General features: G+C 41.5%; 2 protein-coding genes across 5 annotated transcripts; one reads left to right on the top strand and one right to left on the bottom strand.

The window, feature by feature from the left end:
* Nucleotides 1-319: 319 nt before the first annotated feature.
* Nucleotides 320-8,471, top strand: rnf152 (ring finger protein 152). 2 transcript variants are annotated; one of them, XM_073024282.1, is made up of 5 exons: nucleotides 320-1,006; nucleotides 1,196-1,733; nucleotides 4,465-4,634; nucleotides 4,729-4,781; nucleotides 6,168-8,471. In XM_073024282.1, the coding sequence occupies exon 5, from the start codon at nucleotides 6,360-6,362 to the stop codon at nucleotides 6,975-6,977; it is 618 nt and encodes a 205-aa protein (XP_072880383.1). In that variant the 5' UTR covers nucleotides 320-1,006; nucleotides 1,196-1,733; nucleotides 4,465-4,634; nucleotides 4,729-4,781; nucleotides 6,168-6,359; the 3' UTR covers nucleotides 6,978-8,471. The 2 variants fall into 2 exon arrangements, with proteins under 2 accessions (XP_072880383.1, XP_072880382.1); XM_073024281.1 differs by lacking the exon at nucleotides 4,465-4,634.
* A 63,994-nt stretch (nucleotides 8,472-72,465) lies between these two features.
* LOC140713771 (cadherin-20-like) lies at nucleotides 72,466-256,062 on the bottom strand. Of its 3 annotated transcripts, none has more exons than XM_073024277.1 (12): nucleotides 255,494-256,062; nucleotides 139,497-139,936; nucleotides 136,170-136,464; nucleotides 129,879-129,998; nucleotides 127,586-127,753; nucleotides 119,852-120,039; nucleotides 115,286-115,539; nucleotides 103,584-103,720; nucleotides 96,114-96,235; nucleotides 90,531-90,648; nucleotides 79,623-79,874; nucleotides 72,466-74,573 (listed from the first exon to the last, which is right to left on the bottom strand). In XM_073024277.1, exons 2-12 carry the CDS (start codon nucleotides 139,716-139,718, stop codon nucleotides 74,077-74,079), a joined length of 2,373 nt encoding a protein of 790 aa, XP_072880378.1. In that variant the 5' UTR covers nucleotides 139,719-139,936; nucleotides 255,494-256,062; the 3' UTR covers nucleotides 72,466-74,076. The 3 variants fall into 3 exon arrangements, with proteins under 3 accessions (XP_072880378.1, XP_072880379.1, XP_072880381.1); XM_073024278.1 differs by lacking the exon at nucleotides 255,494-256,062 and adding an exon at nucleotides 168,377-168,488; XM_073024280.1 differs by lacking the exons at nucleotides 72,466-74,573; nucleotides 79,623-79,874 and adding an exon at nucleotides 88,627-88,741.
* Nucleotides 256,063-288,358: the final 32,296 nt, after the last annotated feature.

Raw genomic sequence — 288,358 nt, 5'->3', positions numbered from 1 at the left:
CAAGCGATTTCAACATTACGGTGAACGGTTTTTGTTTGTGCTCAGAACAAAACCCCTCTGCAAACAGCAAAATGGACTGAAATTGTGTGTTTTTATTTATTTCCAGCATCTGCAGATGCACTCGTGTTGCCTTTGGAAACTCTCCTTCACTGCTGTAACACCCGGTCATTTGCAGCCCCCTTTCACACCACCAGTTGTGAAAGCTAACGTTGCTTAAATACTGATTGACGGCAGTTTTTAAAATGTGACCTTTGATGCGAACTGCTAACATTCAAGTTCCATTCAGATGTTGGGGGTTGTCCCCAAGACGCACACTGTCCCGGTGCGAGAGTGCAGGCGCCAAAAATCCTCCAACTCCTCGCCCAAAGGATCTGTGGAAGTGCCTTCTTCGCAAGGACTGCAAAGTTGAAGACGAGGGCGTTCAGGGATGGGCAACGAATGCTGGACGTGTGAGGCAAATCTACATCTCCGAACGAATGAAGACGTTTGACGAATGGGGAGGAGACCGAAAATGGGATGTAGCAGTATAGGCAGAGAGAGGACAACCACAGAAAGGGAAACAAAGAGTTGCTTGGTTAGATGCACCGCGTTACAAACATAGCTTATTTCCTCTCTGTATATACAACAACGAAAATGTTTGCAAATTTGCAAACATATTATGCCTTAGAACAAAGGATTGTTACAGAGTTTCAAATATTACATATGAAGGAAGAGCTTTCACTAACGCAATATTCTTGCTCGCCAAAAAATAGCGTCTTTATTTTTGCTGCAGCTTTTAAACAATTTTCACAATGCGTTTTTGTATATAACGTGATTCTGTGTTTTAAGAATGAAACCGCGCCGTTCAAAATGAACTGAACAATATAAATAGATGCCTCACTTTTGGCCAGACAGTGATCTTTATGTGAGGACTGCAGGCGAAGACAAGAATGGACGCTGCAGGCTTTGCAGTGCTGTGATTTTCTTTCCTTCTAGCGATTATTCCAGCGTTAACATTATTTTGTAGGTGAGATCTATACTATTTGCAAAATACGAGCACTGAACAGTGAGTCAGTGCTGTGGATATAATGTAAATCTGAAATTGCTTTTTTAGAATTATAGTAAAATGCTTGTTTGAATAAAATTCAATGATACATAATATATATTAATGAACGTATCTATTTTCTCATTCATTGTATCAATTGTCTCCTTCAAGGAAAAGCCTGCTACCTGACTGAGAGGGAGCTGTCAATCAAATTGAGCACCGCCTTGAAGGCGCTGACAATCAAAGGGAAACAATGACAGGCCTTCACCTGCGCGCGGGGCCAGCTGTCAAGTGGGAAGAGGCGGAGCCCATCGCTGGACGCTTTGTGTTCTGGGAGTCGTAGTCCTAGCGTCAGAACGTAGAGTAGAGGATCGCTCCCGAATGACTACAAGTCCCAGTACCAGCCTTTCTGCTCCCTCCCTGACTGGCTGCCAGTCCCACTTGCCTCATGTATTCAAGCGCAGGGCAGGAGGCAGTCAGTCAGAAATGATGAGTACAGGGTGGTGTCCGCGGTAGCAATAGACTTTTTTTTTCCCAGAGTGAAGGAGAAGCATCAGCTTTGCGCAAGAGAGTGCGAGAAAATAAGCAATAGAGAACGAGAGACTGCGGAAAGGGAGAGGCTGCAGCAGTGAAAAATATAGACTTTGTACCATTACCTTTTGCAACAAGCAAAAGCAGCTTGCAAGTGTAGTATCAGGGATTGTTGAAGGTATTTGTGTTTTTATGTCTTTTTTTTACGCGATTGCAGCTGAACAGGGACGAGCTGTCATTGATGCCGTGCTAATTCACTCTCTGAAAGCGAATGGTGTATGTTCGTGCCACATTAACTGACTGGTTTAAGGGTTCGTGTGGAAATTTTAACATTGCGTCCGTGCAAAGTGGACCTTAAGCATACATAGAAATGCCAACTTTCAATTATGAATGCAGGGTATCGTATGCGCTTCGCTGGAGTTGTATTCTGCTTGATGGCTGAACAGACAATGAAGGTGGTAGTAACGCCAAAATAATTGTTACGAGCTGGAAATTATAGTACGGACAGAATGGGCCGAAGGATCTCCAATCTTTATTAAGCTTGCTTGGGGAAAAATGCAGTTAAATGACAGATAACATTTGTGGTGGCAGTTTTTGGACCGCTGCGAGACTACATAATACACTTTATATCAGAGGACAGTGCAGTCAGTGCCAGTAAAGAATTCTTTATTTATTCCGTACAATAACATTCGGTGCAGACTGTGGAAGGTCATAGACTACTGAGAGAAATGTGAGGGTATCAGATGCTGCCGCCAGCGTTACAGTTTATCCGAATTATTTTTTTAAATATTGTCGTACTATCTTTGTTATTTTATATGCACAGTATTTAATTAAGTTTCCTCCCGGAGATCTGAGCAGCTGCAAAGGGCGACGAACATATTTTTCAGTCTGCATCAATGAAGGTGTATGGCTGTTGCCCCATTATCCACATTAATAGTTTCCTTTTTGTGTGTAATATTTTTTGTTGGTGCCTGGACTTTGCAATGTCTGGTCCATTATAATAATTAACACAGGTGATTCTGCAGATCTTGGAAATCCTGAGCAACCTGCTTGAGCAAATTGCTGAGTTCCTCCAGCATTGTGTGTGTGTGTTGCCTATTGTAATAGATTTTTTGAATGAGAATTGTGAGAGTGATGGAAATGTATATGTTCATGAATTAGATATATAAGTATTCTATTGTTTTGAAGGGAATTAATTATCTACTGCTTCCATGTTGGATCTAAAAGGTTCATACCGGTATAAATATATAGAAAGAGGTTGGGTTTCTCAATGGAGGTAGGAGGTGAATGTAGGTCTGTAACTGGCACTATATATTGAGGTCGTTTGTAACACAAATTGTACCATTGCTATGGTAATGAGGGTAGGAGGGATCTGTGCAATGAGATCAAACAGTTTATTTAAGATACACAGTTGTACTTTTTTTCTATCAATTCCTTATTTTGAGTAAGATAAATCATATTTGTGAACAAACTTTGTTTATGTAGTGCTTTTGAGGATGTTCCCAAACATCTTTATAGACAATGGAATATTTTCAGAATTTAGCCATGCTTATAGAAAACTTAACAAAACAATTTACTCATTGAAAGCTTCAACAAACTATAGTGAAATGATATCCATGTAGTCTATTTGTATGATGTTCAATGAGATAAGAATTCCCTGGACACCAAGGAGAACGTCCTCCTGCTTTCCTCCAAAATGAGATCTGCTTTTAATGTCTTCTTGGACAAGCAGACGAGGCCTTGATTTAAATGTCATCAGGAAGTCAGCCCTTCCCAGTACACCACTCATTTGTTAACTATTGTTTGACTGCTTGTTAAAAAAATCTGTAAAGAGAAAATGTGTGATTATATAATTGTTGTTTATCCTGCCTTGGGACATTTCATAATAAGAAGTGTAGCCTGACCTCCACTTCCTCACACACTGGCTATTATTCATCCAAAATAAATAACACAAAATACTTAAAGCTATCTCTTGCGTGACAGTTTTCTCATGATATTGACAGTTCAAACAGTTCATTCGCTGTGGGGAATCTGTTTAATTACCAAACCAAACTCACATGTGCTTCTTAACAAAATATCAACATAATGCTTAATAGGTCAAGTGCCTCAGCAATGAAAAAGGATTTTTTTCTGCATTTCTTAGAGCATCGTATGTGCTGGTTACATGAATCATGATGCATATTAATGGATTGTGTGAATTAATAGTAAGTAGGAAATCATTAGGACTGAATCTCGCCCAAATGATATGATCCCTATCGCTGAGTTAGACAGTCATGGGTTCAAGACCACTCCAGATCCTTAAACACTCTTTGAAGAGAATGCTGCTCCTTTAGAGGAGCTGTCATCAAATGAAATACTAAATTAAGCCTCTTCACTTTCACTATTTGAAGAGCATAGCTTTACTTTGATTGTCAATCATTTTGACAGACGGAAACAAAAGTTATTTATTTCATTGTCTTATGTGGGAAGTTGCTGGGTGTAAATTGACTGCTGTAATTACTTGGTTTAAAACGGTGACCAAGCATGATCAAAAGACCCTTTTATATTGGCCTCTTCAAAAAGAAGCAATATAAAAATAGTATTGTTTTCACTTCAACATTTGTTGATGTAATATCTGCTGTGAAAAGGCGAGTAAGCTACAGGTTGGAGGATCTGGAAATGTTTGGCCCTTAGTGGCTGGGAAATCATTTGGGAACAAATGGTTGGTGTGGGGGTGGGGGCTGCAAGTATGATTCTGTTTGTCTGCCACATCTGGCCAACCACCAACTCAGCATGCCCCTGCGTAATATTTTCAAAATCTTTTAGCTTTCCTTCAGAAAGAGGAAAGCAATTTGATAGAACATTCTGATTGTAAGGTAAATAATCTTCTTTGTTTGTGAAAGCATTTTGAATTATGTCTGCTTCAACAGAAAATGTGAAAATAAATCTGATCCGAAGAGTAATTCCTTCACTGACTCAAAGATGACGCAGATAACTTCCTGTGTGTCTGCAAGTATACACATTGATCTCTTTTGTTTGCTCTGGAACACCAATTTATTATCACACTGCCTAACTGTTCTGCAGGGCTTTGTATAACAAAGTGAGTAAGCTGTCTGTCTACAACCATCTGGGTTTAGGGTTTGTGGAAATATATGGGAGGAACCTGGCTGACCATCCATCAATTTCTGTTGCAGAGTTTTGCCAAATATGACTGATCTGTTTCCCCAATTCAGAACAACTATAAAAGGTAAGAAGGACTTTGGGTGCAAATTCACTTCCTACCTCTTTGAAATGCAGACAATACAGATGGCAACCTTTCTTTCTTGATTTTGCTAATTTATTCAGTGGTTTATATTCAAAGAAATGAATTTCCATTTCCATGTTTAATGAAGTAATTGCAAATGATCCATTTGTTTAAACTCACAGAAGCACATGGGTTGCTCTGCTGAAGGTACAAGTAATTTTCAGCAGTACATTTTAGTGCAAGTGATTAAGAATAAACATGAATATGTAACTGTTGGCATGGCTAGAACTGACTGCTTATCTGGGGGGAAAATAGTTGAAATTTTTGGGTTCAAGTCCCACTCCAAGGAGATACGCAAGAATCCAGGCTGACATTGTAGTTCAACACTGAGCGCTCCACTGTCAAAGGTGCTGCCTATTGGATAAGACCTCAAGACTTTGTCTTCCCTCCCGAGTAGACTTAAGAGATTGGGTAACATTATTTTGAAGGAGAGCCAAGGAATTAACCCAATATTTACCCCAATTAATATCTTTAAGAAACGTCACCAATGCTGCTCTTTGTGGCTGTTTTCTGTAATCGCATTATCTGCAGGCTTTGTGCACTTCACAGGATTTCAGATTTCAGGAGTACTTCATTGGCTATGCTTTTATCTTGGCATTTGTGAAAGGTGCTAGATGAATGCTTATCTTTATTCAAAAAATAAACTTGTTTCCTCATCAGTTTGAAGAAAGCAATTATAAAGATTTATATGGATCATCTCCTACCCTCAAACACTGGTAGTGTATAATCATTTTGTGAATAAAAATAAAACTTTTATTTATAAAACTTCCTTCAGTGTGCCCTAAAGGGAATTGCAATTTGAACTACTTTTCAAGTGTTGGAAAGTGCTTGTGATAAAGGGAATGCAGCAGACAATTTGTATTCAGCAAATTTTCATAAACAGAATGCTGAGAGCTGTTCAATGATAGATTTTAGTAATGCTGAGTAAAGATAACTAGAATTTTACGTATCTACAGTCCAGAAGGAGGCAATTTGATCTAAAAAAAAGAATGAGATAAATCTGGGTTTTCAGCTTTTGATCCATAGTCTTGCCGCCTTCAAAATAGCAGGAGCTTTTATTCCAAAAGAAAGAGCGTTTTTGACCTTTAAAATTTGATTTGAAAGGCAGCCCTTTGTTGGTGCAGCATCCTCTTGCAGCTACCCTAGAGCATAGAATGTTGTGTTCAGATCATGGAAATGGGACCCAAGACTGAAACCTTCTGTCCCAGCCATGACTGTAATACTAAGTTAGCTGGGGCCAACACCACAATTTATCACTTCAGTAAACTATCAAGTTCATGAGCATTGACTTTTTACATGTAGATTTACGAATTCACTTTTGTTTTGTAGGTAATGAAAGACTGCAGTTGGACATTTGCTGGAAGTGATAGCGTATTGCTAAACCTGTTACCCCCAGGAGGAGACCCTAACCACTGGAAGTCCGTGACTGAGGGTTTCTGAAGAGGGGTAGGGGAAAAGGCACAAGTGAGAGAAGGTTGCCGGAGAGCCAGGTTTCCGAAAAGGGCATTTGTCAGTGTAGAAATGGAGACCGTTTCCCAAGACTCCCAAATGGAATGCCAGATCTGCTTCAATTACTACAGTCCATGCCGTCGCCCCAAGTTACTCGACTGCAAGCACACGTGCTGCTCTGTCTGCCTCCAACAGATGAGAAGCAGTCAGAAAGAGCTGACGTGCCCCTGGTGTCGAAGTATCACCAAGCTCTCTCCCAGCCTGTCTGTGTCCCAGCTGCCCGACGACCCGGATGTAATTGCTGTGATCAGCATCCCCAATGCCTCAGACCGCACCCCAGTCTTCATCAAGCTCCCAAGCACCGGTTGCTACATGGTCCCCCTGACTGTTACCAAGGAGAGCGCTCTGTTGCCAGGAGAAGGGGGTTGTCGGCTGTTGCCGGGAAACCAGCGGAAGACTGTGACTGCTGTTTTGATCCCTGGTGAGCCGCAGCACCAGCAGCATCCGTTGCAAAGTGGACCAAGGGAAGATGAGGAAGAGGAGGAGAGCAGAGAAGTTGTGAAGACCTCCACTTGCTCAGGGGTTTGCACTGTACTTCTTGTGGCTTGTGTCCTCCTGTTTCTTCTCGGCATCGTGCTGCATAACATGTCTTGCATATCGAAGCGATTCACTGCCATCTCCTGTGGCTGAAGTAAAAGGTGCAAATCTACTATGGGCTTTCAGAATTTACTAGTTTGCAAGAAACCTGGACTATGGAATGAGGAATGCAGAGCATTTAGTCTCTTGTGGCCCAGGCTTCAGGGCCATGCCGGGTAGCTACGCAAATGCATAAAACTACACAAGGAATGATTCATTTCGGAAGTGATGAATACCTATGGTGTAATTTGGGAGATTAAATGAAAACTGTACTTCGGGTGAATTTTGAAGGGGGTTTGTATCTTAGTCCATACATGGAATTAATTTCCATTCATTCTCTTAATATCACATTGTCTTTCTATATTATTATTAACCATGATCTCCCTTTTAAAGGGTAGTGCAATAATACTATTCATGGTGTAACTTGAATCAGTTTCATTTAAGTATTGGTAGGCATAATTTTATACACTGTAAACTAGGCTGCTCTGTCAAAACCTGGGCTTTAAATGATGGTAGTTAATTGAGTTGCAACAGTCTTCTAAAAGAGTCATGTTTATATTTTTGCCACCATTTTGTGAGCAGTGAGGACAGATTTTAGACAAGTGTGCAACTGCTGTCATATAGAATTGTAATTATTTTATTGGGGCTAAATTGTATGGATTTAAAAAAAAAACTGTTTGGATTTTTGGCAAGTTGTGCAATGAAGTTTTTAATGTACTTAAAGAGGTTTTAAAATCCAGTACATGTACATCTACAGTGACAAAAGGATCAAAGAATTATCGAAGTCAGTCACCATTGGAGACTGTTTATCTTGCATGTGCACAGATGATTAGACTTCTACACTGTTAGCTGGAGCTGTACTGGTGGAGTACTTAAGTTTCCAGCTCATTATATGATAGTTCTGCTGTTTAGAAGGTGTTTTGATGTGCCCAGTAGGATATCAATTAAATAGAGACAGTTTTGAATAGTTAACTGTGTGGTGCATTGAATTTTCAGTTTAGTGTGTCATCTGCACCATGTGGCATAAGCTGATTTTACTGTTGGGCCTTTAAGGCCACCGTTTAGGGTTTTAAACCATTCAGCTAGATTTTATTAAAAGCACTTACCTATGAAATTGCAACACTTTAAATTAGGAGAAAATATAAGTTAATTCACAATTCCTGATGTGATGTGATGAGCTGCTGCATACTGTCTCATGGTGAGGAAGTACTGAACTTAATGAGAGTGTGAAATGCTGGCAGACATTGATAAGCAATATCATAATGACAGTGTCTGGTGATAGTTAATGTAGAGAAGGCAGAATAATCATTCATGGCTTACAAATACTTGTTTAAAAATAGTTATGAATGGAGCTTGGATAAGCCATGATGGCATAATTGTTAAAGTTGCTTCTGATTTATATGTGGAGTATAATTGCCTGTATTGTACATTTTTTCTTATTTTTAACTAGAGATTGAAATACTGTTGTCCAACATTTTACTTTGCTTCTCCTTCCAGTTTTGTAAATACTGAAAATGAAATGCTGAACTTAAAAGTATTTTAACCAAATATCAAGTGATTTCTGTACTTTATTTCTGTTTATTTTTGTGAATGTTTCAACATAATGCTTTAATCATGGACTCAAAAGGGAACAGGGCTTACGCCAGTTCAGCTGACAGAAGTGAGAACATCTCTTTTTCCCTTAGAAAGCAACACTGGTTAATTCTATGGCTATTGGGAAATCTGACATAATGTCATACTTTTCTGCTGGTCAGGCAGCGTCCATGAAGAGAGAAAGCGTTAACATTTCATGTCAATGTTCCTGTATCAGAACAAAAAAAAAAATGCTTCTCTTTTCACAGGTGTTAAGTGACCTGCTTTTTCCAATACTTAATAAACTGGTAACATGCCTCGACTAATATCCCATGATCACTGTTGCCTATACATGCTAATAAATGGTTTTGTCTTTTCATAGATTATTTAATTTACAGACCCATCTTTGTGCCTAAGTATATAGAGGTATTTGAACTGTCAGTGTGTGCACATACCTGTGATAATCTACAAAAGTAGAAGTTTGGAAGAGATGGTGAATCTGCTGTTTATAAGTTGCTGATCATTGTCTTTGTGCTTGTTCTTTTGTAGAATAAAATATTGCATGGTGCTGCAATAGAGTATTTTTTTCCTCACTGATATTTTTATGATAGTGTTCTAAACCCTGCCTGTTGTTTGTATAAGTGTTCATGTTAGTTTAATGATGATTGTAAGGAGTTCATTCTTATAATTTGAAATGGACCACTGTACTGTTACTCTGGTTGTATTGACAACATTATTCAACAGTTTATAATAAACTTCATAAATATTATCCAAGTCACTCATTTAAGAAACATACTCTTGAGGGGAAACTTTTTCACTCAGAGGCTCATGAGAGTGTGGAATGAGCTGCCAGCACAGTTGGTGCATGCGAGCTTGATTTCAACGTTTAAGAGAAGTTTGAATAGGTACAAGGATGGCAGGGGCATGGAGGGCTATGGTCCCAGTGCAGGTTGATGGGTGTAGGCAGTTTAAATGTTTCTGGCATGGACTAGATGGGCCAAAGGGCCTGTTCTCTATGACTCTTGAGGACCATTTCTGGGACAATAATAATTGCTCAATTGATTCTATTCTTCTGCAGCTATGCAAAAAATGTTGATTATTACTTAATCTTTCATTGTCCAAGATCTTGTGACCAGCAGCGAAGAGGTGGCACTTTCTGTTGACAGAGATGTGAGACTGCAGATGCTGGAATCTGGAGTAACAAGCAACCTGCTGATGGAATGCAACCAGTCGAGCAGCATGTTTCTGATTCAACGCTTCCATCCAAAATGTCAACAATTCCTTTCCTCTACCCTCCACCCCACAGATGCTGCTTGGTTGGCTGAATTTCTCCAGCAGATTGTTGGTTGCTCCCCGCCTGTCTGTCAGCCAGGCAGCTATTCAATAGGATCACTGGCATCTATTCCCTGAGCTGCCGATCACATTAAAGAATTCTAACAGGGACTAAGCCTTGAAAGATAAAGCTCAATTTGTCATAGTTTTTTGAATTTTTATAAGGTGTTGAATAAAAATTGAAACTTAGTCGGACATTCAGGTCGGCAAGCTGAAGTATCATAAATTAGCTTCTTTAAAGTTATTTTAAAGTCCAATATATTTCAAACTATTTATGAGGGAATTACATTGCACATATTAAATGTTTTTTTAAGGGCAAAAGAATGTACTAAGCAGTAATTATGATTAGGTTCTGTACTTGAATTACTCCTTATTCATCATGCTGAACATTCAGAATTAGGTTTATTATCACTGACAGGTTGCAAAATTTGTTGTTTTGTGGCAGCAGTACAGTGCAGTGGATAAAAATGTTGCACTAAGAATATATGCAAAATAAATATAGTGCAAATAGTTAGGTAGTGTTCATGGGTTAATGGATTGTTCAGAAATCTAATGACACAGTAGGAGAAGCTATTCCTAAAATGTTGAGAACATGTCTTCAGGTTCCTGTACCTCCTCCCTGCTGGTCATTATGAGAAAAAGAGCATGTCCTGGATGGTGAGGGTCCTTCATGATCGATGCCACCTTCTTGAGGCATCATCTTTTGAAGATATCCTTGATGTTGTGGAGGCTAGTGCCCAGAATGGAGTTGGCTAAGTCCCCTACCCTCTGCAGCTTTTTCCAGCCCTGTGCATTGGAGCTTCCATACCAGACGATGTAGAAATCTGCTGGAATCCTCGTTGACAGACCAAACATCTCAATCTCCTAATGAAATGTAACTGCTGGCATGCCTTCATCGTAATTGCTTCAATATATTGGACTCGGGATCGATCCTCTGGCATAATGATGCCCAGGAACTTGAAATTGCTCACCTTTTCCACAGCTGATACCTAGATGTGTGTGTTTTTAGACTTCCCCTTCCTGACGTCCACAATCAATTCCTTGGTCTTACTGACGTTGAATACCAGGTTCTTGTTGCAACACCACTCAACCAGCCTATCTACAGTACTGTGCAAAAATCTTATACAGTATATATGCGCCTATAGCCAGGATGCCTAAGACCTTTAGTACAGTACAGTAGTAATTTTATCTATTCACTGTACTGCTGCCACATTAAGAAAAAACAGATTTCATGACATGAGTGATGATAAACCTGATTCTGATATGTGCCGCTATTGTGGACTGACTGGGAAGGACGCAGGGAAAGGGAGGTATGGTTGGAGGAGAAAAGCAAGGGAGAGGGAAGGGAGCAGGAAGCACCAGAGAGATGTTCTGGAATGATCAGTAAACCAATTGTTTGGAATCAAATGGCATTCTCTGGTGTCTCAGGGCTGGGTGTATCTGCGCCCATGCCATCCCCTAACCCTGGCACTCCTCAGCCATGTGTTCCGCACCACTCCCATATTGCTCCACCCTTGCCATTCCCAACATCTTTTGCTCCCGCTGGATTTACAAACATGCTTTCTGCTCCACGTTGACAAATACGGTCCTGTGCAGGGTAGCTGCATATACATGGCTAAGACTTTTGCACAGTATTGTATCTTGCTTTTCACCAAAGGCATATCCTCAAGATGCATCTGGTTAGCTACCTATGTTGTTCTAACAGCACCTCACATACCTGTAACTTCCACTACTAAGAAGGACTACAGCCGAATCATGAAACACAGTAATGTGCAGATCCTTCTCCCAGTTGCACATCAACTTGATTGGGAAGAATATTGCTATCCATTTGTCACTGCTGAGTCTAAATGCTGAAACTACACCAAACGTCACTATGGTTGTACTTGCAATAGGAGGTTGAATGTGGTTGATCACTTCTGCTTTAAAGGCAATCATGGATAAGGTGTAAATACTGGCCTTGACAATGATACCAACATTTGGATTAAAAATTGTGCAATGAAGATGATATTTTCGGAGTAATTTACAGCTGTGCTTGAAACTGGAAAGTCGAGGAGTGCACAACTCACATCAAGTGGAAGAGGGCAAAAAAAGTATTGCATTTATTTAGTGACTTTCATGCATTTTATGACAATGCCCCAAAGAGAAAAAAAAGGCCAATGAAATACTTTTTCATAATGTGGTAATTTCTATTACATGGGTATCAGTGACAGCATTCAGGAATCATTTATATGGCATGAGGAAGACAGTAACTTCTCCATCATTATAACCACAAAATTCGGTTTCTAATATACTGCAATTCTGTGGAAGGAAGCTTTCATCAGGTGTTTGATGGAAGAAGATTTTTGAGGTACAAAATCCATAATAATTTTTTTGTTCCGAACACAAAATTATAATTATACATACAGTACAAAGTCACGCAGCCTATATTGAGAAGGAAATTATGTTTCTATTAACATGACTGGTCTTTACAATGAGGAATGCAAGCAAATTCAATTGAAACTGGGTTCTTTACCTACTTTTATGATTATGATTGTTATAGGAATCACGCTAAAATTTTTAACAAATTCGAGCACCTTTTCTTGTGGAGTTTGCAGTACTGTGCAAAGAGCTTAGGCTCATATATAGCTAAGGCACCTAAGACTTTTGCACAGTACTGTATTTGTCAACATGGAGTGGCAAGCAAGTTTATAAATCTGGTGGAGTAAAGGATGTTGGAATGGTGAGGGTAGAGCACTGCAGGAAGGGTGTCAGACTGGTGGCAGAGGAGTGCCAGGGGCAGGGGGTGGCACAGGTGCAAACACACCTAGCCCTGAGACACCAGGCAAGGTAATTTAATTCCAACAATTGGTTTATTAATCATTAAATAATGTCTTTCTGGTGCTTTCTTTTCCCTACCATTTCTTTTCCCCTTTTCCCCACCATGATTACCCTCTCCCTGTCCCTTTCCCACTCTCAGTCCATAATAGAATCAGAATTGGGTTTATTGTCACTCGCGTATGTCATGAAATTTGTTTTTTTGTTGTGGCAGCAGTACAATGCAATAGGTAAAATTACAACAGCACTGCGCAGAAGTCTTAGTCCCCCTAACTATATACAGTGGCGTGCAAAAATTTGGGCACCCCTGGTCAAAATTTCTGTTACTGTGAATAGTTAAGTGAGTAGAAGATGAACTGATCTCCAAAAGTCATAAAGTTAAAGATGAAACATTCTTTTCAACATTTTAAGCAAGATTAGCGTATCATTTTTGTTTTGTACAACTTTAGAGTGAAAAAAAAGAAAGGAGCACCATGCAAAAGTTTGGGCACCCCAAGCGATTTGAGCTCTCAGATAACTTTTACCAAGGTCTCAGACCTTAATTAGCTTGTTAGGGCTATGGCTTGTTCACAGTCATCGTTAGGAAAGGCCAGGTGAGGCAAATTTCAAAGCTTTATAAATATCCTGACTCCTCAAACCTTGTCTCAACAATCAGCAGCCAAGGGCTCTCCTAAGCGGCTGCCTAGCAGTCTGAAAATTAAAATAAATGATGCCCACAAAGCAGGAGAAGGCTATAAGAAGATAGCAAAGCATTTTCAGGCAGCCGTTTCCTCATTTCGTAATGTAATTAAGAAATGGCAGTTAACAGGAATGGTGGAAGTCAAGTTGAGGTAAGAAATCGTAGGATTGTAGAAAGGCAAATCAAAACCCCCGTTTGACTGCAAAAAAACCTTCAGGAAGATTTAGCAGACTCTGGAGTGGTCGTGCACTGATCTATTGTGCAGCAACACCTGCACAAATATGACTTTCATGGAAGAGTCATCAGAAGAAAACCTTTCTTGCATCCACACCACAAAATTCAGCATCTAAACAAGCCTGACGCATTTTGGAAACAAGTCCTGTGGACTGATGAAGTTAAAATAGAACTTTTTTGGCTGTAATGAGCAAAGATATGTCTGGAGAAAAAAAGATGCAGAATTTCATGAAAAGAACACCTCTCCAACTGATAAGCATAGGGGTGGATCGATCATGCTTTGGGCTTGTGTTGCAGCCAGTGGCACAGGGAACATTTCACTGGTAGGGGGAAGAATGAATTCAATTAAATACCAGCAAATTCTGGAAGCAAACATCATACCGTCTGTAAAAAAGCTGAAGATGAAAAGAGGATGGCTTCTACAACAGGATAATGATCCTAAACACACCTTAAAATCCACAATGGATTACTTCAAGAGGTGTGAGCTGAAGGTTTTGCCATGGCCCTCACAGTCCCCCGACCTAAACATCATCGAAGATCTGTGGATAGACCTCAAAAGAGCAGTGCATGCAAGATGGCCCAAGAATCTCACAGAACTAGATGCCTTTTGCGAGGAAGAATGGGGGAAACTCCCCCAAACAAGAACTGAAAGACTCTTAGCTGGCTACAGAAAGTGTTTACAAGCTGTGATACTTGCCAAAGGGGGTGTTACTAAGTACTGACCATGCAGGGTGCCCAAACTTTTGCTTTGGGCCCTTTTCCTTTTTTGTTATTTTGAAACTCTAAAAGATGAAAATAACGAAGTAATCTTGCTTAAAATATTAAAGAAATGTGTCATCTTTAACTTTGTGCCTTTTGGAAATCAGGTCATCTTTTACTCCCTTAGCTATTCACAGTAACAGAAATTTTAACCAGGGGTGCCCAAACTTTTGCATGCCACCTGTATGTGTGCTTAAGACTTTTGTGCACAGTACTGTATTTTAGTGGTGAAAGAAAATTTGAAAAGTGAGCCAGAATCTTTTCATATTTATTTGTGTGTGAAAAAGTATAATAGTTTTTACTAACTCTGATGATAGCTAGCTGCTGAATTAAAAATAGGAATGGGAAAATTCTAACAGTGTCAATAATATGCTTTGTGAATCAAGAGTGTGCTGTCTTATTTTGAAATACATCATTAACTTCTCCATCTTGGTGCACAAAGGGTTTGAATATACATCAAGTGACATAAACACAGTATGCAATATGTGCATTCTATTAAGAGTTATAAAATGAGGTAATACCCACCTTTGCTTTTTCATTAGCCATAGGTTTTCTCCACAATAGTTTAAGGATTTTGCTTGTATTCAGTCCATTGACTGCATTTCTGTTCTCATCCACTTTCTTCCCTTCCAGAGGAAGGACAGAATTCCTTTTTGTCATCACTTTCCACCCATCAAACTCAATTTTAAAGAATTATCCTCTATAATTTTCATCATCCTTAATGAGATGCTCTTTCCTTGCCTTTTCAGAAGTCCAAAGGGACTGTTCTCTGTAAAAGTCCCTGGTCAACTCTTCCATCTCCACCCATTCCTCCTCGTACAGTGAGGGCAGAAGATTAAACACCTTCTACCTCTTCTTCCAGCTCCACCATAAATCGCTTCCTCCTCCTTCAACCCCCCCCCCCACCCCCACCATTCAGGATTAGATGATTCCTAGTGATACTTTGATTTTACTTGTACATTTTTTGGCTTAATGTTGCGTTGAGCCGGAGAGTATCCAGTCAGTCTGTAAGGATGTACCTGAGCTTTCAGTTGCTTGTCACTTTAATTCTTCATTTCACTGTTTGTATTTGGTTTCTCAGCTTGTTCATTACAGTCCAAAATCATGCTGAGACATGGACTCTCCGCTTGGCATGCTATAGCACTCAGGATTTAAAGCTGAATTCAATAATAATTTAGATGTTCAGCCTTTCCAGTTTGTTCCAGATCTGGCTGTATGTTTTGTTCTGTATCTTATAATTCAATTATTTTGTTTTGTTTTTCTCCTCTCTTCTATTCTCATTCGTCTGTCTTCTTGCCTCCTCAGGGCAAATCAGCTATAATTAGAGTGTTTTCAACACCCTGTCTCATCAATATCACCTGTTCATCTAGTTTCTGTTTATCCCTGCCCCATGAGAAGCCACTCTCTTGTATTCTATTCCATTCCCTCTTCTCTGCAACTCAAAACATGTTTGTTGTTTTTTCCATTTTCTTGCTGTGAAGAGAGGCCATTAACGTTAGCATTTTTCACCCAGAGAGTGGTGGATATGTGGAATGCTCTGCCCCAGAAGGCAGTGGAGGCCAAGTCTCTGGATGCTTTCAAGAGAGAGTTGGATAGAGCTCTTATAGATAGCGGGGTCAAGGTATATGGGGAGAGGGCAGGAACTGGGTACTGATTGCGTATGATCAGCCATGATCACAGTGAATGGCAGTGCTGGCTAGAAGGGCCGAATGGCCTACTCCTGCACCTACTGTCTATTGTCTATTAACTATGTGATGCCTGTTTTGTTCAGAATTCCTCAGGTTATTTTTAACTCCTGTGAGGTGTGTGAGGATTTGCACACAGGTTCCAGCATTTCCACATTGAAATCTGCAGAAATCCTCATAAATTTCAGTAGTCTTTGATGAGCATTGATCCAAGTAATGACTTGATGGTTGCAGAACAAGATGTCATAGCAACAAGAAATTCGGTAGATTTCACCTGGGTACCCTCCAACCTGATGGCATGAATATTGATTTCTCTTTCTGATTAAGAAAAATTCCTTCCCCCTTCTCTCTGGCCTCTTATCTCTTCTCATCTGCCTATCACCTTCCCCTGGGTTCCCCACTTCCCTTTCTCCTATGGTTCACTCTCATCTCTTATCAGATTCCTTCCTCTCCAGTGCTTTACCTTTCAAACCCACCTGGCTTCACCTATCACCTTCTAGCCATCCTCCTTCGCCTCCCCCTCCCTCCCCCCACCTTTTTATTCTGGTGTCTTCCCCCTGCTGAGTTTCTCCAGCATGTTGTGTGTGTTGCTTAAGATGTCAGAGCTCCCAACTGAAAGTTAACCAGAATTGTTGGGCTCACTCACAGTTTGTTGCTTCTAATTAGCAAGTGGGAAATTGTCCGAAGATTTTGTTAGTTCTACAAAAATATGTTAACATTTCACTTGGTGTCTTGAGGCTGCATAGAAATAGTACTACATGTATTTGTAAAAAGGACCTAAAGTATGAGCCAACATCAAGTATTGGGGTGGTTCAATGATTATACTCTTTCAATCAGCATAATGTTTTTGCCCCACCCAGGCTTTAATGTAATATTGGAGAAGGGTATGACTTGGGAGCAAATATAAACTATGATCCTGTCTGCCTGTCAGAAAGTAAATTACCTCCAGGCGTCTTTTCAAAGGATAAGGAGAACTTTTGAGTGACATTCTTCTTTAAACACCTGAAATGTTATCACCATTGCACGCACATTTGCTACTGTATTTGTCTGTGAAAACTACCCAAAACATATTGCACTTTAAATTTGTTGTCTTTTGAGCACTTGGATATCCAGAGGCTCAGGAAGGTGCTATAATAATGAATACCTTTTCTTGCGCTCTGCTGGCTAAAGTCCAACCATTGTAATTTGAACAGCATTCTTTACAGCATTTTTAATATGAAGAACTATCCAAATCTTGTACAAGGCTTTAAGCTTAAGTTCTTCAGCATCACCTACAAGTCTCGACGGGACTTTGTTTTGCAAATCACCTGAGAACAAGCCGCACGAGTAGGTTTAGCTTCCTGAACGAAAACTTAATGGGACATTTGATAGATGACGCCATTGATAATGTAACACCCCCTTGCTTATTCCTGGAATGTCAAATTAGAACTTCTTGTGCTTGGTTGTGTATAATGAACCCACAATGTTTTGAATTGGAGGCAAGAAAGCTTCTATCTAAGCCATTGCTAACACTAAGCCTGCATTATTACTAGTTAGTTCACAAAGTGAAGTAACTGTAATAACATCTTCTAGTTCATGTGCTAAGCAAGACAAAAATGTTCTGTTCTTTCTATAGGGCACAAAAAGCATAAGTAAATGTCACATGCATCACAAATTCATTGTTTGGAATCGCTGCTTTGTAAAGGATTACTAAAGGATAGTGTCATACAAAGTATGACTGTAAAATCATGGGCAATATCAGATATATGCTTCCTGGTCTTTTGATCAGAGGAAAACAATGTTATGAGCTGCCTTGACTGTTTTTTAAATCCAGTGTGTCTGTGTGTGGAAAAAAGCTATTAACTTTATCGCTATGGCTGGGAGGCTTACTTGATTGCAGTTTACTCCATCAGAGATAGCAATCACTCATTGCCGAGTCACAAGGTTGTTGGTTTGGGTCATGCTCCAGAGGTTTAAATTCAAACACGTAGACTTGCGTTCACTGCTCCTTGCTCTCTGGCAGATTCCCGAGGTCAAGAGTAACAGCTTCCACCTGAGATCTGCTGGTCCTGGGATGGCAAATGAGCACCAGATGAAACTCACTGATCTGGCAAAAGTGATGATTGACAAGACAGTTGATTTGAGCTGTTGATTCCAGCATGACCTCTCATATTCTGTATGCTCCCATCAGACTAACTCAAAGAGTACACGTGACACCTTCCCCGCTTCTCATCTGCCTGATGGCCTTAAGAGCTGGACTTGTTGCATTTTTCAAGGGGGGTTTTGAGGACATCATTAAAGTGTTCCCTCTGCCCTTCGGTAGATTGTTTGCTGTGGTAGAGTTCTGAACTGAGGGAGACTGAGACAATTGTAACCAACCCTGTACAGCAGAATTCACTGCGAAGTGAGCCTCAATACTGAAGATTTTGATCTGAGGGGAATTAATATTAGGTCCGTCTCCTCTCGATGAATGTGGAGGTTTTTGGAAATAGCATCTGGACACAGGAACAGGCCTTTTCCTGATGCCAACTTAAACTGTGTGTCTATTTGCATGTGGCCTATATCAGTTTGCTTTCTAAGGGGAATGAATGAATACACAAAAGAACAGTGGAGTTATCCACAAAATCCTGGTCAATTTTTAAAGCCAGATCCAAATCACAGAAGCAAGTTATCTAGTCAATATCCCATTATGGGTGCTGTCAGAAACAAGCTGTTTTGCCACCATCTCAATGCCGACCCTCAAACCTACTTATACTAATACTACTTCTCTGCATTAATTCTATCTCTCTGTCCCCTGCTCATTCAGGTTCCTGTTCTGACACCTTCTAAATGTTGTTACCATTACTGCCTCTATCACCTCCTTTGGCAGCTCATTTCAGATGAATAAAAGTCGATGTTTAGGGCCAAGACCTTTCAACAGGACTGGAAAGGAAGTGGGTAAGATGCCTGAATAAGAATGTGGGGGGAGGGGAAGGAGTACAAGCTAGAAGGTACGTACACAACGCTGGGAGAACTCAGCAGGCCAGGCAGCATCCGTGAGAAAAGAGTAGCCAACGTTTCGGGCTGAGACCCTTCATCAGGAATGGGGGGAGAAGAGAGGGTCAAAGCCCAGTAATAGAGATAGGGGAGGGGGTAGGGCTAGAGGCGCCAGGTGGAGAACCAATCAGAGGAAAGATAAAGGGGGGAGGGGGAGGGGATAAGCATGAAAGAACTGTAGAGATAAAGAAGCAGAAAGTTGAAAGGAGAGAGAGGCAGAGAGGGACCTGGGGGAGGGGGAGGGAATTACCGGAAATTGGAGAATTCAATGTTCATACCACCAGGCTGGAGGCTACCCAGACTGTAGATGAGGTGTTGCTCCTCCAACCTGAGTTTGGCCTCATCATGGCAGTAAAGGAGGCCATGTATGGACATATCTAGATGGGAATGAGAGGCAGAGTTGAAGTGGGTGGCAACTGGGAGGTCCTGTCTATTGTGACGGATGGAGCATAGGTGCTCGACGAAGCGGTCCCCCAATCTGTGTCGGGTCTCGCCGATGTAGAGGAGGTGGCACCGGGAGCACAGGTTGCAATAGATGACTCCAGCAGACTCGCAGGTGAAGTGTTGCCTCACCTGGAAGGACTGTCTGGGGCCCGGAAGCTAGAAGGTGATAGGTGAAGCCAAGTGGGCTGGGAGGGGGGTGGGGGATGAAGTAAGAAGCTGGGAGGTGATAAGTGGAAAAGGCAAAGGGCTGGAGAACAAGGAACCTGAGAGGAGAGGAGAGTGGATCATGGGAGAAAAGGAATAAGGGGGGTCAGCAGGGGGAGGTGACAGGCAGATGAGGAGAAGAGGCAAGAGGCCAGAGTGTGGAAATGAAGAAGCGGGTAGGGGAGGAGGAAAAATTACTGTAATTTGGGAGAAATTGCTGTTCATGCCATCAGGTTGGAAGATGAGACGTTGCTCCTCCAACCTGAGATTGGCCTCATCGTGGCAGAAGAGGAGACAATGGACTGTCAAGTCGGAATGCGAATTGGGATAGGAATTGATGGAAATTCAGCTTTTTTGTGGATGGAGCTGAGGTGCTTGATAAAGCAGTCTAGGTAGCCTCCAACCTGATTGCATAAACATCAACTTGTCCAGCTCCCAGCAACCGTTTCAATTCCTATTCCACTTGTCGCCTCTCAGCTTTTTACTTCATGCCCCTCCCCCACCCACCTAGCTTCATCTATCACCATATAGATTGTCCTCCTTCCCCTCCCTCAACCTTATATTCTGGCATCATTCCCCTTCTTTTCCAGTCTTGATGAAGGGTCTTGGCCTGAAATGTTAACTGCTTATTCATTTCCATAGATGTTGCTTGACCTGCTAAGTTCCTCCAGCATTTTGTGTATGTTGCTCTGGATTTCCAGCATCTGCAGGATCTCTTGTGTTTATGAGCAGATTTCAGACACTAGCCATTCTATGCATGAAACATTTGCCTCTCAGATTCTCTTTATACCTTCTCACCTTACACCACTGCCTTCTATTTTTAGACACCTTTCAGAATCAGAATCAGGTTTAATATCACTGGCATATGTCACGATTATTTTGTTCTGGCGGTAATAGTACATTGCGATACACAGTAATAAATTACAATATGTATGCATAAAACTCAATTAAAGTATTGCAAAAAAGAGAGGGAAAAATACTGAGGAAACGTTCATGGGATCATTGTCCATTCAGAAATCTGATGGCGGTGAGGAAGAAGCTATTCCTGAAACATTGCATATGTGTCTTTATGCGCTTGTATCTCCTCCATGATGGTAGCAATGAGAAGATAGCATTTCCTGGGAGATGTGGGTCCTTGATGATGGATGCTGTCTTTTTGAGGTTTTGGCTTTTGCAGGTCTCCCGGATGCTGGAGAAGCTATTACCCATGATGGAGCTGGCTGGGTTTACAACTTTTTGCAGCTTTTTCTGATCCTTGTGCAGTGGTCCCTCTGTGCCAGATGGGGACGCAACAAGTTAGAATGCTCTCCATGGTACATCTGTAGAAATTTGCTCGAGTCTTTGGTGACATACCAATTCTCCTGACGGAATTGCAATCTTTGTAATTCAAGGTTTAAAGTTCAAAGTAAATTTATTATCAAAGTACATATATGTCGCCATATACAACCCTGCGATTCACTTTCTTGTGGGCATACTCAATGAATCGATAATGGAATAAATGCCATAATAGAATCAATGCAAGATCTCACCAACTTGGGCGCTCAACCAGTGTGCAAAACACAACAAACTGTGCAAATACAAAAAGGAATAAATAAGCAATAAATATTGAGAACATGAGATGAAGAGTCCTTGAAAGTAAGTCCACAGGTTGTGGGAACATTTCAATCATAGGGAAAATGACATGGAGTGAAGTTATCTCCTTTTATTCAAGAGTCTGATGGTTGAGGGGTAATAACTGTTCCTGAACCCAGTGGTGTGAGTTCTGAGGTCCCTGTACTCCCTTCCAGATGGCAGCAATGAGAAAAGAGCATGTCCTGGGTGATGGAGGTCCCAGATGATGGATGCTGCTTTCCTATGACAACAGTTTGTGTGGATGTGCACAATGGCGGGGAGGATTTTACCTGCGATGGACTGGGCCGTTCAAGGGCACTGGTGTTTACACACCAGGCTGTGATTCAGCCAGTCAATATACTCACCACTGCACATCTGCAGAAGTTTGTCCGTGTTTTAGATGTCATGCTGAATCTCTGCATACTCCTGAGGAAGTAGTGCACTGCCATGCTTTCTTTGCAATTGTACTTTGCTGCTGGCTCCAGGACAGGTCCTCTGAAAAGCAACACCCAGGAATCTAAAGTTGCTAACCCCTATCCACCTCTGATCCTCTACTGAGGACTAGTTAATGGATCTCTGGTTTCCTTCTCCTGAAGTCCATTATCAGTTCTTTGGTCTTGATTTTAACGTCTCTCCTAAATGCTGATTCGTCACCACCGTTGATTCGCCGAACCTACGTAAGCTCCTAAAGAAGTAAAGATGCTGCCATGCTTTCTTCATGATTGCACTTACATGCTGGGCCCAGGACAGGCCCTCCAAAATAATAACATTGAGGAATTATAGTTGCTGACCCTCTCCACCTCTGATCCCCTGATGAGGACTGGCTCATGGACCTCTGGTTTCCTCCTCCTGAAGTCAATAATCAGCTTCTTGATCTTTCTGACATCGAGTAAGAGTTGTTGCTACGGCACCACTCAGCCAGATTTCCAGTTTATCTTCTATACAGTGTTTTGTCACCACCTTTGGTTTAGCCTACAACAGTGGTGTTGTAATTGCATCAATATGTTGAACTAAGGTTAGATCTTCAGAGATGCTGACACCCAGGAACTTGAACTGGCTTACTCTTTCCACTGCTGATCCTTTGATGATGACTAGTGTGCATTCCCTCGGCTTCTACTGGAGTTCTTTGAGGATATAATGAGCGTAGTGAATAGAGGGGAACAGATGGACATCATCTACTTGGATTTCCAGAAGGCGTTCGATAATGTGTCACGTAAAACACATCCATAAGTTAAGATTGCATAGAGTTGAGGGTGATATATTAGCATGGATAGTGTATTAGTTAACTAATAGAAAGCAGAAAGCTAGGGATACCTGGGTGTTACTCTGGTTGGCAATCAATGATGAACAATGTACCGCAGGGTTCAGTTCTGGGCCCGCATCTGTTCATAACATAAATTAACGATCTGGAAGAGGGGACCTAGTGTAGTGTATCTAAGTTTGCTGATGATGCTAAATTGATTGGAAAAGCAAATTATGCAGAGAGTCTGCAGAGAGATGATATAGATAGGTTAAGAGAGTGGGCAAGGCTCTGGCAAATGGAGTAGAATGTTGGTAAATGCAAGGTCATCTACTTTGGAGGGAAAAATGAAAGAGCAGATTATTATTTAAATGGTAAAAACGTTGCAGCATGCTGCTGTGCAGAGGAATTTGGGAGTGCTTATGTGTGAATTGCAAAAGGTTGGTTTGCAGCTGCAGCAGACTATCAAGAAGGCAAATGGAATGTTGACCTTCATTGCTAGAAGGATTGAATTTAAGCGCAAGGAAGTTATACTGCAATTGTACAGGGTACTGGTGAGGCTGAACCTGAAGTACTGCGTGCAGTTCTGGTCTCCTTACTTGAGGAAGGATGTACTGGCTTTGGAGGCAGTACAGAGGAGATTCACCAGGTTGATTCCAGAGATGAGGGGGTTAGACTATGAGGAGAGATTGGGTCACCTGGGACTGAACTCACTGGAATTCAGAGGAATGAGAGGAGATCTTATAGAAACATATAAAGTTACAAAAGGGATAGATAAGGTAGAGGCAGGAATGTTGTATCTACTGGTAGTTGAGACTAGAACTAGGGGACATAGCCTCAAGATTTGGGGGAGTAGATTTAGGACGGAGATGAGGAGGATCTGCTTTTCCCAGAGTGTGGTGAATCTGTGGAATTCTCTGCCCAGTGTAGGCTACTTCAGTAAATATATTTAAGACCAGGTTGGATAGTTTTGCATAGTAGGGGAATTAAGAGTTATGGGGAAAAGGCAGTGAGGTGGAGATGAGTCCATGGCCAGAACAGCCATGATCTTATTGAATATTGGAACAGATTTGACAAGCCAGATGGCCTACTCCTGCTCCTATTTCTTATGTTCTCCTTCCTGAAGTCCACAGTAATTTCCTCAGTCTTATTGACGTTGAGTGCAAGGATGTTGTTGTGACACCACTCAACCAGTTGATCTGTCTCACTCCTGTATGCCTCCTTGCCACCATCTGAAATATGGTCAACGATAGTTGTGTCATTGGCAAATTTATGGATGGCATTTGAGCTGTGCCTGGCTGTACAGGTGTGGGGGTAGAGAGGGTAGAGCAGTGGGGTAAGCATGCATCCTTGAGGTGCACCAGCATTCATTGTCAGCGAGGAGGAGATGTTACTTCTGATCCACATTGATTGTGGTCTCTTGGTGAGGAAGTCAAGGATCCAGTTGCAGAGAGAGATACAGAAGGCCAGGTTTTGGAGTTGGTTGATTAGAACTGAGGGTATGACTGTGTTGAATGCTGGGTTGCAATCAATAAACAGCAGGCTGCTTTAGATATTGCTATTATCTGGATGAACTAAGGCCAAGTGGAGAGCCAGTGAGATTTCATCCTCTGTAGACCTATTGTGGCAATAGGCAAATTACAGCTTGCTTAGACAGGAGTTGATTCTAGCCATGACCAACCACTGAAAGCACTTCATCATAGTAGATGTGAGTGCAACTGGGTGATAGTCATTGAGGCAGCTCACCCTGCTCTTCTTTGGCACTGGTATGATTGTTACCCTTTTGAAGTGGGTGGGAACCTCCAACAGTGGGTGGCAATGAAAGATTGAAGATGTCCTTGACCACTCCTGCCAGTTGGTTGCCGCAGGTTTTCAATATCCTGTTGAAAGATGTTCTGACTTCAACCTCCGGGACAGAGATCACAGGATCAGCAGATGTTGCAAGGATTCTCACAGATGTAGTTTCATTCTTTCTTGACTCATCTGGGAGTGAAGCATCACAGGCATATTTGATGTTAGGTTTGGCCTCGTAGGAAGTACTGGCCTGCAAACCCTGCCAGAGCTTTTGTGCATCCAAGTCCATCTCTAACTTCAATCAGAATTGTTTTTCTCACTCTTAATATAGCCTTCCACAGGTCATACTTTGCAAGGTGCTGGATCACTAATCTTAAATGTCATCTAATGAAGTACAACACTCTGCTCTCTCCCCATTCCCCTTGATGCCATTTGTTCTGGGTTTATCTATCTGTTTAGCTAAAGAACTCCTTAAGTGTGTTCTGTAGTTTAGCCTTTATAGTTCAAATGTTCAAAGTAAATTAGCTATCAAAAATTATGTCACCATAAACAACCCTGTGATTTCTTGTGGGCATTCACAGTTAATATAAATGGAACACAATAGAATCAATGAAAGACTGCACACAACAAGACAGACAAACAACCAATGTGCGAAAGACAACAAACTGTGCAAATATAAGAAAAACAATAAAAATCACTAACATGAGATAAAGAGTCTTTGAAAGTGAGTGAGACCATAGACTGTGCTAACAGTTCAGTATTGGGGTAAGGGAAGTTGAGTGAAATTATCTCCTCTGTTCAAGAGTCTGATGATTGAGGGGTAATGTCAGTTTCTGAACCTGCTGGTGTGGGTCCTGAGGCTCCTGTGCCTTCTTGCTGATCGTAGCAGTGGGGAGAGAGCAGAATAGCCTGCTCCTTTCCACATCAACGCTTCTCAAGCTAGCACCATTTAAATAGTACACTACCTTTTTAAACTCTTCTCAGCCCTCCAGTAGGGTACAGGTTTCGATTATAACCCATGTTTCAGTGACAAACTCTGCCATCTTCATCAGGGATGATGCCTGGGCATGTTTAGTCCGGTGGAATTTATATCCCCGTTGTTCATTCCTCCTGATTGGTTAGTCCTCATCCAATCAGGTATTCGCTCTCCCACCTTGTTTACAATCAAATTCCAGTTGTTACTTAAAGTGAGACATTTGTCTGGATTTAAAACAAAAAAAATAGTTTTTCTAATGATGTTCTCAAGTCCAGCAGTGTGTCTTTAAAAAAATCTGATTCAGCAATCCCTCTTGCGAGAAAATCCTTACCTGTTTTTGCCTATACGTGACTCCAGAACCATATGACTCTTGAAGTAACTCTATCTGTTCAATACAATAACGGATGAGCAGTAAATGCTGACATTGCCAGTAGAGACCACATCCTGCAAGATAGATAAAGATGGTGGCATGTCCTGAGGCTGTGAAAGGTGTTGCAGTTAGTGGAAGGCAAGGCCTCCTTTCTCATCTGTATCATGAGAGAAGTGTGTAACAGCTTTTCTGATCATTTTGATAGAATTTCTAAAAACACCATTTAAATTTGTTAAAAATGTTATTGAGATATACTGAAGAACTGGCCCTTCAAGCCCAGCAAACCCTGACTTAACCCTAGTCTCATCACGGGACAGTTAACAATGACTAATTAACCTACAAACTGGTATACCTTTTGCACTGTGGGAGAAAATCCACACAGTCACAGGGAGAATGTACAAACTCCTTACAGAGAGTGGCAAGAATTGAACCTGGGTCGCCTGGACTGTAAAGCGTTGTGCTAACCACTACACTACAATACCACCTATTTTTGATTACACGTAAGTGAAAGAGAAAAATGTTATTAGAATGAGCAGTCGACATATTGGGACGAGGCCCTTCATCAGGACGAGGCATGAAAAGTCTTGGTTTCTGGGGCTCAGCCCTAAGCACCAGCAATGCTTATTCCAATCTTTAAATACAGCCTGATCTGCTGAGTTCCTCCAGCATTTTGTGTGTGTTGCTCTGGATTTCCGGCATCTGTAGAATATCTTATGTTTAAAGTTATTAAAATGTAGTTGCTGTTTTATAAAAACAAAATGTTTTGCACCATATGCAAATTGACTGGGAAGGAAGTATTAATTAGTGTGGGTGAATTATATGTCAAATCAGCCTCAGAATTTACCAAATTGCTAACTAAAAAGCGACAGCCACAATTTCCTGTCAAAATAATAGTGACCGCTGTTGTTTCTATGTAAGTGCTGCAGTGATGGGAGGTGAACAATTAAATACAGAGATCTAAAAGCTGCTGTTGAAGATGTGCTGGCATACTGTTGGCATTGTGAATATGTCATCTCAGTATTGTCTCCCTGGTGCTGTATCTGAACTATTTATGTCACAATCCCCTTACTGAACGTTTGAGATATTACAATGTTCTTTTCCTGCTCTCACAGATTCCAGATGTCCGACTTTTCTTTGCTCAGCTATTAACAGCAGCTTGCCAGCAAAAACATTGCTGCGATTAAACAAGACAAATTTAACTAATGGCTGATCTCATTAAATTCACTCCTGGAGCAAATTATGGGCTGATATATGGTAGGGAGAAAAATAATGTCAAAGCAATGTTGGGACAAAGTCACTATTTACATAAGATTTCATGTCCAATTTAGGAAGACATGAAGAAATAGCTTTTGTGAGTACAGTCATCACTGGGTTAAGAACACCTGATTTGTGGGCATTCCTACATACAACTGCGCTCTCATATTATTATAAATCCCAGTGTATGTATATTCATTCATTGGTATGAATGGCATAACTTATTTTCTCTCTCTCCATTGTTTGTAATTTTTCTTTGTTAACGGTCTTGTATGCTTTACATGCTATTCATTACAATAGCATGGAGGTACAGTTACCATATCGACTGATTTTTGTATATTCAAGAAGTGGATTAAGAATAATCCTGAAAATTTAGACCGATGATTCTCACATCAGTGATAGAGATATACTGGAGAGGATTCCTAGGGACAGGATTTATTAAAAATTGGAATACCATGGCCTAATTAGGGCAGTTAACATAGTTTTGTGTAGGGCAAGTCACATCTTACTAACTTGACTGAGTTATTCCAGGAGGTGACACTGCTGACTGATGAAGGTAGGGCTGCGGAGGTTGCCTACGGAGATTTTGGTAATGCATTTGACAAGGTCCCTCATGGGAGGCTCATCCAGAAGATTAAAATGCATGGGATGTGTGGTGAATTGGCTGTTTGGATTCAGAATTGACTTGGGACCTCTGCTGTTTGTGAGATATATAAATCGAGTGGATTGTGGTTAATTGGGACACATCAGGAGCAGTACATTTTGACCCAATTAAGCAGCTGCCTCAATTAGCTGAAGATTAATAGAAATAATTATAAAGGTATAAAAGACAAATGACCATTTAACTGAGTATCAAATTATGTATTTAAATGAAATACAGAACAAATTACAATACTACTACAGTACTATAAAATTGTGTATTTGTTTCTAATACCTAGCAATGGAGGAATTGATCCACTGTTCTTTGATTGACTGTAAATGAACAAAATCGGCACAGACCCCTAGTGCAGGTAATGGGCCATCTTCATGCAATGCTTTCGATGCTCGCATTCTCAAAATCTTCATTTTCATTGTAACCTTCATGATGATTGTCGATATGTTAGAAATGGTTCAGCAACAGTCTCCAGTCTCAAATAAGCGGCATAGTGTGCAAATAAACAAAGAGAATCCTGGGTATTTTCCCAATTAGTTTTTGTTTTTAAGCATTGTCCCAAATAAGCGGCTTCCCTAAATAACTGATGGCCCAGTTAAGTGGAATCCACTGGTTAGGCGACTTCTGCAGTACACATTCGGTTTTGGTCACCCCATTATGGGGAAGGTGTCAAGGCTTTGAAAAGGATGTAGAAGAGGTTTACCAGCATAGTGCATGGATTAGCAGGCATGGGCTATAAGGAGAAGTTGGGTTGCTTTCTCCGGAGTGGTGGAGGCTGAGGGGAGACTGATAGAGGTTATAAGATTATGAGCGGCATAGATGGACAGTCAGTATCTTTTGTCTAATATCAGAGGGCATGCAATTAATGTAAGAGGGGATAAGTTCACAGGAGGTGTGTGGGACAAGTTTTTGTTTACCCAGAGAGTGGTGAGTGCCTAGAATGCGCAGCCTGGGTTGATGGTGGAGGCAAATCCGACAGAACTGTTCAAGTGGCTCTTAGATAGGCAGATGAATGTGCAGAAAATGAAAGGATATGGACATCATGTAGGCAGAAGGGATTAGTTTAGTTGGATTGTTATTGATTACGCATTAAATTAGTTTGGCACAACATTGTGGGCTGGAAGTCTCCTTCCTGTGCTGTACTGATCTATGTTTATGTTCTGACCTACAGATAAATTTGGTTTAGGGCTGTCTGTAAAAATGGAATTGATTTGTTACCTGGAAATACCCGATATTCAATTAATGCAATGGAAAGGGCAAGCGTGATTTCATTGCCATGAATGAGATGACAGCACTGACGATCTGAGCATGGTAGGGAATGTGTCAAGAAAAGTAAGTCTGATCCTGGAGTCACAGGATAAACATTATTAAAACACTAAGCCCTGGGTGCTCGCAACAGGTTTAGTTGCTGAAATAGAGTGAGGTGCATCATCAGACATGAAGGATGGCAAGACATCAAGGCCCAACAAACTGACAGCAGATTTCATATAGAGCAACTACTGATGTTACACCATAAGCAGATGTTGTCACTGATGGAACAATGGATCAGGGACAAAGGCTGCTTAATGTGATATGTAACAGATTGTGTGTAAGGATGCAGAAGAGAGCTAAAGATCTACAATTAAAGGAGTCTTTTTAGAAGCAGGATGAGAATCCAAATACTTGAAATCAATTACTACAAGGAGTTTTGCTTCTTAATATGCTCAACAATTATCAATACGGTAAGTAGGTTGGTTTCACACCTTTACTATGGGCACTGTGTTTTTCTCTTAATTCATTTGCAGATTATGATCCAGTATGTATGGGGTGTCCAAGTCATGTAATGGTTAGCTCAACACTTAATGACACTGTCTGTAAGATCGGGGTTTGATTTCCCACCACAGTCTGTAGGAATTTGTATGTTATCCCTGTTTCTTCTAGGTTCTCCATATTCCTCCCAAATTCCAAAGGTGTACAGGTTAGGGTCAATGAGTTGTGTGCATGCTATGTTGGCACTGGTAGAGTGGGGGCAATCACGGGCTAATCTGATGTGAGGCAAACGATGCGATTTGCTCTTTGTCTTGATGACAAGTAAACCTAATTTTTATCTTTTATCTTTGCTAGAAAGATTTGGCATTCATTGTGTATCCTCAGCTGCCCTTGACCATGAGGTGGTGAGCCAGGCTTTTAACCTTGTGGTGAAGATACTCTCACAATGCTGTTGGGGAGAGAGAGAGTGGGAGTTCCCAGAATTTGACCCAGTGGCGATGAAGGAACATAGTATTATACTTCAAAACCAAAGACGAGTGAGAGCATTTTGCGGATGGTACACAGAGCAAATCAGAGCTACAGAAATGGAGGGAAGCTGAGAGCTGAGGACAAAAATGTTCCCGAAAAATTTAAGCAAGTGAAATCGTCAGTACTCCTTTACTTTCACTGAAATAAAATATATCTGTTTTTCAGATCTTATTAGGCTATAATAATGTAAAGAAATGTATTTAATCTTTCACAAATTTTTGATATGATAATTTGTTTCTTTTAAATATTTAAATAGGACATAGTGAAATACAACATAGAAACAGGCCCCTCGGCCCATCATCCACACTGATTATCGAGCACCTACAGTAATCCTACCCTGATCTATTTTTACTCTCCTCACATTCCCACCATTACTTCCCTCAAATTGCGTGAATTCTGGTTGCCCCATTACACGATGGATGTGGAGGGATTTGGGGAGGGTGCGGAAGGGGTTCACCAGGATGCTGCCCAGATCAAATGGTATTCCCAGTTCAAAGTTCAAGGTAAATTTATTATCAAAGCATGTTAATATCACTATATACTACTCTGAGATTCATTTTGTTGTGGGCATTCACAGTAGATACAAAGAAACATTATAGAATCAAGTAACCAGTGTGCAAGAGAAAACAATTTGTGCAAATACAAAATGAAAAACAAGATAATAAATAAATAAATAATATTGAAGACATGAGTTGTATAGTCCTTGAAAGTGAGTCCATAGGCTGTGGAATCAGTTCAGTGTTAGGGTGAGTGAGGTATCTGCTCTTGCTCAGGAGCCTGATGTTCCTGTAATCAGTAAGTTAAACCCAAGCTGGGTCCACAGAAAACAAGTCACCACAAAACTCAGTCACAGGGTGGAGTGATACTGAATCTCCAGTAAACACTGTCAGTTTAACCCATGCAATCCCTGGCATACAGATGCCAGGTAATGAGGTTTAAAAATGTTATTAGCCTAAGAATTACATGCCTCTCATTATCTTGGTCCATGGGATAAACACAAGCCGGGCCTGATCAACCCTGGCTGGATCACCTGGAAGAGAGTGCCTAGTGATTAAAGACCCGAAACATCCAATGACCCCGGGTTGCATTATTGATGATGTGTCCCAGTGCACACTTGGTTCATTAAGCCAGGTGGTGTAAGACCACGATAATGAAAGGCATGGGCCAGATTAAAGTGGCTCCACTACACTACCCTATCCATCATAACACCTCATACCTCACCACACAAAACTCCACAACCTTATCTCTCCCAGCCCCACATATACATCCTCCAGCCCTACCCTCAAACTTAATCCTGAAGTCCAAAGGGACATACCCCCCACTAACTCTAGACACACCCCGATTAACCCTGGCCACACCCCCACAAACCCGATGACTTGTGTAAGGAGGAGCAAGATCCAATAAAGGCAAGTGTTGGATCTGGTTAATGAAGGTGTGGGCTGGATCAAACTGGCAGGGTTGTGTGACGCTGAATCTCAAGTGACGAGATCAAGAGGCACAAGAGGGATGATTTGCCCACTGCCTGCATACTCTCAAACCCCCACCACCATACCAGACAGTGACGCAGCCAGTTAGATGTAGGGCTGGCATGCCCTTTCCTCACTATTACCATCAGGAGGTACAGAAGCCTGAAGGCACACACTCAGTGATTCAGGAACAGCTTCTTCCCCTCTGCCATCTGATTCCTAAATGGACATTGAATCTTTGGACACTACCTCACTTTTTATTAATATACAGTATTTCTGTTTCTGCACATTTTAAAAAATCTAATCAATATACGTATGCTGTAATTGATTTACTTATTTATTAATATTATTATTATTTATTTTATTTATTTATTTTTCTCTGCTAGATTGTGTATCGCATTGAACTGCTGTTGCTAAGTTAACAAATTTCACGTCACACGCGATAATAAACCTGATTCTGATTCTGATTCTGATTCTGGTGGCGTGGGATGTAAAATTCTTGTGCCTCCTTCCTGATGACAGCGTTGAGAAGAGAGCTTGGCCTAGAATGGCGGGGGTCCTCCATGATGGATGCTGCTTTCCTGTAACAGCGCGCTTTGTAAATATGCTCAATGGTAGGGAAGGCTTTACCTGTGATGGGTTGGTCTGTATCTACTGCCTTTTGTAGGCTGTGATGCAACCAGTCAGTATACTCTCCAATGTGCATCTAAATACATCTGTCAAGGTTTTAGATAAAAAGCTGAATATTCACAAATTTCTATGAAAGTAGAGGCACTGTCTTGCCTTCTTTGTATTGACACTTAATGTGCTGGATCCAGGACCAATCCTCTGAAATGACAACACCGAGAAATTTAAAGTTACAGACCCTCTCCATCTCGGTCCCCTGATGGACTTCCTAGCTCGTGGACTTCCAGTTTCCTCCTCTTGAAGTCAATAATCATCTCTTTGGTTTTGCTGATGTTGTGTGATTGGTTGTTGCTGTGGCACCACTCAGCCAGATTGTCAATCTCTCTCCTTTATGCTGATTCATCACCACCTTTGATTCGGCCAATAACCGTGATGCCATCAGCAAACTTAAATATGGCTTTAGAGCCATATCAGCTATAAGGAGAGGATGGTCAAACTTGAACTGTTTTCTCTGGAGAGTCAGAGGCTGAGGGGAGACCCAGTAGGGAAGATGGTCTGTCTTTTTTCCCAGGGTATAAATTGTAGTGCATTTAACATTTCAGTAATAGTTGAGTGATATTGTAAATATATTGTTTAATTAAGCATTCTTTGATTCTTTGACAATTCATTACAGGTCATATGTAATAAACACATGAATGTCATATGTGAGTGCCTCACTAGAGAAAAACTGAGTACACAAATATCCCGGCTCCTGTGCTTTTCTTTCAATTAGTTTTTGGAGTTACAAAAACACAACATAAATGTTAAATTCTAAAGGGCACAGCTCTAAGGTGGGAGGTGGAAATTTCTTTTTACACATGGCAGGTGTCTGGAACGTGTATCCAGGGTCAGAGGTTAAACAGATGCAATAGCGATGTTTAAGAGGCATTTAAACAAGCACCCAAATATGCAGAGAATGGAGGGATATCGATTATGTACAGCAGAGGTTCCCATCCTTTCTATAAGCCATGGACCAATGCCATTAAGCAAGGGGTCTGTGGACCACAGATTGGGAACCCTTAATGTACAGGAAAGTATGTTTAGTTTAGTTTGGCATCATGTTTGGCACAGACATTGTGGGCGAAAGGGCATGTCTCTGTTCTGTACTGTTCTATGTTCTACCACGCAGCTACACATTGGTGTGCACTTATAGGGGTGAGCTGATCTATCAACACACATGCTTTAGGTATTTAGGGGGAAACTGACACACTTGGAGGAAATTCACAAACATGCAACTTCACACAGATACCACTGGAGGTGAGGATCAAAAACAGGTTGCTGGAGTGTGGGGCAGCAGCTCTACCAGCTGGCCAACTATGCTGCCCTTAATTTGTATATTGGCACAATGCTGCAGAGTCTATCATACCAGTTGGGAGTTAGAATCTATAGACTATCCAAACAGCATTTTCATTAATTGCGCTCTGCTTCTGATGTAAAGTGGTTTCTAATATTTAGTTGTCCTTCTTTGTTAAAGTATTATCAACAATCTCATGTGCACCAAATGGTTGAAAGATCAAGTATCACACCAAAGCCCTGAAATCAAAACTTAAAGTTGATGCTCAACAGTCCTGAAAAAAAAATCTCCCGGTTTGTTTTTACAATGGTAGGTGCATTTCAAAATTACTTCATTAGCCGTAAAGCCTTTCGTGACATCCTGAAAGACATGTGCACACAAGCCTTCTTGGCTTCAGGACATCCTGACATGCTCTGGAGCATATGGAATATCAGATAACAATCAGTCTTGTAACATCAGCCAATCTGTGCTTGGGAATTTCCCTAAAACAGCAACTTGTATTTAGTGGTGTTGATTGATGGATAAACATTGCTATAGGGCTATGAGATCATGCTCATTCACTTAAAAACAGATTATTATCTGAACATAATAGCAAAATGCAGAAAAACAACTGAAATGCGAAGGAAAGTCTACCAATTATAGATTACAATGATTACAATTATAAAAAAGCTTTGAGTTTCTGTAGCTTCTTTCACATTCCTTATATGATGTTTAAACAAATTTTACAAATGACAAAGTGCTTTCAAAATGTAGGCATTATTATACAGGCAGTCCCCGAGTTATGAACGTTCGACTTACAGAAAACTTGTACTTACAAACCAAAGAAGGAGACCGCTATCCGCCATTTTAAGTTGGATCGCGACACCATCCGCCATTTTAAGTCGTTGCTGTTGACACTGTTGAGAGTTTAACTTTGTATTTGGCTTTAATTTTTCTTAGTGAGATTCACCCTGACACTGCGCCCCCACCCCGTTCCGGTCGGATAGTGGCACAGTGAGATCAGCGCTGGGCTCGAGAACGGAGGTTCGATCCAGTGACAGACCGCTCCCGCGCCGGGTTGATGTTGATCCAGTGACTCCCGTACCATCTGTGCCAGGTTGATGTCGAGCTCACAACTCGACCTCGTAAAAAAAAACACTGCCACCTCCAGTTTAAATACCCATGTGGAATATTGTGCAGGATCAAATACCCAAACTCAGCACAGCCCCACTTGTACCATTTAGCCTGCCTTAGTGAGGTGGTCTTTAGGACCTGGCGAACCCCGGGACCTGCCGCCCACAGTGTTTCTGTTCCATTGACGGGGTGCGGTGGTCCTTATGACCCAGCGGACCTCGGGAGCTGGTGCAGCTCAGGACCCGCCACCCGCAGTGTTTCTGTTCCATTGATGGGAAGCGATCGCAATTGAAAATAAAGTGGAAATAATAAAGCAACACACACAAAATGCTGGTGGAAAAAAGCAGGCCAGGCAGCATCTATAAGGAGAAGCACTGTTGACGTTTTGGGCTGAAACCCTTCATCAGGACTAACTGAAAGGAAAGATAGTGAGAGATTTGAAAGTAGCAGGGGGAGGGGAAAATGCAAAATGGTAGGAGAAGATCAGAGGGGGTGGGATGAAGCTGAGAGCCGGAAAGGTGATTGGCAAAAGGGATACAGAGCTGAAGAAGGGAAAGGATCATGGGATGGGAGAAAGAAAGGGGGAGGGGAGCACTAGAGGGAGATGGAGAACAGGCCGAGTGATGGGCAGAAAGAGTGAAAAAAAAGGAGGGGGGGAAAAAGCTAAATATATCAGGCAAACACGAGGAAATCTGCAGATGCTGGAAATTCAAACAACACACACAAAATGCTGGTGGAACACAACAGGCCAGGCAGTATCTATAAGGAGAAGCACTGTCGACATTTTGGGCCGAGACCCTTCGTCAGGACTAACTGAAAGGAAAGTAGTACTACTTTCAAATCTCTTACTATCTTTCCTTTCAGTTAGTCCTGACGAAGGGTCTCGGCCTGAAACGTTGACAGTGCTTCTCCTTATAGATGCTGCCTGGCCTGCTGTGTTCCACCAACATTTTGTGTAAATATATCAGGGATGGGGTAAGAAGGGGAGGAGGGGCATTAGTGGAAGTTAGAGAAGTCAATGTTCATGCCATCATGTTGGAGGCTAGCCAGCCGGTATATAAGGCGTTGTTCCTCCAACCTGAATGTGGCTTCATCTTGACAGTAGAGGAGGCCATGGATAGACATATCAGAATGGGAATGGGGCGTGGAATTGAAATGTGTGCCCACTGGGAGATCCTGCTTTCTCTGGCAGACAGAGCGTAGGTGTTCAGCGAAACGGTCTCCCAATCTGCGTCGGGTCTCACCAATATATAAAAGGCCACACCGGGAGCACCGGACGCAGTATACCACACCAGCCGACTCACAGGTGAAGTGTCGCCTCACCTGGAAGGACTGTCTGGGGCCCTGAATGGTGGTGAGGGAGGAAGTGTAAGGGCAGGTGTAGCACTTGTTCCGTTTACAAGGATAAGTGCCAGAAGGGAGATCGGTGGGAAGGGATGGGGGGGGGGTACGAATGGACAAGGGAGTCGCGTAGGGAGCGATCCCTGTGGAAAGCAGAAAGAGGGGGGGAAGGAAAGATGTGCTTGGTAGTGGGATCCTGTTGAAGGTGGCGGAAGTTACAGAGAATTATACTTTGGACCCTGAGTCTGGTGGGGTGGTAGGTGAGGACAAGGGGAACTCTATCCCAAGTGGGGTGGTGGGCAGATGGGGTGAGGGCAGATGTGCGGGAAATGGAAGAGATGTGTTTGAGAGCAGAGTTGATGGTGGAAGAAGGGAAGCCCCTTTGTTTAAAAAAGGAAGACATCTCCTTCGTCCTGGAAAGAAAAGCCTCATCCTGAGAGCAGATGCGGTGGAGACGGAGGAATTGTGAGAAAGGTGATAGCATTTTTTCAAGAGACAAGGTGGGAAGAGGAATAGTCCAGGTAGCTGTGAGAGTCTGTAGGCTTATAATAGATATCAGTAGATAGGCCGTCTCCAGAGATGGAGACAGAAAGATCAAGAAAGGGGAGGGAGGTGTCAGAAATGGACCAGGTAGATTCTGCCTGTTCTCCATCTCCCTCTGGTGCTCCCCCTCCTTTTCTTTCTCCCTAGGCCTCCATCCAATGATCCTTTCCCTTCTTCAGCTCTGTATCCCTTTTCCAATCACCTTTCCGGCTCTCAGCTTCACCCCACCCCCTCCGGTCTTCTCCTATCATTTTGCATTTTCCCCTCCCCCTGCTACTTTCAAATCTCTTACTATCTTTCCTTTCAGTTAGTCCTGACGAAGGGTCTCAGTCCGAAACGTCAACAGTGCTTCTCCCTATAGATGCTGCCTGGCCTGCTGTGTTCCACCAGCATTTTGTGTGTGTTGCTTGAATTTCCAGCAACTGCAGATTTCCTCGTGTTTGCTTTGGAAATAATAAAGCATTTGGAAAGAGGTGAAACGCCATTGGTTATTGGAAAAGCATTAGGCTACAGTCGGTCAACGATCGGAACAATTTTAAAGGATAACAGATAAAGTGAGAATAATGGAGCATGTGAAACGCCCTGCCCCGATGAAAGCTACAATTATTACTAAGCAACACAGTGGTTTAATTATTGGAATACATACGTTTCTTAAGTGTTTTATATGCATAGAAAGGTAAAATATATACTATATACTAAGACAAATGTTTGACGAACTGACGCTAAATAATACCGGATGTACTTGTTCCGACTTACGTACAAATCCAACTTAAAGATGGACTCAGGAACGGAACTCGTACCTAACCCGGGGACTGCCTGTAATGAGATGAACATAGCAGCCAAATTGTGCAAGCAAGCACATGATGAATGACCAAGCATCCTTTCTTGGCACCATTGCAGAATGAGAGTTAAATCCCTCGCTCCCATATGAATGGAACGTCCCTAAAGAGTACCTTTTACATTCATCAGACACTGCAGACAAGATCTTAATTCAATGTCTCTTCTGATAGATTGCATCACTGAGAATCCAAGACTTCCTTAATAATGTAAAGGACTAGATTTTTATGCTCAGATCTTCAAACTGAGACTGGAACCCACAGCCATTGAGGGTTCAAGTTTCATAACTGTTGTGAGAGAGTAAGTGGAGTTAAGAATTTCTCATTGTATCGATACTATGAAATAGATAAATCCATATCTTTGCTGTTGTTTTCAGTTGAGTAACACTATATAGATCCAGTTTATCATGCTTATATTTGAAACATATAGTGAGAAATTGGCAAAATGTGAGTATTCGTTAATATAAAATTGCGCTTCTCATGCACTGTACACAATACAGCAGGGGGACTAAATGATATAAGTTACAGCTGAGATGGAACTAGAAGAATATCTTTTATTCTTGCAAATAGATGTTCCCTGGAAATATAATTCCCTTGACACACCATCATGAAGAACATATTAATTGCCTCTGCTACTTCTGAGGATAACCTCTGGGAAACAACCTAATAATTTGCTATAAAGAAGAGCACTGGTGTGATGATGTGTTAACATTCCAGCTGATCATTCTAATACAACAGTGTTCTGCTTCCAATCAGAGGCCTAAATTTAGATCCCAGTTCTGATGAATATATATGCATGCCCATCTGTACGGAATGCACTTTAAACAAATTCCCATAAGTGATCTTCTTACCCAATGAGCTGGGGATGAATTGAAAGGGAAAAATAAAACATATCTATTTTAATTGGTTTGTGCCCAGACTTCAGATGTTAAGATATGTTGAAGAAGTAATTGCACCGGTGATTAGAAATCCTGGTTGATGATTCAGCTACATAAGTTCTATTCCCTTTGAGGTGCTGAACACAAAGCCTGCTTTATTTCTGGTAATCTTGAAAATATTGGGTTGATGTGCAAAATTTGATCTGTTTCATTAATTTTTCAGGAAGAAATGTTGCCATTCTCACTCAGTCTGGCCTACACATAAACGCAGACCCCCAGCAAGGAAGTTGATGCTTAACCGGTCACTGAAACTATGTCAAAAGTCACTCAGTTGTCAAGGAAGTTGCAGCTTCTCTGGGTTATGTAGGATTGGAAACAAATATTGTCTTTGTCCCTGGCAGAGAGAGTATTTTAAAAACAGCACCAATGTCTGGCCAAGTTTCATTAATCAAAAATAAATAAAACACAAATCTCAGTGTCTTCTCTGATTTTAACTGCATTTTCTAAGAGAAAAACAAATCATAGTCCTTTTAACAATAACAGTGAAAGCAACTCCACCAGTCATTACATTTCACTACAATTACATTCAAGAAAGATTTTCATTCTACTATTTCACTACCAGGTCAAGAAAAACACCAAAATTAGACTGCTAATTTGGTTAAGAACTCAAGAAAAGGATGAAGACTAGAATTCCTATAGCATTTTTCATGCTCAAATCATTTTGTAGAACATAAAGCATTTTTTGAGATGAGGCTATTCTTGTAACATGCAGTAGATCTGGGCGAAGCAGCTTTTCCCACCAACAGCAGTGAGGTAATGATAAAAAAAAAGAGAAGATCTGCAGATGCTGAAAATCCAAGCAACACACACAACATGCTAGAGGAACTCAGCAGGACTGGCTGCATCTATGGAAAAGAGTACAACTGACGTTTTGGGCCGAGACCCTTCAGCAGGTCCTCCAGCATTTTGTGTGTGCTGTGAGATAATGTAAGATATCAGACTGAACTGATAAAGAATGGGTTAACATTCCTCTGTTTTTCTTCGAGAGCATGCAGTTTATTTCCACTTGAAATGTAAGGTAGGTTCTCAATTTCTGTCTCATCTGAAAGATGGCATCTCTGAGAGTTCAGGGCTCCCTCAGTTCTCCACTCAGCTGTCAAATTAAGCTTTTTTTTAGTGTTTGATTTCTTGCATCAGAGGCTGTTTGACCCAATGCTGACTAGTGAAAATTGACGCATTTTGTATTATTTACCTTTTGCATCTTCGAGTGTCTTAGTTAGCAATTTTGTTCAGAGGCTTCTGACTTTCAGAAAAGAAATAGTTTTAACTAAGATTCCTCAGAGGGAATGACTCAGCAGTTGAATAAGGCTACATCTATATCTGTGCTTCAATCCCAAAATATCAATCGGCATTGCTGAGAATTTGTCAGCTTGCCTCACAGTGACTCTTTTGGTTAATTGATTCCACAACTCAAAGTGAATCAGTCCTAAAGCTAAAACAGCTTAATTTTCAAATGAGATTAAAGAAAACTGAACGTATTCTTCATAATCTTTGGTTGGAAGGTAACTCAGTTTTCCTTCTGTGAAACATCGAGAACCTGGCCAATCAATAGAATTGGAAATGAGTTTCTTTTCAAAATTTGTGATCTGTTGTTCTGTCTGGAGTGTCAGATGAAAAAGAGATGGCCAGCTGAAATGCTTCAATTTGAACTGAGGTCAAATTTGCTCCTATTATTGCAATTGTGCACTAAATAACCATGGAGCAGAATTTCCAATGGTTATAAAAACTGCCTGATTAACAATTGCTCATAGTCCTGGTTGTCCTACTATAGGAAGGATGTCGAAGGTTTGGAAAAGGTGCAGAACAGGTTTACCAGGATGCTGCCTGGTTTAGAGGGCTGGTGCTATCACGAGAGGCTGGATACACTTAGGTTGATCTCTCTGGAGCACAGGAGATCTGATAGAGGTTTACAAGATTATGAGAGGCATAGATAGAGTGGACAGACAGTGCTTGTTTCCAAGGGTTGAAATATCTAATATCAGAGGGAATGCACTGAAGGTGAGAGGAGGTATGTTCAAAGGGGATGTGAGGGGTAAGTTTTTTACTCAGAGAGTCATGGATGCCTGGAATGCGCTGCCTGGCACATTGCAGATTTTTAAGAGGTGTTTGGTTAGGCACATGGATGTAAGGAAGATGGAGGGCTATGGACGGTGTGGGTAGGAGGGACTAGTGTTTGGGTGTTTTTGAGTTGCTTTTTAGCTGTTTCTACACAGCATTGTGGACCAAATGGCCTGCTCCTGTATGGTTCTATGTTCCAACAAGTGCAACCTGGCCAACCATTGAAGCCAAAAAAGGTAATCTGGCCAGAAAGGTAAGGTATATGCATTGTTAAATATTCAATGATATTACTTTTACGCTGGGAGTCATGTATCGAGAGGGTTGAACAAACAAAATAAAACGAACATCGTGGAAGAGCAAAAGAAAGAGCCTACGCTTCTTAGCTTAATAGGTGCAAGAAAGTAGAATCCTACCTATGCAAATTAGTAAAACTTGCAAAGCCAGGAAGCAGAACGTTTGAAGAAATTGTTACAATTTTACAAAATCACTTGAGCCCTAAAAAACTGGTAGTAGCTGAGAGATTTAGATTTTACGAAAGGAACCAGTGAAAAGATGAAAGCCTTTCTGAATACATAACAGAACTGGCAAACTTTCCCAGTACTGTGACTGTAGCATGGACTTTCTGATGCATTAAGGGACAGGCTTGTATATAGCATACACAGGCAAAGCACTCAAGTGAGGCTAATGGCAGAAAGAGACCTTTTACCATTGCAATATCCTTAAAGACTGCAGCAAAGAATGCAGCAGAACTACAGAAAAGGAGGTTAGAATGTGAAATGCACAAAATGACCCTGAATGGTGCCATGAGCCACAGATGTTATTGATGTGGCAAATCCTCCCATGGTGCAAGCAACTGTCAGTTCAAAGAAAAGTCTGCAGAAAGTGTCACAGACAAGGTCACACAGAGAGAGTGTGCAAGGAAGTCAAAAAGCAGAACCGAGTGGAAAGTCCTAAACACAAAACTAAGCAAATGCATAAAGTTACCAAATGTAAAACAGAATCAGATAACATGGAGTCTGACAAAGGTGAACTGTCATGCCTAGAACTGCAGAGTATAACTGAAGCAGATCACAAAATCATCTGGGTCACAATAGATGTGTCCATATAAAACTGAAAATGGAGCTATATAGGGTCAGCTTTGTCCATAATTCCAGAGGCTGACTACAACAGACTGTTTTCTGAGATACCATTAGAGAAGACCTCAGTGATGGTAAAGACTTACACAGATGAAAAAGTGACTCCCAAAGGCAAACTGAAAGTAAATGTGATGTATGGAGGCCAAACACAACATTTAGAGCTTTATGTATTGAAAAGTGGTGGGCCAGCACTTTTCAGATGTGAATGGTTGAGAAAAATCCAACTAGACTGGCGCTCAATCAAAGCTCTCAATCTGGCATCAACAGGCAGCTGGAGCCCAATTGGTAGCACTAACCAGAGACTGGCACAGCTGCTTAATGCTAGTGAGAAGGTGTTTGAGAAGAGGATTGGTAAACTCAAAGGCATGAAGGTCAGGATTGAACTGGATGAAGCAGCAACATTAAGACTCCATAGTGCATATCCAGTGCCTTAAGCCCTACATCCTAAAATGGAAGCAGAACGTTAGAGCTTGTAGGCATTTGGAATTCTCGCCAAGATTGAATGGAGTGATTGGGCCATGCCCATAGTCTTGGTAATCAACAAAGGGAAGTCTGGAGCCATTCACAAATATGGGGATTTCAAGGTGAGCATCAACCTGGTGTTGCATCCTGTGCAGTATCCCCTGCCACGAATAGAAGACATTTTTGCATCTTTGGCAGGTGGAGAGAGGTTTTCAAAGGTTAGCTTGTCACAAGCCTATCTGCAAATGGAGATTGAGGAGTCAAGCAGGAAGCTCCTTACAATCAAAATTCCCAAGGGACTACCAGTATAATCATCTTGTCTTTGAAGTCGTATCAGCTCCAGCAATTTGGCAAAGAGCAATGGACCAGGTGCTCCAAGATATCCCAAGAACTCAATGTTACTTTGATGACATCATTGTGACTGGCAAAAATAATGAAGAGCACCTCCAGAACCTTGGTAAAGTACTTAACAGACTGAGTGAGTATGGTCTCCGCACAAAGGAATGTGAGTTTTTCCAAGAATGAAATCTCATATTGTGGACATGTCATTGACTAGCATGGCTTACATGAGTCACAAGAGGGCATTGAAGCAGTGCTACAGGCACCCAAACCAGAAAATGAGCCATAACTCAGGTTATACTTGGGTTTTGTAAACTGCTACCATTTTCTCGCAAACATTGCAATAGTGCTGCACCCATTAAATGCACTGTTACAGACAGGAGCAAAGAGGGAATGGTCAGAAAGATGTGAAAAAGCATTCAAGGAAACACAGACTAATAACACCCAATGAACTGCTCACCCATTATGACCCATCTGTGTCCATCAGACTGGCATGCGATACATCCCCTTATGGCAACGGGGCCATTTTGTCACACACTATGAAAGATGGATGTGCACGTCCGATTGCAATTGCTCCACGATCACTGGCGAGTGCAGAATGCAACTACACACAGATTGACTGATAGGCCCGTAGTCTATTATGGGAAATAAAACAGTTCCACCACTACATCTATGGACAAAAGATTACGCTAGTGACAGATCACCACCCCTTGTATCTATTTTCAATCCCAGGAAGGGAATTCCAGTGATAACTGCTACCCGGTTACAGTATTGGGCACTGTTCCTTGGAGTCCACTCTTATGACATAGAGTTCAAGGGTACCAAACAACATAGCAATGTTGATGGCATGTCAGGTCTTCCAGTATTGACAACTGAAGAAGAAAAGTCTTCTTACTGTGACCCTGCAGAAGTGTTTCATATTGCAATGGTGGATGAGTTGCTAGTAACAAATTCTGAAATACAAAGTGAAACAAGGAATGACCCAACATTGTCAAAAATTTATAAAATCATGATGCAAGGATGGTCAGCTCATGGTAATCCTATGTTTCTAGAGTTCTCAGCAAGAGGAGACCAACTGTCGGTACATCAAAAAAGACTGATGTGTGGATCTTGTATTGTGGTTCCCTCTAAGCTGTGCACCAGAGCATTACAGAACCTGCAAGAAGGACACCTGAGTGCAGTCAAAGTGAAGATTCTCAGCCAGAGCTCCATTTCGTGGTCAGGAATAGATAAATAGATTGAAGACTTGGCCAAAAGCTGTTCAGTATGCATAAAAGTTCAAATGCACCCCACAGGCACCGTTCGTTACACGCATGGGAGTGTCTGATGTCACCATGGCAAAGAGAACATATTGACTCTGTTGGTCCATTCATGGATTCCATGTTCCTGATTACTGTTGATGCTCATTGGAAGTGGCCAGAGGTTATACCAATGAAGTCAACCTTCTTGGAAAGACCGTCTCTGCTCTGAGGAATGTCTTCACCAGAAACAGCTACCCAGAACAAATTGTGAGTGACAACGGACAACAACACATGTCAAAAGAATTCTGACTGTTCATGAAGAAAAACCACATCAGACATTTCAAATCAGCCCTTCACCACCCAGCAACGAATGGATTAGCTGAAAGGTTTATCCAAACCTTCAAGAAGTCCATTAAAGTGATGGACGAGGAGGACATTCCTCTACAGCACAAGGTGGACAACTTCCTATTTGTGTATCGGAAATCTGTTCACGTGATGACAAATCAAACACCCGTAATGCTGTTCATGAACAGGAATCAGATCTCGCATAGACCTGAAACCAAATCTACGGAGGGAAGTGCAGAATGAACAATTCAGCCAGTTGCCAAGTGAAACAGCACAGAGCTTTGGGATTGGACAGGAAGTCCTAGTGCGTGATTACCAAGAAGATAAGTGGACACCCAATAGGATAGCTACAAGAACTGGACCACTGATCTACACAGTGGATGTTGGAGATCAGACATGGAGATGTTATGTGGACCAGAGACTGGATACTCAACCAAAGAACATATCTGAGCCAATTGCATCCAACAAGACGGACACATTACAGTCACCTGACTTACCTCTCAGTGATGATGTCACTAACAGCAACGTGACACCAGCAACCAAGAACGTTGTCTTAGACAAGACACCTACCAAACCTGATTCCACCCCACAGGCCCAGAGGCGCGATGAGAATGTTATTATTGACAAAGCACTTGCCAAACCGGATGCCTGTCCACAGGTCCAGAGGCACTATCCTGAAAGAAACGGAGCACCACCCAAAAAACTGAACTGTGAAGTTGTTAAGGATTGTTATTGTGAAAGCATGCTTATTTGGAATATGGGTTTATGAAAGGGAAATTGAATGTTTTGTTCACATACAATTTTATTTTAAAGGGGGAGGAATTGTAATGTAATGATCTATTTCTTTTAGAGTAATGACCCCACCCAGCACTATGTATTGATTTGTTCTCTGCGCATGTGCTGTTGTCAATGCATGCGCATTCTCTCTCTCTCATTGCAGTGTGAATACACTGATTAAGTCTATCTCTAATGTGTGTGCTTTTATTCAATTGATATGTAGTTGTGCACAGACACAACACTATCAACTTCTGCTTTTAAATGTACCCATTAACTTGGCCTTCACTGCTGTCTTTGGCAATGAATACCGCAGATTCTCTTCCCTCTTGCTAAATAAATTCCTCCTCATCCCTGTTCCAAAGAGGCATCATTCTATTCCAAGGTTGTGCCCTCTGGTCCTGGACTCCACCACTCTTGGAGACAACCTAGCAACACCCATAAAGTTCTGGAGGAACTCAGCATGCCAGGCAGCATCTATGGCAAGGACTACAGTCAATGTTTCGGGCTGAGACCCTTCAACAGGTCTGGAGAAATAAAGATGAGGAGAAAAGTTAAAAGGCGGGGGGGATGGGATGGAAAAACACAAGATGATAGATGGAACCAGGAGGGAGAGGGGTGAAGTGAAGAGCTAGGAAGTTGATTGGTGAAAGAAATACCGGGCTGGAGAAGAGGGAGTCCGATAGGAGAGAATAGAAGATCATGGAAGAAAGAAAAGGGGGGAGGAGCACCAGAAGGAGGCGATAGGCTGCAAGGAGATAAGGTGAGAGAGGGAAAAGGGGTTGGGGAATGGTGAATGAGGGAGGGCTATTACTGGAAATTTGAGAAACCCATGTTCATGCCATTAGGTTGGGGGCAATATATAAGGTATTGTTCCTGAGTGTGATAGTGGAAGTGGAATAGATGTATCGGAATGGGAATGGGAAGTGAAATTAAAACGGGTATCCACTGGGAGATCCTGCATTTTCTGGCAGATGGAGCAAAGGTGCTCGGCGAAGAGCTCTGCCAGTCTACATTGGGCCTCACTGAAGGCCCAGTCAGTGGTGGGAGCAGAGCACGGCAACGAGTTTTCTCGCCGGTTGGTGGTGCTTGGTTAAAAGGAGAGCTTTGCGGCATTCGGACATTCCGAAAGCCCTATCAGCAGTGGGAGCAGAGCACAATGTCGATGTTTCTCTCAGAGCACGACAAATTAAATAGAAGTGCAGAAAGGGCAAGCAGGGCGGACAGTGGTGAGAGTAGGAAAGTCAGGCTTTGGCTCTGGTTATGTTTCTGTTAAGCTTCCCTTTTTGTTTTCTCTCTTGCTGTGTTTAGTGTAGTAAATGGCCATTGTGTGTTCTTCATGCTGGTTGCTGGAGTCCTGGGATACCCAGAGTCTCCCAGGGAACTACATCTGTGTGATGTGCAACCAGCTGCAGCTCCTTCAGGACCATGTTAGGGATCTGGAGCAGCAGCTGGATGGCTATTCGGCTTGTACAGGAGAGTGAGGAGATATTCAATCAGAGTTATGGGGAAGTAGTCACCACAAAGCTGCAGGAGGTAGGTAGCTGGGTGACTGTCAGGAGAAATGGAAATGTAAATAGGCAGCACAGAGCTCCCCTGTGGCCATTCCCCTCAATAATAAGTATACAGATTTGGAGGCTGTTGTGGAGATGACCTCGCAGGAGAATGCCAAAGAGACCAGGTTTGTGGCCAAAGAGACCAGATGGGTCCGTGGTACAGAAGGGAAAGAGGGAGAAGAGGGGAGTGGTAGTGATAGGGGCCTCAGTAGTGAGGGGAACAAACAGGAGATTCAGTGGGTGTAAACGGGACACCCGGATGGTATGTTGCCTCCCAGGTGCCAGGGTCAGGGACATCTCGGATTGCGTCCACAGCATTTTGGAGAGGGGTGGAGAGCAGCTAGATGTCTTGGTATGTATTGGCACCAATGGCATGGGAAGAAAAAGCAAAGAGGTGCTGAAGAGAGAATTTAGAGCTAGGCACAAAGCTGATAAGCAGGGCCTCCAGGATAGTAATTTCTGGATTGCTACCTTTGCCATGTGCTAGTGAAGGTAGAAACAGAATGATTTGGTGGATAAATATGTGCCTGACAAGCTGGTGCAGGGGCAGAGCTTCAGGTTCGTGGATGATTGGGATCTCTTTGGGGGGGGGGGGGGCGGTATGACCTGTACAAAAGGGATGAGTTGCACCTGAATGTGGGGTGGGGGCAATATTCTCATGAGCAGGTTTGTTAGAGGAGGAGGGTTTAATCTAATTTGGCAGGGGGGTGGGAACCAAAATGAAATGACTCAGAATAAGATGAATGATAAAAAGCAAAGACAGCGTGCAGTCAGACTGTCAGGAAGGTCAGGCAGATGACAGGACAAAATTGCAGCCAGCAGGGTGAGTATCAGTGCATTAGGAATGCAAAATCAAAAAGGTAGCAAATACAGTACACAAAGTGTTACATCCCAATGCACAGAGTCTAAGAAATAAGGTGGATGATCTTGTTGCACTATTACAGATTGTTGGGTATGATGTTGTGGCCATCGCTGTATCCTGGCTGAAGGATGTTTGTAGTTGGGAACTGAATGTCCTAGGTTATATGTTGTATCGGAGGGATAGGAAGGTAGGCAGAAGGGGAGGTGTGGCTCTGCTGGTAAAGAATGGCATCAAATCGGTAGAAAGATGTGACATAGGATTGGAAGATGAATCCTTTTGGGTTGAGTTAAGAAACTGTAAGGGTAAAAGGTGATGGCAGTTATATACAGGCCTCCCAACAGTAGCTGGGAGGTGGACAACAGATTACAACAGGAAAGAGAAAAGGCATGTCAAAATGGAAATGTTATGATAGTCATGGGGAATTGTAACATGCAGTTTGATTGGGTAAATCAGGTTGGTAATGGATCACATGAGAGTGAGTTTGTTGAATGTCTATGAGTTGACTTTTTAGAGCAGTTTGCCAATGAGCCTACAAGGGGATCAACTAAATTGGATTGGGTGTTATCTAATGAACCGGAGGCATTCAGGGAGCTTAAGGTAAAAGAGCCCTTAGGAGCCAGTGATCACAATATGATTGAATTCAATTTGAAATTTGACAGGGATAAAGTAAAGTCTGATGTAGCAGGCTTTCAGTTGTGTAAAGGAAATTACTATGTTATGAGAGAAGGATTGGCTAAAGTAAATTGGAAAGAACTGCTAGCAGGCATGACAGGAGAGCAGCAATGGCATGAGTTTCTGTGAAAAATGAGATGTTGCGGGACAGATGTATTCCAAAAAGGAAGAAATACTCAAATGGCAAAATAGTACAACAGTGACTGACAAGGGAAGTCAAAACTAATGTAAAACCAAAAGAAAGGACATACAAAAAAAAGTAAAAATTAGTGGGAAGATAGAGGATTGGGAAGCTTTTAGAAACTTACTGAGAGCAACTAAAAAAAATCATTAGAATCATCAGCAACTAAAAGATGAAATATGAAAGCAAGCTAGCAAACAGTAAAAGCTTTTTTCAAGTATGTAAAAAAACAAACCGATGAGAGTGGATATATGACCACTAGAAAATGGGGCTGGAGAAATAATGGGGGGCAAGGAGATGGCAGATGAACTAACTGATTATTTTGCATCAGTCTTCACTGTGAAAGACTCTAGCAGTGCGCCAGATGCTGTAGTGTGTGAAGGAAGAGAAGTGGATACAGTTACTATTACAAGGGAGAAGGTGCTCGAAAAAGCTAGAAGACCTGAGAGTACATAAGTCACCAGACTGTATGAGCTGCACCCTAGGGTTCTGAAAGAGGTAGCGGCAGAGATTGTGGAGGCACTAGTATCTCTGTTTCTCCAGACCTGTTGAAGGGCATTCATTTAAAAAAGAGATGCAAAGAAATTTCTTTAGCCAGAGCATGGTGAATTTGTGGAATTTGTTACCTCAAGCAACTGTGGAGGCAAGGTTGTTGGGTATACTTAAGGCAGAGTTTGATAGGTTCTTGATTGGACATGACATCAAAGGTTACGGGGAAAAGGTTAGGGATTGGGGTTGAGGAATGCAAGAAAGGATCATGATTGAATGGCAGAGCAGACTTGATTGACCAGATGGCCTAATTCTGCTCCTATGTCTTATGGTCTTATGATCACTGGGAGCACCGGACAGAGTAGATGACTCCCAACATACTCATAGGTGAAGTGTTGCCTCACCTGGATGGACTGTTTGGGGCCCCGAATGGTAGTGATGGAGGAGATAAGCGGGGAGGGATGAATGGACAAGGGATCCAACTGGAGATGGCAGAAGTTGGGGAGAATTATGTGCGGGTCGCAGAGGCTAGTGGGGTGATAGGTGAGGACAAGACGAACCCTATCCCTGGTAGGGTGGCGAAAGGAGGGGGTGAGAGCAGATGTGCATGAAATCGAAGAGATATAGTTGAGGGCAGCATTAATGTGGAGGAAGGGAAGCACCTTCCTTTGAAGAAGGAGGACATCTCCTTCGTTCTGGAATGAAAAGCTTCATCCTGAGAGCAGTCGCAGTGGAGGTGGAGGAATTGAGAGAACGGGATGGCGTTTTTGCAAGTAACAGGGTGGGAGGAGGTATAGTCGAGGTAGCTGTGAGTTTATAATAAACTGTCTCCAGAGATAGGAACAGAGTGGTCGAGAAAGGGGAGGGAGGTGTCAGAAATGGACCGGGTAAATTTGAGGGCAAGGTGGAAGTTGAAGGCAAAGCAGAGGAAGTAGCACCAATGCGGTCATTGATGTTGTTTCGGAGAAGTGTGGGATGGCTGCCAGTGTAGGCTTGGAACATAGACTGTTCCATGTAGCTGACAAACAGGCAGGCATAGCTGGGGCCCATGTGAGTGCCCATGGCTACAGCTTTTGTTTGAAGGAAGTGGGAGGTAGCCAAAGGAGAAATTATTAAGAGTAAGGGCAAGTTCTGCTAGATGGGGGAGAGTGGTGGTGGAGAGGAACTAGTTGGGTCTGTGGTCCAGAAAGAAATGGAGAGCTTTGAGGCTTTGAGGTGAGGGAATGGAGGTGTGTAGGGACTGGACATCAATAGTAAAAATAAGATGGTGGGAGCCAGGGAACTTGAAATCATTGAAAAGTTCCAGAGCATGTGATGTGTTACAGATGTAGGTAGGAAGGGTCTGAACCGGGGGGATAAAACAGAGTCAAGGTATGCAGATATGAGTTCAGTGGGGCAAGAACAAGCAGAGACAATGGGTCTACCTGGACAAGCAGGTTTCTGGAGCTTGGGTAGGAGGTAGAAATGGGCGGTGCGGGGTGCAGGAACTATGAGATTGGTGGCAGTGGATGGGAGATCCCTAGAGTTAATATGGTTGTGTAATGATGTGCGAGATGTTGGCATGGTGCACTCCAGTGGGGTCCTATTCGAGGGGTAAGTAAGAGGAGGTGTCTGAGAGTTGTTGCTGGGTCTCAGCAAGGTAGAGGTCAGTACTCCAGACTACCAGAGCATCTCCCTTATCTGTGGGTTTGACGTGAGGTTAGGATTGGTGTGGAGGGAGAGGAGAGCAGAGCATTGGGAAGGAGAGAGTTTGGAATTGGAGAGAGGAGTGTTGAAGTCGAGACAGCTGATGAACCATCAGCAGTTGGCAATGAAAAGGTCCAGTGCAGGCAGAAGACCAGGCCGGGATATCCAGGAAGAGGAAGAGGGTTGAAGACAGGAGAAGGGGTCGTAGGCGCGAGGTGGAGAGACCTTGCCAAAGAAGTAGCCTGGGAGATGGAGAAGGCAGAAAAAGAGCTCAGCGTCATGGCAGGTGCAGAGTTCACTGAGGTGTGGATACAGGAGGACAAAAGTGAGGCCCTTACTGAGGACAGAACATGCTTTCTCAGAGAGGTAAAGGTCAGAGGGAATGGTGAAAACTGGCGTGAACGAGAGCTGGGATTGGAGGGGGGAAGGGGGTTGGTAGTGTCTGAGGGGAAGGGAGGTTTGGGGTGTTCAGGGATGGTGTGGTGAGAGGAAGATGGAAACTCCAGGGAGCCTAAGAGCTGATGGTGGGACCTGAGTGAGACAGGATTGCTGAGTGGAATATCTTCTCCACTTTGACCCTATGAGTTAATATTCAATAGGTTTCAATGAGGTCACCCTCCACCCAATTCTTCTTTTAGGCTGTTTCAGTAATGATCAGCCAAACATTTCCTAATGACGCTGCAGATCAGAAGATTTTATGGATATGACTCCTAAAGTAAACCCAACTGTAAAATAACAGTTGTCCAAATCTTTTCAGTGTTAAGTTTCATTACCTTATTAAATGCTATACAGTTTGATGTAGTAGGATTTCCAAATTTGGATGAGTTTCACTTGAAATCATTTGTAGTTTGGTTGGTAATAGCACTTTAATGGGTTTTGTGTTTTCAATCCTGGCAAGTTTGTTGATTTTCCATTTCTTGTTCCTATACTTCATGCTTAACAAAATTTTTGTAAATAACTGTTCTAAATTTGCCGTGAGCTGCACGGCATGAAGGACTTGAATGAAATTACTGTGGTTTGCATTTATTAGCTGGAGTGGAATTAAGAGGCCAATTAGCTGAAATTTGAACAAGGCCACTGGTTAGGATGATCGAGAGAGATGGACAGATCAAGAGGAGTATGTTCCTTTCCTTACTATTTGCTCACAGGATAAGAGATAGTTGATGCGCCTGCAGCTTAATCCACCAGCTAAACTCAGTTTTGTGATTTTGGCATGCTATACAATTGTCCCAAAATTGATTTCTCATGTGAGAATTGAATAAAATAATCCATCTTGCAAAAAATAATCCATCTTGTTGATACTCATTCATAAATTAAGTTCCAGTTGGCAGTAGAAATGTTTGCATTTAACTTATCTTTCATTATTAAATTTTTGGAATGCAATGCCGAACTGATTTCAAATAATGATCAATTGATTATGCAGCGAGTTAGATTGTGGAATAATGTGCATCAGTTCCTGTCACCTTGAAAGACAGGAATTAAGGACTTGTTTCATGTTGTGCTCTTGCAGTTGGCCATTGATGCTTTATGCTGGGAAAGGTCATGTTGTATGTGAAATGAGCTTTTAGCAATAGTGCATTTGTTGTCAAAATATACAGCAAATCACTTCTTCCAACAAACCAGCAAGGCAATGGCCTGGAATTACAATTTTTACGGCCTGTAATTTCAATTTTTACATTTCGGACTGCACACTTGTGCAAAAAACGAAAGCCAGTCATAACTTACGCCTATTAATTAATTTGCTTTTTGGAATATAAAATATTTTCTCTCAATTGCTTGAATTAAGATGGGCAAGGGCCAACATGTAGTGGAAGTTGTAATTATGTATGAGGGAAAGGTCAAATCTTGACCTCCTTGATAATCTGATTAAAGTCCATTGAGCATTAGCTGGATTCTTTAATACTTCATTTTGCTCCCTTCAGCATGTGGGTAAAAGATAGGTCAAAAAAGAGTGAGGTGTCAAGGTGCTCACTTTCTGGATAGATGTGGAACAACACTTTCATTTTTCTATTTAATCTCTCCTGTCCTCCATCTTGCTACAACCTTTTGTTTTTTTTCCCTCTGCATCTTAAAAATCGTCACCTGTACCTTCAACTCTCCGTCTCTCTCCATGCTCTACTGCAGAGTATTTTCAGTATTTTTTTTCCAGTTTTTCTTGTATTATTTCACCACTTTGCTCTGTGCACTCAATAACAGGATTTACCCCTGTTCCTTCCAACCTGCACGGGTGCACGGCCATACAGTAACACCCCGACAAACCAGATTAACCCTAACCTGCTCCTGCACGTATAGACTTCGTTGCTGCGCAGTTGGAATTAAAAATTTCAGGCTGTGTAGAAACTTCCTGCCCAGAGTAATGGTTGGTCCATGCATCCGTAAAATAAAAACTACAAGGAACATTGGTACTTAGACTCAATATCTGGTCAATAATCCACAGAGTAATACTAACATTAGGGAGTGATCCCTTTAATTCTTAGTTTCCAAATTCCATATGTAATTCTGGACATACAGAAAAGTAATTTGCTTTTAATTATCCCTTGAAGTGGTCTAGAATGCCTCATTGCTTGAAGTAGTTGAGGATGAGCAATAAATCCTGGCCTGTGAAACTCACAAAGATCTTGCCAGTAAGGGGAACTTGAGCTGTGAAGAAGATTGGTTTGGCTGAAGAAAATGTTTCTTCAAGGCTGAAATGAATTGAAATATGATGTATAAAATTATGAAAGGACTAACTACGATGAATAAGAATAGTGCCACAGTAGCATAGTGTTTAGCACAGCACAATTATGGCTAAGGGCGTTCCAGAATTTGGAGTACAATTCCATCGCCGTCTCTAAGGAGTCGGCATTTCCTTGCCAACACATGCGTGCATTTTCCCTGTGTTCTGCTTCCTCCCACACTTCAAAGACATACTGGGGAGGTTCAAAGTTCAAAGTAAATTTTATTAGCAAAGTACATATATGTCACCGTGTACAAGCCTGAAATTCATCTTGTGGGCATACTCAGCAAATCTATAGAATAGTAACTATAACAGGATCAATGAACGATCAGCCAGAGTGCAGAAGACAACAAAATGTGCAAATGCAATTATGAATAAATAGCAATAAATAATGAGAACGTGAGATAATGAGATGAGGAGTCCTTGAAAGTGAGATATTTGGTTGTGTGAACATTTCAATGATGGGGCAGGTGAAATTGAGTTATAACCTTTTATTCAAAAGCCTGATGGTTGTAACTTCTTGAACCTGATGTTGCGAGTCCTGATGCACTTGTACCTTCCACCTGATGGCAACAGTGAGAAGAGAGCATGACCTGAGTGGTGGGGATCTCTGATGATGGATGCTGCTTTCCTATGACAGTGTTTCATGTACATGTACTCAATGGTTGGGATGGCTGAATAGACTTCCGAGACTGAGATCATAGTATAGTCTGAGTGTCATTGAAGGAGAAGTCCTTAAATCTTTACCATGCTATTATCTTCTGAGCTGGAAGACAGGATATTTTCCAATGTATTGCTCATTGACCAATTGTATCCCTCTGTTCGGCAACTTCCTCTGTTTGTTATCACACTGCCACTTGTGAGAAATGCATAATTTGGTCAACACAGAAAGCCCTGGAGGAACGCAGTAGGTCAGGCTAGTCCTGAAGAAGGATCTCAAACAGAAACACTGACTGTCCATTCCCCTCCATAGATGCTGCCTGACCTGCTGAGTTCCTCCAGCAATTTGTGTGTTGCTCCAGATTTCCAGCAACGGCAGTCTTGTGTGTGCCTGTCAGGCATTAACTGCTTCTGTTTTTTTCTCATAGTCATCTGACTCCACAAGTTGGAGAATTATATTGCGCTGGTTTCAGCAAATTGAATGTTTCAACCAGGATTGCAAGACTTCCTCAGGACACTGGTTTATCAATAACTTTTCTTCAATTATAGTGACTCTCTTATATTGGGTGTGGAACAAGCTGCCGGTGAAAGTTATGGATTCGGGTCCAATTTCAACATTTAAGAGAAATTTGGATGGGTACATGGGTGGGAGAGATATGGAAGGTTATGGTCTGGGAGCAGGTTGATGGGTTTTGTAAGGTTAATAGTTTGGCCAAAGGGCCTGTTTCTGTGTTGTAGAGTTCTGTGACTCTATGATGTTCATTCCAGAGGGCTCAGCTTCAGAATAGAAGAATGTTCCTTTCGAACAGAGTTGAAGAGAAATTTCTTTAGTTATAGGGTGGTGAATCTGTGGAATTCATTGCCAGATTTGGCTGTGGAGGCCAAGACATTAGGTATATTTAAGGTGGAGGTGATAGGTTCTTGATTAGTAAGGGTGTCAAAGGTCACGGGGAGAAGGCAGGAGGAAAAAAGGGTTGAGTGTGATAACAAATCAGCCAAGACTGAATGATCGGGCAGATTTGATGCCTAATTCTGCTCCTATGTCTATATCTTCTATTACAGGTCCCGAATCCCTCATCCGAAATCCTTGGGGCCAGTTGCATATCGGAATTCAGAATTTTTCGGATTTCAGAAACCCTCCTTATTGGTTCCGGGACCCCCCACAGATACCAAAAAACATGTATGTTCAAGTCCCTTATTTAACCTGTCTCAGTGCTGGTGGACTTTAGGACCCGGCGGAGCTCCAGACCTACGCACATCCTCCTGTACACTTTAAATCATCTCTAGATTACTTATAATACCTAATACAATGTAAATGCTATGTAAATAGTTGTTATACTCTATTGTTTAGGGAATAATGACAAGAAAAATACTTTATTTCCAACAAAAACATTCAATAAAGCATAAAAATATACAGCTTCAAACGAACCGAATCAGACACATGGTAAATGACTTATTGGAATAAATGTAGAACATCACTGTCACTATAAAACTTCAGTAACTTGTTTTTCTGTTTCTTTAAATCATATACAGTGGTAGTTCTGACACCATATTCTTCAGTAAGACGCCGCACAGACACACCACGATCAAGCTTCTGCAGTAACTCCACTTTCTGCGTTATTGATAATGATAGATGCTTCCTTCTCTTTTTCTCATTGTTACCTATAGGGGTATCTGCAGCTCTTTTTGACATTTTCACAGTGAAATTAAACACAAAGTAAACAGTGAACACAAAATACCAGCGAACAGCAAATGCACATGAAGCCAGTACGAGCGCTGAGCCACAACTGACGTCTGGCCGCCTCTGCTAACGCTGCCACATCACATCTGAGTGACGTCAGCTGCTGGAGAAAATACCTTGGGTTTTCAGAGCTTATTGGATTTTAGAATTTCGAATAAGGGATTGTGGACCTGTATAAGAATTGGGATATCCACTGTTGGTTGCATAACATTCACCTCCAATTGATACCCCTCAGGAAGTGAAGCAGTGCATACTTCCATGCAGCAAGACTTAGAGAACATCCAGGCATTTGCTGGAAAGTGGCAAGTAACATTCATGCCTCAGAAGTTCCAAGTGTTACGAACCCCGTAACTGGGTCACTTACCAGCAAAGAGAGAGAGGTCCGCTGAAGTCTGATGGTACTATTTTTAAACGTTTTTATTTATAAAGGGGCACAAAAGTAAGGTTAATACAAACATTCAGATAATATACGTCTTCAATACTCAATCTAAAGCGCGGGTATAGTAATAATCAACATTAAGAAGTAGCTCTATCGTTTGTCTAGGGGTAAAACTAGTGTCCGATGGAAATATCAAAGTCACTGAAGTTCATGCAGGCTTTTAGCCTTTCGGGGACCGCTGGGGTCTCACGTGTTGGAGAGAGAAAATAAACTTGCCAGCCTTTTGGACTCAAATCATTGAATCGGGAACGTGGGTTCCCCGTTGTCAGTTTGAAGTCCTTTTCGGTGTTATCAGCCACTCGTTCCCCAAGCTAGGGGAACCGAATCACACGTGGTTCCCGAACAGCTTCCCGTCCTCACGGGAGCGATGAGCGATGGTCTCCTTCTGGTGCGTCGCTGGGGTACTGCCTCCTGCAGTCCCCTTTTTATCGTGACCAGCAGATTTGTAGATGTCAATCAAGGTGGGATGATACAATCCCCACCCCACATTGCCCGAGGGTGTCCATGTCCCTGATAGCTGGCACGTAGTATAGAGTTGCAATTCACACAGGTGTCTCTAAGAACAATGGTCAAATCTGTTGCATTGTCTCTCATTTCCTGGGTTCAAGACCCGAATTAATAGCGATCTTGCAATTCTCCGGAAGGAGGGGGCTGGTCCCGCACCCTTCGGCCCCTCAGAGCTGTGGTACATTCATAACACCCCCTTTCTTCAAAGCGTTTTCACCAGCGGTGAAAATGAAGTAGTACAGAGTCTTACAGGATTTTAGAATCTAACACAATACACAAGCTTTTTTTTCCTAACAGAGCTATACAGTTATACATTTAATTTGGCATCTAAACAGGTAACGAGAACAGTGGCACTTCCTTTAATATTTTTTTTCTCTTGTACCCGACTAAAGGCTGGTAGCATCAGATTTCAACTTAACAGGCAGGTTCCAAGGGGGTTGTCTTTGTTAATCACATGTTTTGTCAAAATCCCGTACAGCCAGTTTTCCTATTTAAAAATGGCGCCCCCATTAACCATCACCTTTTTTCTGGTGAGTTTCTACGGGAGGAACTCGAGTAGTTTGGTGGGGTAAACTCCCGTTGGCCTTATTCATAGGAGTTATCTTATCAACACCGGATCCCAGACCTAGTTCATTCCCACCCAATTCTTTAGTTTTAAGCAAGTTGCTATTTTTCTCTTCAGGACCCGTCATGCTATTAGTTTCCAATTTAAGATCTGCAAGCGATCCCGCCTTGTGCTCAAAGTGTCAAGTGCTGCCTGTTCACCCCACACCCTTGAATAACAATAGTGTGTGGGGCCCTGGCAACTCCCGACTTACTCTGTAAGTGAGCTGCAGGGTTTAAACTTTTTTCATTCGATTTGGGAACTACAAACTTTCCGGTTCCTTCAATAATCATATTTATCTTCCCATTTTCAAGTTCCGCTTTAAGTTTTACCACACCTTCGAGCTCAGACCCCGGGGAACTTCCACCTCCCCCTAGTACCAAGGTTAACCCTTTCTTCACTGAACCCAGTCTATCTGACCCAAAAGGACAGCTGTCTCGTCCAGCTGAATCAAATACCTCAGACTTTTCCTGAGCTCCGTGACTAGGTTCAGGACCACGTGCATCCCCATCTTGGACACACTCCAACGGGACATTGACCTCTTCCAGGCTTTCAATACCCGTACCTTTTTCAAATTCCAAATTCCCTTGCTCCTCCCAGCTACTCTCTGGGCAACTCCCTTCCGGAGTAAACTCAACCCCACGGGCTGAAACAACCTCATCTGCCAACCCAGCAGACCTTTCCAAGGTAGTGGCATCCTTTTCATCTAGGACTGCCCTCATCTCATTATCGGGAACACCTTTATAACTCTCAACTTCTTCAAACAGGTCTGCCAAACCAGACAGATCATCCATGTCCAACTCTGGACTCTGCAAACACCTTCTTCCCAATGTAATACTGAGTTATGACCCTTCGCACTTCCCGCTTTTTCATTGATGACCTCACCTCTGTGAGACTTAACCCCTTCGCCAGATTTACCAAGTCTAATTTGGTAGCCGCCTCTAGCACCCTCAGAGTCGGGTTTCCCATAAATTCATCCACGTCCATCTTTGCTGGTTTCCCGTCTGGCTACCTGTTACCAGATCCAAATTTTTGACTTAAGCCCGATTCACCGGCCCTCCAATTTGGTGTCAAATCCTGAGACGAGTACCCCAATGTTGTTACGAACCCCGTAACTGGGTCACTTACCAGCAAAGAGAGAGAGGTCCGCTGAAGTCTGATGGTACTATTTTTAAATGTTTTTATTTATGAAGGGGCACAAAAGTAAGGTTAATACAAACATTCAGATAATATACGTTGTCAATACTAAATCTAAAGCGCGGGTATAGTAATAATCAACATTAAGAAGTAGCTCTATCGTTTGTCTAGGGGTACAACTAGTGTCCGATGGAAATATCAAAGTCTCTGAAGTTCATGCAGGCTTTTAGCCTTTCGGGGACCGCTGGGGTCTCACGTGTTGGAGAGAGAAAATAAACTTGCCAGCCTTTTGGACTCAACTCGTTGAATCGGGAACGTGGGTTCCCCGTTGTCAGTTCGAAGTCCTTTTCAGGGTTATCAGCCACTCGTTCCCCAAGCTAGGGGAACCGAATCACATGTGGCTCCCGAACAGCTTCCCGTCCTCACGGGAGCGATGAGCGATGGTCTCCTTCTGGTGCGTCGCTGAGGTACTGCCTCCTGCAGTCCCCTTTTTATCGTGACCGGCAGATTTGTAGATGTCAATCAAGGTAGGGTGATACAATCCCCACCCCACATTGCCCGAGGGTGTCCATGTCCCTGATAGCTGGCACGTACTATAGAGTTGCAATTCACACAGGTGTCTCTAAGAACAATGGTCAAATCCGTTGCATTGTCTCTCATTTCCTGGGTCCAAGACCCGAATTAATAGCAATCTTGCGATTCTCCGGAAGGAGGGGGCTGGTCCCGCACCCTTCGGCCCCTCAGAGCTGTGGTACATTCATAACACAAGTAATACCCGTCACCTATAAGTGAGTCTGATCACCAACTTGGCTGTGCCAAGTCCCCCACCATCATCATCCTGAGGACTTAACATTGAAACATATTCTTGTCTGACCACTTTTCCTAAGTGACTCAGCATCAGGTTTTACCAAAGTCCCCGTGTAGAACTTACTGAATTAAAAGCACTTTCTTAAATGCATATTATTTAATAATTTGTCCAGTCATTGTAAGTTGATTACTGGTATAGTGCATGATGATCTAAGAGTTTAATTTGGATAATTAGCCACATCACGCCATAGGGTGAGCTTATTCAAGTTCAAATAAGGTTGATATGTTTACAATGAAAATAATAAATAAAGACAAACACACACTGCAAGCTATTAAATGTCACTGGCACTGACCGTTCAGACGATTAACCATGATTCACCAATCAATGAAATTATAGCTGGCTCTTTTCTCCCTTTGGCTTCATGTCTCCTTATATTGGTGGTCTAATAAAAGTCTACCAAGATCTTGTTTTCTTAGGCAGTCCTTTGGCCCTATCTTATCCTCCACCCTATCAGCAACACACAGGTGCAGAATTCTTGACGTCACACTTTTAAAGGCCTCCAGCTTGGCAAACACTCCTTTCCTTGCAAACAACTTTGCCCCAGACAGCCACTGCAAGATCCTGTCTAATGGTTCAAAAAATTACTCTCCCCCAGATCATGACCTTGACCTGCGAACTGTCATACCCTTTTCCAGAGCTATTTAAGACTAATAGAATTGTGGTCACTGGTGCTTGCGCCAAACTCTTCCGCCACTTGCTCTACTTCATTTCCCAGCAGGCTGACCAGTGTTACTCTCTCTCTAGTAGGTCCTTCTGTATATCTGGAAATGTTTTTTGGACATATTTCATAAATTTCATTCCATTCAAACTTTTTACGCTATGGTTGTCTTAGTCAATATTAGAGAAGTTAAAATCATCCGTTAATGAAACTAGTCAGAATAGGAAATAAAGGGTCTGTTCTGGCAACCTGGTGCCAGTATGCAAGCACAATGACATGCCTAACAGAGCCAACTGTGTGTGACTAGGCAGTCAGTACTTGTGGCTATTGGCTTTTCTCATCAGTACATTTTGGGGATTGTGCAGGGTCATCAATGGTAATAATTTCTTAGTGCCTTGAGATGCCTGCTGCATGTAGTCCAGGTCTCGGAGCATATAGGAGGGCAGGGCTCATTGCTGTCAGGTAAACGATGAGTTTAGTGCCACAGATGTGGTATTGATCTTCAAATACTCTTTGCCAAAGGCTCCACATATGCATTGTAATCCTTGGAGATGTTACTGATATATGCTTTCACCAAAAGGTAACACTTGGGATAAGGGAAGTGATCCACATTTCTCAGCTGCATTGTGGTGGTGACATAAGGGGAAGTTGCTAGAGATATTTAGTATAAGATCAGTTGTCTCAACTGTTTCAACAATGGCTTGGAGATCAACCTTTGCATGTGTGCTACCTCAACCAATGTCTTCATACTTCACCTCAACTCTTGAGGTATTCGTAACCTTGACTCAGGACTATAGACCCCAAAGGCTGAAAATTAATTCTGAAGTTTAACTCCATCTCTACAGGGAGTCCATTGGAGGTGAGATACAATACTGTGGCAAGAAAGAATGAGGAAAGTGATGGGATAATAAGAACTTTCTTTCACACCAGTCTTCATCAAGGATGTTTCTGTTGCAGACCTATGAGTTTACTGCACATTAAGGCTTGCATGTCACCTTGGAGCAAACATAAAATGAATGTAGCACCCTGGTAAAGGTTTCACTGTTGACATAATGGTCTTTCTGTAGAGGCAGTGTTTGGGTTATAGTTAGAGATAATGTGAGCCATCTAAACAGGGGAGTGGTTTTTCTTATGTTTGTGTGCCTGACCCCAGTGTGAGCTGAGGACTTTGTTCGGCGGGAGATGAAGAGAGAAGACCCTGGAGAGAACCAGTCATAGGATTTGACCCTTGGGGAATCATGATTCGATGGAGCAAGGTGTGGAGGTTTACTGAGGATCAGTGAATATGACTTTTGAAAGAGTTGTGCTCCAACTTGTGTACATTTGACTGTTTAATTATAATGGGCCCTTTTTAAATTTCTTTCTTCTCTTTACTAACCCTTCAGATAAGTTAACATTCATAAATATAATTCCTTTAATCGTATGCAGTGCGCTGTCTGAAATTTTTCTTGACACTGAGTTGTAACAGGATAGCAAATCACACAGCATCCACACAAACCAGGGTTTGGGTGGGAGAGCTGTCTCAATCTCACGGAGTTGGCGGGACTGGAGTGTGTATTCCATGGACGCACCTAGTCCAAGGAAACCAGGGTTTCGTGAAGATGAATATTTGCGATGGCTGATTTCAATACGATGCTCCACAATCCTTGTGTCCCCACCCCTTCCCTTTCTCCTCCCCCACCCAGTTAAAATAAGAAAAAAGTTTCAGTTAGGTTGAAAATGGCCATATGGAATGTTCAGTGCTGTTCCCAGAACCTCTTCGGAGTTGATGTGCAGTAAAGGCCAGATCCATTGTGTCTCTGCATGGATGAAAACTGCACTTTGATTTAGGGTTCAACCACTTGGAGGACGTGATTGGGAGGGAGGACTCTGGGCTTCACTTGCTTTGTGGCAGACAGCCAAATCACAATTAATTTTGTTTTCACCATTATTAATCTCTGATTTTACATTATTAATCAAACTTACATCTACAGTCTTTTTCAGGGGAGTTTTCCTCATGTCAGTCAATTGTTTGAGAAGAATTTCCCAGCCTGTGTCTCCTTATTGCTTACATGATAGAACAGTATTTAATTAGCAATGGGCAATTAATAACAATCTTCCCATTGTGTATGTATTAGATTTTGTTCCTTAAGGTTGTCGTGGCCAGGAGTGTTGGGGGGTGGGGTGATTGGGGATGGGGGGAGGGTGGTGTAGTGGAGATTTGCTCCCACTACTTATTAAATGCTCCCAATGGCATATGTCTCAAGTAGACTCTGACAACCAAGTCCAGCTCCTCGCATTCACGTGTGGCTTAGCTACGAAGCCTGGCAGAACTGTTTCTACTGAAGGTGAAAGGAAAAAAGGTGGATTACTGGAGCAGATGGGTTTCATCAGAAGGAAAACTCTGTTCTCAAACCTCTGCTGCCTTGCGGATATACCAGCTCTTGGGATAGGCTTTGGGATAAACCTTGAGGAAAAATCTGGAGCTGGAGTCCCTAAGGCAAACCTGTGTTGAGTTCATTGATGGCTGGCAACTCCTGCGACACTGCTGGTCCCAAACTCTGCTGTTTCTTTGGATTCATCAGCTGTGTAGAGAGAAGGAGCCTGCTGCATGGGCAACAGCCTGCTCTCCATATCATACTGCTCTGGTTTGCGTATTGACTCCTGGCATTGATATCAACAACAGAGACAGCTTGGATGCAACTTCCATGGTCAACTCAACCAACGAAGGTCCTCCAGATTCGATTTAATATTCTATAACAGCTTTGGAACGAAGTAGTGGTCTCTTCTCTTGTCGTGATATACAATACAATGCTCCTAAAATTTCATTCTACCCAATCTCTCCACATGGAGCACACCTCTCATCCAAGGAGTTAATGCTGTAGAACATTATTGTATTGAAACTGAGGCAGAAGTATGTATCTGTTAATAGTTTGGATGACTCCGTTGAACAGAAAATCTTTTCCTTCTTTGGATATCACCTGGAAGTCAAACCTTCCCATTTTAAATTGTGAAAAAAAATCAACAGGACTTCCTACTTATTTTTCAAAATGGATATTAAAGTAGTAATTAAAGATATTATAATGTCCTGGTTTCCAAAATGGCAGTCTCTGCAAAGTATTGAACTAACAGTTGTCTGTTAAACTTAGAAGCACTGTTGGCATATTTCAACTTAGACAGCAAGCAGACAAATTAATACCAGGTGGAATTAACTAACAGCAAAAAAGCTAGCAAAAGTAGTCTGGGTAAATTACAGTGGACAACAAAGATTTAGCTTCCTGAATACTTTTGGGTGTAACTTATGTATTTTTTGCTGCTGATCATGAAAATCACCATCATGCTCCATATTATTGAAATTGCCGATATTTGTTATTTGGGGAAGTCCAGAATGAGGGGTCACAGTTTAAGGATAAAGGGGAAGCCTTTTAGGACCGTGATGAGGAAAAACTTCACACAGAGAGTGGTGAATCTGTGGAATTCTCTGCCACAGGAAACAGTTGAGGCCAGTCCATTGGCTATATTTAAGAGGAAGTTAGATATGGCCCTTGTGGCTAAAGGGATCAGGGGGTATGGAGAGAAAGCAGGTACAGGGTTCTGAGTTGGATGATCAGCCATGATCATACTGAATGGCGGTGCAGGCTCAAAGGGCTGAATGGCCTACTCCTGCACCTATTTTCTATGTTTCAATTCACAATTCACGTGAGAATAAGTGATGCCAAGATTAAGGAAAGCATTTTTGTTGGTTCACCAAACAGGTCATCAATGACAGGCAATTCGAAGAACTTCTAGCGGGACTCGAGAAAATTGCATGGAAAGCATTCAAGGATGTTGCTGAAAATTTCTTGGCAACCACAGAGCACCAGACTACATGCATCTGGTTGACAACATGCTTCAAGCATACAAAATTATGAAGTGCAACATGTCACTAAAGATTCATTTTCTGAATTCCTATTTAGACTTCTCTCCAAAGCAGCGATGAGAATGGTGAAAGGTTTCATCAGGACAATGGGGTCATGAAGAAATGGTATCAGGGCAACAGGAATCCATCAATGCAGGCTGATTATTGTTGAACAACTAAGTGAAAAGCCTCAGACACTGAGTACAAATAGAAATCATCAACAAAACTTTGTTAGCTTGGTTAAACTATTGCAAATATATGGATCTATATCTTTTAGCACAATGACTCCTCTTAGCACTAATTATTGACTGATAACTTACACATATACATTGATCTGCTGTTCTCTTTGCGAAGCGAATATACACGTTAACTTCTCCTCCATGTGCGTGCCTTTATTTATTTGATATGTAGTTGTACAGACACAACAAATCGTCCATCTATTTGAACCTGAATGTCAGTGAATATGACCGACTACACCGACAGTTACGAGTCGACTGAATTCGGAGGGAGGGAGAGAAATAGCTAGAGGAAAGAGTGAACTGAACCAGCAGTGGTCGTGGATGCTAGAAAAGGGCTTGTGAGTAGGGCACTGTGCACAGTGAGAGATGCACAACTAGCAAAGTTGAAGTAAAAATAATGTGGTGATGGCCTTAGTTGGGAAAGTTGACGGATTTGATAGTGCTAATGAGGACTGGGAATGGTTTATCGAGAGGGTTGAACTGTATTGTAATGCTAACGATGTGGATGAGGTAAAGAAAGTTTCCATACTTCTTAGTTTAATGGTACTAGAAAGTATAGTCCATTATGCAACTTGGTAACTCCTGAAAAGCCAGCCAGCAAAATGATTGAAGAAATTGTTGCAGTTTTGCACAATCACTTGAGCCCAAAAGAACTGAGAGATTTATATTTCACAAAAGAAACCAGTCAAAGGATGAAAGCATTTCTGAATACATTGCAGAACTGCACCAACTTTCCCAATACTGTGACTTTAGAGACTGACTTTCTGATGCATGAAGGGACAGACTTGTATGTGGCATTCATAGTCAAAGCACTCAAAAGAGGCTACTGCCTGATGGATACCTAACCTTAGAACAGGCATTGACCATTGCAATACTGTTAGAGACTGCAGCAAAGGATGCGGCAGAACTACAAAAAAAAAGTTTAGAATGTAAAACACACAAAATGTCCCTGAAAGGTACAAAAGGCCAAAAATGTTATTGTTGTTGCAAATTCTTCCATGATGCAAATGACTGTTGGTTTAAAGAAAAAGTTTGCAGAAAATATTAAAGACATGACTACACAGAGAGCAAGTCAGATAAAAAGCACAACCAAGGAGAACACTGAGTGAAAAGTTTCAAACACAAAACCAAACAAATGCGTAAAGTGACTGCATGTGAAGCTGAAAAAGAAAACACAGAGTGTGACAAAGGTGAGCTGTCATGCCTAGAAATGTATAGCATTATAGAAGCAGATTGCAAAATCATATGGATCACAACTGATGCGTCTGGTGTAAAACTGAAAATGGAGCTGGATACAGTGTCAGCTTTGTCCATAATTTCAGAGGCAGACTACAACAGACTGTTTTCTAAGCTACCATTATAAATGACCTCGGTGATGCTAAAGAACTACACAGGTGAAAAAATGTCTCCCAAAGGCAAACTGAAAGTGAATGTGGTGTACGGAAGCTGAACACAGCAGTTAGAGCTTTATGTTTTGAAAAGAGGATGGCCAGCACTTTTCAGATGTGAATGGTTCAGAAAAATCCAACTAGACTGGCACTCAATCAAAGCTCTCAATCTGGCATCAACAGGCAGCTGGAGCCCAAATGGTAACACTAACCAGAGACTGGCACAGCTGCTTAATGCTAGTGAGAAGGTGTTTGAGAAGAGGATTGGTAAACTCAGGCATGAAGGTCAGAATTTAACTGGATGAAGCAGCAACACCAAGATTCCATAAAGCACCTTGTCCTAAAGTTGATGCTAAATTTCAGAACTTGGAGGCATCTGCAATTCTCTTCCAGCCATGCCCATTGTCCTAATGAACAAGAAAGGGAACGCCAAAGCCATTCACAAATATGGGGATTTCAAAGTGAGGATCAATCTGGTGCTGCGTCCTGTGCAGTATCCTCTGCCACAAATAGAAGACATTTTTGCATCTTTGGCAGGCAGGGAGAGGTTTTCAAAGATTGACTTGTCACAAGCCTATCTGCCAATGAAGATTGCGGAGTTAAGCAGGAAGTTCCTCACAATCAACACTTACAGGGGACTGTTCCAGTATATTTGTTTCGTCTTTGGCGTCGCATCAGCCCAAGCAATTTGGCAAAGAGCAATGGTCCAAGTGCTCCAAAATATCCCCAGAACACAACATCACCTTGAGGACATCATCGTGACAGGCAGGAATGATGAAGAGAACCTCCAGAACCTTGGGAAAGTGCCTACCAGGCTGAGTGAGTATGGTTTGTGTGCAAAGAAAGTTTTTCCAGAACGAAATCTTACATTGTGGACATGTCATTGATTGGATTACATAAGTCACAAGAGAAGAGTGAGGCAGTGCTATCAGTACCTAAAACAGAAAACACGTCACAACTCAGGTTATACTTGGGCCTTGTTAGCTACTACACTGGTTTCTCTCAAACATTGCTACAGTGCTGCATCCATTGAACACATTGTTGCAGATAGGAGCAAAGTGGTCAGAAAAATGTGAAAGGGCATTCAGGGAAACAAAGAGAATAATAACATCAGATGAACTGCTCACCCATTATGACCCATCTCTGCCCATCAGACTGACATGTGATGTCTCCTCTTATGGCATTGGTCACACATCAAGAAAGATGGATCTGTATGTCCGATTGCATTTGCTTTGAGATCACTGATGAGCACAGAACACAGTTATACACAGATTGACCGGGAGGCCCTTAGTCTAGTATGGGGAATAATGAAGTTCTACCACTACCTCTATGGGCAAAAGATTACTCTAGTGACAGGTCACCAGCCCCTTGTGACCATTTTCAATGCAAGGAAGGGAATCCAAATGAAGTCTGCTACATGGTTGCAACATTGGGCACTTTTCCTAGGAGTCCACTCTTACGATATGGAGTTCAAGGGTACCAAACAACATATCAAAGCTGATGGCTTGCCACATCTTCCACTGTTGACAACTGAAGGAAAGTCCTCATTCTGTGACCCAGCAGAAGTGTTTCGCATAGCATTGGTGGACCAGCTGCCAGTAACAAATTCTGAAATACAAAGAGAAACAAGGAATGATCCGACATTACCAAGTAGTCTATGACATCACCATGCAACAAGAGCTAGATCTTGGTAAACCCATGTTTCCAGAGTTCTCAATGAGATGAGACCAATTGTCAGTATGTCACAAAACACTGATGAGTGGATCTTACGTTGTGGTTCCCTCTAAGCTGCACACTTGAGCATTACAGAATCTGCATGAAGGTCACCTGGGTCCAGTCATCTTGAATAGTCGCACCCTGAGCTACATGTGGTGGCTGGGAAAAGGAAGATAGATTGAAGACTTGACCAAAAGCTGTTCAGGATACAGCAAAGTTCAAAATACACCCCCACAGGCATGGTTATACCCATGGGATTGGCTATCTTCATCATGGCAAAGAGTACATTTTGACTTTGCTGGGCCATTCATGGACTCCATGTTCCTGATTGGTGTGGATGCTCATTCAAAGCGGCCTGGGGTCACACCAATAAAGCCAAGCACATCAGAAAAGATTAAAGCCAAGCACATCAGAAAAGATTGTTTCAGCTCTGATGACTATCTTCTCCAGAAAACAAATTGTGAGTGACAAAGGACCGCAATACATATCGGGAGAGTTCAAACTATTCACGAAGGTAAACGGCATCAAACATTTCAAGTCAGCTCCTCACCACCCAACAATGAATGGGTTAGCTGAAAGGTTTATCCAAGCCTTCAACAAGTACTTTAAAGTGATGGACAAGGAGGACATTTCTCTAGAGTACAAGGTTGACAACTTCCTTTTCGTATATCAGAACTCTGTTCATGTGACGTGAAATCAAACAGCTGAAATGCTGTTCATGAGTGGGAATCTGAGATCTTGCACAAACCTCCTGATCTATGTAGGGAAGTGCAGTTCAGCCAGTTGCCAAGTAAATCAGCAAACAGCTTCATGGTTGGAAAGGAAGTCTTGGCATGTAATGACCAAGAAGACAAGTGTAATGACCAAGAAGACAAGTGTGATTACCAAGAAGTGACACCAGTAGGATAGCGACAAGAACTGGACCTCTGATGTACACAGTGGCATTTGGAGATGGAGGCATCATGTGGACCAGGTACTGGATACTCAGCCACATAACACACCTGAGTCGATTACATTCAAAAAGGCAGACACGTTACAGCCACCGGACTTGATTTTCAGTGATGATTATGTCTTTAGCTGTAATGTGACACCTGTAACAGAGAAAGTTGTTTTTGACAAGACACTGACCAAACCTGATGCAACTCCATAGGTGCTATCCTGAAAAAAAACCAGAACGCCACCCAAAATATTTAGCATAGTGAACTTAGTTATAGTTTATTAAAGGGAATTTGAATGTTTTGTACATATACAGTTTTATGTTATAGTAATCTAATGGGGGAAGAAGTGTAATGTATGGATTTATTTCTTTTAGTACAATGATTCCTCTTAGCACTATTTTTTGACTTATAACTTACCTATGCTCATTGATCTATGGCTCTCTGTCTCTCTCGCTGCAAAGTGAACACACGAGTTAACCTCACCTTCATGTGTGTGCTTTTATTTATTTGATATGTAATCATACAGACACAACACCCTTCACTTCTGATTCCTCTATGAGGACTGGTGTGTCAAGTTTCAAAATGGTATCTCACCACTTCAGCATCCTGCTTTAGTTTGGGGTTTGCTTCTCTAACATCTTTCTTGAATCTATGAACTAGGTGCCCTGCAAACACTGAGATCACCTGGGCAAACCCTGCCTTGGCCTATCAGATATTTGTTTTGTCCTATCCACTCCCTTGGCCCCCCACTCTGCAACTTAAAACTAAATGACTTTCTCACTTCCACACCACTGATATGAAACAATTGTGCCCTGATAATCCCTGACCTACTGAGTGTTTCCATGATTTGTAGTAATTATAAACACAAGCGATTCTGTAGATGCTGGTAATCCGGAGCAACAAATGCAAAATGGTGGAGGAACTCATCAGGACTGATGAATGGTCTCGGCCCAAAACGTTGACTGTCTATTCATTTTCAGAGATGCTGCCTGACCTGCTGACTTGCAGTGATTATTTCAGATTTTCCACCATCTGCAGTTTTTTTTCATCTTAAAGGTTAATCTGTATGCATTCTTGGCTCACAGGTTGAGTAAAATCCATTAAGCACTGTTTTACTTTTATTAATTGTATTTGTAACTACTGTTTATTTTCTCTACAAGACAGTCCTACATGTCAACCAATCTTTGTATGGAGAATTGCTCTTAAGTACACTTCTAAATAGATCAATGTTGACTTTAGCATTATGTTCCTTTGACTTAAACTCCCACAGTAACGCCTGTCCCCATCACCTCAGCAACAGAAACATTCTTTATCTACCACAAATGGCATCAAATGTTCATTGTTACAAATTCAAACGTGGGATTGATCTCAATCAGTGAGGTTTATTTAGGGAATTAGACTGATTAGACAGGTTAACATTATCAGAGAGCCAGTTTATTGAATAGGTTAGAGGAAATGCTCAGAGGTGTAGTATTTCCAGGGCTCAAATGTCCTTGAAATTCAAGGCTGACTTAGATGAACCTTTCTCTTGCCTTCATCTGGTCTCTCTGGCTCTTTTTTGGGCAGAAGATAGTATCAGAATACATTGAACCTATACATTTTTAAAATTTAATTTTCAGAATATCCCAGATTGTCTATCAGATGGGTGTAATTGGTGTTCATGTAGTGTTCTGTTGAGCAAGAGATGAGTGCAATTCTGATAAATATCCTGGTAAATATTCACCACCTTGGTCAAAATTATTAAAACAGATGAAAAATTTTAAAAGGACTGTAGATGCTGGGAATTTAAAATAAAATTAAAAAGGGCTAGAAACACTGAGCATATCAGGCTGCATCTGTGGGAAGAAAACAGAGCTAATATCTTCAGGCTGAAGAACATTCCTGATGAAGAGTCTTCAACCTGAAATATCAACCCTTTTTCTCATTCCACAAACCGTTTTGAATGATTTGAGGACACAGAAGGGAAAAAAAATCACACTTTTAAATAAATAAAATTGTATTCTAAGTAGGACTGTTTGTTTAATCAGTGCTCTTCCCCAAGTCTGAGTTTTATTTGGCAACATGACATACGTCAAGCTGCAACATCAGTTGCAAGCTGGCTCCAAGGGTTTTTGCATTATTATAAGACAGCACTATCTGTGTAGCATGTTCTGATTTCATTGACAAAAGAAGCATTTCAAGTTATTTCTCTCCTAAGTCAGCAAATCTGTGGGATGAAGAGACTGAGTTTAATTAAGTAGCCTTAGGAAAGTCCACACTATCTTTAAGAAATATCCTGAAAATACCATCATGCTGACAAATTGGAAAAGTACTCTTTTTATAAAGAGTTTATTGAAGTTCATTCCATAGCAACTTGGCAGATGAGAGTTGGGGGAGCTGGTGATGATGGTGGCTATAATCTTAGGCCAAGTATGAGCAGAGGAGTGCACCTAATCTGCAGGGTGATCCAGTTCCTGATAAACATCAGGGATTTTTTTTTGGTGTGTCTGGACCTGTTATTGAGCTTATTCTGCCTGGAATAAGCTTCAACCCATTTTAGACCTAGATTGTAAAATGTACTTATCGGGTTCATCACAGCAACCTCGCTGAGCTGCTCCGATGGAAAAGCCAAAGGTTTCAATTCTGTGATATCATGTAATATTGGTCGAACTCCTGACTCCGGGGGAAACCTGATGGCTTTTGCATATGAAATATGGAAGCGGGTAATGATAGCAGTGAATCTGACACTCACCTTTCCTTCCTAACACCCAGTCGCTTCCCTCCCATTGAAAATATCCCAGGTCAGATCAACTGTCTAATATTGGTTGAATCTAAAGGAAGATCTGTGTATGGGAATGAATTTAGGCAGTTGTGACTGCTGACATACCCCATTTAAGCTCCACAAAATGATCCACTGGAGATTTATTCTGTGAATGGCTCTTTTGTGGGCCTCTGTGTTGTTTTCCCCTATTCTCTAACTCTTGAAGTTTTGCTTAACAAAATATTACTTAGGTATAGGAATTTTAAACTTACATTTTACTGGACTGCAGTTAATGTAGAGCAATCAGTACTGGGACGATGGATGACGCAGATGAGATTTAGATGTGATGCAGATTAGGGATGATCAAAGCCAATAAATAAGCCTAGGCAACACTTGAATAGTGTCATATAGGATTATGGCTGGTGCCAGGGTTGAGACAAGTAATTTGTCAAAGGTGCTTGTGGCTTTCTCGATTGTTATAATGTTAGCTTGAGGAAGAGCACCTCGCCTTCTCTTTTAGCAGGCTTCATCCTTTAGGCAACTTCCTATTTATGCTCAGTTCTGCTGTATGCTGTTCATTTACAATATTGGCTCAACACACACAAAAATGCTGGAGGAACACAAGGGGTCAAGTCAGCAGCTATGGAGAGAAATGGTCAATGTTTTGGGCTGAGACCTTTCATCAGGACTGAATGGTCCTGATGAAGGGTCTCAGCCCAAACCATTGACTGCCTAGTCCTCTCCATCGATGCTGCCTGACCTGCTGATTTCCTCCAGCGTTTTGTGCGTGTTGCTCTGGATTTCCTACATCTGCAGAATCTCCTGTGTTTATAATCTTGACTCTCTCCACAGGCTCAGAGTTTCACACATTTTATGTTCATTTAGTTGTGCTCTTGCTCTCTAACTTGCCTCATTTCATTCCTGTAATGTTCCTTTGTTTGTGCACTTTCTCTTCCCAACTGCTCTCACGACAGCCTATCTACAGCTTACTCCCATGTCTATCGTGACCCTACTCTAGTCACTTTATCCTGTCTTATCTCCAACTTACAATTAATTTGTTTCTCATCTCTTTTGCAGTTCTGATAAAAAAGTCATCGATCTGAAAGACTAACTCTGCTTCTCCTCCCACAAATGCTGCTTGAACTGCTGTGCTCTCAACATTTTCTGGTTTTGTTTACAGTTTCCTTGATATCTCTGCCCCTTTGATCCCTGATCATCACAGATCATCTGGTAATTAAACTTTTTTTCACCTGATATGCCCATCTCTGTTCCTAATTACCTCTGTGCATCCCCTGACACCAACCCGGACTCTCTAAACTCCAGTGTATTAACCAGTCCCTCTACATCCTCTGCTTCTACCAGAAATAAGTGAAGATTCTGACTAACTCTGCAGAATTCACTGCTAGTAGCGACCAAGCATCTGAATCAGACTGGGTTCCATGTGCGGAATTTACTCTTAAAATCTACTGTTATATCCAGACCTTAATTCCTTCCCCTTGCCATGGGATCCTTCCTGTAATAAATACTTGAATAAGTGTTGCCAACACTCGAAGATTAATTAGCCTAGGGTTTCCAGGAAGAGATATATAATGCTTTGGACCCTGTTCTGAACTACACAGGGAAATAACGCAATGTAATCTTAAAAAAAACTGTAGGATTATAAATTTCTGTTAGCTATTGAAAAAATGTTTGGGGAAGTTCTTAGTTGTTTGACTGACAAGGCAGGAATTAGGCAGCTATTGCAGAGCCTTCGTGCTTCCCAGTTGGTTTTGGGAATGTGAAGCATTAGTAGTTAAAGTGCGATCCCTTGAGTTGAGTATAATGTTCTCTGAAGGGGTTGTCTATTGGTGGCTCCTCAGTCGGCTGTAAAGGCCGATGTGGGATCTGCATATCCAGGCTTTTTGGGTGGACTCCCTCAATAGAGAACTTTCTGGGCATGACTTGGTTTAATTTAGGGAGCTTGACGTGAAGCAATGCAAAGACAGGAATGTTAGGTGCCCAGTGAGTCCTGATGAAGGGTCTTGGCCTGAAACGTTGACTGCTCATTTCTACGGATGCTGCCCGACCTGCTGAGTTCCTCCAGCTTGTTTGTATGTGTTGATCTGGACTATTTTTATTGCGTGGCTGTATCTTACTGATATCTTACATGTGCTTGCGATCTTGTATGTGCTACGTGTGCTTTGTGCTGTGTGTGACCGTTGGTGCTATGTTTTGTATCTTGACCCCGGAGTAACGCTGTCTTGTTTAGCTGTATTCATGGTTATTCAAATGACAATCAAACTTGAATTGAATGTTTTGGGGGGTGAGGATGGTGACTGTAAGGGAGGGGGGATGTAACTGATTTCAATAAGACAAAAGCTGTAATTGTAGGATTTGAATGGAGGATGATTGAAATAATAATGGATGACTTATTTACTTTTATTAAAACAACTGCTAACGTCCTGACAAGCAGCACATCAATATTCATTTTTTTAAGAAATTAACAAATGTACAAAAATTTTCCATAAACAAGAAAATACAGTTTTTGTTGTTAAAGATGCACATTTTCACCATTTTGTCCTTGAAATCAGAGTACCTTTTACAAGTCTCATCTGTCACAAGACAGATAAAACACAGTGAGTGGTAAGTTCTGTCTTTATGCAGCAAGTACACAAAACCAAAGGCAGCAGTCCCTGACTACCAAACTCTTGTCTCCAATGTGCACTGTAAATCCAGACTAAATCAATTTGTTTTCAAAACGTAACCTGGTCCAGTCATATTGAACGGATTAGTAGCCATTTTCAAAGGCATTGGCCACCATTGGACACATATCCTGTATTCAGGACAACGGAATCAATAATTCATTAAAGCATTGCTCATCTATTTACAGTTATCTGATTCCAGTATACCTTTAACTGCATGCACAGTCAGGGAAATAATGGGTTAACATTTTTTCACACCGACTTAAATGTCATTATTTTTGCATCCTATTTTAAATACAATCTATTCTGTTACATTTTAAAATGTGCATTTGTTTGATCTGCGTTGCCTTTCTGTATTAGACATTCAGCCAAGGTCTGAGTGTCTTGAATTCAGTGCATCTGTAAGCTGCCGTTTAACAGATATCTCTGAGGCTGGGGCTTGCAATTCTCCACCTACGAGTCCATTCCTCAGTTCCATTCTCTGGCTTGCTGCTGAGTAATGCGAATTCCAAGGGTTTGACTGTGGATGCGAAGCAAATTTTAAGGAAGAGAAGGATCCAGAATTGCTTCCCTTGCAATTTCCGATTTGCCATCATATGGATGTTGGGGAGGGGGAAGGGGCTCTCTTGCTGAAGTTACAAACCTCCTTTGTGTATTCAGCTGGACAGCCTGAATCTTGCTGGATTTTCAGACAGACGTATGCACAGCCACTTCATCAGCTTATAGGATTCTTTCACATATAAGGACAATGTTTTTTTTTGACATGTAATTAAACCAGAAAGGCAGAGCTCTTCATAACTCAACAATCCACCGGGTCACAGAATGACACTGCATGAACTTCCAAATAAAATGTAAACCTGTTTACACTATGACTGCGGCAATGGCCTGATTAATAATCCACATCCCTGCCTAGATATTTACAGTGAGTTTTGAAAATGAACAAACAAGTCTCGTTCTGATTTACTGAAGTGAGGGCTGGGATGCTCTGTGAGCTGCCATTGCTCAGTGTTAGAATAGATTTCAGTGTTACAGAGGCAAGACATAATCACTTTTATCCTCAGAGGCTGAGATACCTTATTTTTTTATTTTCTGTCCTTCTATACAGGCAGATAGTGACTTTAATGATTCAAGTTTTTTCCCCCTGTCCTTCCTGTCATGTGTTCTGCCTGTCTGAGCTGCCAATCTGCAGTTTCACTATTTCCTACATGGTTTGCTCGATCCCAGTTGAAACCCCAAAAATACTTCATCTTGACGATGGGCTTTCTGACCAAAATGGGCAGAGATCCATGCTGAACAACAGAGGCTGCCATTAATCAAGAAGCTCTCCCCGCCGGCTACAATGAGTCTTCAGCACTCTCGGAGCCTCTGTACATGTCTGCCAGTTTCTTGAACCGAGGTCCCCACTCGGTGAGGTAATCATAATTGAAGTCCAAGTCTGTTGTGGTCGACTCGAAGGAGCTCAGTGATTCCGCTATGGAGCCATTCCCCTCGAATGCGTAAGTCTGCAAGGAATCGAAAGGGGGAGCACAGGGGTCTGTGTTGGCATCGTGCAACTTCGTCAGAATGTAGCTGTTGATGCTGTCGTCGCCTGATCTGCACTGCGAGACGTACCTGGACAGGCTTTCAATTTCTGGCAGCATGTCCCTCCTGGACTTTGTCAAGTGAGCTTCCCTGGGATTCCACAGGGCAGCAATGTCAAAGGCCTCCGTGTCCTCTTCACCACCGCCTTCATCGTCGTAACGCACAATATTTTCATGGACGTTTTCCTCCTCGTCAACAATAAGGGATTTTTTCTTGTGTTTTCTCATTGTTAAAATTAACAATATTAATACTGAAAGGGAAGCAGAAGAATTGGTACAAGTTAGCTGAGACTGTCCTTCGTATTATTTTAAAAAAGGACAATAATAAACATTTAAGACTGCCCCTGATCCAAAGAACATAGGATGCTGAACTGACAGCACAAGGACAGGCCGTTCGGCCCGCAATGCCTGCACTGATCATATTGCTAATCTGGCTCTCATCTGCCTTTGTTCCTTACCTGCTCACATACCTGTCTAAAAGCCTCTTAAAAGTTGCTAACATTTCTGGTTACACCATTTTCCCTGGCAATGAATTCCAGGCACCTAGCACGCTCAGTGTCAATTATCTTTACTTTATTGCGATACAGTGCGGAATAGGCCCTTCCAGCCACTCCTCACAGCAATCTCCCGATTTAATCCTTGTTTGATTTACAATGACCAACTAACCTACCAACGCCTAGCTCTTTGGACTGCGGGAGGAAACCAGAGCACCCTGAACAAATACATGTGGTTACAGGGAGAAAGTACAAGTTCCTTACAGGATGTGATGGGAAATGAACCCGGGCATTGTGTTAACTACGATGCTACCCTGCGGCCTCATAAAGTTAGCACCTGAACAGGGACATGAACCCTAGACCCTCAGATTAAACGTCTGATGCTCTATTGACTGGTCTAGCTTTCTAGAACTCTCTGACCTTGCACAGCTTCAAACTTCCCTCTTCTTATCTTAAACCCATGTCCTGTAGATTCTCTTATTTCCACCTAGCGAAAAAGATTCTGATTATACATCTGGTATCTATTAGGTTGCCGACTCCAGCACCCCAGAGAATACAACCCATGTTTGTCCAACCTCTCCTAATAGCTGATACAGTCCAATCCAGAAACATCCTGACAAGCCTCTTCTGCATTCTCTTCAAAGCCTCAACATCCTTGCTTTTAGGTGGTGACTAGAAATACACATTGAGTCAGTCATAGAACGCTATAGCACAGAAACCAGCCCTTCAACCCATCTAGTCTGTGTCGAACCATCAACCTATCTAGTCCCATCAAGCTGCACCTAAACCATAATCATCCATGCCCCTCTCACCCATGTAACTACCCAAATTTCTCTTGAATGTTAACATTGACCCCACATCCACCACTTGCACTAGCAGCTCATTCCACACTCTCACCACTGTTACAGTGAAGAAGATACCCCTCAAGTTCCCCTTGAACATCACCTTTCACCCTTAACCCATGACTTTTGGTTGTAATCCCACCCAACCTCAGTAGAAAAAGCCTGCTTGCATTAACCCTACCTAGTTCCTTCTAGGAAAATGGTCCCCTCCTTTAGCTTAGATGCAAACCGTCTCTTCTGTACAGGTCCCACCTTCACTGGAAGAGAGCCCAATGATAGGAAAATCTGAAGCCCACTCTCCTGTACAAACTCCTTTGAGTTAAACTGTACAATCTTCCTATTTCTGTCCTCACTAACACATGACATGGGTAGAGTCCTGAGAGCACAACCCTGGAGGTCCTTTAATTTCACACCTAGCTCCCTGAGCTCACTTTGCAGGACCTCGTCACCTCTCCTAAACATGCCATTGGTACCAACGTGGACCATGACTTCCGGCTGCTCTCCCTCCCATTAAGAATGCTGTGGACTCAATCTCAGATGTCCCAGACCTAGGCACCCGGAGGCAACAAAGTTTCCAGGAATCTTGTTCTCAACCACAGAACCTCCTTCCTGTTCCTTAACCAATGAATCCTCTATCACTACAGTTCTTCTCTTTTCCTGCCTTCCCTTCTGAGCCACAGATCCAAACTCAGTGCCAGAGATTGTCTGCTGTGGCTTCTCCCTGCTAGGTCATTCCCAACCCCTCCCCACCGAACAATACCCAAAGCGGTATACTTAATATTGAGGGAAACAGCCACTGGAGTACTCTGCACTGGCTGCCTATTCCCTTTCCCTCTTCTGACAGTCACCCGGGTATCTGTCTCCTACAACTGAGGAGTGACTACCTCCTTGTAGCTCCTATCTATCACCTCCTCATTCTCCCTTAGGAGCCAAAGGTCATTGAGCTGCAGCTCCAGTTCCTTAACACGGTCTCTAAGGAGCTGCAGGCTGGAGCACTTTGTGCAGATCCAGGAGACCGGAGGTCTCCCAAAATTCCCACATCTCACGCAAGGAACTCTGGACCCATTCTCTGAGCACTAGCTATGTACTAAAAGGAAAAAAAAAACCTGCTGGAAATGTACTTCGAGCCTCTGTCCGTTCCCGCTCAAGCCTGTTGAACCAAAGCTGGATCACTCTAACACTGCCCACTCCAACAGTGATTGCTAGAACATGGAGGTCCTTGCACACTGCAGGATGGTTAGCTCTGTTGGTCAGAATGTGGTGCTAATAACGCAAAGGTGATGGGTTCGATCCACATTCTGCTTTACAGAGTAGACTCAGTGGGCTAAATGGCTTAATTCTGCTCCTACTCTATGTCTTACGTGGCCTGACTGAAGTTTTGTAAGGCTGCAACATGACCTCCTGCCCCATATGATCAAGGTAACAACGCCACATGCCTTCTTTACCAGTCTATCCACCCGTCTGGCCATCTCCAGGGAACTATGAAGATCATAGGTGTGCGTATTTGCACGCACGCACATTTTGTTAGTAGCACACAAAGGAATTTAAGTTGCACACGGAAGGTTGTCACGCTCTACCTCATTGCCATGTTAAGTATAGTTCAAAGCTGTACACAGTCACATTTCTTTTTCCAGTTTCTGGTGCAGACAATGATTTGTCTGCAGATTTTAGAACTGGCTTATTTATACTATTTTTATTGGAGATATTATTCAGTGTACACATGTTGTTGTCACTGGGCAAAAGATTGCACACACTGATCATTACAAATGAGAGGGAATATTGATGAAGATCTTGTATGCCTCGATTCCTCTGTAATTAGTGCTCCCAGTGTTTACTGTATACTTTGCTCCTGCTTTTGATCCCCTAAATTCATCACTTTACACTCGACTGGATTAAAGAAAGGGGATTATATTAAATTTATATGTTAGTGTAAAGTAGACAGATGCTACCTATTACATACTCAACTGATGTGTTGGACGGAGTTCCTCTGTATCATAATGTGAGGTATAGCTACACTTCATTACAAGTGAAGTCAGTCGAAGTTAGGCAGAAATTCAGTATCATTCATTTTTCACATCTGCTAAGGCTAATTAACTCATCAGAAGATTTATGAAAATAGAGACAGAATAGGCCAAATGGCCCCTTGAGTTTCCAGCATCACTGGAAGTACCTGCACTGAACTTCTAAATCTGTTCTGCTTTCCCAACTTACCCCATCTCCCTTGATTCTTCTGGTGTTTAAAATTTGATGGATTTCATATTTGAATATACTGAAGTTCCCTCTAGGGTAGAGCATGCTGAATGCTCATAACAAAAGGAACATCTGCATATCTTTGTATTAGAGGCATAACTCTCTTATTCTGAAATTATGACTTCTGGTTATACACTTCCCAGCTGGATGAAGCAGATTCTAGATATTTAACAGGTCAAGTTAAATAAATTGTCGATGTTTTGATGAAATTATCTCTCATTCTTCTAAGATTATGTTAACATAGTCCAATCTTATTCAAGTTCTTCCCAAAGGATGAGCTTTCATTTGCAGGTCTGAATTTAGCAGATTTCTGTTTTACCCACTGGAAGGAAAGAATATAATTTCTGAAGGAAGGAAGCTACAACTACAAGCAATAATTCAGAGAGTGTCTCGCCAAATTCTTCCTAGACTCCTTTATTCAGAGTACTAAATCCAATTAGAATGGAAGGAAGAGCAAATGTGGAGATGTCCTGATCCAGTAATTATATACTTGCCCTCTTTATAATGTGTTTCAAACTTTACCTAATGTAATACTGACAGCTAATCCCAGATATCAGTGCTGCAATGCTGCTTCTATTATTCTTGTGATATTACCTGGGTCCTGGTTTGCTCCTATTGGGCATCATCTCCCTCCTGACCATTTGGAAGATCAGTCATGGATTATTTTGTGAGATACAGGTTTAAAGATTCCACTGAACTACTGTTCTATTTGCATTTATCCCTACAGGAGTCGCAGATACGATAGCAAATGTAGTGGTAAAAGCAGGCTGCCACAATCCTCCTCCTCCTGTATTGGTTAGCACTTTCGTCTTTTGTATTCTCTGGCAAGGTCAAAACTTTCTCATTCCTAGTTGCTTATGAAAAGGATGAGATAAGTTTCTGTCTTGAATAACAGTTGTGTATCTGGTGAAGGGTACTCCCACGATCCTGACAGATTTTGCCAGGATTTACAACAAGCAACAATAAAAGAATCTGCTCATCAAATTAAGATCCACCATAAATCACTATCTGTGAAAGAGGCCTTCCAACCACCACTACTCTCCCTCTGTGGAGGAGATTTCTAATTTCACTCTTGAAAGGCCAAGCTCTAATACATCTCACCCATCACCTCTACCAATCTCCCAAGCCCAAAGTTCCACAACAGTGAAAACAGTTTCTTTAAGGAATTCTCCTTAATTTCATAAACACTTTTAGCAGATTACTATTAACCTACATTGTGCTATCAACTTAATGATAATAAATTGGGAGGCAGCTTTGAATTTTGCTCATTGTTACCTGTGGATGTGTTATTCAAATCTACACACATGTAGGGGAGAGTGGAAGTGTGGTGGGCGTGCTGGACCCTCCCGTCAGTGCTGCCCTCCAGTGTTCACTTGGTGGAAGATCCGCTGGATTGTGTTTGTCTACGACTGCAGTAGCGTGTGATGAGGAGTGCTGTGTGTTTGTTCTTGCAGAAATGTGCTTCCAGGATGACATCCCACGCACCATTAATCTACAGGCCGTGACAGTCAGGAAATTGGGCTATAGCATTTTTATTTTTTGTGACTGTATGTTTCTTTGCTATCGTAATTATATATGTTATACGTACTTTGCACTATGTGTGACTGTTGGTACCGTGTTTTGCATCTTGGCCCTGTTTCGTTTGGCTGAATTCATGTGACGTTTAAAATTGAACTTGAACTTGACCACCCAGGTACAAAAGCTATCCGCTTACCCAACAAGATGAAGATACACCCAAGAATTGCAATAAGCGCTCCTCTGCTGAGGCTGATGGGAAGGCTATAGGCCTCGACATTGCAGGACCTAACATTTCCATCTATATCACAGCCGCAGATTCGAATTGTCAGAGTGCTGGTGCTACTCTGCATCGGGAGGCCATCGTCTGCAATGAGAATTGGCAGGTAGAAGGTGCCCTGTTCTTGGTGGTTGAACCCTCCTCTTCTGGTCAGGATCCAGGCAGTGTTATCTGAACGAGGAAAGAAAATGGTATGGAATATCTAATATAGATAATGAATGGTTTACAAAGCACTACATGTTTGCAGCACATATTGAGATCACTCGACTCGTTAGGTTTATCATGGTATTTAGAGTTGACAAAGATCTGACATTTCCACACCAGAATTAGAAACCATTAATATGTTAGCAAAAGTGAATTAACTTAGAGAGCAGTTGGAATGTGAACCTCAAAATCAGTGAATTGTTGAGGCAGGCAAGGTGGATATATTTAGGGAACTACAGGATGAAAAATTGAAGAAGAAAAGACAAGTTGTTCCTTTGACAGGAATACATGAAGAGAGGTGGAAGTAGAGGAGTATGAACTCACTTGGGCAGAACGGCTTATGTCCGTAGCCTGCACAACTTCCTCTCACCTCTTCATCTAACTCCATCACTGTATAGATTTGTTTTCAGTTAACAATGGTTTAATTCATTTTTGAAATGCTTGCCTGCTTTAAAAAGGGTTTTTGTGTTCCTTTCCTCACTTTCAGCATTCGATAGTCACAAGTCTCTTACATCAAAGTTCAAAGAAAATTGATTATCAGAGTACATAATATGTTACCATATACCACATTGAGATTTATTTTCTTCCAGGCATTTGCAAGAAAACTAATGAAGTACAACAGAATTAATGGAAAAAAGACATTCCTTTACAAGACTGACAAACCCAAGACTTGTGTAAATAAGGAACATATTCCCGAGAACATGAGAGCAACAGGGTCCTGGAAAGTTAGTCTGTGGGCCACAGAATCAGTTCAGAGTTGTGGTGAGTGAAGTTATCCATGACGATTCATGAGCTTGATTGTTGTAGGGTCAGCAAAAGACTGGAATAATACTGACGTAGCTCAGTCCCTGTCAGATGAGTATCTCCCCTTGCCCCACCAATGCGATATTTTAGGATGTTCAGCAGAACACATCCTTGTTATCCCTCAAAGGAGTTATCTACTGATTACAGTCCTTCTGTAATCTCATAAATACCTGTGACTGGATGAGTCCATTTATACTGTTGTTGTTGGTATCAATGACACGAGAAAACTCAAAGCATTGGCCTGGCCTGGTTTCAATTCCAAATGAGAGTTAACTCTTCCTTTCCCATTGCTTTCCTGTACTGTACTCAGCATTTCATATCATATCTTACGTGCTGAATGCAGATCTTGCATCTGCAAAATTAGAACTGATGGAAATAAGGATTGTTTTATGCTTTTCAGTTAGCCTTGCCCACATTATGTTTGTTCTGGATCTTACATTACAAAGTTTGCATTCATTGTTCAAAGTAATGCTGTGAGTTAGTTTTGACAATAAACTGCAGGGTATACCATTTTCAATATGGCACTGGCATATTGGGGTTGTGTTAGTGGGGAGGGTCAACCTTGATTAACCAAACTTTAATTAGAAGAGGTAACGTTTTCCTTACCTAATCACAAACTCTGACAGGTTTGACTTTCATTGGCAGCCAGGTAGTGAACAAAAGAGTTATACTGTTTTATTGAATAAAACAATTTGAATTTCAATATGCATTTTATTTTATTAATCATACTATATTATTATTCATACTACAGCAGGACAACTGCAAATCGATCAGAGTGCTTGTCTCACTGAGTGCTTTAGCAGACCCTTTGTTGTAGTGGATTCCAGATTGGCTGTTAGGTGGTAGCAGTGAGTTAAAAGCCAGCCTGCAGTCATCCTGAAATTTATTTTTGTATATATACCTTAAGATACTGCACCTGCTCAAAGAGACAGTGGCGGGAATTGAACCCTAATTACTGGTGTGGCAACAGCATTATACTATCTGCCACACTACCACGCCACTCCAAAGTATCAGGGGTATCTATTGAGAGCTGTGTTTAGTGTGAGGAGGCATCAGTGTTGGATGTGGTTGAAGTATCACAACCCAAATGCAGAGACTGCAGTGAATTGTGCCAGATAGTTTAATGAAGCTATCTAATCATATACACAGAAGTGATATGTGTACACATTGGCTGCTTTCTTCTGTTTTGGACATTAGGTGAATCAAGAATTACGGCACAAAGGTAAAAGCTCAGCTATGGTGTTACTGAATTGCGGAGCGGGCACTAACAGCTCCAGGCCCACTCCTGCTTTCATTTCTTGTGTCCTTTGCAAACCCAGTTCATCATAGTCATGAAAATCCAAGAGGTTACCAAGCTGTGACATCTGTTGAGTTGTGGCTCAGATTTAGTTGTTATTTTAATTTTTTTGGGGGTTCATAAGGATAGTTCTGGGGACAAAGGATGGAGTTAGCGATCAGGTTAGGATTTAGAGATAGGGTTGGGGCTAACTAGGGGTCAGGCCGGAGTCTAAGTCTCTGCTCCACTTTCAAAGACTTGCAATGTGGATATAGAATATTTTCTGGTCAGGTGTTGGTTGTCAAACTAGTATAGAGTGGATGAGGCCCCCACCTCCAGTTGTTGGGTTCCGGAGACAAAGATCTGTGCGGGCAGAAGGAATAAGTTCCACTGACCACACCACCCCAGAGTACGCAAGTCATTGAGTCCAGAGTTCGAGGCCTAACGTTTGGGGTCCCATCACTGGCAAGTCAGGAGTTTGAGGCCTAGTGTTTGATGATTAGCATGTCTCGGGATTGTTGCCAAAGTTTGAGGCCTGAGGGTCAAATGGAAAGTACAGAAGTGGAGGCCTGTTGGCAAGAGCCAAGTGTGCAACTGGGGAGTCCAAACCTGGTGTTTGCAGGCCCAAGTCCACTGGAGACCTGGCCAGGGTTAAAGGACCACAGGTGGGGGAGGGGAGGAACGAGGTTCATTTTTGCTGTTGTTGTTTTATTGCTTATTGAGTTCTGTATTCTTCTGCTGAGCATTGTGGGCATGCTATGTTTGTACTAGAATGTCGGTTGCCCCCAGCACACCCTCAGGTGTGTTGGTCGTTAGCGCAAATGACACATTTCTCTGTACTGTATGTTTTGATGTGCATGTGGCAAATAACTTGAATCTTGATCTTGAAGATGGGAGCCCTGGTTGTACCTCTGACCCTGTGAAATTTCCAGCTCCAGTGGTAGTTTTGCTTCAGTTGGTTTTGGACTATGAGACCATACCAGGTAGGGTATGTGTGGTGAACTACATATATCTATCTGGACACGCCCCTCTGCTGACTGCTCCTGTGGCTCCTCCCACAGACCCCTAAATAAAGGCAGTTGGAGGCACTGCTCCTCCCTCAGTCTCCAGGATGTTGTGTGGTGGTCTCTTGCTACTAATCGTGGTCTCTTGCAGCTAATAAAAGCCTATCGTTCGCCTCCCGTCTCTGAGAGTTATTGATGGTGCATCAATTTTATTAGCTGCAATTTTAAAACATGGAGAGCATTTTACGACCGGACAAATTGGACATTGATCTTCAAGCTCCCGAAGCAGCCATTGCCTTTGAACTCTGGCTTGCATGCTTCCAATCGTACCTGGAAGAGATTCCCGTGACTGAGCCTGCTATCATGCACAAAGTTCTCCTCTCCAGAGTCAGTCCGCAGGTGTACTCCCTTATCAGAGACCTGCTGACCTACCAAGGGGCACCGGACGCCCTCAAAAGATAGTACCTGTGGCCGGTGAGCACTGTCTACACAAGACATCGCTTAGCGACACGGCGGCAGTGGGCTGGAGAGTCGAGCGCTGAGTTTGTCCGGGCCCTACAGACACTCGTATGGGCCTGCGACTGCAGGGGACTGACGGCGGAACAGCATGCGGAGCTCCTGGTACGAGACGCCTTCGTTACGGGGATCAGGTCAGTGTACGTGCTCCAGCGGCTGCTGGAAAACGCCGATCTTACCTTACAGTGGGCGATTGAGCTGGCTGACATGCTGGAGGCTGCTCTGCACAACGCTGACGCTGTCCAGCCGCGTGATCTCCCGCCGGTCCCATGGATGCTGCAGACCCTGTCACCCGCCGGCGTATCGACCACATCTACTGCCACTCGCGAGTCCGTGAACTCCCCGCAACCCGCCGACGAATCGACCACGGCCGCTGTCAGTTGCAAGTCCGTGCAGTGTTACTTCTGCGGACTCGAAAAGCACCCCCGAAAACGCTGCTCGGCCCGAAAAGCTACCTGCTCCAGCTGCAGAAAGAAGGGCCACTTCGCCAAGGCCTGTAAATCTAAACCACAAGCGGGGTCAAGCAGCGCCGCGTGCGAGGCATGGGGGTCACCATCTTGGTCACCGCCATCTTGCCTGCCCGCCTCGTGTGAGGCATGGGGGCAGCCATCTTGGTTGCCACCATCTTGCCTGCCCGCCTCATGCGAGGCATGGGGGTGGCCATCTTGGTCACCGCCATCTTGCCTGCCCGCCTCATGCGAGGCATGGGGGCAGCCATCTTGGTTGCCACCATCTTGCCTGCCCGCCTCATGCGAGGCATGGGGGTGGCCATCTTGGTCACCGCCATCTTGCCTGCCCGCCTCATGCGAGGCATGGGGGTGGCCATCTTTGCTGGCGCCACCTCGCCCCGCCTCTGACCCATGGGTGCTTACCGGGCACCAAGATGGCGATTCAACTCTGGCCTCCGTAACTCTCGACCAAAGCGCTCCACACCAGCTGGCAAGGTCAATGATGGACATCCTGGTGGAGGGGCACAGGACTAGCTGCCTGTTTGACATGGGCAGCACTGAGAGTTTTATTGACCCGGACACGGTGCAACGCTGCAGACTCGTGACACAGCCGGTAAGCCAGAGGGTCACCATGGCTTCTGGATCGCATTCCACAGATGTCCGGGGGGGTTGTGTAGCGACATTGGTGGTGCAGGGCACAGAATATAGAGACTTTGCGTTACTGGTCATGCCTCAACTGTGTGCCCCTGTGCTATTGGGGCTCGACTTCCAGAGCCACCTGAAAAGTGTGACAATGGAGTATGACAGGCCCCTCCCACCAATCACTGTCAGAAATCCTCAGTTTTGTGGGGCTTTGTCATATACCCCGCTACTGACCACACACACACACCGACCCGCACATCCTACCCAGCACCATGCCAACAGCTGCGCTACTGACACCACTTGCAGCCTCTCCACCCTCAAGATCCCTCCCCCACCGCTGTTCGCCAACCTGACCCCCGACTGTAAACCTGTGGCAACTAAAACCAGGAGGTACAGCGCGGGGGACAGGGCCTTCATTCAGTCGGAGGTGCAGCGGCTGCTCAGGGAGGGGATCATTGAGCCAAGCACAAGTCCTTGGAGGGCCCAGGTGGTCATTGTTCGGACCGGGCAGAAAAATAGGATGGTCGTGGACTATAGCCAGACCATCAATAGGTTCACGCAGCTTGACGCGTACCCACTACCCTGCATCGCGAATATGGTCAATCAGATAGCTCAGTACAAGGTGTACTTGACCATAGACTTGAAATCCGCTTACCATCAGCTCCCCATCCACCTGGAGGACCGCCCCTACACCGCCTTCGAGGCGGGCGGCAGGCTCTATCACTTCCTGTGCGTTCCCTTCGATGTCACGAATGGTGTCTCTGTCTTCCAGAGGGAAATGGACCAGATGGTGGACCAGTGCCAACTGAAGGCCATGTTCCCATATCTGGATAACATCACCATCTGCGGTCACGACTGGCAGGATCATGACACTAACCTCCAATGATTTTTCCAAGCGGCCAAAGCTCTTAACCTTACCTATAACAGGGACAAGTGTGTGTTTGGAACCACCTGACTTGCTATTCTTGGGTATGTTGTGGAGAATGGGGTCATTGGCCCTGACCCCGACTGTATGCGCCCCCTGTTGGAACTCCCTCTTCCCACCACCCTCAGAGCCCTCAAACGGTGCCTGGGCTTCTTTTCCTATTACGCCCAATGGGTCCCTCACTACGCAGACAAGACCCGCCCCCTGGTCAAGTCCATCGCATTTCCCCTCTCAGCCGAGGCCCGAGTGGCCTTCAGCCGCATTAAAGGGGACATTGCCAAAGCAACGAGACCGTTCCCTTCCAAGTAGAGAGTGATGCCTCCGACTTCGTGCTGGCTGCTACCCTCAATCAGGCAGGAAGGCCGGTAGCATTCTTCTCTCGTACCCTTCAAGGCTCTGAGATTCGGCACTCCGCGGTGGAGAAAGAAGCCCAGGCCATAGTGGAAGCTATTAGGCACTGGAGGCGCTATCTCGCCGGCAAAAGGTTCACCTTGCTGACCGACCAGCGCTCAGTTGCGTTCATGTTTAGCAACCAACAGTGGGGCAAAATCAAAAATGATAAAATTTTGTGGTGGAGAATTGAACTCTCCACCTACAACTATGATATCCTGTACCGGCCTGGAAGGCTCAATGAGCCCCCTGATGCCCCATCCCGAGGAGCGTGTGCCAGTGCGCAGCTCGACCGGCTATACGCCCTCCATGCAGACTTTTGCCACCCGGGGGTCACCCGATTTTACCATTTCGTGAAAGCCCGGAAACTGCCTTACTCCCTTGAGGACATCGGGACGATGACCAGGGACTGCCAAGTCTGCGCTGAGTGCAAACCGCACTTCTACCGTCCTGAAAAGGCACAACTTATCAAGGCCACCTGCCCCTTTGAGCTACTGAGTGTCGACTTTAAGGGCCCCCTTCCCTCCACTGACTGCAATGTCTACTTTCTCAACATAATTGACGAGTACTCGCGGTTCCCCTTTGCCATCCCCTGCCCCGATACCACTGCCACGTCCGTCATAAAAGCCCTGCGCCAGCTCTTCATTCTGTTTGGATATCCCTGCTATATCCACAGTGATAGTGGGTCCCCCTTTATGAGTGACGAGCTGTGCCAGTACCTGCTGGCTAGGGGTATTGCTACTAGTAGGACCATGAGCTATAATCCCCGGGGAAATGGACAGGTGGAGAGGGAGAATGCCACACTTTTAGCCCTTAAGTCAAAAGGGTTGCTGGTCTCTCGCTGGCAGGAGGTCCTCCCCGAGGCACTCCACTCTATCCGCTCCCTGTTATGTACGTCCACCAATGCCACCTCTCATGAGCAACTCTTTTCTTTTCCCAGGAAGTCAGCCACTGGGACCACCCTACTGGTTTGGCTGACGTCCCCAGTGCTGCTCCGGAAACATGCGAGGAGCAGTAAATACTCCCCGATGGTCGAGAGGGTTCACCTACTTCATGCGAACCCCCAGTATGCCTACGTGGTCTTACCTGATGGGCGGGAGGACACAGTCTCCATCCGCGACCTGGAGCCCACAGGAGCACCAGACCCCTACCCCGAACACTCCACGGTGACTATGAACCCCATACCCACGAGACACCGCGCACACCAAGCTCTACACAGACTCCTCACGACACTCCCATACCGGGCACCTTGCACACGCATGAGAGATTACTGACGCCTAACGGGCTGACACCTCAAGTCAGGCCGGAGCCAGCACAACCACCGTCACCGGTGCAATCACCACCGGTGCTACGTAGATCGCAGCGACAGATTCGACCGCCTGATAGACTTAACCTGTAAATATACTTGTAAGAAACTTCGCCTCATGGGGACTCTCTTTTAAAACAAAGGGGGGGTGAATGTGGTGAACTACATATACCTGTCTGGACACGGCCCTCTGCTGACTGCTCCTGTGGCTCCTCCCACATACCCCAGTATAAAGGCGGTTGGAGGCACTGCTCCTCCCTCAGTCTCCAGGATGTTGTGTGGTGGTCTCTTGCTACTAATCGTGGTCTCTTGCAGCTAATAAAAGCCTATCGTTCGCCCCCCGTCTCCGAGAGTTATTGATGGTGCATCAGTATGGGTTGAACCAGGAGAGGCTACAATGCTGACTTTAGTGATCCAGCAGGGCGGATCCCAAAACTATTACATAAACATGGATGGTTATTCTGACTGAAACTGGTGCTGAAGCTTTCTCTAGTAAGGTCTGATTCCTTTTCAAAATGACATAAATAAGTTGGATCTGAGCCTTTAATTAGGTTCGAGGGCCTTGGGAATAAAACTATCATTGTCTTGTTTTAGTTGGTCCAATATTTTAAGTCAAAAACTCACAGTGGCATTGGCTGCTCTGACAACAAAGTGATTATCAACGGATCAGTAATGCAAATGTTTGTGTTCTTTGTTGGGTAGATTATTAAAAAAAAAACAAGCCCTTTCCACCAAGAATGTGCACATGAATGCAGAGTAAAAAAAGCAAGCAAAGTTAAAGCAAACATATTATACAAAATAACCTTCATGCTGCATGTCTGAAAGCTCATTTTAAGGTTGTTTACTCTATTGCTTTGTGAAAACAGCCATTGACTTGTTTATAGAATGAGATTACCAGTCCCTTCTGGTAACAGTGGAAGTGGTGAGATATTGATTCCAAATACAGTCACAGTTCTGCAGTCAATCGACAATGAAGGTTGAGAAATCCAACTCTGCATGATGACGACAGTGATTAAATACTATTGCGTGCTTGGTACTGTGATTAAGAACACATGCCTTTTGTTCCTTGGCACTACAAAAAACTCAAATATTTTCCTTTGGGTCACTTCTAACTATCCCAGTCTTCATTTTATTCAAACTAAACTGCCAATGCTTTAGGAACTCATATTTCTCTTCAGTTCTCGAATAATACTCTGCTTTAAATTGCCCGTCTTAACTATTCAGATAATCATGAGGAAATGCCATATAGGATTTAAGGAAAAACATAATTCCCCACAGAATATAAATAATCTCCATCACCTTTCCTAAAACAAGAATAAGAGACAAAGAAACAACAATATCAGAAATATTTCAAAAGAAACTTCACATACAAAGTCATAAAAACAGAAAATGCTAAATCCCATGGGTTTGGAAGCATCTTGAGATGGAGAACAGAGGCAGCATTTCAGGTTGTGACAAAAGGATCAAAATTCATGAGTAACACATACAAGGTGCTGGACGAACTCAGAAGGTCAGGCAGCATCTAGGAGGGAAATAAACAGTCAATGTTTCAGCACTGATGAAGGGACTTGGCCCGAAACGCCAAATGCCCATTTCCACCCTGCTTGACTAGCTGAGTCCCTCCAGCATTTTGTCTGTGTTACCCAAGATTTCCAGCACCTGTAAAACCTCTTGTGACTGGATACAAATTCATGCTTGCTAACTTGTGCTTAGCTTAAGTAGAGATGCTAGCAGGTTATATATTTACCTACAGTTTACAAGGAGGCCACATTGCCCATCAAATCAAAGCTGTCCCTCAGACCTTACCCACCCCCAATTTATTTCCTTGACTACTCTCTCTCACAAGCTCATTGACTTTCCTTGTCTTATCTCCACTCCTAATCCCTGTCATCCTGTCACCCACCAACTCCAAGGGTAACTTACAGAGGCCAGTTAACCTTCCAGTATGTCTTCTGGATGTGGAAGGAAACAGGAGCATCTGAGGAAATGCCATAGGATCACAGGAGAACATGCATGTCCTACGCAAACAGTACCCGTGGTCAGGATTCAACCCAGGTCGCCGGAGCTGTGTGTCAGCAGCTACAACTACCATGCTGCTATTAATTTCACTAAGTGAATTTCAAAAATGGATACAATACATAGTTGATGCCTTTATTCTGGGCTGACACTGGCACAGCTAGGAGAGCCATTGCTTTACAGCTCCAGTGATCTGGTGCACTCTTGATTACCGGCATCGAATGTGTAGAATTTGTATATTCTCCTTGTGCAAACCATAGGAAATTAGACTATAAGACATAGGAGCAGAATTAGGCCATTTAGCCCATTGAATCTTTTGTGTCATCCAATCATGGCTGATTTATTTTGCCTCCCAACCCCATTCTCTTGCCTTCTCCCTGTAACCTATGACACCCTTACTAATCAAGAACCTATCAAACACCACTTTAAATACACCCAATGACTTGGCCTCCAGTCACCGTGTGGCAATTCATTCCACAGATTCACCACCCTTGGGCTGAAGAAATTCCTTCTCATCTCTGTTCTAAAAGAACATCCTTTTATTCTGAGGCTGTACCCTCTGGTCCTGAACTCGCCCACTATACGAAACATCCTCTCCATGGTCACTCTATCCAGGCCTTTCAATATTCAGTAGGTTTCATTGAGATTCCACGCCCCCCCCCCCATTCTTCTAAACTCCAAGTAGTACAAGTCCAGAGCCTTGAAATGCTCCTCATATATTAACCCTTTCATTCCCAGAATTATACTTGGGACCATCCTCAGGACTATCTCCAATACCACAGCACATCCTATCTTTGATACGGTGTCCAAAACTGCTCATAATACTCCTAGCACGGTCTGACCAGTGCCTCATAATCCCTCAGTATAACACCCTTGCTTTTATATTCTAGTCGTCTTGAAATGAATGCTTTCATTGCATTTGCTTCCTTTAGTACTGAAACAGCCTTAACTTTTTGGGAATCATACACTAGGACTCCCAAGTCCCTTTGCACATCCGATTTCTGAATTCAGTATGGGTGTCCCGCAGGTGATCTGGTTTCTTTCTATGTGCCAACCACGTATCATTGGTAGGTTCACATGCTCTAGTGTGTAGACAGGTGGTACAATCAGATGAATATATAAGGGAGTAGAATGGGATTACTGTAGGATTGGTGCTTAATGGGTTCTTGATGGCCAGTGCAGCATTCATGGTCAGTATCCATGTTGTATACTTGTATGGCTCCTCTATGCATCACCCACTGAATGGCTAACCCATGACGTGTTATGAATGAAATGGACAGTGGTTCTTGATTTACCTTTATTGTCCCGCACGGTGAAATTCGCATTGTTTGCTGCCTCAGGAGCCAGGCTGTAGTAGAAGTGATGACCCCCTTGAGGGTTATCTGGGTCCACGGCACTGACCACTTGAATCAGCTGTTGAAAGGAATCAAACCGAAACTGATCTCAATTAGTCATTCCTGCATCAATATAAGACACCTCACATTAAAGGAAAAGAAAATTTGCTTATTTATTATTTACTTATTGAGATTGAGCGTGGAATAGGCCCTTCCAGCCCTCTGAGACGAGCTGCCAAAATTTAACCCTAGCCTTATTATGGCACAATTTTCAATGGCCAATTAACCTACAAACAGGTATGTCTTTGGACTGCAGGAGGAAACTGGAGCAGCTGGGGAACACCCATGCATTCCACGGAGAGGACATACATGCTCCTTACCAACGGGGTCTGAATTGAACTCCGAACTCTGACACTCCAAGCTGTAATAGAATTGTGCTAACTGCTATGTTACCATGGTGCCTAATTTGCCCCTTTATCCCAAAATCACAATAAAATTAATTCATAAACATGTACGGCTCATCAACACATCCATCCACTAACCCACCCCCCACCACTATTTTGTGAATTCCTTATGTACAGACTCTTCTGTCCTAGAATGATTTTATGGACCTACAGTCCATGTATATAAGCTATCTTATGTATTTATACTTATTTTGCTTTCTGCTATTGTGCTCTTTATCTTATTGTGTCTTTTTGTGCTGCAGTGGATCCACTGTAACAAATATTTTGTTCTCCATTACACTTGTGTCCTGGAAATGGTATTGAACACCCTTGAATTGAGTACTAAATATAATTGCTGTAGTAATTCAGTTTGGTGGCAAATATGTACACAGAAATTTCCCGCAAACACTGACGTGATCATAACCAGATAAACCAGATGCTGAGTAAGGGATTAACATTGGTCCGGACATCGTTGAGAAATCCTTTCCTTTTCAAATTAGTGTTGTGATATCTTACAGAGTAGACATTGTCCTTGATATAACACCTCACCTGGTGCAGAACCATCTCATTACTCTTCAAGATTTTTTTGTGCTTAGTTCTGTGCATGTTGTTTTATTCACAATGGAATGATTTTCATTCATTCCAAGCGATTATGTATGCTGGTCATGAGTGCCTCGGACCCTATAACACTGTGTCTATTACTGTAACTGACAGTATGGTATCACTGTAAGAAAGAATTTCATATCATTCTTCTTGAAGCTAAAATAATGATATTCCAACTGTGTCTCATAACCAGCTATCAGCTCAATCCACTGCCATTGGGCATTTATTCTCAGTATCATATAAAAGTAGCAGTCTCTCATCAAAAAATAGCTGTTTCCATAAAAAATCTGATTTCAAAAATGAAATATGATTAACTTGCTTCATTTCATTTACAGAGCCTATAAAACTCACTTGTCTAACAACAACTTCCATATAAAAAGTGTTTTTAACAAAAACACGTCAAGGGACATAATAGGAATTTTATCAAAGAAAACATTGATCCTAGCCATACGAGAAAATAAGCCAATGGTTACTTAAGGATAAGCACAAAGGAATGTCTATTAGAGGAGACGAAGGCAGAGAGTCTGAGAAGTTTAAGGAAGGAATTCTGCAGTGTAGGGGCTTAAGCAGCTAAAGGCACATCTGCCAGTTGTGGAAAGGTTAGATTTGGACATTAACAGGAAGCCAGAATAGGAAGAATACAGAGATCAGAAATGGTTGTAGAACTGGATAGGTTTACAAAGATAGTGAAGTAAGTGTGTGTGAGGGGGAAGGGGTGTTATGTGTGGGGAAAGGTCCAAAAAACAAGGGCTAGAACTTTACCACTGAGATGTTGCCCAATGGGTGTCAATGAGATCAGAAGCCTTATGATGGGTGAAGGTTTTTTTTAGGATGAACTGGGACCAGACAACAGGATTTTGGATGACCTTAAATATGTAGAGTGCACCTATAAATATATTTAGTGTATTGTCAAGTTAAAGTTTTGATGATACTGACGTCCTCTATATACAAAATTCAGGACCTTGAAAGAAAAACATTCTAAAATTGGAAGAGAATTTCTGAGAGGAATAACTGTTTTTTCCCATCTTTAGTTACTGCTTTCCCTGTAACTTCTCCCACATTAAGCATTTCTTTCTGAAGCATTCTAACAATGCTTATTTAAACACAAAAAAAAAAACTTCATTGTCTCTCTCAGATCTGAACTGTGGATAATACATACATTGTCCAGATTTGCAATGCACCAAAACTTTTTCACATTGGAATATTTTACCTGGTGGAATGGGAAATCTTTAATGGTGTTCAAATCAAATACCAAACTTGTGTAGCAAGTACAAAGATATCTTTGCTGTTTCTTCAATATTTAATCTTAATTGGTTTTGATTCCCAGGTTTTAGCAATCTTGGCTTTTAATTTCCAGAAGGCGTTTGATAAGGTGCCACACAAGAGACTTATAAATAAGATACAGATGCATGGAGTCAGAGGAAGTGTATTGGCATGGATAGTGGATTGGTTAACCGGTAGAAGGCAGAGAGTTGGTATAAATGGGTGTTTCTCCAGCTGGCAGTCTGTGGTGAATAGAGTGCCGCAGGGGTCGGTGCTGGGCCCGCAGCTGTTTACTATTTACATTGATGATTTGGAAGAGGGGACTGAGTGTTGCTTAGCAAAATTTGCTGATGACACTAAACTGAGTGGAAAAGCAAATTGTACAGAGGATGTGGCGAGTCTGAAGAGGGATATAGATAGGTTAAGTGAGTGGGCCAAGGTCTGGCGTAAGGAATACAACGTTGGTAAATGTGAGACCATCCACTTTGGAAGGAATAATAGAAGAGCAGATTATTATTTAAATGGTGAAAGATTGCAGCATGCTGTTGTGCAGTGGGACTTGGGAGTGCTTGTTCATGAATCGCAGAAAGTTGGCTTGCAGGTACAACAGGTTATTAAGAAGGCAAACGGACTGTTGGCCTCCATTGCTAGAGGGATTGAATTCAAAAGCAGGGAGGTCATGCTGCAACTATACAGGGTACTGGTGAGGTCACACCTGGAGTACTGTGTGCAGTTCTGGTCTCCATACTTGAGGAAGGATATATTGGCTTTTGAGGCAGTGCAGAGGAGGTTCACCAGGTTGATTCCAGGGATGAAGGGGTTAACCTATGAGGAGGGATTGAGTCGCCTTGGACTATACTCTCTGGATGTTCAGAAGAATGAGAGGGAATCTTATAGAAACATACAAAATTTTGAAAGGGATAGATAAGATAGAAGTAGGAAAGATGTTTCCATTGGTAGGTGAGACTAGAACTAGGCGATATTACCTCAAGATTCAGGGGAGAAGATTTAGGATGGAGATGAGGAGAAACTGTTTTTCCCAGAGAGTGGTTAATCTGTGGAATTCTCTGCCCAGGGAAGCAGTTGAGGCTTCTTCACTAAATATATTTAAGAAACAGTTAGATAGGTTTTTACACAGTAAGGGAATTAAGGGTTACGGGGAAAAGGCAGGTAGATGGAGCTGAGTTTACGGACAGATCGGCCATGATCTTATTGAAAGGCGGGGCAGGCTTGATGGGCTGGATGGCCTACTCCTGCTCCTATATCTTGTGTTTTTGTGTAATTTATGATAGAGTGCCATTAATGAAATATTAAAATCAGGAGGCCAGGACATATCAAGTTGTAGAACTCATTTACTAGTTTCTCCATTCTCTGGTCTACCATTTCATTTGTACCCCTATTCAGCTGCATTTTTCCAATCACCAGTTTGCAGTCTGCAGCGTTTCTTGCAAGGATGTTGTCAGCATGAGTGCTGGTTGTGTCCTTCTGGCTTGCTTCTGGCTTGCTTCCCTTCCTCATGTTCAGATACAGAAAGGGATTGCAGATTGATTGACCAACCAGTTATGGAGCTAGAACTGGGCCTAAACCTAAGCAGACCCTATGCCCACACTTTTCTGCCGCCTGGCCAATAGCGTGTGGCTTATGTTCCTCACTTTCCACTTTCCAGTGGGGTGCCACTGAACCCCACTGTTGTGCTGATTGGGTTCAACAAGTGCAGGAAACTCTTGAACTAACTCTAGTCTTCTGATCTGTGTAGCTAAGTATCTTACCAGATTGTGCAATTAACAGAAGTCTCAAATTCCTCTCTGAATTTCTTCAAAAAGCAAAGAAAGTAACCATATTGTTCTTAAAGAAAGGAATCTTTCTATTAATCAAAAGAGGCAGGAAATCTAGATCGTTTTATCAGATTAATAGCACACTTGCGAGATCCCTACTCCTTCAATTCCATTAGCAGAATAAAGAAGGCATTATATTTGTTGAAGAGAATCTCAATCCCTTGGACAGCTTGTCAAACATAGAGCCACAGCTGATTTGGTGGCTTCCAACCAAATGTGAAAGATACTAAAAAATTTGGTATGGAATTATTTCTCTACAGCCAACCATCAGAGCAAGTGAGCTGAACAAATATTTCTTCTGACGATAAGTATCAGAATCTATTGGATTAGTGATCACAACATGCCTCCATAGTATTTGACACATATTTTACATAAATTAGAGGTGAAAGACACCAGTGCTCAGACACTGGTGCTGTTTGGGCTTAGAAGTACCAGATGTTGATTATGTTCACCTGCGTGCATTCAGCCATTTTGAGGGTTTAAGAAACTAAAGCAGGGAGGTGACTGGATGTGGTGACCCATTGTTTTGCATTCAAATATTACTGGCACTGAAGGCAAATTTTTGCTCTGTAGTTTTTAATATTTGCTCTTATCTAAATCAAGATATGTTGCATGTTCAGTTTTAAACTGCAAGGAAGAGGAAGTTGGAATCAAGCGATTCACTGAAACACAGTAAGATTCTGTATGAATGGAGGTCACTCAAACTTCTGTCAGAGAACAATCCCATTAATTCTACTCCAGTCCCCTTTTCTCTTCGATCATTTTTTTCCCTCTTCCTTAGAAAAACTCAAGATAATGCGACATTGTGTCTTATCCAGGGGTTGAGTTATAAACGACATTGTGATTGGATGTCTGTCACATGCAACACTTGAAAACAGTGAACACTCAGCTATATGACCATAAGAATAGAAACAGAATTAGGCCATTTGGTCCATTGAGTTTGTTCCATCATTCGACCATGGCTGATTTATTATTTCTCTCAACCCCATTCTCCTGCCTTCTTCCCGTAACCTTTGACACGCTTACTAATCAATAACCTATCAAACTCGGCTTTAAATATATCCAGTGACTTTGCCTCCACTGTTGACTGTGGCAATGAATTCAACAGAATCACCAATTATTGGCTAAAGGCAATCAAGGGCAGAACTTGATTGGGGCAGAACAGGGCAGAACTACTTTGTGAATGTGTAGTTTCCAGATATGGGCTCCTGGGAGAAAAGGCTCTATGTACCAGAACTGAAGTTAGAAAAATTAATCCTGCATACAAAATCTGCAAACCATTTCCCTGTATTATGTTGCCTTGTGAAAAAGACCTGTAGTCAGTTTTATAAGCTCCACTGCATAATTCAAATTATATACGTTTGTGAATATGTAAGAAACAGACCCTTCCCCTTGCTTACCTGACCAGGTTTGGTATTTTCACAGATGTAGGCTTCATGATCCCTGACAAACTCTGGTGGATTGTCATTGATGTCAAGGACTTTAATTGAGACTGAAACACTTCCAATTTGTGTGGGATTCTCTGAAAGGAAACAAACTTTTACAAGTGGGAATCCAAATGGAGTATTTAACTAACTTCACAAAACTGCTCACGATTCATTAACAGAACAGATTCTGCAGACGCTGAAAATTCAGAGCAACACATACAAAATGCTGGAGGAACTTAGGTGGTCAGGCAGCATCTATGGAAATGAATAAAACCATGACATTTCAGGCCGAAACCCTTCAAACTGGAAAGGAAAGGGGAAAGATGACGGAATAATAAGGTTGGGGGGTGAAGGAGGACATGCTAGAAGGTGTTAGGTGAAACCAGGTAGCTGGGGTAGGGAGGACGAAGTATGATGCTGAGGATGGTAGGTGGAAAAGGCTGGAGAGGAGAGTGCACCATGGGAGAAAGGGAGGGAGGATGGGCACTAGGGGAAGGTGACGGGCAGGTGAGAAGAGGTAATTTAGAAGAACAGTGCAGATTAGGCCCAGTCTTTTGAGCAGTGTGGCCCAGCAGCCCACCTAGTTAACCCTAGCCTAACTATTGAACAATATATAATGAGCAATTAACTTATTGATCGGTACAACTTTGGAAGAATACCACAGCACCCGAAGGAAACCCATGCAGTCATGGGGAGAACGTACAAACTCCTTACAGACAGCACCAGAACTGAACTTCAAACTCCGACACCCCAAGCTGTAATAGTGTCATGGGAACCGCTATCTAAAGAGGCCAGAGTGGGGAATTGAAGAAAAGGGAAGGGGATGAGGAAAAAATGCCACAAGATGGAGAAATCAAGGTTGCTGCCATCAGGATGGAGGCTACCTAGATGGAATAAGAAGTATTACAACTCCAACCCGAGGGCGGTCTCATCATGGCAGAAGAGGAGGTCATGGTCTGACATGTCGGAATGGGAATGGGGATAAGAATTAAAATGGTCCACCATAGTTTTGCGGATGAAGTGGAGGTGCTCGACAAAGCAGTACCTCAATCAATGTTGGATCTCAGCAACGCGGAGAAGGCCGCATCGGGAGCACCGGATACAGTAGAAGGTTCCAACAGATTCACAGGTGAAATGTTCTTAGCTGGAAAGACTGTTTGGGGCCCTGAATGGGCAGGTGTAGCACTTCTGCCATGTGCAGGGATAAGTGCCGGGGGGATGAATGGACAAGGGACTCATGAAGGGAATGATCCCTGTGGAAAGTAGAGAGTGAGGGGGTGGGAAAGGTGTGTTTGGTAGGGTTCCATTGATGTTGTGGAGCATGGTGTGTTGGATACAGAGGCTCATGGGGTGTAGTGGAGGACAAGAGGAACCCTATTTTTGTTGAGGTGGCAGGAAGATGAGCTGAGTGCAAATGTCCGTGAAATGGAGGAGATGCAGGTAAGGGCAGGCTTTACAGTGGAGGAAGGGAAACACCATTCTTTCAAGAAGGAGTGGAAAGGAAAGCCTTATCCTGGGATCAGATGCAGAGAGGATGAAGGAACTGAGGAAAGGGAATGGCATTTTTACAGGAGATATAGTCAAGATGGCCATGGGATTCTGTAGGTTTATAACAGATATAGGCAGACAGTTTTCTCCAGAGATGGAGACAGGAAGATCAATAAAGGGGAGAGAGGTATCAGAAATGGACCAAGTGAATTTCAGGGCAGGGTGGCAGTTGGTGGTAAAGTTGATGAAATTGCTGAGCTCAGCATGGGTGCATGAAGCAGCACCAATGCAGTCATCAGTGTAATGGAGGAAGAGTTGGGGTGTATTACCAGGGATGGCTTGGGACATGGTCTACTCCACACAGCAAACGAAAAGCCAGACATTGCTGCCACCCATGCAAGTGTCCATGGCTCCACCTAGAGTTCGGAGAGAGTGGGAGAAGCCGAAAGATAAATTGTTGAAGGCTAGGACTGGTTCTGCCATACAGACAGACAGACATACTTTATTGATCCCGAGGGAAATTGGGTTTCGTTACAGTTGCACCAACCAAGAATAGTGTAGAAATATAGCAATATAAAACCATAAATAATTAAATAATAATAAGTAAATTATTCCAAGTGGAAATAAGTCCAGGATCAGCCTATTGGCTCAGGGTGTCTGACACTCCGAGGGAGTTGATGGCCACAGGTAGGAATAACTTCCTATGACACTCAGTGTTACATCTCGGTGGAATGAGTCTCTGGCTGAATGTACTCCTGTGCCTAACCAGTACACTATGGAGTGGATGGGAGTCATTGTCCAAGATGGCATGCAACTTGGACAGCATCCTCTTTTCAGACACCACCATCAGAGAGTCCAGTTCCACCCCCACAACATCACTGGCCTTACGAATGAGTTTGTTGATTCTGTTGGTGTCTGCTACCCTCAGCCTGCTGCCCCAGCACACAATAGCAAACATGATAGCACTGGCCACCACAGACTCGTAGAACATTCTCAGCATTGTCTGGCAGATGTTAAAGGACCTCAGTCTCCTCAGGAAGTAGAGACGGCTCTGACCCTTCTTGTAGACAGCCTCAGTGTTCTTTGACCAGTCCAGTTTATTGTCCATTCGTATCCCCAGGTATTTTTAATCCTCCACCATGTCCACACTGACCCCTGGGATGGAAACAGGGGTCACCGGTGCCTTAGCCCTCCTCAGGTCCACCACCAGCTCCTTAGTCTTTTTCACATTAAGCTGCAGATGATTCTGCTCACACCATGTGACAAAGTTTCCCACCGTAGCCCTGTACTCAGCCTCATCTCCCTTGCTGATGCATCCAACTATGCATCCTCCATACTGAGGAGCATGGTGGTGGAGGGGAACTGGTCAGGTCTCTTTCAGAGAAAGAAGTGGAGAGCTTTAGTGCCTCCTTGATGGGGGATATTGGTGTATAGAGACTAGACATCCATGGTGAAAATGAAGCAATCAGGGCCAGGGAGTTGAGATTAAGAGTGTGCAAAATGCCGCGGATGCAGGCCGGAGGCATTGAACCAAGCAGGATGAAATGGAGTTGAGGTATGTAGTCACGAGCTCAGAATGGCTGGAGCAGGACCCGGACAGTCGGGTTTGTGGATCCTGGGTAGGAGGTAGAAAAGATCAGTGCAGGGCAAAGGAATCATGTGATTGGTGGCACTGGATAGGAAATCTCCAGAGCTGATGAGTTTAATTCCCGTCTACATTGACCAAATATAGTAATCACTTTGCAGACACTTCTGTTCAGTCCCTGTGAGCCCACGATTTTGCCTTCTGCAAACTCAGATGTCATTTAAAATCCTTAACATTTATTCTAAACAATAACATCTCCCTGGCATTGAAGGCCTTAAATCTAGGCTCAGGACTTCAATACTGGAATCAAATCCACTACCTTCTGGCTTCAAAGTATTTCTGCTGTCCTCTAGGCCAGATTGCAATCTTGTCTTTAATGTATAGCAGGTCAAAAAACTTGTCTCCGGGATCAAAATAATTTCAATATTATGCTCTTGGCTCTCCTTGCAGGCATTGGAAACCCACACACATGCTAATCAGGATTCTCTGCACACGGTCATGCCCGGCCACAGCATGTAGTTGATTCAGAGAATCAGGTTTATAATCACTGACGGATGTCATGAAATTTGCTGTTTTGAGGCAACAGTGCAGTGAATACATAAAAAGTACTGCAAGCCACAAGAAGAAATATATAAAAAATAAATATGTAGTGCAAAAAGACAGCAAAATTGTGAGGCAACACGAGTGAATCTGCAGATGCTGGAAATAAATAAAAACTCAAAATGCTGGCAGAACTCAGCAGGCCAGACAGCATCTATGGGAGGAGGTAGTGACGACGTTTCGGGCCGAAACCCTTCATTAGGAGTGAAGTAACATGGGATGGTCGAGGGGGAATAAGAAGTGGGGGGAGGGATAAAGTAGATAGGCTGGAGGGAAAAGGGCTGGGAGAAGGTGGAGAATTATGGGAATTTATATGAGAATTTATATTCTCATATAATGAGAATATAAATGAGAATAATTTATATGAGAATTAATTAATATATATATTTTATATATATATAATTTATATGAGAAATAATGAGAATAATTTATATGAGAATATGAGAATTTATTTCCCATAATTCTCCACCTTCCCCCTAGCCCATTTCCCTCCAGCCTATCACTTCCCAGCTCTCTACTTTATCCCTCCCCCCACTTCTTATCCCCCCTCGACAATCCCATGTTACTTCACTCCTGATGAAGGGTTTCGGCCCGAAACGTCGTCACTGCCTCTTCCCATAGATGCTGTCTGGCCTGCTGAGTTCTCCCAGCATTTTGTGTCTTTAGCAAAATTGTGAGGTAGTGTTCTTGGACCATTATTATGTGCTAGTAATAAGAACCTTTTCTGCATGTAACAGAGATAAGCACATGAGGACTTGGTCCTCCGAAGTTACAAAATCCTGCTTGATCATTTGCTTATTGAACCACTGTGTTTTACATATTATGTGACAAGGAACAAGGGGAAACTATTGCTTTTGCTGTGGAATGAAGCCTTCAGCTTCAGAAGCACTTAAAGGAGACATTTTACGAATCACTTGTCCCAGTGCAAGGCTTACTGATTTCTATTGCATAACTTGCAATGTGCTAATCTCGACACCTGTGCACAGCTGCGTGCCGGAACACTATTTTATAAATTTCACTGTATTGTTTCTAAAACAGAAAATTTTGCACTGGGGACAAATTTGTGATCTTGACCTTATTGTCACTTACACTAAAAGCCAATGAAGAGAGCCTCCCTTGTTTTAATTCTTCTGTCAGATCCCCATTCAATAGCATCCCTGCAGAGTAACACCATCAAACTGGCTCAACAACCATCACATTAAAGAACCCTCACATTAGGCAAACTAGCAAGCAAAAAGCCTCACTGTTCAAAGAATATTAAAACTTTATACAGAATGTAAAGTATAGATTGGGACATATGCAAATCATTAAAGTATATAACTATTAATAATTAATAAATAAAACATTAAAAACCTTTTACTTTATTGATATTCTCCTGAGGAAATTATAATACACATATGGGAGAATAATTCTTTTGATTATTGATTTCATATAAACAAATGTTTCCAGAGAACTTTACACCATGCCTACTTTGTGCATAGGTGAAATTCACATTAGAATCAGGTTTATCATCACTAACCAATGTCATGAAGTTTGATATTTTGCGGCAGCAGTATAGTGCACAACATACTATAGTAAAATAAAAAATACTATCCGTTACAATAAAAACTAAAACAAATAGTGCACAGAAGGAATAATGAGATAGTGTTCATGGGGTCATGGACAGTTCAGAAATCCCTCTGAGAAGATTACAGATTTGATGTAGGCTTTTGAAAGTCACTTAATCACTGACAATAAGATTGCTGTTCGTAAGGAGTTTGTACAGTGAGTTCTCCCCGTGACTACAGCAGTTTCCTCCTGGTGCTCCGGTTTCCTCCCACATTGCAAAGACATATGGGTTAGTCGGTTAATTGATCACATGGGGCGATGTGGGCTGGTTGGGCTGGACGTGCCTGTTACCATGCTGTATCTCTAAATAAACAATTGGAATATCTGCACTAAATTCTTAATGGAGAAGACTCTCAATGTCGCAGTTGCTTTTACAGAGTAGGTTTGAGTAAGTGGTCGTGGTAGATTCAGACCATCGTGAATACTACAGTGGCACAGATAGTAGAAAGGTCTCGGCCCAGAATGTTGACTGCTTATTCATTTCCATAGATGCTGCCTGACCTGCTGAGTTCCTCCAGCATTGTGTGGGCTGCTAGTAGCCCTGCTGCCTCGCAGTTTCAGTAATCTGAGTTCAACCCTGGACCTTGGAGCTGTCTTTGTGGTGTTTGCATGTTCTCCCTGCTACTCTGTGGGTGCTTCTGTTTCCTCCTGGTTGGTGGGTTAACTGACTTCTGCAAATTGTCTCTAGTGTGTAGGTGAGCAGCGGAATCTGGTGGGGGGAGGGCAGGAATTGATGGGAAAGGAGGAGATTATAATTTGGGATTAGTATAAATGGGTGCTGAATGATTAGTGAAGGCTTCATGGGCTGAAGGCACTGTTTCCATGTTGTGAAAGTCAATGAAATTTAAAAGGATATAATATACCCCCTAAGGGGCACATTACACTGTAAGTACATAGGCTTTTAATTTCAACGCAGCCAGATTGCAAACTGTCAATCAAAAACTCTCTATCCATACCCTACTTTTGAAATTGAATAATTGTTAATTATTTTAATCCTGTGCTATAATAGAAAGGGAGTTAATTAACTGGATTAGTAAACTAATGGCATTGACTGAATGACCCAGCGAGGGAAGTTCAAATCCTATCACAGTCCCTAGAGAAATTAAATTTATTCAATGAAACATATCTGGAATTTTAAAAAAAACATACAGCAATAATGATTACAAAACTTGCAGAACATTGCAAAACCCATTTCATTTATTCACATTCTTAGGGAAGGAGATCTGCAGTCCCGGCTTGGTCTGTTTGACACTTGACTTTGGATGCAGACCAGTGTGGCTGACTTCAAACTGGCCAACAAGTCACTCAGTTCAAGAACATTTCTCACTGAGCAATAATGTATCAGCAATGTCCACACTCCATGAATGTCAAGATTGTTGTTTTTTTTTAAGCTTGTAGGGATGGTTTGGGGGCACAGAAGGGACGGGGAAGTGAGGGAGCTGTAAGTCAGGCCTCTGATTCTGCTCTATATTCAAAGTCCTGATGATGAATTTATCCACAGTCTGGGCCTTTGCTCAGCACTTGAAGGCTAGCGATGTGGGCATCACTGCTCCAGTGACATGGATGGGTGATGAAGGACATCCGTCAGGCTCTCCCAGGTCAGTGGTTTCCGGGATTAGATGTCTGTGCAAGAGGAGAGATGAGGAGGCCTGAGGGCCGATAAGGTGGCGTGCCTGGAGTTTGGTTCTTTACCAAAGACTGAAGCCTGAAGGTCGATTGGAAATCTAGAAGTCAAAGCCCAAAGTCCAAAACCGAGAGATTATATGTGTGGGTGGGTACAAGGGAGGAAAGCAAGCTGTTCTCTCGCTGTTGCTTTGTTGTTTGTAGTGTCCTGTGATGCTCTGCTGAGCATTGTGGGCATGTTAAGTTGATGTTGGAATGTGTGGTGACACATGTGAGCTCCCACATATCATCCTTAGGTATGTTTGTTGTTAACACAAACGACACATTTCATTGTGTGTTTCCATGCTCATGTGGTAAATTAATCTGAATCTGAAATAATACTCAAAGGTCTCCTTGAAAATTCACCCACTCCCATACATTTTTTGCCCCATCTGTCCTTATTGGCTCACTTGCCATTTGGCAAGTTCAACTTAATTAAACAGAATGTCAGCACTGAAAAGAGCATATGATTCTGAACCAGACATCAAGCAGGTACTTACTCATTTCCATTGCTAGGATGGTGATATTATGCCAAGAAAGATCTTCTCGGTCCAGTGACTTTGCAGTCATTAGAGCTCCTGAGGCGATGTCAATATAAAAGGATCTTGTAGGATCGGTGGATCGCTCAATTGAATACCTTCCAATGAGAAGTGAGAAAAGGAAGAAAATACCTTTTTAATAAGATGATTTAATATTTTTAATGAAAAAGCAGAGAAAAGTCACTTAGAATGAAGCTTAGATAATTACTACTGTTTCCAAACTTCTTCATGCTATTTTTGTTTCCTGTCATTTCAAAGTCAGTGGGTTGTTCATGTGCAAATATTAAGAAAGATTATGAAAAGAACAAGTTTGATGTCCCTCAATCAACTTCCCTATTTTCACTGTTCTCAGTAAACTGCACTACATGATTATGATAAATTTACATTCTTCAATTCTCCTCAAATTCATTTCAGAATCAGAATATAGTTTACTATCACCAGCATATTTTGTAAAATTTGTTAACTTTGCGGCAGCAGTACAATGAAATACATGATAAATATGCAAAAAAAACGAAATAGAGTAAGTTATATATATGTCTATTAAATAGTTATGTTAAAATCAGTAGTGCAAAAAACAGAAATAAAAGAATAGTGATGTAGTATTCATGGGTTCAATATCCATTCAGAAATTGGATGGTAGAAGGGAAGAAGCTACTTCTGAATTGTTGAGTATGTGTCTTCAAGCTTCTGTACCTCTTTCCTGATGGTAAAAATAAGAAGAGGGCATGTCCTGAGGGGTGGGGGTCCTTAATGATGGACACTGCCTTCCTAAGGCACCACTCTTTGAAGATGTTTTGGATACTACAGAGGCTAGTACTCATGATGGAGGTGACTAATTTTACAATTTTCTGTAACTTACTTCAATCCACCAACACCGACCCCATACCAGATGGTGATGCAGCCAGTCAGAATGCTCTCCACAGTACATCATAGAAGTTTTCAAGTGTTTCAGGTGACAAACCAGATCTCCTCAAAGTTCCAATGAAATATAGCCATAACCTTGCCTTTTTTTGTGGCTGTATCAATATGTTAGGACTAGGTTAGGTCCTCAGAGGTATCAACACCCAGGAACCTGAAATTGCTCACTCTCTCCACTTCTGATTCCTCTGTGATGACTGGGTTGTATTCCCTTGTCTTGCCCTTCTTGAAGTCCACAATCAGCTCTTTAGTCTTGCTAACAATGAGTGCAAAGTTTTTGCTATGACACCATTCAACTAGCTGGTATATCTCACTCCAGTACACCCTTCCGTCACCATCTGAGATTCTGCCAACAATAGCTGTATAATCAGCAAATTTATAGATGACACTTGAGATATGCATAGCTACACAGTCACGGGTGTAGAGAAATTAGAGCAGTGGGCTATGCATACATCCCAGTGTTGATTGTCAGTGAGGTGGAGATGTTATTTCCAATCTGCAAAGATTGTGGTCTTCTGGATAGGTTGTTGAAGATACAGTTGCAGAGGGAGGTCCAGAGGCCCAAGTTCAGTATCTTTTCGATCAGGTGTTAAATGCAGAGCTATAGTCAATAAACTGCACCCAGTCATAGGCATTTGTATTGACAAACAACATCCTGACATTGGTATCATCATAGGTGTCCTGACATAGGTATCCTGACATTTGGACTATCTATGACATCTCCCTCCAATTTCTTCTCTTTCAGTTCCCAGCTCAGGAAACAAATCGTCCATTGACAGTTATTACAAACCCTCACCCACATCTTCATTACCCATAATTCCAGTCTCATCCTGCCTCCCCAAAGACAAAACAGGGACAGAGTTCCTTTGGTCTTTACCATTCACCCCACCCGCCTCCGCATCCACCACACATTCTTCAATGTTCCTACCAGCTACAAAAAGATCCCATCACCTGTCACATCTTCCCCTCCCAGCCCATTTTGCCTACTGTGGGGACCACTCCCTCTGTGACTCCCTGCTTAAACTCCTCCCTACTCAGTCATCCCGCCCCCTTCCGGGAGGCATGGTAGCACAGCGGTTAGTCGAATGCTTTACAGCGATCAGCGATCAGGGTTCAATTCCCACTGCTGTCTGTAAGGAGTGTGTGAATTCTCCCCGTCACCACGTGGGTTTTATCAGGGCACTCCAGTTCCCTCCCACATTCCAAGGATGTAACTTAAATTGTGGACACCGTGGAGAACTTCAGGTTCCTGGGAACCACCATCTCTCAGGATCTGAAGTGGGAGCAGAACATCAGCTCCATCCTGAAGAAGGCCCAGCAGCGGATGTATTTCCTGCGGCTCTTGAGGAAATACGGTCTGCCTCAGGAATTGCTGCTGCAGTTCTACACTGCAGTCATTGAGTCTGTCCTGTGCACCTCCATCATTGTGTGGTTTGGAGCCGCCACCAAGCAGGATAGAACCAGACTACAGCGCACAGTGAGGACTGCTGATCGCATCATTGGAGCCTCCCTGCCCTCTATTGTGGACCTGTACTCTTCCAGGTTGAAAAAGAGGGCGGGGAACATCATAAAGGACTCCTCCCATCCTGCGCACGGACTGTTTGATCTGCTTCCGTCTGGTAGGCGCTTCAGATCCCTCCAGACTAAGACTAATAGGCACTGGAGAAGTTTTTTCCCTACTGCAGTCACTTTGCTGAACAGTTAACTGCCGGTTAACTGTCGGCTAACTATTACTTGAATTGCACTACCTGTATGTATAATCTATATTTTCATTTATATTTATCATTATTATTGTTATGAGCAGAGAGACAACATCTGCCAGAAGTAAATTCCTTGTATGTGCATAGGTACTTGGCGATTAGAGTCTGATTCTGATTCTGATTCTGACATGCTATTTTGGCACCAGAAGCAGGGTGACATTGTGGGCTGCTCCTAGTTCATTTTTGGATTGTGATGGTCATTGACACAAATGATGCATTTCACTGTGTGTTTTCATGTTCCAATGTACATGTGACAAATAAAGCTAATCTAAACTCATCTTTCCCTCAGCACCTCCCCTTTCAACCGTAAGTGTGTATCTTGTCAAACTTCATTTACTGCATTCGATGGCCTTGAAGTAGCTTTGACGGGGCCAAGTGCGGATTAGGTGACTGCTCTGCCAAGCTCCTGTGTTCTGTCTGCAGTGGCTAACTGGAACTTCCTGGCTGGAGGCCATTTTAATTCCCTTCCCTTTTCCTCACTGACCTGTCTGTCCTCTTCCTCCTCCATTGCCAGGGTGAAGTCAAACAAAAAGATAGAAGAACAGCAGCTCATATTCTGCTTACGCTTTATCTACATTCTGTTATTTAATCATCCAGCAAGCAGGTCAAGGAACTTGGTAACCAGCAACTATCACTGCAGGTAGACCTCTTTAGTAAGCAGGTAACTAAGAGGGAGGCACTTGGGACCTTGAATTTCCCCATGTGGCTTAGAGTAGCAACATCTCCTTTCATGGTCCCTTTATCATAGAATTCCAGAATATTACAGAAGCCGACCATTTGGACCTTCATGGTCTAGGTGGCCCTTTGAAAGAGTTGTTGAGCTGGCCCCATATCATCTACAAAATGGACATCTCTCTTAACTCCTGCCGTACCCATGATCTCTCTTACCAGGAAGGCAAAGAAACTTGACAACTCAGTCCTGGCTTGGAAACATTCTGAGATGTCCTAATGTGGGGTTTTGACTTGAAATGTTGACAGCTCCATTCTCCTCCAGCATAGATGCTGAGTTCGTCCAGCAGATGCTTGTTGCTCCTGAAGTAGGAGCTTCCAGATTCCTATGCTTCTCCATGCTTAAATCCCAGAAATCCCTCCTCAACAGCACTGTGGGAGCAACTGGACCAGGAGGATTGTGATGATTTAAGAAGTCGTGTCACGACAACATTCTCATGGGCAACTGATGATGGGCATTCTCAAGGATGCACTCATTCTGAAATATTAATTAATTAAAAAAAAACTCTCCTGCTTTTCCACACAACCATGTAATTTATTTTCAAGTCATGGTCATTGAGTTGTAGGGTCATGCAGCACAGAAGCTGGTCCTTTTGGCCAATCATATGCATGCTGACTATTAAACACCTCTCTACACATTCCGTTTAGTTCCTCCCCATTCCCGTCAGCCCCTCCCCCCAATTCTTCTGCCCCATCCCAACTACACTGGGGCAATATTGAACACCAGAGCACCCTACAGGTCTCTTGACCCATAGTATTGTTCTGACCTTATAACCTACTCTGAGATCAATCTAACCCTTCCCTTCTACATAGCCTTAAATTTTTCTATCATCCATGTCCCTAATGTATCTGCCTTTACCACCACCCCTGGCAGGCCGCTCCACACAGCCACCACTCTCTGTGTAAAAACTTACCTTTGACATCCCTCCTTATACTTTTCTCCAATTACCTTAAAATTATGCTCCCTTGTATTGGCCATTTCCAGCATGAGTAAAGGTCGCTGGCTATCGACTCCATCCATGCCTCTTATTATCTTGTACATGTCTATCAAGTCACATCTCATCCTTCTTCATTTCAAAGAGAAAAACCCCAGCTTGCTCTCCCTACCCTCTTAAGACATGCTCTCTAATCCAGGCAGCATCCTGGTAAATCTCCACTGCACCATCTCTGAAGCTTCCACATCCTTCTTACAATGAGGTGACCAGAACTAAACACAATACACCAAGTGTGGTCTAACCAGGGATTTAAGGAGCTGCAACGTTACCCTATGGCTCATGAGCTGAGTCTCCATCTAATGAAGTCCTATATCTGTAGGCCTGCTTAATAACCCTGTCTACTTGCGTGACAACTTTGAGAGATCTGTAGACTTGCATAGCACAGGAGATTGTGCCTGGAAGTCTGGGACTGTACTCATCCCCCAGTCTTGCTGTCAGTGAAACGCTGGGACTGAATTTGTTGGACAGAGATCCTTACTTCAACCCTAAGTGTCGTCTCTTAAAACATCCAATTGAAATGCCAGGGGAACAGAGACTTAGAATTTCAATATGAAATAAGCATTAGTCCCAGAAGGAAAAGTCATTAAAAAAAATAAATTGACTCCATGGAGCATTTTGAGCCAATCAAGTCCATCAAGTGTTATCTCCAAGGGTCCTGCCTAGTCTAATTTCATTCCCCTGCTGGCTCCTGATGCTATTTATTATTCCTTCTTTTTCAAACAGCTATTGAATTCCCTATTTAAATAATTTATGTTTGCTGCATCAACAGCGGTTTTTGGCAGAGATTTTATGATTATAACCACAGTCTGTGTTTAAAAAAAACATTTGAAACATCCTCTTGATTCTAATACATTGTTAGCAGTACAACCGCAATCACCCAACAAAATTATGCACTTAGATTGCACATCGATTTACACTAAGAGCCACTTGAATAAAACAATCTGATAGTGCCCCTGCCCCAGCTCATCTGCTGCTGAAACCCTCATCCTGCTTCAGAGACCTCTCAAGTTGACTATGTTAGAGTACTTTTAACAATCTTCTTCTTTCTACCCATGTAAATTCGAGGCTAATCAAATGCCCAACCCTTCACTTCTATTGTTGAAATCACCACAAACCCCGTTTTCATCTTTATTCAGCCATGCTCAACTTCTGTGGCTTACCAGATCTTACCAGGGTCAGCCTTAGTTCTGCCCAGCCAGGTATAATGTTTACCTGGTTTTGACAAGGTGAAGCAGAGGTTAACTGTTAACACAATTTCTCTTTTCACAAAACTGCACCTGATCCTCACAGTGTTTACAGCTCCTATTATTTTTTTTTAACAATAAACTACCTTCTGTGGATAGTCTATTATGCTTCCTTTGCTCACAGCATTTGCTTGTGATCAACAGATGACTCAATAGCCACAGCTCTGCACACTGTCCTTACACAGCTGGAGACGAGGGATGCTTATGTGAGAATGCTGTCCTTGGACTACAGTTCAGCAATTGACTCTATAATACCCCCCAGGCTTGACAAGAAGCTCAGAAACCTCGGCCTTCACCCTGCCTTGTGCAGCTGGATCCTGGACTTCCTGCCAGTTTGCTGGCAGGTGGTAAGAGTGGGCTCCCTCACATCTGCCCCTCTGACCCTTAACACAGGTGCCCCTTGGGGCTGTGTCCTAAGCCCCCACCTTTACTCTTTGTATTCCCATGACAGTGTCGCCACCCACAGCTTCAATCTGCTAAATAAATTTGCTGACTATACTACATTGATTGCCCCAATGTCAAATAATAATAAGGCAGCCTACAGAGAAGAAGTCATCACCCTGACACAGTGGTATCAAGAAAACAATCTTTCCCTCAATGTCGCAAAAACAAAGGAGCTGGTTATAGACTACTGGAGCAATGGAGACAGGCTAACCCCTATTGACATCAATGGATCTGGGATTGAGAGGGTGAACAGCTTTAAGCTCCTCAGCATACACTTCACTTAGGATCTTACGTGGTCTGTACATACCGGCTGTGTGAAAAAAGCACAACAGTGCCTTTTTCACCTCAGACGGTTGAAGAAGTTTGGTATGGGCCCCCAAATCCTAAGGACTTTCTACAGGGGCACAATTGAGAGCGTCTTGACTGTCTGCATCACTGCCTGGTATGGGAACTGTACTTCCCTCAATCACAGGACTCTATAGAGAGTGGTGCAGACAGCCCAGTGCATCTGTAGATGTGAACTCCCCACTATTCAGGACATTTACAGAGACAGGTGTGTAAAAAGGGCTTGAAGGATCATTGGGGACCCGAGTTGCTCCAACTACAAACAGTTCCAGCTGTTACCATCCAGGAAAAGGTACTGCAGCATAAAAGCCAGGACCAACAGGCTCTGGGAATGATTCTTCCACCAGGCCATCAGACTGATTAATTCATGCTGATACAATTGTATTTATATGTTATATTGACTGTCCTGGTGTACATACTATTTATTACAAATTACTATAAATTGCAGATTGCCCATTTAGACGGAGACATAACGTAAAGACTTTTACTCCTTGTGTATGTGAAGAATAAACTCAATTCAATTCAATTTGACTTGAATGAATGTAGAATGGCATGCTGAGGAACAGGACCTGTTCAGATCATGGAGTCAGCTAAATGGCTTGGATAAAGAAATGGAAGATGATGGTTGCTGAATTTGTGAAGAGATGAAGATGAAGATAGGTTGTGAAGAGAGTTGTAAATTGTGAGGAGAATGTAGGGAGGCTGCAAAGGGATATAGATGAAATAAGTGGCTGGGTAAAAGTCTAGTAAATAGATTATAGTGTTGCAATGTAAAATGGAACATATTGACATAAACAATAAAAGGACAAAATTATGTAAATATTGGGTAACTGAAGAGCTCAAAGTCACAAGGGGGTCTGTATTGAATGCAAACTCTGATAAAAGGTAGTATGGAGGAGTGGTGGGTAATTAGGAAGTTAACAGGATGTTATTGTTTGTGTTGAGGTCATACTCCAGTTATAAAGCCCATTGGTGGGCTGCTTGTAGAGATAGGTAGAAAAGGGTAGCTAGAGAGATAATAAAGATCATAAACAAAAGAGATCTTGCAGATGTTGGAAATCCAGAGTAACAGATACAAAATGCTGGAGGAATGCTGGTCAGGCAGCATCTACTGGGGGAATAAACAGCCAACATTTCAGGCTGAGACCCGTCATGGCCTGAATCATTGATTGTTTATTCCTCTCCATCAATGCTGCCTGAGTTACCGAGTTCCTCCAGTATTTTGTGTGTTCCACTTAGGGATTTGTTTACTAATCTTTCTGTGAAGCCATGGGGGAAGAGCAAGGTCTTAAATTAATACTTCTCACCTGCACACACCATGGAGAAGGGCATGAAGACTACTGAGTTCAGGGAATAGTAATATCTTGAAAGCTATCAACATTAGGAAAGAGGAAGTGTTGACAAACTTTAAGGAACATAAAGGTGGATAGGGCCAGACCTGGGATGTTATGAAAAGTAAGTCAGAGAGCCTTACATCAATGGTGGGAAATGTGCTAAAAGAGTTTCTGAAAGATAGAAATTACTTGCATTTGGAAAGGCAAGGAATGACAGTGGATAGTTAACATGGCTCTGTTTATGGAAATCAAATCCCACAAGCTTGATCCAGTTTTTTGAAAAGGTGTTTAAGAGGACTGATGAGGACTCAATGGTGCACATTGTCTACATAGACTTTAGCAAGGCCTTTGACGTAGTTGTTCATGGTAGACTGATAGAGTATGAGATCATGTGGGATGCAGAGAGAGCTAGCCAATTGGATACAAAATTTGCTTGCTAGAGTGGTTGAGGATGGTTGTTTCTTCCAGACTGATTCTTGTGTGTCATAGGGATCTGTGCTAGGTTCCCGTTGTTTGCTATCTATATGGATAATTTGGATGAGAATATAGATGGTATGATAAGTAAGTTTGCAGATGACACCAAAATTGGCAGTATAGTGGCCAGATAGTTGTTTAATGCTGCAACAGGATTTAGGTCAACTGGGATGATGGGAAAGAATAATTGTTATAATTTAATTCAGACAAGCGCAAAATGATGCATTTTGGAAAGTTAAATTTTGGCCCTGATGAGTGTCTTTGCACTGTGAAACATAGAGGTGTGAGTACATTGTTCTCTGAAAGTGACAATGCCAGTCGACAAGGTGGTGAAGAATGTGTATTGCATGCTTTCCTTCACTGGCTGACACACTGAGTATAAGAGCTGGGATGTCACGTAAGAGTTCTATAAATCGATCGGGCTACACTTGGAGTACTGAGTGCAGTTCTGGTAACCACACTCCAGTAAAGATGTGATTCGAGTGGAAAAGGTGCAGAAAAGATTCACTAAAATGCTGCCTTGACTGGAGGGCTTGAGGTAAAAGGAGAGAATGGAAATGCTGGGACTGACTTCCCTGTAACTAAGGGCACTAAATGGTGACATTATAGAAATCTGTAAAATGACGATGGGCAAAGACAGAATAGAAAGACAGTCTTTTCCCCAAAGTAGGGGAGCCTAAATCAAGAGGGCATGAGTTTAAGGTGTGAGGGGTAAGATTTAAAGGGGGTCTGATGCTGGTCGGCATTTGGAACAAACTACCAGAGGGATTGATGGAGGTGGATATAATTGTTCCATCTTTGGAATTCTTTATCCAAATAAAAGTCATTGAACATACAATTAAATAACCTAGGACAGAAGAAGGCCACTAAACCCTCAATCTTGCTCCCCAAGCAGCAGTGGAAACTATCTTTGAAAATTGATAAAGCAAAAATAGATACATACATGATAAACAGGGGTGGGTTAGTAAGTCAGAATGCAAAGTTGAATTTATAATCTTATCTTCTATGATCTTGTTAAACACCTTACAGGGCATGAGGGATGAGGTGACCACACCTAATTCATATGGTTTACATATGCCTTTTGTGGTTGTGCTCCACCTGTTGCTGACTATTTAAAGCACCCACACCTACTGTAGACAAATATCATCATCTGACGAGAACAGTGAATTAAAATGATGGTAGTGAGATCCTGGCAGAACATCAACAGCAAATTCATCAGGTAATTTCTAGATTTTACACAATGTGTAGTCTTAAAATTGACACACCACTTTCTGGGAACGGGCAAGCTGCTAGTTTACATTGCAGCTCTGAAGTTCTGGCACTGGTTTTCCAATGGAGAACAAGGCTAGGGTCTGTATTGCTGAAATAGCTGTCAGAATATTGTACAGTGTGCTGGATGGCACACTAGTTGAACTCTCAGGAGTGGTAGGCTGCAGTGGTTATCCTTTCATAAAATGACAGACAGCAAGTGAGAGATAAAAATAACCGTCTGAAACTCTTCTTCACTCTCTTATTGAAATTACCTCATCAATGGTCAGAGGATGCTGCACAACACAAATACTCAAGCACTTTACAAAGATAAAATATCTGGCTTTGAGTAATCTCTGCAAATGCCAAGATTATTTACAAATCCTTTTTTTTCCCTTTTGATGCTCCAGGGACAGAGAGTACTTGCAGGGGTTTTACTAAAACAAGACATGCCCAGGTCAATCTTGTCAGCCTTCATTATCTGCTTTGTTTTCTCTGTGCAAAGATTCAAGTCCATTCATTGTATCAGTTGTGCCTATCGGATCACTTATTTCGAGACATGATCTTAACAATATCTCGAACTGTTGACTGGTTATATATTTTATGCTGGGATAACTACAGGACGAGCGATGAATATTTCCTGGGTTTATTTGTGTCGGATTAATTTACATGGACACCGCAAATTGAAAGGTTATATAAACAAAGAGACTAACACAACAGAAGGACAAATCTGGAGCACATTATCAAGTGTTAGGCTGTCAGAGACACTGTGGTAACAGCCCTAGGGAGTGATTGTAGCACAGCACTGATAGAGTGTTGGGAAAGCTCATTATTAACATCCTCTGTATTGTGCAGCATGGGAGTAAATAGAGAGTAGAAAGAAACCGCAGCAAAAACATATCAATGTGTCATAAATTATAGAGGATCTGGAGAAAGGCCAGAAAGGTAGCAGTGGGAACTGGGATCGCATTATACTTAATCTGAATCCGACAATCTGCAGCCAAACTTTCTTGTTGAGCGTATCTGTGCATCGATCACACTAATGATATTTAAACTCTATGACCAAGTAGAAAAATGGGAAATGCAGTGCGGCGCGGCCCTGTAGCAGTTGGCACATTCGCTTTACACTGACCAGGGTTCGATTCCCTGCCACTCTCTGTAAGGAGTTTGTACGTTCTCCCTGTGACTGGGTAGTTGGGTTAGGGTTACTGAGTTGTAAGCATACTATGTGGGCTGCCTGGATTAGAGGGCATTAGATAGCAAGAGGCTGGACAAACTTGCGTTGTTTTCCCTAGAGCGGTGAAGTCTGAGAAGAGATCTGATAGAGGTATATAAGACTATGAACAGCTTAAATAAAGTAGAAAGACAGTATCTTTTGCTAGGGTTAAGATGTCTAATACCAGAGGGCATCTTTTTAAGGTGAAAGGGAATAAATTCAAAGGAGTTGTGAGGTGCAAGTTTTTTATATACAGAGAGTGGTGGGTGCCTGAGGTGATGGGAGTAGAAAATACATTAGAGGCTTTTAAGGGATGTTTGCATAGGCACATGAATATGAGGGAAATGGAAAGTCATGTACATTTTGAAGGCAGAAGGGATTAGTTAAGTCGGCCATTCCATTACTAATTTACGCAAACACAAGGAAATCTGCAGATGCTGGAAATTCAAGCAACACACACAAAATGCTGGTGGAACGCAGCAGGCCAGGCAGCATCTATAGGAAGAAGTACAGTCGACGTTTTGGGCCGAGACCCTTCGTCAGGACTAACTGAAAGAAAAGATCATTGGTTTGATGCAACATTGTGGGCCAAATGGCCTGCTCCTGTGCTGTACTGTTCTACGTTGGCACTGGAAAAGTGGTGACTCATACTTACAGGCTGCCTCAAGTATGATCTTTGACCCTTGTTGGTCATTGACGCAAAACGACACATGCCACTATGCTCCGTCATTTTTAATGAACATGTGACAAATAAAGCTAATCTTTATATATTGAGCACAAAAAGCAACATAAACCATAGTAGCTTATGGTTTGTACATTGGATTTGTGGGAAAATATGCTACAAAATTGGTTAAAGCTCAGTGGGCTACTAATTGGGATGCTAGATTTATTTTCACCATAATGTGATCAGCTTGCAGAGCTTAGGGTACAAGCCTATTGCTATAGTCATTTCATACCTGATGGAGTTGTTCGCTGCATCTGGGTCCTTTGCTGAAACGACTTGGATAGTGGTTCCGATCGTGACATCTTCGTACACCTCCACCATGTAGGAGGGAGAATCAAACTGTGGAGGCTCATCCACATCCTCAACTGTCAGACGCACCCTGGCTGTATCTCGGAACGGACCAAAGTTCAGAAAGCGAAGATCCAGGTGGGTGTTGGTACCCTCCACAACCAACATATAGCTGTCCTTGGTTTCAAAATCTAATGGCTGGAATTAAGAGATAAGCAATCACATTAGGTATTCATTCACTGAAATCCCGACATCACCCAATATGGAAGGAAGTCATTCAGCTTATAGTGATCATGACAACTCTTTGAAGGTGCAATCCAATTATAGCCTCTCTCTCATCCTCCAAAGCTCTATAAACCTCTCCATTTCAGCTATTATCCAATTGGTTCCTGAAAGTTATCCTTGAATACACTTTCACTGGCAACACACACAAAACGTTGGAGGAACTCAGCAGGCCAGGCAGCATCTATGGAAAAAAGTAGAATTGAGGTTTTGGGCTGAAACCTTTGGCAGGAGACATGAAATTTTCTTATTACCTTGGGTCTTTGTCATTAATACTCATGCCACTGAGTTAGAATTGGCAAACCTCAAAATAATTTCACATACAAATTTTTATCTACAAAGTATATAGACAGGGTAGATAGTGGAAACATTTTTACATAGCAAAACCAGAGACTATAAGGGTAGGTTAGGGGCCAATAGTTTTGGAGGGGACCCAAAGAAGACTTTCACCAAGAGGGTGGTTGCAATCTAGACTGCATTGCCTAAGTGCATGGTAGAAGCAAATACTTTCACAATATTTAAGAAACTTCTAAACTATTGGAGGGGGATACACAATGCCCTACAAGACATCTTTAAATGTGAAATACCCTTGGAGAGTAAGACCATATATTTTGGATATATACCTCAAGAATGGTTGAAAAGAGATAAATATTTAATGAATATACTGTTGGTGGCTGGTAAAAAGACTCTTACTAGGAAATGGTTATCACAGCTTTAAATACATGGATGGAAATTACAATGGACATTTACAAAATGGAGAAGATAACAGCATCTGTTAATCATAAGCTGGAACAATTTGATTCATACTGGGAAAAATGGTTTAACTACATAATGCCTCATAGGCCTGATTTTATTCTCACAAATCAATGAATCTGTTGTAAAAAAAAGATCACTCCCTACTTGTACATAGTTCTTTCCTTTTGCTTGTTTTTTCTTTCCACTCTTTTCTATAAGTGTATACCCCAGATAAATACTTTGTGGAGATTTTGTGATAGATATGATTACATGATGTATATGTACAATGTCTGAAATACATCTTATGGAAATGTTTGTTTGATGAACTTCAATAAAAAAATAAATTACAAAAAAAAAGAAATTTCTAAACAAACACTTGTGCCAAGGCATTGAAGGTTATGGACAGGATGACAGTGGATGACACAAGTATGGGTAGTCCCTTGATGGTTGTCAATGACATGGTGAACCAGAGAAACTGTATCTGTCTTGTGTGGCTCAATGAATGTATGTTGATTAAAATGCTCCCTAATCTTTTCTTAAGAGAAAATGACAAATTTTCTACAACCTTTTTAGATATTATTATCTTATCCAGTCCCTCATTCTCTCGGTACCATTCTAATAAATCTCCTCTGTCCTTTCATTGCTAAAGTAAACAGTAAGCAAGGAAGGTCTCCTTCAGAAACAGGGCCTGGATGCCCATTCTTGCACAGTTCTGCGCAGGCTACAGAAGACTTGAGCTGAATAACCTCCCTCCAAGCAATACCATTCTGTATGCTGGATGTGGATCATAGATGTGAAAGGTAACAATATTGCTTCGCTTTCTCTTTGCAATGAAGCGGTCAATGATTTTAGTGAAATTCCCCTGTCTGTTTAACTTGACATGTGCACAGAGCTGTGTTTGTTTATTTTCTCACTTTATAAACAGATGGGTTGCAAGGTATTAGTTATGCTTAGTGAGTTTTGGGAATTCGAGTTAGAAAAATAATGGACAGGACTTTGCACTCGAGTCATGTAAGCTTGCTAATGGCAAATGGCTATAAAGTCATGTAACATAAAGATGTAACCCTGAGGTCCAGGAATACATCTCTATGTTAGATATTACATTGCAGCTATTTGCCTTCAAAATAGGGAGGTGACTTAAAATCTAAAGACGCAATTCAAAAAACAGGTAAAACACAGGTGATATTTTCATTGAGATAATTTGGACTCCAGTACTTCAAAGTTGCAGAGGTAATTTATTGATAGAATATTTTTAAGAGTTTTTATGTTCTATAATTTGCCATTGATTCATTACATGGCCGGGAAATTCAGGTGGAAATTGCACTGTTTCTTCAGAGCTCTGTGCTGAAAGTTATTTGTTTCTGAACAGAACATGCTTGTGAGGATTGATGGGTTGGATCATGCAAGTATAGAAATTTGACTGGTTAACTCCAATCACAAAAGTACCTTTGCAGCAAAGAGGCCTGAGATGTACATGTGATGACATCATATCCTGTTGCTCATAAAATTGAGTCAGATTATAAGCAGCGCGTATCATTGGTCATTCCAAGAACAGTCACCAACTCACTGTAGCAACACCATTTAAAGGGTCTTCTTGGAGCAGGTCCTAGCCCTGCAGTGGCAACATGTCCTGGGTAAGCTCTTTTAATTTTCTTTAACTCGCTTACTCCCACCACAAGCCCCTTCACCATTATTAGTTTATTATTGTCAAGTGTACTGAGGTACAATGAAAAACTTGGCATGCCATCCAAACTCATCACGCCATACATAAGTGCATCGAGATAGCAAAAAGAAAAAAAGAATGAAGAATATAGTAACACAAGAGATTTGGCAGACGGTGGAAATCTAGAGCAACATCCCCAAAATGCTGGAGGAATTCGGCAGGTGAGGCAGCATCTATGGAAGGGAATAAACAGTCAACATTGTGGAGTGAGAACCTTCACTGGGACTGTAGAATACTGTGTTGCAGCTGCATTGAAAGTGCTGTGGAGATAAGCAAACAAAGTACAAAGGCCATGACAAAGTGGACAGGGAGATCAAGGATCTATCTTCAGCAATGTGAGAAATCTATTCAAGAGTCTGATATCTTTTTTTTCAGAAATCTACAGCACATCACAGGCCCTTCGGCCCACAATGTTGTGCCAACCATCTAACCTACTCTAGAAACTGCCCAGAATTACTCTACCGCATAGCCCTCTATTTTCCTAAGCTCCTTGTACCTATCCAAGAGTCTCTTAAAAGACCCTATCGCATCCGCCTTTACCACCGTCACTGGCAGTGCATTCCACACACCCACCACTCTCTGTGTAAAAACCTTACTTCTGACATCCCCCTTGTACCTACTTCCAAGCACCTTAAAACTATGCCCCCTTGTGTTAGCCATTTCAGCCCTGGGGAAAAAGCTTCTGGCTATCCACATTGTCAATGCCTCTCATCATCTTATACACCTCTATCAGATCACCTCTCATCCTCTGTCGCTCCAAGGAGAAAAGGCCGAGTTCACTCAACCTATTCTCATAAGTCATGCTCTCCAATCCAGGCACCATCCTTGTAAATCTCCTCCGCTCTCTCTCTATAGTATATATCATCGGGAAAGAAGGTTTTCTTGTAGAACCTCACTGAGCCATGATTTCCAAATCCGTGTCTCCAGCCCCAGAGGCTGATTCCTGGACATGTCATGGAAGTCCCTGATCTCCGTACCCAGGGTGTGATTTATGCACCACTTTCTCGCAATGTCCCGGTTTGAGGCCAGATCCCTTCACTTTCACAAGGCCTAAACACACTTCCAACAGGAAGCTACTAACTTTCTTCAAAAATTCCACTTGGTGCCCCCTTCCTCCTTCACCCCCAAGGAGCAAATCTCTAAGCCTGCATTCCTCATAAGTATAACTGAATTAGGGCATTTCTTTTTGTACCGACAGAGAATGAGTGGTGACTTGATGGAAGTGTATAAGATCATGAGAAGCATAGATAAAATGGACAGCCAGTGTCTTTTTCTCAGGACGGTAGATTGTCCCTTTCTTTAATTCTTTCTTCACTTTCTTTAATTCTTGCTTTCCATGTCACAATTTCACAAAGACGTTTTGCCCATGAGGCTCAATTTATTTACTTCAGTTCTCCATGATATCACCCTTCTCTGCAAACTTCTCTGGCTCTATCAACTTCAGAAATTGCTATATTCTTCTGATTCCGACCACCGTCAATCACTGCCCCATGCCTCGACCAAGTCCCTGGTCTCTCCACTGCATGAGCCCCAATGGACACAGTGCAACTCACTACTACAATGCTTAAATTTTAAAAATTTCATTCTTATGAAGCAGGTTAAGATGTTTCACTGGGTTACAGGTGTCACATCAGAGTAAGTTGCCGACAGCAAGCTGAGATGAGAAGCCGTTGGGGAGAAATTTGTAAATATGAAAGGCACAGCACGTCAGAGCTCCAGACTCTGCCACCCCTCTGTAATGTACTGAGTTCCCTTTGGCAAAATCCTTACCTCCTTTAAGGTGATGATCCCGACTTGGTTACTTTCATCTGTGATGATCTCGAATACGTTCATCCCATCGCCATTGATGAAGCTGTAGCTCAATTCTGCATTTTGCCCCTCATCTGCGTCCTTTGCTAGAATTCTTCCCACTGCCGAGCCAACCAAAGCTGTCTCCATCACGTTCATCTGGTACAGCTCTGTGCCAGGGCAAAATGACACACGTAGATGCAAATTGTTAAGGTCAAAGATTTGCTCTTCAAATTGTAAACCTTTATTGTCTAGTCAAGGATCCTTGGCTTCACTACAATGCTTGATGCAGATTTCTGTGCCTACAATTTGGGCTTCTTATTTTATGAGGAAGTACCCATTAAAGTAACGGGCCATTAGCATTTGGCACTAAATGATGAGATGCAATCATGTTGTACTTATGGAGGGAACCTCTGTTCCTCTGCTTGTTAAGTTCCAGGAAGCTAATGTTTATAATAGAACTGAAACCTAATTTGGGGGAACAGGAGCTGGACAGTGAGCTGGTGATGGTAGGAGGTCTCCCCCCAGTGGCACTAGAGGAAATCTATCATTTTCATCCTCCAAAAATTAACAACACATCTAAAACTTCAAAGGTTAGCCTTTCTAAAGTACTGTGATTTTTTTTTTAAAAACTGCTTTCAACTGTTGTGCATCTTCCTGGAGCACTTTGGGATGTTTAGAGACACACTGAGGCTGAAACTTGATGGGAACGGCTGGCAGTTAAATAGCAAACAGCTTGTGCATCCAAGCCATGAGAGATACAAAGTACAGGGTTCCCATGTGAACACAGAACCACTGGCGAATATCTGATCGTATTCTGATGCTGGATTCCTGATGGAGTTTAGCATTGCGACATTAATGCTTCATTTTCTCAGCGCGCACACCAAGGAATTGGCTTGCTGTAATTGCAGCAGGTTGGACTTGGCACTGGAAGAGCCTTATAAACACAAGAGATTCTGTAGATGCTGGAAGTCCAGAACAATGTACACAAATGGCTGGAGGAACTCAGCAGGTCAGGCATGGAAATGAATAAACAGTTGACGTTTCGGGCCAAAGCGCCTTCTGTACTGGAAAGGAAGGGTGGGGGTTGGGGAAGGAGGACTTGCTAGAAGGTAATAGATGAAGCCAGGTGGATGGGAAGAGTAGAGGGCTGGAGAAGGAGGAATCTGAGAGCAGAGGGGAGTAGACCACGGGAGAAAGGGAAGAAGGAGAGGCACCAGAGGGAGGTGATAGGCAGGTGAGGAGAAGAGGTAAGCAACCAGAGTGGGGAATAGGTCCTCCTTCCCCACTTCCACCTTTCAAGTTCCTGCTGACCTGCTGAGTTCCTCCACCATTCTGTGTGAGTTCACCGGAACAGCTTTAACTTGAACGTGGAAGAACAACTGTTCGGGAGCAATGTTACCATGAGATAATTCACTATTTTAAAAAATTAATTGAATGTACTTTAAGATAATTTTAAAAAGTTCTCTTATTGGACTTTAGTAGATTTTTCATGTTTTTGAATGAAAAGCAATTATTCATTAACACACTCTACCTCCAAGCCAATTTTGTATCCACTTTGTCGACTCACCCGGTACTCCAATCTTCCAGACCAGCCTACCTCAAGGGACTTTGACAAAAGGCCTTACTAAAGTCTATATAGACCTGCCCTCCTTAGTCATAAGATGAGATACAAGACATAAGAGCAAAATTAATCCATTCAGCCCATTAAGTCTGCTCTGCCTTGGCCATCTGATCCAAAAGCACTATCAAATTTTTGAGACACATTTGGCACATTTGATGTCACATCTGATATTGTGGTACGTTGGGTTTCAGAGCTGCTTTTTTTTCTGAATGGAATTTATTCTTGTTCTGGTATTACCATTCGAAACTGAACAGGATCGGGAAGGAAGTTGGCACTGCAACGGTAGCTTGTCCCTGCCAGAAAGTTCTAGCCCAGTATAAATGTGAAGTGTTCTTATTTTAAGATAAGTATTTTCTTATCCAGAGGAAGTTAAGGAGAAAAGCAAGGCAATAGTGAGCAAGAGCAAAACGGATGATTTGATAATCAGAGAATGAGGAGGGATGAGATAGGGCAAATCTTAGAGTCAGAGTTGGGGGAACATGGCAGAAAGAAAAACCAAGGGCTATATCTGAATATACAGTACATTCAGCTCTTGTAACTAGATCGATGAATTAATGGTATGAATAGAAGGAAATAAGAATGATCTAGTAGCCCTCATGGATACAAGTTGCAAAATGACTTTGGTTGTTGTTGATTTGGGAAAAAAAGCATGTCATGTAAGTAGGAGCAATGAGGGTCTTTTTGCTGTAGTACTGAGTAATAAGTAAATGTTAATTGGTGATCCGATAGCTGAGGGACCTTTTAGTTACCAAAATATGATAGAATTTGAAATGAAATATGAAACTAATTTAGGTCAATTTGAAACAAGAATCTAAAATATGAATAAAGCAAGCTGTAAGGGAAAGAGGCAGAAGTCAGCTATGGTAGATTGGTGTGACAAAAAATAAGTAATTTTCACATAAAACATCGGCACATGATTTATAATTAATATATATTCCTTTAAGGCAATAACTAAAGCTGAGAAAAGTGATAACAGCAGCGACTTTCAATGGACGTTAAACCAAGCTATAGATAAAAACAAAAGACATTGCCAAAGCAGCAATAAAGCTTTGGATTCGGAACATATCAGAATTCAGGAAAGAATGACCAAAGAGAATGGAAAGTTGAATAGGAGAATGATCTAGTGAGAATGATAAAAGCAGATGTAAACTTTTGCAGAGGTATTTAAAAAGAACAAGGTTGGCTCCTCTTAATGTTGGCCTATTATAATCTGAGACAGGACAAATTACTTCTTGGAATAGAAAACATCAGAGAACTTATTTAAGGCAGAGACAGATAGGTTCTTGATTATCCAGGGCATCAAAGGGTATGGGGAGAAGGCAGGGGAGTGGGGATGACTGGAAGAATTGGATCAGCCTATGATTGAATGGTGAAACAGACTTGATGGGCCGAATGGCCCACTTCTGCTCCTATGTCTTATGTTCTTAACTTACATTTTGCAGTTTTTTCTTCAATTTAAGAAAACCAAATTCAGAATGAGCATAAAATAACATTTAGAATCACCACCATCAAGTAGTCACAGGAACAATATTAGGAATATGCTTTGTCCAAATAGGTTGACCAAAGTAAAAATAAATATCCAGAACTTAATGTGATTGAAATTGCTTACCAGCTAACAGCATAGATATAAACAAACACAGTAAGACGGGAGATTCTTAACAGGGCAGGAGAGTGGGCAAAACACATTAGTATGGAGATTTATATACTCCTGACAAACAGAGTCAAAGTTCTTCATATAAGCTAAAAGCTCCTTCCTTATTTGCCATTAACTCATTTTCTAGTACTATATTCTAAGACACTTTAAAATTTATTAAGGGGAAGTGAAATACAAGAGGAGACCAAGTAAAATGCAAAAGCCATCACAGAACCGAAATGGCAGTTCTGGACCAAAGCCAAATCACTGAAGATTGCTCCATAGCTGTGGTGGGGCTTGAGTGCTATCACTTCCTACCAAGTGAAACCAGGTGACAAAGGTGACCACGAGGTTTTGCTCCCAGATGAGCTCAATGCCTTTTACGTTTGCCTTGACCGTTAAAATGTGGAGGCACCTTCACAAGCCCCCACAGCGCCCAAAGACCCTGTGATTTCAGTCTCTGGGGCTGATGTGAGAGCATCCTTCAGATGAACCCATGGAAAGCATCCGGCCCAGATGGCCAAGTACTAAACACCTGTGCTGATCACTGATATCTTCAACCTCTTGCTCTGGCAGTCTGAGGTACCCACCTACTTCAGGCAGACTTCAATTATACCAGTGCTTAAGAAGAACATGGTAATCTGCCTCAAAGGCTATCGTCCAGTAGCACTTGCATCCACTGTGATAAAATCCTTTGACAGACTGGTGATGGAACATATCAACTTCTGCCTGAGAATTGACTCGGATCCAGTCTAATTTGCCTACCATCACAACATGTCAATGATAAATACCATTTTATAGGCTCTTCACTCAGCCCTGGAACACCTGGATGGCGAAGTTGGATACATTAGGATGCTCTTCATTAACTACAGCACAGCATTCAATACAATTATCCCCTCAAAACTAATCAATAAGCTGCGAGACCTAGGCTTCAATGCCTCCTTGTGCAAACAGATCCTCGATTTCCTCACTCGTAGATCCAAGTCAGTTCAGATTGCCAACAACATCTCCTCCACAATCACCATCAGTACAGGTGCACCACAAGGCTGTGTGCTTAGCGCCCCTGCTCTATACTTACGGCTGTGAGGATAAGCACAGCTCCAAAGCCATATTTAAGTTTACTGATGACATCACTGTTGTTGGCCGAATCAAAGGTGGTGACGAATCAGCATATTGAAAATCTGGCTGAGTGGTGCTATAGCAACAATCAATGTCAGAAAGACCAAAGAGCTGATTAATGGCTTCAGGAGAAGGAAATCAGAGGTCCATGAGTCAGTCCTCATTTGAAGATCAGAGGTGGAGAGGGTCAGTGTTATCATTTCAGAGGATCTGTCCTGGGTCCAGCACCCAAGTGCTGTAATGAAGAAAGCATGGCAGTTCCTCTATTTTCTTATAAGTTTGCAAAGACTCAATATGTCATCTAAAACTTCGACAAACTTCTATGGATGTGTAGTGGAGAGTATATAGACTGATTGCCTCACAACCTGGTATGGACACAAATGCCCTTGCGCAGAAAAGCCCACCAAAAAAATAGTCCATCAAGGGTAAAGCCCTCCCCACATCTACATGGAGCACTGTTGCAGCCAAACAGCATCCACCTTCAAGGTCCCCCACCAGCTAGGCCAGGCTCTGTTCTCACTGCTACCATTGGGAAAGAAGTACAGAAGCCTCAGGACTCAAACCACCAGGTTCAGGAACAATTATTACCTCTTAACTATCATGTTCTTGAATCAGAGGGGATAACCTCACTCACCCCATCACTGAACTGTTCCCACAACCTATGGACTCACTTTCAAGGACTCTTCATCTCATGTTCTTGATTTTTATTGCTAATTTATTTATTATTATTATGATTATTGTACTTTTATTTTTTTCTCAGTTCAAGCTGGTAAAACCTGATGTACAGGGATAGCATGCAAACTCATTCCTCAGTTGCTAGGAACTTTTGAACTATTCAAGTGGTGCTTAGTATTGTCTCTTTCTAGAGATTTACATAAATATTGCTGTTTAGGCCTAATTGTTGAACGCAATTGCGTAGTGACTTTGGGATGATACCAACATCCCAATTATGACTGGGATACCCTGTTCACATCCCTTAGTCTTTCAATTTCCTCTTTCATTTCTGCAAATTTCTGGTGTTTTTCACTTATTGATTTCTGTATGTCATGTGCGTTTGGATTGGATATATCTATTAAATAAGTTGTTCTTGTTTGTTTAGCCTGTAATATGATATTTGGACAGTCATTATGAATTATGGATTGGTTGTATAATGATTTGTAGTACACTGACTCTGAAACTGTGTTGGGCTTGTATTTATAGAAAGGTAAGATGTCTTTTATGGGTTTGTATTTTAAAGCAAGAGTTTGGTGAATGGTGCTTGTCATTTGATTGTGCCTGAGTAAGTAATCAGATTGAGTTAAACTGTTGCAGGATCCTGTAACGTGTTGGATTATTTCTGGTTTCTCTTCGGACTCTCTACATTTATCATCTTGAATTTGTTGGTCTTTTATTATGTACTTTAGACAATTTTTTTTTGTGTTAACCATCAGGTCCTGTATCGTTACAAGAAAACCCACCGTTTCTGGGAAGATGGCTCCAACTCCGAGCCAGGTGTTTGACGCTTTCCAGTTGACAACTAGTCTCCTCAGATTGTGGGGATGTCTTCCATGAAGGGTCATGCTCTTCCATTGGTTAAATTTTTCTTCAATAGTGATAGATTCTTCATTTTTCTGTATTGTGCTTTCATTTAAGATTAGTGTTGCTTACTTCTGATCAGAATTGCATTTGCTCATGTGGAGTGCTAAATCCTGTTTTCATTGATGAAAATCTATCCTTAGAAGTTTTATCTGACTGTCGTGTAAATTGTTTTTTGTCTGTTATTTCTCTTCCTCCTTCTGTCCTTGGTAGTGTTAATCTAAGTGTCTGTAGAATCTAAAATTTGTCATTTCAGTTCTCATTTTTTCTTTGAAAATTTTCCAGATCAGTTTCAGACCAAGATGTTATACCATATGAATATGTTAATATGAGTTTAGCGAAAGAGTTTATGGCCTCTGTAATTATTTTTACTATTGAGCTCTGTTTGTCATATTTTCTTAAACCTTTAAGTAAATTCTGCCGTAGGTTTTCCCCTTATTGCACTATGGTCTATTTTCTTAGCTTGCTGATATCCCAGATACTTGTATGTTTCATATTCACCCATCGGTTATGTTGCATCCTGCTGCTCTGTTTTGTGTTCTATTAACTCTAAAGCAGCTTTCTTTATGTTTAATGTTTTGCACTTATCTAGTCCAAAATTCATGTTTATAGCTTTAGAAAATAGTTGTACTATTTGAATTAATTGCTTTAACTTTGCTGATGAAGGCATGTATAATTTCAAGTCATTCTTGTATAGAAAGTGTGTCGACATATAAATCATTTGATTGTTTCTGATTTCCTAACCTCTTCTCGTCCTGTTCAGTAAATTAGAGAGTGGGTTTAAAGCTAGACAAAGCCATAGTGGACTTAGAGAGTTGCTCTGGGAAATGCCTCAGTTTACTTTGATAACAGTAGTTGTCCTTTTTTGCGCACACACGAGGAAATCTGCAGAGGCTGTAAATTCAAGCAACACACACAAAATGCTGGTGGAACGCAGCAGGCCAGGCAGCATCTATAGGACTCACGTCAGTCCTGACGAAGGGTCTCGGCCCGAAACGTCGACTGTACTTCTTCCTATAGATGCTGCCTGGCCTGCTGCGTTCCACCAGCACTTTGTGTGTGTTGTCCTTTTCTGGTTGTTATGCCAATGCTTTTTCAGATGTTACAGGAATTTTACAATTTATTATTATTATTTCTTTTTTTCTTTCTTTTTGTATTTGCACAGTTTGTTGTCTTTTGCACATTAGTTTGTCCTTCCTGTTGGGTATGGTCTTTCATTGCTTTTATTTACTCTGAATGCCCACAAGAAAACAATTCTCAGGGTTGTATATGGTGACATATATATTCTATGATAATAAATTTACTTCATAGTTTATTTGTACTTTGTACTTGGTAAGTGGTTTATCCTGTTGGGGGAATGTGATGTCAGTAGCTAGAGTTCAGTTATGACTCGAGCTAATGGAAAGTGACCTCTTGCATCACCTGTGTTGATAAAGTAGCACCGTGTCCTATTGCAGAGGAAGGCTGATAACTAATAGCCAGCTAGTTGTCAGAAGGGCTGGGGTAAGACTTCACTGACCAGCCTGATTGTAATAACTGACTTTATGGTACAAATATCATTTACTTCAGAAGATTTGAGGAACAATAATGTGTCTGTAGGGCAAAAAGAAATAGACTGATGTGTTGATAGGGTGAATTATTATGGATGAAAATTTTTGTGGATTACAATTAACAGCAAAACATTTTGTAAATTCAGCATGGAACCTCAAACCAATAAGCATTTTCTCATTAGAGAACCATTGATCCAAATAAGAGCTGTACTTACTTTGAGGGAATCTTGGAGGATTGTCATTGACATCTGTCAGGGTGATGTTTACAGTTGTTGTGCCTGATAATCCGCCCATTTGTCCACCCATGTCCTTGGCTTGCACCACCACAAGGTATTCATCCTTTATCTCTCTGTCCATATATGGTAAAGCTGTCCTGATGATGCCTGGGGAAGACAGACGGACATTGTTTCACTACTAAAAACAACCAGCAGAGGGCACCCTTACTGCTTCAGGGAAGCAGTGGATTATCAACAGTTCAGAGGATAAATTCACTTCAATTTAGTTCGGCAAACCTTGAGAACTGCTATCAAATTGACAATTATCAGTAACACTGCGATAAAAGTCTCAGAAATGTTTAAAATTTTAAGAAGTGTCAAATATGGAAGCTATTGCGCTGCTGACAGGGATTTGCTGGTTTGCCTTATGGTCCAGTTAGAATGGTAGCATATCGATTATATCGTACGGAGACTTGAATTGCTGATGATGAGATGTCCTACACTAGAGCATGTGGGGAACTTAAAATCATTGAGTTAAAGCAATCTTGAACTAAAATGCTTGTGTCTGCAATACTGACCTGTTGTGGTAAAACCACTGTGGTAAATAACCCGTTGTTCTTTCTTAGTCTGGCTAAAACAACTTCAGCCTTACAGAAATGTGGCTGACTCTAACCTCTGAGAGGTCTTTGGAATAGGAATCGGAACTGAAAATGGTTTATTATTGTCACATGTACCGAGGTGTAGTGAAAAGCTCGTCTTGCATACAGATCAAATCATTACACCGTGCATTGAGCTAGAAGAGGATAAATAGTAACAATGCAGAATAAAGGGTAAAAGTTTTCGAAAAAGGGCAGGGCAGGTAAATGATAAAGTGCATAATCATAATGAGCCAGATTGGGAGGCCAAGAGTCCTTCTTATTGTACAAGAGGTCCGTTACAGTTTGATTACAGTGGGAGAGAAGCTGTCCATAATACTGGTGGTACATGCTTTTGTATCTTCTTTTGTGTCTTTCAGCTGTTTGTATCTTCTGCCTGCTGGGAGAGGGGAGAAGACAGAAGACCCAGGGTGGGTGGGGTCTTCGATTATGCTGGCTGCTTTACTGAGGCAGCGAGACATATAGACCGAGCCCCTGGAGGGGTGGCTGGTTTCTGTGATGTGCCCATACCTCTCTGCAGCTTCTGGTGGCCACAGGCCGAGCAGTTGCCAGGCCATGCTGTGATGCATCCGGATATGACACTTTCAATGGTGCCTCAATACAAATCCGGTGATGGTCAAAGGAAACGTGCCAAGTTTCTTTGCCTCCTGAGGAAGCGGAGGTGTTGATGATGGTCCTTTCAGGAGAACAGAATAACCCAGCGGAGAATGTGGGTGACTGGCCAGAACGTTGGTCCTCACATGGGAGAAGAGTGGGGTCACTCTTCATCCCAGGTTAGGAATTTGACAACTTACAAACACTCAGAATCAGGTTTATTACCTTATCATGGTGATATAAATTTTGTTTTGCAGCTGCAGTCAAGTAGAAAAACATAAAATTACTATAAATTACAAATTAAACGAATAGAGCAAAAAAAGGGAAGAAGAACATTGTGTTAATGGACCATGGGCCATTCTGAAATCTGATGGTAGGCGGGCAGAACAGATGTCTGAACTGATGAGTGGCTCCTTCACCTCCTCCCAGACACCAACTGCTGGATGGGGATGTTTCCCCATCTAGTCTCTGTAGTTAGTAGAGATAAGGAGGCCCTACCCATTTGATACATGACAATGTGGGTCTTAGAAAACTAGAGGGCTATGGGTAACCCTAGGTAATAGAGGGCTATGGGTAACCCTAGGTAAGGACATGTTCGGCACAGCTTTGTGGGCCGAAGAACCTGTATTGTGCTGTAGGTTTTCTATGTTTCTATGACACAGTTGCTCACCTCCAACAGCCAATTTCCTATCAACTGTCAAAGCTGGTGTTTAAGGCATCGTTGGTCTGATGCCTGACTCGTGGGCAGTCGATGGCAGAAGGTTTGAGCCATGCATCTTATCTGTGATTAACCTCGGCAGTTTGATTCTATTATGTATGAAGTGCTGCATGTTATGGATGGTGTAACATTGCTACGCCAAACATCTACAGGCACCGGTGTTTTGTATATAATCTTATGGCACCAAAAATCATTCAGCATGTCAGTCCAGTTATGGGAGTTTAAATTCATTATCCCTTTTAAAAGGTTATTAATGCGCTTGCACAGCAGACCTCTCAAGAGCACCGCACATCGCTTTACTCTTGGACTCTGAGTTATTGCGTACCTGTCCTTGCTTCCACTGAGAAATATGGCTGTCCCTGAAGGATGCTGTAAACCACTCGTGCACTGTTTCCATATGTGGGATCATCAGCATCACTCGCTGTGAGTTGTATTACTGACGTACCTGAGCAGAGAAGAAAGGCAAGCACAGTTTTGTTAATTTGGGAATGAAGGAATATGTTCCGGAGAATTTCTTTAAGACATAGGAGCAGAACTAGCCTTTCGCATCTGCTCCAGCATTCCAACATGGCTGACTTATTTTCCATTCCAACTCCATTCTCATCATAACTTCTGATACCCTTACTGATTAAGTACCTCACAACCTCTGCTTTAAATGTACCTAATGACTTGGCCTCCACAGCCGTCTGTAGCAATGAGTTTCTCAGATTCACCACTTCCTGGCGAAAGAAATTCTTCCTCACCTTTGCTCTAAAGGGACGTCCTCCTGTTGGTTAGTTTACTTAGCTTGGTTAGCACAAGGAAATTGTTGGAGAAGTCTCGATGACACTATCCTGTAAAACAGGCGGCGGTGAATTGTTATCATTTCCCCTGCAGCAAAAGGAATGAGCTGCCAGCGGAACTCAGCGGGTCGAGCATCATCTTTAGATGGAAATGGGCAGTCGACATTTTAGATTGAGACAGTTTATCTGGCCCTCAGGCTTCTTCTCATTAATTCATTCTCACAGAACAGAAAATTCTCCCCTGCTTTTTCTGAATCTTTATAGAATGCAGAGGCTAATTGCCTGTTTTGGAAAGAAGGTTTTCTGGCCCCAATCACAACGTCAAATAATGATGCAGCTTAACACTTATGACATACGAATGTGAGTCTGGGGGCCAAGGACTGCAGGCCCAGTGATGGGCTGTCCTGGGGTTGGAGTCCTACCTGTGTCTGTGACTGGGTGAGAGGGTGAGAAAGGGGCAGGTTTTGCTTCTGTTGTCTTGCTTTATTTTGTTGCTCGTGTTGTCCTGCTGAGTATTGTGGGCCTGGTGTATTGGCATCGGAATGAGTGGTAACACTTGTGGGTTGCCCATCACTTCTTTGGTAATGTTTGCTCTTAATGCAAATGATGCCTTTCACTATATACTTTGATGTGCATGTGATAAATCTGAATCTTTATAGATTTTTACGATTTACATTGATAATAAGTACTTAAGGTGAGCAACATAGTTTTGGAAAATGCGAACTGGATGAAAAATCACTTATTAATCTACTTATCCCTGACAGTAGCCATGGAACATTTCTTTGGTGTTTGTCAAACCAATTATAATTACTTCAGGCATCTTATTACTTCTCATGAATATCAAGCCGTGGCATTTAGTACATGTGATCAAAGACAAATTTCTACCTCGGGGTCCAAAGAGTTACAAGAGTTAAATGAAAAATCTTCATGGTGGCTTAATGAGCCCTTTTCCATTTTTGTTATTTATCTATCTGGGTACTGCATTCTGTGATGGCATCTGCTTATGACCATCAGTGACCATTCTCCAATTCATAAGTAAGGCAGTCATGATTCATGACACCTATCAGTTCCAACAGATACATTGTCTTCTTCCATCTGGATAACATACCATGCCACACCTCAGTTGCAATATGACCCTTGCCCATGTGTTGGTGACCTGCTGACTTCACTAATCCAGTACTTTCCTTGAGGAAGCCTTAATTCCTATGCTGTGTCACATTGAAGGTCTGCTTTCTGTAGCCAAGTTGACACCTTGCCCCCCTGCCCATTCATCACTTCTGACTAATACTGACAATGTCTTAAAGTTTGAATTTTTCATCCTGCCTTTCAAAGTCTTCCATGGGCTTGCCTTTTCTCTAATGCAAACTCTTCAAGACAAAAATCTGTCCTGCATCAAAGGTACTAATTATCCAAGACAGTGGCATATACGTTTGCAAATCTACTGCTGAAATCCAAGCTTTATTGAACTATGAACGCCTATCAAAAAGATAAACCTAAATCTTATTCTGAGGACAACCTGACCAAAAGGGTAGCACTATTATGCTCTAGACTTGAGGTCCAAGGTTGGTTTTATTTTCTCCTCAAGACCTTCAAGTTTAACTCAAACCTGGAATCTGTTAGTTTAGAAGAAAAGAGTGTAACCAACTGAGCCCCAGGTGCCATCAGTGAGTTCAGGAGGAATATTCTGAACCACACCTGGCCTCTGGTTTCCTCCTGCTCATCCACACCAATAATCTTGAACCTTGGCACAACCTGGCCCACAGTAGGAGCTCTTACACCCCTTGCTCCAAGCTCACTAGCACAAGTGACGACATGACTACCAAAAGCTCAGACCTTTAACGAATAAAATATTAACCCTTGAAATTAAACTCACTTGCTGATTATTAGACCTTCATTGTATGGGACCAGAGTATTTACAATTTTGGATCCAGAAGCCTGATCTGATCATCTGGAGAAGAGTTCAAATCTCACTAGGATAACAAAGAATTATAAATGCAATTGACTAATTGAAAATGCAAAGCTAACACCGGTAATGATCATTAAACTAGTGGATTACTATAAAACCTGTCTGGTTTAATCATATCTTATGAAGATGAAAGTCATTCATTTTCACCTAGTGTATTTGAGTCTTGATCCATGTGCATGATAATGTGATCAATTCTAAGTGCCCTCTGAAGAGGCCTAGCATGCGTTGTAGTTTAAGAGCAATTAAAGATGGGTGATAAGTGCCAGCCTTGGCTCCTTGGAGAAGTTGAGTTTGGCCAGATGGTCTGGGAAAAGGCATAGAGATGTCTGTCGAGATTTATCCAGAATGGGTGCATTTCATGGGACTCTGCACTGCTATAGATTGCTGTCAAGTATGCATTTTGAAATTTCATCAATTGTTGGGAAACGATCACTGCAATGAAGATGCCCCCTGGTCCATCTGAAACTCTTCACCTTCCAGAGCAAGATGTTGTCCATAAATAAGTGCGGCAAAATGCCACGTTCTCAGGTACAAGACCGTGTGCTGAGGGATGTACTGAAGGTGGGTGCAGCTACTGCAACGAGAAGGGCCAGATCCCATGCCCTCCAGACTGTGCACGTTAATTAAACAAATGCTAACTATTAGAATACTCACATTAATGAGTTGTAATGAAAATGCTGACTTTTTCTACCTTACATGCTTTACAAAAATGTAATTAACATAACTTAAGAATAGCTTAATTCATAAAAAGTATGCGTATTTTGAAATAATAGCAGAAACCTTGTCAGCAACCCCATGTGAGGTGGAAGAACGGTTAAAAGGTTGGTGCAACAGCATGCACCAAAGGACCTGTACTATACTGGACTGTTCTATGTTCTAACATGAGGGCCAGGGATAGAATTAAATCTAACCAGAATTTGTTTATTTATTTAGCAATACAACGTGTAATAGGCCCTTCCAGCCCTTTGAACTACGCCACCCAGTAATCCCCCAATTTAATCCTAGCCTACTCATGGGACAATTTACAATGCCTAATTAACCTGCCAACCGGCACGTCTCTGGACTGTGGGAGGAAACTGGTGCACCAGGAGGAAACCCACATGGTCACAGGGAGAACATACAACCTCCTTACAGGCAGCGGTGGGAATTGAACCTGGGTCGCTGGAGCTGTAAAGCATTGTGCTAACCACTACGCTACCGAGCCACATCGCAACAAAGGGAATCGGTCATCAAATGAGAAGAAGGATGAAATGTTGCAATATTTGAAGCAAAGTGAAGCTGAATTGTGTGATTGTGTTTAATTCCACAACAGCAGCAAACATCTTATAAAGAGAATTTATTGTTCTCTTTCTACTTTCAACCTTAGATGCAATCAGTTGTATGGAAAGTTGATAATATATCGCTATAATTTATTTATTTTTTAAATTTTGTGAACGGTGCAGAATAGGTCCTTCTGGCCCTTCGAGTTGCACCATCCTAGCAATCCCCTACAACTCTGATTTAACTCTAACTTAATTGTAGGACAATTTACAATGACCAGTTAACCTGCCAGGTATGTCTTTGGACTGTGAGTGGTAACTGGAGCACCCAGGGAAAACCCATGCATTCAATTTGGAGGTCATACAGAGACTCCCAGTGGAGGACATTAGAAATGAACTCTGAACCCTGAGCTGTAATAGTGTTGCATTAACCACTAGTACTGTTAGCCCTTTCATTCCCAGGATCAGTCTTGTAAACTTCCTGTGGATGCTCTCCAATGCCAGCTCATCCTTTCTCAGATATAGGGCCCGAAACTGCTCTCTGAGACTATATACCTATACCTCTGGGACAACCATGCACCTGCTCCTCCAGATCCTCTGCACTCTTTCATCATTGTGGGGTCTAAACCCCAGAGCTCTCCACCCAATAGCATTGTGGGAGTCCCTTTGGTGCAAATGCTCCAGCAATTTTTAAGGCAAAATAGAACAATTAAATTCTAGCCTTGTCAATGAAACACACATCTCTTGAAAGGGTTAGAATACTGCCAAAAACATTGATTGTGAGCGTGACACTATAATTTGGAAATGCCAGAACACTGGGCAAAATACAACTGAAAGGAACGTAAGGTTTGAGGAATGCTTGACTCCAATTGCAAATGTACTTTCATTCTTAAACAGGGTGTGATATGCAGCTGAAGAAAAGGGTTAACATTATAAAAGGCAACAGTTCTTTTGAGTGCACCGAGATTTGTTTGTGAAGAGAAGCAAAAATGTTACAGCCGCGTTGACTACACGTCCCACCCCCACCCCATCCCACCTGTCCGACAAGAACGCTACTGCATTCTCCCAGTTTCCCCACCTCTATTGGTGTCACCTTGTGGATGCTGCAGCAAGGCAAGGGTTAATATGGTGTGATGACCGAATAGAGTGCAGACACTGTACGGTCTCAAGCTGAACTAAACACTTGAGAGTTCAACTCCTCCTTGTATAGCCTTTTATAAGTATGGAAGTTCAGTAAGGCAAGAGTCAAGATGATAAGCTGAGAGAGACTGTGAGCAGTCATAACGCTCTCACCCAGTCTGAACACGGCCCTTGAAAGCCGTACTCTCCTTTGTACAAACCTGCGGACCAAGGTCACGAAGCACACTGAGACAAGATAAAAATGCAAACACCTGAAACATGTATTGTAATTGATACTTAAATATGCAAATGCTAAGATTCAGAAGTGCACAAAGTTCCTATTTAATCAATATTGGTATCCATCTAGTCAATTTCTATATAAAAATGACATTTCTTTATTTAAATGTATGCAATATACATCCTTAAATTTTTGTTCTTTGCAGACATCCATGAAAACAGAAGGGTGCTCTGAAGAAGGAGTGATAGTTAAAACATTAAAACCCTAAAGACCCCCACCCACTTCCACAAAAAAAGTTCAAAATGGTTTAGTGAGGGGCTGATATGTCCTCCTTGCGAACAAGTAAAAGAAGTGTGATTGACTAATCAACATGAGTTGTTAGTGTTCAGTTAGTTACCAACGACAACTTTCCACTTTAGTGCTTGCAATATACTTTCCATTTTCCCCAAATGATATTCTCCCTCTACCATAATTGATGATGCTCTGGATACATCACCTCTATTTCCTGCACTCCTTCCCTCACTCTCTTTACTCACATCCAAAGGAAGGACCTAGTCCTCAACTTCCAAGTCAGCAGACTTCATATTCGAAGGAATATCCTTTGTAAATTTTAATACCAGACACGTGACTTTTCTTTCTTGGAAGCTCTAATTCACTCTTCTTTCTGAACCAATTCCCTCTCTATTTTCAGGTACCTGCTTGTTCAACAAGAGTTGATTGTAACACCTGATTCAATAATTTCAAATCATCAGCCATTCCGACTTTGTCCCCAAATTTCCAGCATTTATAGTTTTTATTCTCTCAAATTTCATGTCTCCTCCCATTTTTGCTTCCCAATGATATTCCTTTTATCATTCACTTAGTTTTATACTATTCAATCTCTTTTGGTCTCACCCTATCAAAGAGCATTCCTTTTTTTCCCCATCCATGCCTTCCACGTTCTCTGCAACTTCAAGTCTGTTTCATTTCTAACTTTGCCCTATTAAAAGATAATTGAACTGAAAAGTTAACTCTCTCTCTTCACAAATACTGCCCGGCCTGCTGAGTATTTACAGCAATTTCTGTTTTTTTATTGTATGTATGATACAGGCTCAATTAAGTTTTACAAGTTACATTGGCTATCACTCTTATACTTGCAATATTGTTAAAATGACACAAATAGAAATTTCTGCTTGGCTTATATGATCAATTACAGGAATATCCTAAACTTAGAACTTCCATTAAAGAAGCTGCTTTACAAATGATTCCTTACCTATTGGGGACATTTCAGGAACATTGGCTACATAAGGTCCATCAAGAAATTTTGGTTCGTTGTCATTGATATCCTGGATCTTTATGATGAATTCAGACTCTGGTTCCATTGGTTGACCAGTCCATCTGTCCAAGGCTTGGGCACGCAGGGTATAGTGAGATTTCTCTTCCCGATCCAATCTCTGTACTGCATGGATATCTCCAGTGTTGTCATCAATGGTGAAAACAGTACCTGCTCCATCACCAGAGAGGATGTATCTGACAGAGCCTTCTCCTTTGTCCATGTCCGAATGAAGCTAAAAGTACACAACGATAGATTGGTTTTTATTAAAACTAATTTCCTCACCTTTTATCTTCTCATTCTTTTCCACCCCTCTGCCTTCCTTTTACTCTCAGTAGGTATATCAGTGGAGGCTGCAAAACAGAGTTACTTGCTCCTTTACACAACAATTTGTTCCCCACCTTTTATACCATAGAGGATAAATTTTTAGATTCAGATTCTTTTGATAGAGTAAATAAGGAGGCAATCTTTCTGGTAACAGTAGGACTGATGACTAGAGGACATGTTTTTAAAGTAATTAAGAGGCAACTGGAGGTCTCGACAGGAACAGCTTTTGACACGCTGAGCTGTGAACTGGAATGCAACACTTGGAAGTAGATTCACTTGTGATGCTCAAAAGATATCTTGGTAAATTATTGAAGCAGTTGTAATGTCAAGGCTTTGAAGGAAAAACAGAGGTATGCAATTAAATGGACACCAAACGCTGGAAGAACTCAGCAGGTCAGGCAGCATCCATGAAATCCTGGAGTAGGGTCTCGGCTTAAAACGTCAACTGCTTACTCATTTCCATAGATGCTTCCTGACCTGCTGAGTTCCTCTGGTATTTTGTGTGTGTCGCTCTGGATTTCCAGCATCTGCAGAAACTCTTGAGTCTATGCATTTAAATGTATAAATTTACAAAAATGCTGACTTGTTGAGCATTTTCAGTGCTTTCTGGTTTTATACAACACCGAGACAAGCTCTTGGCCCATGGCTTCTATGTTGAGCATCAGGCCTGTCTATACCAATCCACCTTGCCTGAATTCTTAGAGTTATAGAACACTACAGCATAGAAACAGGCACTTTGGCCCATCTAGTCTATGGTGAACCATTAATCTGCCTACTCATGTAGCCGTCTAGATCCCTCCCATCCATGTACCTATCCAAATTTCTCATAAATGTTGAAGTTGAATTCACATCCTGAATGCTGAGCGACTGAACCTTCTTGACTAGCCGGACTCCGGAGTGAATGCTCCCAAATTTGAATCCAGTTGGCCCCCACCACCAGCCCCCGCCCCCCGGGCACGCTTTCCATCTGTTCCGGGTTGAGCGCCGAGCTGGCCACTCGGACTCGTAAAAAACGAGGGCTGAGTCAGGAACGTTCATACCGTGACCCGGTTAATCCGAAAGGAGACCAATCCTGACACCACGCGCCAGACAAGAATGGCTGATTGTCTGGTGTGACAAGCTATGAAATGAATCTTTTCCTGGTAACTTCCTTGAAAAACCCTATAAGATTGTGTAGATATGACCCACCAGACACAAAATCCCATTATGCCCCTATGCCCTCATTCATTCTATATTCCCCTATGCTTTGTTCATTCAAGTACCTGTCAAAATGTCTCTTAAATGTTATTACTCTTCCAGCCTCCACCACCTCCTGGGGCAACTCATTCCAGAGAGTAAGTATTCTTTGTGTGAAAAACTGACCCTTCATGTCTCCTCAAAACTTCCTCCCCCTCACCTTAAACTTAAGCCCTCTGGTTAGACCCCGACACCATGAGAAATGGATATTGGCTATATATTTTATTTATGTCTCTCAAAATTTGAAATAATTCTATCAATTTACCTCCCACCCTCCTCTGCCCCTGGGTAAACAGATCCGACCTATTCAATCTCTCCTGTTAACTCAAATCTCCATTTCTTGAGAATACTTTATACATCCTATCTGTGTTGGCGCGCGGCCAAATGGTTAAGGCGTTCGTCTAGTGATCTGAAGGTCGCTAGTTCGAGCCTTGGCTGAGGCTGTGTGTGTGTCCTTGAGCAAGGTACTTAACCACACATTGCTCTGCGACCACACCAGTGCCAAGCTGTATGGGTCCTAATGCCCTTCCCTTGGACAACATCGGTGGTGTGGAGACTTGCAGCTTGGGCAACTGCGGGTCTTCCATAAAAATAAACTTTGCCCAAGCTTGCACCCTGGAAACTTTCCAAGGCGCAAATCCATGGTCTATCGAGACTGACAGAGGTCTACACTACACACACACCCTATCTAGCTTAATCACATCCTTCCTATAGAGTGGTGGCCAGAAATGCACACAGTACTCCAAGTGTTGCCTAACCAGCATTTACCATACACCTTGTATCCTGCCTGTCTGTGTTGCTACTTTCAGAGGAATAGGTACTTGTGCCCATAGATCTCTCCTTTAAGCAACACCCCTAAAGGCTCTCTTATTTATGGCGTATGATGTTCCTTACTCTAACTTCACTCTGTACCTGTCTGAATTAAGTTCCATCTACCATTCCTTTGTTCAGTTTCCCAGTTGGTCCATATCCTGTTGTAACCTTAGGCAAACTTCTTCACTTTCCTATTTTGTAACTATCTGCAAACTTTCTAACCTTCCCACCTACTTTGACATCCAAATCAAATATCTGATGAACAACAGAGGACCCAGCACTGACCTCTGCATCACGCCACTAGTCACAGGTCTCCAATTTGAGAAGCAACCCTCCAAAACAGCCGTCTCCTCCTACCACCAAGGCAATTTTGTATCAAATTTGCTAATTCACACTGGATTTAACCTGGTGGACCAGCCTGCAATGAGGAACCTGATCAAAGGCCTCGCTAAAATCCATTTGGCAAGCTTTTAACAAAACTTAATTAATTGGAAAAATACTATGATAATACTAATTCTTTAGTGGCTGACTAGCACTTACCTCCATTGAAATCTATGGAGAATCTATCTGCATTGCATCTTCCATGGCCTACCTGTTTAAATGGATGCCTCATTATAATGGCTGGTAAATTGCCACAGTTTTGCACTCCCACAATGAGTTTGATTAATGCTCAAGTCCTGTTGTGAAAACATACCTCACACAGCTTGATCTGCCTGATAATCCCAAAGCCCCCATTAGATACATAGGGAATTATTGGCAGCTGTGCAGAAGGCAGCCAATGATTTTTCATAAATCCTGGTCTCTGTCTTTCTAGAAGGCTAAAGATGGGCTCAGATAAAGCAGCTAATGAGATTAACATCAATCTTTGTGCCTTCAATATCCTGCTCTTACCTTGCCAACGTATAAAGGTTCTGTTCCAGTGTATTCTTCCAACACGAAAAATTGGTTCCATACCCAACCTCTCTTCACACGATGATGCAGCATCTTATCATGTTGGTTGTTCCCTACTGTGGTTGCTGGCTGAACATTCAGTACTTGCACTAAATCAACTAGACACAGAAGTAGGCAGGATCCTTGTATATACTTACTACCCATTATATTGCAAATTAACATGCCAATTGTTAGAAGAAAAGTTGGTGAAGATTAAAAGGGAAGGGGTTCAGACTTTGCAAACTGTTTTTGGAAACTAGGCATAACAGTCTTTGGTCAAATAATATCTCTATTGAGTGCTGGGTTGAGGAGGTTTTCATATGAGAAGAGCTCTTCACTTGACTGCCAGGAAAATCGAACGGTGTTCATCCAATTAATGGCAAGCTTTATCAGTCCTAGACCTGCAAAAGAAGATAAGGTAGTTGTGAAGAATCTGTGAGGATGATAAAGAAAAATCAAGCATGCATTCCCAACAATATACTGCAATACACATGTATGGTGGACACAAGAAAGGCAAGAGACTGTTGAATGTCCTTTTAATCTACCTGGACATGGACAATGTTACCAAGCTGGTTTGCACTAACTCCTAGGCAGTGGCTTCACAGTGAACTGATGGCTAACTACACTGAGTGTCCCTTTGCATTCCAGATTTGCACCTGGTCACTGCAGCAGGGAAGCTCAAAAATGCTTGTTGGTGCCATCCAGGCCACTGCCTTTTAACAAGATAAGAGGTGGGTTCATAAAGCACAACTAGTGAGTTTATCATCACCTTTTTCAAATCTATTCTCGCCTTCTGGCATATAATGGCTCTGTTCCAATACAAAACAAAAACAACCTAACCTCAATGGAATTGCCACTGGACTCAGACCCAAGTCCATCAGTGGTTCCGTAGTGCACTGAACTCTTCGCCTCGTGCACTCCATTTATTTGCAATAACTCGTCACCAGAAATGCTTGAAACAGTGGAGAAGTTGGACAGCTGTGTGCCATCAGAAGCTTATCAGGGTGGTCAGTGGGTAGTGCCTTGATACTTGTCTATGGCATGGTTGATTCTCACAGGTGGCACCATGTTGCACGTGGTCAACAGCAGTGAGGTCAGCAGGACATGCTTTGTACAATCACAAAATCCTCGTGGAGCCATGAGCACCTCGCAAAGGTAAGGCTGTACTGAGTGCAACGCAAATGATTTTTCCTTCTGTCATCTGGTGCTACGTTTCTATGTGGACTTAACTTGGGAGAAGCTCTTAAACCTTCCATTGAAAATGCAGCTGAGAACCATATACTTATTGATAGTTTTAGATAGTCAAAAAATTTCCCCTGCGTGCCAAATTTTATAATGTCCTAATTAAACTTTAAAACATTGATAATTTGTAAGTAGTCATTATTGTAATGCAGGAATTACAACAGCCAATTTACACACAGATAGCAATGTAAAAATCCCTTTTCAGCCTATAAATACCAGCCAAAAACTCCTCTTCAATAAAGGACTATGGCACTTTGTACAATTACTTGAGAGAGCAGATGGTTTAACGTGTCCAAAAGATTGCATCTTGGAGAGTCCTACATTCCCCCTCAGTACTGCATTGGTGCATCGGTTAGGTTGTTGTCAGTAAGTCTCAGAAAGGTACTTAAATCCAACAACATTTCTTACTCAGGTAAATTGCTACCTATTGGCTACAAGTGTACCTTCACTGTAAAAGTGACACCTTGGTAGTTTGTGTTCGGTATCTCTTAGAGAGTCTACTTACTTTATTTGACTTTTTACCTCAATTCTTCTACTGAGGAAGGGAATCATTTTTTTTCTGTTTGCAATTCTGAAGCTGTTTTTTATATATCAAAATAAACATTATTCATAATAAAAATATTTAGAAGAATAAACTGTGCAATTCCTTTTTGTTCTTACATTCATAAAAATGCTTTAAGTATTGTTCTATTGCATTCCTTGAACCCAATAGACACATGAGAGTAACAATAATATTTCACATAAATTAACAGAATGTCTTGTTCTCAACTTTGATTAAATAGCCTATTAATTCCTAGGACACATATACTGGCACCTACAAGTTGAAGCCTCACTTTCAAAATCACTTTTGCAAAGACAAGAAACTACAAAGATTTATGACTCTGCTATTTTTTAACTAGCAGGATTAGGTGAGGACTGTCTTATATGATTAACTTAAGGTTAGATGGAGCTTAATTAACATACATACTTAATGATACTGCAGCATTTTGAGGTTAATGACGGTAGCAGTGCTAATGTTCCCCCAGTTCCCTCTTGCTATTGAGGTCGGTACTCATTTGCAATCTTATCACTGTTTAAGGAAGGAATACTTATGGTGTTGTCAATGTGTGCAGTCCTTCTTAATATCTTTTATTCTGATTAATTATCAGTGTTAACTCAACTCAGTTAAATTTTTTCCTGTCTAAAATATCTTGACTCAGCAGTTACACCTCATAATCTGTCGCCACCAGAGGTTGTTCTGTCCATTTATTGGCTAACTGTAAACAATTGTGACCTTTGCCGTTTTCACCACGAGTAAACTCATTGTTTTCTTGTGAGAGAATATGGGGATGGAAATGTATAATCCGTCACGAGCAATGAGGGCACAGCCTAGTGGCACCTCCATCGAGCCTCACATTCCCTCAGCTTCAGTCCCCATGGCCATCTGCCTAGGCTCCATTTGCCGGCTCTACATGAGTTATTCTCCCAGTCAAGTCCCAATGCACAGCCTCCTCTCTGTGTAAGCACAGATGGGCTACCAGCTGCCAACCTTCACCTTGTCCTGTTTACCCAGCCAAACCTAAGGATCAGTATCACCTTAGCCATGATAGGTAAGGGCGTGGTTATGCTAAACAAAAGCAGAAAATGTTGGATGCACTCAGCAGGTCAGGAAGAATCATTGGGACAATATTTCAGCCCAAGGACCTATCATTGGCATTGGAAAAAGGGGAAAGCAAGTGTGCCTTAAGTTGCAGGGAGGGGTAGGGGTGATAGGGTGCAAACCAGCTGCGTTCACTGGCAAAATGAAGCTGCAAGATACAGTCACATCTAAAGATAAATAAAAAGCTGGTTATTTAAAGCTGATAAGTATAATATTAAGTCCCAACTGTTATAATGAGTGAGTTAATTAGGAGGTCTAACATTTCTTCAGTTTATGTTGGGCATCACTTGGGAAATATAGGAGGATGAAGACGAAGAGTTCAAAGTGGCAGTGGATCGATGGATTAAAATGATGGGTGACTGAAACATTTTAGTGGGCTGGATGGAACTGGTCTGGCTAGCGGCCACTGAGTGTCTGTTTGGTTCCTCCAGTATAGATTACATACTTTGCTCCAATCAAGTTATTGTTACTGGGTTAATAATCCTGTGGGATAGATTAGTGATCCATGTGGCTAGATATGTTTTCCAATCCCTCCATAGTGGCTGGGCAACTTAAGTAGTTAAATGAGCTAAGGTTATTTTTTTTTAACTTACGCTAGTAATGGTAACCACAAAACTATAGAAGTAAAAAAATAAATTCAGTTCAAAATGCCTTTTTTGGATTGAAATTTGTGTTCCTTGCTGAGTCTGGGTCTGGCCTATATATGACTTGGGTAAAGGTGTTTGACTTTCAATTGACTTGAGACAGTCTTGCAAGCCAATCAGTTTAAGAATGATTACGGAGAGTAGAAAAAGCCAACAGCACTACATTTGTGGATAGATACAAGAAAATCCTCTGGGTTTTTAAAACAAAAAATGAGACCGATATGAATAGAAAAAAAAACTGGTTAATCTTATCTTCACTGCACTTCAAGTGCCTCCTCTGAATAATCTCATGCCATTAAGAGAATTGAAGGAATGGTTAAACAATTTAGAGTGCACAGGTTTGGATGCAATATTTCAACTAAATTCTTTTCACTGAAGTGTGGCCCAATGTACTGTAACTGGTCTATGCTTCAAATCTATTTAAAATGCATTGAAGTGCTCAATTTGCCTAGCCTTGATTTTGTCGATTTTATTTTTGGCTGATCTCTGCTTAATGAGTAGAAAGTCTCAGGCAAGTTGTTGCAGCAAGTCAAAAACCACACTAAACTTACAAGTAATCATTTCTGAGAATATCAGATTATGCCAGTAGTGTTGGATTTGATGTTTCTGCATACAAAACTGTGCGGGAATGTCTGTAGAAGAAATACTTCATTGTTCAAAAATGAGCCGCACATGCTGACTCAACATTAACTTTGAACCACTGCATTGTGTCTTTGATGCTTTGCGTGATCTTAATTTAATTCGGAGAAGTGTTGTGAATTGACCTAACAGTGAAAAATCACGTTGAAGTTTGCGCACCTAATGCAGCTTTTGTATAACCAACTGTAAGAGGGAGGGCAGGTAATTTTGATTTTGGGATATACACAGCCAGTATCAGAGCAGTTCTCTTTTATGTCTCCATGACTATCAAAAAGAAAGACTTACACTTGTACAGGGTGTTTACAGGACTTTAACTTTATTGGAAGTTATTGGAGGATAAATTATTGGGTGAAAGTCCATGTGCGCATCTATAATCTCATCAGATTATTGTGGAAAGGCCTGCATATCTGCTAAACAACATTCCACCCCTACACACTTCGACATGCCCCTGAATCCAACTGTTGCATTTCACAACCTCTGGATGTCTGAAAGCAGCTAGCAGCCAATAAAATACTGTTTTCACATGCAGTCATTTGCTATAATACCTGAAACATGCCGGTTTATCTGTGTAGAGTGAGTTTCCACAAACTGCAATGAGATTATGTCCAGATAATCTGTTTTGTCTTGCTGAATAATAGATAAGTATTGATCAGGACCCAATGGAATACCTTGGGTTAACCTGAGATAGCATTAGGACCTTAATCTGCTTTGGCTTGATATCTCACACATTCCCTGCATCTCTGATTCCCTTAGTGCTTGCAAATGTATTGATCAAGGCCTTGAACATATTCAATAAACTAACAACTGCAATCCTTTGAGGTAGAAAATTCCAAGGATTGAACATCAACTCAGCACATCAATTTCTCCATTCCGTCCTAATTAGCTGATCCTTTATCTTGAGACCATGCCCCCTATCTCTGTAATGCCAGACATGGCCGTCAAGATTTTGTAAGCCCCAGTCAGTCCTGCTCAGCAGGCATAGGCCAATCTTATTCAATCCCTCTTCATATGCTTCTCCCTTGCCTCAGGAGGCAACTGACTCCAAGCAAGTATATTCTCTCTGAGATGCAAAGGACAAAATTGCAGACAATATTCCAGGTATATTCTCACCAAAGCACACTACAATTTCAGAAGGACTCCCCTGTCCTTATACTGCTTTTCCCTTGAAATGAATATTAAATAAGGCAGTCATAAAAGAAAGTGGGCAGATTAAGTTATCACACTGCTATTCTGTTTTATTTGAATGCAACAACTTTTGTTTGAACTAATGGTTGAAAATTTAAATTCAAAATTCAAAGTTCAAAGTAAATTTATTATCAAGGCGCATATATGTCACCACATACAACCCTGAGATTCATTTTCTTGTGGGTATACTCAGTAAAATCAAGAAATATAATAGAATCAATGAGAGACCACACACACAACAGGACGGACAACCAATGTGCAAAAGGCAACAGACTGCAAATACAAGAGAAACAAAAAAAGCAATAAATATCAAGAACATGAGATGAAGAGTCCTGAAAGTGTGTCCTTAGGGTGAGGGAACAGTTCACTGATAAAGTGAGTGAAGTTATTTCCACTGGTTCAAGGGCCTGATGGTTGAGGGGTAAATATCTGATGGCCTGATGGCCGCAGCGAGAAGAGAGCATGGCCTGGGTGGTGGCGGTCCTTGATGATGGATGCTGCTTTCCTGCGACAGTGCTCCGTGTAACGTGCTCACTGGTGGGGAGGGCTTTACCTGTGATGGACTGTGCTGTATCCATTACTTTTTGTAGGATTTTCCAATGAAGATGGGGATCAGTTCCTACCTTAAAGAACACAGCTCCTGAATCAAGGAGTGTTTTTATGAGCTGTAGACCAGGTTTAATACAGATGGTTGCACTTCTTTGAAGTATTTGACTGTTTTACTTTGAAAAGTACACTGCTGGGCTGTCTTTTGTACAACTACATCAACAACAACGTGGATTATATTTTTTATCAACACAGCAAAGAGACCACATGCTGTTTCTCCGTAGCCATATCAAGTAAAATTTAACACGGAGCTGAATAAAGAGCAAAATGAAAGCGGTAGAGAACAAAAAAAAAAGGACTTACTGTTCCCCTTGAATAATCTATATGCTGTCTAGGATGTTTAACAAGCCTGATATATTTTCCTGGTGTTAGTCTGTGATTTAAGTTGGATTTAATGAAATAAAGAGGACCGGAAAGAAAGAACTTAAGATGATTTACATACTAAATCTGACAAATATTTTACTCCATTTTATCTCAAAAGCCTGATTTGATCAAAAGTGCAGTTTTGCAGCTCCGTTGGTAACTTTTTTTGGGAAGGGAGGACAACATTTTTGTCAATGAGGGATTATCCACATAGCGTAATGCATTTCAATTTGGTGATAGCTCTGTGTAAAAAGAAACGTTCATTAAGTTTTTTCCCCCCTTTTAATGCAACACACTTTGAAATGTAGCATTCATGGAAAATTTTATGAAAGTATAAGCCGATCCACAATAATCGCTAAATAATGACCACCCCAGGAAGCTGATGGTTATACATTGTGAAAATTAACATATTTCTCCTTCAGCAACTTTCTAACTTGATAGCAATACTGGTCTCACGAAGAGCTGATGGCTGAGAATCTTTTGTTGAGATCAATTCAAATTAGCCTGAGACTTTAGCTGGTTCGGGCACAATCTTTTCTTCTGTGTTTTGTTGCTCAGTGAAACTTATTATTGATTCAGCACAGACAAAACATCCTCTATCTGCAGGTCCTTGGGTTTGTACAAGCAAGCCACACTTAGGTCAGTTGGTTGCTGACTGTGTAAGAACAGGGGCCCACATGATGAATCACTGTAGTAAAAGAAAACCAAAGCAAACCCCACCTCACGGGAACATCCACCTCAATTTATGTACTGGAAAGAATTTTATTTTCGTCTGTACCGATGAACATGGACAAAACCACAGCCGCTTTGTCAATCGATGAGTTGGTACAACCGGCAAGTGAATTTTAATGCACAATTGTGGCATCAGCTAAGCACTACTTCTGTGCTCTGCTTGATTATGGCTTTGGTGTCCTCACCCAAGTACCTCACTTTATGAGAAATGCTTCAGTAAGTACAAGACAGGAAGCAGCACACACCAACCAGGAACTCAGCAGGTCTGCAACATCTATGGAGGAGGATAAACAGTTGGCGTTTTAGGCTGAACGGTCTGGAAAGGGACTGAAAGGGAGTGGGCAGAAGCCAGAATTAGAAAGTGTGGGGAGGAGAAAGGTGACGGGTGAGACCAGCCGAGGGGCTAGATGGGTGATAGGGAGGAGGGACGAAGTAAGAAGCTGGGAGTTGATAGGTGGAAGAGGTAGGGGGCTGAAGAAGAAAGAATCTGATAGGAGAGGACAGTGGACCATGGAAGAAAGGGAAGGTGGAGAGGGCCAGAGGGAGGTGATGAACAGGTGAGAAGAAGAAATGAGGTGAGAGGGGAACCAGAATGGGGAATGGAACAAAGAAGTGAAGGGGTGGGGGTGGGGGGGGGGGAAGAAATTACTGCAAGTTAAAGAAATCAATGTTCATGCCATCAGGTTGAAGGCTATCCAGATGGAATATGCCACGTTGCTCCTCCAGCCTGAGGGTGGCCTCATTGTGGTAGTAGAGGAGGCCATGTTCAGACATGTCAGAATGGGAATGTGAAGTCAAATTGAAATGGGTGAATTAAAACATCTATCTCAGCCATAGCGCAGATAGTTGCACTTCTTGGTTAGTAGGATTCACGATAAGCACTAGAACCTTGAGTACAAACTGAAATATTTAGCAGTATCATAATGAATAATTAATGTTTGTGATTCTTTTCTCCTCAGGCTGGTCTCTGGGCTAAGTGTGACTGGTTTGAAAGCCAAGAGAAAATCTGCAGATGTTGGAAATCCAAGCAATACACACAAAATGTTGGTGGAAATCAGCAGGCCAGGTGGTATCTATGGAAAAAAGTACAGTCGACATTTTGGCCCAAGACCCTTCAGCAGGGCTCACAATTAATCAGTCAGGAGGCTTATGACCATGTACATCAGAATCATGGGTCCAAAATTCTCCAAGAAAATAATGATGGCAGAAGCTAAGAACATGCTAAAGGTGCATTGAGGGCAAGGTTACTCCGTGTTATGGGGGTGACTGGAGCAAGGCTCAGAGGAGCCACTGGACAATTGACTGAAGAGGCAGAAAAGGGCAGCTTTTGGCTGTGGCTGAGGAGGGAGAACAGAAATTGGAGGACTGACTAACCCATCGAAAGCTGCAGGTGTTGGCAAGGAGACATCACTCTCATCGCTCCGCCACAAGGAGAAGTACCAGGGCTAAGGGGACGAAATATCAATGAGTAGTGGTCGCTGGCTGATGACCTAAGGGCACTGCTGGAGATGTGGCAGGCAGCAATGCCAAGTGGGAAACACCTTCCTGTAAATCTCAGTGAGCAGGTAACTCAGAAATATGAATTTCTGAGAATAGATAGAAAAGAGAATAGATACTCTGTAAACTACCTATTCCCTCAAGTAATTAAATAATGTGAGCAACACACACATGGATTTCCAACATCTGCAGATATTCTTGTTTGTGATTGAATAATGTGTGTCTTCATTAGTAGCCTCACAAGACGATACTTTGCTTTCTGTCTCCTTCTGTATTATGAACAGTTAAAACAAATTTACATATCTTGCATTTAGTAGTTAGATATTTAGAATTGAAACATCACAACATTGAAGGTTCAGAGAGGCAACAATTAGAGATTTGCAGTCTTTTTTTCTTACTGGCCTACGGTGGTTAGATTACTGGGGAAGTATCCCAAAGCTCATATTATTGATTTGAAGTTAAAAAGTTGAATTCAAATTTCCCAATCAGCAGGGTGCAATTGCAGTAAAAGAATTTGAAATGTAAAAAGCATGTATCAGTAATAGCCATCAGGAAACTAGACATTGTAAAAAGCTACCTGGTTGCTTAGTGACGTTATTGAAGGAAATCGGCCATATTTACTCCTTACAGCCTTAATGTGATGCAGACTCACAATGTAGTTAACACTTAATTGCCATCTGAAAATATCTCGCAATGCATTCAGCTCAAAGAGCATTCCGAAATAGGCATAAAATGTCAGCCTTGTCTTACCATCCTGAACTTAAGAATAATTAGAAGAAAACACGGTAAATTATTTTGGGTGATTACATAATTTATTTTCCTCTTTTTCTTTCTAACTCTTATTTGTGCTTTCTTCATCCATTTCTTCTTTACCTCTTTTACCTTTTGGAGTCATAGAACACCACAGTACAGAAACAGGCCTTTTGGCCCATCTAGTCGATGCCAAACTATTATTCTGCTTAGTCCCATCGAACTGCACTTGGATTATAGCCCTTCATATCCCTCTCCATCGTGTACTTACCCAAATTTCTCTTAAGTTTTGAAATTGAACCCACATTTTTACAGGTAATCGCTTAAAATTACCTTCAAAATCTTTCCCCATCTGTGAATCTCATGTCAAGGAAGTTCTTGAATGGCTCTTTGCACTCACTAAACCATTATAAGCCTGCTTGGCAGTAAATTGCTGCTCAAAAAGTTGAATACGAAGGATGCAGAAATGAATCCATCAAGTACAACCGAATACCACAGGGCATCCATATCCAACAAATTCTGAGCCACAGCTCCACGATAGCCTTAACAATTTGTTCTGAAAGTGGAACAGTCAGCATTGAGTTTGAAAGATCTTTAAAGATATTTTGGAAAAAAAGTAAAATGGCACAGTACCAGTGATGAGCTGTCGTAACCTGAGAAACCATGCAAGATAAAGATGTAAATTGGATCCTTAATGTGTGGCTTATTTGGTAGCACCTTTGCTTATGGGTAATCAAGTTGTGGATTCAAGCTATCTCAAGCACAAAAATCTGCACTCGACTCCAGTGTAGAACTAAAGAAATGTTACACTATTAGCGGTGTTGCTTTAGAGGTGTGAGATGTTACACTGAAGCCCAATCTGCTGTCTTGGCTGCGATGTGAGATCTCATGGTGCTACTTACAACAGTCGGGGAGTTAGCCTAAACACCACAGCCAATAGCTAGTTTTGAATTAGTGTTTCTTAAACAAATTATGTGGTTATTACTATATTACTGTGTGCAGGCACCTGTACAAATTGGCTCCACTTTTCCTGTGTTATAAACATGGCTACTCTTCAAATGTACTTCAGCAGTTATATAGCACTTTAAGATTTTCGGATTTGCAAGCCTTAGTCTTATCTCTTTACTTGTAATTTAATGGAGATAGTCACCGATTTAACACAAACAGGATAATAAATTTTATGAAATAGTGAGCAGAAGAAAGCTTTATTAATATGATTATTTCACCTACAGTAGTAATCATAATCATGTGGATTATATTTAAATAGTGCTCACACAGTATTGATTCAGGCTGCCAATGCAGAGATGTCATCTGCACTTCTTAAACACAAGGGGGCGCCATCTATCCTTTCTTTCCCAAACACAAATCCTGTAAACAACATATTTCTTCACAAGTCTTTAACATATTCTACTTGAAAACTTTCTAGTTTCCTCAGGTGCAAAAAAATCTGTTTTCACCCTTTTCCATCTTCAGAGGTTGTCAATTTTTAAATAATTTTAAGTGTTTGAAAAGCAGTAGAATATTTGGAATTGTCAAATTTCTGGAACAATCTGTTGATAAGATTTTTACAATTTTTAAGTAGTGTGAACAATCAAATATCACAAGGTTATCTTCCCACTGGAATGAAATTACTCAAAGATTGAAATATACTTGTTATCAGAATATGTATGAAGTATACAACCCTGAGATTTGTCTCCCCCAGACGGCCATGAGACAAAGAAAACCATGAAACCAGCAATCAGAATTAGAGTCAGAGTCAGGTTTAATATCGCCAGCATATGTCATGAAATTTGTTAACTTTACAGCAACAGTACAATGCAATACACGATAAATATAGAGAAAAAACTGAACTACAGTAAGTATATATGTCTTTTAAATCGTTAAGTTAAAATAGATAGTGCAAATAAAAAGATAGTGAAGTGTTCATGGGTTCAGTGTCCATTTGGAAATCAGAGAGCAGAAAAAGCTCAAAGAAAATGCCAGCCCCACCCCCATGTGCAAAAATACCAAATTGCGCAAATGGCACCAAAAAAGGAATGAAAAACACAAAATATAAAAACACAAAATATAAAGCACAAAATTGAAAGAGTCCAGGCATATTCAATTCAGCTCAGTGTTTGCTATCTGCAGGCCACCCTGATCAAAATTGCCCAAAATAGCGACTAGAAAAGGAGAGACCAGAATCTAGAAACATACAATAACATGAACTGATGAAGGAGATACGACTATTTCTGTTTGTTCCGATCAATATCTCAGTGAGCAACATGCTCATATTTCAGTCAGAAGCCAATGGCTTTCACTTTCACTTCAGACTTGAGCAGCAAATTCCAGCCAAGGCTTCTTTGCAATGTTTTGACTTGCTGGCAGTAGATCTGAGACCTGTCTATCTGTCCATGATCCAAAGCATAACATGGGAACATTGCAAAGGAGGGAAGTTTCCTATGGTGTCACAGCCACTGTTCATCCCTGAACATTGGACATGGTAACATTATTTTTCATAGGATGTAGCTGCTCCATTTCCTTCAATTCTTGCTTCAGTGATTGAAGTGTTGGCTTTGTGAAAGCTGCTATACAAATCCCAAAATGTATTTCATGTCCATGATCATGTCTGCATTCTGATCTTCTATTATCAGAGATTCTTTTATGATCAAATACATTGAGAAGAAAATTATAAAGGAAGAACATACTTTGATGTATTTAATTGCTTTGTAAGTACTTTGGGTCTCATCACCATCCCTTGTGTACGTTGCGGGAAAACTGTTGGTATATTGAGGAGGCATAGAGTGTGAGTGTGGGAGGGGGGGCTGCTGCTTGAACTAGTTGTGTAGATGGTTAATTTAGGTGTGAATTGGTGACCTAAACACAGACAGGAGGTAAACCTTTGAGAATGCCATGAGAAGGGATTCTGGGAAAAGAACGAAAAATTCACTGGAAGCTTTGATGAATACTCCTGCCAATACTTTTTCAAATTCCTACATTCTGAAGAGTATTTTGAGTAGCTGCCTTTAGAAGTTTTTTAGCTTCTATGTCTAGCTTGCAACACTTGGTTATGGTTTGTGTTTTAAGAACTAAATAACATTATTGAACAGTAGGTGCCAAGCCTGACAAAACAGAAAGACAGGAAGCACAGACTGTGCTGCTTCTATCCGAACTTGCTGCCATGGTTCCTGCCCACCAGAGTGAGGAAAGCTGAATGATTTGACCCTTAACATCTAATGCTTGCTGAGATCTATGAACCAAGCCTCAACTGGGGTAAATTTAGGTCCCACCCCCAAGCCCTAATATGCCTTTGAAAACTTGTGCTTGCTAAAGACTTTTGAACAATCAGAATCAAAATCAGGTTTAATATCATTGGCATATGTCGTGAAATTTCTTATGGGGAAAAATGTGAATTACAGTAAGTATGTAGATGTATATCAAATAGTTAAATAAGTAGGGCATAGATTTAAAAAAAAGTGAGATAGTGGCAATTTAAAAAGTCTCTCAGAAACAGAGGCATTTAAGAAGTATTCCAACTGATTAAAGTAATTAATATGATTAAAATATTTCAAAAGTAATTAAGCACATTTAAATACTGATTTTACAATTAAATACATTAAAATATAGTATAAATAAATAAAGCACATACTTTTTGTCAATGGTTGGCAATCCATCAAATGAATGGAGTTGCTGATTCCATATTAGACCTCTCTAACATAAAACCAAAGGCCAGATGCGATGTGCTCTGTGATTCTGTGCTCTGATGTTGGATTCTATAGTGAGTCCAGTGGGGAAGCTTCAAGTTGAAAATCCTGGCATGATGGTACCGCAGATTTTGTATTTTAACACCTACACAGATTGATATCTGGCACACTTAGGCCAGGAAATGTTTAATAGCTGGTAGATCTACACAATTATTAGCTATTTAACTCTCATTTAAAACAAAAAAGGAATAATGAAGGCAAATGCAAATTTCTTACATAAAAACAAAGGAATTTAAAGAGGGGAGCAAGAAATAGTAGAGAAGTACTTTGGTTTTTACTTCACAAAAGTGGATGTAAATAATTTCCTAGGGATGCTAGGGAAACAAGAGTTGATTGGAAAAGAGAAATTGTAAGAAATTTTGCAGGAGAAATTAATGGCGCTGAGAACTAGTGTATTCCCAGGGAAGGATAATCTATATCTCACAATACTAACAGAAGTAAGCATGGAAATAGTGGATGCATTTGTTTTCCATGATAATGGAAAGGTTTCTCCATTTTGCAGTAGGAAGGGAGAGGGTCAGGGGAATGGCAAATATAACACTACTACAGGGAGAGTGTGTAGGAAGATACGAACAAGTTAATATAACTTATTAGTAGAGAAACACTAGACACTATTATAAAGGATGTGATAAAGGGGCATGGAAATATTGATAAAGTCAACAATGATTTATGAAGGCAAACATGAGGAAATCTGCAGATGCTGGAAATTCAAGCAACACAACAACTCTTAGTATCTTTCCTTTCAGTTAGTCCTGACGAAGGGTCTCGGCCCGAAACGTCGACAGCGCTTCTCCTATAGATGCTGCCTGGCCTGCTGTGTTCCACCAGCATTTTGTTTGTGTTGCAATGATTTATGAAAGCGGAACTATATGAGAAACCTACTGGAAGTTTTTGAGGATGTCACTAGTAGAATAGATAAGGCAGAACCAATGAACATTGTGTATTTGGACTTTCAGAATGCCTTTATAAAATCTCCCATGAGAGGTTAGTTTTCAAAATTAAAACATGTGGCATAGGGTATAACACACTGGCGTGAATTTAAAATTAGTTAACTGGCAAGAAACCGAGTTGACTAGAAGTGGCAAATGGTAACAAGTTGGGTACCACAGGGATCAGTCCAAGGGCATCAGCTATTATACATTATGCATCAGTGATTTAATTGAAAGAACAGTACATCTAATTTTGCTGATAACTTGAAACTGTGTAGGATTGTGAGTTGTAAGGAGGTTGAAAAGAGGCCTCAAGGTGAATGAGACAAGTTGTGTGAGTGGGCACATGCAGAATAATGTGAATAAATGTACAGTTTTCCATTTCAGTCAGAAAAAAATAGAAAGGCATGTGATAGACTGTAGAATATTATTATAACAAGGGGCTGGGTGCCCTTGTGTGTGGGCCTGTGATGCTGCTGAAAGTAATTTTTCCATTGCACCTATGCAGTCACATGCACAGGACATTAAACTCGATCTTCTTCTCCAGTCTCTGAATGCAAATGTGCAGATGCAATAAACAGTTCAGGCAGCAAACTGAGCTCCACTACAAAAAGGCTTTGAGTACAGGGGCACATCTTACTGCAATTATGCAAGTGGACTGCATCTGGAATAATTTTGTGCAGATTTTGTTTCCTGGCCTCCGAGAGGATAACCTTGCCATCGAGGAGTGCAGCAAAGGTTTATCGGTTTGTTTCCTGGATAAGTGAGATGAGATTAGACCTTTAAAAGAAATATTGAAGGTCTCGTTGAAATGTACGCCGTTCTGACAGGGTGTGGGAAGGGTGTTTCCTTTCGCTGGGGATATAGAACAAGGGGATTCCATGTCTTAGGATCCAAGGCAAGACATTTACAAAAGAAATAAGGAATTCAAAGTATATTCAAATAATAAGTGAATTGGCAGAGCATTGGACCTAGGGTCATAAAGAATGCTTTTGGCTCATTGGCCTTCATAAATCAAAATACTGAGTACAGGAGTTGGGTGGGATGTTATGTGGAAATTGTATGAGACATAAGACCTAATTTGGAGCATTGCATCCATTTCTGCTCACCTACTTGCATGAAAGATATCAATAAGATTGAAAGAGAGCAGAGAAAATTTACAAGGATGCTTCCAGGAATTGAGAGCCTGAGTTATAGGGTAAGGTTGAATAGGTAAGGACTTTATTCCCTGGAGCATAGGAGAGTGACGGTGATTTGATAGAAGTATACAAAATTATGAGGGGTTTATAGGGTAAATGTAAGCTAGCTTTTTCCACTGTTGTTGGAAAAATCAAGAGGTTACTGGTTAAGGGTGAAAGGTGAAATGTTTAAGGGGAATATGAGAGGAAATAGGGGCAAGCTGACAGAGCAAATGGTGGACATGGGGGTTGATTTCCAATTTTAAGAGGAATTTGGATGGATACATGGATGGGAGGGGTACGGAGGGCTATGGTCCAGGTGCAGGTCGATGGGCTTTGCATATTTATAGTTTGGCACAGTCTTGATGGGCTGACAGGCCTGTTTCTGTGCTGTAATGTTCTATGACTAAGGCAGGAACCCCAGAAGCTGAGATTTTTTCACAACCTGTGAAACAGAGTGATTCCCCCTTGTCAGGAAAGACGTTATCTCACAAGAGTAAGAAATCCTCAACAGTGATTAAATCTTCTACCCTGAAGGGACAATTTAAAATTTACTATGCTGTGGATGACTGTATAGTAGTTGTATTATATAGTATACTGCGTGTATAGTTAAGATACATTTTGTATTCAGTTGGAGTTTATACCTGAGCTGGAAAGCGTGTATTTGAGTAATATTGCAAATATATTGTTTGAGTATGTATTCTTTATTTGTTTAGATAATTATGGGCTATATGTAAAAATACGTGAATTGCACACGTCACGACGCTACCACGTGATATGTGCGTGCCTCATTTAAAGTGAAACCAAAACTAAAACATTATTCATGGTTCCTCAGTTTTCATTTAAGTTAGTTCTACGCTTTTGAATTACAGAACATAACAGATGTGCTTTCGATTCCAATGGAAAATCTATCTAATGTCTCCATTGAGGTTTATTCCCGTCAGTGTTAAAGGAAATAAAGGCAGCGATAACTATCAAATATGCGATTGATTCATTATCTCCTGATGTGTACAATTGATTGAGATCATTATGTTTCCAAATCTGCCAGGGTTGATTTTAAATGTTTTTTTACGCATTTTTAAATACTGTTAGTTCTGATTTATTAATGGTTTGGGGAATGATGTTTTCAGCAAATGGAAATAAGGATTTGTCCACTTACTCCATATTCCACCTGATTTCCATTCCTGTTGATTATTCGCGGTGTGTCCACAACTGGGGCAATAGATAGAACGAATGCCCAGTACCTGCAGCGTTTCGCACAACACACAAGTAATTTTCACTGGTCTCCATTCAATAGTCGGTCCATTATCACCTCGAATCAAAGGCAAGTTCAGCAAATGTAAATGCTTCAATTAACTAAACCAAAATAGATGCGTCCATCAGCTAACTATTAGTGTGCTATGGATATGATGGGCAAATCTTTATAGTTGTGGGGCTACCAATGGCAAGATTGCTTGGTCCTGTGCTTCCGTTGAAAGTCAGATGAGTTGTTTTGTGTGCCAGGAAGACCATAAAACTATAAGACATAGGAGCAGAATTAGGCCATTCAGCCCATTGAGACTGCTCCACCATTCCATCATGGCTGATTTATTATCCCTCTCAAACCCATTCTCCTGCCTTCTCTTCATAATCTTTGATGTCCTTATGAATCAAGAACCTTTTTTGCCTCTACTTTAAATATGCTCACTGACAGTCATCTGTGGCAGTGCATTCCACCGATTCACCACCCTCTGCTGAAGAAATTCATCCTTATCTCTGTTCTCAAGGGATGTCCTTGCATTTTGAGGAAGTAGTGGAAACATCCCTTCCATGTCCACTCTATCGATAGAAAGAAGCTGGCAGACGCCACCAGATGGCAATAAATATGATGTCTGTCTTTAAAGCAAAGGTCTGCTTTAAAGCTCAGTGCAATTTCACAATAAATGTTAAGGGACTGTGAAGAAAAATAAAGATCCAAAGTACACCATAAATATTGGACACTAACACCTTTGAATTCTGTTAACCATCTTAGCAACGCTCTTCTCATCCAAGACAAGTTATAAATGTGTCAACATAATAATCCGTGCATCCCTCATCTTGTACGGCTTAACCTGGTAACTGTTAAAAGACCCATGACTGCTAGGCAACAAGACCTTACTTGTCTTTCTTTAATAAAGCATTTCAGTCTCAAAGAATCTCCACATCTGATGCGAGAAGGCAGTTTAGAACCCATAACAACTAAGCAGTTCCCTGCTGTGTCACACAGAGGTGGTCTTTTCAAATCAAGATATTATGAAGGAAATAAAACTCATAAAACACGAGGCACAAGCTGAGCTGCAACACAAAATGAGCAATCACTTCCAGGTAAACAGCTCCAAAGTAAAATAAAATTAAATAACTTCTATATTTACAAAGATTACCATAGATTTCATTATTGTTGGTAATGAGAAGTAACAATTCTGACAAAAAATACACTCAGCACTGAACAAGCTATGGATTGTTGATATTGGAATTTGATGAACATTTAAATGAATCATTAATAAAATCATAGAACAAACTGTTAAAACTGTTGTCAGGAACATTTTCAAATGTTTGTATAAATCACAAATGATGGGGAAACACATGAATTGTTCTGTTGTCTGTAACTAGCTCCACGGCTTGTGTTATCCAGTGTGAACATTTGCCACTTTCATGAGGGACCGTCTATAAAAAAAACCGCCTGTGCAGATTTAATCTTTCTACCTAACAGCTTTCTGTCACATTAAAAAAAATCCTGCATTTTCATGACTTTCATTTCACTTCCAGTGTCAATGAAGCCAGTGAAGTACTGAAAAGTGTAATATACAAAGTAGACAAAGAGCTCCCACAAGGAGCAAGTGTGACATGAAGCAAATTATGTGGTTTAGCAATATTGTGATGGACAAATATTGATCAGAGCTCCAGGAATAATCCTATTGAATTGAGGGTAAAGTGCGAATGGCATGCTACTGAGGGAGGACGATTTTCAATCTCAGTATCCAACAATAGAGCACTTTCTCAGTAGAGTGACAGAATTGCAGAAAAGATTCTTGAACACAGATTCCCTACGTGGGACTTGAACTTCTGGCCTGCTATTCAATGTGATCCACAGTTGATATGTAACCCTAATGCTACTTGAATTCAATGTGGAATAACTGTGATACAGCCTCAAGTTAATATTAAGCTAATTCCATAGTGTTTGCATTGTTAACAGCACTTATGTTTCATCAGCATATTCATGAAGCCATTAAACCAATGTGCAATCCTTTTCTCTCAATGCCCGCAAAGCAGTCAATATTGTTTTCCTATCTCAGATTAGTGTTTTTTCATGTCTCACTAGTACTTTGATGACAATTATATTCTCAGTATTTGCATTACCTGCACTGCCCCTGCTTATTGGCAAGTTATTCTCAATTCCGTCTTAATTGTTTCCAGTGACTGATTATGAATGTAACTATTGGAACTTTATGAAGCTGGCCTTTACCTTTTCTTCCCACATTGATCTCAGAGGCTATCATTATGTTACAAAGCCAACAAATCGATCATAGTCAATTGCTCTGACGGTTATCCACTTTACCTACTGTGATAAAGGCTTGTCAAAGCTATATCAGCCTTTACAGTATTAGCCCTGAGTTTAAAGCACATACATTATTCTACCAATTTTCTTATTTTTTCCCTCATCTACAGACACTATCTACATACATTATGTAGATGAGGGAAAATCGGTAGGCTAAGAAGAGCTAGATGCAGCAGTGGTGCCTTTGGCTCCCCATCATTCAATATTTTCATTGTTAATCATTTAGCAGCACCTTAATTCCCCCAATTTCAAATAAATCTCTATCTCCCCATAACCCTACAACTTGTTTTCTTTCAGATAGTCATCCATCTCCCTTTTAAATACAATTGGATATGTTTCCACCGCTACCCGCAGGGGTCTCTTTAGCTATCTCTCAGCTTCTTTCATCTGTCTGGTAGTTACCCATTTCCTCTCTTCCTGCATTCTCTTCAGTTGTAGGGTAACCACTTCCTGAACCATTCTCTTCACTTTATCTGGCCCATCTCCATCTGGTATGGGAGCAACCGAGCGGCGGACTAGAGGACCAGAGGACTGCTGTGACGATCATAAGGGTTTGCCCACCATCCATCGTGGACATTTATTAGGAATGCTGCATACACGGGGCTTTTAGTATCATTAAGGATCCCACCCATTCATCCAGCATCACCTTTGACTTCCTACCATCAGGCAGGAGACTCCGATGCATAAAAACAACAACGCTCAGGATGGGAAACAGTTTCTTCCCTCAGGCCATTAGGCTTCTGAACTCCCTGCAGCATCATATTCAAAGTGTCATTGGTTAATCTGTTCTGTACCTTACAGTATTTAATTTATTCACTTTAGTTTGTCATTTATGTCTGCTTCTTCTGTAGATATTATCCTTAACTTCATAAGTTATTGTATATTATGTGTACTACTATGTTTTACACCCTGGTTTGGAGAAACGTCTTACTTCTATATACAATATATGTTAAATACATTATATACATGATTATATAATAAAATGATGATAAACTGGACTGGACTTGACTTTATGAATGAATTTTACTGACAAAAACAAGTTCCAAAAGCCAGTGCTGAAGCTTTCCAGTTGACAACATTTCCAACAACTATGGTTGTCCCTGGATAAGGGAAGTGCCCCAGAGTTCCCTGTGGTGCAGAGAGTGCATTCCATGGAAAAGACCCAACCACGAACCACAGCCACCACTTATTCTTGCCCACACTGCACCAGAATATGTGGATCCTGGATCGGTCTCTATAGCCACCCGAGGACCCACCAATAGACAGCCCCTTAGGAGAACATAATACTCAACTCACAAGATCACACCACTGCATTCTATGGATCTGAAATGCCCTGTCACTCCTCTCAGAGTTAAGCACATTGCCTTCTCGTGCCAGCTACAAGATTCACACCGCTGTCTGCAAGGAGTTTGTACGTTCTCCCCATGACCACGTGGGCTTCCTCTGGGTGCTCTGGTTTCCTCCCATATTTCAAAGACACATGATTAGGGTTAGTGAGTTGCGGGCATTCCGTTGGTGCCGGAAGCATTGGGCTGCCCCCAGCATAAACCTGCGCTGACTTGATTTGATTCAAACACTGATTTAGGGAAAGTTGCAGGTAGATTTACAGAAGCAGCTTGATTTACATCATTAAGCAGGCCCAGATGTGCAGGATAGAAGGTCAATCGATCTTATGTCCATGTCATCTCTAACGTAGCTTTCCAGTGACTCCTCTATGTTCCTTGAAATCTTTCTTCCCTTTCAAGCATTCATCTAGATCTCTCTATCAAATTATTACATGACCTGCATCCCAAGTCACAACAGTTTTGTATGAAGCGTTTCTTTTTGGTGCCGTTAGTAATTTTCCCCAATTATGTTATATTTGTTTCCACTGATTATTGACCATGCTGCTACTGTAAATATTTCCTTCTTATTCGCTCATTTCAAACAGTTCGAATAAAGATTAAGGAAACATAAACAAAAAATACATCAAATCTCCAATAAACTGTCTATACTCTGAGGACTACAACCACTGTTGCTTGATGTAACCAAAGTTGTTCATAATAAATCCCTCCAAGCCCTTGATGTGGTTCCTAAAGTCCAGTGTCCAGGTATTAACTGGGGCTTACTTTTTAGCTCGTAAAGGTTTTGCACAATTCCCTTGCTTTCGTACTCGGTACTTTTATTTATAAAGCCAAATCTTATGGATGCCTTTAACAGTTTTTTTAGATTGTCTGGCCATCTGTTCCTGCAGCAATTTAAAACTCTCCAGTTAAGACTATATTTCTTTTCCTCATTAGATTTGGATTCAGATTTGGGTGGTGGGATCGAGGTAGGTTTTCCCCAAAGTAGTGCAAACACTCCTTCCCTCCGCTAGCCTGCAGGGGACCCTTGGGCAAGGTGTACCGCCTGCTAAGCCCTCCCCTGTTCAGGGTCACTAACCATGGGAGCAGGTGGTGAAAGGTCGTATGAGCAGCTGGTGCATATCACAATTCTTGGTTATGTGACCACTGACGCCGGACAGACAATCTCTGAAGAGCATCGATAATGCCTGGGGGTCACCCATCTTGTAAAGACACTGCCCAGAAGAAGGCAATGGCAAAACACTTCTGGGGAATAATTTTCCAAGAACAATCGTGGTCATTGACCATGATCACCCACGTCATCCGACATGACACATAATGATCATGATGATGATATTTTGATTGCAGAATGATATTCTAATGCATGGAAGAAATAAATAATAATTTGCTCCTTATTCTAGTTTGGAAATATTTTGTATGAATGGAATGAAATGTAACACAGTTTTGTAGAATATTGCAATGTATAGTGTAGAGGCAGGCAGAATTCTAGATTTGATGTTGAATTGACAATATACTAAGGATGTTTGGAAGTAATGTCTATTTTTTCTCTTGCACAAAATAAGGAGCTTTTGTTGGCTAGTCGAGTAACCTGTGATGAAGCAAGAGATTACAAGAGTGATCAAAGAACAAAGAGCAATACAGCACAGTACAGGCCATTCGGCCCACAATGTTGTGCCTCCCATATAACCCTCCACCTTAAATTCCTCCATATACCTGTCTAGTAGTCTCTTAAATTTCACTAGTGTATCTGCCTCCACCACTGACTCAGGCAGTGCATTCCACGCACCAACCACTCTCTGAGTGAAAAACCTTCCTCTGATATCTCCCTTGAACTTTACTCCCCTTTGATCCAATGGCCCTGCAGCAGGAAAGCACGAGCGAGCATTGAGTGGAGAACGATCCTGGCCACATTTGAATTCTATGCCGACACAAACAGTAACAATCCCAAGGGTCTCGGCCCGAAACGTCGACAGTGCTTCTCCCTATAGATGCTGCCTGGTCTGCTGTGTTCCACCAGCATTTTGTGTGTGTTGCCATTTAAATATGTGTAGTCAAGATGTCTCCCACATAGGACAGGTACACCGGAGGAAATAGGCAAGAGTTTCTCTTGATGTCTATGAAATATGCAATAAATGTATTTAATATGCTCTGCCAAAACCAGTCCTGTTTAAACTCCTGTTGACATCATTATACTTCCAATAGGCACATCAGACAGGGTGAATAGGAACAGGGGAGCAGGAGGTGGGATAATTAACTGTGGGGGAGGGGTAGGAGAAATCAAGAGGAAAGAATATGCTTATATAGAGATCTGGTTGTACAGTACTGTGCAAAAGTCTTCCGCACAAAAAATACAGTGAGGGTGCCTAAGACTTTTGCACAGAACTGTAGTAATTATATGTATTGTTCTTTACTGCTGCTGTTAAAAAAAACAAATTTCATGACACATGAGTGATGATAAACCTGTTCCTGATATGGGTCCCTGTGGTGGACTAAAAGTGGGAATGGGGCAGGGAAGGGGGAATCATAGTTGGGAAAAGGGGAAGGGAGAGGGGAGGGAGTGGGAAGCACCAGAGAGACATTCTGTAATGGTCAATAAACCAACTGCTTGGAGTCAAATGACTTTGCCTGGTGTCTCAGGGCTTGGTGCATCTGTACCCATGCCACCCTCCGCCCCTGGCACTTCTATCCCACACCCCTCATGTGGCACTCCACCCTCATCATTCCCAACATCCTTTGCTCCCCCCAGATTTACAACCTTGCTCTCCACTCCACGTTGACAAATATAGTACTGTGCAAAGGTCTTAGGCACCATAGCTATATATATATATGTGTCCAAGACTTTAGCATAGTACTGTACATATGCTGGAACACAATAAAAGACAATTTGTTGGAGGAATGTAGAGGGTCAGGCAGCAACTATAGAGGGAACTTGAAGTTGGCATTTTGAGTTGAGACCCTCCATCCAGACTGAAAGATAGAGGGAGGGTATCCAGTATAAACAGGTGAGGGAAAGGAGTGAAGGGGTGGGCAAGAGTTTGTAGGTGATAGGTGGATCCCAGTGAGAAGGGGTGATATACAGATAAAGGAGGAGAGAGTGACAATAGCATCAGAAGTTGGAGATGGTAAAGGGCCGATGCTGTATCTCAATAAAAAAAATAACTAAACAAAGAAAAATATCGCAACAAAGAGAAAATAAGCCAAATGGATTAGAAAGTAGTGAAAATCAAGAACAGCAGATACATAAGAGTAAAGGTAACTCCTAAAATGGTTGTGATGTCCTGAAGGGATGAGTTCCAGGGTCATGTCTGTTCAGATGAACTTGGACATATGGTCAGGTAGAGGAGTAAAAAAATTTGCAGTAAAATAGAAAGTAAATAATGCTGAGGACAGAAGGAAGCTGCAAAGAACTGGCGATAAGATGATGCGATACGATTTCAATAGGGTAGCACAGTGGAATATTGACAAGATGGTGCAATGGATAATGATAACCTGGCACACTGTTATGGTAACCTGAAGGTACAGTGGGCTATCAATAACATGGTGATAAGGGGTGTTGCAACTGTATAATAATTAGATTGATAAGGTAGTGCAAAGTGAGTTGATATGATGCAAAGGTGTATTATTGATGGTAGAGAATAAAAATCTGGTTTAATATCATTGGCATATCTCATGAAGTTCGCTGACTTTGCGACAGCAGTACAATAAAATGCACAATAATAGAGAGAAAACTGAATTACAGTAAGTATATATATTAAATAGGTAAATTAAATCAGTGCAAAAAAAAACAGAAATGAAAAAAGTAAAGTGTTGTTCATGGTTTCAATGTCCATTCAGAAATCAGATAGCAGAGGGGAAGACACTGATCCTGAATCACTGAACGTGTCTTCAGGCTCCTGTTCCTCGTTCCTGATGATAGAAATGGGAAGAAGGCATGCCTTGGCTGATGAGTTCCTTAACAAAGTACTCTGCCATTTTGAGGCATTGCTCCTTGAAGATGTCCTGGGTACTATGGAGGCCAGTGCCCATGATGGAGCTGACTAACTTTACAACTCTCTGCAGCTTAATTCGATCCTATGCAGTAGCAACACCACCCCCCCCCCCCACCCACCAGACAGTGATGCAGCTTGTCAGAATGCTCTCCACAATACATTTGTAAAAATTTGTGAGCGTTTTTGTTGATATACTAAAAAGTGGAGTATTGATAAGATGGTGCAATTTGATATAAAAAATGTTGGAAGTAGGTATTGATAAAACGATCAAATGGGATACTGATAGTACAATAATGTATTGATACAATTTATAAGATAGGAAGTGCTTTAGAATATTGATAAAGTCACACTGCTAAACTGATAGTGTGATTTAATATCCAGACATTTCAGGTGTTAATTCTGCTGACTAAAAATAGAAGCTTTGAATGAGGGAAACTTCAGCAGTATGGAAAATCAATGGAGTATGGTTCTTTATTAAATTACAAGATGAGTGCAGCTTACTTTCCTGATGGTAAACTGCCTTTTGGAACCACTGTAAACCACGTTTTGAAGATGTTCCTTTGATGTTTTAATGTAACCGTGACTCGCTAGGCTGTATCCCCATGGCTAAGGACAGCAGATTTAATTCTGTAAAGGACATTAATGTGGCAGGTGGGATGTTAATAACAAGCTGGTGCTTTGTGGTTACAGATACTGATATTTAAAATTCAGAATTGATTTGATCGAACGATTTTCAGTCTCTGTGTAGCAGCAGTGAGATGAAATCATAACAGGACGCTGGACTGCAAGTCCAGTGATGCAGCCACAATATTCCGCACCTAACCCATATTCACGCAAAGTTCAAACCAGCTTGGCAAGATAACAGTATAAGCTACAGTGCCAACTTTTAGATTTAATGTAATTGTAACCTTAGTAAATCATAGCAGGAATACCATGTATAGTCTAGTTTGCAAATACTGAGGTAATTGAGAGGGTATGATTCAGGTTCACAACAATTTTGTCTAGTATGAGGTAGTACAAGTCAAAAGACTGGTGCTGCCTTTATCAGATTAGAGCCAACTGTGTAAATCACAGGAAGTGATGTCAGCCAGAATATTCATCAGCACAAAACTATCCAGAGAATGGCCCCTAAAGGAGTTATATATTCCCATTGAGCAGATCAATTTCAAAAACACAAAGTTGTCAACTGACATTATCAGGTAAAAACCAGATACGGAGAGGTTCCAACAGCACTTCTGTTTAATGCCAATAATGAAGGAACTCTCTTTCGATGATGTTGGTGATGTCAGAAGATGTTACCGTGGTTCTCAGTTTATGGATTGGACTGTTGCATTTATGAGCTATAGACTTTTTCAGACTTACAGTTTTTATATTCCGTGTTTCTTGCCCGTTCCTTTTCCGTTTTGTTGTGCAAGGGGAGGAGTTTTGGGGGTTGATGGTCTTTTGAGTTCTGTTAGTTTATTTTTGCAGGGAGGGGTTCTTGTTGCCTTTTATGCAGGGAGAGGAGGGTTTAGGGGTTGATGGGGAAGCAAGTTAAAGAAGAGAAATTTTGTTAGCACCTTCCTATAGTGATCTAATGAGAAATGGTGCTCAATTATACACTCAGTGGCAACTTTATTAGGTACATCTGTACTCCTGCAAATATCTAACCAGCCAATCACGTAGCAGCAACTCCATATATAAAAACATGCAGGTATGGTTAAGAGGTTCAGTTGTTGTTCAGATCAAGCATGAAAACGGGGGAGAAGTGTGATCTAAGTGACTTTGATATTGGAATGATTGTTGGTGCCATTTGGGGTGGTTTGAGTATCTCAGAAACTGCTGATCTCCTGGGTTTTAAGTTTGCAGAGAATGGTGGGAAAAACAAAAAGACATCTAGTCTGCAGCAGTTCTTTGGGCGAAAATGCCCTATTAATGAGTGGGGTCAGAGGAGAATGGCCAAAATGGTTCAAGCTGAGGGGAAGGCCACAGTAACTCAAATAACCACATGTTACAACAGTGGAGTGCAGAAGAGCATCTCTGAATGCACAACACGTTGACCGTTGAAGTGGATGGGCTGCAGCAACAGAAGACCACAAGCAGACATTCAGTGGCTGCTTTATTAGGCACGGGAGGTGACTAATAAAAGGGCCACTGAATACATAGTGTGGTCTGCATGGTAGAATCATGCTGAAATTATTAAATTATCATCAAGACTTTGTCCTAATCCAGCCATCTGAACACTGCGGCCAAGAAGACATCTAAACACCTCTGTCTCCTCAGAAGGCTAATGGAATTTAACACATCTCTGATGACTCAGAACCAGTTTTTGTAGATGCACAACAGAAAGCATCCCACAGCTTAGTATAGCAACTGCTCTGCCCAAGACCATAAGAAACTTCAGGGAGTTGTGAACGCAGCACAGTCCACCACATAAACCAGGCTCCCCTCTGTTGACTCGGGAAAGAAGCTAACATAATCAAGGACTCCTCCCACTATTGCCATTCTCTCTTCTTCCCTTTCTTATTCGGCAGACAATACGAGAGGCTAAGGCTACATCCACACTAAACCGAATAATTTTGAAAATGCTGGTTCCGTGTAAAAACGATAGGCGTCCACACTATGCGTTTTAAAAAACATCTCTGTCCACATTGAAACAGAGATTTTGGCGAATCTCCTCCTACTGCGCATGCGCAGGACACATTTACCGAAAACAAGCGACATGTCTTGTGTCGAATCTCGCTGTGAAAGACGGTGTGTGTTTGTTCAGTTACAGACTAGAAAAACTTAAACAACGGGCAGCTGTTGGCTCTCGTGCAGGAGGACTTAAAAGTAAAAAAAAATCAAACACTGGAGCGTACGGAGGCAACCGACAGGGAGTTCACGGACAGATTGACCCGGCTGACGATGAACATTGAAAATCTGACCAACTCTGTTGCATTAATAAAGCACCTTGTTAAATGTGTAAAACATGTCTACATCGGTGTTATCTTGTACTTCCATACAATGTTATATTAGGCTGTTACACATCTATTGTCAGAGAAGTACTTGCATAAATAGGTAAACCACCTTCACACAAGCAAGGACAGAAAACAGGGCAAAGTGAGTTTATTTATTCAGTAAGTTATGGGTCAAAGTATTTGGTGAGTACATTTCTAACTCTTCTGGCTTCAAGTCTCGTTGCCGTCTGTTCTGAAATTGTTAGATGGCGTTCCAGAAAACAATGAGATGGCGCGCTGCTGTCACCATCTGTCATGATAGAGTTTTCAGATTTCTCCGGTTACCCCGTCCACACTGATCTGCCCAAGCAGCGTTTTCAAAAATACCCACCCTGGAAAGTGTTTCTGAAAAGCTCCGGTTTCGGGGGACGAAAACGCTGTTTTAGTGTGGTCGGAGGGTAAAAACGAAGAGGAAAAGCTTCGGTTATGGATTTATCCGGTGTAGTGTGGACTTAGCCTTTGTGGACAGCTTTGATTGACAGCTTTGACAGCTGTCAATTTTGATCCCACAGACAGCTTTGATCCCACATTTAACAGATTCCTGAATGGACCTCTCATATGCTAAAAGACGACCTCCCAAATTACTTCTTTGCGGCCCTTGCACTTTATTTGTCAGTCTGCATTTCCCTTTCTCTGCACTACTATATTCTGTACCTCTTTTCTTTTTTCTATCTCAGTGTAATGATGCTTGGCATTATCTGCCTGGATGGCCTGCAAAATGAAAGCTTATCGCTGAATCTTGACAAATGTGACAGTAATAAACCAATAAATCAATAATAAATAAACCAAAGACCCCAAAGTGACAAGTGAAGGAAGGGATTGGGACAATAACAAAAAGCTTGTTCAGAGATCAGGCTTTGAGTAGTGTCTATTATTATATTCTGTATCTTAGTGTGTTTTATTTTGTGCTGCATCGAATCCGGAGTAACAATTATTTCGTTCTCCTTGACACTTGTGTACTGGAAATAGCATTAAACATTAAACAATCCCGAAAAACCTAAAAGGAGGGAAAAGAGTTTGAGAAATAGAGGTCTTCAGGGAGGGATTGCACAGTTTAGGGCATTGGAAACAGAAGGCATGGCCACCAATAGAGGAGCAATCAGGCTGAGGTATAGTTAAAAGCTTAGGGTTGGAGGAGTACAGATATGTTCTAGGGCTCTTGCTCTGGAGGTGATTACTGAGGTAGGAAGGGATCGGAAAAGATGGTGAAAACCTTATAACAGAAGTGAACATAGATGTGTTCTAACATACAAATTAGGAGATGAGAAGCAGATTTTGGACAGCTTCAAGTTTGCAGAATTTATGAGAATAATCAATTCCGGGGATAATGGGAGCATAAGTGAGGGTTTCTACAGCAGGTAGGTAAGGCAGACCAGAAGTGTGTGATATCACAGAGGTGTAGATAGCTACTATTAATAAGTTATCTCTGTTCTACATCTCAACTAATTACCATTTTCCCTGCTTTCTCTAATATCCCTATTTTATCCTTCTTCCATCCTTTTATTTCATTCTACCCCTGTTCAGCATGTGGTCCTTATTTCTGCCTTTCCACTTTCCTTTCTTAATGTCAAAAACTTTGAACAGTCAGCTGTGAATTTTAATCCTCATTTAGAGAGTTTTTATTTGCAATTTACCTATACAGAATACAGTGAGAAATATTTAGAATTTTTACAATTTTATAACATTATCCTATGAATCCATTAAAAGACAATAAAGGTATAAAAACAATCACGAAGCTTTCAAAGTTCTCTCTTGAGGACCCAATTCAATATTACAGCTTTTTTGTTAAAATGCAAGAACTAATTCTTACCTCATGGGATATTAGCGGATGGAGATCTTAAATTCGTTCATTTTGGCTTAAGTAAGAAAGCCTTCATTTTAGCATCAAGCTTGCAAAAACAAGTAACACTCACAAAATACTGGAGGAACTCAGCAAAAACAAGTGGCTCTTTCTCTGCAGAACATCATTTATCACTGGGTTCTGGCTGGAAGCAACTACCCTCAGCCTTCTGCTGCTCTGCAGACCATTAATACAGCTGGCTTTAAAATAATTTGCTATCATTTGATCATCAAATTGACTTCCTTTGACAAGGGTTCCCTGAAGTAAAACCAGTCTGAACAAGCCATATTTTTAAGGTTAGAGGAAGAGTTGAGGGGGCTGGGGATGTGGTGGAGGGGAGGGAACTGCTTTAGTTTGGTTCATTAGCAAAAAGTTCAGATGCAATCTACATTCAGAGAAGCACGGATAGCAGCTAAAGGCAGGATGATAGAAAAAAAAAGTGTCTTAGGAAGTCTGAAGAAACAAAAGAGTCTATTCCATGTTTAAGTGTTTGCAAGTCAAGTGAAGGAAACATCCATTGATTTGATTCTTTTGTTTAAAGTACTTAAAGATGAGAAAGAAAAAAAAAAGTCACCCTGTCAACCATGTCACGTTTTCAAACATTTATCACAAGAACGTTCTAATTTTCCAACCGTCCTATTTCAAAGCCCTTTCATTATCTGTCCATTCATTTCAGAAGCCACATCACAGAGAAATGACGTGAGTTATTCCAGTGTTTCATTAGTATGCAGTAAAACAAAATAACTCTTATTATGTATAACTGGCCTTTATGAATGAACTGTATTCTGACAAGCCGAACATTTTGGAACAAAATTGCTTTTAAGATTCTAAATATCGATCTTCTCACAATCTTGTCAGAAACTGTACCCTTTTTGAACTGTCAGACAGTACAATTCCCTTTTTCAGAACGATAGGTCTTCTATTCCTAAAGTAATTTAAACTGCACAAAATAGTCATTTAGAATGTCGTAGAAGTCAAAACACTGATAATGGCCTCCAAATTGCCGTGCAATCAGAGAGTGACGGTTGGTCAAAGGTTTTAATTTTTTCAATTCTTCTTCATTGATCAAATATTTTCCTTTGAACAGTTTATCTAATTCTGTAGACTCTCTTGTTCCCTCCTCAAATTTTTCTTTCTTGGGAAGTAACAAGTGGGTTTTTGATCCAGGCAATCTGTCTCCATGTGCTTGATGGAATCATCAGAATGGGTTAGGTCCCTTTGCCTCTCAATCACGCCCTCCATTAAACTTCGCCAACTCTGTATGGTGTCGTTGACTGGCCTTCTGAACTGGAAGGCATTCCTTGCTTTACAGTGGAGGCAAACTAATCATTGCCAGAACAAATTGAATAACACTGTTCTCTTGTCACCATGAAAAGAGAGGCAAATGAAGAACAAGACCAATTGTAGCTAGGTACAATATGGTATAGGGATAGACTGAAAATCATGGCTCTTAAAGCCCATAGTAAAAGACAATTTAGGTAAGTTTACGTATTAAAACCAAAAGAGAACGGAAGGTTGGGCAGAAATCTGAGAAGTACCAACATATAGAAAGATTAGAATCAAATAACTTATGCACATAAGGAGACATTTGGTACATCAAAGTTAAAAGCAGAAATAGGTTATGACACTGAAGCTGGCCATTCAGTCTGCCATGTCCAAGCTTGTCAAAAGGGCTATCTATCCTAAACCCAACTAGTCTGTAGTTTTGCACTTCAAGCTTGCAAATAATACCACCATAGTGGGCAAAATCTCAAATACTGATGAGTCAGAAGGAAATAGGGAGCCAGTGACATGTTGCCATGACAACAACCTTTCCCTCAATGTCAGCCAGACAAACTGACATTGACTTCAGAAAGGGCGGTGTTGGGGGGGGGGAGGGTGGTTTCAGTGCATATGCTCCTATTTACATTAATGGTGCTGAGATCAAGATGACTGAGAGTTTCAGTTTCCTAGGAATGAATATCATCAATAGACTGTCCTGCTGCAAACCCATCAACTCCATCGCTAAGAAAAGTCATCAACGTCTGTGCTTCCTCAGGCAGCTAAGGAAATTTGGCATGTCTGCTTTGACTCTCACCAGTGTTTTTGGATACACCACAGAAAGCATCCTATCTGGATGCATCATGGCTTGGAATAGCAACTGTTCTGCCCGTAACTGCAAGGACCTGTAGAGAATTATGGACACAGCTCAGCAATCTATCTTATTATGATCTTGAACCTTACTGTCTATCTGCACTGCACTTCCTCTGTACTGTAACACTTGTTCTAACTTGTTCAGAGTTCAAAGGTCAAAGAAAGTACTTATACGTCACCACAGGTTCTTTCTCTTGTGGGCAATTCACAGCAAGTACAAAGAAACACAATAGAATCAATGAAGAGCCACGTGCAACAACACTGACAAAGAACCAGTGTGCAAAGACAACAAACTATGCAAATACAAAAAGGGAAAAAAAAGCAGTAAAAAATATTGAGAACATGAGATGGAGAGTCATTGACAGTGGAAACAGTGAGTGAAATTGAGTGAAGTCATTCCCTCTGGGTCGAGAGCCTAATGTTTGAGGGATAATAACTGTTCCTGAACCTGGTGGAGTGGGTCCCAAGGCTCCTGTGTCTCCTTGCTGGTGGCAGCCGTGAGAAGAGAGCATGGGCTGGATGGTGGAGTCCTTGATCATGGATGCTGCTTTCCTGTGACAGTGCTTCTTGCAGGTGTGCTCAGTGGTGGGGAGGGCTTTACCTGTGATGGACTGGCCGATCCACTACCTTATGTCGGCTTTTCCATTCTTGGGCATTGGTGTTTCTATGCCAGGCTGTGATGCAAACTGTTGGTATACTCTCCACTGTTCATCCATAGAAGTTTGTCAAAGTATTAGATGTAGGGGCACTGTTGCCTTTTCTTTGTAAGATCCCATGAAATGACAACGCAGAGGAATTTAAAGTTGCTGACCCTCCCCACTTCTGATCCTCTGATGAGGTGGACCTCCAGTTTCCTCCTCCTGTAGTCAATAATTCGTTCTTTGGTTTTGCTGACATTTAGCCCAATGAGTTTATCTGCATGAATGACTTGCAAGACAAGCTTTTCCCTCTCCTTCAGTATATGTACCTTTCAAACGTGACTGAGGGTTCCTGTTTCTATAATCCTTCCAAGCAATGAGATTTGGATGCCTCCCAACTTCAAGGTGAAGAAAGGTTTTCTTTTTTCCTTTCTAGTCCTCCTATCAATTACTACAAATGAGACCATAAGACATAGGAGTAGAATTAGGCCATTAGGCCCATCAAGTCTGTTTCACCATTGATGTCCTCTGGTTTTTGCCCTTCTGTGAAAGGAAATAAATTCTTCCTATTTACTTATCTCATAATGCCACACATCTTATTTAAGTGCTCTCAACACATTCTGTTGCAAGGAAAACAACCTCAGCCTATCAAATGTTCCTCATACTTGTAATTTTCTAAGTCTTGTAAGTCTCCTCTGCACCTTGCCCAGTTTAATCACATCATTCCTGGAATGTGATCAGCCGTTCTCAAGCTGCAGCTTCACTGATGCTGAATACATTTTTAGCATAATTTCCCTGGTCTGAGAGCCTATGCCTTAGTTAATAAATCAGTTATGAATATTCAAATAGATTATTGAACTTTCTGACTCTTATTAAGGATTTGTGGCCATAAACTCCTTACATATTCTCTTCCCTACTGGACTACTTAAGACCATAAGACATAGGGGCAGAATTAGGCCATTCCGCCCATTGAGTTTGCTCTGCCATTCCATCATGGCTGATCCTGGATCCCACTCAACCCCATACACCTGCCTGCTTGCCATATCCTTTGATGCCTAGACCAATCAGGAAACAATTAACTTCTGCTTTAAATATACGTAAGGCCTTGGCCTCCACCGCAGTCTGTGGCAGAGCATTCCATAGAGTTAGTACTCGCTGACTAAAAACAATCCTCCTAACCTTTATTCTAAAGGGTCGCCCATCAATTTTGAGGTGGTGCATTCTAGTTCTGGATGCCCCCACCATAGGAAACATCCTCTCCACATTCTGAATGGTGCATGGCAAGGTACTCAATCTGCTGATCTACCCAAGGCCACCAGACAGAGCTTTGAGCCAATGCTTTCCATTTGACCATGGCTAGATGACCCCAGCATGTAGCTTTTCCAACACTTCATCTCTTAGTGTGGTTGTGAAACACCCTTTATCCCACTATAAGGCAACCCCTGTCAAGGGCAAGTTCATCCCGCTGCTGGTAAAAATGGGGAGCTGGAATTTCTGCGGCACGTTTCAGCCATTTTGCGTTGCCGTGTAGACCTGAGACCATGTGGGATCTTTTCTGGTTTCCCTTTGGATCATCTTCGCTGTAGTAGGGAGCCTTTCAATTTGCATCCAGGAGAATACATCAAGGGGCAGGTCCTCTTTTGCAAATTTTTTTTCCATTATTTCCTTTTCTCAAGGTAAACCAGACAATCCACCAGCCCTCTGAACCCCACCGCCCAGCAACCCCAGGTTCAATCCTAGGCCAATCATAGGACAAATTACAATTACTGATTAACTTACCCACTGGTACATCTTGGGAAGAAACCCAAGCACCCAGACGAATCACGGAGTGAACATACAAATTCCGTAAGGCAGCGGCAGGATGTTATAATTTTGTTCACACTCGCTTTCATTCCTGACTGTACCTCAATTGTGCAATCAACTGCTCTTTTAAATGTCAGGAGCCATTTTTTGAATGGTTTCTTGGAAGATTCTACAAATTAAATGATCTCTCTGTGATTCATTAAGTGCATCACTGTACTGACAATGCTCAGACTACTTCTTCAACTCACCCACATTCGCTGAAATGGACTCCCCTTCCTTTTGATTCCATCTATGAAACTTAAGCATTCTACAATCAAACCACTGTAGTTTTGGTTCTAAATATTCCTGCATTTCTTTCACGATACTGTATTAGCTAAGCTCATTATGTGTGGTTTAGTTGGAGCAGTCAAACTTCTAAGCAAACTGTATGCTCTTCCACCAATAACACTCAGCAAAGCTGGCGTTCATTTCTTATTAGCTATCCCAATTGCTTTAAAATACTGCTCAATTCACTCAGTATACATTTTACAGTTATTTCTTGTGCAATCAAATGCATCTATCTCTTCAATGTAGCCAGCCGTTTCTGCTTTTTATTTATTTATTATTATCAACTGTTACTCACTGTTTTTGAACCCATGAATTCATCCATTTTTTTGCCTTTTTTAAAAAACTTGCTACGGTTTTTTTTACTTGAACATCTCACTGCACTTCAACAATTAGGTCGCGCCTTGGGTTTGTTTAAAACTTTCTTGTTGCAATTGTTACGTTTTATATTTCAGTAACACAAAACTAATTGAAAGAAAAAGACGGGAGCCCGGAAGAACGTGTATACTTCACTTTCACTTTAGCGAAATTTGTGGTGGCGGAGTGACATACACCATTCACATACTTTCACATGTAACCTGTAATGAATTATATAAGCAAGAAAGAATGCTTAATTAAACAATATATTTCCAATACTTCTGAGATGTTAAATACACAATTCCTCCAGCCACAAAAAAAAAACCCCATCAATTGTTGCCATTGAGTTGATTCTCATCCACTCAGTTTGAAACTCCCTAGGCTTTCGTTCTTTTTTTGATCAGGCTCCCATGCGATACCTTGTTTGAAGCCTCGCTGAATTTCATGTGGTCAAATGCACAGCCTTCATTAACATTTCATGTTTCCTCTTCAAAGGTTCTAATTAGTCAGACAACACATGCCCTTAACAAATCTGTACTGACTGCCCCTGATTAATTTGTGGTGACACTGTCCTATAGAATGAATTTCTGTAAACTGCCAGGTTTTGTAGAGCAATCCAGCCAGTCCCACTCCCCATCATTTCCCGTAGTCTTGTAATTTTGTTTTCATTTTCGACGATTTATCCAGTGTCATTCTGAAAGTTGGAATTGAATTCACATGCACCACACTTTCAGACTATGCATTTTTGAGATTACAGCTTCCTGCTGCAAAAAACCCCCCCACCTAATCCTCATGTCACCATTGGATTTGCCAATGAAGATCTGCTGCTTCCAGTTCTCAATCCTCTGCTAATGGGAACAGTTTACCTCTATCCACCCTCTGAAAACCTATTATGAATCTTGTCACCTCTAACAAATCTGCTCTCAGCCTTCCTGATCCAAAGTGAGTCCTCCAGGTTCTCTAGTTTATGCTTGTAATTGAAATCTCAAATTCTTGTTGGTATTCTCAGTAATCTTCCCTGTACCCTCTCCAGGGGTTTGATTGCTTTGTTCCACTAGATGGGAAGGAAAGACTCACATCTCTATGGCATCTTTCAGAGTTCGACACACGTCTTTTCTCTAGCTTACCTCTGCAGGAAAAACAGCATGCGCTTGTATTATTATTGTCAAACAGTGAAAAGCTTTCTTTTGCATGCCATCCATATAGATCAAATCACATCAGTTCTACTTTGTCTACTGATAATGTGAAATGATCTGTATAGGTGGCATGTAAAAGAAAGCTTGTCACTGTACCTTGCTACATATGACCATAATAAATCCATTAACAATTACACAGCAAGTTGTACTTTTACAATCTGATAACCTGCCCTCAGGAGCTGTGGCAGAAGTAGATGTTGGTCAGCATATTGGGAATACCTCTCCTGCTCTTCTCTGAGATGTTGCCATGTGACCTTTTCTATCTGATTGAGAGCAGAAAATGGCCAACAGTTTGACATCCCAGTTGTAAGAGATATTCTGGCCGGTACTGCACTCATACAGGATTGTACTGGAGTGCTAGCCAGACTTTTTGGCGTATGTCCCACAGCTTTATGATTCAAAGATTGTTGCCAGCTAAACCCCAGCTGATGCATGAGTTGACTTGATCATTTCTGAACCAATCTGAAATTCATGAAGAGGCAGAAAACCACACGGAGAGTTGGCTATAATCACTTACTACTAATTTTGTTGGCAACTTTTGATGGGTTAAAATTTGGCTAGATCTAGCTCCTTAATAAGAGCACAAAAATAGTAGTAGCTAACATCAACATTATTTCTTGGAACAACTATTGACTTATGTTTGTGTTTGGTACAAAAACTTAGCAAGATGGTTGTTTATACCACCAGTGTACCTCTGTCTCCTCCCAGGAACTAAATTTTTTTAAATTGGAGTTATTTTTCTTATTGAAAGCAATTTCTTTTTCAAGTAACATTCAAGCTAAATAATGGCTGAAATGTATTTGCTGTTTCAACCACTGAATTGAGTCTAGCATGGATAGGTACTCGACGTCAAGGAGTTGGTCAAAGGGCCAGTTTCAGTGTGGCACTGCCATTCTATGACTCTGAGGTACTTGATGGACTTCACGGATATGTTGGGCCTAAGGGACAGCTTCTGTGCTGCATAATTCCATGACTCTTGGTCCCATAGATCTGAGGGAGAAGTTCATATGCTGGGGTGGGGAAAGATGAAACTATGGCTCAAAGGATACCAGGAACTTGGGATTCAATTGAGACTAGTTAGGCTGCTGATCTATTCCAGCTCTGAAGAAAGTGTCAGTGAATATTTAACCTGCTACATCTCCCAATCCCCAAGTCAGCTGTCACTTCCAGTAATCTGGTTGATCGCATTCCTGTCCTAGGGAAAAAATCCACATACCATTATAATTAGTAATCAAATTATCACCCTTTTGTTCAGTGGAAGGGAGTTCTACTCTCTCTCTTGCTCTCTCCTTCTCTTTCCCTCTCCATCTTCACCCTTCCTCTTTCTCCCTTTCTCAGTCTCTCCCCTCCTCTCTCTCCCATTTTCTCTCCCTCTCTCCCTCACTCTTTCTCTCCCTTTCCCTCTCCTACAGATAGTTTCCCTGAATCCGAATTCCTCAAATAATCACCTTTTAACCTTTTTATATCCCTAGGAATGCAAACCTACTTTATGTACAGTATCTGTGCACACAACTCAACAACTTGGGAGCCCCTTAAGATGCAGGTGAATCTGAAAGATGTAACTGTCAGCACTGGATCTTCTCACACAAGTAATATTTAAAACAAATATATATTTGGCACTTTCTAGGCATCAATGATACCTGATGGCGGATGAATGTCCCCTCTTCAGATGAAGGTTCTTGGGGATACACCTATCAGAGAAGTCTTATTGGCTTCTACTGGGCGATTGTCTTTGCCCCCTCAAGATGTTGACCATCTTGTCAGTGGTGTCCATAATTCCTGTGGCATTGATGGAGCCCTTTGTGCCTGTTAATAGTTTTTATTCTGAGGATGAGATGCCCATTTAAAAGTATGGCATTCAGATCCACTAGACTCTGATGTTCAAAGGGTAATGAAGTATTGAGCCAGTCTACTGAGATCAGTAATTAACAGAGAGCAATTCATAAAGGTGAGAGTTGGGCCAGTAAGTATGTGCAGTATATGATCAACTACAGGCTTACACTTTGTAATGGTACTTAATATCATACATATAAAAAAGACAAGTGGTGTTAAATTAATTGGCAGGAATCCCAGCCAGGACAAAACAACAATCCAATTTAGCAGGAGAGCACCCAAGTTCACGCTTCTGTCAAGCATGCCTCATGTGAGGTGATGCATTATTTACGGTAAATAACCATCTCCAGTTCCTGCACAAGACCCTGAAAGGGGCCTATGGTTTATATGTTAGAAGCTGCATTCAGAGAGGGCAGGAAACTTGATTTTTACTGTATGACTGGTCGCTGTACATGATGGCAGTGAGGGACAGTGGGAGAAGGATGGGGATAAGGTGGGGGCGGTGGTGTCTTTGTGGCTTGGCATCAAGGAAAGCCACAGAAAAGGAGGAGGCCTACAAAGTGCAATTGTTTACTGCCTTGATTTCGTCCATAACCCTGCCAGTTCCTCAAGTATCTGCCTGGCTCTCCTTTTAAATAATTTATGGAATGAGCTACACGGAATCAGCTTTCCATGTCGAGCACTGCAGATCATGACAACCTGCTGAGTAAAGAAATTTTTCATCTCCCCTCTAGATCTTTTGCCAATGATTTAAAATTTATTACCTGCCATTTCTGACCCAGAGGGAAATCCTTTCTCTATCAAAATTGCTCATCATGTTGAAATCATCTTATAAGGTCACCTCTTAACCACTGTACTCCTGGGAAGAACAGTTCTAACTTTTTGAACCTCTTCTTGCAATGACAATCCTTCAACCCTGAGAACATTGTGTTTAACTCCTTTACCAGCTACTCTTGAAGTGGGGGCCAGGAATCGTCCATGATACTCCAGCTGGTGTCGGAAGAGGCTGGACTGTTCATACTGTCCTTCAGTCAGATGGTTCAGGGTTGACGTTCCTTTTGGACAGAGAGCTACAGCTAAGGCGATGGCTCAGGATAAGTAGCTGACGATTTCATGGTGGAAGGAAAAGAGACTTCCCCAATCAATAAGGTTGTGAATCTTTGAAATTCTCAGTCCCAGACTACTGTATAAATGAACATAAGCAAGACTGAGAGTAGCCGAATTCTAGGCACTGGGGATTGGCTGGAAAATTGGAGTTGATGTAGCACAGTTATCATGATTTTATTGAATTGTGGACAGGCTTAAGGAACCATATGATGTAATCTTTTTTTTTAATCTCTAATGTTCTCCTATTCTAGATCAGGTGGTGCTTGATGTAATCTAGCCAATTTAGCTGATGGATGTCTAAGCCACTTGTGCAAAAATGTACGTCTCTGCACCCCTTCAACCTTAAGCAGTGAGCTTCAGCTGAGTAAGCAGGAACTTCTGTGCTTTTGCTATCTCTGAATTTCCCTCTTCCAGTGATATCATTGCCAGCCTGTGCTCCTATGTTTCAGTCCATTTGATGTATCAATCCTATTGACCCACCACCCTGATCGTCAATGTCTCCTCTTCTCTTAACGACTCCAATTCAAAATCCGGTTCTGCACACGTAACCCCTTACATGGTAGTGGCCACTTTCCCACTTCATCCACCTCCTCCTGCCCAACAACGCTCAGAACCTCAACTTTGTCCGACTCCTGTGCATTTCACTCACTCATTTTTCCTTCCTTTATATCACCAATATCATACCGGATGTGGAAAAATATATCTAATTAATTTCATAAAGCAACAAACAAGGGCTGATTCAGCATCTGCTTTAGCTTGAAGCTCTGAATTTCTTTGGTGAACTGAGTCTTCAGGATTTCCCCCTCACCCTCCTTTCAGATCTGACACAAAAACACACCTTTTTAGGTGTTGCTGTCTTTGACACATACTAGTTTGATTTCACAAGTGCAAAGTGTCTTGGGGTTCCTTCTGCATTAGAAGCTGGTGACAAATTCAAATTGGTGTGAACCAATATATGTCTGCAATAACTGGCCTTAAGATCAATGATAATAGGTAGAGGATAAGCTTTTAGAGAGCAGATTTGGAAATTTATCTCACTCAGTCTACCTCTCAATGTGACTCCCTTTGAAACACTCTGCTTATTTCTTTAGGTCTGCAAGTCAGAATTTAGTAACACATCTCACCTAAAAGCACGTAGTTTTAAACTTTGCAATTTCTCTACATGAATATTTCAATATGTAACAGATTTTAATTTTTTAAAACTTATTTATTATATTTCAGCTTCTTTCTTAAATGTACATTTCAACCTTTAATACTGATAGTTCGCTTTCTGGTTTGATCTCTGTTAGAATTCTTTAATGTGCTCAGTGACATGAGAATTATTGGGTGACAAAGATTCTAACGAAGTGATGCTGGCCAGCATCAAGCTCTGGGAGCACAGAAATTCTTGCCATGAAGAGTGATCATTCTTTCAAGGTTGGCTGTGGGTGTGCTGGGTGCCATTGGTCACAAACTTAGGGCGAATGGATTATTTTGCTTGGAACATTTTCAGACTTTGCAGGTTTTACCTCTCATGGTTCATGTGGAAAATCACTTCTTCAATGAAGCCAAGTATGTTTGGCAAGTTCTTCTCACAGCCTGCATTCCCAGGATGATTTCCGTAGTTCACATATAACTGAAGTAAAGTTAATGAGTCCATAGTTGGGTCTGATTTGTTGCCCATTCTAGGGGTTAACAGAGAGTTAGTAATGGTTTCTGGAAGCAGTTTTTCTGCTCATTAACTTTCCAATTGCACAAGTCAAATTGTGCCATCTTTTACTCATACAGTCCATGAGCCAATGGAGCAATAGGATTGACTAGTGTTCAGCAGCATCTAATTGAGTCAGCTGACAACTCAAACTCCAGCATTCAATAACGGAGAACAGATCAGAGATTATTGCTACTGACACCTTATTCTGTTTCAACGAGAGTGATGAAGTCATTCGCACCCAGTTGAATAGGCAGGAGAGCACTGAAAGCAATTCTCAATATGAAGCCTGTCAGCTCAAATAGATGCATTCCTATTCCCTGCCTGTGAAAGTCTTCTTCACCTCTAATGCTTCTTTCATCTGTACAGATTTAATGCATTGTGTTGGCTATATGTTAACAAAGGAGTTCTTTCTCCAAAATGATCAATGAAGTTTAAACAAAGAATCTAACAAGGCCAACATAAACACAAGCAGTTCTGCAGATGCCAGAAATCCAAGCAAGACACACAGAACGTGTGTAGCTCAGCAGGTCAGGCAGCGTCGATGGAAATTAGTACACATTTGATGTTTCAACAGGACAGAAAAGGAAGGGGGAAGATGCCAGAATAACAACATGGGGGAAGGGAAGGAGGACAAGCTGGAAGGTGATAGGTGAAGCCAAGTGGGTGGGGAAGGGGCTTTGAAGCAAGAAGCTGTGAGGTGATAGGGGAAAAGACAAAAGGCTGGAGACAAGGGAAATCTGATAGGAAAGCAGCGTGGACCACGGAAGAATGGGGTGAAGGAAGGGCACCAGAAGGAGTTGATAGGCAGGTGAGGCGAATGTGCAAGAGGCCAGAGTGGGAAATTGAAGAGGGGGAAGGTGGAGGGGATAAAAATTTCAGAACTCAGAGAAATCGATATTTATACCATCATGGTGAGGCTACCTCGACGGAATATAAAGTTGCTTCTCCTACCTGAGCACGGCCTTGTCATGGCAGAAGAGGTGGCCATGGACCAACATGTCAGAATAGGAATTAAAATGATTAGCAGGAAATTTCGCTAACATGAGGCATGACCCTGATGTAAAAATGGTATAGTAGTATATTTCACTTGGACTGCAAAGACCGAAACAACTTTTTAATGTTTCTTGCCAGCAATATTGAGAGAGGCTTACATTTATATAGTGCCTGTGATGTCATTTCAGGCTGTGCACCACCTCCCCCCCCCCCCCCCCCACCCCAGCCTGCCAAGGTGCTCTATGGTAATGAATTACTTTCGTTATGCAGTCACTATTGGAATATAGTTACATGGCAGTTGAATTTTGAGCCCAAAATTTCACAAACAGTGAGGTGACAATGAGAGGTAATGTGTTTTTATGCTTTTGTAGGATAAATAATAGGCCAGGTTCGATGAAGGAACTCGGCTTGAAACATCGACTCTTTATTCTCGTCATAGATGTTGCCTGACCTGCTGCGTTCCTCCAACAATTTGTTCCTGCTGGCCTGGTTGACGTACTGGGAAAATCTCGTCTGCACTTTTTCTGAACTAGTGCCATGAGATCTTTCACAAACATTTAGGAGAATAGATGGGGCATGGTATAGCATTACATCTAAACAGCAGCATATTTACCAGTTTAGCATTCGCTCAGAACTGCACTGATGTATTGTCTAATTTCCTGTGCTCATGTGCCTGAAATGAATTCACAACCTAATGAGCTCAGCGTACCCTGCTGAGCTACATGCATAAAGAACTGGTGTGTTCTAATAGGCCACTATACAGTATATTATCATTCCTTGTTGTCAGCACTAACTTCACACGTTCGACAGGTGAAGAGCTAACTGGACTGAGCAAATCTGAAAGACCTACCAAGCTGGAATTTGTAGAATTTTACCGGCTGTTAGAGTGCTTTTTTAAAAAACTTTTTCCATCCTTAGAGCCATCGTTCTTTGTGAACATAATGTTAATAAATGCATTACCATGTCTTGCTGGTCCCCAGAGCAATAAGAGTATAAGTTCTGCAGCACAGTTTTATATCACAGTAGCAGTGCAAACTTGGCAAATGAATCTTTCTGTCCTTCTCGGCATTTCCAGCAATCGTGCCTGAAGTGCAGACTCTGGCTATTATTTCTTCTCTTGTTACCTTTTCCTTCATTCTCAATCAACCCTTGTGTCCAAGTTTTAAATATAAATGAGAGTCTGGGAAAACATGTTCTGAAATGTCTCACTAATTAGTGTTTAAATATTCAAATTGAGTTCCACAGATCCATCAGAGGCTGCACCAGGGCGAGAATCAACCTTGAAATGTCAGCACTCGAAAATGACGCTAGGGAGTACCAACCCATTTGAATTTCTGACAGATTATATTAGTCCACATATAAACAGTAATTGTCCAGAGGAATTAAACATTGGTTCTTATAACAGGTGTGCAACACTGTATTCTTGCCAGCTTTGAATATTCATCACTTATTATTTACATTCAATTGAATTTTAGGAAGTATTTTTGTCCACAGTCTGTCAATATAGATTAGGGCTTTTATTGCTGCATTAATATTAAGGGACACTGATAGTAAAGATGTTCTTGGAAACCACCTGCAGTATGCAATGATTTGATCGGCACATTGCAGGTGGCGTCTAAGAATATCTTTATTATCAATGCCTTCCTTTGCAACTTCAACAGCTAAGTGGTTAATAGGCGGAAAAGTAGCTTTTCTACCAGCTCCCCGCAAGTGTGGCAACTTTCCATCAGATGAAATAGCGGCTGGTAGATTTGTTTTCCCAAAAGATGTTTGGATACAGCTGAATGCTACATAAAAAGTGGCATAAAAATGGGATGGGAAACGGTGAAGGATGGGTGGGGGGACATTACCAGAAGTTTGAGAAATCGGTGTTCGTGCCGTCATGTTGGAGGCTACCTTGACGGAATATGAGGTGTTGTTTCTCCAACCTGAGTGTGGCATCATTGGGACAGAAGAGCAGACCGTGGATGGACATATTGGAATGGGAATGGGAAGTAGAATTAAAATGGGTGCCATTGTGAGATCCCACTTCTTCTGACGGATGGAACGTAGGTACTTGGCGAAACGGTCTCTCGATCTATGCCGGGTCTCACCGATATACAGGAGGCCTGACGCAGTACCTGATCCCCAACAGACTCACAGGTGAAGTGTCGCCTCATCTGAGAGGACTGCTGGCGCCATGAATGGTAGTGAGGGAGGAGGTGTAGGGGCAGATGTAGCACTTGTTCCGCTTGCAAGGATGAAGTGCCAGGCTGCTGACGGGTCTCAGCCCAAAAAGTCGACTATGCTTTTTTTCCCACAGATGCTGGATGACCTGCTGAGTTCCTCCAACATTTTGTGTGTGTTGCTTGGATTTCCAGCATTGCAGATTTTCTCTTGTTTGGCATTTTAAAAAAAAATCAGCTTTGTATGTTCTCCCCGTGACTGTGTGAGTTTCCTCCAGGCGCTCTGGTTTCCTCCCAAATTCCAAAACACACGTGTTAGAAGGTTAATTGGTCACATGGTGTAACTGGGCCGAGTGGGCTTGGTGTGCCAGAAGAGCCTGTTACTGTGGGGTATTTCCAAAGAAAAAGATGTTTTCCATTGATAATTTTACAAAACGTTAGGAGAGCAGGTGGGGACTTGGTTCAACATGCAGCTGAACAGCAGCACATGGATCAGCCCATGATTGAATGGCGAAGCAGACTCAATGGGCCGAATGGCCTACTTCTGCTCCTATATCTTATGGTCTTATGAACAGTAAAGCATGCAACTGGAGGTTATTGTCTTGGTGCTGCAGTAATAACAAAGTTACTTTTACGACCCTTATTTGCAAAAGCTCTCAGTCAATATACTGCAAGCATGATGATAAATTTGGCCAAGTTCTGGAATAACCCACGTTTCTTCCTTTAAAACCATTAATAAGGTTTGGTGCCTGAATATGGTTCAACACACAAACTGCAGGAGGGAGTCAGTGGGTCAGGTAGCATCTATGGAGAAAAATAACAGCCAGTGTTTAGAGTCAAGACCCTAGATCAGGATCGGTCAACTCGCCGTTTCCCTCCACAGATGCTGCCTGATCCCTTGAGTTCCTTAGCATTTTGTGTGTTACACCAAATTTCCAGCTTCTGCAGCCTCTCATGCCTCCACTCGAATCTGACTGTCATTTTTATTATCTGCTCCCTTAATCTGCCATCCAATTTTCTCAACGTATCATTTGCATTTTTCCAAATGTAGAAATACAAGTTCCAATAGCTGTGAATGTGGTGGGAAGGAAATTAGTTATTGAATTATTTAGCACTGAAGTTAAGATATGCCTTTAACTGCATGTACTAAACATGCAATACTGGAGCATTTGTGCTTTGAACCTCTGACTTTCAGTTCTTTCAAAAGCCTCCTCATCTGTTGTTTGATCAATGTTGCTATTGTCAGCTTATGTCTCTCTTTTAAAATGCGGCAAAAAATCTTTTAACTTCAACCAAGTTTGTCAATTGCCCTGTTATGTCAGATGTTATAAAAAACCATAATAAGAAGTCAAATTTTGCTTATAAAAATGTGAAGATATCATGGGCTGAAGAGTCTGCTCCCATCAGTACTGTTCTATGTTCTGAGTAGTTTGTGAGATTTTGCTTTGTTAAAGGAACAATATAAATGAAAGCCATTATTAAAGTTATGTTTGGGAATCAGGAAAATATATTTCAAAGATTCACATTTGTAAGCCCTTTCATGTTTCCCTTCTATTTAAATAACACTGCGTCCAATCTCATTTTCACTGTACTCTTGCACCTTGCAAGTTTTTATTCAGACAGTTTTTGAGCAGTCAGCATGTCCGTCGGTTTTTGTTAGGTTTCCATGTTGGCAATTCCAATAACTCTTCTTACTAAAAGGCCTGATTCAGATCTTTTTGAATGAAAGACTGTTCCAAAATCATTTATTTCTTGTTAAATAAAGGTCCTTCAAAAACAAAAGATTTACAATCATGCAGCCTATTAGTTATTAGGTCATTTGCGACACAAGGTATTTAAAAATAAATGCAGTGTTTCCTTACATATTGACAGTGGTGACATTTGAAAGGTCCTTCATTGACTCTGAGGCATTCTAACACGATCTTGGAACTCACTGTGATTTTATAATATCATCCAGGCAGTAGGCCAGATATCTTTGAGTGAGGAGTACCACAGACACAGCATGTTTTTCCATGGATTTCAACACCACTGCATGCCCATGCTCTCATTAGTGCTGTTTACTTTCACTTCTCTAACTGTGTCCCTCAGATGATCTATTGTTGAAACCTTTATCCACATCCTTGTTAACACCCTCCTTGACTTTATCAATATCATCTTGACCAGCATCCATCAATCTAGACTCCAAGTCTTACATAAGAACAAAGAACAATACAGCACAGTACAGGCCATTTGGCCCACAATGCTGTGCTGACCCTTAAACCCTGCCCCCCCCACATATAACCCCCCACCTTAAATTCCTCCATATACCTGTCTAGTAGTCTCATAGTAAACTGATCTGTGATATTTGACAGAAAAATTATTGAACAAAAATTAATACTGAGCCACAAAAGGATATTAGGGCCAATGAATAAGTCCAGGCTAAAATGTTAATTTTGTGGGAATCTTCATGATAAAAATAAGGAAAAGTGCTTGGTGTAGAACATTAGGCTTAGGATCTAGGCAGTTGACACTATAGTTACAAATATTAGTGTGATTACATTCAGAAATAAGCAAGAGATCAGAATTGGAGAAACATGACAATTTCAGAGCATAATGACACCAGAGGTTATTATAAGGAAAAGGACAAGAAAATGGAAGGGCAGATAAATGAGCATGAACATTTTAGATTGGAGGTGCTGGTTAACTTGGAGCCATTTTACATCAGTGGACACAGGAGGTTCAGGAGCTGCTGTGAGTTAGGATACAGTCAGCAGTGCTTTTGATAAATATCATGCTTACATTTATAGCAAAAAAAAATTACAATCAATGGTTCACAGAGCTTGGAAACAACGTGTCTCACACAAATTAACTATTACAATTGCTTTATCAAGAACTTACTGTGAGTAACTCTAATTGTTTTCTTTTTAATTGATTTCTATTTATAAGGCAATCTTGAAGTAATAATTACTGTTGGTTGCAGCCCAGTTTCTGCAGATGCACCCTTTTGATTGCTCCAGAAGAAAGAATACATCAATTACATTTATAAAAGTATGTCAGAATTAATTCTTCCATCTGTATTTCAGGCAAAGTTATTTAGCACTTTGTCAAAGTAACACATAAGCAATGTGAGGCATCAGAGGCAGTCTGTAAGCCTTGCATTTTATTGTCTCTGCATCTGGTAGCATGCTTAGTTAGAAGCACCTGTCTTTAATGCCTATGAAAAACTCTTAATTAAATTGTGCCGAAGTTAATTACAGGGTAAAATGAACACAGGATCTCGGGGCAGGAAATATATTTAGAAACAGCAGGAGGAACCCTCTATTAATTTAAACTGTATAAAGGAGGTTCTAGATGAGGTGGCCATTGTAGGATTAAAAGGCAAATGGAACGTGAACTTCAATTAAAAAGTGATTATTATACATTCATAATATTTCACAAAAAGTTTGTGGGTGTATTCCCAAAGTTTCTTTTCAATAAAGTGTTTTAATACTTTGCATTTAACATTACATCAAGGTTAATGTTCCAGGTATTTAAAAAAATATATGAATCAATTAATTCAGTGGCTATTTCATGAACTGCTGAGAAGCCTAGAAAGTGAATTAACATTTTGAAAGAACTGAAAACCCACACATTTATTAAGAGTTAGATTTCACTCAGTTGCGGAAGCCAAATCTAGGGTCACGACTTTAAATTTAAATTCAAGTATGGGCCAAATAAGAGTCATGAGCTATTCAATTGCCTGTTTTATTTTTTTAGTAAAATATTAAGATGCAGACAGCATTGCCAAGGTGAGTACTTAATTCTCTTGACAATATGATGATGGATCTTCTCTTAAATCACTACATCCTGAATGGTGAAAGTATTCCAATAGTTTTCTCTCTGGCAAGGAGATAAGGGATCTGGTTTGACATTGGTCGAGGAAGAGCAAAATTTGCCTAAGTTTGGATTTTTTTCTTATCTCAAGGAAGACTTAGCAAATGGTGGTACGGATTTCCCCCGCTATCCAAAAGTAGAGCGTTGCTATTGCCATTAATTTATATGGGAAACATTTTTGAGCGTTGCCAGACCCAAATAATAACCTACCAAATCATACCAAATAACACATAAGACCTAAAATAACACTAACATATAGTAAAAGCAGGAATGATATGATAAATACACAGCCTATATAAAGTAGAAATAATGTATGTACAGTGTAGTTTCACTTAGCAGAATTGGGAAGACACACTGGAAGTTCACACATTTTTCTATCATACAGTTCCTTGTAAGCACTCGAAACATCCTGCAAACCTGCCCTAAACCTACGTGCTCTTTCAAAATTAAAGTCATGCTTTTCTGCAATCATTGCAGCACTGTCAATCGTAGCGGAAATTTCACGCAGTTCAAAGCTATGGCCGCTTGATGCTGAGTGTTTGTTTTGCTGAGAGCAAAATAAACGCTGAACGCTATTTTTGCTTTTCGCCTTTTCTTGTAAAAGCAAAAATCCTCCTCGTATTTCTTTCGGTTAGCGAAAACATGTACTAATGTAGGTCTTTTGTAAAAGCGAAGCGGCGTAGAGCGAGCTTTCATAATGCGGAGGATACCTGTATCTTCATGCATCTGTGGTTCTTGCCTTCCCATCTTTACCTGGTTTTATCACAGACTGGTATGGGAACACAGGTGCCCAAGAGCAGAAAACCTACAGAAAAGTGGTAGCCACAGCGCAGTGCAAAACAGGAAAAGCCCCCACCCCCATTGAGCACATCTGCAAGGAGCGCTGACTCAAGAAGGTAGCATCCATCATCTAGACCCTCACCTTCCAGGCCATGCTCTTTCCTCACTACTGCCATCAGAAGAAGGTATAGGAACCCTAGGTCTCACACCACCAGGTTCAGGAACAGTTATTACCCTACAAACATCAGGCTCTTGAATCAGCATAGATAACTTCATTCACCTCAACAATGAACTGTTGGATTTACTTTCAGGGGCTTTATAACTCATGTCCTCTGCATTATTTATTTACTTGCTTATTATTAATTGCATAGTCTTATTTTGCACATTGGTTGTCTATCACGCTTTGTGTGTAGTTTTTCATTGATTGTACTTTATTTCTTTGTTCTACTGTGAATGCCTGAAGGAAAATGAATCTTAAGGTAGTATATGATGACATATAGGTAGTTTGATTATAAATTTACTTTGAACTTTGAAAACTCTGCTGCACTTTTACCAAGTCATCATCCCAGGCTTACCAACAGCTTGGCTCCGAATTAAGCAACATCTCAATTCTAAGATTATCTTCCTTGTTTTCATATTCCCTCATGGTCTCACATTTTCTTAACTCTGTGATGTCTTCTACTATACAATTCTCCAAGGTCTCTGCATTCCCCCAATTATGACCTTTTCTACGCCCCTGATTTTAATCAGTCCATCACTGCCTTTGGCTTTCAAAGCCTTGGAATTCCATTTCCCAACATTTCTGCTTCTCTACATCTCTACCCAACCCCTTCTGAAAAATGTATTTGTGAATGAAAATTTTATGTGCTTAGTGTCAAGATTTGCAAGCACTCTTATGATGCAGCTAGGAATATTTCCCTACATTAAAAATGTGTTCTGAATGCAAATTGATCTTCCTAGTTGTTGGATGTCGTGGAGTTGGAGGGGTGCCCGTGAAGAAGCCGCAGCTGCTGTAATGCATGTAATAGATGGTACATGCTGCAGACATTTTGGACAGGTGGTAAAGCAGATAGACTGGTGAGGAAGTTGCTGAATGCACTGTCTGATCTATGCTGGATGGTGTTGAGCCTATTGTGACTGAAATTCTCTGGGCAGCTAATCATGGAACAGCTAAACCTGTTCCCTCCTTCTGTCGGCAGTTGAGTGTCCAGTTAATGGTGATCTAGGAGATGCTGATGATGGGAGATTTCAGAGATTAGCTTTGTACTTTGAAACATACACTGAAATGTGTCTTTTGCAATCAACGATCAACAGAGGTTGAGTATCTGCTGGGACTGGCCCACAAGGGTCGCCATGCTTGCCCGCAACTTACTAACCTGTACACCTTTCGGAAGACGAGAGGAAATGGTACACCTGGAGGAAACCCATGTGGTCACGTGGAAAACATACAGACTCTTACAGAGAGTGGTGTAAATGAAACCTGAGTCACTGCTGCTGTAAAGCATTATGCTAACTGATAATGCTGGTGTGCTGCTTGAATGGTAACACAACGGAGAGTCGAGGAAAGGTGGTTAGAAAGTCTTTTTCTGACACTTGTGTGGCAGGAATACTGATCATTACTCTTCAGCCCTAGTGTGGATATTCTCCAAGCTTTGATGCAGTTGGCTAAGGGCTGCTTCATTATCTATGTAATCACCAGCGTGCAGCCAGCTCACTCCTGACCATATGCTACAATGAAGCAGCAGTGGATAGTTGTGACCTGAATACAAACTTGAGCAATAATATCTTCAGCATGGTGGCCTCCCACAATCTAATCCATCTTTCTTTGTCACAATAATGGTCCAACTACCAGATAATTTCACCCTTTCTTCACCAACCTTGAACTAAGGCTGTAATGAAATCTTTAGCTAGATGGTCACATTAGAACCCAAAATGATTGATGGTGAGTGGGTTATTGACAAGAATAGTTTGAGCCACATTAAGTCTGTTCTCTCATTCTTTCTCTCTTTCAGATATTTACCTAGTGCCTCTATGATGCTGTTGTCATTGGAAACTTGTTGGACGTTTCTGTCACTTGGAAGCTATGACTGCTACTTTACAGCCAGTGTCCGAGTGCCAGCTCAAATTTGCAACATGCTGGCGTGGAATTCATTTGATGAGGAATTGTGAATGGAATTGAACTTGGTGCAATATTCACTGACAATTACCTGAAAGTTGGACAGTTATTGTGACAAAGAAAGATGGATGAGATTGTTGGAGGCTGATTTGCTCAAGAAGTCATTGCTCAAGTGCATATTCTACTTGTAACTATCCACAGCTGCCTCATCCCAAAATCAATGATGATCCAACTGAAAGTGGTTGGACCTAGGACACTGATCTGAGGAACCAATGGGGGGGGAGGGGGGAGAGAACATTCTTCACCTCAACAGCTAAAAACACCTTCCTTTGTGTGAGATATGACTCCAAGCATTGGCATAGTTTCCCTTTGATGCCCAGTGACCTCAGTTTTAGCAAGGCTTCGTATTACATTCTGTCCAATGGAGTCTTGCAATGATGGGCAATAACTCTCACTTCTGGAATGTATGGAGCAATTTGGTTTATTTTAGTCTAAGGCAGTGATGTAACGATGGAACCTAAACTGAACAACAGTGAAGAGGTTATCAGCAAGTAAATGCTTGATTGCATTGTTTAAGAAACCTTGCATCTTATTGCTGATGTTTGAAATTTGGATTGGTAATTAACTGATTGATTTACCCTGCTTTCACATATAAGGTATACGTGGGAAATTTTCCACATAGTTGGATAGATACAAGTATTGTAAATGTACTGGAACAGCTTAGCTAGAGACATGACCTCTTGTGGAGTGCAGGCCTTTAGTACAATCTCTTTTTTGGACCAGCTCCAGATATTTCTTAATGTTTCATGGAATGAATCAAATTGGCTGAAAACTGATTGCAGTGATGAGGGGAAAAAAGTCTCAGGAAGAAGCTGAGGTGGCATTTCTGTGTGAAAATAGTTGTGAATTGCACCAACCTCATCTTTAGCACTCACATGCTGGGCCACACTAATGTTGAAGAAGGTGTTCTTGAGCCTCCTCCTCCTCCTCCTGTTGGTGTCTGCCATCATTCACACCTCATTGTGACAGGACTGCAGATCTTTGTTGGAGCTCACTGGCCATAGATTTAGTTACACGATACTTTTGTTGTTTAACATGCTTCATATTACATCTTTGCTAGGTTGGCACCTTAGTGATAGGTCAACCTGATGTTGAATTTACAAATATTAAATCGTCCAGATTATTATTCTCATAATTTAGCTACAATGTCACTACCCTGTTCTGAAATTTACTAACTAAAGATGGTTCACATCAAAAAATTTGCATATTAACTTCTTCAGGTCTTGCTAATCTTGCATCCTGTTAAATTGTGCTTGTAGCATGTCTTCTCAATTTTCCAAACCAAATGTCCCCTTTCACACATTCGGACTCGATTTTATTGCCATAGTTATTGATAACTCCTTCTTTAACTTTGCTAATGATAGAAATTCAGCTGACTGCGCAGTAATCAGCTGAGCTGAAGTTGTCCTCCAACATGAACTCAATCTAAACTTTGCTGTTATCGCACCCTTTGGGCCTTGCCAGACCCATAAATTACTCTAAATGTTGCCAAGGCAACAACCGACTACCATTGTGCCTTGACGGCGTTGCTTTCAACTTGAATCAAATCAAGAAACTAGTTGTCTTTGGAAATTGGGTGACAGGCCCTTAAATTTTAAACCAACTTTTCAGTATCAATTAAGTACTCTGTCAGAACATTGATGAAGGGTTATTCACAATCAGAATCAGGTTCAATATCACTCGTATATGTCATGAAATTTGTGTTTTGTGGCAGCTGTACATTGCAATACATAAGAATAAAAACTGTAAATTACAGTAGATATATATATATTTAACTTAAATAAGTAGAACAAAAAATGTAGTGAGGCAGTGTTCATGGATTTGATGTCCATTCAGAAATCTGATGGCAGAGGGGAAGAAGGTATTCCTGAATCGTTGAGTGTGTGCCTTCAGGCTTCTGTACCTCCTTTGCAGATGGTAGCAATGAGAAGAGGCAACATCCCAGGTGATGTGGGGTGGGGGTGGGGGGTGTCCTTAATGGTGGATGCCGTATTCAGATGGTAACTGACCTGGTGTGCATTTCCTGAGACTGCTACCTGGTGGCAGCAGGGAACACGTGGGATCTGTCATGAAATACACTGGATCTTCTTGTTGGGTACATGCAGCTGCTACTCAGTATTTCAAAGAGAATTCATCATTAGAACACTGCTTCTGTTTTGAATGACGATCTCCTCATTTCTGAATGATATAAAATAATCTGATTATTTATAATCTCCATGGCAAGAAATTTAACTGGGTAAATACTTTTTTCCCCATTATGCAATTGAATCAAGTTTTTTAAAAATGTCTGATTGATACGCAATAATGACCGTTTTTGCATCATTCTGGAATTTCAACAGGACATTTTCAGGTGGGACACACCCTTGTGACCCCGAAGGTACTTGCAAACAGTTTTCCAAGGCAATGCTTTTATGAACCTGGATACCTGCAATGTGAGTGAATTCCTTGGTTTCATTAATTCCCCTTACCTCCATCAGCACTCCATTGATCACTCAAATTTCAGGTCTTCGTTTGTCATTCTCGCTTCCAACCATTTCTCCAATCCAAACCATTGATTTGACTGATACACATTTCTCCCACCAAACCACTTCACCATCATCAATACTGTATTTGATTCCAATCCTAACCCTCCCATAGCAATTGCTCCATTCCCGATGGCAAAGCATATGTTGGTTCTTGACAATGCCGATACCCTGAAACTGGGGAAAGCACAACAGAAGCACAATGTTGATTCTGAAAATATGCGAAGATTGAGCTTTGGCCTCATATGAAAATTTTGGCAGAGGGCCAAAGACTGACAAGAAATCAAGAAGTTTTGATGCACTCTGGCTGGCCAATAATTTATCTTAAACATGAGAAAGCCTGTAGATGCTGGAAATCTAAAGCAGCACACACAAAATGGTGGAGGAACTCAGCATGTCAGGCAGCATCTATGGAAATGAATAGACAGGCGATGTAACGGTGATGCATTCTGACCTGCTGAGTTCCTGTAGCATTTTGTATGTGTTGCAATAATTTATCTATTAAGTTTTTACATGTTTCTATCTGCTGACTTGCTTTTTCTATTTTCTATTTTCAGAGCATTCTACAGCAGATAATTGGAGTTTTAACAATTATTCAAACAGCAACCCTACAGTGCTAATGCAAAACGTTGTATTTGAAATGACAGCAACAGATTCTGATGATGACATGCATGGGCATCCAATTAACCAGAGGTTACACTATATAAAATAAGACCTATTTGTTTTCCATCACTGCCTTTAAGTCAAAAGATAATGAATTCAAAATCACTCTCTGGAGATTTTTCATATACCGGTATCTCATATTTTCTTATCTTTTAAAAGGAGGCCATTTGGCCCAAGGATTTTTTGCCAGTTCTTGGAAAATTCCCATCTTTTCCATGACCCACTTTTATTTTCACTTCTACTTTTTGCCTTTCTCATGTTTATCAACTTCTCCTGATTCTCCTGCCAGCCAGCTACATGAGTAGCAACATGTCATAACTAATTAATCAACTTAAATATCTGTAGGATGTGGGAGGAAAATGAAGCAGCTGGGGAAAGTCTACGCGGCCCCTAGGAGACGTTCAAACTCTACACAGACAACACCCAAGGTCAGGATCAAACCTAGGATCTGTTTCTGTTAGGGAGCAGTAATAATCTCTGGCCACTGTGTCACCCAAAGTGTAAGCTTGTGTGGGCTTGCAGACATTTTAAAAATGGTGGTTGGCTATCCAAGATATTTTTATATCCATAAGTTGGTAACTGGACTGTTCAGTGATTGTGCTCACTGGTCTGTAGTTTGAGCATCACAATCTTTCTCAGTGTTCATGAGCCAGAGTGATAGACAAATTTCAACACTAAGAAAGCAGCACAGTTAAAAAGAGAAGACATGCTGTGCTGACAGCAGTACCAACATTCAGATATGATGTCAAATATTGGCTTAAACTGTTTTCTTAGGTGGATGTAAAAGTTCCCTTGATTCTTGAGAGAATTCTGGGGAGCCATCCTATTTGCCTTATTCAATATTTATTCCTCAACATTACCAAAACAATTCATTATCGTACTGCTATTAGTGTCAACAACAATAGTATTTTAAAAATAGTCTGTTGACTACAGAACACTTGGAAATGATCAGAGGCTGTCAGAAGGTGCTGTGAAAATTGTAAAATACAAGAGAATCTGAGATGCCAGAAATCCTGAGCAACACGCGCAAAATTCTGGAGGAACTCAACTAATAGGTAATATCTGTGCAGGGGAATAAACAGGCAAAGATTCAGGTTGAAGCCTTTCATTGTTGCTGGAAAGGGAAGGGGAAGAAACCAGAATGAAAGGGTGGGAGGAGGGGAAGGAGCACAAGCTGGCAGTGATAGGTGAGACCAGGTGAGAGGCCAGGTAAGTGGGTGGGCAGAGAAGGGGTGAGGAAAGAAGCTGGGAGGTAATAGTTGGAAGAGGTAAAGAGTTGAAGAAGAAGGAATCTAGCAGGAGAGGACAGTGAAGAATGGAAGAAAGGGAAGGGGGAGGGATTTTAGAGGGAGCTGATGGGCAGGTGATGAGAAGAATAACACCAAATTGGATTGAATGTATTGGCCATTTGTACAATTTACCTCTGCACACCTAGGTTCATGAGAGTCCAGTGACTCTTACATACCGGTGTATAAAGATAACTATTTCTATCAATACGCTCAATACTGTGATTTTTAAAATTCTCTCTGCAGAGGACTTTCATTCTTCCCCTTTGTTTGGGTCAGGTTTAAACACCAAAAACTGCTTAATTATATTTTGCATTTGATCCAAACACAAGGCTTGCTTTCTCTTGTTTCTGTCTTTTAATAACAGAGGCTGTGAGATGTGTGCCAAGCCCATGGCTGCTGAGCTCAAAGGAAAATGCCAAAAATCTCTAAAAGAGATCATGAGTAAAAGATTACACTTGGCAAGGGAAACATTTTAATTTTCCCAAAGGGGAAAAGGCTAAAGCCAGCACCTGTTGCAGTATTAAATAATTGAAACTTGAATGCCAGATTCTGTGCTGGGTTTATTGATTATAGCTAAAACCTTATTAGTCTCCACCTGACACCTATTGCATAATATGGTATTTAAAACAGAAAAGAAAACAGCCCATTCAGTCAACCAGCTTCGTGTCAATATTTATATTTCACACGGGTCTCCTTCTATACTTTTTTATCCAATCTTAACAACAGCATTTCAATCTTTTTTCGTTAAGTCTCTCCTACATCCCCTTAAATGTATTTGCTTTGTCCACCTGAATTAGTAATTGTGATAGCACAGCCTGCACTGTAATCACTCTTTGCTAGTTATTCAACAGGATTCACAAGTGATATTCTTAGTTAATAGCCCCTAGTTCTGCTCTCCTCTATGAAGGGCAATGTCTAGCTCATCAAACCATTTTCTCTGGAGTAACTGACTAAAACGAAGCCACGTAAGAGCTGTAGCTGGGGAATATAAAACTCTGTATTCACACAGCAAACCTTCAGGACAGGCTGTCTGAGAGAATCTCACTCTCCTGACATGATGTTTTATACTTCAACAACAATAAAAGATTAGTATCTAGAGTTATAATGCCCTATTTAATTTTAACAGTGAGTACAATCTTGGCACCCAAATATATCCCTTTTGTTACAGTTTTGAGGGATGGTTCTATGAATATGTAACTAACCAGAAGGTTAAGTGACTGAACAGATCTGTGCCTTGAATAGCAGGGATACACTTTTGATAATGGAAACACGTTTCTTTTGTCTTTCCCCATGTACTTTTAATGAGGCGGTATCAAAATGTCTTCAGCATAAACTTCTTCAGGTTAGGCATAGCTTAAATACTCTTTCAGGTATGCCTACCCTGAAGAAGTTTAAATTTTCTCTTCCACAGGAGTTCAATGAGACCTTTTCTCTCTGCTCCCCCCCCCCCCCCCCACCCGTGACCCTTTGCTGCCCTCTAACTCTTTGGGCATATGCTCACTATCATAGTTACTTATCACCTGCCTATCACCTCCCCTCTGGTGCCCCTCCTCCTTCCCTTTCTCCCATGGTCCACTCCTTCTCCCATGTCTTCACTCCGATCAGATTCCTTTTCCTCCAGCCCTTTGCGTTTTCCACCTATCACCGACCAGCTTCTTACTTCAACTCCTCCTCCCCCACCAAAACTGGCTTCACCTGTTACCTTTTAGCTAGTTCTCCTACCCCTCCCCACCTTTTCAATCTGGCATCTTCTCCCTTCCTTTCCAGTCCTGATGAAGTGTCTCGGTCCGAAAAGTCGACGGTATTCATTTCCGTTGATGCTGCCTGGCTTGATGAGTTCCTCCAGCAATTTGAGTGTGTCTCACAACCAATGATTGGCTTTACTGGCCACAAAATTTAACAGCTTCTTTCTCAGCTGGCAGTTAAATTTTGTACAGGCTTTGTTGTGTCTGTGCATAACTACATACCAATTAACTAAAAGCATACACGGGAGGTGTCTTTAACTGGTATATTTATATTGCAGCGAGAGTGAGAGAAAAAGAACAAAACAGCACATGCACAGACAGCAGGTCAATATGTAGTGATGGGGCAGGGGGGGGTGGGTCATTGCTCTAAAAGAAATAGATCCATACATTTCTTTCCCCTTTAGATTAATGCAAAATAAAACTGTATATGTACAAAACATTCAATTTCCCTTTCATAAACCCATATTCCAAATAAAGACGCTTTCTGAACATTAGTCCATAACTAACTGCACAGTTCTAAGGATTCAGTCTTTTGGGTGGTGCTCTGTTTCTTTCAGGATAGCGCCTCTGGACCTGTAGAGTGGCATCAGGTTTGGCAGATGTCTTGTCTAAGACAACGTTCTCAGTTTCTGGTGTCACGTTGCTGTCAGTGACGTGATCTTCACTGAGAGGTGAGTCCGGTGACTGTAACGTGTCCATCTTGTTGGATGCAGTCGACTCAGGTGCGTTCTACGGTTGAGCATCCAGTGAGCTGGTCCACAAGACGTTCCACGTCTGGTCTCCAACATCCACTGTGTATACCAGTGGCCCATTTCTTGTAGCTATCCTATCAGATATCCACTTGTCTTCTTGGTAATCAAGTGCTAGGACTTCCTGTCCAATCTCGAAGCTCCTTGCTGCTTCACTTGGCAACTAGCTGAACTGTTTATTCTGCACTGCCCTCCCTAGATCTGGTTTCAGGAGATCTATGCAAGATATGGATTTCTGTTCAAGAATACCATGCAGGTGTTTGATATGTTGTCGCATGAGCAGAGGTCGGGTACACAAAAAGGAAGTTTCCACCTTGTGCTGTAGAAAAATGTCCTCCTCATCCATTGCTTTAATGGACTTCTTGAAGGTTTGGATAAAGCTTTCAGCTACCCCATTTGTTGCAGGGTAGTGAGGAGCTGACTTGAAATGGCTGATGTAATTTTTCTTCATGAACAGTCGGAACTCTTCTGAAGTGTATTGTGGCCCATTGTCACTCACAATTTGTTTTGGTAAGCAATCTCTGGTAAGGTAATCTTCAGAGCAGAGACAGTCTTTGCTGAGGTGGTTGACTTCTTGGTATAACCTCTGGCCACTTTTGAATGAGCTTCCACAGTAATCAGAAACATGGAGTCCATGAATGGCCCAGCAAAATCAACATGCACTCTTTGCCAGGGTGATGATGAGCTCTCCCACAGGTGTAACATTGCCTGTGGGGGTGCATTTTCAACTTTTTGGCATCCCAAACAGCTTTTGGCCAAGTGTTTGGTCTCTTTATCTATTTCCTTCTTAAACACCTTCTGATTAGCTATGCAAGTCTCTGGTTAGTGCTACCATTTGGGCTGCAATTACCACACTGAGAGCTTTGATTTTGGAAAGATATTTTCAGTATTATTTCAACAGTTCTGAATATCAATTTCCAACCGCATCCTATTACTGCAATTTTCGGTTTACCAATGGCGGATAATAGTCATTTATCCCCCTCATCTCGACGGATGATTGCATTTGTTACATTAATGGCTAGAAGATCTATTTTATTGAATTGGAAATAAATTAATCCTCCAACTATATTTCAGTGGTTTTCTCAAACTATCTCTTGTTTGAGCTTAGAAAAGATTAGAAGTGTTGTCTTTGATCCTTCAGTTAAATTTGAAGAAACTTGGAGACCATTTATTCAACATTTTCATATGAGTTAAATTGTCTTTTCCTAAACCTCACTTTTATTATCCTTAATTATTTGGATGGAGGTTCGGAGTTATTGGCACTACTGTATATATTTGACATTATGCAATGGCCCATGTTGGTTAGTTTTTTCCCCCCTCTTTTTTGTTTTTTTTTTACTTCTTTTGTTCATAATTACCATGAGTTTGGGAGGTTATTATATATTGATTATCATCTATTTGAATGTTTATTTAAACTATTAACTATGTACTCTCAAACTCTCTGTATTCATGTTCCATTTATGTTTGTTTAAAAATTAATAAGAAGATTTAAAAAGAAAAGAAAGAGAACTTTGATTGAGTGGCAGCCTAGTTGGATTTTTCTCAACCATTCACGTCTGAAAAGCTCTGGCCCTCCACTTTTCAATACATAAAGATCTAACTGTTGTGTTTGGCCTCCATATGTCACATTTACTTTCAGTTTGCCTTTGGGAGTCACATTTTCACCTGATTAAATCTTTTATCATCACTGAAGTTTTTTCTAATGGTATCTTAGAAAACAGTCTTTTGAGGTCAGCCTCAGGAGTTATGGACAAAGTTGACCCTGTATCCAGCTCTATTTTCAGTTTTACACCAGACACATCTATTGTGATCCAAATGATTTTGTGATCTGCTAGAGTTATATTATGCAGTTCTAGGCATGACAGTTCACCTTTGTCAGACTCTGTTTTCTGATTCTGCTTTATATTCAGTAACTTTATGCATTTGCTTCATTTTGTTTTTGAGACATTTCACTTCATGGACATTTTGTTCGTTTCACATTCTAACATCTTTTTCTGTAGTTCTGTTGCATCCTTTGCTGCAGTCTGTAACAATATTGGAATGGAAAATATCTCTTTCTGTCAGTAGCCTCATTTGAGTGCTTCGACTATGCATGGCACATTCAAGCCTGTCCCTTAACGCATCAGAAAGTCCATCTCTAAGTCATAGTACTGGGAAAGTTTGCACAGTTCTGCTATGTATTCAGAAAGTCTTTCATCTTTTCACTGATTCCTTTTGTAAAATATAAATCTCTCAGCTATTGTCAGTGGTTTAGGGCTCAAGTAATTTTGCAAAATTGTAACAATTTCATGAAACGTCTTGTTTGCTGGCTTTGCAGGGTTTCTAGGTTTCTAGAGACTGCACGGTCTTGCACCCATTAAGCTAAGAAGTGTAGAGACTTTTTATTGCTCCTCCATGTTGTTCGTGTAACAATACAATTCAACATTCTCGATATATGACTCCTGACCTTCACTGATGCTATCAAATTTGTCAACTTCCCCCGACTGAAGCCATTGCTACATTACTTTCATGTTAAATTCAGTGCATTTTCCACTATTTCTCATGTGTCCTCCAGCTTTCTGGCGCTGTTTAACTCTTGTTGTTTGGTCCTGTAACTGGCGGTTCAGTTTTGTGATATTCTCTGACATTCAGGTTCGTACTTGTCGCCAATTTGTGCACAACTACATATCAATTAAATAAGCACACATGCTCGGGATATGGCTTTAACTGGTGTATTCACATTGCAGTGAGAGCGAGAGAAAAAGAACAATGCGCATGTGTAGATAACAGCCATGTGCACAGACAACAGATCAATACATAGTGCTAAGGAGGGGTGGTCATTGCTCTAAATGAAGTAAGTCTACACATTACAGGTTTTATTATTGGACTTCTCACTTTAGTTAATCCATAATTTTATACCATCCCAATGTGTCCTCCTCTTAGCCCCTGAACAGAATTCTGCCCTAGGAAGCCCAGATTAAGATCTTCCCTTTTCTAAAGAATAGACCTGGCCTGCTGAATTTATGGATCATTTGGGAGTTTTTTTTCATATTTTTACAGTGTATCTGCATGTTTTTGCATTATGCTTTACACTGTTCTTCTTGGTGAAGCACTATTGCACAATAACGGAGAGAAGGAACACGGGGTGGGTCTTCACCCTATTTTAACTGTAGTTTTCGAACTACTGATCATGAAATACAAAAGAGAGTTCTCAATGAATGATGCAATTACTGAAAAAGGATCTAGTGCTTTCCCGGTGTATATGACGAATAAATCTTCTCGAATTCCAGTTCTTACTTAGAGCTTACCCATAAGGAAGCTCAAGTCACAACTTATGTGGGTCAAAGATGACATGGGACTCTGGCGGTTACAGGATTTCCTGTGAATGCAGAGCAACGTATATCACCCAGACAGGACACACAGTAGAAATTGGAATCAAGGATCACAGAAGGTGTATCCGTTTTGGTGACCCAAAGAAATCGGTGGCAGCAGAACACTACATATGCAATGGCCACAGGATTGACTTTGATGGCACAACAACACACACAAAATGCTGGTGGAACACAGCAGGCCAGGCAGCATCTATAGGGAGAAGCGCTGTCGACACTTCGGGCTGAGACCCTTCGTCAGGACTAACACAAAACCACTTTGCTGCACTAATGGCTTTTAGGACCGTCTGGTAAAGGAAGCCACGGAAATAAAACTAGAGCAAATGAGTTTTAAAAAGGACTAAGGTCACCCTCTAAGTAAGAACTGGAATTTGATTGTAAATGATGCACCATCAATAACTCACTCTGAGACGTAAGAAGCGAGATAGCGGCTTTTATTGACTGGAAGAATGAACAACACTACATCCTGGAGAATGAGGCTGGGCTCAGGCCTCAATCGCCTTTATACAGGGGTCTGTGGGAGGCGCCACAGGAGCAGTCAGCAGGGGTCTGTGGGAGGAGCCACAGGAGCAGTCCAGACAGGTATATGTAGTTCACCACAGTAAACAATGTGGGAGAGTGGAAACCTGACTGGAGAAGCACTAACCAATCAGGAATTTGGAGGTATAAATACCACCAGACTAGACATGCCCAGGCACCATCCCAGAAGCAGAGTTTGGCATCGAAAAATTGGTTAGGATCGATACCTGTGCCCAGTTGAAAGCCCAAGAGAAGTTTATTTGTAAAGCGGTTATTAAATGAGCCACTTGCTTTAGGAGTATAACAAGTGGCTAAAAACCATAAAGTAAATCCAGAGTCCCACACAAACTCATTTTGACTAGCGAGCCATATTGATTCAGCTTTCTGTTTTACATCGGTCCCAATTTTTAAAAGGTAAAATGAACCTGAGGTGTGTTAAATAAGCAGCTTTATTGACATTGTCAGTCAAAACTACCCCTGCAACTATGAATCTCTCATGGTTCAAATCAGATCTCTTTTTGGAAACCCCAAAGAAATGCAGATAGCTAATGAAAATAAATTAAAATGTATTAAAAATGTACCCTTCATGTAATGGTAATAATAAATCAAGAGGCATCTGTTTGGTCTGCACAAACTTGATTTCTTCTGATGTCCTGACAGTCCCTGATGAGTTCAGACTGAAATCAATTTGCAATTTTTCCTCATTATCATCTCATCCAAATCTAAACCTTAAGCAGTCATAACATAAAGCAAATAATGAGACCAAAAATCCTAAGGACGGGCATTGATGTCTGAAACTGAATAATGTTATTGTATCAGTATGAATACGCAAATTTTGCTTCAGGGATTTGTATGTTCAATTTTGCTTTTGTTGACACCCTAGGCTAGTTTTCATCCTTGGCCACAGAAAATGCTGAAATCAACAGTAGTGATGTTGGAACCAATCCAATTCATGCACATGCATCAATCTATCACTTTGGCAGGCTGGGCATTCTGGCAGGTTGCTCAGAATTAACAATTGTTTATATACAGCGGAATCCAGCTCCCACTGAAACTTGTTTAATTATCTTAAATATGGAGGAGAGTGAGATTCCACTTCTCCTCCACATTTCTGCAGTCCTGGCCTGTAACAAGTGCTTACAGTAAAAATCTGATAATCTGATATGCAAACAAAGATTAAAGATGAAAGATTAGCATTACTTGTCACCAGAGGGAGTCAGTAACTTTAAATTCCTCGGCGTTATCACTTGAGAGGATCTGTCCTGGGTCTAGGATGTAAGTGCTGCTACAAAGAAGGCAGAGCAGCACCTCTACTTTTGGAGAAGTTTGCGAAGATTCGGCATGTCATTTAAAACTTTGCCAAGCTTCTGCAGGTGCACAGTGAAGAATAGATTGACTACGTGCATTATGGTCTGTTACGGAAACAAGAATGGAAAAGCCTGCAGGAAGTGGTGGATGCAGCCCAGTCCCTCAGAGGAAAAGCTCCCCCCACCATTGAGCACAAGCAGCGCTGTCACAGGAAATCAGCGTCCATCATCAAGGACCCCCACTATCCAGATCTCTTCTCACTGCTGCCATCGAGAAGGAGCTACTGGAGCCTTAGCTCCCACACCACCGAGTTCAGGAACAGTTACTACCCTTAAGCCATCAGGATCCTGAAACCAGACTGGATCACTTCACTCACCCCCGACACTGAACTGATTCCACAACCTATGGACTCACTTTCAGGGACTCTACAACTCAAGTTCTCAGTACAATGCATTATTTATTTATTTACATTATTTTTGTTTTTCTTTTTATATTTGCACAATCTGTCGTCTTTTGCACGTTGGTTGTTGGGCGGTTTTTGTTTGGGTGCACGTTTACATTGATTCTATTGTGTTTCTTTGTATTTACTGTGAATGCCTGCAAGAAAGAAATTCTCAGGGTGTATATGGTGACATACTCTATACTACATGTACTTTGATAATAAATTTACTTTGAGCTTTGAATAAATGTACATCGAAACAGACAGTGTCAGCCGCCAACACGGTCCGAGGATGTGCTGGTAACAGCCCGCAAGTGTCACCATGCTTCCAGAGCCAACTTCACATGCCCGCAGCTTACTAACCCTAACCTGTACATCTTTGGAATTGAAGCTGACATAGGGAAAACCGGCAGTCAAGGGAAGAACGTACAAACTCCTTACAGGCAGAGGCAGAATTGAACCTGGGTCACTGGCATTGTGAAGCGTTGCGCTGTCCACTATGCTACTGTGTCACCCTAACGGTCCCCAATGGTTGGCCATTTGGCTCATCGAGTAATGGTCCCAAAGCTTCCTTTACACACCAGGTCCTGGTGCTTATGCACGTCTTTGACTCATTGTGGCACCTGTCTCCCACAATTCCTTGCGGTTTGTTGGGGCGCCAGTCGCCACTCTCCCTTTTAGTTTGTCATGCCAGGCTCTCATGCTTCTTTCCACTTGCCTTGGCCCAATTAGTTTCCAGGTTTTTTTTTGAGTGCCCAGAGTCCCATTTCCTGTCCTCCTTTAAACTTACCTGGTTGACTTGGGAAATTTACATAATACTGGAAAACACCTAATAAAAGGTTTAGATCCTAGCAGGATGTTGACATGAGTAGTATCTAATAGCTGAAAAGTTGCTAATCTGGTTCCACCACCAAAGTCCCGAGGATGGCAGATTATCATTATTCTTTATTAAATTATTCCTTTCAGTTATTTTCCCTATTTATCTGATGCAAATTCTGTTTCTGCCAAGTGTAATAAAACTGAGAGTAGTTGGCAGATTGTTGTATTAGTGAGTGCTGCTGCCTTGGGTTTTACACTGGTCTTAAAGTCAAAAATGGATCATTTTCACTCTTTCTCACAGAAAGCAACCCAGGGAAATTATAAAGTTCCTGAATCAGAAAATCATGCTGATTGTTAAAATAGTCTGCCAGGATGAAATAGTTGACTTCTTATAGCCTAATTAGTATAGCTTACCAAAGTTTTTCAATAGCCCCTACCAAGCCCATGGCCCTTCCTTCACTATATAACAGTGAGAGGAGTCAGTCCTAATGTTTTTAATGAAAACCCCACTTGTTTCTACTCATAATGCTCATAAAATATCCTATACCCTGCAATGACATGCAAAAAGACAAGTGTTGCAGGAATTCAGCAGGTCAAGCAGCTTTGTGGAGGGAAATGGGAAGACAATTTTTTATGTTGAGACCCTGTATGAGGATTAAAAGGATAGAAGGAAGATAGCCAATAGAAAGAGGTGAAAGGGAGAAGTGGGGCAACTGATAGGTGGATCTAGGTGGGGTGAGGTAGATGGAGTCAGATGAGGGAGGGAGGTTGAGAGGTGATAGGTAGAGACAGCAAAAAGCTGCAGATGATGGAATCAGATAAGCAAGGAAGTTGTAAAATGGAACCACTTCAACATCTCAGTCTCTCATGTCTCCCTACAATGACATCATGGACTAGTATGTTTAAGGTAGCTTTTTATAGACTTGCAAATTAAATTGTTTGAATACTATTACATTAACTTAGCCCTTGTAAACTTTAGCATTCCCTCCCAACCTCACCCTAAAGGTTTGAGCATTCCAGGTTGGAACCACTGCCAATGACTAGAAGATAAAAGGGTAAAGGGGGTAGCGTAGCAATATACTAAGGAACAAGGTCAGTCTAGAGGTGAGAAATGATTTCAGTGGGTCATAGTGTGAGATTAGGATCAGTCTAGGTGAAGCTAAGAGAGAGCGAAGGGCAGAAAACATTGGAAGGGATCATTTATAGGTCACCAAATGATGGTTGTTATATTGGGTAAGCATAAATCAGGGAAGTAAAGATGATAGGGGTTTGAATCCCACAGCTGTCTATTAGGAATTATTATGTTCACATAACCCCATGAGTTTCTTCCGGTTGCTCCAGTTTCCTCTCACATTCTAAAGACATATGATTAGGGTTAGTAAGTTTTGGGCATTCAATGTTAGCAGCAGACTGCGCAACACAATCCTCGCTGATTCAATCTGACACAACGGCACAAATAAATAAAGCTAATCTTTAAAACTAATCTTTAGTTTCTAGGGAAAACAGTAATCATAGAACTGTACAAGTCAAATTATTGATAACATGCTGGAGGATAAATTTGTGGAATGTATTTGAAATGGATTTCTAGATGCCCATATCCCATGAATGAGTTTAAAAATGCACATATTAGGCAAGTCTGATCTTGACTGATGAAGTCCGAGTTTCTTCAATTTATGAATGCTGATATAGTTGTTCTAGCCATTAGTTAAGGCACATTAGATTTACCCATATTAACTAAATGAGCAATAGCCTGCCTGTTCTAGGACAGTGTCCACATAATGCATTGTCATAGATATTCAATCAGCTATGTCCCTGTGGAGAATTACTCTTCTAAGCAGTGAACAGTAAAGATTCAGGGCTACATCCCTGGAGACCAAGAGACAAGAAGACGGAGAGAAAGAATTTAAAAAGATCTCTGGTAACAATTTACTACTTGCAAGAATGAGGTTGAATACTCTGTTCACTTTAGAGTGTAAGAGGCTGATTTACATTGCAATGGCAACTATTATTCTGTTTAAAAGGTACTTGTCCTAACATGGACCATTTTCTTTTAGCCCATGAGTTAACTTTCATTGAAAGCAGACATTGATGATGAAATTCCTATTATGCATTATTACAGTCCTTACTCTGTTGAGGAAAGCTCACAGATAAAGATCTCAGACCTGACACTAAATTATGGTTTACCAGGCAGTGAACTCAATCCTTCTAAATTCTCAGAGATCTGGACCACTAACAGCTGCCAACTAAAGCCACTGGAAAAGTACCTGCCACACTTCCTCTGCAAAGCTGGAAGCAGAAATTAACCAATGAGTCTATCCTCTCCCATGTTAATATCCCCCAGCACCAAGAACACAAAGGATTCTGCAGATGCTGGAATCATTCAGAAGATTCAGCAGGTCAGGCAGCATCCATGGTGAGGAATATACAATCAACCACTTGAGCTTTAATCAGTCCTGCAGCATCTTGTCAGTGTTACTCCCCAGCTTCCAGGACTCATTGGCCATACTCAACAGGCCAATTTGTTTGCAAGCCTGAACAGATCCCTGAAAGTGTCCAACTGTTCCAGCCTGGGGCATGGCAAGATTACCAGTGGAAAATTACAAAGGAATGAAGGGTATGCTCAATTTCTTCAAAGTAATGCAACATCTCCACTGACGCCTGGGAGACTCTGACCAAGTCTGTTGAAATTGTGAAGCAGCATTCAGGATAGCATTGAAAGCCTCAATATAATGTATTGGGAGCACACATTTTAATGTGAGAAGTAAAAGGAACGTGGGTGATGAACTTAGATCATGGATCAGTACATAGAATAACAACACTGTCACAAAGAGACTTGGCTGTCACTAGGGCGAGAACGGCTGCTGGATGCTCCAGCGTTTAAACATTTCAGGAAGTTCAGGGAAGGAGGTAAAAGAGGTGGGGGAGTGGCATTACAAATCAAGCATAGTACTATAGCTGCAGAAAGGGTCAATGAGTGGGGGAATCGTCTACTGAGTCAGCGTGGATTAAAGCGAGCAGGCACTCTTTTTGAAGTATTCTATAGCAACAGGTTCACTGAGGAGCAGATCAGTAAGCAGATTGAGGAAAAGTGCAAAAATAACAGTGTTATTTACTATATCTACTTACATCTACTATAAGCCTACAGACTCTCACAGCTACCTGGACTATTCCTCTTCCCACCCTGTCTCTTGCAAAAAGGCTATCCCCTTCTCACAATTCCTCCATCTCCGTCGCATCTGCTCTCAGGATGAGGCTTTTCTTTCCAGGACGAAGGAGATGTCTTCCTTTTTTAAACAAAGGGGCTTACCTTCGTCCACCATCAACTCTGCTCTCAAATGCATCTCTCCCATTTCCCGCACATCTGCCCTCACCCCATCCACCTGCCACCCCACTCGGGATAGGGTTCCCCTTGTCCTTACCTACTACCCCACCAGCCTCCAGGTCCAACGTATAATTCTCTGTAGCTTCCGCCACCTCCAACGGGATCCCACTACCAAACACATTTTCCCTCCCCCCCTTCTGCTTTTCGCAGGGATCGCTCCCTACGTGACTCCCTTATCCACTCGTCCCCCCATCCCTTCCCACCGATCTCCCTCCTGGCACTTATCCTTGTAAACGGAACAAGTGCTACACCTGCCCTTACACCTCCTCCCTCACCACCATTCAGGGCCCCAGACAGTCCTTCCAGGTGAGGCGACACTTCACCTGTGGGACGGCTGGTGTGGTATACTGCGTCCGGTGCTCCCGATGTGACCTTTTATATATCGGTGAGACCCGATGCAGACTGGGAGACCATTTCGCGGAACACCTACGCTCGGTCCGCCAGAAAAAGCAGGATCTCCCAGTAGCCACACATTTTAATTCCACATCCCATTCCCATTCTGATATGTCTATCCATGGCCTCCTCTATTGTCAAAATGAATCCAAACTCAGGTTGGAGGAACAACACCTTATATACCGGCTGGGTAGCCTCCAACCTGATGGCATGAACATTGACTTCTCTAACTTCTGTTAATGCCCCTCCTCCCCTTCTTACCCCATCCCTGACATATTTAGTTGTTTGCCTGTTCTCCATCTCCCTCTGGTGCTCCCCCCCTTTCTTTCTCCTGAGGCCTCCTGTCCCATGATCCTTTCCCTTCTCCAGCTCTGTATCACTTTCGCCAATCACCTTTCCAGCTCTTAGCTTCATCCCACCCCCTCCGGTCTTCTCCTATCATTTTGCATTTCCCCCTCCCCCCACTACTTTCAAATCTCTTACTATCTTTCCTTTCGGTTAGTCCTGACGAAGGGTCTCGGCCCGAAACGTCGACATCGCTTCTCCCTATAGATGCTGCCTAGCCTGCTGTGTTCTACCAGCATTTTGTGTGTGTTGTTGTTTGAATTTCCAGCATCTGCAGATTTCCTCGTGTTTGCAAAATAACAGTGTTATGGGTGACTTCAACTTCCCTAATACTGACTGGCACCTCCTTAGTGCAAGAGGTTTAGATGGGGCAAAATTTGGTAGGTGTGTCCAGGAAGGATTCTTAACACAATACGTGGACAGGCTGACTGGAGGAGAAGCCATACTGGATTTCGTGCCACGCAAAGAACATGCTTCGGTGTCAGATCTCTCGGTGGGAGAGCATTTCGGAGACAGTAATCACAACTCCCTGATCTCTGTCATAGACTTGGATAAGGAAAGGAGCAGACAGTATTGGAATGTATTTAGTTAGGGTGAGGCTAATTATGATACTATGAGGTTAGAACTTGGGAATATAAATTGGGAACAGATGTTCTCAGGGAAAGGTACAATGGAAAGATGGAGGTTGTTTAGCGAGCACTTGAATGGGGGTTTTGTATATATTTGTCCCATTGAGGCCAGGCAAGGATTGGTAGGGGTAAGGAACCATGGTTGACAGGACAGATGGAACATTTAGTCAAGAGGAGGAAGGAAGCATACTTAAGGTTTAGAAATCAAGGTAAAGACAGGGCCTTGAGAGTTATTAGATAGACAGAAACAAGCTTAAGGAGGAATTAGGAGAGCTAAAAGGGACCAGAGATGGCCTTGATGAGTTGGGTTAAGGAAAGCCTCAATGTGTTCTACATGTAAGTGAAGAATAAGAGGATAACATAGCAAGGGTAGGACAGATTAGGGATAAAAGAGGAAACGTGCCTGGAGTCAGAGGAAAGTTTCTTAATGAACACTTTGCTTCACTATTCACCAGTGAGATGGGCCTTGATGATTTGGAGGTCAGAATGGAACAGGTTAATGTGCTGCAACATGTTAAGGTTAAGAAACAGGATGTGTTGGAATTTTTGAGAAACATTAGGATAGATATGTTCTGGGGCCAGATGGGACATACCCAGAGTTGCTACAGATAGTGAAGGGACTGCTGCCCCATTGATGACGAGGCACTTTTCCAGCAAGTTGTCAAAAATAAGGGCAAAGTTGTGGGCAAGAGAGCATTTATGCAAAGCTAATCGCAAAGTACGGTAAAGCATCTACATTCTGATGATTCATAACCTGAGGTGTAACTCTTCATTCTCTGGAGCTGCTGGCCAATCTGTATATTGACTAATAGGCTTGGCCACAGTAACTGGAACTTCTGCCTCATTTACTCCCATGATATCCAACAGGAGTAAGATCCACCTTCTCCAGCTACACATACTGAAGGTGTCTGCTTTAAGGAAGAAAGTGTCCCTTTCAGAAAATAAAGGCAAGGATAAGATTTGATATGCAGGTAAAATCTTGGATGGCTTCGAAAGAATAAGGAGAATCTGTTTCCAACGGCAGCCAAGACCCAGATTTAGGGTGATTTAACAGAGGAATGAGAATTAGTCCGAGGAAACACTTTTTAGTAGCTCAGTGACCATTGTGGCCTGAAATGTATGGCCAGAAAGGTAATAAACGGGAACAGATTCAACAGGAGATCTGGAGAAATATTGGAGCAAAATGATACAATCCGAAACTCAATGTCATGGCAGTAGAAAAGAATGAATGAAAATAATTGGCATAGCTCACATTCTGAACATCCTTTTTTTACTGTTATTCCATAATTTGTTTCTTTTTCCCCATCGGGTAACACTGCATCCAAATGCAGAAGCATTATACAATAACACAGAGTCATTATCAGCACAGGACCGAAGTCCAGTGTAGAAAGAGTTGAGCAATATTTAATGATGTAATTCTCCATTAATCTCTGAGAGCCCCCTGACATGTGTATTGGAATAGAAGAAAACAGGTGTTGGAGAGGCCGCATGACCTTTCAAGCCTTCTCCACCATTCAGTAAGACCATGGTTGATTTGACCTTTGTCTGTACTTTGATTTACTATGCATTCACCAGAATACTTGCCTCCCTACACACTATGAAGCAGCTGTCTTGGCCTTGTAAGTATTCAGTGATTAAACCTCCACAGCTCTCTAGGTTAGAGAATTCCAAAGATTCACAATTTGTAAAGAGAAGAAATACTTGCTTCTCTTTCTTAAGTGGGTGATCTAATTGAAATTCTGCACCACACTCAATGAAATATTCTCTCAACATCTCCCTTGCTCAGCCCCTTCAGAACTTTGTTCTAATAAAATCACCTTTTATTCTTATACATTCCAAAGAATTCACACATAACCTGTTTAGTCTTTCCTGATATTAACCTAACTCATGAATCAACTTAGTGAACCTTCTCTGAACTGCCTCCAGTGCAGGTATCTTCCTACCTTAAATATGGAGACAAAAACCAAACATCATATTCCAGGTAACACATACAAAATGCTGGAGGAACTCAGCAGGCCAGGCAGCATCTATGGAAAAAAAAATACAGTCAACGTTTTGGGCAAAAATCTTTCAGCAGGACTGGAGAAAAAAAAGCTGAGGAGTAGATTTGAAAGGTGGAGGGAGGAGATTGAGAAACGACAGACGATAGGTGAAACTTGGAGGGGTAAGGGATGAAGCAAAGATCTAGGAAACCGATTGGTGAAAGAAACAGAAGGACATAAAAGAAAGGAAAAAGGGGGGAGGAGCACCAGAGGGAGGCGATGGGCGAGCAAGGAAATAACATGAGAGAGGGACAAGGGGATGGGAATTGGTGAAGGGATGGGGGGTGGGGGAAGTTATTACTGGAAGTTTGAGAAATCAATGTTCATGCCATCAGGTTGGAGGCTACCCAAATGGAATATAAGATGTTCTTCCTCCAATCTAAGTGTGGGCTTATCCTGGCAGTGAAAGAGGCAATGGATGAACAAATTGGAATGGGAATGGGAAGTGGAATAAAAATGGGTGGCCAATGGGAGATACTGCTTGTTCTGGCAGACGGAGCGAGGATGCTCAACGAAGTGGCCTCCCAACCAACATCAGGTCTCACTGATCTACAAGAGGCCTTCCAGGTGAGGCAACACTTTACCTGTGAGTCTATTGGGATCACATACTGTGTTTGGTGCTCCCAGAGTGGCCTCTTGGCCTTCTGACTCTTTCACCAATCAACTTCCTAGCTCTTTGCTTCATCCCTCCCCCTCCAAGTTTCACCTATTGTCTGGCAGTTTTCTCTCTCCCCTCTCCCCACCTTTCAAATCTACTCCTCGGGCTTTTTTTCTCTAGTCTTGCTAAAGGGTTTCAGCCCGAAACGTTGACAATACTTTTTTCCATAGATGTTGCCTGGCTTGTTCCTCCAGCATTTTGTGTGTGTTGCTCAGATTTCCAGTATCTGAAGATTTTCTCTTGTTTATCATATTCCAGGTGTAGCTTTGCATAGCTGAAACAAGATTTCTCAACTTTTATACGCCACTCCATTGCAATAAGGGTCAACAATCCATTTTTCTTCCTAAGTATTTCCTGTACCTGCATATTACCCCAAATCATCAACTGTGCTTTTTTCCCCCCAAAGGTGCTGCCTGGCCTGCTGAGTTCCTCTAGCATTTTGTGTGTGTGCTCGGATTTCCTGCATCTGCAGATTTTCTCTTGGTTTGTGTATTACATTTCTGCGTTTCATGTGTGTGTGGTGAACTACATATACCTGTCTGGACACCACCCCCCTGCTGACTGCTCCTGTGGCTCCTCCCACTGACCGTGGCTCATCCCACGGGCCCCGGTATAAAGGCGATTGGGGACTCCGCCCCAGCCTCAGTCTTCAGGATGTTGTGTGGGTGGTCAATTGCTGCTTGTTCTTTCTTCCAGCCAATAAAAGCCGATATCTCGCCTCACGTCTCAGAGAGTTATTGATGGTGCATCAGTGTGAAAATGCTGAAACATCTTTGTACATCAGCATCTTGTATTGAGAACAAAAACCATATACAAAATTCTTGGTACAAACTATTTAGGAATTGGTACACAGGAAGGCAGAAACGGAGAAACAGTTTTGTAGAAATGTAGTCCTATAAACCTGCTCTGCTTTCAGGTGAGATCACAATTCTGCTTCCACATCTGGCACAACAAAAACTCTTAGCAACATCAGATTTAAACTTAACAATTGCCTGAGCATAGATTGCTAGATACTTGAGAGAATTCCAAATCACTGTCATATTTTGTATGCTGAAATGTTTCATGACTACATTATTGAAATGACTGTACAAATATTCAGACTCTGCTTATGGTTCTTGACCCTCCCACAGATGGAAATAGTTTCTCCATATCCACACTATTAGCTCATTTAAAGAAGTGATTATACAGAGTGTAGCTCATAGTAAAATGAAGAACTAACTTGGTGAGATTACTTATGAATTATTAGATTATTAAAATTAACAGAAATTTAAAATTCCATTATCTGAAGTGTCAACACATGAAGTATCAGAGGAAGTTAACCTTAAGCTAATTATGTAGAATCTTGGCAGTTTTAATAAAACTGAATGATATTTTTTATATCCTGGAATGTAAATATTGCAATGACTCAAGAACCTCTTTGCTGAGTCCTTTTTAAGTTTGTACGCAGAAATTACAATACAGTTCCTAGGAAAATCAAAATAATTTTTCAAACAACTGGTTAAAGTATGTTGGACATTTTTGATGTTGCTTCTTTCAACATTTCAATCTACTTCAAGAAGAGAAATTAAGTGATCTGTTTTCATCAATGATCATTCTAAGCTTCAAGTCAATCTCTTCTTATCATAAAGATTTATTTCTGGGCCTTTGCAATATAATAGTTTGAGAAGACATTAAAAAAAATTTCAAAAGCTTGCCAGCGTTAGTCCTTCAAAGTGACGAGACAGCTAAATAACTTCATTAACAGGGAAATCACTTGACAAAGCCTTTCCAAGGATGTTATTGTTTCTCATCTGAAGAAAGAAATGATGATAATTAAAGCCAATATTCTCAATTTTCCCTGTATGATTTCGTCAGGGATATCTAAACCTGTCTCCGCTTGGGTTGACAGTCTGTTTTCTGATAGTGACAACATGTTAATCAAAAGCCTTTAATCTAATGAACCACTAGAGATTGGAAAATGAAAATAAACTTTAATCAGTTTTATGCCATTCAACGACTTTACATTGACAGTACTGATTGCAGTGAAAACACTGTACAAAATTTTTAGTTCTTCAAGAATGTCTTTTTTTTTCTAGATTTAATTGAAGTGCTTTACTGGTGTGTTTTTTACTTACTTCAACACATTATGAGGAACTGTTTAACATGATTGAGTTGATACTCCAAAGAGCTCATGTAGTCTGTAACCCACAAACAGCAGAGTTTTTAACACTTGCGTGTCAAGGACATTCAATATAGACTGAGTGGCCACTTTATTATGTATACCTGTACACTTGTTCGTTAATGCAAATATCTAATTAGCCAATCACATGGCAGTAAATCAATGCATAAAAGCGTGTAGACATGGTTAACAGGTTCAGTTGTTCAGACCAAATATCAGAATGGGGAAAAGATGTGACCTAAATGATCTTGGCCATGGAATGATTGCTGGCGCTAGATGGGGTGGTTCGAGTATCTCTGAAATTGCTGGTCTTCTGGGATTTTCATGCACACCGGTCTCTAGAGTTTACAGAGAATGGTGTAAAAAACATAAAAACATCCAGTGAGCGGCAGTTCTGTAGGCAAAAATGCCTTGTTAATGAGAGAGGGCACAGGAGAATAGCCAGACAGATACAAGCTGAGAGTAAGGTGGCAGTAACTCAAATAACCACGTTACACCAATGGTGTGCAGAAGAGCTTCTTTGAATGTCAACACATCGAACCTTGAAGTAGATGTTCTATAGCAGCCACATACATATACTCAGTGGCTATTTTACTAGGTACAGGAAGTTCCCAATAAAGTGGCCACAAAATGTAAATGCTCAATGTTAATGTCAGGAGGATGGAATGGGCAGTTCTTTGATTTTAGAAAGAGTTTCATTGTTTGCCCTGGATTAACTAAATTGGAGAATTTGATATTTCAAATGGAATGGTTGTTTTCTTTGTATTTCTCAATCTATTCATGCATGATAAAATAGGACAAAGGATAAATTATGGCAGGGCAGAAACCAAGCACAAAAGGTCTTCTGAAGAAGTGTGAAGTTATAAAGACACAGTTTAGTAGTCTTGGGATCAGACAACCCCAATCAAAATTAAATTCTCTCCTATTAGTTGCACACATTTGACACTTGGCTCATAATGTCTGTCGAGTTCAGAGTGTTTTCCCCATGACTGTGTGAGCTTCCTTTGAGTGTTCCAGGTCCCTCCCACAGTCCAGAGGTTAAGTGGTCATTGTAAATTGTCCTGTGACTAGGCTAGGGCTAAATAGGTGGGTTGCTGGGCAACAGGGCTAAAAGGGCGAGAAGGGACTGTTCCACACTCTATCTCTAAATACAAACAAAGTACTTTCATAAAATTGACTCTGCTCAAGGCTGGAACTTGTACTGTCAATAGTGTGGGAGGGCCTACACTGGAAGGACTGCAGAGGTTCAAAAAGGCAGCTCTTCACCACCTTCCCAAGGGTATTTGGCAATGGACAATAAATGCTTCTCCTGCTAGCAACAGTCAGATCCAGAAAATTAATATGAAAATAAAAAATTGACTGAGTAGAGCATCAAAGAGCTCTGGTTAAATTAAAATCAATGGGCATCAAGCGGAAAACACTTCAACAGATGGAGTAATGCCTTGCACAAAGAACGATAATTATGGTTATTGGAGATAAATCAACCCAGCCCCAGGACATTAGCACATGAAAATAGAAGCAGGTGAAGGCTACTTGGCCTCTCCAACCCTTCCCTGCCATTCAGTATGACCATGGCTCAACTCTTCAGTGCCAGATCTCCACACTTACTGATCTTATAAAAAAAGAGGTTTCTGCCTCCACTTTTCATACTTCTAATGATGTAGCCCTACAAATCTCCAGAGTCATAGAATACTACAGCACAAAAAAAGTCCCCTCAGCCCACCTATTCCATGCCAAACTATTAGTCTGCCTGGTTCCATCAACCTGCACTGGGACCACAGCCTTCCATACCTCACTCATCCAATCTTCTTTTAAAGGTTGAAATCGAACCCACATCCACTATTTCCACTGGCAGCTCATTCCACGCTCTCACCACCCTCTGAGTGAAGAAGTTCCCCTCATGTTCCCGTTGAACATTTCACCTTTCACCCCATTGGGTAGCGTGTTTCAGCGATTCAATGACCCTTTGCAAGAAGAAATATGGCCAAACATCGATTTTAAATGAAGGACCTCTTGTTCAAGAACTGTGCACGACTTTCATACAGAGAGTGGTGGGTGTGTAGTATGCACTGCCAGGGGTGGCGGTAAGGGGCAGATACATCAGGGGCATGAAAGAAACTATTAGATGGGTACATGGATGATAGAAACATGGAGGGCTATGTTGGAGGGAAGGGTTAGATTGATCTTAAAGTAGATTAAGAGGTCAGCATAACATTGTGGATTGAATAGCCTGTACTGTCCTGTAATGGTCTATGCTCTATGTTCTCTCACTATAGTGAAAAGATCTTGACATCAACACTGCCATGCCCCCTCAGGATCCTATATGTTTCAATAAAATCATCCCTGAGGCTTCTAAACACCTAAGAATCCAGATGTATAACTGTTATCAAACCCAAACATCTCATAAATATAAATAAATAAAGTAACAAATTTGCTTTTTTGTTGTTACATGTACTGAGGTACAGTGAAAAACTGTTTTGCATGCCACCCATACAAATCATTTCATTACATCAGTATACTGAGGTAGTACAAAGGAAAACAATAACAAAATACCGAATATTCCATACTTTCCCACGTTTCCTTTCACAATTCAGCCCACTGAGAGATGCTAACTCTCAGAGTTATCCCATCGTTCCAGTTATTTCCCAGTATCCATTCTCTCTCATGTTCCCATTAACATCACCCTTGATACTCCCACTAACCACCTACATAAGGGATAATTTACAATGGCAAAGGAGCACATCTTTGGTATGTGGGAAGAAAATGGACCACCTACTGTCAGGGAGAATTTGCAAACATCAGCTGCGCAGATAAGAATGAACCTAGGTCAATGAGAGTTGCATTATCTGCTGCACCATTGTGCTATCCAGAACAGAGATAACTCTCTTTTTCTCACTGTTCAAGGGTTCATTTTCTATCAAAGTATACAACTCTGAAATTCTTCTTCTCCAGATAGCCACAAAACCAAGAAAGAAAAATACGTCAGCACGATCATCAACCCCCAAATCCCTTCACCCCGCACAAAAAAAGATGAACGTAAACAGAACAGGCACATTGACCACTAAATCCCTCTCCCCCGCACACAAAAAGAATGAGAACGGGCAAAAAACACAGAATATAAATAACTATAAGACTGAAAAAATGTCCATGGTCCAAGTCCATATCCATAATGCAGAAAATCTACGTAATATTCTGCAGGCACAGCAGCAAGCTCTCCCCTCTCTGGCAGTAGAGCGATCTTACCAGTGATCAAAAGCTTGAATTCCCTCATCTTCTACTGATACGTAGTTCACTCAACTAACTCCCAAAGAGAGCAAGGCAGAATTTTTATTCAAACAAGAATACAAAACGCAACACTTTCAGTGGGTACTCTGAACTGGCCTGCTTGCAAAGACTAACAGTGATGAATTCCCTTTTTTGGCCGGACAGACACCACATAATTGAAGAAAGAGGAATGCAGGGGGGAGATTTGAGTTGGAAATTCAGCAGAAAAGCTATTTAGGGGCAGCACAAAGGATCATATTAGCCTTAATGATTGGATGTGATGATATCCCTCAGGCAACAGTGGCAGTGATGCAGCATAAAGTAGTAATATTGACTTTGCTTCAATATTTAAACATACAAATAAACACGACATAATGAATACAAGCACCTAGGCAGCCTGGCAGCTCCCTATCATTATCTTAATTTTCATTCAATCATTTTATGTGCTGCAAAATATATCTTCATAATTTAAGGGAGTTAAGTCAGTTATTAGATAAAGAGACAGAAGGTGTAGATTATCCTATATCTATTTCTGGCTAGCATAATAGACAGTATTCTTGTATTCCACTGAATTCTGCAGTGAAATTAAAGGTAGATCATAAAATGTTAATACTGATGGGTGAAAAAAATCTGACCTGTGAGAGAGAAATTACATGATGTGCCACTCTTAACCCTCCAAAAGGACCACGACCATCATGGTTTGGGGGCTTGTGTGCCTCAGTGACCCAGAGAGCTACATTGGCTGGAGTCAGAGCTTTATGCTTTGGCTCTTGGTAGGGTCACCCATGCCAAACCGGTCAAAAGGTAGAGGCCAGGCTAAGAGTCATCCACTGGCCCTCTCAGGTTGTTGGGGGTTCAGCTCAGGCCTAACAACCCTGGCTGGTAAAACAAAGTTGTTATGGGAACAGCAAGGAAGAATCGTGCTGCATCTGAGTGCGATGGTACTCCTGAGTCTCCACCCGGGATTTGCATGACTGACAGTAGTGAAAACTGAGGGGAAGCTACCGACATGGTGAAGGAAGTACTGACATGGAGTACTACCAGAAATGGAGGATCCTCTTGCTGCTCTAAACGCCAGCGATATAACAGGCAGTAACGACCACTCTTAGCATAACACAGTGGGCTGGGTTTGGCTGAACGAAACTCAGTGCTCAGAACCCCAACATCCCTAGACTAGATGTAGAGGGCCTGCAGAGCTGGACCTTCTCTGTCCAGCAGCAAAGCTGGATGATCACTAGGCCCGAGGTGTCATACAGCTGAGTTCTGGCTCCATTAAAGGCTCTAACAGACCAGAAAAGCTGGGACTGGGACAGATTGCTCAGCCAAACAAGGAGAGTGGGAGGCAGCTGCTTCTGACCATGCCCAACAGGAGGCAATGACAGAGACTGCAGGATCTGGGCAGTCAGCCTACACGCAGAGCAGCCACCGTCAGCCGCAAACAACAGTCCACACCTGCTGCACTAGCCAGAGAGCATTCTTGACCCCCACACCGCAGCTCTAAGCTGCTGTAACACTTTCCTCAGAGGCATCCAATGCACTTGGCCTTGGTGACTCACTGAGCTGTGCAGTGACGAGATCACTGATTGACTGCTGCTAGAACGTCGCAGAGGTTTGTACCTGGTTCACAGCACAGCAACTTGCTGCAGCAATGGATGCCTTTTTTAAAAAAAAAAGTGCGGTGCAGTATTCATATGGCAGTGTTTGGATTTCAGACCATAGTGCTAAGTTGGTGTACCAGAGTAACTGGCTTACAATGGTCAATTTCATTCAAGTAGAGTCCTTGCCAGAGATGGACACATTGCTCAAATCCTGCAATAGAGTATTTAGTCTCCACGCTGCTGTGAAATTCATTGCCAGTACATCACGTGAAATAGATAATTAATTCATTTTTGTAGCACAAGATATTAATTTTTAATCGTTTTCCATTCATGCTACTATTGGTCGCAGCTGTTCATAAGGCATCGGGAATTCTGGTCGGATTCACATTCTCGGAGATGGGAACTCTGAAAAGCTTTGAAGGTACTCAGCAAACCACCAGTCATTTCACATATACTGGTGAGCCAAAGATCCTCAGATGATAACCCTGGCAGGATCAGTTTCGGAATCAGGTTTAAATTCACTGGCGTATGTCATGAAATTTGTTGTTTTGTGGCAGCAGTACATTGCAATACATAATAAAAACACTATAAATTACAAATGAGAACAATATGTACATGCAAAAAGAGAAGGGAAAGAAGTGAGGTGCATGGGTTCATCGTCCATTCAGAAGACTGGTGTCAGAAGCGAGGATTCCTTCATATCTGAAAGCATCTTGTGGTTCAGTAGGTTCAACATTGTAATTGCGAAGAGCAATGAGCAGTGTGCCTCATTGTGTTGACTGTATAATTTATCGTTTTGATTTGCACACGGGAGAAGGTTGTCCTAATTCCCCTACGATCCTGGACACTAGTAATGTTGTCCTCATCCTCAAAAGTCCAATAATCTGGTAAATTTCTTTTGACCACCTGGCTGGAAAAGGCCCTACAAATGAACGGGAGATAATTGCCTGGAGGCCAGGTTCTCGTCATCGACCCAGAATATTGGCCTACACTACATGACACTACTGACTCATTCTCATTCACTATAAACCACCTTATGTATCAAAGTCAAATCTTTAAGGGGTTTAATCTACAAACCCACAGAAGGGCCATGATGAACTATGAGTTATACTTTTGAGTGTACAGCGCATATGCATTGGAATGACGTCATCTCTCCAAAAAGCAGCAGCCAGCTACCCCGTGATGAATTATAGACACTCAGTATGACATGAATGTGGCAGCTTCACATTATGGAGCCATTTAGTTAAAATTTATTCCTGTGTATAAAGGATTTTCAATTCTCTGTTAAAATCTACCAGATAACAGAACCTATTTGAGAGGAAATATCACTTGCTGGCTGATTTTTTTAAACCCTTGTGGGAAGCAAATGATAATTGTTAAAGGGGCTGAAGTGGCAGTACAGCTTAACAGGTGCTTGGAACTAAATTGAAACAGCAGCTTGCATTTATATAGCACCTTTAATACAGTAAAGTATCCCAAGTCATTTCAAGGAGAACTACCAGCCAAAAAAATAACACCAAGTCAAGACTGGATTTATTGGAATAGGATTGCCCAGCAAGATGGACTAAAGTACTTTCTCTTAATTTAGTCAATGAATTTTATGAGCTTTGCAGCAATCCTGATTATTTGCTGAGCTGACAGGTTAGAGGGCATTTAAGGGTGAAGCATATTGATGGGGTTATATAGAACAGACTAGGTGAGGGTGGACCAGTTCCTTCTTCTGGACGTCATCAGTGACCCAGAGAGACTTTGGTAATAAACTGATAGCTTGGGGTAGATGGGGCTTGTCAGCTGTGGTTGGCAGCTCGTCTAGGAGAAGGAAAACTCTGATCTCGAACCTCCGCTGCCTTGCGGCTATACCGGGGAAGGCTTTGGGAGTAAACCCCGAGGGAAAGGTCCAAAGCTGGCAGTCCTACATTGAGTTTCAATGCTGGCTGACAACTCCTGCGATGCTACTGGTACCAAACTGCATCGGTCTACACCATTCCTTTGGGTTTGGGTTCATCAGATGCTTGGAGGGGTGGGGAGGGAGGGTCACTATATGCGCAACAGCTTGCTTTCCATTTTGTACCCCCCAGGCTTGTATATCTAGGTAGCAAGAATGCCATATCCATGGTCAAATCTGACTGACGGAGGCCTCTGACTCTAACATGGTTATCATCTTTTCACTTTTATTTTATTTTATTTGGGCAGCACAGTGGTAAACCAGTTAGCATAATGTTTTACAGCGCTAGCTGTAAGATCAGGGTTCAATTCCCGCTGCTGTCCTAAAGGATTATTTTACGTTCTCCTCGTGGCTGAGTGAGTTTCCTTTAGGTGCTCCAGTTTAGCTCGAACACACCAAAGAAGTACAGTTATGGTTAGTAAGTTGTGGGCATGCTATGTTGGCACTGGAAGCATGGTGATACTTGCAGGCTGCCCCCAGCACATCTAGGACTCTTCTGGTCATTAATGCAAAACAACACATTTCACTGAATGTTTTGATATTTTAATGTACATGTGACAAATAAAGATTATCTTTGATCTTGTAATTACTTGGAAGTAAATTTCCCAGCTGCCAAACTGGGATTTGAATTGTTGTTTCTGGATCAATAGACCAATAATAATCACTAATATCCAATAATAGTCACTATGCCACCTTGACACTTTAACCAATCCAAAATTAGAGGGTGGGGGCGGAGGCTTGTCAAACTTGATTATATACCCTATCTGGTGATGGAGTTGCACTGGAAATATGGCAGAGATCTTCATAGGAACATAACTTGGATGAGTTTGATGATCTTCATGATCTTCATCATCTTCAATGATCTTCATCTATTAATGACCCAAACCTGCAGCTGTCTGCCTGTAGGATGCTCTGTGGTACAATGTAGTTGCAATTCCAACACATGATACTTTGGTAATAAAGTGTTCTCTTTAGGTTTGATTCAGAATGTCTAATTTTATTATCACCATTTAAATTTATTTTATTGAGGAAGATGAGTTGTTGATGATTAACAATAAATTTCATGACATTTGTCAATGATATTAAAACCTGATTTTGATTTCCAACCACTTACAAAAGACAATTTTACTCTGAAAGTGAGATTACTAAGAGTCAAATAAAAACAGACACTAATAAGAAAGCAAGATGAAAATGAATCTTTTTTTTTGGCACTGAGGATGACATACTTCCAGTTTCATTTGTGCTGTGAGGAGATGGACAAGTGGATGGGCAGTTGGGTAGATGTGTTTCCTTCACAAGCCTTCATGGCTTCATCTCAATGCATGACGTTGAGATCCTCAGTACCACCCTACATACACTTCTCTATTTTGAACAGTCAGAGGCTAGAAACATAGGAGTCAGTGGGGATTTTGCCTTTTTTTTTGGCAGGAAGGCTTTGAGCATATCCTTCATTTTTTTTTCCCCCCACATCTCCCTGGTAATCTTCTTCCATGACAGAGCTTGGAATAGAAGATCTGTTTCAGGAGTCTGGTTTTGAGCATATAGGTGACGTGTTCAGTCTCCAGCTGCCAATAGTGATTAATTAGAACGTCAATATTGGGAAAATTGGCCTGGACAACAACACTGGTGTTGGCTTGTTTCTTCTTCCGATGTATTTGGAGGATTTTAAGGAAAGAGTATTGCTGGTATTTTTCCAGTGCCTTAAGATGCCTGCAGTAGGAAGTCCAGGTCTCAGAAGTGTAGAGGAAGGCAGGGCTAACTGCTGCCTAGTAGATCACAAGTCTTCTGCCAGTGCTGAGTTCCTGATCTTCCAATACCCTAATCCACAAACAACCAAAGGCTATGTTGAAGCACTGAAGGTAGTTGGGAGCTTCACCAACAAAGTCTGCCTTTGTGTAAGGTTGATGTGGGGGAGATGTTCATGCTTTCTGCGGTCTTGTTGTGCTGCTTTATTGCCACAGGGCGGTGTTATGAAGGACAGATGAAATTTGTAGATGACGAGGTCTTGTGAATATTGAGTGTAAAATCTATCCTCTTGTATGCTTTGGTGAATGATCTTGCAATATCTTGGAGCTCTGTATTCGAGTGTGGACAGACACAAGTATTATCTGCATACTGCAGCACAACTACTGAAGTTTAAGCGACTCTGTTCTGGAATGTGGTCGCTGAGAGGTTTGATGTAAGTGAGTTATAGCACTTCATTGTTGCAAGAGTAAAGTAACAGCAATTACATTGTGTAATGCAGGTCTGTAATGAAGTTGGTTCTGTTATGGGGTCATTGTTTAGTAACATGGCTTGTGTGCTACCATGGAATGAGTTCCTGTGGGCTGCTGGATTTGAGGATGGTGTTCCATAGTGTCCCCCCCCCCCCCAACTAATAGAGTCTGACATTTATGTGGTTGAAAAGTGACAGGCACTGTATTTTTCTCGAGGTTGTTGAATGGTGAAGGTCATACCCCACTCTGCACCTAGATGGATGGAATCTACACTGTGATGCAGGAAACAGCTCTTTGGTTACTGGGAAGAGGTGGTTAAAGAAGATCCTGGAAATGACCTTCCCTGTGACAAACATCAAGGAGACCCCTCTGCACTTAGCACAGTCAGACTCATCTCCTATCCTGAAGATGGTCAGGATTACAGAATCTCTGAGGTCCCTTAGAATATCCTCCTCTTCCTAGATGTAGACAACGTAATTGTGGTTTTGAGGACTTCAGTGCTGAGTTTTAGGATATACATTTTTGGAAAAACATAATTCCCGATAGATAGGTATAAAGACTGTGTTGAGGGTGGTGATGGGAAGGTGGAAGGTTAAAAAAAAAGTTTCTCTTACAATGGCTTTAGTACAAGAGGCTTGGAGACTGGAGGATATTTAAGAATTCAAAGGAGTTCCGAGTAGGCACTAAAATATTGACAGAATGCACAAAGGGACAGTTATCGTTGCACTATCTGGCAAAATGTCAGTCCAGCTGGAAGCTCCTTAATGAGTTATTTCACAGTTCTAAATTAACTCTTTCTCAGTCTGAGAATCTTCACAGATTCCAACTGAGAAAACAATGCAGTAGATTTTAACACTGCAAGCCCAGTCCCAAACTATTTCAGATAATCACTGCCCCTTCAGAACCAAATGCTTTGGCTAAAATGCTCGCTCTTGGAGGAAAAATCCTGAAATCTGGATGACTTTAAGAAGCCCCCACTTATCCTGAAATTGATCCACTGTTAGCTGCCACCAGCCAAAACTCTGGATGGTGAGCCTCTCTGTCCCTCTTTCTCTGATTAGTGTTCCTTAATATCTTCCACTTTAATAAAGTCTATGGTCACTTACCTTGTATCGCCTCAGTGCCAAAATTTATTTGGCAGCAGCTGTTGTGAAATGTTTTACAGCAGTTATTAAAAGCACAACAGAAATTCAAGTTATAATTGCTGATATGTTTACTTCAGTATCTTTGAGTTTAGTTCCCTACCATGTATTTACCTCTTTGGTCAGATTTATGTTATCAAAGGGAATGAAAAAACACTTTGGGAAATAGGTCAAACAGATCTTAACGCACTTGAAATAGACAATAGACAGTAGGTGCAGGAGTAGACCATTCGGCCCTTCTATCCAGCACCACCATTCACTGTGATCATGGCTGATCATACACAATCAGTACCCCGTTCCTGCCCTCTCCCCATATCCCTTGACCCCGCTATCTATAAGAGCTCTATCTAACTCTCTCTTGAATGCATCCAGAGACTTGGCCTCCACTGCCTTCTGGGGCACAGCATTCCACATATCCACCACTCTCTGTGTGAAAAAGTTTTTCCACATCTCTGTTCTAAATGGCCTACCCCTTATTCTTAAACTGTGGCCTCTAGTTCTGGACTCACCCATCAGCGGGAATATGCTTCCTGCCTCCAGTGTGTCCAATCCCTTAATAATCTTATACGAAATAGAAGGTTACAAACAGTTGCAAAGTTGTCCCTGGGTGCTGTTGGCTGCTTTTAAAATATAAAAATATTAACTTTGGAGCTGATACAATGAATTAAGTTGATTACAATAAAATTACCACAAAAAAATTGCAAAATTATTTTGAATACATACCAAAGGCACATATCACATATCAGTTAGGTAGATTGCCCAAAATGCACATAAATAGTAACTAAAATGCATTTCATGATAAGAATGAGTAACAAATGTAGTTTGCTTTCAGTTTTCAATAGTCACTGAGCGAGGCTGGCTTGTTCATTGTTGAAGATAATTACCATTTATTTTTATTTCCCTGTGTTAAACAAAAGCAGCAAACAAAAGAAATAACTTCCAGTGATCAAAGAATTTGTAAGTCGTAGCATTATTTTAGAGTAGCTTGTGAATGCTGAAGTAAATCTCAATGGGGAGAGGATGGAGGATTGTCTTTGGTGACACTTTTTGGACTAAACAACCGCACAGCATCCTTCTGAAGACTTTAACCCAGATTTGCATTATGAATGATGCAAGTACTCACTCCATACTGACAACATGAGTGGACAGCCGACAGTTCAGCCCTGACCACTAGTACGTTTTGTTGAGGACTCTGTAGTTGTGGAATTATATGAATATACCAGGCATTAAATCAAACAAGAACTAGTCTTGAGTGCCCAAGTTATTTTCCACCAATGTGGTCGAGTTCAAGAAAGCTTCCAGACCAGACTAGTTTTGCCATTCAAGTACATCAAATTAGTTACAGGCATATTTGCTCTATCAGTGCATGTGATATTGGTTTACTCAGAGTCAGCTCTTGCAGCATTAATTCTCCGTATCCTGGATCTCTGTCTCCAGAGACTTTTAGACCAACCACGTACATTACTTTGTTCCAGAAAATGTGTTTGAATATTTAGAGTTGTCTCTCATTGTAGGTATGTAACTCAAAGAAAGCAAAATATTGAAGTGAAGAATGCCATTATAACTACTGAATCACCTGCTGTTCCCTTTGTATTTTTAGGATACAAAATTTGATATGCTTTTAGTTTGAGGAGAAGCTATTGAGAGTGTCACCAAGAGAACACCTGTTGTCTAGATGAATAAAAACCTTGAATCAACCCAATTCATTTTCTCGCCGGTGACTCAGTTCATAGTCACAACACTTTGCCTTTTCTCCCTGTGGCTGTGGGAGTTTCCTCTGGGTGCTCTAGTTTTCTCCCACATTCAGAGATATGTGGTTGATATTTGGTTTCTGCAGGTTGTCTGCAAATGGGTGGTAGATGGGAGCTGATAGTAATGCAAGCAGAATAAAATGGGATTAGTATCGAGCTAATATAAAATGGGTGTTTGATGTTTGGCGAAGACTTGATATGCCAAATAGACAGTTTCCATGCCATACGAATCTCTCTGTCTAACTTTGGGATTACGTACATGAGTGGTTTAATCTGGAAAACCTGAAATTACTGTCAGTGATTCAATGCTCTCCACAAGTGGTTCTTCCTGCAGCATCCTGCAACACAATGTAAATTTAAGCCCTCTATAAAATACATTGAAAATCTTCCCTTTGTTGCATGAGATCAAAGTCAGCTTTTTTAAAGTGGTGTACTAGGCCATAATTACTGCTTAGCAAACTGTTGGACTTGAAAACTATTTTTGTACATCAAACAGTTACTCCCTCAAATATTTCAAAATGTAAAATATTTCAATTTATATGTTAATATATAAAATGATAATTAAAATGTTCTTTCTTGTTTAGTTTGCTCATTGAGAATTTTTAAATACTCAGCCAAGCTGTCATCAGGATAGCTATTGGATGTCGGGTTTACCTTTGAACTGGTAAACAAAGGCACCTAACAAAGTTGAAAAAGTTTCACTATTTAGGCCCAAGTTTTTTCCCAGATGCTTGCTGCTGTGCTAATAAAACATAGAAAACCTACAGCACAATACAGACCCTTTGGCCCACAAAGCTGTGCCAAACATGTCCTTACCTTAGAAATTACCTAAGGTTACCCATAGCCATCTATTTTTCTGAGCTCCATGTACCCGTCCAGGAGTCTCTTAAAAGACCCTACCGTATCAGCCTCCACCACCATCGCCGGCATTCCATTCCAGTTAAGAGAGTCCAGAGGATGTTAAGGAGAATGATCCCAGGGAAAAAAAGATTAATGTATGAGGAGTGATGTACAGATCTGGGTCTGTACCTGCTGGAGTATAGAAGAGTGAAGGGAGATCTCATTGAAACCTATGGAAGGCCTAGATAGAGTGGACGTGGAGAGGATTTTTTCAATGTGGGGGGGGGGGGGGGGGAGCCTAGAACCAGAGGGTATAGCCTCAGAATATGAGGACATTATTTTAGAAATGAAATACGGATGAATTTCTTTAGCCAGAGTGAAGCTAATCTGTGAAATTTATTGTCATAAATGGTTTTGGAGGCCAAGTTATTGGATATACTTAAATTGAAGGTTGATAGGTTATTGTTTAGTAAGGGTGTCAAAAGTTACAGGGAGCAGGCAGGAGAATGGGTTTGAGACATGATCAGATTGTAGAGCAGACATGATGGGCCTAATGGCCTAATTCTGCTCCAAAGTCTTATGGTCTTGAGACATTGTGTGTTCTTGCCGCTAACAATGCTTCGCAAACACCAACTAGGAGTAAATGAGGCACTTCTGATATGTCAGAGCAGCTTAAATGATAAGACCATAAAACCAGAAGACGTCGTAGTAGAATTAGGCTATTTGGCAATCGAGTCTGCTCCACCATTCCATCATGGCTGTTTCATTGCCCTCTCAATCCCATTCACCTGCCTTCTCCCCGTAACCTTTCATGCGCTGACTAATCAAGGACCTATCAACCTCTACCTTACATACACCCAATGACCTGGCCTCCACAGCCACCTGTGGCAATGAATTCCATAGATTCCCCACCCATCGGCTGAAGAAATTCCTCTACATCTCTGTTCTAGACGGGTATCTCTCTCTTCTGAGGCTGTGCCCTCTGGTCCTAGTCTCCCCCACTACAGGAAACATCCTCTCCACATCATTCTACCTAGGCTTTTCAATGTCTTAGTGAAATCCCCTCTCATTCTTCTAAATGTCAGCAAGTACCGGCCCAGAGCCAGCCATCAAAGACTCCTGATCTGATAAGCCTTTCATTCCCAGAATCATTTTCATGAACCTCCTTTGAGCCCTCTCCAATATCAGCACATCCTTTCTTAGACAAGGGACTCAAAACTGCTCACAATGCTCCAGGTGAGGCCTCAGCATTACTTCCTTGTTTTTGTATTTATATTATCAATGACAAAGGCAGGAGAGGGGTAGAGTTCTTGCTCAGTAAGTTTAGGGAGTTAGGAAGGAGGCTGAAGAGCAGGACCTCCAAGGAGATCATTTCTGGATTACTCCCAGTGTAAGGAGCTAGGGAAGGTCAGAACAGGAGGGCAGCACAGACGAATGAGTGGCTGAGGTGGTGGTGCAGGGGGCAGGGTTCCAAGTTCTTGGATCACTGGAACCTTTTCTGGGGAAGGGGTGATCTATACAAGTGGGACAGGTTGCACCTGAATTGGAGGGGAACCAATATCCTGGGGGGGGGGGGGCGGAGGTTTGCTCATGCTGTTGGGGAAGGTTTGAATTAGATTTGCAGGGTGGTGGAAACTGAAGAGAAGAGGCAGAGGATGGGGTAGTTGGTGCACTAGTAGAGACAGCTTTTAGGGAGCTTGTGAGTAAGGACAGGCAAATGATAGAGCAAAGATGCACTCATCCAGATGGTCTGAGACGTCTGCTTAAATGCAGGGAGTATCATAAATAAGGCAGATGAACTTAAAGTGTGGATCAATACATGGGACTATGACATTGTAGCCATTATAGAGATTTGGATGTCTCAGGGGCAGGAATGGCTGCTGAGTGTACCAGGCTTTTAGATGTTTCAAAAAGGACAGGGAGGGAGGCAAAAGAGGTGGGGGTGTGACATTGCTAATCAGGGATAGTATCACGGTTGCAGAAAAGGAGGAGGCCTACTGAGTCAGTGTGGGTGGAAATCAGAACAGGACGGGGGTAATAACTCGACTAGCCCCCAATAATAACAGAGACATCAAGGATCAGATAGTGAGGCAGATTCTAGAATGGTGCAATAATAATAAGGTTGTTGTGATAGGTGATTTTAACTTTCCTAATATTGACTGGCATCCTCTTAGAGCAAGGAATTTGGATGGGGTGGAGTTTCTTAGGTATATTCAGGAAGGTTTCCTGACACAATATATAGATAAACCAACTAGAGGAGAGGCCTTTCCTGATCTGGTATTGGGAAATGAACCTGGTTAGATGTCAGATCTCTCGGGAGACCATTTTGGAGGTAGTGATCACAACTCTATCTCCTTTACCATAGCGATGGAAAGCACTAGGAGCAAACAATTTGGGAAAACATTTAACTTGGGTAGGGAGAAATATGATGCTAACATAGAAACATAGAAAATAGGTGCAGGAGTAGGCCATACAGCCCTTCGAGCCTGCACCGCCATTCAGTATGATCATGGCTGATCATCCAACTCAGAACCCTGTACCTGCCTTCCCTCCATACCCCCTGATCCCTTTAGCCACAAGGGCCATATCTAACTTAATAGGCAGGAACTTGGGAGCATAAATTGGTAGCAGCTGTTTTCAGGGAAATGCATGGCAGAAATGTGGCAAATGTTCAGGGAACATTTGCATGATGTTCTCCATAGGTATGTTCCATTGAGGCTGGGAAAGGATGGTAGGGTAAAATAACCATGGTGTACAAAGGACATAGAAAATCTAGTTAAGAAGAACAGCTTATGAAAGGTTGAAGAAACTAGGTACTGTTAGAGCACTAGAAAATTACAAGGCAATCAGGAAGGAGCTTAAGAATGAAATTAGGAGAACTAGAGGAGGTCATGAGAAAGCATTCACGAACAGGACTAAGGAAGACCCCAAGGCATTCTAAAAGTATGCGAAGAGCAAGAGGATGAGCCGTGTTTGAATAGGTCCAATCAGGTGTGATAGTGGAAACATGTGCATTGAGTTGGAGGAGGTAGCGGAGGTACTTAATGAATACTTTGCTTCAGTATTCACCAGAGAAAAAGACCTTGGAAACTGTGGGGATGACTTACAGTTGACTGAAATGCTTGAGCATATAGACTAAGGAAGATGAGCTGGAGCTTTTGAAAAGCATTAAGTTAGATAAATTGCTGGGTCCGATAAATCCTAGGCTACTGTGGGAAATGAGGGAGGAGATTGCAAAGCCTCTAGTGATGACCTTTGCATCATCAATAGGGGCAGGAGAAGCACCAGAGGATTGGAGGATTGCAAATGTTGTTTCCTTGCTCAAGAAAGGGAGTAGAGATAACCCAGGAAATTATAGGCCAGTGAGTCTTACTTCAGTAGTGGGCAAGTTGTTGGAAAAGATCCTGAGAGGCAGGATCTATGAGCATTTGGAGAGACATAATATGAATAGGGATAGTCAGCGTGACTTTGTCAAGGGCAGGTCATGCCTTACGAGCCTGATAGAATTCTTTGAGGATTGTAATAAAACACATTGATGAAGGTAGAGCAGTGGATGTAGTGTATATGGATTTCAGTAAGGCATTTGATAAGGATCCCCATGCAAGGCTCATTCAGAAAGTAAGGAGGCATGGGATCCAAGAAGACCTTGTTTTGTGGATCCAGAATTGCCTTCCCCACAGAAGGTAAAGAGTGGTTGTAGATGGTTCGTATTTTGCTTGGAGGTCGGTGACCAGTGGTGTTCCGCGGGGATCTGTTCTGGGACCCCTCCTCTTTGTGATTTTTATAAATGACCAGGAGGAGGAAGTAGAAGGGTGGGTTAGTAAGTTTGCTGATTACACAAAAGTTATGGGTGCTGTGGATAGTCTGGAGGTTGTCAGAGGTTACAGTGGGACATCGATAGGATGCAGAACTGGGCTGAGAAGTAGCAGTTGGAGTTCAACCCAGATAAGTGTGAAGTGGTTCATTTTGGTAGGTCAAATTTGAAGAGAGAATATAAAATTAATGGTAAGACTCTTGGCAGTGTGGAGGATCAGAGAGATCTTGGGGTCTGAGTCCACAGGCCACTCAAAGCTGCTGTGCAGGTTGACAGCATTGTTAAGAAGGTGTATGGTACATTGCCATTCATCAACTGTGAGACTGAGTTCAAGAGCCATGAGGTAATGTTACAAGAACTTAGATCCCACTTGGAGGACTGTGTTCAGTTCTGGTCACCTCATCACAGGACGGTGTGGATACTACAGAGAGAGTGCAGGGGAGATTTACAAGGATGTTGCCTGGATTGGAGAGCATGCCTTATGAGAATGGGTTAAGTGAACTTGGCTTTTCTCCTTGGAGTGATGGAGGATGAGAGGTGACCTGATAGAGGTGTATAAGATGATGAGAGGCAATGATCGAGTGGATAGCCAGAGGCCTTTTCCCAGGGCTGAAATGGCTGACATGAGGAGGCATAGTTTTAAGATGCTTGGAAATAGGTACGGGGGGATGTCAGAGGTAAGTTTTTTGCACAGAGAGTGGTGGGTGCATGGAATGCACTGCCAGGGACAGTGGTAGAGGCGGATAAAATAGGGTCTTTTAAGAGACTCTTAGATAGATAAATGGAGTTTACAAAAATAGAGGGCTATGTGGTTGGGATATTTTAGGCAGCTTCTAGAGGAGGTTACATGGTTGGCACAACATTGTGGGCCAAGAGGCCTGTAATATGCTGTAATTTCTATGTTTTATGTTCTATATTCTAGTCCTCTCAAAATGTATGTTAACACTGCATTTGCATTCCTCACTATTGGCTCAACCTACAAGTTAACCTTTAGGAGATCCTGCACATGGACTCCCAAATCCTTTTGCACCTCTGATTCTTGAAATTTTTGCCCATTTAGAAAATAACCTACACTTCTCTTCCTTCTACCAAAGTGCATGCCCATATACTTCCTGACACTGTACTCCATCTGCCACTTTTTTGCTCATTCTCCTAATCTGTTTAAGTCCTTCTGCAGCCTCCCTGCTTTCTCACATGACCAGCCCCTCTACCTATCTTAACATCGATGGCAAACTTGGCCACAAAGCCATCAATTCCATGAAGAATTCCCAACACGGACCCCTACAGAAACCCCTCATCACCAGCAGCCAATCAGAAAAAGCTCCATTTATTTCAATTCTTTTCCTCCTGCCAATCGGCCAATGCTATATCCAAGCTAGTATCTTTCCTGTAATACTATGAGCACTTATCTTACTAAGCCGCCTCATAAGCGGTGCCTTGTCAAAGGTCTTCTGAAAATCTAAGTACATAACATCAACTGATTCTCCTTTCTCTATCTTGCTTGTTCTTTTCTCAAAGAATTCCAAGAGATCTGTCAGGCAAAATTTTCACTCAAGGAAACCAAACTGACTATAGCCTATTTTATCATGTACCTCCAAGTGTTATGAAACCTCACCCATAACAATCAAGTACAACATTTTTCCAACCACTGAGGTCAGGCTAATTGGCCTAAAGCTTCCTTTCTTCTGCCTTTCTTCCGTTGCGGAGTGGAAATTTGCAATTTTCCAGTCCTCTGGAACAATGCCAGAGTTTATTGATTCTTGAAAGATCATTACTAATGCTTCCACAATCTTTTCAGTTGTCTCTTTCAGCACCCTGGAGTGTAGTCCATCTGGTCCAGGAAACATCTACCTTCAGACTTTTCCACTTCCCAAGCACCTTTGTCTTAGTAATAGTAACTGCACTGACTTCTGCCCTGTTGATCTCGAATTTCTGTTGTATTAGTAATGACTTACACAGTGAATACTGATGAAAAATATCTATTCAGTTCATCCGTGATTTTTTGTCCCCCATTACCACCTCTCCAGCATCATTTTCTAGAAGTCCAATATCTACTCACCTCTCTTTTACTCTTTATATATCTGAGAAAAACTTTTGGTATCCTCTTCGATATTATTTGCTAGCTTAACATCATATTTCATCTTTTCCCTCTTAATAGCATTTTTAGTTGCCTTCTGTTGGTTTTAAAGCTTTCTAATCCTTTAAATTCCCACTAGTTTTTACTCTTTTATATGCCCTCTCTTTTGCTTTTTTGTTGGCTTTGACTTCCTTTGACAGCCCCAGTTCATTTATTCTGCCTTTAGAATACTTTTTCCTCTTTGGGATGTATCTATCCAGTGCCTTCTGAATTGCTGCTAGAAACTCCAGCCATTGCTGATTATCCATCATCCCTGCTAAAGTGTCCCCTTCCAATCATCTTTGGCCAGCTCCTCTCTCATGCCTATTTAATTCCCTTTACTCCAGTTTAGTACTGAAACATCTGACTTTGGCTACTCCCTCTCAAATTGCAGGGTGAATTCTATCATATTATGATCATTAAGGTCTAGGTGTTCCTATACCTTAAGTTCACTAAACAAATCTGGTTCATTACACAACACCCACTCCAGAGTAACTGATCCACTAGTGGTCTTAACAACAAGCTGCTCCAAAGAGCCATCTTGTAGGTACTCTGCAAATTCTCTCTTGGGATCCAAAATTAACACCAACCTGATTTTCCCCAATCTACCTGCATATTGAAATCCCCCATGACTATTGTAACATTGCCCTTTTCTATCTTCTGTTGTAATTTGTAGCCCACAACCTGGTTACTGTTCGGAGACCTGTATGTAGCTCCCATCAGGGACTTTTTATCTTTGTACTTCCTTAACTCTACCCACAACAATTCCACATCTTCAAATCCTATGACACCACTTTCTAATGATTTGATTTCATATTTTACCAACAGAGCCACATCACCCCCCCTGCCTACCTGCCTGTCTTTTTGATACAGTGTGTATTCTTGGATGCTAAGCTTCCAACTATAATTTTCTTTCAGCCATGACTCAGTGATGCCCACAACGTCAAACCTCCCAATCACTAACTGCGCTACAAGATCATCTACCTTATTCTGTATACTGCTTGCATTCAAATAAAATATAACACCTTCAGTCCTGTTTTCATCACCCTTTTCGATTTTGTCCCCCTGATACACTGCTACTCATCCCACCTACTGTAATTTTGCTCTATCATCTGCCTGTCCTTCCAGATGGCCTCACTACCCACTGCCTCTACTTGTATACCAACTGCCCCATCCTCAGACCTATCACTCAATTTCCCATCCTTTTGCCAAATTAGTTTGGAATGCTCCATCAACGTCTCTTGGATCCAGTAAACCTTCCTGGAACGTAGTCAGTGTTCTTCTAAAGATAAATTTACCCTCAAGAAAATAACCCCACTCTTGGCTAATTGCTATCATAAAAAACATGCTTTGCGATAAGACTCAAGGATGGAAGTCCTCGGTTTTGACCACACTCAGAAAAACATTTGAAAATGGCCCAGGAAAAATGAGCCTGCTGACTACACAAATAGATCTGAGAAGCATTCTCTCTTGTAATCTTGGCTACACAGATCTGCCCATGGCAAAATCATGAATTCCAGTGCTAAGTAAACCTTAGCAGTAGCATAGTATCTGTCCACGAGGCCTTATCTGATACCTCTAGTTTGATCCTCAATCCCAATATAAAAATCAAACCCACTCCAAGTCGCCAGATGCAAAACAAATCATAAATTGTCAACTACTCCCTTAGCTCAGTGCTATTGATTGGACATTAATGATAAATGTAAAGAAACCTCCCGTCAACTGGAGAATCAAAATGTTTTTCAAGGAAGGAGACTTAAGCCACGCTGAATTAGAGAAATGATAGGAGAGAAGCTATTTAAAATTCACGACAAGAAGCTTCAAAAAATTTATTAGTGATATTATTACAAAGCATCAATTTTTTTTTTCCCCAGTAAAACCTAATGGGGCAAATCCTGTGCTGCAGCCAAGTCATCTGTTATTGAGGGGATGTAAAACAATAGGGCAGAAGGGTTATCACAAACAATGAATTTTATTTCTCCTTTTTATAAGTCAGTTTTGAGTTTGAGATTTAATGCAATCTTTTGATGAGATCATTTTGAACTAATTTATTTGAGGCTACTTAAAGGGCCAATCAAAATTTATTTAAAAAATGATCAATTGGAATTGGCTTTTGCCCAAGGTGCATGCACATTGTTAAAGCAAACAGTATTTTATTTTGAATAAACGATCAATTTGAGTTATTTCTTGCTTACAGCACAAACAATGAATCAACTTAAATTAACAGCAAATGTTGGCTTGCAAAACCCTTGGCAGTACTTCAGCTATGCTTCTTTAATCTGTGACTGATTTTAGCTCGACTTTATAAAAATAAGGAAGAGAAGAGGGTTTATATTTTGACCATTGGGCATTGTGGCTCTTTAGGCACGAGGGCTAACTTCCCACCACTGCCTTCAAGAAGGGATGTGTTGTGCAGGAAACTGGAGGTCCATGAGCCAGTCCTCATTGTGGGATCAGAGGTGGAGAGGGTCAGCAATTTTAAGTTCCCTCAATGTTATAATTTCAGAGGACTTAACCTGGGTCTAGCACATAAGTGCAATTATGAACAAGGCATGACAGCATCTTTACCTCCTTAGAAATTTGCAAAGATTTGGCATAAGCTCTAATAATTTGACAAACTTCTATAGATGTGTGGTGAATTGACTGGCTGCATCTCTACCTGGTACGGAAACACCAATGCCATTGATCAGAAAATCCCACAAAAAGTAATGAGTCCATCATGGGTAAAGCCCTCCCCTCCACCGAGCACATGTACATGGAGTGTTGTTGCAGGAAAGCAGCATCCATCATCAGGGACCCCCCCACCAACCAGGTGCTCTCTCCTTGCTGCTATCATCAGGAAGAAAGTACAGGAGCCTCAGGACTCACAATACAAGGTTCAGAAGCAGCAATTACCCTTCAACCATCAGGCTCTTGACCCAGAGGGGATAACTTCATTCAACTTCACTCACCCCATCAATGAACTGTTCCCCCCCAACCTATGGACTCATTTTCAAGGACTCGATATCTCATGCCCTCGATATCTATTACTTATTTTTTTCGTTTTGGGTTTACAGTTTATTGCCTTTTGCACAGTGGTTGTTTGTCTGCCCTGTTGGGTGTGTTCTTTCATTGATTCTATCATGATACTTAGATTTACTGAATATGCCCACAAGAAAATAAATCTCAGGGTTGTATATGGTGACATATATGTACTTTGGTGATAAATTTACTTTGAACGGATCTCTACTGATGAGTGTGAGATGCAGACTGAGGGTAACATCACATTAACTGCACGCAAGATCAGCTAATGCACTAAAATTCTATGAAGTGTGCAAGATGGTTGTAAAGCATCAGTGAATTGACGTGTGGGAGTTAGATTTTGGAGCTTGAAATATCAGAAGCCATCAACATAACAATTATTGAAAAATCTGAGCTGAAAGTCACTTTATTTTGAATTTCTGAATCAGAACCGTGTTGTGACAGTAAGACACGGTTTGGGAGTCAACTCACAGAAGAGGAGATCATTGCAAGCTGTTGTAAATAGAGCACTACAGCCCATCTATTTTGTGCTGACCGATTATGGCAGGTTCCTTTACTCTTTGCACTTGTGCTTCAGCTGAGGAAATTACTGGGGAAATGCACCAGCAACTCTAGTTTTGCTTTGTAAAAATTTAAGTATTCCAACTTTTCTTTCTGAGTTTCTGTATCTTAATTATTGTTTATCCATCAACTTCTATCAATGACCTTCGACCCAAGACTGGGGTCCTAATCTGACTTCTCCTACCTAGACTGTTGTCACTCCCAACCTCCAGATGCAATCTTCCATTTACAAGCTCCACAATGTGTAATGAATGGAGAAATATGCTGGCAGCCATTCAGTAATACGTGATGCAGTGGGTCTCGAACACTACTGAATTTGCTAACTCTACCTAATTAGTATCATTACCCCAATTTACCTCTACAACTGCCCCTGGGGTAACAATTTTTCTGAGTCTCTATTTATGTACATCTATCCTGCACCTCCCCATCCAAAGTGTTGAGAGAGCAGAAGGTAACAATGATCAGAAAGAAAATGGATGATAATTGAAAGGAAGAAAGAACAGGAAAGCAACTTAATGAAAGATAGCCCTTAATGTAACTTAGTGTAACTTTTCAATTGTTAGCTCTCTCCCACTATCCTTCTGTAAAATATTACAAAACTACCAGTGCAAGTGGTGCATGTGAGCTCGATTTCAATGTTTAAGAGAAGTTTGGATAGGTACATGGGTGGCAGGGTTAGGTAGGACTGTGATCTGGCTGCAGGTCAATGGGACTAGACAGCTTGAATGGTTCGGCATGGACTAGATGGGCTGAAGGGCCTATTTCTGTGCTGTACTTTTCTATGACGCTATCATTCTTTTAGGGGCATTCATTGGGCTGGGAGGGGCATGCTAAATATGTTCTAATAACAGTTGTACTCAGTAAAATTAAGTAGTTCCATTGCATCAAGCATTTCTGAATGGCACTCGATGCACACCTCCAATCACTACACATTGAAGCCCTTGCAAATAAAAGGCTAGGTTTGGAGTTAAAGGGCGAGGAGCAGGTCAACCATTCAGTTAGGAGTCAGATTGGGGTCTCACCTGTGGGTTGGAAGCCAAAGTCGGAAATGGGGGCTTGACTCAGGAGTCCAAGGAAGAGATTAATTATCTAAGGGTGAGATGGTTCAGCAGTATTGAGGGGGTGGGCTTTCTAAAAGAGGTCGAGGAGGGTACCTGAATCCAAAGCTGGGACTTGTTCAGAGAGCTTTGTGGCTTCAAGCGTGCCCAGTAGTGGGCACACTTCCTGATAGCATGACTTAATGACTTGAGCAAACCTCTAAAGGAGCGGCTCACAGGCAATTACACCAGTCTATGCAAATCTAATGCAGGAAAGCTTTACTGGTGCACACAAAAGATGCAGATAAAAGTATCCCTCAAATTTCTTGAGTTATATAGTTTAGTCTGGAAATGGTCACAATTTTACCCACTCTTGAATTAAGGATTATAATATGCATGACACTGAAGAAACAGTGCTATCCTCATGAATTTCTGTGTTGGTTCACTACACTGAAGGGCAGTATTTGCATTTTAAATTTCCATGTGATTTATGGTGCCAGTTGGAGTGCACAATGTAACCTTTTAAACCATTAGATTGACTTAAATGAATTGGAATCCCAACAACAATGGGCTCAGTTAAAGCTTTTGATTTTAATCATGGTACAACACAAGAGAGAAGTTCATCTCTGAAGTCACCAGAGCAAAACGTGCACTTGCATTGGTTTCCTGTAGTGCCCACCTCCACTTATTCAGCTCCGGTGAAGTAATCAGGACAAGATGTACACAGCTGAGTACCATCTGTGGCTGATGCCCTCACACGTAGAAAAGACTTGCAATCAATGATGAACTTCTCCTGCTGGTGTCATGAATAGAGTTTGTTCACTGGCTGTAAACCGTTGTCCATAATGCAGCAAATGCTGTTTCCTAACATTGTATGATGTGAATGTGAATTTAGTTTCAGTTAGCTGATGGATCTTTGGTCTTTCAGGGTGCACCTATGGTTTTTACTGGTAGAACAGGCACTGTTGAAGAAGCTTGTAAAAGGGGCTCTATTGATTTTGTGCTGGTGGGATTAGAGTGTGACATTCTGAAACCAAAGTGTGTCAGATTTTACTTTACAAGAATGGTGTAAGAAAAAAAAGTGAAGGGACAATATTCCCTTACTCATCTCATGTACTTCTGAAAATCCTCTTAGCGTAGCTGAGTTTCAGTTGAAAGCTCGGAGAAGGATTCTTACTTATCTTACTGTCTGGGATATGGAGTTTCACAATGAATGAAGCAAAATAATGTAAGGCAAGAAAGAACTGATTTTATTGTAGAGCATTTCTGAGAATACTTATAATTGTTATAAATCTTTCATTATGTACTGTTTACTTCATATACTTGTGCTTCCTTCCATGCAAAATAAGCAATCACTTTCAAAGGAATCCATTATTTTTATTCTTTTTCTTGGGTCTTGAGATGGACTATGCCCTCAATTCCTTCACAGTCAGCCCCAAATGCTGCCATTCCTACCCTCCACTGAGTGCCACTGCCTGGAGATTTCCATTGTTAAAACTTGCATCCTCTCTCCATCACCAGGCAGGACTTTGTAGGCCCTGTGAGCAAAGGTAGAAAAAAAACGTCTTTCTTTAGCTAGGCTGCAAAAAGGAACAGCAGGCTTTCTAACTTGTGACCTTCAGTCCCTGCCAACTGCAACATAAATCTGGAAAACTCAAAACTCCATTACAATGATTCTAATAATTGGAAATTTCCAAAGCAAGGTCATCCACTTCTGTCCTTACTACAGCATTCTGAGTTTGCTCTTGATGTTTTCTGTTTCGTCCATCCAGATATCCAGATGAGCTGGTTTGTGAGTAGCGGGCCAATATTCTGATCTAATGCAAGATGGTATTGTAGTATAGGAGATATTTTAGCTTTTAGTCTATTCCTCGGATCAGAGATTAAATAATAGTTCCATCTGTGTATTTTCTGCAAGTTCTGCTTTCAATCACGTAGGGTGGTACATTGTCAAATTTTGATCGAATACATGATGTAGTTTCAGTCAGACTCTTAAACCCTGGAGGCTTTGAAAGAAGCTGCATCAGGGTATGTGAAACTACACCTACTAGCCACTTTATTAGGTACACCCGTACGCCTGCTCATTAATGCAAATATCTAATCAATCCACTGTGTGACAGCAACAATGCACAAAAGCATGAAGACAGGGTCAAACATCAGAGTGGTGAACAATGCGATCAAAGTGACTTTGACCGTGGAATGATTGTTGGTGTCAGATGGGGTGGTTTGAGTAATTCAGAACCTGCTGATCTCCTGGGATCTTCACGCACAAGAGACTCCAGAGTTTACAGAGAATGGTGTGAAAAACAAAAAAAGTCTAGTGAATGAAGTTTCTCTGGATGAAAATGCCTTGTTAATGAGAGAGGTCAGAAAGGTGATAGAGAGACAACCACGTGTTACAACAATGGTGCGTAGAACACGTCGAACCTTGACGTGGATGGGCTACTGCACCTAATAAAGTGGCCACTGAGTGTCTATACAGTTATGCTTTGGTCTAATGTAATATCACAGCAAGTGCTGTAATATTCATGTTCTGCAGTTAATCAGGAATTTAGCTTTATTCTTAATAAAAGAATTAGAAGCCGTAAAGTTGTTTCAGACTCTCACCAAGTTACTTTCTTATGCTGGCCTTCCACATCAATATGTATTTAGTCAAATAAATGCCCCCCTCCTGCATTACCAACATACCGTAAAAGGCAAGTAAAGCTTTTCCTTATTTTAAAAAAAAGATGTTCAGTTCTTAAGTGATTTGCGTGGGCTACAAAATGATGTTGCGTAATACAATTTCATGCACAAAATGTTGCAGACTCACTGCTTAAATCAAATCACTGCCTTCTCTGCATTGATGTATCATGGAAAATTATGTGCTAACTAGATTGACGACAAGATTGTACATAACACATTTTGTATTTGACTCACCAGTGTTTTTCCTACCCTGGTAAAAATGAAGCTTAAAATTCCTTGTGATTGGGAATATCCTCTGCAATTTCATCTTTTAACCTGCCAATCTCCACACAGTGAACTTACAGTTAAGCTATGGGAAAGTAATTGGAAGTAAAAGAAGACACCTTCGACTGAGCCCTTCAATTTCTCAGCATAATTTACAGTCATTGGTGTTTCCAAATTCATTGTCATAAAACAGATGATGCAGTGCTCAGTCTTTCTGGCCAGCACTCTCCCACTAACAAGTGTCTAGGTGATCTTTTTTCATAATGCTGATTGAAGAATAAACATTGGCCTGGATACCAGAAGCATCGTCTTTCTCCTTCAAGATTCTACCATTAGTGTCTTTAACACTCATGTGAGAGGGCAGATAGACATTTAAGTTTTTAATATCTGTGTTAAGCAGACTTTGATGCTCAACTCATAGTGGGTCTCGAACCTTCAGCCTTCGAATCAGAAACAACCACACCTCCCACTAAGCCTTGAGTGAATTCAATGCTATCGCAGGGTCATGGCTTCTTAAGGGGTGAAGAGCTGCAGTTAAATGATCTTTCGCACCAGCTCTGATGATCCAAATTAGGTGAAATTAATATTAGCCCAACCTCAGTCACAAAATTCTGAGTTTCATACCTATAGTGATAAAATATTTACTGTTTATTCCATTGATTATTTCCTAAAGATGTGGCATAGAAAAATTGGAGGTCTTGAAGTTACTTTTTTTCCCCTTTTGATCAAATTCCAAATGCATGAGGCATAATGTTTACTCTTGTTTTTCGATTCTACTTTAATTTATGCCCATTCAGACTGAATCAGAAAATTGACACTTCAGGCATTAAAATAATCTTGGACAACAGCCTGCAGGTCAGTTCACAAGCAGCAACCAGAACACTGGGAGGAACATTATTTCCTCAGGTAATCATCTTCAGAATATTATCTAAAACTTAAACATTGGAAACAGAAGCAGATTTAGGCTGTAAGGCTTTTTGAGCCTGCTCTGCTATTCTGTAAGAACAAGGCCGATCCCTTAGATCAAGTCCTATTCTTGCCTAAATCTCCTCAGCCATTATTCCCTTGGAGACCAATGATCTAAAACTCTATATCTTGAATATACATAATCACTACCTACCCATTGCCATTTGAAAGATTTGCATCCCTCAAGGAAAAAGTCTGCTCATCTCAACCTTCTTTGTATGCAGAAGGCAATCACTTGCAGAAAATTGTTTGAGTAATGATCACATTTATTTTTTGATGGTGATTTGTCTGCTGTTTTACTATGTGGAGAAATCAAAGGAGAGGTGCAGGAAGCCAGGGAAATTATGCTTGAACTTCAGCTAGAAATTAGAAAAAAAAAGTACAGATCTCCTTTTCAAATGACCAAAAGCTCTAGCAAATTCTCTGCAGTGTATCTATAGTTGTACAAGCTGATGGAAGGTGCTATAACATTAAAAAGACAGATCGAATGTGATGGCAGATGGATGATGTCAGTCTCATGTCTTCTCAGAGATTCACGTTACCCAGTGGGCCAATGGTAATTTATTGCATTCTACCCTTTATCGAAGTTTTTATTGCTTTTTGGTATCTGGGGTTTAATTTGGTCAAATTTGATTCTACGCAAGTCATCCATGGAAATATCTATTAAGCACAACTTAGCTTTTACAATCAAGTTTGTGAGATTCCTAGTATTCAACTGTCTTTAAATATAGACAGGATTGCTATACGTGCATGAGATATATGGAGTTGCTTGAAGTGAGTAATTTCCTCTACAAGTATCTTTATAAATCAAGAATTAGGATGGGTTACTTTTGAAGTGGAAAGAATCAGAACTGTGTCTCAGATGACTCAATTTTGCCAAAACACAACTTGGGTGACAAATTAAGTATGAAGGCAATGTAAAAAGTCAAGCAGGAAGAGGAAATGAATGACTGCATCCTATTTCTTAGCTTTATATGTCCAAGGAATGGAAATACAGTCCAGACTAGTGATGAGCAAGAAATGTGAATTCAAATCACAGCATGACAGTTAACTAAATATACTTTCAATGAGAAACTTCAGTGAGTTTTGATGACCATCAGAGTACCAGATCGTTGCTTACCAACTGGGAATGAGTTCTGATATATTGCTTTATCTGGCCTTTATGTGACTTTAGACTCACAACAGAGTGGCTGATTCGTATCTGGTTCTGAACTGATCCCGATGTATCAAAGCACAATAGATTTATCACAGAGAACCAAAGTTCAAATTATGTGGTTGGCTACATACTTCACAAGGACAATTGTGGATAGTCAATACATGCTGGCTCTGATTACTTTTACAAATTTACAACTTCAACTAACTGGGCCACTGCACAGGACTGAATGAAGCTACAGAAAGTTGTAAAATTAGTTAGCTCCATCTTGGGTACTAGCCTCTGTAGCATCCAAGACATCAAGGAGCAGTGCCTCAGAAAAGCGATGTCCATTATTAGTGACCCCCATCAGCCAGATCATGCCCTCTTCTCATTGTTGTCATCTGGAAAGAGGTACAGAAGCCTGAAGGCACACATTCAGCATTTCAGGAACCGCTTCATCCCTCTGCCATACAATTTCTAAATGGACACTGAACCCATGAATACTACCTCACTTTAAAAAATATATATTACTTCTGTTTTTGCACTATTTTTGATCTATCTAATATACATATATAAACTTACTACAATTCATTTACTTATTTTTTTCTTTCTATTATCATGTATTGCATTGTACTGCTGCTGCGAAATTAACAAATTTCACAACCCATGTCAATGATAATAAACATACTGATTCTAATAGAAGCTTAATGATTTAAAAGGAATATTCCTTTTCCACACAATCTTATACCTAATCTTAAATCCATATTCCTTTTGACCTGCTCCCTCAATTCTGATTGGACTCTTCTCCTTGGCTCTCTAATGTGAAGATGAATGGAAAGAAAAGGAATAGAAATATTTTCTGTTGGAAGAAAGCAGCTCTCTTCCTCAAACAATTAATTAGATTCAATTAATTGGAGCATGGAGCCATTTAAATCTCACTGTTAACAATGTTACTTGCCAGTAGTAAAGTATTCCTAAAGCAAAGCATAGTTTTCATCGGTGAGACATAAATCACTAATAGAATTTCTGTCAACCAAACGGCAATCATTTCATTACTAGAGTTTACATAGTCAACAAATCAAACGTGATATAGCTATTCAATTCTTATGGGCATACGACTGCAGGTGGTGCTGAGTAGAATAATTGTTAGCCATTCATAAACAAGGTATATTTAGCCTTTCAGCAAACACATGTGTCATGTTTAATGTGTGCAGATGAAACAAGAGTCAGTGATATAACTTTCCCTTAAAGCCTCACTCTCATGTGACATATAAAATAGATTACCTTACATTTTATTATGTGTTATTTCTGCCATTAACTAGCTCCTTTTGTATTGTTGTTTTGTTAAGGAAGCAAACAACTACTCCAGTGGCTGTATTAAAAAGTAGTCTTTTGGCTGAGTGAAGGCAATATTAATATAATCAGCACAGTATGAAGTCATTTTCTGTCCTTGTTTCACTCTGTCCTACTGAAGTGACCTCATTCACAACTGAAAAAGTGGCAAGTGCAACATTTGTTGTTTGGCTCTGTCAACATCAATACCAGCAAAGTAACTAATTGTATAAAACTTCTCTATTTTTGTAAGATTTTCAATGAACATAAAATCATAATAAACATTAGGAGTAAACCACTGGCATCTTGTGCCTGATCTATCAGTCATTAAGACCATGATGATCTTCAACCTCATCACTACATTCCTGCATCGATTTCACGTCCCTTGATTCTCTTCATTTCCAATCTGTCAGTCTACATTTTAGAATATAATCAGTGACTAAGCAGCCACAGTTCTCTTGGGTAGAGAATTCCAAAGATCCACTACTCTTCGTGAAGATGTTGCTCATCACAGTCCTGAGTGGCCAGTCCTTTACTTTAAGTCTGTGACCCTCAATTCTCGACACCAAAGACAGGGAAACAAATCATCATCATGCATTTTCCCAGCCCAAAGTCACAAGATCTTTATATATTTCAATGAAATCATCCCTTATTCTTCTGAACTATACAGAGAGTAGGATTACTTGCTTCATCCTTCCTCATTGATCAAATACCACTTCCCAAGAATCAATCTTTAAGCACTCCATCCTTTCCAAATTCAGTGGATTCCAATCAATTGGGACACAGCAGGACCAGTACATTTGGGCTCAATTAAGCAGCTGCACCAATTAGCTGAAGTTTCATGGAAATAGTTTAAAAGGTATATAAAAAAACCAAACTACTGTTTAACTGAGGAACAAATTATGTATTTCAATAAAATACAGCACAAATTAGAACACTACCAAAACTAATACAGTACTATAAAAACGTGTATTATTTGCTTAACGGAGGAATTCATCCAGTGTACATGTTCTTTTGATTGATTATAAAGAACTAAATAAGTGCAGAAACCTAGTGCAGATTAGTGTACTGCCTCAAACAGTGCTTTAGATGATAGCACCTTCCAAATATTCATTTTCATTGTAATATTCAAGATTATTGTCAATACTTTCATATTCTTTGTTGTTCCTAACTTTTTGAAGTAGTGAAACCGTTTCTTTTTCACTCCCGGCCTTCTCTGGCATCTTCAAGCCTGAATACTCAAAACAGCAGTAGGCAAAACAGTTTTAACTTGTCTTACTGCTTATAACTATCAGTGACAAAAATCACTGCTTTTTGAGCACCAGCATGCAACTGATGCTATTTAAGAACTGTTTACTCTGAGCACAGTATAGTGTCGGACAGCCACACAAGTGCATACTAGTAATGCTAGTTAGAAGATGTTCGGTGACAGTCGCCAACCCCGTTAAGTGGCATATTATCCCAAATAAAAGGAGGGAATCCCAGCTATTTTCAGGATTTGTTTTTGTACTTTAAGAGTTGTCTCATATAAGCAGCTGCCACGATTACTGATGGCACAATTAACCGGAATATACTGTATATACTTCAGATTTCTTTCCATGTGTTCATTCAGTGGATGAAGGTTATACTTAATTGTCTATGATTCCGAGGCAGTTCATTCAAACACTTCAGAGAGTAATTGCCATGAACCAGGAGTCACACGTAGACGGGACTGGTAAGGGAATGGAGTTTTATCCCTTTATTGAATTACGCAAAAATAGAAAACTTATAACTCTACAGTGGGCCAATTTATTCAGTTGTACAGTATCTGTACAGGCTTAAAAAAATATCCGCGACTTTATCCTACCTTCCAGCACCAGCTATTTAGTCCTGCAATTCATGACTCTTCAAATGGACATCCAACTGCTTTTACAAGGTTTTGGCCTCTACCGTGACTATTTTCTAGCCTCTTACAAATTACTTTAACTCCATTTTACCTTTTGTTAATCTAGAGTACTGTGCAAAAGTCATAGGCACGTATATATAGCTAGGGTGCCTAAGACTTCTGCACAGTACTGTATTTGTCAACATGGAGTGGAGAGTGAGTTTGTAACTCTGGTGGGATTGAAGGAGGTTGGGTATGGCGAGGGTGGAGCACAGCAGGAGGAGTGTGGGACAGGTGGCGGAGAAGGAGTGCCGGCGGGAAGAGTGGCACAAGTGCAGAAACACCCAGCCCTGAGACACCAGGCAAAGTAATTTGATTCCAAACAATTGGTTTATTGATAATTACGGAATGTCTCTCTGGTGTTTTCTACTCCCTTCCCATTTTCCCAAATATAATTCCCCTCTCCCTGACCCCTTCCCGCTCTCAATCCACAACAGAGACCCATATCAGAATCGGATTTATCATCACCCACATGTCATGAAATTTGTCTATTGTGGCAGCAGTACAGTGCAAAATATAAAATTACAACAATACTGTGCTAAAGTCTAGCTATATACATATGCCTAAGACGTAAACCTAAAACTTTTGCTCAGTACTGTATCTGAATTTACATCACTTGTAATATTTTGCATCTTGGTTAAATCGTTCCTCACAGTCTCTGCTATTCCAAGGCAAGCACCCCTAGCTTATACAATCTTTCTTCAAGGGTAAACTTACATAGTCAAGGCAATATCTTTGTGAATCTCCTTTATATTCTCCATCATGCAAATACATTTTTCTTGTGTTGCACTGACCAGAACTCAATAATGTCCTAATTAACCTTTTATACTGTTTGAGCATACCTGGATTTTACATTTTGATACCTTTCCTGATCAAGGAAAGCATTCATTTCTTTTTAACCTGCCTTTTATGGATCTGTGAGCACACAGTACACACCATGATCTACCTTTCATCATCCTCCCTCTCTGTCTAGACCCTTGTCTTGTTGCCCCTCTTAGTTCTCTGGATTAAATACAACACGTTATGTTTCAGCCTGACAGACCGGAACACCTGATCCTACCTGCAATCTAAAGCAGCACACTGTTAACCACATGGATAATTTTGTATCGTTTGCACGTTTCTTTATCAGACCTCCGACACTGAAGTCTAAATCATTAATACATATTACAAACAGCCAAGATCACATTACTGAGACCTGTGAAGCCCAATTGATACAGATATCTAATCACAAAATCACCAGAGAATCATTTCATTTTGCTTCCTGTTACTAGAAAATTTTCTTCCTCACATGGATGCTTTGAACTTTTACTTTTTTTGCTATATTAAAACTTTGTCAAAAGCCTTGCTAAGTTAACATATGAAATAAAAGTATGTTATAAAAATTCAGTGGCTCCATGGTCAACATTACCACTGATTTCCCTTCATCCTAAATGTATCGAGTCAACTGACTTTCAAAATCTGTTTGCCTGGAGAGATCTAACGTTGAACATATACTCAGTGGCTACTTTATTAGGTACACCTGTTCATGAATGCAAATATCTAATCAGCCAATCATATTGCAGTAATGCAAGGCATAGAAGTATGCAGACATGGTCAAGGGTTCAGATGTTGTTCAGACCAAACGTCAGAATGGGGAAGAAATGTGATTTAGGTGACCTTGACTTTGGAACCACTGGTGCCAGATGGAGTTGTTTGAGTAACTCGACAACTGCTGATCTGCTGGGATTTTCACACACAACGCTCTCTAGAGCTTACGGAGAATGGTGTAAACAACAAAATAACATCCTGTGAATAGCTGTTGGCCTGTGGGTGAAAATGCCTTGTGATTGAGAAAGGTCAGAGGAGAAGGGCCAGACTGGTTCAAGCTAACACGAAGGTGACAGTAACTCAAGTGGTGTGTAGAAAAGTATCTCTGATTGCAAACACATTGAACCTTGAACTGGGTGGGCTACAGCAGAAGACCACAAACATACACATAGTGGCCAGTTTATTAGATGCAGGAGATATCTAATAAAGTGGATACTGAGTGTAGATCATAGAATATTTCAGTATGGTACAGGTCCTTTGGCTCATGAGATTGTGCTGACCGTTTAACCTGCTCTAAAATCAATCCAACCTTCCCTCTACGCCTCTAGATTACTAATGTGGCCCTGGATTATCAGACCGATTATATAACCACCATGCTACCTTACCTAAACTGAACTGTACTTCTGAGAAGTTTGTTGAGAATTTACCAGAGTACGGCTCAGGGGGAATCTTTACAGCTACAAATGTAATGCACTTGCAGTAACCAATTAATACAGGCACCACAAAAAGAACACTGCATTCTCCCCCCACATGTATAGGCAGTACAAAAAGCCAGCATACTGGACACAGGACAAAATATGGAGTCAACTTTTGCAAATACTATTTAACCAAATTATATTAGTCTGTCAAAATTATTGAATAAAACATTCTGTTTTAAATAAGTAACTAAAGTTAGAAGAACAAAGTTAGGTTCTGTGTAAGATTCAAGCCAAGAAAAACTTGTAGTGATTTGCTTCAGGCAAAATGCAACCGCTTTTCTGCAAATTCATCATTTCTTGGTGTGATCAATTGTTCAGAGTGAACTAAAGTATGGAACTTTTCTTTGGCCCATCAGTTGATGGGTTCATGGCTGTTCCACAGGTACAATAGGAATATAATCAAATGTACGCACTCTTTGTTTAATGTTTAATAAAGATTTGGGTTGAATTGTAAGGAGTCTGAACCAATGGGATCCATTTGACCTATAATAACATGAATATCCCCTATTGCTAGTAAATGTCGTGGCTTACAAAGACCCCAGAAAACTGGTGAGGGAGGTGGTGTTATTGCACATTTGACTTTGACTTGATTGACTCAGTTTATTTTGTCCTATGTTGGTAGGAAGACTACAAGTTCTTTTACCATCATAGTGACCTCACTATCACAGAATAATTCTGAGTCATTAATGCCATGACATGGGTTTGCAAGCACAGCATTGATTCCAGGCTGAGCAGGAGTGGGTTTCCTGGGAAGGGCCTTGCTCGATTTAGCTAATGAGAGGAATGGATCAATGCATCCTCTGCATTGTGATGTTTGATTTTTGCCCACCGTGCAAATCAAATATAATTTTGCCTTTCCATCCTGAGCACCTAACCAGGACATAAGCCAGGAACTAATTATCTTGAAGGCAAAGGAAGTTTTATTTATTTGTTTGTGGAGTTACAGAGTAGAATAGGCCCTTCTGGCCCTCAGAGCTGAGTCACACATCAATCCACCAATTTAACCCTAGCCTAATCACAGGACAATTTAAAATGACCAATTAACCTACCAACCCATATGTCTTTGGACTGTGGGAGGAAACTGGAGCACCTGGAAGAAACCACATTTAAACTCCTTGCAGGCAGCATTGGAATTGAACCCAGGTCGCCTGAACAGTGAAGTGTTGTGTTAACCATTGCACTACCGTACCACCCCAACTTAGATGTACAGTAATAGTTTTTGGAAATGGAGTGCTCACTTATTAACTCATGGCTGCTATCTGAGAAAAAGATAGCCTCTGGCTGCAAGGCCAAGCAACCATTTGATTTCTTGTGTCATTAGGGTGCCACAGTAGAGTAGTGGTTATTGCGACACAATTACAGCTCAGGCGTTGGGATTTGGAATTCAATTTTGCCGCTGTCCGAAGGAAGTTTGTACACCCTTCCCACTAACACAGGGGTTTACTTTGGGTGCTAATGTTTCCTACCACATTCCAAAGAATGTGTTAGTAGGTTAATTGGTCACTATAAATTGCCCCATGAATAGGTAAGTGTTAAATAGGTAGTTTGCCGGGTGGAGTGGCTCGATGGGCCAGAATGAGCCTGTTCATGCTGTATCTCTAAATAAAACAAATCACATTCATTGGAAGTTATAGTGTGCCAACAATAACAACGTGCAGTAAGATACTCCACTCGATATCGTGAGTTGTCTCCAAGGTGTTTCACAGAAACATGACCAGAGAAGAATCAATCTCAAGCCAATGGAGTGATTTGGAAAGGTGATAAAAAGTTTGGCCAAGATGGTATGTTTTGAGGAGGGGGGTAAAATCATGACAGATGAGCCATTATTTATTTGTATTTTATAATTTCACCTTGAGGAATATATATTACCATCTGGCTCCCAATAAAATCAGAATAACTTACTTTGAAATCAGAACAATTCCTCTAAAAAACATGCATTGAGCAGAAGATACTCAAGCACAAATGGTAAAATCAGTCATTGGTATCACATCCACATGGTGCGATTACTTTTATCGAAAGACTGCAATATTTCAGAAATTTGTCTCACCAACACTTTCTAAAGGAGAATTAGACACTGGCAATAAATTCTGCCCTTTCCAGCAATGCCCACATCGTGTGAATGAATAATAAGACAATCTAGACTTGATTGACAGGGAAATTACCAACCATAATACTTAGAAAAGTATTGTCACAATACAGCCTTAATTTCGTCAGAAAAACTGATTTCCCACTTGCTGCCTCAGTACGAAAGATCTGGGAGACCTCCATCTCTGCAATTAGCAGTGATGCTTCTGTAGAGGTTACACTCAGCACTGAATAAGACAACTCATTTGATGCATCTTCTGCATCAGGATCCCAGGCCGCCTGGTTCACAACTCACTGGAAGTACAATTTTCAGCAATTACACATTCAAACTGAAGATCCTTTGGTTCGTATTGTCTCTACCTGTGTTCTGAAGAGCTATCCAATTATTCCTCACCTCTGACTTTTCCTCAAGATCTTGCAAATATTTCTTTTATGAAAGACAGATCCGATTCCTTTTCAAAATTTGGCACCGAATCTGCTTCCACCACAGTTTAAGGCTGCACATTCCAGAACATAATAACCTGTTAGGTGAACTAAATTCTCCCGATCATCACCTAACTATATACCAACAATTTTAAATTTAAGTCTTCAAGTTGCTAAAACTCTGCTAATGAAAGTTATTCCCTTTGCACTTCACTAGAACTTCCCATCATTTAATCACTTCTACTAAATGTGTTTTAACCTTCCCTGCTCAAAGGAGGAAAACCCAGCTTCCTCATCTTTTCATACAACTATAAGACCTCAGCACTAATGTCATACACAGGCAAATCTCTCATATGCCCTTTCCAAGGCAGTGCTTTTTTTAAAAAAGGTGTCTATCTTCTTATTGCCAGACTTCTCTTCAGCAAAAATTTTTGTAAGAGACATTTCCTTCTCTACTCTCCTAACAACTGGTCTGCAGGCTTCTTCAAGGATCGTCACCTTGTTGTGGCAGAAAGGCTTGAAAGTTCCTGAGATCTCAAGAACGTTGCTGTCAGGAACTTAGTTCCTGGTAGGGTCACCCGTAGCGGTAAGGTCAAGGGGAAGGTTCCAGACAAAGAGTGATCCAACCTGGGCCTCGTTGATGGAGCTGGAGGAAGATGATGACACATCACAATGGCAGTGAAGATGGAGGAAGGAGGAAGGTAGAATGAAGGGTTTTCAGTCGCCTTGCATTCCATGCCAATGGACGCTGACCCCGATCTGTCAAGGTGGCTGCCTATGCATCAACCTCCCCATGTTAAACAACACCATGCACGGGCATTCTCCATTAAGAGAATCCACCCTAGCATTCTGGATTAAATCACCTACCAATGGTCAACCCCTTAGAAGAATTACCATACTTGACTCACCTGGCCACACTACTACTACCATCACTGCAAACTTGTAATTCTGCTCATGAATTCGTCTGGGCACCAAGGCACCAAAGATCCAGGAGATTCCACATACCACACACATAAAGCCAAGGTGCTCATTTTACATTAGAATTAAAAATAGTCTATCATGGAAAGAGGAAACAATGATTTGTCGTGAATCCCATCAAGTTTTCACAATATAGTTCAGTTGCCTAATGTGAGATTTCCAGTAGAACACTTTATAGTTCATTTTTGATAGATTGCATATTTAGTGAGATCAAAAGAAAAATTCATTATTACTCAGTCTGGAAGGCCCATTGAGACACTGTTGCACACATTAACGCACTACATCACAGGTAGAGAATATAGGTATTCTTTCTGCTTTGATTTACCTAAAAAATGAATTATTGATTTTGACTCTGCTACCTAGCTAAGGAATGAATCAAGTCACTTGGAGAGAAGGAAAACAAATCAGAAGTGGTGTCTTGTGGAATGAGCTTTGAACCCCCTAGCAGAACATCATATTCAAATTGACTACTAGCGTCCGAGTTGTCTCTGCATGCTGCCATACAAAACATCCAATGCTGCCCTGTTCCTAATTTAATAATGAGTTAACGTAAAATGAATATATTTGCCCCCGAGGTAGCAATGCTTCTAAACATTGTCACATTCCCATTGCACATGACTGCAAAAGGCAGCAGAGGGCTGAAGACTCAGCCTTTCCATCCCAAAACAACTCCCCCCCCCCCCCCGCCCCCACTCCGTCAAGGACATCTTCAAAAGGCAGTGCCTCAAAAAGGTGGCACCATCGTTAAAAACCCTCACCATCTGGACAGTAAGGTCACCTACATCTGACTATTGTTGACCACAGTTTCACCTTCAATACTATTATTCCAAGTAAACTCATCACCACACTCGGGACCCTAGGAGTTGGTGTTTCTTTCTGCAACTGGATCCTTGTTTTTCTGACCCACAGAGCGTAATCAGTAAAGACAGGCTGCAACACCTCTGCCACGATTATTCTAAACACTGGTGCTCCACAAAGTTGCGTCCCTAGTCCCTACACACTCATGACTGTGTGACCAAATTCTGCTCTAACTCCATCTACAGGCTTGTAGATGATACTGCTGTAGTCAGTGGCACCTCAAATAGTGATGAGTTGGATGGAGAACAGCAAGCAGATAGAGAGCTCAGTGATATGGTATCACGACAACAAAACTTCCCCCAAATCTCAATAAAACAAAAGTGCTGGCCATTGACTTCAGAAAGAGGGTTGTGGTGCGCATCCTCCTGTATAAATTAACAGTGCTGAGGTTGAGAGCTTCAAGTTCCTAGTTGTGAATATCACCAACAACCTGTCCTGGTCCAAACATGTTGTCACAGTAGAGTAAGCCCACCGATACCTTCCTCAGGAGGCTAAAGAAATTTGGCATGTCCTTGTTGAACCCTTAACACTTTGTATTAATGCACCATAGAAAGCATTCTATCTGATTGCATCAAGGCCTGGTATGGCAATAGCTTGGACATGACCACAAGAAACTGCAGAGTATTGTGAACACAGCTCAGCACATCACAGGAAGCAACCTCCCCTCTATAGATTCTGTCTATACTTCTTGCTGTCTCAGTAAAGCAGTCAGCACAATCTCTTCTCCCCGCTCCCACTGGGCAGAAGTTACAAAATCTTGAAAGCCATCTCAAGGACATCTTCCATCCTACTGTTATCAGACCCTTGGATGGACCTCTTGTACAATAAGGTGGACCAGTGGCCTCACAATCTACCTCATTATAATCTTGCACTTTATCTTTCACCTGTTCTGCAACCTTTCGGCAACCTTTACTCTTTGTTCTGCATTGCTATTGTTTTACCTTATCCTACCACAACGCAATGATTTGATCTGAATAAACCGTGTGCAAGACAAGCTTTTCACTGAATCTGGGTCATGTGCCAATAATATACCATACAAAAAAACAACAGCCAGGAGTGTGAAGACTAAAACTCAACATTATAAGAACAGCTTCTTCCCCTCCTCTAACAGGTTTCTGAATTGTCTCTGAACCCACTAACTCTCATTATTCCCCTTTTCCACTATTTATTTATTTTGTAGCTTCTGGTGGTTTTTGTGTTGTGCTCTGTATTGCTGTTGCAAAACAACATATTCCATGAGGTGTATCAATAGTAATAAACCTGATTCTGATTCAGTCATGATAACTAGTTATAAATAAATCTCTGCTGCTTAGGTCTTAACTTGTTTATCCAGTGCACATTGGCTCCAATGAACCAAAGCCTTGTTTTGAAAGTTCTTAAACTTACTTCCAAGTCTCTCAATTGCTTACCTCTTTCCTCCTGTGTAATCTGATCCAGCCTTACATCTATCCATGATAATGGTTTCCCCAATTTCTGTTTTCTTGATCATCCTGAAATTTAGTTCTTCTTTCTGGGGCTGACTGTGCCTAAACTCTGGAATTCTATACTGAACCTATCTGCTTCTCTACTACTACACTGTCTTTCGAGCTACTTCTTATCAATAGAGTCATGGAGTTGTTCAGTGCCTGAAACTCTCATGCCCATACCACCCATTATAAATATCCATACCAATCCCATTAACCTGCATTAAGTCCATAGTCTTCTGCACTTTGACAATTCAAAGTCCAAATGCTTTTGAGAAGTTATGAGCATATCTGCCCTCTACCAGCTCTTCAGGTAGCACATCCTAAATCCAAACAATCTCTTTGTGAGAAAAACTCCCCCTCAGACTCCCTCTAATCTAGGGCTTCCTGACCTTTCTTATGCCGTAGCCCCCTCTCATTAACTGAGGGGTCTGTGGACCCCAGGTTGGGAACCCCTGCTCTGAACCTTTCAGTTCTTATCTTAAACATAGAATATAGCACAGCACAAGCCCTTCATCCCATGATGTTGTGCCAATCTTTTAACCTACTCTCAAATCAATCTAATTCTTCCCTCCTACATAGTCGTCCATTTTTCTATCATCCATGTGTTTATCTAAGAGTTTGTTAAATGACCTAATGTATCTTATCTATACTCTCATTTTTGAAGATACCCCACAAGAAGAACATTTTTATCATCTCCTTTCTATCCCCCTCATCTGGACATACCTCTGCTTCCTTTGCTCAAGGGAAAATTCGACCTCTTTTTCTACCTTGAGACTTCCTTATGATTATAGCATTTTTTAAAAATTGTTGATAACGTGCTGATGCAATACATTAGTTCGCTTTGCTGTATTGATGTTACTGTGCAAATGCAATTTGTTGTGCATTAGGAGCATAAAAACAATTCTCTAAATAGTTTTCAAGCATATTTATTAGGGTACCACATTCATTTTGTGGGACAAGCTTTGTCTAAACTAGTCACAGTTTAACTGGTTGGTAAGTACTTGTTAAAAGTAAATCCCTGATACTGGGAAACTATATCAATTTACACCTGAGCTGCAGAGGATATTTCAGATTATATAGGAGGGCGAAGATTTAAAAAATTGGCTGATCCATCAGGCTGCCATAAAGGTAGGAGACAAATGGAGGACCTTCGAGGATGTTGGCGTGGGAAAATTGCCCTCTTCAGATAGATATCGTCTTTCTGTGGACAGATGAAACAAACAGATGTGGTGGCCACTATGGCAGTTGCTGAATAGGGCTGCATTGTTCAATTTTAGTGCTCAGTCATCCCTAGATGCCCAGTGTGTTTGGGTCTGAAATATGCCAGCTGGTTGGTTGAAGAATGGGATTGGTGAAGGTCTAATGGGCAAAAGGCCTGTTGTCTTCACTGGGCAATGATGCATGCCATGGAGAGGAACAGATGAACAAGAGAAGACAATTTACAATACTTGCTTTGCATTCATAAGCAAGTATAGGATGTGTGGGCAAACCAAAAAAAAAAGCACGATAACCTACTGGCATTGTTTCTTGTATTAGGGGAAATAATCCACAGTAGCTGTGCTCAACCTAATTCAAATGATCTCATTATATGAATTCAAGTAGCAGAAGGAGGCAAGACACAGGTTATGAACTAGTCTTGACTTTATGAAAGCCACTGCTTCAGATATCTGCAGATAAGCACCACATATGCTTATTTAATTACATCCACGCAAATATGCACACATGTAGTTTGTGTAATCATGCACATAAAATGCACCGCACAGAAACTCAAATTCAGTAATAATTTCTGAGTGAAGTGATTTGATTTCGCTGCTTCATTTTCAGTTTATGTCAGTACCACAGCCAAAATAGGAAAGACATATCTTGTGACTAACTTCCCCTTCAATATTGCCTCTTCTCAAAAAAAAAGAATTGAAGGACAGAATAATGGCCATTTGTGTGCCTAGAACCTCAACCAAATGAACAGTGCAAACCTGACTGCTGAAAGCTGTCTCATAGCACTTGTGAAACAGTAGTACCTAAGCCAAGCTTAGTTTTATATATTCTTTTTTGTGTATTGGCGCAGTTTATCTTCTTTTGCGTATTGGTTGTAAATCTTTGTGTGTAGTTTTTCATTTACTCTATTGTCATTTTTAGTTTTACTGTGACTGCAAGAAAATGAATCTGAAGATAGTATTCGGTGGCAGATAGGTACTTAGATACGAAATTTACTTTGAACTTTGAAGCTTAACAAACTACACACCATTTCCCACAGTGGAAGGTGGGACATTTGATTTTTTTTTTGTCCATATTCACTAGTTAAAAGCAATAACCCATCACAAATCAAAGAAACATCATCCAAGTAATAGCTGGGTCTTAGTCCCTGAGTTGGAGCCCTGTCAGTTCCTGGAGAACCACACCAAAGAAACTGTAAACTGCACTTCATTCCTCAAGGAATTGAGAACAAGATTCATAGATTTGAACAGTCAGCATAGACCCAAAGGGGTTGAACAGATTTTAAATAGATGATCACCTACCCAAATGAGATGGCCTAAACTATATAGCTCCCTGCTCAGACATTAAAAACATTTTTTTTTTCTTCCCGGAGCCAGTTGCTTAAAAATATATAGCAACTTCAGATAGAACAAAAGCCCTACAGCGCAGTATTTATGTGCTGGGGTTTTATTTTCCTCTCCTAGTCTCGCAATTAATTCCAGTCACACGTCTCCACAGTGAAATCTTTATCCAGTCGAGAAATACAGTCGTTGGCAGAGTCTGCCATTCTCAAAGGAGAGGAAAGCAGGAATAAAAAAAAAGTGGCCTTTTGGCTTCTGTTGCTGTCAGCTGCCTGGCTCACTGTGCACCATTGCTAGTAATCAGTTCCCTTTTTCCGACCTCAGTCTGCACAGATTCTGCCTCCAAAGCCCTTTCTGTTGCGGGAAGACTCGCCCTGAACGATTCTGAAGAGCCAGTTGCTGTACACTTTAAGTAGCAGCTTCATCTGGCTGGAGGAATACTCGCAGACTAAGACAAGAGATATTAATCATAATTGAAGTTTCCTTTACTACAGGCAGGCAACAAGTAAAGAGAGTTGGGGTACGTGACATCCATACCAAGCCCAGGCAGCGAGACCGCTATCGGGTGAAAGTGGAACAATGTTGAACCAGACTGAAAGCTTATAAAATTACCACCGACACTCAATGTATTTCCTTCTCCACTGACAGTCAATCACTACTCTAGTTAAATATGCAGAAAAATATTAGTTTGTTTACAATAACAATAAAAAAGGTGTCACCGCCTAAACAACGTAATAAAATGCAACATTACCTCGACAGTGCTGTTAAGTCCTGTCAATTTTCACACCTCAAAACCTGCTTCGGTCTCATTGTCCCCTGCAGTTCACTAAATAAGGACTCTTCAGAAAAGTTGCATCAAAAGCTCTTCTGAGAAATTGCAAGGGTTTTTTTCGGCGAGAGCTGCCTCAAAAAAAAATGCAGATGAGAAACTTTTTCTACATCGCTTTCGCGAAAAGTGTTGCAGCCTTCCCGTTCTCTTCTTATTGCACTCTTCTCTCTCAGTACCAGTGGTACTCACTCTCCACCTCATGAATATTCTGACAGGGCGAATGCAGTGGAATTAAATTGAATTAGCCAATTGGTGCCAAGATTTGCACCATCTCTCCCCGGGGAGTTGCCCGCATCCACACGCTGGTGAATGTGATTACTGTACAGCTGCCATCCCGCGGAGTCCGCTGCACCTTTTCGCTGGACCCGCGTTTACGGATGCTTTGAAACGCGCGAGTGTTGAATTCAGCACATTCCTCCGATCAAAAGCAAAACTGGGCGGAAGATTTCACTTTCTGTTAGCAAGCTCCAATGAAGCAAATAATTTAACCCTGTTAAATCTGCGCAGGTTTCAAGTGATATCAAACCCAGATTTAATCAATTGATGCACCAGTTCCCGAGGACGACAGATGCGTGTCACTGAATTCCCTGCTAAAATAAATATTTATTGTGCCGTACATGAGGGATGTAGCGTGGAGTGGCTTGGTTTATATTGATTAAACACCGGCTCTGAGGTGATTAGGGCAAGTTTCACAAGTAGGAATTCAACAACGCTTTCCGTTTATAATACTTCCGAAATCATATAATTAAATAATTTAGATCGCGTTTAAGTTTGTTAATTTGCTTTGGCCAGGTGTCATTTGTGGGAACAAATTCAGCATGATGATTTTGTTACTCAGAACGTCCCTCGCCTTCTCTAAAGGAGACACGAACACTTCATTACTCTTTGTCCAACTCGGCCTATCACAACTTCCCCGTTGTGTGGAGACCCGGGACTAATCGGCGGCGGTAACTTCGGGATCAGACTGGCGCAGGAAAGTTGTTGTGTCACGGTGCAGGCATATACTATGCACACGCCCGTTGCTTCCCCACGTATTATACGGGATCAAATTTTGTCAGACCCGCCGGCATTTCAGTTACTGTGTGTAGTCAAAATTTAAACGAGTTCTTCCCGAATTATTTCGCTGGGTGCCCCAAGTCCGTACTTAAACTACCACTAAATTTTCGGGCAAACATCATTAGGTTGACATTAAATCCAACGGATATTATAAACTACGATAAATAATACTATATTTTTGTTTGCCCTCCTTCGCATACCTCCCACCACCCCCCCCCCCCCCCCCATTTCTCTCTCTTCCTTTAATACCTTTCTTTAATATACCTATTTGACCAAGACTTGGTCGTCTGCACTAACATGTGGGCTGTCAAATGTTCCTGATAAAGCTCTTCCGAGATGCCTTCCGCTATACTATATTTTTGCTATTTAAAAAGCCATATACTGTATAAATGCGAACTATTATAACGGAAGAAACACGAAAATAGTGCAAAGGAAAAAATAACAGTTGATGTTTATTAATTTATGATTAATCACTTTTCTCAGTCATGTTTTGCATAAAAGACACATTGGTGAAGAGATGTGGAACTAAATGAATGGCTGCAGTCAGTGGGCCCATTACTCTCTTGGGCTGTGACTCCATAAAGTAACTCATTCCAATTATAGGCCCAAGGGCAGTTTTTATTTCTGCGTTATTGGCGCTTGATTGATTGTGATCATTTATCATGGGAAAGATTTTGTTTGTTTATGGGATGTGTGTGTGTGTCACTGGCAAGGCCAACATTTATTGGCCATTCTCAGCCCTTGAGAAGGTGGTGGTAAGCTGCCTTCTTGAATCATTGTGGTCAACTTTTTTGAAAGATGACAACACTGATATCTTGTGACTTCCAGAGTTTAGTTGAAGTGTTGATAAAGAAACCATGAGAAAGTTCCAGCTCTGGTCATTGAAAGAAAATGGGCCCTTCGGCCCACCAAACCTATGCTGACCACTGGCCATCCATTTACACGAATCCCAATTCCATTTTAAAACTTTCTCCTATATTTTAATTTATTTAGAGATACAGCATGATAACACGCCCTTCTGGCCCAATGAGCCCATGCTTACCATTTACACCTAGTAACCAATTAACCCTCTAACCCCCACATCTTTGGAATTTGGGAGGAAACCAGAGTACCCAGAGGAAATCCATGGAGTTACTAAGAAGATGTACAAACTCCTTACAGACAGTGGTGGGAATTGAACCCGGTTCGCTGGCACTGTAATACCATCATGCTAACCACTATACTACCATTATGGCATGTTCATAATTTACTAACTCTACCTGTAGGTCTTCCTACATTCCACAAAGACCTACATTTAGGATTAGTAAGTATATTCTCATCAGCTCCCCCAGACTCCATACACCTACACACTCAGGGAAAATTCCAGTGGACAATTTCACTGTGGAAATGTCAACTCACACTTACATCAAATTTTCCAGTAAGAAACAGTTCAAATCCAAAATCTACAAGGGCAAGTGAAACTTAATGTCCTGTTACATGATTGGTTACCTCTTAACTTCTTAATGTTGCAAATTGTTTATTTACACTGTCACTATAGGACCTGAGAAATATACTAAAAAAATGTAATCCCATTTATAAGATTCATGAAGTTGAACGAGAGGCAAATTTCCACCCATAGTCTTCTACTTGCCTTCTCTAGCTTTTCCGGTGAATTCATTGATATCCTAGGAAAACATGGTAAAAGCTTGCCTTTATCTGACATCTGCAATCAAATAAGCCCTAAGGTGAGTCTTACGACAGAGCAGGGCAACCACATTTTCAAACCAAGGTTATATTTAAAAAAGGAAATGGTCCTACCAATATTGTGGATGGAACATCTTTTGGCTCCACCCACTTTATATCATGACGAGCCCTGGTAACACATAATCCCTCAGTCTAGCAGTCTAGGGTATTGAGATACTTCTGAATTGTAATTGCTAATGGATTTTTTCATCTGTGGAGTCACGGAGAGGTACAACAGAAACAAGCCCTTTGGGCCACTAAGCCCACAATAACCATCAACCACCCATTTACACTAATCCTACATTAATTCGAAATATTATTAAATCTCCCCAGATTCTACCTCTCAGCTACACACTAGAGATGATTTACAGTGGACAATTAACCTACCAACACACACAGCTTTCAGACGTGGAATGAAACTGGAGCATCCAGAGGAAACCCAGGAGGTCACAGTGAGAGCGCGCAAACGCCGAGATGAGGCGGCAGCCGAGACCGGTCTTCAGCCTGGGTCTCTGGTGCTGTGGAGCAGCAGCTTTACCAGCTGCACCGCTGTACCACCAGCACACATCTGCAGTTTCCTGCGGCTAGCTCCTGACGCTGGCAGTGAGTGGGCCTCAGTAGTTCAGACCAAAGGGAAGTTTCAGTCAGCACTTGTTCCACTAGAAGAGTGGCAGCATATAAATCAGCTGCTTCTCTCTCCCCAGAGCTCTCACTCTGCCATTGTTGCCACTGGCCTACTGTCACTGCCTTTGGCTCCTTCAGCACCTGCTGCCACTGAATTGATGGGCTGATGAGCCACAGGAGTGATGTATCTTTTCGGACCTAGGCACCATCAAATATTCAATGTCCTGCAGTCAAACAGTGCAGGATGTGTACTGTATCTCCATGGGCCAGCACTGAAATTGCACAGTCAAAGGAAAATAATGGGTTAGTAGCTGATTTACTGAAGACCAGACCAGAGCTCTGGACCATGTGTTTTGATCCCATAACAGTGGGTGGTGAATTTACATTCGGCTGATTTGGCAAACCCAGAATTTACAACAAAGGTATTCTCATGAAACTAATGCTTTGCTTTTAAAAAAACACATCTGGTTCACTAACATCCTTTAGGGAAGAAAATCTGTTCTATACGTGGATCTCGACTGATCAATCCGATTGACCCTGAACTCACTCCTCTGTTCAGTGGCAATTACAGATGGGCAATAAGTGCAGCCATTGCCTCTGAAGTCAACTAAGTTTGACACTTAGCCTTGAAAAAAGGATATTAGGGCAGTGAACAAAGAATTATGAAGAGATTAAATTTTTATGATAAACTTTAAAGGACAGAGGATTTCAGAAACATATAGGGCAATAGGAGGAGGATTTCAGGGTATAAGGCTTCGGTATTAATGAATGTAATGAAATTGAGGATGAACATAAAGCCTGTATTTAAGCATTTCAAAGATCTCATCAAGCTGTAGACAACAGAGGTTCTCCATTCCTTGAGCTATCTTTGGAATTTTTTATACACATCCCATATTACAAATGTGACTTTTCTTACTGCATTGTAAATTGCTTTTGGAAGTCCTGTGTATGTGGAGGGTTATTCATGCAAGTATTTTTTTTCCCTTTCAAGATCCAAGATCCAGGCTTATTGTCACATGTACATCGGAACATGTATAATTTGTGTTAACAACCAACAAACCAAAGTGTGTGCTGGGGGCAGCCTGCAAAAGTGTCACCAAACATGCCATTGCTAGCATGGCATGCCCGCATTGCCCAGTAGAATAACACAGAGCACAACAAAATATAATACAAAAGACAACAAAGCAAAACCAGTCCTGTTCCTCCCTCCCACTCACGCACAAACACCGTCCTCTAACCCCAAGACATCTTCTTCAGACTCCAGCCTCCAGTGGACTTGGAAATGCAGAAACACAGACACTGTTGTCAAAGAATAAATTCAGTTTGGGTTATGTGCTGAAGTTGTAACAATTAATTTGGACCAGATAAAACATCACTGGCAGTCAAACTGTACAGCTCAGAAGTGGATCATGCATGTATTTATATTTATGCCACTGGCATATCTAACGTTGTCATTTCAGAACGACCAGATATACATCAGCAGATGTGGGAAAGCAATACCGAATGCAATTGTATGCTGAAGGTAGTGCCAGAAACAATTAGAGGAGGAAAGCTCCAGCAGTTTTAAAAGCAGCTTGCTCCTGTGATTGAACTGCAGTTCTCTTTCTCAGCAAAAGGCCTTTTCCAGTTTATACCGACTGATCACATTTGTGTTTGGAATCATAAATTCACCAAATGTTATTTTGGCAATGGGTTTACAAACTGATTAATAATGCTGTTTGTGCAGATGTCACCTGAGGAGTACTGCAATTGTGATGTTAAGTGTGTGGTTCAGACTTGACCTGTTTCCATTGGCAATGAAACACATCTGGTGTAGGAACCTGATGAGAACTGATCATAATATTTCAAGTTTCTTTGGTGCTCCATAAGTTGGGCCTTCATTTCACTGCAGTCTTTTAAAATTCTAGCAGAAGATCATCATTTCATTTCATAGTATATTCTATATAATAACTTTTATTTCCTGTTTATTAGCTGTGAAATCTCAACTATGCCACCACAGAGTGGGGCATCATGTTGCACTTGCATAAGTCATTGGTGAGGCCATACTGTGTAGATGTTTGGTTTCCCTGTTAAAGGAAATACTGTAGTTAAACTGGAAAGAGGGCGAGAAAAAGAGGGCCTGAATCATGGGGGGGGGGGGGGGGGGGTTGCCAGGCCGAGTCTTTTTTCCCTTGGAATTTAGGAGGACGAGGGATGATCTGATAGAAATGTTTAAAATTATGAGTCATAGATGGGGTAACAGTCTTTACTCCGGGGTAGAGGAGTCTGGAACTGGGGAGCATAGATTTGAGGTGAGAGGGCTAAGATTTGAAAGGGATCTAAGAGGCAACTTATTTATGCAGAGTATGGAGCGAGCTGCCAGAGCAGGATGATGAGGCAGGTACAATAGTATCACTTAAGAAGCTCTTGGTTAGGTACGTGGAAGGGCAGGGCTAGAGGGATATGAGCCGAATGTGGGAAATTGGGACTAGCTTGTCTGGGTACTGTGGTTGGCATGGACTGGTTGTGTCAAAGAGCCAGTGTCCATGCCTCGTTACTCTACGACTCTGACTCTATAATGACATATTGATTGTGAATAACTTACTCCTGAGTAACAGGTTTTCTTTGGAAAACAAAGAGGGAATTTTGGCAGAAGTGCTACTTGGACATCCAGAACTTGTATAACTTGAGTTCAGAGCATGAACTATCAATATGTGAGAGTAGGTCCCATTCTCTTGGCCATGATGTTTCACAGTCTGGGAAAATAGGAGAATATACACTCAGTAGCCACTTTATTAGGTACACCTGAATACCTTCTCATTAATGCAAATATCTAATCAGCTAATCATGTGGCAGCAATTCAATGCATGAAAGCATGCAGACATCATCCAGCAGTTTGGTTGTTGTTCAGACCAAACATCAGAATAGGAAAGAAATGTGATGTAAGTGACTTTGACCAAGGACTTTGGTGCTGGGTGGGGTGGTTGGAACTTCTCAGAAACAGTTGATCTCCTGGGATCTTTACACACAGCAGTGCCCAGCGTTTACAGAGAATGGTGTGGGAAAGCAAAATAAAAATCCAGTGAGCTGCGGTTCTGTTGATGAGGGAAGTCCGAGGAGGATGGCTAGACCGCTTCAAGTTGACAGGAAGGGGACAGTAACTGAAATGACCACACATTACAACAGTGCTGTACAGAAGAGTATCTCTGAACACGCAAGACACTACAAATTGAAGTGGATGGGCTACAGCCAAAGAAGACCACAAACGTGCACTCAGTGGCCACAGGAGGTGGCTAATAAACTGGCCAACTAGTGTAGAAAGAAATGGTTATCCGTCAGTACCAACCGATCTTCAAAGTAGAAAACATGTGAATTATATTTATCATAAAACTCTTATCAGCACTGTCTTAGCTGTCATGCACGAGATACGTCTGGGAAGAGATGTACAAACTGTTCTCTAAACTCTCATCCGCAGTTCACGACTAATGGAAAGTTGGCTGCGGGAATCTGAAGGAACAGTGGAGGCAAATTTTGTCGCGCCTAGTTAATTGCTAACTTGAAAGCATCAGTGCCACAAGTAGAAATATCAAGTCTGGCTTTGATTTCAGAACATTGTAAACCCTCGTCCTTCCAAAGCACACGGCAGTCTCAGGTGGAAACTGTTCTGCCCTTGTTGTTAAATGAAGGTGTAAGCCCTTGCGAGTACTTGCTTGGATTAGGAGGCGTCTCGCTCCTGGAAGGTAATTACTGGAAAGCGGCATTAAATACTCACCTTGCACACCTCAAACGAGTTAAAAATTAAAGAATGGCTTCTTCATCAAATGTGTCGCTTTTGCGCCAGGTCGTGCTGGGCAGCTCGCAAAATGTCGCCACGCTTCTGGCGTCTACACAGCATGTCGAAACTCACTGTCCCTAACCGTACGTCTTTGGAATGTGGGGTCACCCGGAAGAAACCCGCGCAGACATGGGGAAAATGTACAGACTCCTGCAGTGGGGATCGAATCCCGAACTCACGGCTGACTGCTGGAAAGCCTTGCGCTAATTGATATTCTATCGTGCTGTGCTTGGCGCTCCACTTTACAGGAGTCAGCTGTAAAAACTGCTTGAAGTTTCTAAATGGGAATCTTTTAAAATTGTCTCTTTCAGTATGAATAAGTTTTTTTTTGCCTTTCTTGAATTGATTAATTGTGTCCTCTCCCTCCATATATTTTTAATTTAAATGGAACATGCTGATTATATTATCGGGAGCCGGCTGTGAAAAGTTACTGAGCCCAATTCTGAACGATTTGAATTAGTTGACATCTGAAATAACAAGCTGAGCAGCCTGGGTTAATGAGTATCTCTACTGATGGTTAATTCAGCTCTCTCACACTCTGCCAGGCTCAGGAAGATCTCACGGTAAGCGGTCCGGTGACGTCACCACGGCTCGCTGTTCCCCTCTCCATAAACTCTTGTGCTCATTAGGGTGAGGAATGTGTGGAATGAAACCTGTCCTTTCCCCTTCTTGACCACGGAATCGTTGTTAACTAACAGCAAAAGCTTGGGTGGGGGGAAGGAAACGAGTCTTCCCTTTCTTTCTGTTTGTTCAGTCACCCAACTTAAACCAGGACTGTGAAAACGATTCCGGGTGCCATCAAATTGTAGATTCTTTATGACCTGGACGGTGGCTTTTCCACGCATCCGGTTCTGCGTTCAGTCCCATTCCCTTTCCCCGTGCTCCTGCGGCATAACTTATCATTTAATACTGTTCCTCTCACTGCTCCTGCTTACTACCTGTTACGTCGGTGGCGTTTCGGGCAGCAATGGACGTCTTTCATATCTCGCCGTGTTCGGGGCTTCCTCCATCGTGCCGGTAGCTACCTCTCGGTTTTCAGTACTGTCAGACATACAAGTGCCGGGTCAAGACTCAGGAATAGCATCGCATTCAGATGTAGAAGGGTTCTTTATTGCTGTTTCCGTCACGGTTGTTGGCCCTGAGCTGAACCCCGGAACCTGGAGGAGCAGCAGACCACTCTTAGTCTGGCCTTTTCCCCTCTGACCTGTCTGGACCAAGAGCCAAAAATTAAAGTGTTAGCTCCAGCCAGCATAACCTCTGGGTCACTGAAGCACGCAAACCTCCAAACCACTGAAGAGACTGGGGAAGAGGAGGTTGGCTCACAAATAGAGAAAGCTTGGAGACAGTGTGAGAGGCAGGTGATAGAGAAGGGATGCACTCAGACTGATGGCTTGAGATGTGTCAATTTTAAAGCAAGGAATATTATGAACAAAGCAGATGAGCTTAAAGCGTGGATCAGCACTTGGAGCTGTCATCTTGTGGCCATTACAGAGACTTGGATGGCTCAGAGGCAGGAATGGTTACTTGGAGTGCCAGGCTTTAGATGTTTCAGAAAGGACAGAGGGAGGCAAAAAAGGTGGGGGCGAGGCACTGTTGATCAGAGATAGTGTCACAGCTGCAGAAAAGGAGGAAGTCATGGAGGGATTGTCTACGGAGTCTCTGTGGGTGGAAGTTAGGAACAGGAAGGGGTCAATAACTCTACTGGGTGTTTTTTATAGACCACCCAATAGTACCAGGGATATCGAGGAGCAGATAGGGAGACAAATTCTGGAAAGGTGTATTAACAGGGTTGTTGTGGTGGGAGATTTTAATTTCCAAATATTGATTGGCATCTCCCTAGAGCAAGGGGTTTAGATGGGGTGGAGTTTGTTAGGTGTGATCAGGAAGTTTTCCTGACACAATATATAGATGAGCCTACAAGAGGAGCAGCTGTACTTGATTTGCTATTGGGAAATGAACCTCGTCAGGTGTCAGGTCTCTCAGTGGGAGAGCATCTTGGAGATAGTGATCACAATTCTATCTCCTTTACCATAGTATTGGAGAGGAATAGGAACAGACAAGTTAGAAAAATGCTTAATTGGAGTAAGGGGCAATATGAGGCTATCAGACAGGAACTTGGAAGCATAAATTGGAAACAGCTCTTCTCAGGGAAGCGTATGGAAGAAATGTGGCAAATGTTCAGGGGATATTTGTGTGGAGTTCTGCATAAGTACATTCCAATGAGACAGGGAAAGGTTGCAGGGTACTGGAACCGTGGTGTACAAAGGCTGTTGCAAATCTAGTCAAGAAGTAAAGAAAAGCTTATGAAAGGTTCAAAAATCTAGGTAATGATAAAGATCTAGAAGATTATAAGGCTAGCAGGAAGGTGCTTAAGAATGAAATTAGGAGAGCCAGAAGGAGCCATGAGAAGGCCTTGGCGGACAGGATTAAGGAAACCCCCCCCCAAGGCATTCTACAAGTATGGGAAGAGCATGAAGATAAAATGTGAGAGAATAGGACCAATCAAGTGTGACCGTGGAAAAGTGTGTATGGAGCCGAAGGAGATAGCAGAAGTACTTAATGAGTACTTTGCTTCCGTATTCATTACGGAAAAGGATCTTGGTGATTATAGGGATGACTTACAGCAAATTGAAAAGATTGAGCATATAGACATTAAGAAAGAGGATGTGCTGGAGATTTTGGAAAGCATCAAGTTGGATAAGTCATCAGGACCGGATGCGATGTACCCCATGCTACTGTGAGAGGCAAGGGAGGAAGTTGCTGAGCTTCTGGTGATGATCTTTGCATCATCATTGTGGATTGGAGAGTTGCGGATGCTGTTCCCTTATTTAAGAAAGGGAATAGAGATAGCCTAGGAAATTATAGATCAGTGTGTCTTACTTCAATGGTTGGTAAGTTGATGGAAAAGATTCTGAGAGGCAGGATTTATGAACATTTGGAGAGGCATAATATGATTAGGAATAATCAGCATGGCTTTGTCAAAGGTAAGTTGTGCCTTATGAGCCTGACTGAATTTTTTGAGGATGTGACTAAACACATTAATGATGGCAGAGCAGTAGATGTAGTGTATATGGATTTCAGCAAGACATTTGATAAGGTACCCCATGCAAGGCTTATTGAGAAAGTAAGGAGGCATGGGATCCAAGGGGATATTGCTTTGTGGATCCAGAATTTGCTTTTCCACGAAAGGCAAAGAGTGGTTGTAGATGGGTCATATTCTGCATGAGGTTGGTGACCAGTGGTGTGCCTCAATGATCTGTTCTGGGACCCCTACTCTTCTTGATTTTTATAAATGACCTGGATGAGAAAGTGGAGGAATGGGTTAGTAAATTTTCTGATGACACAAAGGTTGTGGGTGTTGTGGATAGTGTGGAGGGCTGTCAGAGGTTACAGCGGGACATTGATAGGATGCAAGACTGGGCTGAGAACTGGTAGATGGAGTTCAATCCAGATAAGTGTGAGGTGGTTCATTTTGGTAGGTCAAATATGACGGCAGAATAAATTATTAATGATAAGACTCTTGGCTGTGTGGAGGATCAGAGGGATCTTGGGGTCCGAGTCCATAGGACACTCAAAGCAGTTGCGCAGGTTGACTCTGTGGTTAAGAAGGCACATGGCGCATTAGCCTTCATGAATCGTGGGATTGAGTTGAGGAGCCGAGTGATAATGTTGCAGCTCTATAGAATACTGGTCAGATCCCACTCTGGGTACTGTGCTCAGTTCTGGTCACCTCACTTCAAGAGGGATGTGGAAACTATAGAAACAGTGCAGAGGAGATTTACAAGGATGTTGCCTGGATTGGGGAGCATGGCTTATGATAATAGGTTGAGTGAACCCAGCCTTTTCTCTTTGGAGCAATGGAGGATGAGAGGTAATCTGATAGAGGTGCATAAGATGATGAGAGGCATTAATCATGTGGATAGTGAGAGGCTTTTTCCCTGGGCTGAAATGGCTAGCAGGTGAGGGCACAGCTTAAGGTGCTTGGAAGCAGGTACAGAGGAGATGTCAGGGGTAAGTTTTTTTACACAGGGAGTGGTGGGTGCATGGAATAGGCTACCAGTGGTGGTGGTGGACGTGGATACGATAGGGTCTTTTAAGAGACTCCTGGATAGGTACATGGAGCTTAGAAAAATAGAGGGCTATGGGTAACCTTAGGTAATTTCTAAGGTAAGGACATGTTCGGCACAGCTTTGTGGGCTGAAGGGCCTGTATTGTGCAGTAGGTTTTTTATGTTTACATGTTTTAACCCCGAAGTCTCCCCCAGCTCCCCCCCCCCCACTGCATAAGTGGCAGCAAGCAACAATCTCCCCTCCCCCTACCAGCAAAAAAAAAGTATCGGCACCGCCACCAAACACTCAAGCATGAGTAAAGCAACAGCAAAAACACAGACTTGCAGTTATCCCGAAGACTTCGCATTTCACTCCGGTATTCGACATACCACAGGTTCTCTCTCTCCCCAATGAGGGAGGAAGAGGTGTCTCCATTTTTCTAGCTGGCGGGGAGACATAACAAACAAACGATGCTAAAAGTCCGTAAGGTCGCTTTTTTCAAGCTCTGTGCCTGAAGATTGCGAAGATCCCGGGTCTTCAGGTACACAGTTGCAGACAACCCAACTCCCCTGACACACAGGTCTCCTCAATCCTCTATCCGCCCGCCTCCAGAGCCCCGAGATCCGAGGCTTCTGAATCCGAGCCGGAATCTTAGGCCGAGCCTTTGGCGTGTCGAACAACAATGGCCGATCGTGGAACCCTGAGAGCGGGTCCCATTCCCACAAAGAACCATTGTCAGTGTGTACCTCCAGGTCGGGGTCTTCAACAGAACCCTGAAAGGGAAAAATAGAGATATTAAAGACACAAATAGAGCTGTTTCTGTAAATGCAAGCACAGTCGTCAATGTTAGGCACCATTAACCTTCCTAAGCTTTGCCGACGTTGTGGTTGTGGACCTCTTGGAGGTCCTGCCTACACTGCACACATTTCTGAATCCTTGTACCCTAGTTCTTGAACAGTGTTCTCATGGGAACAGCTTCCCTCTCTTTATCCAGTCTAAACGTGTCATTATTGTAATGTATGAGTGGTTGCTCATTCTAACTGCTAGGAATGCAATGAATCAGCAAAACATCTGGAGTTCTGCTAAAATAAATTCATATTGCTTATTCCACGCTCTCCAACTACACCATGCAAGTGTACTTATGTCATATATGTGTCCGGCAATTATGCACATGGCAAGGAATTCTTAGACCTTTGTTCAACTTCCTCTCAGCCTTCGTTGTTGAAAGGAGAAGGTTTTGAAATCATTGCTTCCTAAACCAATTTCACTAACTTAAAACCAAATTACGCCCAAATATGGGACTTGCACCGATTTTGGTCAAGTTGAGATGAACCAAGTCGAAAACCAAAGAACTGTAGATGTTAGAAATCTGGAAAGAGTGGAAATACTTGGCAGGTCAGGCAGCACTTGACAGGAAAAACAGGACTAACACTTCAGTTGATGACCTCTTATCAGATCCAGGTAAAATTAGAAGTGAGAACATCGTAATTTGCAGAGAGGACAGAAGGGTGGTGACAACAAGGAGAGGGTCAGTGATATCTGGGGTATTCCAGATGCATTATTGGCAGAGGAGTTCAGGGATGGCAGATGCATTATAGACCTGGACCTTGGAGTCCTTCTGTAAGTGACAGAATGATGATCAGGGTTGTCCAAGCAGCCTCTGAATAATCATTGACTCCTTACTGCAGTTGAACTTCGGTGAAATCCCATATTGGTTGACTGCACTTTATTGAACGCATTCGAGATTTTTTTTAATGTGAACACCAGTGCAGCTGGTTGTGCTACATTAAACTTGTTCTTTAGTGTACCGTGCTAAGTATGTTTGTAACACAATCAAATTCCCTAGACTTGCAAGGCTGCAGTGGTTACATATATAGCATAGAGTGAGGCCACTGATGAATTGCAAGCTGGGGTGATCATTTTATTATTGACGTGTTGTGGAACAAAATGCCAGTGTAGATCAGCAAGCATGGGAACAATTGGATGAACATGACAGTGGAGTTTAGGATAGAGGTAGGCTTTTTGATACTTTCAAGGTGGGAAATAGAAAAAGTAGTATGGGAAAGAGTCCATATTTTCATGAATTTCACAGTGAAATTTTAATGCCGGAGGATGATGTTGTGCAGTGGTAAAGAACCTTCACTGACGTTGAGTATTAGGGTTATCCTTTCCTGTACTTCAGTGAATAATAAGTTAACAATCACTTAGAAATCATTCTCTGAGCACGTGTAAATGCAAATGCAATCAGCAAACTGCTTTTCAGCTACTGTAGAATCACTAAAAGTTGCACTTTACTGATCTGTGATTTTTTATTAAGGCTTAATAAGTCTTCAGATATGATGAATTAACCATTCAAAACTCTTTGTCGCGAAATACTCAATCTACCATTAAGAGCAAAGCTACTTTTTCTAACAATCCTTTTTAATATTTTTTACTTCTATAGCGGTTATACCCGTGCTGTTTGTACAGAATTGTTGGCATGTATTTACAACCGCAAATTTTCATTTCATTTTGGTATCCCACTTTATTGCAATATTTATTTTTAAACCTTGAGTTTAGTTCCCTCTATTAAAATGTTCATTTTTTTCTGCTGTTGGGAAGAGGAGTCTGCAGAGACCCTGTTTGGAGTACAATATAGAACTTGGTGTTTTTTTATTTTTGCATGGTTGGGGGCTGTTCTGACTGAGATTGTTCCTACCCTTGCACCAAAAACTGTTTTATCAAATGGCTTCTTGTAACTGCTATTGAGCCATTTCCCATTGAAGATTCCACGTCGTCAGTTCACACTCCATTAGTGGAATTAAAACATGACCAAAAACAATTGTTCACTACAAATCATGTGTGGCAACTTCAAGCATGTTGCATGCAAATTCTCCATGCTCCAGATTGCTGAATAGAATTCGGAATAATTGAAAAGGGAAAGTGTCTTCAATGCTTTGACTTGCTAATATGCAATCAGATTCAATATAAGGAGGGATATTCAAAGTCACAACTACAATGAACTGCAGTGAAAAATCCCATCAAATGCTTTACCATTGGCACGTATCACCAAGAAAGGGAGGAGCAGATCAACCCAATGAGTTCTGAATCTCTTTTAAAACTTGCATTTCTGATAACAGCTGGAAGTTCCATTCACACCCCTATTATTAATCCATCAACATTTGCCACATACAAGAACTTAAAACTGCTTTTTATTCAGATTGAAATGCCAATAGAATAGAGCTATGTTTTAGATTCCCCTGGATCTGGGGCTATGTTTGTGGAACTAAGAATTTCTAGACCTCACAGTAAAATATTTGTGATAATAGATCTCTGCACTTACATGTTTCAGTTCAAAGTACCACACAATGCAAAAGATGTTGTGGCACTGAGGAGTGTGGTAGAACAGAGGGATGTAGGAGTACAAATTCAGAATTCCTTGGAAGTGGTGTCACAGGGTCATAAGGAGATATTCTGGCACATTGACTTTTGTAAATCAAAGAATTAAGTATAAGAGTTGGGATGTTACTTTGGAGTTGCATAAGACATTGAGGGGACAAAATTTGGAGTATTGTGTGCAGTTTTGGTCACCTACCTACAGGAAAGATATCAATAAGATTGAAAGAGTACAAGTATGTTGCCAGGACTTGAGGACCTGAGTTATAGGGAAAAGTTGAAGAGGTTAGGACTTTATTGCCCAGAGCACAGGAGAATGAGGGGCTATTTGATAAGGGAATACACAATTATGAGGGGTGTGTTTAGGGAAAATGCAAGCAGGATTTTTTCACTGAGGCTGGGTGAAACTGGAAGTAGAGACCATGGGTTAAGAGTGAAAGGTAAAATGTTTAAGGGGAACCTGAGAGGGAAACTTCTTCACTCAGAAGGTGATGAGAGTGTGGAATGAGCAGCCAACGGAAGTGGTGGATACGGTTTTGATTTTAACACAAGAGAAGTACATGAAAGGGGAAGGGAATGGAGGGCCACGGTCGATGGAGCTAGACAGAATATCAGTTCGGCATGGACCAGAGTGACTGAAGGGCCTGGTTCTGTGCTGTAGTGCTCTATGGCTCCATGACACCATCTCACTGAGCACATTTGGTCAATTTCTGCAAGCTGATGTACTGGCTTGGTAACATGTCCAGCTAAAAGCAAAAAATCCAGTTTGTGAAAAACTGTTCAAAGAAGCTCAGAGAAAAATATTGGAGATTTTGGTTCCTTTATATCAGCTAGAAATATGGCCCTGGATTACAGTGTAGAAGTCAATGATCCAAAGAAAATTAGCATTTCAATTTATGACTAGTCTAACTTTCTTTGGTGCGATATATAAAGCAGGGAAATTAATCAATTCTACCCTTTAAGATTAATTTCATCATGAATATGTCCTCCAGCCCTACAGTCCTTGGAGTTATCTGGGTTTCCTTTATTTCTGACTTCTAACACAACACCAACGTTTATCTTTATGCCACTAACAGCTGAGGAAATATTCAATGGAATTCATCGCTAAACCTCTGTGCTCCTCTACTCTCTCTATCTTTTTTTAAGAAGTTGCATTTCTTCAGCAAAGTTCATTGGTCATGTTCATTGGCATTCATTACTCTGCACTGGATTTTCACTGATGACGTCCCATGAAGGGTTTTAGGAATTTGGCTCTCGCACAACACCTCAGGCAGCAACTGCAAAAAGGTAGCTGAAATATTTTCAAACAGAAGTCAGTTATGTAACTTGTTTATCAAAGAGTCGGGCTACATCTGTGGGAAGAGATTAAATTAATATATTAGGTTCAAAACCATTCATCAAGCGATAGGTCTTTGACCTAATATATTAACTCAGTTTCTCTTCCTGTAGATGTGGCCTGACCGCCTGAGTACTTCTAGCATTGTCTTTTTTTATCTAGATTTTTAGCATTTTCAGTGTGTTTGTTATTTATTATTTATTTATTTATTTATTTATTATTATTATTATTATTATTAACTCATTTGTCTATTTAGAAATACAGCACAGCAATTTTTGCTAAGAAAGAAAGATTTTAAGAAGTTTCTTCAACTTTCACTAACAAATTTGTCAGAGTCTATAAGGAAAATATCATAGTGCTTCAGATGTTAATACTTAATTAAATTCCCAGAATGTTGATTTTTAAAAAAATCTAAGATAACAGCACAGGAAACCAATGCCATGCCATTTCATCTTGCAAATAAATAAATACTCCCACATTTCAACCTGTTTTCAGATAAGGAAATAAGGAAAAAATATCATTCAAACATCATATCCAAAGTAAAAACACAAGGAACTCTACAGATGCTGGACATCCAGAGTAACAGACATAAAATGCAGAAGGAACTCTGCAGTTTAGGCAGCATCTGTGGAAAGGAATAAAGAGTCAACATTTTGGACCTGAAATGTCCTTTCCATTGATGCTATCTGACCTGCTGAATTCCTTCAGCATTTCATACGTCCAAGTTAACCAGCCCCAATTTTCACTCGAGAGAATTCTACATTACAAAATCTAGAATGGTAACAAGCTCAGAAGTACAAGGAGGTGCCAAAAAGACTCAGAAAACTGCATGAAATTGCAAAGGCTGATAGGTGATAAAAAAGCAATAAATTTTCCAGCAAACTTGCTAAAATAGGTTTAAGAGAGCCTGAAATTATTGCAACCATTTAATCAAACACAGGCCCAACAAGGGGAAAATGGTATCACAATATATATGTATAGAAAACATAAACTATTATAATGAGCCCAAATGCTCAGATAAACTGCCATTGACAAGTCTAACATCATATGAACACTGCAGTGAAATGTACGGGGCTGCCAACCAAGTGTATTAACAGTTGGTGGAATGACACTGTTTCCAAAAATATTCATTAAACCCAGACTGACACTGATGTACTTTCAGCTACAGAGCCAAAAGCACTTATAAACTATTATCCATTTAATCACTGCTCAAGCAGTTTGAATGTAAGATGTACGTCTACAACTTCTGCCAGATTGTATGGTTCATTTCATTTTCCTATTGGAATGTCCCATTGTACTTTATAGTCAGTGAAGAATTTTTCAAGTATAGTACAGTACTTGTAATGTAAGGCATGTAGTCACAAACTCTGACAAAAAGTGATGTGATAATAGCCAAGAACTCTGGTTTGAAAATATTGGCTGAGGGATAAAGGTTGGACATGGTATCACAGACAATTCCTCTGTTCTTCACTGAACCTGAGAGCACAGGCAGAGCTTTGATTTGGTGTCTCATTGAAAAGATGCCGACCCTGAAAGTGCAGGGCTCCTTTAGTCCTGCACCAGAATGCAAGCTCTGATTTTGTCCCCAGCTTCCTGGAGTTGGACTTGATTTACTTCTGTAGTAATTAGAATTAAGTCTTCCGACTAACCAAGGGCATCAAAGTGTTGAAATCAACATCATAGTTCCTTGTTCTTGATAGATATATAAAAGATCAAAATGAATCTATCTGTTTGTCAGGATATGTAAGTAATTTCAAAGCTTCTCCATCATTAATTAACTAGCCCTCATCTTAAGTCAAACGTCTCTGAAGTTTTTAATGAACGTGCTTTCCATCAAAAGGAAAACTACTATCAGTGTCACCCTAAAACTGCTTTACCCTGTATGGCATCTATTGAAATGAAAGCTGCTCAAAATCTAACATCTCAACCTTAAGAAAACCATTACTTACTTTTGTTTCACATGTTTTTATTCCAATAAACTGCATATTGGTAATAACTAGGCTTTGTTCCCATAAGAGAACAGGGGCATTGTGCTACACTGAAGTTGCTAGATAAATAAAAATTGTTATTGGGGATTAGGGTGCCAGACGAAGAATGAAACTTTATTTGGCCTTGTGCTAAGGGCAACTGGACCTGAATGATGCTTTTCTCGAAATGATGTGGCTCTGTGTTTGGACTGTTCTTTGGGACTCAATGTGGGTATGCATTGGGTCCACAGACGATGGCTCTTCCCCTTTGGTGTATTCCTGGCTTAATCTGCGTCCTGCGTGGCCCAGTGCTCACAAGTACCACTTACCAGTGAGGCTGATCCCTTGCCGTGCCATTGGGAGCTGAAGTCTCTTGCTTGACCTTTGTGTCACTCAGAAACCTTAGACACCAGTGATCATAGAGCATGCAGGAGAACATTTTTTGGGTGAGATCATGCCAGACACAACATTAGATGTGGCACAGTATCCATTTCTCTTATGTTATATGCTTAAACTAATGTTTCCAGTTGCCATTGTTAAGTAATGGAATACTGGGTACCTCCATTAGCTTGCTCGACAGTTTTGTGGCAATACCCGTGTACCAAATTGCATCATTATTCAAATATAGTAATACCAAGACAAAGCTCTGCACTCTCACTGTGGTGGAAGCTCTATCTTAGTAAAGTTACACTTAGTGGTCACTCTATTAGGTATATCTGCTTGTTGATGCAAATATCTAATCAGCCAATCATGTGGCAGCAACTCAATGCAGAAAAGCATGCAGGCATGGTCAAGAGGTTCAGTTGTTGTTCAGACCAAACATCAGAATGGGGAAGAAGTGTAATCTATGTGACTTTGATTGTGGAATTATTGTTGATGCCAGATGGGATGGATTGAGTACCTCAGAAACTGCTGATCTCCTGGGGGTTCTAACAGTCTTTAGAGTTTACAGAGAATGGTGCAAGAAACAAAAAAAACCTTCTGTGGGTGAAAGCACCTTGTTAATGAAGGAGGTCAGAAGAGAATGGCCAGACCGGTTCAAGTTGATAAGAGGGCTACACTAACTCAAATAACCACTCGTTACAATGGTGGTGTGCAGAAGAGCATCGATGAACACATAGCACGTCAAACTTTGAAGTGGATTTGCTACAGCAGCAGACGACCATGAACATACACTTAGTGGCCACTTTATTACTACAGGAGGTACTTAATTATGAGGCCTCTGAATGTAGGAGCACATTCTTTTTTTTTTGCTATAAAAGAAAGACTCTGCTGACATTGAAAGGATTGACTGGACCCCAAAATTCTGTAGAGCGGGCTGATAGTAAAGGCATGACTTTACCAGCAGTTAGCTACTAGGTTGTGTCAGTGGCCTCATTGCTGCCCATCCTGGAGGTATTCTGCTGGCCCAGAGACACCACACCCAACTAGAACTTTGTGATGAACAATGTATTTGCAGGATGTAAAAGGCGATCAATGACTGTGGAGTTCTGTGGGAAGATTTTCACCCCTGCTCTCGTGGCTGGACTGTTCTCTCTGTAGTGATGATGGTCAAACAGTCACAGAGTCTTGCAAAATGGAAGCAGATTAAATTGTCTACTTGAGCTGCTCCCAGTTCCCTCTGTCTGTCTCATATCCCATACCTGTCCATGTACCTCCCGTTTAAACATTCTGATTATACCCACCTCTATCACTTCTTCTGGCAGCTCTTTCCATGTCCAAAGGTTCAAAGTGCATTTATTAACAAAGAGTGTGTAAATTATACAACCTTGAGATTTGTTTGTTTAATAGGCAGTCGCAAAACAAGGAACCCGAAAGAACACGCAGTAAGACCAACCCCAGTGCCCACAGAGAAAGAGAAAGCAAAACATAACAGATCATGCAAACCGTGCAGAAGCATTTGGAATCCAGCACACTCTGTGTGAAAACGTTACCTCTGAAAGTTCAAAGCTCAAAGTAAATCTATTATCAAAGTATGTGTGTGTTACCACGTACTACCTTGAGATTCATTTTCTTCCAGAGACCTTCAGGAAAAAAGAAATATGATAGAATTTATGAAAAAACTACATACAAACAGACAAAGACTGGCTGTCACCTTAAAACTTTGCCCTCTAGTTTTAGACTCCCCTACCCCGGGAGAAAGACTGTGATATTCCCATTTTTCTATGCTACACATGATTTTAGATGGTCAGCCCTCAGCCTCCTGAGCTACAGAAAAGAGTCCCAGCCTATCCAGCCTTCCCTTATAGCTCAAGCCCTACAGTCCCGGTAACATTCTCGTAAATCTTTTCTATACTGTATATGTTGACTCTGATCACCCACACTCCTTCTCACTGTAACCGAAGAGGGGGCTGAGGTGCTGAAGTATTAAAGGTATTATTTGATTGAATTGAGGAACAGACACTGTGGAAGAGGAATTGTGGACTTTGGGGGAGGTTGTCAAATGACAGAGCAGGATATGGATCAGTTGGAAATATGAGGTTGAGTGCTTCAAGTTCCTAGTTGTGAACACCACCAATGACTTGTCCTGGTCCAACCGTGTGGATGTCAAAGGTCAGCCTACTTCCTCAGGAGGCTCAAGAGATTCAGCATGACCCCGTCAATGCCTACCCATTTCTATCGATGTCCCATAGAAAGCATTCTGTCTGGATGCGTCACGGCTTGGTATGGTAACTGCTCTGCGCACATTTGCAGAAACTGTAGAGAGTTGTGGACACAGCTCAGCACTGGATTAGAAAATACCAGCTAGAAGGAAAGGTTAGACAAACTTTGATTGTTTTCTGTGGAGTGTCAGAGGCTGAGGAGCTACCTAATAGAAATTTGTAAAATTATGAAAGGCATGAACAGGAGAGATAGTCCGATGTTTTTACCACAAAGTGAAAAGATCATATATTAGAGAGTATAGTATTATGGTGAGAGGTTAATTTAAAGAAGATTTATGGGGCTCATTTGTTACATACATTGGATGTCTGGAGTGCACTGCCAGGGGAGATGGTGGAAATAGGTATGATAGCAATATGTAAGAGGCATTTAGACAGACAGGAAGACAAACCATTTTCAACAGGAATAAGTGTTGGCGCTTGGCCAAGTGGACAGGGTGTTGGTCTAGTGATCTGAAGGTCTCTAGTTCGAGCCTCAGCTAAGGCAGTGTCTTTGAGCAAGGCATTTAACCACTCATTGCTCTGCGATGACACCAGTGCCAAGTTGTATTGGCCTAGTGCCCTTCCCTTGGACAACATCGGTGTCATAGGGAGGGGAGACTTGCAGCATGGGCAACTGCCGGTCTCCCATACAACCCTGCCCAGGCCTGGAAAGGTGTAAGTTCATGGTCTCTCGAGACTAACGGATGCCTGTCATAGACCATGTGCAGGCAGATTGAATTAGTTAGATTGGCTTCATGATTTCCATATCATGGTAGGCTGAAAGGCCTGTTATTATTCCTGTACCATTCTTTTCTATGTTCTATGTACTGTACTGTAAGATACTGGGCTTTGCCGGCTTCCTGTAAGTGCGGGTGGCAAATACCATAAGATGATAAGATATAGGAGCAGAATTAGGCCATTTGGCCCATTGAGTCTGTTCCACCAGTTCATCATGGATGATCCAATTTTCCTCCCAATCTCCTGCCTTTTCCCTGTATCCCTTCATGCCCTGACCAACCAAGAATCTGTCAATCTCTGCCTTAAGTGTACATAAGAACTTGGCCTCCGCAGCTGCCTGTGGCAAAGAATGCCACAGATTCACCACTCTCTGTCTAAAGATATTCCTCCTCATCTCTTTTCAAGAGGGATGCCCCTCTATTCTGAGGTTGTGTCCTCTTGTCTTAGACTCTTCCACCATAGGAAACATCTCCACCTCTATTCTAACAGGCTTTTCACCATTCGATAGTTTAAATTAGGTCGCCCTTCATTCTTCTGAATTCCAGTGAATACAGGTCCAAAGCCATCAAACGCTCTTCATATGACAAGCCACTCAATCGTGGAATAATTTCCACAATCCTCCTTTGAACCCTTTCCAGTTTCAGCACATCTTTTCTAACGGGCCCAAAACTGTTCACAATACTCCAAGTGAGGCCTCTCTTGTGCTTTATAAAATATCAACATTACATCCTTGCTTTTATATTCTAGCCCTCTTGAAATGAATGCTAACACTGCATTTGCCTTCCTCACCACAGACTCAACCTGCAAATTAACTTTTAGTGAATCCTGAATAAGGACTCCCATTGCTGTGCACATCTGTCCATAAGGGTTTACCTTAATACCACAAACCATTTTATAAACAGGAAGGAATTCCACTCTCAAAATACGCAGGCCATTGTGGGTCAGAAATGAGAATTTCCTCATTCTAAAACATGAATTGGAAGTGCACTCAACTCCCTCACACTCAGGGGGAGGGCAGTCTGTTGTTGGCACTTCCTAGAGGGAACTGGATGTCAAACTGGGTGTTGGACTTTTTAACCAATGGACCTCTGATTATCAGGATATGCAACTGCTACTCCCTGCCCATCATCTTCAACACAGGTGCTCCCCCATCTCCCCAGGGCTGTGTGCTGAGCCCATTTGCTGTGCATTCTGCTCAACGTGACTGTGCGGCCAAAAATCCAAGTGATCACATTGTCAGGTTCACAGGTGGCACGACAGTGGTGAGGCTCATCACCAACAGCAATGAGAGGAAGTGGAAGAGCTTGAGGCCCAGTACCAGGCAAATAAACTTTTCCTCAGTACGGCAGAGGAGATGGCTATCAACTTTGGGAGAATTCACACCACTCACACCCCTCTTTACATCGGCAGCACAGCAGTAGAAACTGTGAGCAGTTTCAAACTCTTGGGAGTGCACATCTCGTACAATCTCTCATGGTCCCAGAACACATCCTACACCCAATCAGAAAAGCTCACCCCTAGTTTCACAGGAGGCTGAAGAGAACTGGACTATTATAATTGTGTTTTTTAAATTATTATGCTTTCTTTTGTGCTGCATCAAATCCAGAGTAAAAATTATTTCTTTCTCCTTTACCCATGTGTACTGGAAATGACATCAAAAAATCTTGAATCTTGGATGGATCCTAGCGGACAAGGGTAACCTCTACTGACTCCTCATACCAGTTCACTCTCCAACTATAGCGGCTGAGCACAGATACAGAGAGAGCAGTGAAGACACCGGGATAACAGATGAAGTTGCCTTTGTTTTCCTCCAGACGAGATGTTAGTGCCTGCACCTGCCTGGAACCATCTTGCTGAGGGAGATTTCTTCATTGTCCTTCACATGCAGCACATCACAGAATGCAGCCTCCCCTCCATGGACTCCGTCTACACTCCTCACTGCCTCAGCAAACCATCTCCCCTCTCCCATCAGTCAGAAAATAGAAAAGCCCAGGCTTTTGTATCTTCTACAACCAGGCTCAAGGACAGCTCCGATCAATCCCACTGTTATCAGACTTTTGAATGGACCTCCTGTACAATAAATGGACTCTTATCCTCACAATAGATCTTGTTATGACCTTGCATATTATTGTTTACTTGCCCTTCGATTCTACGGTTGCTTTTAGACTTTATTCTGCATTGTTATGGCTTTACCTTTCTCTAGCTCAATGCACTGTGTGATGATTTGATCTGTGTGAACCGTATTTAAGATGTGCTTTTCACTGTATCTTGTGACAATAGTAAACCAATACCAATAAAAGCCAGCTAAAATAAATAAGGCTAGTGCCAGAGAAAGATCTTTTCTTTTTCAATCTTTTTATTAATATTAATAATATTATGAACAAAATACAATTGATATATTAATAAAGGGATTACAAACATACAAATTCCCATTACACATGAAAGAATACATAAGCAATGACAGAGAAAGATCAAGGAGACTCAGAACCTGAGGCGCATGAGGCCAAGTATGGAGAGGAGGAGCAGCAAGAGGAACTGGAGGGGCATCTCCTCGAGCAGCTGCTGCTCTCCTGACTTGGAGGATGCTTCTGCTTAGGGTCAACAGCCTCATTTTCTTGTTGTACAGCGGAAGAAGAATGGCTGCTTGGGATGTATAGAACACACTAATAATAGAGAGATGGTTACTGAGACTGCATTTTAATAGTCGTCATGCCAACCCAGTGATCTTCTCCAAGTTAGAATCCTTTAACACTGACACATTACACCAATCATCGGCTGGGAGAGCACAAATCAGAGTATAAAGCAAGGCAAGAGTAGATACTGGACCACTGGAAAATGTTGCTGGAGTGGTAGTAATGGGGGACAAGGAGATGGTGGACAAGCTAAATAAGTATTTTGCATCTGCCTTCACTGTGGAAGACACCAGCTGTACGCCAGACTATCGTGAGTGACGGGCAGAAGTGAGTGCAGTTGCTATTACTATGTAATAAACCCACAGTGTCCAGAAGTATATGGCTGTACACTTTGGAAGAAGGAACAAAAGTGGAGAATATTTTCTAAGTGGGCAGACAATTCCAAAATACGAGCTGCAAAGGTACTTGGGAGTGCCCGTTTAGGATTCCCTGAAGGTTAATTTGTAGGTTGAGTCAGCGGTGAGGAAGGCAAACGCAATGTCAGCATTCATTTCGGGAAGATTAGAATGTAAAAGCAAGGATGTATTGCTGAGGCTTCAGAAGGCTGATGAGGCCTTATTGGAGAATTGTGAGCAGTCCTGGCCCCCTTTTCTCAGAAAGGATGTGCTGATATTGGAGGGGGTTTAGAGGAGGTTCACGAGAATGATTCTGGGAATGAAAGGATTATGTATGAAGAGCGTTTGAAGGTTCTGGGCCTATACTCACTGAAATTTCAAAGAATGAGGGGTGGGGAATCTCAGTGAAACCTGCTGAATGTTGAAAAGCCTAGAGAGAGTAGATGTAGAGAGGATGTTTCCTATAGTAGGGGAGTCTAGGACCAGAGGGCACATCCTCAGGATAGAGGGATATCTATTTAGAACAGAGATGAGGAGGAATTTCTTTAGCCGCAGAGCGGTGAATTTGTGGAATTTGTTGCCACAGATGGTTGTGGAGGCTAGGTCATTGGGTGTATTTAAGATTGAGCTTGATGGGTTGTTGACCAGTCAGGGTATGGAAGATTATGGGGAGAAGGCAGGAGAATGAGCTTGAAAGAGAAAATGGATCAACCATGATGAAATGGTGGAGAAGACTCAATGGGCCAAATGGCCTAATTCTGCTCCTATCTCTTATGGTCCTATGGACTTATGGTCTAAATCCTCTCACATCTTGCTGTATAGATTGTAACATATTCAAACAACAATTTTATTATTTTAAAGCTTTGTTGTAGCCTCTATCAAACATTCGATGTGTGACACCTTGCTTAGAGTACTCATACGTGTGACATTTTGCTTGGAGAACTCAGATCAATGCACAAAATACATTTTCTTAGATCATTTCCACTTTGCAGTGTAAACTGTGGTGTGCAGATGATTTTGATCGCCTTTGAGTTTTTAAATGTTCTTTCAGCATTGCTCCATTGAGTGGGAGTCTTGGTCCTGGAGGAGATCATTGCAGCCATTTCCTACCAGGCCTTGATAATGGCAGGCATGGCTGGTCTTGTGGTTTTCCCTCATGTGCTGGACTTTCCTCCTGACTTGTATTAGTTGACGCAGAGTGGAGCTATGGAGTGGAGAGCAGAGATCTTTTCTACAAACGTTGTACCTTCCCTGGCAGCTGGAGAGTGTGTCAGACTTGGGGAATGTGCCTTTAACAGCTGACTTCCTTTTTAGATGCAGTACAAATGCAAACACTCCATCAAATTTCTACAGATGTACAGTGGAGGGCATTCTGACTGGTTGCAGCACCATCTAGTATGAAGGCTCCGAAACACAGGATTGCAAGAGGCTGAAGAAGATTATAGACTCAGCCAGCTACATCATAGGTACTAGCCTCCCCACCACTGAGGACATCATCAAAAGGTGGTGCTTCATTATTAAGTACCCTCACCATTTGGGACATGGACCTGCTCTCAATTCTACCATCATGGAGGTCGATGAGACACACTCAGTGTTATATGAACATGTTCTTCCCCTCTGCCACCAACTTCTGAATGGTCCATGACCCATGAACTCTTCCTCACTGTTCCTCTTTTGCACTATTACTTTATTTTTATTGTAAGTTAGAAGCAATATTTTATGACTTGCAGTGCATTGCTGTCACAAAACAATAAATTTCATGACATATATCAGTGATAACAAGCATGATTCAAGGATTAATTGTCAGGAAATGTGGAGTAGACTCCATAGGTCAAATGGCCAATTGCTGCTCTTAAGTCTTATGGAAATGAGTGAATTTCACAGGAATTTCACAGTTACATTTGAGTTTCAAACTGAGACCCTTTGTCAGGACTGAAATGGAAGGGGCAGAAAGGATTTGATTCTGGCTTCTTCTCCCTTCTTTTCCAGTCCCGATGAAGGATCTCCTCTCAAAAGGTCAATGTCCATTTCCCTCCATAGACGCTCCCTGACTTGTACTCCTCGAACACTTTGTGTGTGTTGCTCAAAATTTCCAGCACCTGCAGAATCTCGTTTATTTTAAATTTCTAGGCATGTTATTTAAAGGGGAAAAAAAATCAATTTGTTGTTTCAACCCCCTGGCTGATTGATGGTTATCTCATCTTATTTAGCTCAAAACTATTGTTGGAGCACACTGAAAAATGTTGTGATATTGTCATGTCTGGAAAATATTACAAAAGATAGTAACCTTAATGAGTGTTGACAGAGTGTGGTAATGGAAGAGCGGGATAATTACTTGTTTGAGTTTGTTTATTAGTTGTAGTGAAGTGAGACAGACATTTCGGTTATGCTAAAATGATAGCTATCAGAGCAGCAAGAGAAGGTCTCCTGGGAAATAGAGGCCAGGCTGGCATTGTTACGCAGCCTGATCCTGAGGAATGTTATGGGATCTGCAAGGTACTGGCTGTGTAGAGCGTCCACTCCATGTGCACCCAGGGTGTTAGCAGAGAGACTTTTTTCCATTGACAATGCAACTTGGACCTTCTTTTTCAGAAACCTTCAATGCTTCCTTTAATAACTACTCTTCTTGTATCCTCAAGAAGCAACTGTGCAATGCAAATTTCACGTGGAATTTTTTTTGTATTGGTTTGCTATGGTCACATGTTCCAAGATATAATGAAAAGCTTGTCTTGGATGTGGAAGCATTGGAAAGGGTACAGAGGAGATTTACCAGGATGCTGCCTAGTTTAGAGAGTATGCATTCTGATCAGAGATTAAGGGAGCTAGGGCTTTACTCTCTGGAGAGAAGGAGGATGAGAGCAGACATGATAGAGGTGTACAAGATATTAAGAGGAATAGATAGAGTGGACAGCCAGCGCCTCTTCCCCAGGGCAGCACTGCTCAATACAAGAGGACATGGCTTTAAGGAAAGGGGTGGGAAGTTCAAGGGGGATATTAGAGGAAGGGTTTTTACTCAGAGGGTGGTTGGTGCATGGAATGCACTGCCTGATTCAGTGTGGAGGCAGGTGCACTAGTGAAATTTAAGAGACTACTAGACAGGCATATGGAGGAATTTAAGGTGGGGGTTATATGGGAGGCAGGGTTTAAGGGTCGGCACAACATTGTGGGCCGAAGGGCCTGTACTGTTCTATGTTCTATGTTCTATACTGTTCATACAAATCAGGTCATTACACCATGTATTGAGCTAGAATGAGGTAATGCTATAGTAGTGCAGAGTAAAGTGTAAAAGTCACTGAAAAAATACGGTGCAGGTAAACAATAAAGTGCAAGACAATAACAAAGTAGCTTGTGAGGCCAAGAATCCATCTTATATTGTATGTGAGGTCCATTCACAAGTCTGATAAAAGTGCGACCTGTTACAAAACAGTTTTGGGCACCATTTCTCAGAAAAGATGTTTTGTCGTTGGAGAGAGTCCAGAGGAAGTTTATGAGGATGATTCCGAGAGTGAAGGTGTTAGCATACAAAGAGCATTTGGCAGCTTTGGGCCTGAACTCACTGAAATTTAGAAGGACGTGGGGGGACTTCATTGAAACCAATTGAATGTTGAAAGGACTAGATAGAGTGGATGTGGAGAGGATGTTTCCTATGCTGGGGTATCCCAAGCTAGAGAGCACAGCCTCAAAATTGAGGGGTGACCTTCTAGAACAGAGGTATGGAGGATTTTTTTGTTAGCCAGAGAGCAATGAATCTGTGGAATGCTCTGCCACAGACTGCAGTGGAGGCCAAGTCCGTACGTATATTTAAGGCGGAAGTTGATCGTTTCCTGATCAGTCAGGACATTGAAAGGATATGGTGAGAAGGCAGGTGTATGGGGTTGAGTGAGATCCTAGATCAGCCATGATGGGATGGCAGAGCAGATCGATGGGCTGAATCACCTAATTCTGCTCCTATGTCTTATGGTCTTATCTGGATTGAGAATGGGTCTCGTGTTCTTCATTTGAACATTGGTGTGAGCGCAGAATGTGATGCAACATACAATGATGAAGCATTTTCAGTGCTTTGGGAAGGGGACGATTCAATAGCTCAGTACAGACACTCTTATCCACGCTGACCATTTACCGAGAGTGAGCAAGCATACGAGTCTGTGAAAAACAATTCCAGACTTCTTAAGAGTTCTAATGTTACAGTGTAATTGGTAGGTGAAAGTTAAATTATAACACTTAAGAGATCTTCATATTGGAACCTGGATGGGAGGGTTTTGGAGGGATATGGTGTGGGACTAGGCAGAATATTGGGTCAGCTTGGACAAGATGGGATTTAGGGTTTGTATCTGTGTTGTAGTACCCCATGATTCCATGACTAAGGAGGTTTCAGTTAGAAGCCTCACTCCCCTACCTTATTTCCTATTATTTCCAACTCCAAGATTATCTGCAAAGTGTGGAGTGTCCCTGAATAAAATCCACCTCTTGTTTCAGGATTCTGAAAACGTAAAGTGGGATTATCAAATAGATCAAGTGACATTACTGATGACTAAATGCGTTGGTAGAATTTGAAGATTTTGCTTTCTTTAGAAACATGGTTTGATCTATTTCATTGTGTGTACAAGAAAATGGTGGAAGATTTGGAACTTCATTCACTGCTCCTGGAATTCTGTTCTCAACGATACTGCGGGAGCATCTGCACCACCTGGACTAAAGTCATTGTACAAAGCTGCTCATTATCACTTCTCAACTAATCACTGAAGAACAGTAGAGGCTGCCCATGCCAGCAACATCCACGTGTGAAAAATGTAATTAAAAATGCTTACAGGGAGAGCGTGTAGAAATGTTGATCATGTAGTTAACACAATACTGTTTATAATTACAAGCTTGTGTTTTTTTTTAAACAGCAATATATTTTGACTGTAAAGGAACATAGAACATAGAAAAGTTTTAGCAAATGAAAATACAAACTCTGCCATTCGTCAGTGTACACAGTACAATACTAGTTTACGATGTGACTATCCAGCTAAGGCTTTCATAGCTTTCTTTCCTGTTACATGACAAGTCCTAAAATTACTAAGGCCACTGTTCATCTAACTCATTTTACTTAGCCTGTGACCATCTTTTATGGATGAAGTGTTTCACGACATTAGACACCTGGTTTTGAGTTCTCATTTAATTTCAGTAATAGAATGCATTAGAAGCTAATTTACATGCATTGAAGAAACTGTGGCATACTTTGTGAAAAAAATAATTACATGCAGCATTTGAAGATGTTCATCTATTTGTCTTTCCCACATCTAACCATCTATGCATCCATTATTTCAACTATATTTCCATTATTCAATTCATTCCTTCATCCAGCCATCCAAATATTCCTCTATCACTCCATCAAGCCAATCTCAATCAATCCATCCATTCTTCCATCTCACCAACCATGCTCTCATTTCTCCATATAATTATTGAATCATGAGTTTAACCATACATTCACCCACACATCTATGCACCTATCCAGTCATTCCATCACACTTCTCAGCATCCATTCCTCCATTGTTTTGTCCCATCAAACATCCTTCTCTCAGCTTTCCACCCATCCATCCATCTCACTATATTTCCTAATCTATCCCAACATTAATCCAAAATCCCCATCCACTTTTCCTTATTCAACCCAATCTTCCATTAACTCTCCATCCTACTAAACTTCATCCACTCATCTCTCCATCCATCTCACCCATCCCTCAAACCTCAATTCATCCACACATCACCAATCCCTCAAACCTCAATTCATCCACACATCACCCATCCCTTTATTCATTCATGCATCAAATTGCTCATCCATCTTTTCCAAGGTTCAAAGGTTCATTTATTGTCAAAGTATACAACTCTGAAATTCTTCTTCTCCAGACATCCACAAAACCAAGGAAGAAGAGAATGGCCTCATGATCATCAACCCCCAAATTCCTCCTCCTCACACAAAAAAACAAAATCAGAACAGGCACATTGACACCAAATCCCTCCCCCCCACACACAAAAGAACAAGAAAGCAGCAAAAAACACAGAATATAAAAAAATTATAATACTGAAAAAAGTCACCAATCTTGTCCGGAGAGAATATTTTCCTATGTTTGAGCATTCTGAGAGCAATCACAAAAATCCAGATTATATCACTGGATGCAGATAGGTGTATTGAGACACTTAACAACAATAAAATTGTATGGCTTTGCCCATATTCAAGAAACGTCAATGTCTCCAATTCACTGTTATAAATAGGAGAGATTTAGTTGGAGAACTGTCTGTGTGTATGAATAGGTGGGTGTATGGAAAGGAGGAAAAGGGCTTGTTTAGCTGTTGTTTTGTTGCCGTTGTTCTGCTGAACATTGTGGACATGCTATGTAGGTGCTGGAATATATAGTGATACTTTCTTCACATATTCTCTCATCAAATTTCATTGAAACCTAACAAATATTGAAAAGGCCTAGATAGAGTCTACTTGGAGAGGATGGTTCCTATAGTGGGGGAGTCTAGGACAGAGGGCACAGCCTCAGCACAGAAAGACATCCTTTTAGAATAGAGATAAGGATGAACTTCCTCAGAGTGTGGTGAATCTGTGAAATTTATTGCCATAGCTGGCTGTGGAGGCCAACTCATAGGTATATTTACAGCGGAGGTTGATAGGTTCTTGATTAGTAAGGGCATCAAAGGTTATGGGGAGAAGACAGGAGGATGGGGTTGAGAGGGATAATAAATCAGCCAAGATGGAATGGTGGAGAAGGCTCGATGGGCTGAATGGCCTAATTATGCTCCTTCGTCCTACAGCCTGATGGTCTTGTGGGCTGCCCGCAGCACCTAGAATGTGTTGGTTTCACTGCAAGTTTTGGTGTATATGTGATAAATAAATGAATCTGAGATTGTGCTGTAATAAAATGTTTCTCTTTTTGTGGTAACTCTGGTGTTATCTCATTTACATGGTGCTGGTGGAACTAGAGGCCCAGAAAGCCCAAGGATTCAAACCTAACGCTAGTTTCTTTTCTTAAAGAACTCCGTGAAATACGACATCAAGCATCCTTTAGATAGAGGGCCTGTAATAACTGGGAAGAAGGCAGGGTTTGATGTTGACAGTGAAAGACTGCTGTTTCAAAATATAAAACATAGGGATGTCATTGGTACACCTTCAGCAGTGAAGCCATGGTGTTATGTGGAGAAAGACTGACGGGGTTAGGAGTGGAATTTTTATTACCCTGCAAATATAAGATGATGAGAACGTACGAAAGCCAATTAACTCCTCAAACCTTATGGACCACTTGGTTCATTCCTCAGTCTCATTATCCTGCCCTGTCTCTGGGATGTTTGACATTTTGACTTCACAAAAGCCCATTGATGCCAGTCTTGAAAATAATAATTCACCACCCACTCCTTTCCCAAGCTGACATCTACAGCCTTTTGGAAGAGAAGATTATGCATTTCTGGTGCACATTTGTGTGAAGTTTCTCCATAGTCTTTTCCACAATCCCTCACCCTTTGCACTCACAGATCCTCAGCCACACAAGTTACCGGAGGAACTCAGCAAATCGGGCAACTTCTATAGAAAGGGAATAAACAATCAATGTTTCAGGATGAGGCCCTTCTCCAGGGCTGGAAAGAAATGGGGCAGATGCCTGGATAAGAAGGTGGAGGTAGGGGGAAGGGGTACGCTCAGCTCCTCATCCTTTTACATTACTGCTCTCTCAGCCCGCCAGACAAATCTCCTCTCTTTCTTCTACATCAGCTCCCTCCTCATTAATTCAAATCGTGTACTGAGAATAAAGTTAACCAACTTTATTCAAATTCAGGTCAGTTTTCATTCTACTCAGCAGCAGAAAAATGGCACAGACAGTCGGCTGAAAGGGTAGACGATCAACTGCTTTCAAAAAAAGGAATTTTATGAACACATAGTTGGAAAAGGGATTGGGAAATAGATGGATGAAAATGAAGTAAAATAATTGAATGCAATATGGAACATGAAGGCTCCCGAGCTATTGGAATCATGGAAATCTCATGCCAAAGGATAGCAACTGCACAGAGACAGATAAGCTGAACATTCATGATAATACCATAGCAGCCAGCAACTTTACAGCTCTGTATGCATGCTAAATGACTGCTAGAATATATAGCACAATTTTCTAATATGAGGTGTCAGGCGAGGTCACATTCAATTGCCTGGTAGTCAAGAAGTTTCCCAATGGGACGTGAAGTTAGACAAATGCTGCAGTTTCTCCATTTTTCTTTCACGAGAAGGGAGGGCCCTGAAGAAAAAAAAGAAAATAATGCAATTTCTCCCTTGTGTGAACTAAACTGGTGGGCACATGCTTCATGGTACTGACTGTAACCAATCTATAAATGAAATAGGTTAGGCGGCTGAGTTTTTAATTCAAAGAGCTTCTTAGTTCAATAGCAGGTACCTGCACCCCACTGGGT

Source organism: Hemitrygon akajei, chromosome 20 (assembly GCF_048418815.1).
Source record: "Hemitrygon akajei chromosome 20, sHemAka1.3, whole genome shotgun sequence".
In the NCBI taxonomy this organism is placed as follows: Eukaryota; Metazoa; Chordata; class Chondrichthyes; order Myliobatiformes; family Dasyatidae; genus Hemitrygon; species Hemitrygon akajei.
The sequence above is the reverse complement of the archived record's forward strand: the minus strand, read 5'-3'. Positions and strand labels throughout refer to the sequence as shown.

Excerpts from the sequence above, each read along its gene's own strand:
- rnf152 (XM_073024281.1), top strand. The coding sequence starts at position 6,360 with ATGGAGACCGTTTCCCAAGACTCCCAAATGGAATGCCAGATCTGCTTC.
- LOC140713771 (XM_073024277.1), bottom strand. The coding sequence starts at position 139,718 with ATGTTAATTTGCAATATAATGGGTAGTAAGTATATACAAGGATCCTGC. Across the intron at positions 127,754-129,878 it reads CTCAGTGGAAGCAAGGACAG|GCATCATCAGGACAGCTTTA; the intron begins GTACGCAATAAC and ends TGTCTTCCCCAG. Across the intron at positions 115,540-119,851 it reads GGATCATCACCTTAAAGGAG|CCATTAGATTTTGAAACCAA; the intron begins GTAAGGATTTTG and ends TCTTAATTCCAG.